At 34.7% G+C, this 288,358-nt stretch overlaps 5 protein-coding genes across 6 annotated transcripts in view; 4 read left to right on the top strand and 1 right to left on the bottom strand.

Annotated features, from left to right (window-relative positions):
- The window catches only part of LOC127564608 (phospholipid-transporting ATPase ABCA3-like), a 152,823-nt gene extending 50,925 nt beyond the window's left edge, over window positions 1-101,898 (top strand). The window contains exons 9-30 of the mRNA XM_052001283.1: window positions 4,392-4,573; window positions 5,177-5,311; window positions 14,742-14,871; window positions 22,311-22,465; window positions 23,015-23,170; window positions 23,495-23,705; window positions 25,923-26,073; window positions 32,254-32,352; window positions 45,694-45,901; window positions 48,288-48,591; window positions 67,423-67,681; window positions 67,841-68,045; window positions 68,576-68,795; window positions 73,511-73,666; window positions 76,935-77,119; window positions 87,665-87,799; window positions 88,079-88,273; window positions 94,320-94,507; window positions 95,280-95,450; window positions 95,920-96,110; window positions 100,948-101,021; window positions 101,701-101,898. Coding sequence (XP_051857243.1) covers window positions 4,392-4,573; window positions 5,177-5,311; window positions 14,742-14,871; window positions 22,311-22,465; window positions 23,015-23,170; window positions 23,495-23,705; window positions 25,923-26,073; window positions 32,254-32,352; window positions 45,694-45,901; window positions 48,288-48,591; window positions 67,423-67,681; window positions 67,841-68,045; window positions 68,576-68,795; window positions 73,511-73,666; window positions 76,935-77,119; window positions 87,665-87,799; window positions 88,079-88,273; window positions 94,320-94,507; window positions 95,280-95,450; window positions 95,920-96,110; window positions 100,948-101,021; window positions 101,701-101,832 — 3,842 coding nt within the window. The 3' untranslated portion in view covers window positions 101,833-101,898. The remainder of the gene's footprint in view (window positions 1-4,391; window positions 4,574-5,176; window positions 5,312-14,741; window positions 14,872-22,310; window positions 22,466-23,014; window positions 23,171-23,494; window positions 23,706-25,922; window positions 26,074-32,253; window positions 32,353-45,693; window positions 45,902-48,287; window positions 48,592-67,422; window positions 67,682-67,840; window positions 68,046-68,575; window positions 68,796-73,510; window positions 73,667-76,934; window positions 77,120-87,664; window positions 87,800-88,078; window positions 88,274-94,319; window positions 94,508-95,279; window positions 95,451-95,919; window positions 96,111-100,947; window positions 101,022-101,700) is intronic.
- A 41,382-nt stretch (window positions 101,899-143,280) lies between these two features.
- LOC127564602 (cytochrome b-c1 complex subunit 2, mitochondrial) lies at window positions 143,281-162,012 on the top strand. Its single transcript, XM_052001240.1, has 14 exons — window positions 143,281-143,415; window positions 145,802-145,885; window positions 145,988-146,137; window positions 147,464-147,528; window positions 147,659-147,715; window positions 147,829-147,953; window positions 149,210-149,307; window positions 153,055-153,112; window positions 153,368-153,463; window positions 154,879-155,078; window positions 156,895-156,975; window positions 158,394-158,470; window positions 160,414-160,567; window positions 161,750-162,012. The coding sequence occupies exons 1-14, from the start codon at window positions 143,383-143,385 to the stop codon at window positions 161,837-161,839; spliced, it is 1,368 nt and encodes a 455-aa protein (XP_051857200.1). The 5' UTR covers window positions 143,281-143,382; the 3' UTR covers window positions 161,840-162,012.
- On the bottom strand, window positions 161,980-173,784 carry PDZD9 (PDZ domain containing 9). 2 transcript variants are annotated; one of them, XM_052001267.1, is made up of 4 exons: window positions 172,887-173,784; window positions 171,235-171,411; window positions 165,765-165,873; window positions 161,980-164,116 (listed from the first exon to the last, which is right to left on the bottom strand). In XM_052001267.1, the coding sequence occupies exons 1-4, from the start codon at window positions 172,954-172,956 to the stop codon at window positions 163,714-163,716; spliced, it is 759 nt and encodes a 252-aa protein (XP_051857227.1). In that variant the 5' UTR covers window positions 172,957-173,784; the 3' UTR covers window positions 161,980-163,713. The 2 variants fall into 2 exon arrangements, with proteins under 2 accessions (XP_051857227.1, XP_051857216.1); XM_052001256.1 differs by having other exon boundaries at window positions 165,765-165,960; window positions 172,887-173,783.
- An 18,040-nt stretch (window positions 173,785-191,824) lies between these two features.
- On the top strand, window positions 191,825-258,011 carry MOSMO (modulator of smoothened). The gene is made up of 3 exons (XM_052001199.1): window positions 191,825-191,969; window positions 255,527-255,739; window positions 257,186-258,011. The coding sequence occupies exons 1-3, from the start codon at window positions 191,864-191,866 to the stop codon at window positions 257,368-257,370; spliced, it is 504 nt and encodes a 167-aa protein (XP_051857159.1). The 5' UTR covers window positions 191,825-191,863; the 3' UTR covers window positions 257,371-258,011.
- A 14,529-nt stretch (window positions 258,012-272,540) lies between these two features.
- Window positions 272,541-288,358, top strand: part of VWA3A (von Willebrand factor A domain containing 3A) — an 88,378-nt gene continuing 72,560 nt past the window's right edge. The window contains exons 1-3 of the mRNA XM_052001211.1: window positions 272,541-272,834; window positions 277,418-277,508; window positions 277,954-278,074. Coding sequence (XP_051857171.1) covers window positions 277,444-277,508; window positions 277,954-278,074 — 186 coding nt within the window. The 5' untranslated portion in view covers window positions 272,541-272,834; window positions 277,418-277,443. The remainder of the gene's footprint in view (window positions 272,835-277,417; window positions 277,509-277,953; window positions 278,075-288,358) is intronic.

Below are 288,358 nucleotides of genomic sequence, written 5' to 3'. Positions count from 1 at the left end.
TGAGCCAGACTGGAATATGATCTTACTTTCATGATCCATGTTTTTTGGTGATTTAGTCCTGAATAATTGTTCAAGCAATTTTACTCTCATCTCAAAAGACTATCAGGGCAAAGAACCTCCCCCAGATCAGACTCACAAGAGTAGGTCAAGGATCCCTCCAGTGATTTTCCCATAGTAGCAGGAGTCCAACTAAAATTTTACCTGAGGAGATAAAGATACTACATGAAAATGCTATTTCTATGAATTTTGACAATATCAAGAATGTGACTATTTTTGTGTGCTGCTGAGAAGGGATAGAAGAGCTGATCATGGGAAATAAGTAAGTAGAGGAAATAGGTTAGGGTATTGACCGATTTTCAATATTATATTAAAGTTCCTTAGCATAAGGGCAGAAATTGAGGAGGAAATATTAAGAGTCAGGTTCTAAACTCATTGATAATAGAAAAAGAGTGTCCTGGAAGTCTGTAGACAACAACTAGCAGATTTTTGATTAGGTGATAGATATGAATTTTGTGAACCTCAAAGGAATAATTGTACATTATTTCAAAGTCCGATTCTGCTTGTGCAACAAAATAACTGTATGGATCTTTTCCTATCATCTTAGCCAATCTGACAGGTGTGTAGTAATATCTCAGTTGACTCATCTATTCTTTAGAATTAATCTAGTCTCCAGTTACTTTTTAATCCTTTCTTCAATGGCTCTTTAATAAGTATAATATTATTCCTTTCTGAGGCCCAGAGAGACTTATATGAACTGATAAGGATGAAATGAGCAGGACCAGGAGATCATTATATACTTCAACAACAATACTATATGATAATCAATTCTGATGGACATGGTTCTCTTAAACAAAAAGATAAACCTAATCAGTTCTATTTGTTCAATAATGAATAGAATCAGCTACACCCAGCGAAAAAACTCTGGGAAATGAGTTTGAACCACTACATAGCATTTCCAATCCCTCTGGTTTTGTCCACTTGCATTTTTTATTTCTTTCACAGGTTAATTGTACATTATTTCAAAGTCCAATTCTTCTTGTGCAGCAAAATAACTGTATGGATATGTATGCATATATTGTATTTAACATATATTTTAACATATTTAACACATATTGGTCTACCTGCCATTTTGGGGAAGGTGGGGGGAAAGAGGGGAAAAATTGGAACAAAAGGTTTTGCAACTGTCAATGCTGAAAAATTACCCATGCATTTATCTTGTAAATAAAAAGCTATATAATAAAAAAAATTACTCCTTTTTGGCTTTCATTTATTAGGTTTTTATATTCTAATACATTTTTAATTTTTATAAAGGTCCAGTGCATATCTGAGAAATAGGTCATGTGCTTTGGAGTTATTCTCTTGAGAGTTTGTGTCTTCAATGTTCCTGGCATCATACTAGCTCTTTATCTTTTTTTCATTCTTCCAGCATTATTCCTAGGATTGGTACATAAGAGCTAGGGTTCTGTGCACATATGGTGAAACTCTTTTGATCTTAAATGGTCCTAATCTAGTTTATTTGATGTCCTGTTGTCGCACACAAGACCATGACAAAGGTGAAGCAGTTGGATCTAGCTAAGAGGCCAAGGAATTGGAAAGTTTCATTATATCATTTAGGAAAGGTATGCCTGATCACTGCCCTCTTGGGCTTCTGTTTTGGACTTAGGCAATACAATTGCACAGTTGCCCTGGAGGAATAGCCAATAGACAGACTGACTCCAACCCATCAGTTACTTGGAAAGTTCTTGAGTTTCAAAGCAATAATGCTATCTGATTTTTACTATTTGTCAGGAGGTAAGACTGAGTTGGAGGGGAAGAGGGAAGGTTCTCTTATTCCTTTTGGATTTATTCAAGAAATATGTTTAGTAACTAAAAATAAAAGTTGTTCAGAAGAGTACTCTTTAAGTTTTTTTTTTTAATTTACTTATCTAAAACTTAAATACAGAATAAAAAAAAAATTAAAAAATTGCCATGGACACAGCAGAATATGGGGGGGGATTAAAATATCATTTCAGGGAAACATATAATAAATACTATTGTATTCAGAGCTTCCATCTTTTGCTTTCCTTATAGTTTTTTTTTTTTGTTCTCAGCTGTACACTTTCTACTTTATTTTTCTTTCCCTTTCCTCCCCTCCCCACTTCTCTCAAGGAGACTACAATTACACACATCTATGATATTTGTGTATATGTAGACCTAGATATGCATACATACATATATATATGTGTGTGTGTGTGTGTATGCATATATTTATTTATATATACGGACATATTCACATAAATACACAGATCTATGATCAAACATATTTATGCACATATACATTCAGAGATAGATAGATAAAGAAATAGATATGTAAGACTGTACTACACTTATTTTTCCTGTTTCTCTGAAAATGCATAGTCATCCTTCATAAATCCAAGTCTTTCCATATTTTTCTAACTCCACCAACTCATCATTTCCTATACTACAGCAATATTCCAATCTTGTAGTATCTAGTTATTTTTAATAGTTTAAAACAATATTGATTAATATGCTGACATATAGCTTAAGGGAGGAGAGGAAATGCAAAATTCTCCAATTAAGCATTCCCCACCTAGAGAGAACTTGCAGATCAGGGCCCAAAGCTTCCCTTTATGCTAGCCAGCCTGCTCCTGGAGATATCTTGAGAGAGTCAGAATAAAAAACTGAGCCCCACATTGGGTGCTAGAATTACTAGGGTTTTGCTAAAGATGTTTGGGTACTAGGATATGTGTTGTGGTATCATTGCTGTTACCACATCATTGAGAATTAAGTCTCAAATTATCTCTAAATCAAGAAAAGAGCATTTATTGGAGTCACACACTCTATGGGCCTCCTCAAGGGAGAAAGACAGCCCTGCAGAATGAGGAGATATCTTAGGAAGATTATTTATCTATAATAATAATAATAAATGCTCTTTTCTTGAAGTATGAATTGGAAAAGGAAATGAATGGAAGTAAAGAGACCAATTAGGGAGCTATTACAATGGTCCAAGTGAATGGTAATAAAAGCTTGAACTAGCAGAAAATCTGTGTAAATGAAGATAAGATGATAATTACATATGTGTATATAGATCCAACATGGTTTGGAATGTTGGAGAATGAGGGATAGTAATGAGTCAAACATTTCTTAAGCACTAAATAACTCACTGACTGGAAGGATGATGGTGCCATCAGCAGAAAGAGGTAAATTGGAAAGAGCAGTGAGCTATATGGGGAGATTAAGGAGAAAATAATGAGTTCACTTATAGATAGATTTATTTTAAGATGTTGAGTGACACTGAGTTTGAGATATGGGACCAGAGCAAGATTTGGAGGACATAAATGATCATTGAAATGATCATTGAGAGTAGGAATAATGGGAATCAAATGTTGTGAAATGCAGAGAAGACTCAGATTTGAACCTTTGGGGACACCCACACAGATGGAAAAAGAGTAAGCCAATGGGAATCAAGAAGGCATAATGGAGGCAAAATACGGTGACAAAGCAGTATATTGAAGGTAAATAAAGAGAACTATTCAGGAAAGAATGGGATATCGTAATGCTGTAGAAAGGCAAAGGATGAGGAAAGAAAGAAAAATGGTCATTGATTTCAGTAATAGTCAACGTTGAACTTTGAAAGAATATGAAATCAGAAACCAAACAAGTAAGGAAGTAGAAAGACTGGGTATTTTTCTAAGAGTTTACCTGTGACAGGGAACAGAGATTTAAGATAGCTAGATTTTCCCTAGTGCCCTCTTTTATTTATCTGTATTACAGAATGCTTGCATTCCAAGTTCCATTTTCTAGATTTCTGGTCCTAACCTAGCAAAACTCTGCAAATCAAAAGCAATAATGCTTTATTGATCTAGAATCAAAATTTTCATTTCACAGCTTGTTGCAATGTATTTGTTGTTTCTGATCAGGCCTTAGCTTGTGCCATGATTTTCTGATGAAAAATTAGGCGACTACAATGACTTCAGGACTGGTTGTCTATCCACCTAGCTGCCCTCATGATTCATTTTTGTATGATTTATAATAAGGTGATAACCAAAGGACCAATGTTGCATGTAAGTAATATAGTTACTGCCTAACTTATCCTTCAGATAACTGGATCTTATCAAAGCTTATATCAGATTCATTTCTCTGGGTTAAGGCCATTTCCACAGAGTGAATCATTACTATTAATCATATAAAATCAGTGCACAGATCCTGAAATTCACTGATGTTTTGAAATTTAAATTTCAAAACAAATTACTAGCTAAAGTTCCATTAAAGAGAATAATCTGAGGATAGGATTGCATATAATTTTTTTTTTCATTGATCAGGCAATTTCAGGGTAACTAATAAGGCTTAGCCTAGTTTACCTCATAACTGTCTCCTATTATATATTTCAGGGGATGGAGTTCGTTGGGATAGCCTCATGGATACAGTGAGCATTGAGGATGACTTAAGTTTTGGGCATATTCTGGGAATGATGCTGTGTGATTCTTTGTGCTATGCTTTAGTAGCCTGGTATATGGAAAGTGTGTTTCCAGGGGAGTATGGTATGCCTCAACCATGGTACTTCTTCTTGAAGGTGAGTTCTGAAGCTGTTCCTTAGGTTGTTAGTAACCTTGAATAATTAACTTCTGAATAATTATCCCTTTTCAATAGTATATCTTAAATGAAAAAAAAAAGATTGGGATTATAAAATCCTTTTTAAAAGAGAATTCCAATGATAAAGAATAGTGTTGTTTCATTAACACTTTCAGAAACAACTTGAGAGAGAAGAATAAACCCTTTAATATAATTCCATCAACTGTCTAAAGAAGTAAATAATATATTACATAAACTTCAACATTGAGAAAGCTGAAAGAATGCATGGTCTTTGATCCACATGAAGTATTACATAGAGTCATATTCAACAATACAATTGCAATATTGTTGCTTTTTTCTCCTTTTTTGCCATGACTCCAGTTTTAAATTTGTTTCATTTTGACAGTTTGCATTGTAATGAAACTTTGACATTTAATTTTTGGAGACAAATCTAAGCTCATTTTGTTAACAGAAATTCAGTAAGTAGGATGATACTCCATTCATTTTAGTCAACAAAGAGCCATGTTATTTTCATCTATTAAAATCTTCCAGTTCTATTGTTTGTTGACTACCTATCTTGGTAATACAGTTTTTATTATCTTAGCGCTCCTACTGGTATGGATACCCAAAACCTCTTTTTAGGAGATATATAGACTCTGAAGATGTCCCACGTAGTGAATATATGGAGGCTGAACCTGTAGGATTGGTGGCTGGAGTACAGATCAAACATCTATCCAAGGTATTTAATTTTTTTCTAGGTCTGTTTTCCACCTAGAACTGGAATTATTGTAACTATTGTTAAAACAAGATAATATGTGGTGCTTTGGACAAGAATGAGGATATCCCAGTTTCAGTGCTACTTTACCAATTACTATTTAGCCCTGAAGATGAGAACTAAATTAAATATTCATTTGTACCTTTTATATATTAAATAATATCTCAAAAACTAAAAGAGAGAAACAAGCAAATGGTTCTGAAATTTTAGGTTACTATTAAAACCAAATGCAATCCCAGTCTCTCTCTCTCCTGCCCAATTCTGCAATATTGTTCCAGAATATTGTTTATATACATAGCACTATATACATATATACAATATACATAGCACTAATAGGCTAACTAAATGGATTAGTTATCCAACTGCTCATCAAAGTTTGTACAAGAGACATTTCCATTTATTTTGTCATTCCTATATACATTAATTAGACAAATCTCTTTTAAACAATTAAAGATCTTACTGAAGAGGCCTTGTCATGTGTTGATATATAATCTACAAACAAGAGGATGTGGAGTATTTTATCATATATATTTAGTCCTTCTTTCACTTTCTCTTTGGCAATGGATGATACATCTTTGGGCATGCTTTTCTATGAACATAATGTTTTATGTGTTGCTCAAAGTCATTTGTCAAAGTTGATTCTTGGTTTCATTTTATTAATATATTTTATATGCATGAAAGACTTTTCATTGGAATCTCTTCCTTTAAGCCTTTAAAAGCTGCTGTTTATACTAAGAAGCTTTTGTAATGTTTTTTAATAAATAATGAGGGCAGATAGGTGGCGCAGTGGATAGAGCACCAGCTCTGAAGTCAGGAGACCCTGAATTCAAATCTAGTCTCAGACACTTAACAGTTCCTAGCTGTGTGACCCTGGGCAAGTCACTTAACCCCAATTGCCTCAGCAAAAATAATAAATAAGCGACTGACTAAATAAATAAATGATAGATGAAGTGGAATCTTCAGTATGACTAGAATCATATAATCTATTATAGAAAAAAGCTTATCTTTTCATTTCTCATATTTCATCAAGGAGAGACTCAATATGTGTTTAGAAAATTCTCACAATTTTATAAAAAGAAAGTAAATACATAAGTAGATATGTTTTTAAATCTCCTTTATTAAGTAATAATATTCTACATTTCTCCCATTCTTTTGCCATCTTTCCTTCCTTGAGATAGTTTATAAAACAATTTCTTAACATATTCAAGATTGTGTTGCTTCTAACATCAAAGTTCTCCATATGCACATTAGACTTTTCATTGCTCCTCTGACTTTGTCTTCTTCAGTGCTATTTCTTATTATAATATAACATAGAGTAGGATTTTTTAATCCATATTTTGTGATTCTATTCTCAAAGGATCATAAAACATAACATTTTGACATTATTGTAAATATTGCATGTAGTGTTTCCTTTGTCTGATTACTTCATTTTGTATCAGTTCATATAAGTCTTTCCATGCTTCTCTGTATTTACTATTTCTTACAGCATGAATAATACTTCATTGAATTCCTGCATTACCATTCCCCATTTGATGTGCATCTACTTTGTTTCCAGTGCTTTGTTATTACAAAAAAATGCTGCCATAAATAATTAGGTTCTTGCTGTGTGACCCTGGGAAAGTCACTTAATCCCAATTGCCTCAGCAAAAAATAATGATAATAATAATAATAATTAGATTCTTATAGGGATTTTCTTCATATCAATGGCTTCTGTGAGATATAAAACTAAGAATGAAATCTCCAAGTCAAAAAAATGGATATTTTAGCATTTTATTTGCATAATTCAAAATTACTTTCCAAAATAGTTATACTCATTCATACTTCTACCAACAAAGCATTAGTGTACCTATCTTCCCCCAAATACTCCAGCCTTGACTAATTTTTTTTGGTCATCTTTGCTATTTTGTAGGCTATGAAGTAAAAATATATAAAATATATAAACCGGAATACTAAGACAATAAATTCCTTAAGGGCATCAATTCTGTCTTAGCTCTTGGTATTTCCTCCAGTGTCTACCTAATAAACACTCCACACAATAGGTAAACAATAAAAATAAGTTGTATGAGAAAAAAAATAAATGTAAGAGAAAATTAACCTAAATATTACCTCTGTAGGAGGAGTTCTGTGAAACCCATGGATTTCTTTTAATAGTTAGTGTTTTTAAAAAACAAACAAAATACATAGTATTAAAACAATCACATTTAGTTATTAAATTTTTTTTTAAAATAAACAAACATCTCTGGTTAAAAATCACTGTATCATATACAGAAATGTTTGTGGCAGCCACTTTTTGTAGTGGAATCTAAGTGGATGCCCATCAGTTGGAGAATGGTTGAATAAGCTATAGCATATGAGTGTTATGAAATATTATTGTTCTAAAAGAAACAAATCAGCAGAATTATTTCAGAGAGGCCTGGATAGACATGAACTAATGCTAAGTGAAATGAGCAGATTCCAAAGATTGTTGTACAAATACAGCAAGATTATATAATTATCAATTCTGATGGACATGGCTCTTTTCAACAATGAGATGATTCAGACCAGTTCCAAAGATCTTGTGATGAAAAGGATCATCTACACCCAAAGAGACAACTGTGGGAACTGAGTATGGATCACAACATAGCATTTTCACTCTTTTTGTTGTTGTTTTCCTTTTTAATTTGGTTTTTTTTTATGCAGCAAGATAATTGTGTGTGTGTGTGTGTGTGTGTGTGTACACACACATATATTGGATTTAACATATTTTTTACCATGTTTAACATATATTGGATTACTTGCTACGTAGAGGAGGGGATGAAGGCAAGGAGGGAGAAAATTGAAACACAAGGTTTTGCAAGGGTTAATGTTGAAAATTATTCATGCATATCTTTTGAAAATTAAAAAGCTTTAATAAAAAATTTTTAAATATAATAATAATAAACCTATATCTAGGTGGAAAATTACAGCTGAGTGATCAGGGAAAACTTAATGGAAGATGTGGAATTAAAACTGGATTTTTAAAATATATGTAAGATTCCTTTTTTATTTTATTTTATTTATGCTCTTTTCTCCCATCACTGTCACTTTCCACTGACATCTATTCTTTCCACACATACACGTAACATTGCAGTATAATTCATATTTATAACAAATAAGAATAGCTAAATATAACAGATTAACAAATTGGCCTTGTGTGAAATTTATTTGGCAGGGAGAGGAGGGTGAATGTTGGGAAGGGGCCTCGATTCTACCACATCTCTTCCAATTTATTCTATACATACCTTGTTTATATATAATTATTTCCATGTTGTCTTCTTTATTAGATTGTGAGCTCCTTAAAAGAAAGTACATACCTTTACCTTTCATTGTGTCCCCAGTATTTTCCTTGCACCTATTAGGCCCTTAACATATGTTAATTGAATGACTGACCTTTCTTTAGAGACATGGAATATACTTTGCTATCAGAACCCTAAAATCATGATTAGGCAATGTAAGAATTCTAAAGACTTTCAGTTTTGTTTTCCTCTATGTTACTGTAGTCATTATTCAAAGTAGTTCCTACTTCTGCTTATTTTTTCTTGCATCAGTTTTTTTTTTTTTCTGAATGCTTCATTTCTTAAAAAATAGTATTCCAATATATTAATATACCATGATTTGGTCAGTCATTTTTCAATTGATAGGTATTTACTTTCTTTTCAATTTTTTGCTATTACAGAAAGTGCTGTTAAAAGTAATTTCTGAGACAGCTAAATGGCACAGTGGATAGAGCACCAGCCCTGGAGTCAGGAGGACCTGAGTTCAAATGTGGCCTCAGCACACATTTAATTATGTGTGTAGTCTGGGCTGTGTACTCTGGGCAAGTCAGTTAACCCCAGTTGCTTCAGCAAAAACAGACAGACAAACAATTTTTTTGTATTTATACAACTTTTACCTGTTTTTGACTTCTTTGAAACATATGCCTACTAGTGATACCATTGGATCAAAAGAGATATAATTTATTTATAGCATTCCAAATGGTTTTCCAAAACAATTGAAGCACTTCATAACCCCTCTAACATTTTACATTTTTGGTTTTTGTCATCTTTGCCAATCTGATATATGTATGTTGTTTTGATTTGCATTCCTATTATTAGTGATTTGCTTGCACTTTTCTTTTGAAAACTTCCTGTTTATAATCTTTGATCACTGGCTCTTGTTCTTATTTTTTCGGTTCTATTCCTTTTCTATTTTGAATATCAAACCTTTCTCAGAGATAATACCATTTAAATTCTCTTCAAAATATAGCTATAATAATTTTGTTTGCACAAGTACTTTCTTACTTTTTATACTTGAAATTGTCTATTTTTAACATCTGTGATTAATTTTTTTCATTGAAATAGGAATTCTCTCTGCTCACTATAATTAAATGGGGTACCTTCTATCTCCTTTTTTTTTTTTTTTTGGCTGAAATGATGAGATATTTTTATATTTTGATCACATATCCATTTGGAATAAAACCAAAAATGAAATAGTCCCTCAAGAAGTATATATTCTACTACAATTATGTTTTTCTATGGAAAGACTAAGTAAATTCTTGATTTGAATCATTGCAAACTGGTTGCTTCTTGCTCCTTATTGAAAATAACCAACTTCTCTGTTTAATTTCTCTAGTCATGACAACATCTGGATGCACCATAGCTAAAAGATGTGGGATGCTCTCCTGAATCTCATATTATCAAATCCCTGCTTGGCCACAGTCAAATAATTTAAAAATACAACTTTATCAACAGACCATGTTTCTGTTGTACTTCCAGACTCTAGCATTAAGTGAAGCAAATTAGACTGCAATATCAAAGAATCACATACACATACACAATTTCAGAGTTAGATAAATCTAACAACTCAGAGTAAGAATAATGTTAATATAATCTACCTTTTTTCTTGGGTAATGGTAGTATGAAGTATATAAATGCTGTTACTTAACTCTTTGTCAAGAAGTAAAGCTATCAAAGGATTAAAGTATCTAAGTCAATATTTTACTTTTTTAGATAAAATAAAGATCGCTTTGACTCAAACCTCTTCTTGAAATTGAACATTTAATTCTTTTCTATGATCTCATATTTGTTTACAATTTTAGAGAGCTTCCACATTTATTATTTCTTTGGTTTTCTTGCAGGATCAGCATATTTCTGGTAACTGCTTCTCTTCTAGGTTGTCTTAGACATCTGTGTATTTGGATTCCCAATATGTTAGTCTATTTTTTGTATCTTTGGCAAGGTTTACCATTGAGGATTCTTGTTTTTCTATTCTGATCATTTTCTTTGATTTTGCAGTATTTATTCACAAATACCTAAACTTGTTTACTAGATCTGGAGGCCATATTTCTTTTTGTTGCTACTGTTTTTCCTGTTGATTTGTCTGTTTATGTTCAAGGTCTTTGAGTTTTCTTCTTTCTCAATTCTTTAGTGATTTCAGTCTCCCTCCCTCCTTTATTTTCTATTATCACTTATTTCCTGACCTCTTCCCTTATGATTTTGGTTTCCTTGAGGATTAGATCTCATAGCATCTCAGTCTCCTTCCTTATTATGAAACATACTCTCCCCATAACCAGAAGATAAAATCATGACAAAGGTCCTGATCCCAGGAATCTTTTTTTACCCCTTCACAGATCTCTAATCTCTTATGTACTATTGTCTCATTGAAATGATTTTACTAGAGTTACTAAGTTTCGGTCTTCTGGGTATACCCATATTCCCAGTACCTTGGCACCATCTCCTTCACAAAAGCTTTATTGTCTAAAGTGGCCTTCACTTCAGTCTTCTTATAACTTCTTTTATGGGATAGAGGAATTCAATGCTATTTCACATGGTGCTCTTCCCTGTTAATAGGTGTTCCTAAGAAAAACTGGCTGGAAAGTTTCATGATGCCTTATGCTAGAAGTCATTGCTTTAATTTCTCTTGACATTATTAGAATACTAATGGAGCAATAGACTATTCTTTGTTCCAATCATAGGACCAGTCCATGGTTTCTTTGATAAATTTGTTTTCTGACTTTATTTTTACTGATTTTCTATATTATGTGGTATGTGCTTCTCGATTACCCTTTTAATGATCTTCACCTTTGGTGATTGTAATGTCTCATACCTAATAGCAGTAGAACTACTACCAAAGGAATTAACAGGTGAGTCTTTGTTTTAGAGAGAAAGGTGGGGGGTATTTTAAAAAATTGAAAGGAAAACTACTTCCCTCTCCTCCTTTTTCATTTTGTGTCTAATTCAATTTCTTTTCCCCCCCTAGGATTTCAAAATTGACAAAGCAATTTATTTTTCCCCCACTTAATGGTATTTTATTTTTTCCAATTACATAGTTTTCACTATCTAGAATTCACTTATTCACATAAGATTTCGAGTTTCAGATTCTTTTTCTGCTTCTCTCCTCTCCCCAAAATAGCAAGCAATCAGATATGTTATATATGTATAACCATATTAAATAAAAACATATTATTCATGTTATGAACCTAATTAAATTCTATTGGTAATGTCTGGCCAAGATATTCTGATGAATAAAGTCTATAGGTTTCCATCTAACTGCAATTAGTTTCCATATTTGTCATTTCTAACAATTTTATGGATCTGTAGTAGAATCTCAAAGTTGCTTTAATTTGTATTTATTAATGTATTTGTAATTTAATTTGTATTATTAATGATTTAGATAATTTTTCAAATAGTTTTGATAGCTTAAATTTCTGACCATTTATCTATTAAGTAATGTCTTTGACAATGATGGTTAGAGGAAATATGCTTACCTAGAGATGACCCTAAAAAATTAAATGGAATGATATGATTATATAAATTTGAAAATATCTTACATGAGCAAAATAAAATGCATTCAGAATCCTCTCAAACAATTAAATGGAAAAATCTTTACATTAGATTGCTTTGATAGAAGTCTAGTATCCAAGAATAACAAGAGTCAATTGAAGGGGTTGTAAAAAGATAAGAATAATAATACATTATTGTTGGAGCTGGGACATAATATAACTCCTTTAAAAAGCAGTTTGGAATTATGCTGTAATAAAAAATATATATCCTAGGTATCATAGATTAAGAAATCTTAAAATAAAACTGTCCAAATCTTTTAGAATCAGTCATGTGAAAATAAAAGGAATCCAGCAGACCTTCTGAGACCTCAAAGTGAAAATTACCAAAAATATTATATTCCAAATCCAGAATTTCTAGGTCAAAAAATTAATAAATAAATAAGTGAAGCTACCAGAAATTCAGCTTCAGAAGAGTCACAATCCTGACCACATATGATTTAGAAAACATCACTATAAAGGAGCAAAGAGCATGGAATATAGTATTCCATAAGGTAATAGAAATGGGCTTATAACCCAACAAAACTGGGTGTAATCCTAAAAAGGAAAATTTCCTGAGGAAAATATCAGAGCTGTGTAAAAAAACTTTGTGCTATAAGAAGTAATGGAGGGTATAATGGATTTAACATATATTTTTACTGATTACTTACCATCTAGAGAGGGGGATGGGGGAAAGAGGGGAAAAAATTAGAACACAGGGTTTTACAAGAGTCAGTGTTGAAAAATATCTATGCATATGTTTTGAAAATAAAAAGTTGTAATTAAAAAATAATAAAAATAGATTAAAGTAAAAAAAAAAGAAGTAATGAAGGGGATGATTTCATAGAAACCTGGGAAGGTTTATTTGAACTGTTATTAAAGTGAACAGAACCAGGAGAACAATTTCACAAAGACAGAAATATTATATAAAAACAAAAACTTTTAAATAATCGGGAACTATTATTAGGGTAATGATAAGCCACTTTCATAGAGAACTAATGTTGAAACACATACTACCTATTTCCTGATAAGAGAGGTGAAGGATTCATAGTGCAAAATGAGACTTTTATTTGGACGTGGAAATTTTGTAAATATTTGTAACAAAGATTTTGGGATTTTTTTTCCTTTTCATTGTTAAGAGGAAGGGCAAAACAAGCAGGTTTTTGCTAATTGAAAAAAATATGTAATTTCAGAAAAGAAAGGAATATTTACATCAGTAAGATCATATAAATACATTTGTCTTTAAGTATTGAGTGGGATCAAGGATCGCATTTGTCACTCATATATTGCTAGCTTGATGAAAGATTTAACTAATTGATAGTTTTAGCAAATGTTTTTAGTCTGTTTATCATCTCATCTAAAATGAATTTTATATTTTAAATTTTCTTTGCCAATTTAGTGGGCATAAGAAGGCTCCTTAAACTTTCTTTTCTTTCTGATTATTAGAGTATGAATGCTTTTAAACTTTTAATTAACAATTTATATTTCAGCCTTCAAATTTTTTCATAGTCTTTTGTTGCTATTAATTTTCCAATATTATTCTGCTACACTCATCTTACTAAAACATTTCTATCATTTGACTCTAACACACAGCATCTATTCGTAGCCTACCAGAAAAAGTACAAGCAGCTTAGCATGGCACTGAAGGCAATGCACACTGTGACTCTATTTCCTGCCTTATCTACACCTTAATTACAGCTGTGTGTTTCTGTGTTTATATTCAGTATGCCTCAAACACATATAATACTTTCTCAGCTCTATACCATTGTTCACACTGTTCTGTCTATCTCTAATATTACCTCTCTTTCTCATATGGCAAAATCCTAACTCCCCTCCAAGATTCATTAAAAATATCACCTTTTCTATCCCAGAATTAGCTTTCCCCCTAAGATCTGTAGTATTTTTTTTCTGTAACATATATTTAATACATACGTAGACTGCCTGGTACTATAAATTATATTTTCAGATCCAAATGTCTTATCTCCCAAGCTTTTTTTTTCCTTTTTTTTAAATTTTTATTTAATAATTACTTTATATTGACACTCGTTTCTGTTCCGATTTTTTTTTTCCCTCCCTCCCTCCCCCCCCTCCCCTAGATGGCAAGCAGTCCTTTATATGTTGGATATGTTGCAGTATATTCTCCCAAGCTTCTGAGGGCAGAGACTTCATCTTACACTTCTTTGCGTTCATTAAGATGTCTAGTCTACTGCTTTAAAAGTAGCAGTAGTTCATATGTTGTTATAAAGAATATAAAAATAGTATTGCTATTGCCTGCATGTAACCATGCAGATACTAAGACTCTCCTTTTAAGGCTTTGCATCATTATATGCTGGAAGCATATAACTGTGCTCCTTTAAGCTTTACTGATAAACTTTAAATCAGTTCCCTTTGCATCTAAGCTTTATCCTGTTTTATTCTATGAACTATTAAAATCTACTCCCTTTGTATTTTCTCTTTGGTTTTATTAACATTTAGGTAGAATAACTTTTAGGAATAGTTGATTTGAATATTTTCCTTTATTTAAGTTCTTTGGAGTGAGGAAAATGGATGCAAAGTTACTCTTTCTTTACCTCTCCACAGGTATTTGTGGTGGGGAGTAATATCAAAGAGGCTGTAAGAGACCTGAATCTGAACATATATGAGGGCCAGATTACTGTTCTTCTAGGACATAATGGAGCAGGAAAGACTACTACTTTGTCCATGCTTACAGGTATGTCTGATCAGCCAAGAAACCAAGGATTTGCTGTCCACAGTCCTTCAAGCCCTCACTTTTATTATTAAAGCTAAATTTATTGTCATTACAACATTACTCACTGAAAGTCAACTTTCTTTTCCCTCAGTTCTTCCTTGATAATAGTAGACTATACAAGAATCTAATTAACCTAATCTGGATGAGGAAGGACTGTCCATTATCCCCTAGACTTCCAACTCTTTGGAATTATGATGCAGACTATTAAAGCTCACAAACTTGGGATTTCCCTTTTTTCTAGGTACAGAAGCGCATGGCATTTAGACACATAAACCCAAAAGAGAGTTATTCAAAGGATTCCAAATATTATGATAGAATTCCATAGTATTCGAGTAATATATAAACACATCAACAATAGAATCATATCATCTCTCTAATGTATCATTTTCATCAGTCAAGGGGTTTGGAATAGTAATAAAATCATAGCTTGAACACCTTGCCAAGAGTTTGGTACATTCATAAGTTGATTATTGATTGAGTGATTATTAAAGCTTTGCCCTGATTGTAGAAATAAAACTAGTTTAACTTTATGGGTAAGAGTGGTGGCTGATAGCAGCAGCACTCTATAAGAGGTAACTCCCTAGGTATCTTAAACCCATTTCTTTATCTTCTTATGGACAGTAGTGTTCTTTGGGTAGCTGCTAATTTTTCTCTCCTACTGTACCTACCATCTTGAACTCTAGGACATTTTCTAGGAAACTTCCAGTTCTGTGAAAAATTGATAAGTAAGATGAAAGTAGGCCAACTAAATCAGATCTATTGCCCCAGAGCATCTCTAGCTCGTGAATTCAACATGAATGACTAGTTTTAAATGTGTCATTGTGAAGAATGGGTTGGACCTCCTATTTTCTTAATAGTTATAATTTATTACAAAATGTATTTATGTTTTTGGCTTTTAAATTGAAGTCATTCCACATTCACCTTCCTTTTCTCTAGTATGAACCCTATATTGTGACAAAGAACACTTAAGCAAAAATATCTGGTTTGGAGAAATCTGATCTAACAATATAGATGATAGTCTATACTAGTTGTCACCTACCTCTTTCCTGTGAGGGATAGAGTATGTTTCATTATTTCTTCTTTAGGATTTTTACTGGTTTTTCCATTACTCAAAGTTTAATTTTCCTTTGGTGATCTTTTAATTTGTACTTTTGTATCACTGAATATATTGTTCTCTTGTTCTATGTATTTTGTTCTGTTTCATTTCCTACAAATCTTCCATTAGTTCTCTGAATTCTTTATATTGATCATTTCTTACATACAGTTTTTATTACTCATCCTTTGGTTTCAGAAAAGACAGATGCCATCTTGGGTGGTGTCATGATTTGCATATGAATTGTACTTAAATGAGGCAGAGTTGCACAAAGTTGTCACTCACTTTTCTCATCATACTCTAGAAACAGGATTAGGGTGACTGGAGAGGGCCCAGGATGCAGTGGATAACGTTGGGACCTTCAGTGTCTAAGAGCGTTCTAAGCATTCCACAGCATCTACTTCAGCTACATTGAATTAATGTTGAATTAATTTGTTCTCATACATCTAATTACTAGGGAAAGTTATCACATGCTTGGAGTAGAAATCTTCCTAAGTCCCTGACAAATTTTAAGCCTGTCTGATACCTCAGCATAATTTAGCTCACCTGCCAAGACACCTTACTGTGGTGTGGCTGTTGTTCATGCTACAACTTCTTGGATCCACAGGTGAGAGTTGGATGAAGGGGGACACCACAAGGGGAATGAGCAGCCCTGAAAAGGGCTCAACAGGCTCTCACACCAGAGGTATTAGTCCTCCCCAAACACATCATATGTCTCAATATTACATCCCTATTACAATTTTTCTACCATTCCCATTTCCCAAATATCACTTTATTTTTACTTCTTTCCTTCCTCAAAGGGAGTTGCTAGGAACATGAAAACACACACATATACACTGTGTAGACCACTTCATAGCTCTACCCACAGTGCATCAGTATGCCCAATTTTCCCATCCTTCTTCATCTCTGTTAATTTGAATGGAAATGTAGTTATTTTATTTTGCATTTCTCTTACTCTCATTGATTTTAACATGTTTACAAGTGGTTATTTGTAATTTGCATATCTTTTGAAAATAATAGGTGCTTAACAAATGTCTGTTGATTCCCTATCCTTTAAGTAAGAAATCTTTCTTTAGATAGTTATGAATGGTACTTGGTCTTATTCTTATCTCATCCTTTTTCCTTTTATGGTATGACTAAAATTCTGGACATATATTTTGAGTTAATTGTGGTAGAAAGCACAAAATAGTAGATTAAATCCAATTTCTACCAGACTGTTTTATAGTTTTCCTCAAAATCTTTGCCTAATAGGGATTCCTCCAATAGTTTTTTGCAATTCATAAATAATCAAGTTTCTCCATTAAAATTGTTGTGCCTAGCAATAATGCTCATTCCCTACAGTGGACCCTATTTCTAATTGGTTCATCTATCTCTCTGTTCTATTGTCTGTCTCTTTATCTGTCTATCAGTCTATCTATTTATGTGGATACAAATGTATCTATTCAATTGATCTATTGGCTTTCAGTAGATTAGAGATAGATAGATATTGATCAATCTGTCTAGCATTGTCCACAGGGAACCTTTTTAACACCACTTATAGTTCTTGTGATATAAATTAAATTACTAAATCACTTCTGGTTTAACAAATATGTTAATACCAAACTGATGAAGTGCTGCAAGATGGCAGAAGTGTTTGCTAGGCATAACAGGCACAAAGTGACATCTTTACACTTACTCTCAGAAAAGATTTAAATTACATTGTATAAACACTAAATTATACATTTATATATACATTTAGATCTAATCAGTATATCATAGCTCAGTGAAAAGTATCAGTTCAAAAGTTATTTTTTTTAGTTCCTATAGCCAGTGCACTGTTTTAAATCATACTCATTCACTATAGTGATATCTCAACATGTGATTGAGAAGAGAAGATAAAAATTTTGCTTTTTTTGCCTTAGCAGAGCTCTCATCCCATTAGTAATTGCTTTGGAAGTTTAATGTGGATACTGGTATGTGATAGGAATATCAACAGGAAGCATTCAAGATTTTTAACAGGAAAATGACATGATCAGACCTTTGCCTTAAAAAAAGTATTTTAACATCTTATTTTAAGGCTGGATTTAAGAAGGGAAAAGCTGGAGGCAGGAAGACACATTAGGAGACAAATATGATAATCCAGATGAGAAATGATGAGCGCTTTCATTAGGGTGATGTCACATGAATGGAGACAGAAGAACATATGCCAGAAATGTTGTGGATGGAATCAAGAACTTGGCAACTGATTAACATGTGGAACGTAAAGAAGAGGGAGATTCAAAAATGACTTCAAAATGGTATCATCAGAGACACATTGGGAAGATAAATTGAGGATCAAAAATATTGAGTCTAATTTAGACATGTTGAAATTGAGGTACCAGCAGGTCAAGCAGATACACAGTAGTTGGCAATGTGGAATTGAAGTACAAAGAAAAGATTGCATAGTCGTGTTCTGTCTATGTGAATGATAAATTCTATTACATGATCACATTATTCAAATTCATGCTATTCAAAGTTATAATGATATGTAAAATATGATAATTGGTTCTAGTTCAATGGAAATATAATGTGAATTGTACTTGGAAAGTAGGTAGTTAATGCAATCCATATTAAAAAGCTTCTCACACATTCCAACTTTTCTGTAGAATGAGTAAAAGACATTCAGGAGTCTATTAATTAGGAAGCCATTAATCAGTTTCTACAGTTAAGATTTTTTTCAAAAGAAACATCACACTCCTTTATAACAGTCATTTCCACAACCATTCCACCTCCAGTATGACCTTTGCTATAACCTTCTCTAAGAAGGCTTTTCTATTAGTTTTCTTTCCTGCTAGAACATAGCTGTTACCATAACTTCTCTCTTGCTAGTATATACCATAGCAGTTACTTTACAGGATTGTTATCAGGATCAACTGAAATCATGTATGTAAAATATTTTGGAAAACCTTGAAGTGCTATGTTTTTACATAATCATCGCTATTATCATCATTTTAGTTGTTTGCAAGACATCTATTCCATTTTGAACAGATTTGTCATTTGATCAGCATAAGTGTAGAAAATATTTCCAGAAATCCAATATGGTAACTCATCTGTAATTGAGTCTTTCTTTAAGAGTTTCCTGAGAGCATTGAGAGGTTAAGCCACTTGACCATAACAACACAGCTGATGGATGTCAGAGACAGGACTTGAACGGAGGCCAGACTTCCTAATTCTCAACTTAACTCTTCATATACTACACCATACTACTATCTCTCACTTTGTTCCAGATGTTTTGGTCACTAGTGGTGACCTCTAGTTAGACCATAATATAAAGGAGAAAATCATCTTCATTGTCTCACAACCTAGAAGTTCATCTATTTGTTTCCTGCAGATGATTTCCTTGTTCTTAAGACTTTTATAAATGTGATTCCTTATGTTTTGAGGAGCTCCCAATTTCAGCCACCCTATGTCTTAAACATTATTTAAAACTTGTGTTTGTATTATCCTCACATTATCCTCCTTGGGGATATAAATCTGGCTAAAAGAATATGAGCAGTTTGTTAATTTTCCTTGAATAATTACAGATTGTTTTCTAGAATGATAAGAACTTTAGTGTTTGACTTGTTTATTCATTTTGAGGTGTTACTGTGGTATTTGGTGAAAAGACCCAGATTTTTCTAAACCTGGCATCCACCAAACTTCCTTTTTTCCCAATGATTCTTGCTCAGTACCTCTTTTTCATACCTTCCCTATCTATTGGCTACGTGCTCAAGTGGCTCCTAGCCTTAAAAAAATTGTTTGAGCCAGTCATCCTCATGCTGTATATCTTCTTTTCTTGCTGCTATACTCCTAAAAAGAATTACCTTTACTCATTATCTCCTTTTCTTCACTCCTTTGCTTCTCAATTCCTCACAATCTGACTTCTAACCCTACTATTGAATTTACTTCAACAAAAGTCACTAATGATTATTGATTCAAAATAACCTTTCAATCTTCATCCTCTTTTCTTTCTTCACCTTTTGATGCTATTTTCTGTAATGATCGCGTATTTAAAATCAGCCTGAGTCAGGAATTCAGGTTAAGGGAAAAATCTTCAATCTTTATTGAAGAGGTGAAAAAAGATTGTGATAGCAATATGGGCAGGAAGGATTGCGATAGCAATATGGGCAGCTGCGACAGGAAGCCATCTAGCAGAGAGAGACCTGAGCTGAAAAGTCATCACAATGGCAATGCGAGCAGTCTCTCCTTCCCCTTCCTTTTCCACTCCCCTGCCTCCACCCACCAAAATTGTCATTTCCTATACAACACATCAGGACTTGCACAAAGAGTGGGCGGGGGCCATTCTTTCTCCAAGCTTATATATTAATAGAGTATGGTCCAATTACTATTTAGCCTCATGTGCTTGGGACTTCAGTGCATCAACCCGAGCCTCAGCCCATTACATTTTCCACCTTCTGCTTCTTTTATATTGCTTCTCATGATACTGCTCTCAATTCCTTGTCAGTCTCTTGTTAATTATCCTTGTTCTACCATCTAAGCATGCATGAGTATCCTCCAAGCCTCAAGTTGGAGTTCTTTTTTCTTTTCTTTCTACACTCTCTTCCTTAGTCACCATCTCAATAAATTCATCCTTAATATATCTCCTTTGGGTTTCAGTTCCATGTCTCCCAACTGCCAGTGAATTTCCTTCCCTGAGTACCACATACTTTACTCATGTTTCATCATGTCCACAACTGCATCCATCAATTTCTGATATCACCTTCCTGACTTGCCTTATTTCTTCTGGTGGTACAATCATCTTTCTAGTCACCTAGCTTTGAAATCTTGGAACCATTTTAAATTATTCTTTCTGTGTCACCTCCCAGCACCAATCATTCACCAAGTCTTATCATTCCACTTTTGCAACATTTCTCACATCTGTTTCCTTCTTTTCATTCTAACAAATACTACTATAGTTCACATCTTAAATGACTTCTTACTTGAACTACAGTCATCCTTCATGTAGTTGTCAAAATAATTGTTTTAAGATTCAGATTGTAACTAGTCATTCTGCTGTGTTCAGAAACTTTCAATGATTTCTTATTGCCCTGACATAAGATGTAGACTTTTCAGCCTATCACTTTTCCTTTAGAATATCATTTTAATTCTTTCTGGATTTATTTCATGTTGTTCCTCTTTATGCACCATACTTTACAGCAAAATAGGGCTAGTAGTCCTAAGCTCAATAGTCATTAAGCATTTATTAACTGCCTGCTATGTGCCAAGCAATATGCTAGGCATTGAGGATATAGATTATATAGCTATATACCCTCTGCCATCAAAGAGTTTATCATGTCGGGTGGGGGCCAGGAGGAGAAGGGGAGAGATAACACAAAAGGAAGTTGAAAAATTAGGGTGGGAGTCAGAGAAGGTACCATATTCAGGAATATAGTGGAAAAGTCAGAGAAGGTCCCAAAATAGTACAGCCAGTTGAGAAGTGAGATGTTTTGAACTGAGCTACCTCTTTAAATATGGTGTTTGGAGTTCACAGCTCCACCCTCCAATAAGAGGTATAAGAAGAGACAAAAGTGAAAAGGAGTCAGTCATGAAGTGCTTCTGCTCTCAGCTTTAACCTGAGATGGGGCCCAAAAGCCTGCGAATCTACCAAGCTTCAGAAAATACTTGGGGTAAGGATGTTCCTTTTCCAGTAACACAGGTACTTTAACCCCTCTTTTTCTGAACTAGGCAGGCAATTTGCTGCTGCTAAGAAGGATCAGTTTAAATTTATGGCCCGTTTTCCCTCTAATCTCCTGGGGGTAGAGAATGAACAGTTCTCTCTTTCTCCTTTACTTCTCCTTCCTTTTAGATCCTGATTGGTTGTATTCTGGACGTAGCTTCTGGGATCCAGTGAAGAGGCTGGACAGATGGTCTATAATACTTCCTTGTGCTGTCTGGATATCTTGAAAAAATCAAAACCTTTCTCATCTGTCTGTGTTTAATTCAAATGCTATCTCCTTAAACTTTCTCTAATACCCCAGGTGAAAGTCTTTTCCACACATACATTTCCCTATTGTATTTTCTCTAACTCTTCTTTACCCATATCATTCTCTTCCATATATATTATTGATCTTCATTCATGACAATCCCCCCAGTAGAATATAATCTCCCTGAAAGTAGGAGCTATATGCATTTTTCATTATCTGCAGTACCTAAATCATTACTTTACATATAGTAGCATTAAATAATTCTTTATTGAATCAAATTGATTAAAGTAGAAGGGATTCAATTAGTCTGGGTTCTTATGGGAACTTGAATACAGAAGTTCTGTTACTGCAGATAAGCTTCTGAGATATTTTTGATTGGTCCTCAGGTCTGTATCCTCCTACAAGTGGACAGGCATATATCAATGGCTTTGAAATCACAAGAGATATGGTTCAAATCCGAAAGAACCTGGGTTTATGCCCTCAGCATGACCTCCTGTTTGATTACTTGACAGTATCTGAACATCTTTACTTCTTCGCTATGGTAATCCAAAGAAAAAAATTTTTTTTCCTCTTTTCACATCCTTGAAGGTGATGGGTCTAAGAAATATCACCCTTAGAATGGCCCAAAATAGTATTCCCTTAGATTTATACCTGGAAAGGAACTTTCATGTAGTCATTTAGTCATCTAGGCCATACCTTTCTACAGATAAATGAGGCTTAGGGGGGTCATTTGATTTTCCCACCTTTTAAAAGGTCCAAATCTTAACACTATTTACAGTACATAGCATTGCCTTAATCCTTTTAAAATAAAGTCAGACTTGGGGAGGGGAACATCTGAAACTAAAATTATTCAAAATTGTAGCACTGTAGTGGAGTGGGAAAAATATTTGGATCTAGGGTTAGAAGAAACACTTAGGTTCATATCCCGTCACTTATTAAGAATGGAGTAAGTCACTTCACTTTTATGGACTTCATTTTCATCATCTATAATATGAGAGTGAATTATCTCTAAGGTTACTGCTAGGTCTAACTTTTAAGATTTGTATTCAAATTTAGAAGACTACTTAAATCTTCTCTATTGGTGTTTTAGCTGAAAGGATTTTCTAAAAAGAAGTTAAATAATGAAATTGATCGCATGTTGAATATTTTTAACCTGGAAGAAAAGCGCAATGCATTTTCTAATTCACTGAGTGGAGGAATGAAGCGCAAACTCTCCATCAGTATTGCACTCGTAGGAGACTCTAAGGTACTGAATCCTGTCAAAATGATCTCTACTGTTGTCTGATTAGAAACATCAGCTAATGGAAAACTTAAGAAAGCTGTTGTAAATATAATTCTCTAAAAAGACCGCTCTAAAATATAATTAGTGAAAAAATAATAATAATGGTCTCATAGGAGGTTATGGGATTGGTATGGTAATAAAACTTCCAAGAATTAGTTCTGATAGTCAAACATGACTCAACCACTTTGTCTTTTACCTTAACCAAAGAAGTGAATGAAAAGCAAATCTAAGCTGGGAATGATATAGCACCAGTTACCATTGTCACAAATTCTTTTTCTGGTCTGGTAGGTTGTAATGCTAGATGAACCTACAGCTGGTATGGATTTGATCTCAAGAAGGGCTACCTGGAATCTCCTTCAGCAGCAGAAAAGTAGGCGTACCATCTTGCTGACCACCCACCATATGGACGAGGCTGACCTGCTGGGTGACCGTATTGCCATTATGGCCAAAGGAGACCTGCAATGCTGTGGTTCTTCACTATTCCTCAAACATAAATATGGTCTCTCTCTCTAGTTTTTACTCCTTTTGATCCTATCTACATACTGCTGCCAGACTTTCTTAGTTATAATGTTAGTTGTAATTCATAATGAATTTCTTCAAAACAAAAAACTAAAATTGTTTCTTATTTCCTATTACATCAGAATTAAATTTCTCTGCCTAAACTTCATCTTCTGTTATCTGACCCCATTCTAACCCTCCAAACTTATTTACCACTATTTTCTGATATATACATCTTTCATCCCAGTTAGGCAAATCATATCACTAGTCCACAAATATATCAGGCTATTTCCACTTATTGTATAGAATACACTGCCATCTCCAATATCTCAGCCCCTTGTTTTTTTTGATAGAACAATTCAAATACCTTAATGAAAGGACATGGTTTAAAGGTCACTTTCATGTTAGTCCCTGAAATGTGCTTAATTAGCATTCTTTTCAGTATTGATGGAGACAGGAAGTATATGGCCTACTTTTGAAGTCATTGCTTTAGAAGAGCTCACAATCTAGTTAGAGAGGCAAGACACATGAAACAGTTATAATATGTTATATAATTAAATTTTTATATTGTTTTGTAAGACTTTTTAGAAAGAAGATCATTGTAAACTGGAGTATTAGAATAAGATTTTGAGTTGGAGATGAGACTTCACCTCTAGAATACTTTGTAGAATACCTTATACTCTGTAGAATAAATGGTGTTTGGGTTGTTAGAAAGGAGAGGAATGAGCATTTCATGAAGAGGAAACAATGCAAACAATTCATAGGGGTGAGAGTGGTCATGTGAGTCGTAAGGAAACCAACCTGGAATAAAGGGTTTCCTAGGAAGAATAGTGGAAAATAAGGGTGATAGAAATAAGGTATTAGAGATCTAAGGCTAGGTTGTGACAGGCTTGAAAGATTTGCTTTTGATTTCATTTTATTCAATAGGCAATTTAAGGCAAGTTTTTAAGTAGATGAGACAAAGTTAAATGTTCTTTAGATAGTATAAGAAGCTAATCATCTGATACTGTTGGTAACCAGAGTAAGTTGTCACAATAGCTAAGAGAAGGAAGAGAAAAAAACAAATGATACCTGTTTAGTACTAAGTACTGAGCATGAGCCCCTGAATTTGGTTGATATGAGAGAAAAGAATATTGGAAAATTAAGTTTAAAGACTTAAGGTAATGCCCTCACTACAGATTTTAATTTGCAAGTTTACGTTTTCAAAGGGTATTTCTTCTAGTTTTACATCTTCAATAGGTATAATTGCCCCCCCCAACAGTGATATCTGTGTTATAGATTGTTTCCCATGGTCTAATGCCAAGGCTCTCCTTATACTTAAAGATAAAAAAATACTTAAAATATACTTAAAGATAAAAAAGAAAATTAGTATTGATGTTTAAAATAAATTTCAAAATCTGTGAATTAGAAATATTTTGAATTTATAGGAGTACTTAAAGAAATATAACACATGAAAATCAGGGACTTTTTACTAATATTTTACTATATTAATCACGATTTAATTGTTTTATATTTAGGGCCTTATTAGTATAAACTTAGTATATGAAATCATGAGAATGTGAATTCCCTAAGGAATGAGATATAGAAAGAAAATAGCAAAAAACTTGAGAATGAAGCCTGAATTAATAATTATTGTTATCAAATAAGAAGATAAAGGGAAAAAATCTAGAGCTATAGAAAAAGTATTAGGAAAATAAAGAGAAGAGAAAATTTCCAAGAATAAGGTATTCAACAATACCTAATGAAACACAGGTGAAGGACAATGAAGAGGATTATGAAAAAGCTTTTGGATTTATCAAGAAGGTCATTGCTGACCTTTAATAAAGCAGTTTAAGTTTGATGGGAGGACAGAGAATGGAAGGTATATTACAGAAATTTTTCTTCCCTGAAAGAAATTACCATGAGGAATTTTTGCTCAAATCTACAAATTATCTTCCCTACAAATGTCTTTGGCCTTTACTCCAACATTTAGCAACCCTAGGGTTTTCTTCACTTGATTGAAAATACCCTTTTCTAGCTTAGGACCTATATTTAACATTTACCATCTGAAGGGAGAAAACTTGAGAGTCACATTTAGAGGTTCTAGGAAAAATATCTATAATTCTAACCAAGTTACAAATGACTCTCCAGTTCCCTTTTCCTTTGGAAATGCCACATATGGTCTGTCAAAGGTAATAGAAAAAGTAAAGCTTTCATTTGGTTTTTAAAATTATTTCAGGTGCTGGATACCATTTGATCATGGTGAAGGAACCTCAATGTAAAATAAAGAAAATTTCCCAACTGATTTATCAGTATGTACCAAATGCCACAATGGAGAGTAATGTCGGAGCTGAGTTATCATTTATTCTACCCAAAGAGAATTCTCAAAGGTATGAATCCAATAAGTGTTGAGCTGATTATATTCATACTTTAATTGTGTGGTTACTTTTCCTGTATTCTTCAGGATAGGAACCTGGGTGCCTGACTCTTCATGACCCTGTTTGAGGTTTTCTTGGGAAAGATATTTGAGTAATTTTTACCATTTGGCAAACAAAGTTAAGTGTCTTCCTCAGGGTCACAGAGCTAGAGTCTCATATCAAATTTGAACTCAAAAAAAAAAAAAAAAGAGGCTTTCTGACTCCAGACCCAGAATTCTATCCAGTGTGCCACCTAGCTGCCCTGTTTCTGTCTTTACTTTGTGCCAAGAATAGACACATTTCTTAAATGTCCTAAAAGGCAATTTAAATATTGAAAACCCATACTTTGAAAACTACTTCTACATTAGTCACATACTTTTTTCTATTTTTTTTTAAATAACAGGACATAACACCACAAAGTAGAAAGTAATCACTATTTCTAGCTGTATCTAGTTGTAACCTTTTTCTTTCAATATATCATGAAACCAAGGTTTTCTATTTTCAAGCCATTATGTAAGGGGATTTCTTAAATGGAATATAATCCACCCATATTTAATTTTATTGTTGTTAAATGTGCTGATATTTTGTTGTTCTGTATTTTTCTCTTTTTTGGTGAAATTATTTGATCCACTTTTATTTCTGTTGTGGATTTTAAAATCTTATCTTAGCATAGGATGAGAAGATAAGTTGTTTAAACAATTCTTATTTATATTCAACATATTTAAATTTATTTTTGAATACCCTTCTATTAGGGTAATATCTATTAGATATGAAAACTATGCTTTGTTGCTAAGTCTGTGACTTAGTCTAAGTCTCATTGTTACTAACCTTAAATTCCTAAAAACAAAAATGCTATTTTTTATTCTTTTTTTCCTCTCTTTAGCCTTCAAGTTCTTACATTACTTATTTAATTTAATTTTTTGTAACTTTGCATCTTTATTGCTAAATGTTATTAAATATATTTGCTAAATACTTTTAGCAATTTTCTTTTATTTCTTTTAAATTATACATTATTGAGCTGGAAAGCCAAGATGGCAAAGCAAAAGCAGGGACTTATCTGAGCTGTCCCCTAAACTCCTCCAACTACCTGTAAATAATGACTCCAAACAAATTTTATAACAGACAGAACCCATAAAAAAAAAAAATATATATATATATATATATATATAATATATATATATATATATATATATATATATATATATATACACACATATTCAAATAGTTTTCTAGCCTAAGACAATTTAAAAGAGCAGCAGGAAAGATCTTTTGCACCAGGGTGGGAGAGCTGCCCCAGTATAGGCCACATCAGCATAACCCTGGTTCTATTTAACAAGGAGTGGGCCTTGGAGCCTGTGAATCAATGGCTACACTTGTAATTTCCAAGCCTCTTAGCTCACAGACACCAAAGGCTACTTGGAAGATCAGTGGCGAATGAAAGCTAATGACTTTATGAAAAATCAAGAAATAAAACAAAACCAAAAAATGAAACTTGGGATATTTACTCTCTATCCTTGACTTAGATCCCTATTTTAACAAAGTTTAAAGCCAAGTAACAGGCTGAGAAAATTAGCACACAACAGAAAAATATTCTGACCATAGAAAGTTATGATAGTGACAAGGAAAATCAAAATACACACAGAAGATAACAGAATCAAAGCTCCTATATCAAAGCCTCCAAGCAAAATTGGTCTCAGGCCATGGAAGAGCTCAAAAGGGATTTTGAAAATCAAGTAGGAGTCAAGGAAAAACTGGGAAGAGAAATGAGAGTGATGCAAAAATAAGTACTAAAAGCTAATGAAGAGAGAATGCCTTAAAAAGCAAATTTGACCAAATAGGAAAGGAGATAAAAAAGTTCACTAAGGAAAATAATACCTTAAGAATAAGAATTGAACAAATAAGCACTAAGGACTTTGATATGAGAAATCAAGAAACAAAAAAGCAAAACTAGAAGAATGAAAAAATAGGAAATTTTGAAATATCTCATTGGAAAAACATTTGACCTGGAAAATAGATCAAGGAGAAATCATTTTTAAATTATTGGTCTATCTGAAAACCATGAAAAAGAGCCTAGATGTTATCATTCGAGAAATTAGCAAGGAAAATTTTCTTGATACTCTAGAGCCAGAGGATAAAATAGAAACAGAAAGAATCAACCGATCACTTCCTAAAAGAGATCCCAAGATGAAAAGTCCCAGGAATATTATTGCCAAATTCTAAAACTCTTACATAAAGGAGAAAATATTGCAAGCATCCAGAAAGAAACAATTCAAGTATAGTGGGTCCACAATTAGGGTAACACATGATTTAGCAACTTCTACATTAAAGAATCAGAGGGCTTGGAATATGATATTCCAGAGAGCAATGAAAATAGGATTATGACCAAGAATCACCTACACAGCAAAACTGAATGTTAATTTTTCAGAGGAAAAAGTGGTCATTCAGTGAAATAGAAAACTTTCAAGCATTCTTGATGAAAAGACCAGAGCTGAGTAGAAAATTTGACTTTCAAATACAGGTCTCAAAAGAAGCATAACAAGAGGATAGGAAAAGGGAAATATAAGCTTAAAATATTTACATTCCTATATGGGAGGACAATACTTATAACTCATAATAACTTTCTCATTATTAGGGTAGTTAGAATGCATATGTATAGACAGAGTATGGATATGAGTTGAATATGAATATGAAAAATAAGGGGTAAGAGGAATGTACTGGGTAAAAGGTAAAAGAAGAGGTGGAATAGCCTAATTATCTGTTATAAAAAAAGCAAGAAAAAGTTTCCCTGAAGGGGAAGAGGGAAATCTATCTTACCTGCAGGAAAGTAGTAAAGGAAAGGAATTCAAGAAGGATGGTGGGATGGTAGAAGGGCATTTTGGGGAAGAGATGATTAGAAGCAAACTTTTGAGGAGGAACAGGACAAAAGGAGAAAGAATAAGGGAAAGACCAATTGAAATTGTAAAAGTAATTTTGAAGCACGTTGCTCTGATGAAGGCCTCACTTCTCAAACATATAGGAAACTAAATCACATAAAAAATCATAGCCATTCCTCAATAGATAAATGATCAAAAGATGTGAACAATTTTCAGATGAACTAATTAAATTATTTATAGCCATATGAAAAAATAACTCATTGTTGATTAGAGAAATGAAAATTAAAACAATTCTGAGGTATTATCTCATACCTATTAGATTGACCAGAAAAGGAAAATGACTGTTGGAGGGAATGTGGGAAGAATGAAATATTATTGCATAGTTGGTAGAATTGTGTACTGATTTAATTATCTGTAGAGCAATTTGGAACTGTGGCCAAAGGGGTATAAAAATCATGAATCCCCTGACAATACCATTAGGCATATATCCCAAAAGAAATTTTTTAAAAAGGAAAAGGATTTTTATGTACAAAAATATTTATGGCAAAGAATTGCAGATTGAAGGTATGCCCATCATTTGGGGAATGGCTGTGAATAAATTATGGTATGTGATTATGATGGAATATTATTGTTCTATAAGAAATGATGAGCAGGATGCTCTCAGAAAAACCTGGAAAGTCCTCCATGAGCTCATGTAAAGTGTGAATGAATTTTCTATTCTCAGCATTGGATCACTATGATCCAAGACTATTCTGAAGAACTTATGATGAAAAATGCTATCCATACCCATAGAAAGAAATGATTATGTCTGAATATAAACTATTGCATACTTTTTATATACTTTTTTTTTCTTGAGAGTTTTTTTTTTGGGATGGCAGGGGAAAGGGGAAATCTATGTTTTCTTTTGCAACATGACATTTTTTGCAAATGTTTTCCATAACTTCACATATACCTTCTTAGTGGAGGAGGGGAGAGAAGGAAGGTAAATCTGGAACTCTAAAAGTTTTAAAAGCAAATGTTAAAAATTGTTTTACATGTAACTGGGTAAAATAAAATATTAAATTATACATTGTTGTTATTGTTTAGTCATTTTTAGTTATGTCTGACTCTTCATGACCTCTTTTAGGGATTTCTTGGCAGCCAAGATACTAGAATGGCTTGCCATTTCCTTGCCCAGATCATTTTACAGATAACAAATTGAAGCAATTTGCCCAGGACTAAGCAACATAAAAAATTCCTGTATCCAGATTTGAACTCAGGAAGATGAGTCTTCATGTCTCCAGGACTGGCACTCTATCCCCTAAATTATAAATTATCTGTTTTAATTTGTACTTTGGAGTTTTTAATTTCTTTGTTTGGTAGATGATTTCTCTATCTTGATAACTTGATATTGTCTGGTATTACTAGAACTTTTTTATCATTTTCTTTTAATTTTTGCTTAGTATTATTTGTTTCACAAATAGCTGTTGTAGTTTCATTGATCCTCAGAAAAAGTGTTGCTTTTTCTGTCCTCTTCTGTCCTCTAATTACCACCTTAGAAATAAGCCCTATTGTATGAAATACTATGGAAGCCTTCAGGTTACCCAATAAGGTAATTATGACTGATTTTTGGCAAATGATTCCAAAGAGTGGTTCTCTAAGAAAGTTGAATTTTGAAAAGTTGAGGCTTTCCTCAGCTTTTTTTTTGAGATACACAGCTTGTTACTAAACTTTGGAAATATTGTAGATCTTTTGGCTCATATTCAGTCTGCAAAGAGAAATATTTGCATTCTGGTACTAGAACATTTTCTTTGCTTAAATGAGTTTTATATAATTCAATTATTTGATTTTAATGTTTCCTATACCCAACCAACATATAAATTAGTTTATCACAGTACTGTTCTTATATCACTATGCATTTCCTATCTTTGTTGCCCTAACTTAAGGATTTAAGCATCTTTCCTGTAGCTATTGCCTAATATAGAGAATAACCTTTTTACACCTTAGTCAGATCAGTTGTAAAATGAAATTAAATGAGCTCTAAAGACCTTTTCAAATCTAAAAAATCTTACAAACCTAGAAATCTAAGCTTCCTTTCATTTACCAAAGCCTCCCCCCACATAAGAGTACTGACTTCTCAGTCTCCTTAAATTCAACATAACTCTTTTATTATAGTCATAGGATTTATAAGGACACAGTATAGATATGTAACTACAATCAGATATAGATATAGATATAGATATAGATATAGATATAGATAGATAGATATGTAACTACAATCATATATATATATATATATATATATATATTTTTTTTTTTTTTACATAGATTCCAAATGCATCCATTTTACTAACAATCTCTCCCAGCTGAATGCAATTATTTTATCTACTCTAGTGCCAGTTATTTCTGGTCCAGGGCTTTCTATCAGTGTTCTTAAGTTTTTTATTCTTCTTAATTCCATATTGAATAAACTTGCATGAGGACTACATCTCAACCATCTAGCCTGATTGTTTAAGAAAGCAAGTTTTTGGCTCTTTTCAATAATGAGAAGATTCAGGCCAGTTCCAGTAGTGATGAAGAGAGCCAAATGCATCCAAAGAAAGGTCTATGGGAACTGAATGTGGATTACAACATAGTATTTTCACCTTTTGTTGTTGTTTGCTTTTCCTCTCATTTTTTTCCCTTTTTGTGCAGCATGCTAAATGTGAAAATATGTTTAGAAGAATTACACATGTTTAATTTATATTGGATTACTTGCTGTCTAAGGGAAGGGAAGAAATATGGGTAAATGTTAAAAACCATTTTTGCATGTATTTTGAAAAATAAAAAGCTATTATAAATTTTTGTTTTTAAAAGTCTTTCCTGATCTCCAGATACTAGTGTTTCTCTTTTTCAGTTTCTTTCCCTCTACAATGCATGAGTTTCCTTTGAAGGGGACTCAGTCCATTTGTCTTTGCTGGAAGAGATGGTGGTAATATCTATTTATACTAGTTATACATTTCCCTTTAACCAGGCATAATCATTATACAGCCTTTTCAGAAAGAATTATTACTAGCTTAGGTAGTTGGTTAGGGTAAAGTTCCATTGGAATTGTTCACTATCTCCTCCTAATATTCATTTCTGTTTTAGTTTACATAAATGTACAAACTTACTCTTATTTAGAGTATTGTAATAAAGAATTAACATTAATTTTTGTCTGTACTATGGGGGTGGGTGGAAATTAAGGAACTGATGACAAAATGTTAGAATTACAACTAGAATGAACCAGAATGGCACTTTTTTTTTTCTCTTTGCCTTCTAGGTTTGAAGAATTGTTTACTGCACTAGAAGAGAATCAGAAAAAGCTAGGCATTTCTAGCTATGGGGCCTCTGTTACAACTATGGAAGAAGTCTTCCTTAAGTGAGTTATTTATGGGTATACCCAAAAAATCGAGCCCTTCCCCTTTTCTTCTGAATCATTTTAAGAATTTAGGAGTAAATTATGATCTAAGATAGAGTAATTTAAAGTATACTGATGTCATATGTTAATTTTATCTGAAAAGATATGTATTAGAAATTTATCTAATAAGTTTCTTTCCACTGGAGTAGAAAGTATTCTGAGGGAAATATCACCTCTTTGAGTTCATGTGGTAGATTATTACTGCCAAATATATCTACCACAAAACAAAAATTAGAAAGGTTAAAAACCTAGATGTTAGTAAGCTTAAGCACAACTTCAGGAGATAGAAAAATAACCCTACACAAAGATTGGAGTTTCTGACAAAGCTTTACAAAGGTGATTATATTAGAGAGACAAAGAAATAATTTTTTGATATATAGCAGTCTCATGCTATCTTATAGAAAAATCCCAAAGAAATTGAATAAACTTAAACAGAATCAAAATCTCAGATATTTCCTTAGGAAACAAACTATGAATAAATTCAGTCAAGTTAACAGATTAGACTACAATATAGATATTTCACAATAGGTTTATTGAGAGGGGAGATATTTACAAGTCTCAAAGTTAACTTAAAGAGTTATAACCAGGTAGAATCCTTCCTCAAAAAACTTAAATTATTTGGGAAGCCTTGATTCACATTTTGGCTTCTTATTTAAGGAATGTTTGAGGCCTTAAGTAAATTTTCACATCCTATGGGACAAGTTTTAGCCAGCTTGTTAAAAACATATACATGGGAAAAACAGCCAATGCCCAATAATAAAAATTAATGAGAAATGCAAAAATTAGAGCTCATAAAGTATAGAGAAAGAAGATGGTGAGTTGGCAAATCTTGCTCTTTTTATCACCACACATCTTAACTATGTTCTTTTTTCCATTTATATAACCACTCTTTTTGAGATTTCAATCACCTTACCCAAACTTTTACATTAGTTTCCTCATAGTTCATAGTTTCCACATAGTTCACGTGTGTGCATATGTGTGTATATTTATATATCTGTGTGTGTATCCTATTCCCCATACAGTCACCAAAATAGTTTTCTAAACTATATTAACCATGATGGTCCCAATAATCGATAAATGCCAGTGGCAATTTCTCTAAAAATTAAACATTACACATAAAATCCTCTGTTGGGCATTTAAGACACTTTTTCTAGTCTTCTTACATATTTCTCACTCCCACACTCTCTGGATCCAGCCAAATTGCTCTTCTTCCTCTTCTTCACACACATTATTTCCATTTCCTATCTCCATGCGTTTGTACAAGGAGTTTTTTTTTATTTCTCTTTCCTCATCTCTGCCTCTTGGAATGCTCAGTTTTCTTCATGATTAAAGTCAAATACTACTTCCCCATATAAAGCCTTTCCTAGTCCTATTTTATGATTTGTGTAAACCTCTGCATATATGTATTGTCTCCCCCAATTAGAATGTAAACTTGTTGAAAGTAAGGACTGTTTTTCTTTTATCTTTGTCTCCCCAATGCCTAGCAAAGTGCCTGACATTTAGGTATTTAATAAATGCTTGTTGATTGATGATTAATGCAAATTATGTATTTGAATGGAGCAGACAGTTGGGAAAGCTTTAAAAGCAGGAGTAGCTCAAGGAAGTTGATCCTAGTGATATGAAATGAAGATTTTAATGAGTGAAAGAAAGCTAGGAAACTAATTGTGACCCAAGTTCAAAGTGTACTAGCACATGAAGAGAAAACTTCACTTTCTTATTAGTTAAATGGCTGGGAAATTAAACTAAAAAACACACACAAAAAAAACTACAACCTGAACTCTATCTGTTCCTGTAATTTTACTAATTTCTAGCTGGTGCCTTGAGATTCTCTTGTATAAAGGGCCCCTTGAACTTGTCTTCTAGAGTTGCCATATTTTCCAGACACAACTGGATGTGGAGAATGCAGGAAACCCCTGAGTTTATCAAGGAAGAAGCACCTCCTTGAACTAATATAATTTGTTTTTTCGATCCAAAGTTGACTATGTGTCCTTGGGAGTTAAAACAGGCTCCACTAAATCTGTACCAGACTGAGAAACTGTTTTGTACAACTCGGACCCTTGTAGATAAGCAGACCATCCGTGGTCCAGCAGTTACTAAGGTAAAAAAAAAAATTCTGCTTTTGCCATCACCTTTCTTGCTCCCTTTAGGAGATGTTTAATCCTTTTTCCCTTTCCTGTGACTTCCCCTTTTCCCAGTAATAATGAGTTCACATATACATGTATTTTGCTCTTGCAATAATTCCAGTCATAATACATGTTTAATGGACTTGTGATATTGTTTTTGGTTAACAACTGTAACCAAACATTTGGTGTATCCTAATCTACCTGATGGCTTAAAATATATTGGAGGAGATCAAAGAACAGACCTGGGAGAGTAGAAAGTGACTAGGTAAATCCAGGAAGTATTCTATTTGAGGTAAAGAGAAGTGGGGGAGAAGGGATGTATGTCATAGGAATTTAATCGATATTTTAGAAATAGAGGCCTGGGGCAAGTCTAGAAGTCAGTAATGTAAAGCTGACAGTGAAATCCAAGAGCATAAAAGTATATATTCTGGAAAACATTAAAAAAAAATCCTAACAACTAGCTTTAAATGCCTACTATGTGCAAAGCACTATATAAAAGAAACAAAGTAAAACACTCTCCCTATCTTTCCTGGAATTTGTGATCTAGTGGTTAGATATGAAAAGACCAAATAGTTCAGAAAAAAGTTTTCAGTGAGAAAGACACCCATGTCTCATACATAATCAGACTTAATAACTCCTTGTGACAGACACATCTATTTGTTAGGTATTATAGATACCAATTATGGCTCTCCTCTACATATGTTCACATATGTAAAAATATATGTGTATCAATAAATAGATATGTGTGCATATATACCTCTACCTACTATGTATGTATATATATGTATATATAATCTCATTAAACCATAAACAAAGACTTTGAGACTAGATACCATGACACATTTCTTTACAGATCTTAAAATATGCACATACTAGGTATTCAAAAAAATTACTTTGGTTATTTAATAGTTAACTATCAATTTTTCCTAATTCATTCTGAAAGTGATTTCAGACATTCAATTTCAACCATTAAATTTAGTAATTTTCTATTAATCATTCAATTTGAGGAAAAGTTTTTTTTCGAACTGGAATTTATATATTAAAAATAAGAATAACAATAGGTAGCATGTATGTAATGTATGGTTTACAAAATATTTTATAAATATCATCTCATTTTATCCTTGCAACAGTCTGGGAATATAGATGCTATTAGTCCCATTTTTCCAATAAGGAAACCGAGAAGTTGTGATTTGTCTAGTCATACAGCTATTGTCTCAATCTGAATTTGAACATCATGTCTTTTTGATATCACATAGCTGCCTCTTTATTTTTTAGGGGAAACACAAAAATGTCAAGCTATTTAGACTTTCCTTCAAAACATTTTCCATAATCTGAGCTAGTTCCAAAAGAATAATTTCTTTAGCTACCTCTTTATTTTTTAAGGGAAACACAAAAATGTCAAGCTATTTAGACTTTCCTTCAAAACATTTTCCATAATCTGAGCTAGTTCCAAAAGAATAATTTCTTAAGTCCTAAATGGAAATTTAGTTCATTTTGTTTAGGTTAGTCTTGAATTAATTCTATTACTGTATTCATAAATTCACCACTACATTCCTGGCAGATAAATTAGCCATCTAGCCTTTTCTAAAATCTTAAAGGATAATTACAATAAACAATCCATTCCACTTTGGGACATTTCTAATTATTAGAAAATTTTTGGAGATGGAGCCAAGATGGTGGAGTAAAAGTCAAATAGTCACCTGATCACTTTCTTTCTTTTTTTTTTTTTAAATAACTTTTTATTGACAGAACCCATGCCAGGGTAATTCCTTGCACTCACTTCTGTCCGATTTTTCCCCTCCCTTCCTCCATCCCCTCCCCCAGATGGCAAGCAGTCCTTTACATGTTTAATAGGGTATAGTATATCCTAGATACAATATATGTGTGCAGAACTGAACAGTTTTCTTGTTGCACAGGGAGAATTGGATTCAGAAGGTAGAAATAACCTGGGAAGAAAAACAAAAATGCAAGCAGTTTATATTCATTTCCCAGTGTTCTTTCTTTGGGTGTAGCTGCTTCTGTCCATCCTTGATCAATTGAAACTGAATTAGCTCTCTTTATCGAAGAGATCCACTTCCATCAGAATACATCCTCATACAGTATCATTGTTGAGGTATATAATGATCTCCTGGTTCTGCTCATTTCACTTAGCATCAGTTCATGTAAGTCTTGCCAGTCCTCTCTATATTCATCCTGCTGGGCATTCCTTACAGAACAATAATATTCCATAACGTTCATATATCACAGTTTACTCAACCATTCTCCAATTGATGGGCATCCATTCATTTTCCAGCTTCTAGCCACTACAAACAGGGCTGCCACAAACATTTTGGCACATACAGGTCCCTTTCCCTTCTTTAGTATCTCTTTGGGGTATAAGCCCAGTAGAAACACTGCTAGATCAAAGGGTATGCACAGTTTGATAACTTTTTGAGCATAGTTCCAAATTGCTCTCCAGAATGGTTGGATGTGTTCACAATTCCACCAACAATGAATCAGTGTCCCTGTCCACATCCCCTCCAACATTCCGCATTATCTTTCCCTGTCATTCTAGCCAATCTGACAGGTGTGTAGTGGTAACTTGATCACTTTCTAAAACCCCTCCACACACCTTTAAATAGTAATTCTAAATAAATAAAAATAAACAAACAAAAAAGGGAGAAATTTGATGCAAAGATTTTGTTTTCCATTTAACTAATTGCCCTTTTTATCCTAGAGAGATTAATTTTGTCTGAGCAGAAATTTTTCAGTAGAAAGTTGTATTTGTAGAAAGTTCTATTATCTTTTGTTATTGCCTCACTTCCTTGTTTAATTAAAAAAACATTCCTCCTTTCTATAAATACAACAAGTATATGTGCTATTCTTCTAATTTTTATAGTATGATCTCTAAAATTAAAGTGGGATTTCCATTTAGACTATATTGTGGAATATGCAGGTATTGGTCTAAGTCTAATTTCTTGCACAGTTTTCCAGTTTCCCAGCAGATTTTTTTGTTTCCTGTCTTATCTTTTTCCTCTAATTTTTAATGTGTCCTCTTTTATCCTTACTTTGGTTTTTTTGATTTTTTTATTTTCTGATTTTTAAAAATGCATATCCAACTCATCAATCCTTGTTTTTCTGTTTTGTCAGTAGATTTTTGATAAAATCATTTATGTTTTAATATTTGTAACTTAAATCATAACCATAATAATTAATGTGATGGGTAATTGTAAGCATACACATAAACCACCAGGTCCAAGTCAGGGACACATAACCCCAAAGCTTCTTTATTAAACATCAGAAAAGCTCCAGGGTAGTCAGAAATCCACAATGAGAGTCTCTTAAGGGTCTAGAAGTAACAAAGCCCCGTAGCTGCAGCAACCAGTCCAGGAATTCCCAGCTTGTTAGCACTCTGTCCTGAGATTCCATGTAGGACCCTGGAGATTCACTGCTCTGAACCAATGCATTGTATGATACAAATTGAAAATAAACAAAGCCAATCATCCAACCTCAAAAGTGCAACAAGAAATAGAGCTGGCCTTGAAATAAGATTCCCATCTAGGAAGTAAAGTTGGAAAGATGAAAAAACAAAAAAATTATAAACTACTACATAAAGAGTTATATAATAGATGCAAAGATGTCAATAATCTACCCTAGAAGGAGAAATTAACTCTTTAACAACTGAATTCGTCTCAGGCCATGGAAGAACTCAAAAGGAACTTTGAAAATTAAGTAAGGGAGAGAAGAAAAATTGGGAAGAGACTTGAAAGTGGTACAAAAGGAAATACAAAAAGTTAACGAGAATGCTTTAAAAAGCAAAATTGGCCAAATGGCAAAGGAAGTACAAAAGCTCACTGAGGAAAATAATTCCTTGAAAATTAGAATTGAGCAAATGGAAGCTAAAGACTTCATGAGAAATCAATAAAGCAAAATCAAAAAATGAAAAATATAGAAAATTATGTGAAATATCTGACTGGAATAAAAGATTCAAGAAACCCAGAAAGTCAAATTTATTTAAACTATAGGAAGAGATATATAATGGAGGATTGATATAATGGAGATACAAAGGAAAATCCCATTCTAACCACATTAATATATTTCAAAGGCATTGAGGGACTTAAATAAAAACAGAGGATCTAGAGTGGATTAGTTCTGTTTTGAGTACTTTTAAGAAAAAGGTTAAAGAATCATACTTGTTTAGGAAAGAGAAAGGTGATGGAAGTACTCTTTCTTATATTTCAGAGTACACAAGATCAATTCGGAGGGAATAATGAGAAAGCAAGCAGATAATTAGATGAATTCATGTGAACTAGACAAAGGAGGGTCAAACACAGAATTAGTGTGGAATATATCAAAAATTTTGTAGGGAAGCAGGTGAAAATAGGAGAAGAATACTGGAAAAAATTAATTGTAAACAAAATCATAACTGCTTTCAAATGTTGAAGTTGGACATAGTTCCAAATTGCTCTCCAAAATGATTGGATCACTTCACAATTCTACCATTAGTGTTCCAGTTTTCCCACATCCCCTCCAACATTCATTACCTTTTTCTGTCATCTTAGCCAATCTGAAAAGTATGAATCCTTTTTTTTAAAACAATTTTTTCTCAAGTGCTTTTTTTTATTAACCAGCTGGAAAGTCCTGTTGGTTTAAAGTGAAATATTGGTAACTCCCTTTTGGTTTGTGTTTCCAATGCTGATTATTCCTCCACAGGGAAAATAAAATCTTTTTATGACCTTGAAATCTGACCAATCATCACTGTTATTCCTCATTTCTGAATTTTCTCCTTTTTCAATACAGTGATCAGAACTTTCTTGTCTAGGAAAGGCAAAAGCCACCTCCATGTAGTACTAAGTATACTTTCTCATTGTGCTATGGACAACTCAGGATTGAGTAAAAATTGACAAAACTTCCAGTTGTAATCTTTCCCCATTGCAATGCCCCATATGAATCAGAATGTGTTCCATTATAGGTCTGGGATTTTTCTTTATGCCAGTATATAACTTCTTCCTGGGTGCTCAAGTTTCTTCACACTCCAGATACTCCTGCTGTGGTTCTGTCCTCATTGTCTGCAAACTTCTCTGTCTCCAAATGTCTGCAAGGGCTGGACAAAGGACTCACTGTTAACTTTTTCTGAATTCATCTTATCAGAATTCAGTCTGATGCATATTATAGATCTCTTTGGAAGATTTGTGGACAGGAACTCAGTTTCATTGCTTCCTTTTACTCCACTATTTTGACTTTGCCTACAAAGCAAGAATTTTTAAGAGTTCAAAAATGCTTTTATAAATGGAATTGAAAGTATGTGAGGAGAAAAATGAAAAAGAAATGAGAGCAGTAGGGACTATATAAGAAAGAACCAGAAAAAGGATTACAGGCTTGTCACAAGAAGTAGACATCCCTGGAAAGTATATTCCCCAGTTAAGTGAACCTATCCATAGCATTCAAAACTTCTTCAGTTGCTGTAACTAATGGTTCCACGTAAAGATATGGTGCTGGCTGATGGGTATCTGTGTTTTCTTGCTGTTAATTATTAGGCCAAAATTAGCACATTCAATAATTTGTTGTAGTTCTGCTTCTGAGGCTTCATTGAGTGCACAATTATCTGCAAACAAAAAATCATGCACCAATATTCCCTCCAATTTAGTTTTAACTTAAGGCCAAATAATGGTTGATAATGAGATTGCATGCATTGCCTGAGCTAGCTCATTGTTGGGAAGCACTAAAGAAAAGTTGGGAGAGGAGCAAGGTCCACAGAGCCATTATGTTCTTGGTTGAATGCCTTATGAAAGGCAGTATACCAACATCATACCAGGAAACTGAATCACTTTCATTTGAATTGTCTTAGGCAGATTCTGAAAATCACTTGGCAGGATAAGTTATCAGATATTGAGGTCCTTTCTTGAATTAAACTCAAATATTCAAACTCTACTGCAGAAAGCACAACTACACTGGACTAGCCACGTTGTTCGAATGCCAAAAAAGACTAGTTTATGAAGAATTCACAAGGTTAAGCACTCTTGTGTTAGTTAGAAAAAGCAACACAAGGACACTCTCAAGATCTCTCTTAAGAACTTTAGAATTGATTTCATGACAGCAGAGCACTGGCATAGACATGCCATCATCAGAGAGGGTGCTATGATCTATGAGCAAGGTTGAATTGTAGTAATTCATCCCTAGATCATATAGCCTATTTGTGCCCAAGCTGTAGCAGAGCATTCTGAGCTCATATTAAGTCTGATCAGCTACAGTCAGACACAATGTTAACTTGATTCTAACATATTGATGCCATTTTGATCCTTCAAAGAATGAACAGGCAGTATCACAAAAGGTACAAAATTTTGCTCAAACAATAAACTCTCTCTGAAAATGTGAATGGATCAAAAATAAGCCAATGATTTCATAATAAAAAAAAGAAATATTAAAACAAAGTCAAAAAACTGAAAGAATACAAGAAAATATTAAGTATTTAATAGCAAAAATCATTGACCTACAAAACAGAATGAAAGGGAAAAAAATTTGAGAATCATTGGACTCCGAATATCATAACCAAAATAAGAGCCTAGACACAAACAGAACTAATTCAGCTAAGAGTAGAAAAGAAGCAATTAAGTGGGAAAATACATATATTCATCGTGTCTTTAATGAAGATTTCATTTCTTAAACATATAAAGAACTGATTGTAATTTAGAATAACAGCCGTCCCCAATTGACAAATTGATCAAAGAATAGGAAAAAATGGTCTTCAGAAGATGAAATCCAAACTATTAAAATTCACATAAAAAATTACTCCACTAATATCTAGAGCAAACCAAATTAATCAGCTCTGATGTTTTACCTCACATCGATTAGGTTGGCAAAATTGGGAAAAAAGGAAAATGGTAAATGTTGGGAAATAGTCATATTGTTATAATTTTGGTGGAGCTATGAATTCCATTCTGGAAAGCAATTTGGAACTAAACCCAGAAAGTTATTAAACTCTGCATACATTTGATACAACAATATCACAACTAGGCTTATCTCCCAAAAAGATCAAAGAAAGTAGAGGAAAAAAGACATACGTATATATATATATAAAATTAGCAGCTCTTATTGTGATGGGAAAGAATTGGAAATTAAGGGAGTACTCATTAATTAAGAAATGGTTAAACAAAATATGGCAAATACATTTGATAAAATATAATTGGACTATAAAAAATCAAAATCAATACAATCAAACAACAAATACCTACTGTGATGGGCATTAAAAAAAAAAAAACAGAGGATGGTTTCAGAAATATCTGAGAATATATAAACTGATGCAGAGCAAAGTGAGCAGAACCAGGAGAATAATTTGTACAGTGATAACAATATTTTAAATACAAACAACTTGGACAGAAACCTTAGATACAAGTCAGTAATTTGTAAATAATACATATTTGTTAAAAGAGTTTTATTTTAATTTCTTTTTCAAGTTGATAGAAGAAAAAGAAATAGACATTCATTTATTGAAAAGAAAATTAATTTTTAAAAAAGATGCTTAGAACTCACTGTTAAAATTAATTATCTAGAATAAAAGAGAAAATGAGGACAAAGTTATCAAGCCACCTGTGATTTAATTTGCAAAACTAACATTTGCATATCAAATCAGTCATCTCAAAGGTCTGACAGGGAGTTATTTACAAAGCTGATTTTTACTAAAAAGGATTTTTTAAATGACAGAACTTTGTTTTGAACACAGTTCTGGACAAGGCAGATGATCTGATTAGTTAGGTTCTACCAGACTTTCTTAATTCTACTCAGAAGTCATTTATAGATAGGTGGTGCCTTTTGTAACCAGAAAGTGTACTGAGAAATAGGAACTTGTGGTAAGTAATTTGCAATCACTTCTATCCCACCCCATCTTACCCTATTCCCATCTTGGAAAATTCCATTACTCAACTTAGACTCTAGCTCAAGGAAAAAAAAAAACAGGAGCTTATCCACTAAAACTGGAAAAAGGAATTTTTGGCTTTCTCCAGCTGTCAGAAAGGGGAGCAGCCTCTGATCAACAACCCTTTCTCCTGGAACTCAGAAAGGGGAATTTAATCTTTAAAAAAAAAAAAGTTATCCTATAATTACTACATGTCTTAATTCTAAATAATCTGCTACTGATGATAAAGTCTTAATCTGCTCATTAACTCCATAGGTTGCTTAGACTTAGGAGACTTTCTATGTTAGTATGGCTTAGCTAAAGAAAGTAGTTTAATCTTATAAATCAAATTAAAATAAATAAAAGTAATCAACACTAGCTGATTTTCTTTTGGATAACTTAGGTGTCATCCTGGACTCTTTTATCTTCTCTCACCTTTCTCAAACTCAGTCTTTTGTCAAGTCTGTCGTAGGAAATATTTCTCATATATACTGTTTCTCTCCTTTATCAATATCATCCTCCTAGTACAGAACCTCATTCTCTCCTGGATTATTGCAATAGTTTTCTAGTTGATCTGCCTGCTCCCAAATCAGTCAATCTATCTACCTATCTGTTTGTTGATGTATATATAAATGCATATTTGTGTATATTCTATCCAAAACAATCATCCTAAGGCACCAGTCTTATCATAGCACTTCAATTCCACTGTTACCTCCAAGTTCAAATATAATAGTTTCTGTTTTGACTTTTAAATCCATTCACAGCCTGATTCCTTCCTACATTTCCAGTCATCTTCCATTTTTATTTCCTTTTTATGCTATAATCCAGTGAGAATGGTCTGCCTCCTTGCTGGTCCCTGCATGAGACTTTATATGGTCTTTACCTGCGTGATTCCAGGCATTTTCACTCATTGTGCCCCATTCCTATCTTTTCCCACCTCCATATCTTGACTTCCCTATTTTCTTTAAAGTCTCAGGTGAAATCCCTCTTTCTGTCATCTCTCTATCCTTATCTCTTATTAGTAGAGTCTCCTCTGAGAGTTCCTTCAGTTTTATTGTGTATGTGTGTATGTACACATCATATGTACATAGTGCATATTGTCTTTCCCATTAGAATGCGAACTCCTTAATGGCAAGAACTGTTTTTACTTCTCTTTATATCTCCAGAATTTAGCACAGTGCCTAGAACAAAACAGGCATTAAATAATTGCTAAATAACTTAATCTGTACTCTACAAAAGTTCTTCTCTGCTAAGTTATCATTAACTGACTAAGGTTAAATCTGATGCAGGACTTGAAGTGAAGTCTTAGTGATAGTGATATGGGCTAGTGATTTCCTGATTCTGCTTACTTCACTTAATAATCAGTTCATATTCCAAGCTTCTTTGTGTTCATCTTCTTTATTTTTACTTATAGCACAAGCTAGCACTGGACTAAATCTAATAAATTAAAATTCAGTAGGGAATAAATGTAAAGTCTTGTACTTGGGTATTAAAAGTAAACATCACAAGTATAAGATTGGGAAGCATGGATAGTCAATTTTATGAAAGATCTGGTATTTTTTAATAGACTAAAAGCTCAAAATGAGTTATTGATGTGCAGGATTATCCCCAGGATGTACCTGATATTGGGTAATTTTTTTTCAGAGTCCTTTTCTAAGTAAATAATTTGATTTAAAATGTATTATCAAATCAACAAAATTTATGTTATATAACTATAAATTACAAAATCAATAAAAACTAATTATGTATGCTTAATTTTCAATTAAGTTTTAGAATACTTAGTTTATAACATTACCTTTTGCTTAAGAAATATTGTGTAGAGAACCTAGATGATTGTTTAAATTTGGATAACTCACATTCTATGAGACCATTCCCACTACATGCCATGTAGCATGTAACTACTAAGAGTTTGTGTGAGACTAAAAAGATATAAAAAGTTTAGGCATATTCTTCGAAATCTTTCCATTTTGATTCTTTGGGTGGCTTTATATAGCACCACAAAAAGAGCTGCTATAAATATTTTTGTATATGTAGTTCCTTTTCCATTTTCTTTGATCTCTTTTGGATATAGCACTAATAATGATATTCCTGGGTAAAAGGATATGCATAGTTTTATAGCCCTTTAAACAGCATGTGTTCTTTCTCATCTTAGATCATTTTATACCTGAGAATAGTTGTCATAATTGATAATGATCAATATTGCTATTACTGTGTACAGTGTTCTCCTGTACTTTAATACTTTGTACTCTTCACTTTGCATCAGTTAATATGTCTTATCAAAGTTTTCTGGAAATTTTCTGCTCAAAAATTCTTATGGCATAGAAATATCACAATCACAAAATACAACTTGTTCATCCATTCCCCAACTGATGGGCATTCCTTCAATTTATAATTCTTTTCCCACCACAAAAACTATAATAAGAGGTAATCAGGAATATTGGAAAGGTTGATATTGAAGTCCTTGTTTGACTTGTTATACTTGGTTACAGGAAGAAGAACTAGGAACATTAGTTGAAAGTAATACAAAGGCAAATTTAAGTTTAAGAGGGGATTTTTGATCAGATATGGGTTAATCTAAACAACTTCTTATGTCCCTTCCGACGGAAATTCAGTGCTTCCATGATAGAATTTACAATATAAGGGAAATTATCAGTTGATTGAGTTGTATAGAGATTGTCATTAAAGATATAAATGAAAACAGAAAGTTCAACTAGTAAAAGTCTTCATTGTTTGTGGAGTATTCTTTTGTTATTTTTTATAAACTGTCTCAATTCCTTTCCTGCAGGGTTGATGAAACAAATCCTTCCCATTGGATTTCATTCTTTTTGTTCTTGGATAATGGATTTAATTTTTTACAGCTAAATGAAAGATCAGAAAGCACAGAAGCACTTTTATAGCAATGAATAGTCCATTAAAGAATCAAAGATTGTATAAAACTTTATAAATGTCTTTACTGTTGTCTTGATTTTGTAGTATCTAAATGATTTTAAGATCTACTATACATGCTCCTCAGAGACATGTTAAGCACTTTTCACAAGTTTGAGAACCACTGTACATCCTTGAGTAAGATTTTTTTCCATAATTAAAGTATAAAATACAATTTGATTTTGTTTCCTATAAATTTCACTATAGAGGTTATTTCTAAATATATATTTTGCAGATATATCCACATTTCTTGATAATTAGGTTTCCTGTTTTGATATATTGAAAAAATATGTAAGGATATTATTGTTTTATCAGTTATCTTGATAGTCTCCCAAAGACAATTAACTTTCATCTCCAACTAAAATGAAATGCTTTTTGGTACAGGGTTGGTAAGATGGTGGATTCCAAAATGGATCTCAAAGCCATCCAACTATCTGCCTCAAATAAAGAGTTCCTGAGACAAGTCAGCAGAATGTCTTTAGAAGGAGATGAGATGGGTATTTATCTTAGTGACAGTGATGAAGAGAAAAACCAAGAGGAAGAGCAGCAGCAACGTGAACACCACTACCATTCTGTGAAGTTCAATACAGGGGTAAGTAATCTTGCTTAAAATTTAAGTCTGGAAAATTGATTAGCAAAGAAGGTACATATTTTGATTTTAGTATTTCAACTAAATTTTTTTAAAAGTTAGAAATATCATTAATGTAATACTCAGATTTAGGAAATATTGGGTATTCTGCATTATTTTAGTCAGTGATGCAGAAGCTAGACTATATGAACTCATTACAAGGAAAAATCTGGTAAAGATTATATTTGCTGTTCTTAATAGTCCCATCAATTTGTCATCTGTTTGCTTTAGAATGTCATTTTTCAACTTTATAATCCAAGAATTTGATTGTTAGTTCTTCCAGAGTTTAGTAAGCAATTTGGAGTTAGCTAAGATGATTTATGTAACTAAACACATGGGATACTTTGCTTACTAATTTACATGTTGAATTTAAACTTTCACATCTTTTTTTCCAAAAAAGGAAACTTTGAGGTGACAAGCTAAAATTAATAGTTTCATTATTTATCAGGAACACAGAGAGGGAGAAATGGGACAGTTTTAAGATAAATTTACATTTCAGATGAATTCAATTTTTTTTCTAATTTTTATTTAATTGGCACCCTTTGATATATATGCAAGTTGACATGTGAAATGATTAATAATAGTATGGTCATCAGATCTGAGAAAATAATTATACAGAGGTACATATGTCAATTGGAAAAATCATTATTCCCTTTATTATAGCTACCATTTCTCCTAGATATTTGAACTTTTGAAACTCCGAGATGGCAAAAGTCATTTACATACTACTCTTATACTACCCTTATACTTAGTAAACTCCAGTTTCACTTCCAGGATCAAATACAAAATTCTCTTTTGGTGTTCAAAGCTCTTCATAACCTAGCCCCATTTTAGCTTTCCAGTTTTCTTATACCTTATTTCTCACTCCAAATACTCTTTAATCCATTCATGTTAGTCTTGCTGTTCATGAACAAGACACTTTATGTCTCAGCTTCAGGCATTTTCTTTTGTTCTCCTCCATGACTGCTGTGTTCTTTGTTTTCTCCACCTCCTGAATTCCCTGGCTTCTTTCAAGTCTCTTTTTCAATGGTGTCAAACTCAAATAGAAATGAGAATCACTATTCAGTACATAAGGATCCTTACAGGTTGCACAATGACTTAGTTTTAAAATGTAATGTTATCTAAGTTTTACCATATTTTTAATTACTTTGTTAAATATTTCCTCCTTAAAATTTATTCTGGTTTGGAGCCAAGGATTTGATAGCTCTCTTCAGTCTTTCTAATCACACATAATCCAAGTGCCTTCCCTCCTTTAATTAAGTCCTATTTTTCTTGTATCTAGTTTGTTTGCACATATTTATTTCCTTGTTGTCTCCCCCAATAGATTTTTTTGAGAGAATTTTTGAGTCTTTTACTTCATTTTGTATCCCCAGAAGTTTAGCACAGTGGCTGGCACATAGTATAGCACACAGCTTGGCACATAGTAGGTGCTTAATAAATGTTATTGACTGAGTGTTGATTTCAATATAATTGGTTTCCTTTGTCATTTTATGTATGTAAGTTTATGCATTTTAAAATATTCTTCTGAGAAGGGGCCCACAGACTTCATCAGGTTGTAATACCCCCAAAAAAAGAGAGAGGGAGAAAGATTAAGAACCCCTGCTTACAACTTTTTTTTAGTTTGGGCATGGTGATCTAGATATAATAGAACTAAGAATGTTGGAATTAGAAAGGACTTTTCTGAATCCTGTTCTCTGACTTTATAAATAAGTTTACTAAGGTCTAATGAAGTGCTTTGCCACAGGACATATAGCTAGTTAGTGGTAAAGCTAAAATTAGAAGCTAGTCTTCCCGATTCCCAGACCAAGGATTTTTATCTACATACACTGTACCATTTGCATGTTATAAAAACAGTGGAAGTTGGTACTTCCCAGTTTTATGGGAATGATTATTTTGTGCAATAGAACAACTATACTAATACAAGAGAGATAATAGGATTTTGTTCTTTTCTCTATGCTTCATAAAGATGTTCAATATTTATTCAAGGGGATTTCTTATCCTTGTTTTTCTTTTAGTTTTATGAATATACAATAAATGGTGATTTTTAGAAATCAATCTTTGTTTCATCAAAAAATTTTACAAACATAAACAGAAAATTTTTAGTTTAATCTGCTTATTTTGATTATCTTTGCTACACTATTTGTGTTGGCCAAGGTATTATGTTCAGGAATGAATACCTTTCCGTTTTGTATTCTTTAACTCTGTCCTTTCAGCTGTTGTATCATAAGCTACAAGTAATTGCAGTAAGCATTTGAGCTCAACAGGATAGCCCCTGAGGTGTACTCTTGACTCTCAATTCTATAATTCAGTAACTATTATAATACTATATTTCTCTCTGCTTTTTATTTAGATTTATCTTTACAGCCAGCAGTTCTATGCCATGTTAGTGAAGAGGGCTACCTTCAGTTTGCGTAATTGGAAGTTAATATTACTGCAAATTCTGGTGCTGCTGACATTTACTGCCATACTTCTCAGAGCCATTACCTTCTATTCAGAAGTACGAGATGACCCTGCATTAGAAATGAATTTGCGACAATATGGCCGAACCATTGTGCCTTTCTCTATTTCTGGAACTACTGAGCTGAGTCGGAAACTCAGAGAATATATTCAAGTTTTGCTAAAGGATGAGAAGCAAGTACCCCAAATGGTGAAAGGTAAGGCTCACTTCTATTGGGAGGACTTTCTGATTGACTGATTCTTCCTAGAACTTCCAATATGAGGAGACCAAATCCAAAAATGGCTTTATCTCTCTGCTGAATTATCCCCATAGGATTTTCTCTACCTAGTATCCCTGAGCCAGATACCTTTTCTCCCTGGTGACCCTTTCAGCTCCCTTTTACATGTTAGCTTTCCCAATTAGAATTTAAGCGCCTTACTCCAGATCAGAGTTTTATGAGAAACAAACAAACAAACCAAAAAAAAGCAATTCAGTTATACTGGAGCTACAATTAGAATTGTACATATTTTATCAGCAGTTACAATAAAAGACCAAAGGTCCTGAAATATTACATATGACAATCAAAAGAACTAGGCCCATGGCCAAAAATATCATATCTAGCAAAATTAAATATAATAATTAATGAAAAATAGAAATTAATTTAACTTAGATTTTCAGAATTTTTTCTTAAACCTGAACTCAATAGAAAATTTAACATATAAAAACTAACATCAAAGACTAATTTCAGGAGATTTAATAAGAACAAACTCTGTGTTTTATACATGGAAATGTAAACGATATGTCCAAGATTCACATAATAATTGGATAGTCCAAAAGAAAGACTGGGGCAGAGCTGAGTATGATCTGACTCTAAAAAGCAAAACTGTCTAAGAAAAGATAAAATAGTAATTGTGCTATACAAATGAGGTGCAGAAGAAAAACTGACAGAGAAGCATTAGAAAGGGGAGGAGAGCTGGTAGTTCTGAAAACCTGCTCATATAAAGAATGAATTAAATAGGGAACAATACACACACACACACACAGAGAGAGAGAGAGAGAGAGAGAGAGAGAGAGAGAGAGAGATAAAAAAAATGAGAAGGAATAGAATAAAGGGAAGTATAGAAAGTTGTGTAGATGAATGGGACTAGAAGATAAGACACATAGATTAATGGGAGTGGTATGTAGAAGGAGAAAAAGGGTGAAGGAAGAAAAGGGTTGGAGGTTAAGTAAAAGCAAGAAGCAAATTAAGGTGTAGAACTAAAGTAGAAGAGTAAACAGGGATAGGAATAAGAGATATACACAAACATAATAACAATGATCAGGAGTAGAATTTATTAGGAAAAAATAGGACTAGACAAAGTCAAACTTAAAAGATTTAATCAAGAGAGAAATTTACATTATATGTCAATCATATTAACATATACACATATTAACATATATATATACATACATATACACACACAAATATTCTATGCTTAACTGTAGTCTGCTTGGGGGAGGTGATATAAAGTAAAGGATTTTTATGGTTTTGATTCATTCTTACAAAATGACATGCACATAAAATCTATAAATAGATTTAATAATAATACTTAAAGAATAGGCAAATTAAAAATGCTTAAAGAATAGAAAAAAAATATCAGTTTTATAGAGACAATATCCTATGCAATTTAAAATGATAATCAATAAAACAAAGCAGAGAAATGAGTAGCTATAGAAAACATCACCAAATCGGGGGAGCAACAACTCTAGAATTGGCAACTGAGGAATCCCGGGGGCAGCCAGTCAAATCCCAATTGGGAAGGTTCCCAGGCAGAGCATCCTCTCCATGGGTGAGACTCCAATGAAGTAACTAGACTTTTCTCTATTAAATAGTCTGAGAACAAAAAGGACATTCTGCCAGAAGGTGTTGGCAAAGAACTAGTACCATAGCCAGTTAATCATGGTCATCTGGCCATGGGAGTCTGGCCAAAATTTCACAAGGATATTTCTTTTGGCTAATTCAAAGTATTTATGATTCTGTAATTTAATTTTTTTTTAAAATGAAGTCTAACCTATGAAAGCTGTTACAGGCGCAACCTGCTAGTGGTTGCTGGGTGTTATAGGAGCCATCCACTAATGGCTGCTTGGGATATTAATTGTGACCAGCAGAATAGATCCCTTTATGTGAGACAATGATAATGATACAAGAAGACTGAGAGGTAGTTGCAATCCCTGACTTCTCTTCCCTCTTGCCTCCAATTTATTTCATTCCCATTCCAGAAGCAACATCTGTGTCAGCAAAGGCTGACTTGTAATTCTTTCAAGTATGTTATGATTCACAGCTGTGGGGGCTTTCAGGGAATTGCCCTGCTCCTCCACACTTAAGCACAGTCCTTAACAATTCCCTGTTTTTTGTTTTATGGAAACACGATTATTTTTCCCCCAACAGCATGGTCAAAAAGTTTGTGCAGTGACTATTATCTGAGTCTGCATCTAAGGAGTGCAAACAGCACTATCAAAGTCTTTTCTGTTTTATTCATCTGGATGGTTTCAGGATGAGATGCTATAGCAGGTATTGAATCTTATGAGATGACATGGAGGCAAACTTTCTGACCAATAGAGAAGAGAATTCTAGTCAGAACAGGCGGTTTTAATAAGTCACTCATGAGTCTCCTGGCTCAGCCCTTTGATGTGTTGGCCCATTTTAATTACCCCGACTGAAAAAGTTTACCAATGTCTCTTCTCTCTTTCCTTTCCCGCGGGTCACCGAAGGAACTCTCCTAGAAGGATCCTATTCATGAACAGCTCTTGAACACTGCTGCTTCTTTATTTCTTGTGTTTCTTGTGACCTACATTGGGTGCCAAACAGTCCAAACTGGCTCTCTGGAGGATCTTGGTACCAGTCCAAGTCCTCCAAGTCTTAGAAGAGGAGTGATGAAGCAGGCACCCATGTGGATCGTCAAATATGGAGTCCATTTATTTCAAATTCTCTCACCTTAAATACCTTAGTACAATCACATCAGTACAGCACACTGCACATGTACTAACTATAAGCACACTGCTATTATTATATAAATGTCTCTTTACTGCTTCAAGTAGAACACAGGCTGTCATACCACCTGACTTCTCAGGAAGGCTGAGACACCCCCAAGGGAAGATGAGAGCTGAACCAGGCATTGTTCACTCTGGGTTGAAGGGTCTTATACCTCACTATCTGTGGCCCTCTACATCTCCCTCTTTCTTTTGTTTTAATTGAAACAGGTATATATAAATCCAACATGGGAGGAATCACACAAGCAAGTAATAATATCATGTAGTAGTAATGTAATGAGCAAAATGAAACAGCATTGAGAGGAGTCACACAGGCAAGGAGTAATGTAACAAACAATATGAATCAACATAATATTATAAAATCTTCCATGAGTCCTAAAAGGAGGGTATATAAATAACAATCACACATATACCCTTCAGCCAAGAGCATAGTCCAAAGCCAATCTATTGTCCATCACTTCATGTGTCAGGGAATCCAATGATTCCTGCAGGTTTTGAAGTCCTGCATCAGTCTCATTAACAATTATTTTTGATGTTCATGAGTCAATTGCCATACACATAGGGTTAACTGCCATGCTCTTTCAGTGATGTCATAGAGATGGAACCACCCAATTTTTTTTAATCTTCTTCATTTCGAGGGTCTTCTCTTTTTCTGTCTCTCTCGAGAGACAAGGTGGATATGGCTCATTTGCACCCATCTGATTCCTTCTCCATCTGTAGAGACACAAGCAAACACTCTGCTCCAAGTCCTTAGTCTGTCTGGTCCCTTCCATTCACCACTCTCTGGATTTCTCCACATCACCTGGTAATTATCTAAAGATAGTGGAGCTGCTTGCCCGGGACACTGCTCTTCCAGCAAGTTATGAAACCTTTCTGCTGGAGCCAGTGCATCTTCATCAAAAAATCAAAAAATTAATAGTATATAGAGTTAAGTTCAGAAGTTCTCTAGGGTTACTTGTGGCTCCCTCTTTCTTTTGTTTTGTTGGAGGAGTATCTTAATGTCTCTGTTTCTCGTCTCTACTATTGCCTGTCCTAAGGTATTGCCTTGCCATACCTTAAAGGGTATGCCAGTGGTGTGTAAAATCTGATACTGTGCACAAAAGTGTGCAAAATGTTTAGAAGTATATGCAGGTCCATTATCTGTTTTTATTGCTTGTGGCACACCCATGATTGTAAAAGCTTGTATAAGGAATTCAGTGATATTTGGACTGTCTATTTTGCTGCTTATATGTGAAAGTAAATCCTGGAAAAAGGTGTCTATTACAACATGGATAAAAAGACAGACGACCAAAAGATTTATAATGGGTCACATCCATTTGCCATATTTCATTGGGTCTCAAACCATGAGGGTTTTTCCCTGGAGGGAGCGTAGAAGTGTGGAAAGGAAGGCAAGCTGTACAGGCTTTTCTATACTCCCAGCTTCCTCTTGTTATCCCAGACTGCAAATATAAAGCTCTAGTAGCCTGATGATATTTAGAATGAGATCTTGGGCTCCTGAAATAGAGGAGTATTGGCTAACATGGTGAGAAGATTATCTGCTTTTGTGTTTCTATAAAAAAATTAGTTCCTGGAAGACCACTGAGAGTGGACATTTTCTCACTTGCTCTTGAAGTTCCTTAAAAAGCTGATATGTTAGAGGCTACAAATTTTATTTGGGCTATAGCAATGTTTTGTACCACACCTACTAAATAGGCCAAATCAGATAATATACTTACATCTCCTGGATAATAAGTAAGAGCTAGCATAATTGCATATAACTCATTCTACTGAGTGGACCGATAGGTAGTTCTGACTACTCTATAGCTAAGTCATGAGAATATACAACACAAATTGTATGTTTGGGTGCATCTGTAAAGATGGTTGGTCCTTTAAATCTTTTCTTCAAAAATCTATGGCCAATTATTTAATAGCCGGGTTGTTTTTAAGGAAGACTCATGTGTAAAATTTGGAGCTGTGGCCAATAAAACTTAGCATTCTAGAATGGCTTCACAGCATACATTGATTTGTGCATTGTTATAAAAAGTGTATATCTTGTCAGGTCTTATCCCAGATAATTGTACTGCTCGCTTAATGGCCTTTAATAAGATTCTAGCCACAAGCACTGGGTAAGGAATAATACTTTGGTCTGGTGGTGCTTGGAGGATCATCCACTCAATCACACTGTCTCCTTGATGAAGGACTGCTACAGCAGTCCTCTTTCTTTTGTAGCAAAAACTGATATTTCTAAGGGTTTTTGAGTGACTCAACCACATTGAGTGGTTCAATGCCACTTCAATCTCTCTCAGAGCCTCTTGAGCTTCTTTTGTGAGCTGGCAGGGTGAGTCTAAAGAAATATCTTCCCTCAAAATGCCATATAATGGTTGTAATTGACAGGTAGTTAAGCTTAACACTGGATGCATCCATTGGATATATCCTATCAATTCCTGAAAATAATTTAAGTATTCTTCCATTGAACTTGCTGATCATGTCAATTGAGGTGCTGTGTATCCTACTTTCTAGGGCCCCACATTTCTAGGGCCTCACATTGGGTGCCAAATGTACCATCTGAACTAGCTTTCTGGAGGATCTCAGTATCAGCCCGAGTCCTTAGTCTTAGAAGAGGAGTGAAGAGGTGGGATCCATATGGATGGTCAAATATGGAGTCCATTTGTTTCAAGTTCTCTCAGCCTTAAATACTTTAGTACAATTACATCACTACAGCAAACTGTGCATGTGCTAACTATAAGCACCTTACTATTAATATGTATATGCCTCTTTATTGCAAGCATGTCTGCTTCAAGTAGAACACTTCTCAGGAAAGTTGAGATGCCCCAAGGGGAGATGAGAGCCAAACCAGACATTGTCAGCAGGTTCCCTCTGGGCTGAAGAATCTTATACTTCACCAAGAGTTCCCCCATTGTCTGTGGCCCTCTACAAAAGCAGGTAATCAAGATAAAAAAAATAAGCAACTCCAGTGATACCTATTGAGAGTTATATGTTGACTCTTATTACTCTACTTTTGAATGGGGATATGAAATTGAAATAATGTATAATTCTCAGCTTATGGTACACTGTGCATCTGTTCAATCACCTTTTTTTAAAAATACAGAAAAAGATGATCATTTTAGTTTTATAGATGAGAGATTTTAGCATATGTTCATAAATATTTGTATATGCTGTCATTCAATAGATATTAACACATAATTCTTATTTTTTCATGTTACACAAATTCTGTTCACAGAATTAATTTTTTTATCTTGTCTTTTTTTATATCAGCCATTTCCTAATATTTCCCCCCATATCAAATTTAATCCTTGTAATAAAGAAAAATGTCATTGCCAAGAAAAGAAAAGAATATTTCATCATTTGTTTTCCAGGACCAAGATGGATCATTACCTTTTAGGGTTGTTTTTAATTTAATTTATTGTAATCATTGTATACAGCTAGGTGCTAATTAGTGCATATGTAATGAGACTATCCCTCCTCTCTGATATGTATTTTGGGAGTGTAATTGTATATGTCTCAAATCAAAATAAACATCTCTAGCCTCTTCTCCCTATACCCCACTTTGAGGTATATGCCAAGAGGGAAATAAATGAGGTTGGGACCAGAAGCTTGACCACTCTGCTCTCTTTAGAGAAAGCAATGGGAATAGAGTTTAATCTATTTTCTTCTTTAAATATTAATCTAGGGAGAATGTGGTTTTCAGGTTTAAGCTAAACTTCTAACTGCTGTTCATTAATTAATGGAAAGACCATAGGCTTGATTCCTTTTCCACCTTATATCAGTTCCACAGTAAATCCACATGGCTAAACCCATACATTTACCCAAATTTATCCAAATCAATAACAAAATAGAACTCAGAAAAAGTATACATTGGAGAATATAGAACAGACAATACAGGAGGAATGAGCTTCCTGTAGGGAACAAAGAGAGTCCTGGATCTTACCCAAAGGGGAGTTCCTTAAAGTTCATGGTGGCAGAAACTGGGGATAGGGACATGATTAAGACTGCTACCTCTTCTCAAATCATCTTCCCAGAGTCTTAGGTTCTTTTCAACAAACTGAAGAGAGTTAGCACTCTCCATCTTTTCTCTTGAAGCTTGAAGCTAGAAGAATCCATAGGAGCTGGATAACCCAGAGTGATTTGAGAAACCCTAAGAAACAAGACTCAAAATGACTAAAAAGATTGAAGTTCTTTTCTTTTTCCCTGTCCCCAGCTCCTCCTCACCTCTTATGCAGGTGCAGGGCATTGATTTTAACCAATGAGGAGACACAGTTATGGGATAGAGTTACTCAAATAATGAATCTTGTATGCTGATCCTATTATTTGAGTTCACCCTGCATATTTTCAATTGTTGGAACCAATTACATTATTTTATATAACTAACTTTGAATAGTCAGAATTGAAATACATGTTGTTATTCATTTGTTATTCACACCAATAGGGATCTAGCTGAATCTACTTTTTTCTCAATTTTTTTCCTACAAAAAAGTACTGCTAGAAATATTTTGTTATATATGCTCTATAATTCAAGATTATCATGGTTTATCTGGTGGCATAATGGTTAGAATGAAATAATCAATTTCTAGACAGAACACACTTGTAAAGCCATTCTATTTCAGAAAAAGTAAATGGCACACAGGTCTAAGAAAAATAAGCAATCAACCCTTTCTCTCTTTAATCTCTGTGGTATAATATATTTATTATTTTCATAACTTTTTAAGAAAGATTATATCTACTTATGGCTATCCCAACAATTTATTACTGTGTCTTTCTTCTCATAATGGGGCAGCTAAGTAGAACAGTGTACAGAATTCTGGGAAGATTCATCTTCCTGAATTCAAATCTAGCTTCACTTATTAATTATATATGTGACATTGACAAATCATTTAATCCTCTTTGCCTCAGTTTCCCAAATGTAAAATGATCTACAAAAGGAAATGACAAAGCAGTCCAATATTTTTGCCAAGAAAACCTTAAATGGAGTTATAAAGGATCAGACACAACCAAAAACCAACTGAACAACAACTTCTTATAGCAGCATCTTCAGCAGCTGTAAGGCAAAAACTTGAGTTTATTTAATTTGATTTTCTCTTATTACCCATGGTTTGAGACTTTTAAACTTGGTTTTTAATAGTTTACTTTTTTTCCCTTTAAATTCTTTAAACTTTTGATATGAATATTCAGTCATTTTTAGCAGGAGTGAGAAGCTAGCATCAGCATCCTCGGAAAGGCTTTATTTTTATTTTATTTTTTTTGCTGCGGTAATTGGGGTTAAGTGACTTGCCCAAGGTCACACAGCTAGGAAACATTAAGTGTCTGAGACCAGATTTAAACTCAGATCGTCGTGACTTCAGGGCTGGTGCTCTATCTATTGTGCCACCTAGCTGCCCGTATTTTTATATTTTAGCACATCAACAATAATAATAGTTGATATTTATAAAGTATTTTAATGTCTACAAACAATTTTGCGTACAATACATAACCATATAAGAATATGGATCAGCAAAATAAGTGTTATAAAATTTCATTCTTCAGAACATCTTCCTACTGAGGAATAATTTTTGATTGCTTATTTTTCTTAGATAATGGAGCATAACCTCTGCAGTTCCATCTGCTCTCAGGTATAAATAAGCTCAACCTCATTTTCAGAGCCCAGAACTGGAAGAAACATTAAAATTAGGTTCTACTTTCCTAGACAGATAAGGTATGACTAATTCTATTTTACAAATGAAGAACTAGTTTGTAATTTTCCAAAGCCTTGTGGCTTAATAAATCTTGGGGAAAATGAACTCCAGTTTAATGTACTCTTCATTTAAAATGATGATAGCTCACATTCATGTTTTATAAAGTGGAAACACCTCTGCAACATATCTTGAATATGCTCCTTTCTCTCATCTGACACTGCCACCAATCTGATGCAGGTTCTCATCACCTCATACCTGGATCATAATAGTATTCTGCTGGTTTGTCTGCTTGCCACAAGTCTCTCCTCGCTCAAGTTTATCCTCTTCACCACTATCAACGTGATCTTAAAACACAAGTCTTTACATCCCATCTTACATACACAGACACACATAATTCCAGTGATTTGCTATTGCTTCTAGACTAAAATATGAAATCCTCTATGTGATGTTCAAAACACTTTCTAATCTAGTATCCTCCTACCTTTCTATTATTCTTATACCTCACTCCCCACCATATAGTCTTCAATTCAATGATAGTGGCCTCCTTGATATTTCTGAACAAGACATTCCATTTCTTGGCTTCAAGCATTTCCCCCATTCTCAGAATGCTTTCCCTCCTCTTCTTCATCCACTGACTTCCCTAATTTTTTTAAATCCAACTAAAGCTCCATCTTCCACAAGAAACCTTAATTATTATTATTATTATTAACCCTCTTAATTCTAGTGTTTTCCCCCTTTTAATGATTTTCTATTTATCCTATCATCTGGGGCCATCTCCAGATTTTGAGTAGGTGCTTTTATTGTTATTTTATACATAAGAAAACTGAGGTTAAAGGCTGTGACTATAAAGCTTTATGTATTACATTAAACATCTGCTAATTATATGTAAAAAATTTAACAATTATTTTATGGTTTTTTGAGTTCCAAATTCTCTCCCTTCCATCCCTTCCTCTTCTTTGAGAAGGCAAACTTATACATTTGAAGTCATGCAAAACACATTTCTTTATTAGCCCTGCTGTGAAAGAACACAATAAAACAATAAAAATATCAGTGAGGGTGGGGGAGTATGTTTCACTCTGCATTCAGAGTTCCATCAGTTCTCTTTCTAGAGATAGATAGCATTTTTCATCTTGAGTCCTTTGGAAATGTCTTAGATCATTATATTGAACAGAAAAGCTAAGTCTTTCACAACAGATCATTGTTACAATATTGCTGTTACTGTGCCTAATGCTCTCCTGGTTCTGCTCGCTTCACTTTACATCAGTTCATGTAAGTCTGTCCAATTTTTTCAGGTAGTTTTGTTTCCTTATTGAATTGAATTCCTTATTGACCATTCTAATTCCATTAATGTCTTTTTCTTCTCTTATTGCTATAGCTAGCATTTTTAGTACAATATTGAATAATAGTGGTGGTAATAGGCATCCTTGCTTCATACTTGATCTTCTTGGGAAAACATCTACTTTATTCCTGTTATAGTTAATGCTTGCTGATGGCTTTAGATAGATATTACTTATCATTTTTAAAATTATTTTTTATTCTGATTCTTTTTTCTCAGTAGTAGTATATTTTTCCAAATACATGTAAAGATAGTTTTCACATTAATTTTTTAAAAACTTGGTGTTCCAAATTTTTCTTCTTCCTTCCTCCCTTCCCAAGACAGAGAAATAAAAAGCAAACAAACAAACAAAGGTGAAAATACTATATTTTAATCCACATTCAGGCTCCACAGTTCTCTCTCTAGATGTGGGTGGCATTTTCCATCCCAAGTCTCTTGGAATTGTTTTGAATCACTGCTGTTGAGAAGAGTTAAGTCCATCACAGTTGATCATCATGTAGTCTTTCTGTGAGTGTGCATAGTGTTCTCTTGATTTTGCTCACTTCACTCACCATCAGTTCATATGTGTCTTTCCAGGCTTTTCTGAAAAAAATTTCTGAAATCAACCTACTCAATATTTCTTATAGAACAATAATATCCCATTACATTAATATACCATAACTTATTCAGCCATTCCCCAACTGATGGGCATCCACTTAATTTCCAGTTGATTGCCACTACAAAACGAGCTGCCGCAAATATATTTGCACATGTCGGTTCTTTTTCCTCTTTTATGACCTCTTTGGGATGTAGACCCACCAGTGACACTGCTAGATTAAAGAATATGCAGTTTTATAGCCCTTTTGGCATACTTATCATTTGGGGGGCGGGGTTAGTCAGGAGCTGACTATAGATTGGATCATGAACTTCTTATTGCAAAATTCAGACAAAATGGAAAAAGTATGGGAAACCATCAAATCATATAAGTATGACCAACATAACATCCCTGTTGAATATGAAGGGAAGGTGATAAAATAGATTTAAGGGATTAGATCTGATAACTAGAGTGCCTGAAGAATGAGAAACCCAGGTTCATGGTTCTGTATAGGAGGCAGCAACAAAAAATATTCCACAGAAAAAGAATAAGGAAACAAAATGGCTTTCTGATGAGGCTTTACAAAGAGCTGAGAAAAGAAAGTAAAAAGTAAAGGAGAAAAGGAAAGACAAACTCAAGTGAATGTAGAATTCCAGAGAATAGCAAGAAGACATAAGATTTTCTTGGATGAATAAGTCAAAGAGAAAGAAGAAAACAATAGAATAGGAAAGATAAAACATCACTTTAAGAAAATTAAAGATATCAAGGAAAAGTGTAATGTAAAAATGGGCATGATAAGTCAGGGATTTAATAGAAGCAGAAAAGATTAAATGAGAGTACCAAACAAAAAAACCTATACAAGAAAACTATAATGGTGGGATTACTGATCTAGAGCCAGACATCCTGAAGAATGAAGTTAAGAAGGCCTTTTGAAGCATTACTAACAGGCTAGGGGAGGTTCAACATTACAGTTGAACTATTTAAAAATACTAAAAAATGATGCAGTGAAAATACTGCATTTTAATATGCTAGCAAATTTGGAAACGTCATCAGTGGCCTCTAGATTGGAAAAGATCAGTCTATGTTCCAATCTTAAAGAAGAGCAAGTGCTCAAATCACTGTACAGTGGTGTTCATTTCACATGCCAGCAAAGTTATAGTTAAGTTTCTGCAAGTTGGGTTTCAACAGTATGTGAAGGGAGAATTTCTAGAAAAGCACACCAAGTTTTCAAAGAGGCAAAGGAACTAGAGAAGAAATTGCCGATATTCACTAAAAGCAAGGAAGTTCCCCCCAAAAGTATATTTCTAATTAATTGATTACATTAAATAATCCCAACAAAATAAGGCAAATCCTCAAAGAGATTAGGTACAAGATGCATACTTGTCTCCTAAGGAGCCTGTATGTAGATCAAGTTCCATGTTCCAAACCTGGAACAAAGGATTAGTTTAAGATTGGAAAAAAGAGAATGACAAGGTTGCATATTGTCACCTTATTTAATTTATATGTACATAATGCAAAATGCTAAACTGGATGAATCCAAATCTACAATTAAGGTTGCTGAGAGAGAGATCAACAATCTCAGTTTTTTAGACAATATGCCTTCTCATGGTAGAAATTGAAGAAGAATTTAGAGGCCTCTTAATGAAGTGAAAGGGGACAGCGTTACCAGCTGGTTTGAAGTTTAATGTAAAAACAAAATAACTATGATTGTAGCAACTGTTCCCATTACTAACTGGCAAATTGAAAGAAAAGAAATTGAGGCAGATTTTATATATTCTTTGTCTCAAAGATCACTATAGATGGCAACTGCAGCCATTGAAATTAAAAAATGCACCTTAGAAGAAAAGGTTTGGCAAATCTTGATGACATTAAAGAAAAAAAAAAGCAGAGATGTAAACTTGCCAATTAAGGTCTGTAGAGTCAAATTTATGCTTTTTCCACTAACAATGTATGGCTGTGAGAGTGAGTCTTTAAGGAAAGCTGAGCACTACAAAACTGATGCTTTGAATTGTGGTGCCAACAAAGATTTTTAGTCTCTTAGCAAGGAGGTGAAATCAGTCAGATACTCTGCATTTTTGTTTTTCTTCCCGGGTTATTTATACCTTCTGAATCCAATTCTCCCTATGCAACAAGAGAACTGTTCGGTTCTGCAAACATATATTGTATCTAGGATATACTGCAACATATCCAACATATAAAGGACTGCTTGCCATCTAGGGGAGGGGGTGGAGGAAGGGAGGGGAAAAAAAAATCGGAACAGAAACGAGTGCAAGGGATAATGTTGTAAAAAAAATTACCCTGGCATGGATTCTGTCAATATAAAGTAATTATTAAATAAAAATTAAAAAAAAAAAAGAAATCAGTCAGATACTGAAGCTAAGCTTCAGTACTTTAGCCTTATAAGACAGGACTTGTTTGAAAAAAAAAATCCTGATGTTGAGAAAGTTTGAAGGCAAAAGGAAAAGAAGATACAGAAGACAAGATGGAGAGTTAGCATCATGAAACAACAAACATGAACATAAATTTCAAGAGATAGTGGAGGCTACTGGGTCTGTATTCCAAACAAAAAATGAGAAAAGGGCTCATTCATGTAAAAATGTTTGCCATTACAAAATGAACTGCTACAGGGAATTGAAAAATAAATGATGTCCATCAGTTGGGGAATGGTTGAATAAGTTATGGTATATGAATGTTAAGGAATATTATCCTTCAATAAGAAATGATGGGCAGGCTGATTTCAGAAAGCCTAGAAAGACTTACATGAATTGATGCTGAGTGAAGTGAGCAGAACAAGGCAAATATTGTAAAGAATAATATGATTATCTGATGGACTTGGCTCTTCTCAACAATGATGCGATTCAAAGAAATTCCTGTTGGAATCTTTACAAACTGTTAAGTTATTAGAGTTGATAGAGACAATAATTATCTAATTTAGCATGGTTCAGTATCATTGATCTAAGAACTTTTAAAAATCTTAAGGAATCATTGGATTTCCTAACACAAGATGAGACTGTTTTAGTTCTTGAAAAACCAACAAGAATCATTGGATTCCTTGAGATGAAAAATTGTTGATGAGACTATTGCAGTACATGAACATGTACCTGGCACATGAACTAATGGAAAATGGATTCTTTTTGGACTATTTCTAAGACTTATGGACATGTGTAAATTCTCAGGTTGATTCATGTTATTTGTTACATTACTACTAAACTGTGTTATATTGCTATGTGCTTATGTATTTTATGTAATTGCAAGAATCATTGATTTCTTGAGATGAAAAATTGTTGATAAGACTATTGCAGTACTTAAATTTTCATGTTGATTCATGTTATTTGTTACATTACTACTAGCCTGTATTATATTGCTATGTGCTTATGTAAATTATGTGTAATGCCTCCAATATTGATGGATTTATGTATACCATGTATATCTGTTTCAAAGTTCTGGCCAATATTGATGGATTTGATGTGTACCTGTTTCAAGTGAGCCCCTTCAGAAACCCGCTAATCTGATTTGATTTCCTATTTCCTTTGGTGTTTTCATCTCCCTTCCTAAGATGTCAGGGAGGGCATGACCACCTTCTTTTTATAGTGTTTTCACTCCTTTTTTGAGCAGTCAGGAAAGGTGTGATCACCTTTTTGGGGTTCTCACCTCCTTGAGAAGTCAGGGAGGTCATGACCACATTATGTTCTAAAAATAAAAGAAAGCAGGAGAGAGTTAATACTAGGATTCTAACATCTCCCTTGAGTTATCTCCTTGTTTCAAATTGAGTTAACACTAGGATTCCAACAAATTCCAATAGCCTTGGAATGGAAAAATGCCATCCACATCCCGAGAGAGAACTATGGAAATTGAATGTGGATTGAAGCACAGTATTTTCACCTTTTTATTTGTTTTCTTGTGGCTTTTTTCTCCCTTTTGGTTTGATTTTTCTTGCACAAAATGACAAATATGGAAACCATGATTAAAATGATTGCATATATTTAACCTATAATAGGGTGCTTGCTACCTTGGAGAGGGAAAGAAAAGGGAGGAAGGGAGAAAAAAATTAGAATGAAAAGTTTTACAAAAATGAATGTTGAAAACCATCTTTACATGTATTGGGGAAAATAAAATATTTTTAAAAAGAAAAAAAAATTAACAGCAGACAAAGCTAATACCTTGAGGGGAAAAAAGTTAGTGACCTGAGGTCACAAAGAGTTAGATATGGCTGAGGAAAGCTCCATTATTCCTATGTTTTCTAATGTTTTTAATAGAAATGAGTGTTATATTTTGACAAAAGCTTTATCTGACTCTATTGAGATAACCATATGATTTTTCTTTTATTATTGATAATGATCAATTATGCTGATAGTTTTCCCATATTAAATCCATATAAAAGCCCTGCATTTATGATATAAATGCCACCTGGTCATATTATATGATTTTTTGTGATGAATTACAGTAATTACCACTGCTAGCATTTTATTTTAAAATTTTTGCATCAAAATTCATTAGAGAAATAGGTTAAGAGCAAACCCAAAATGTAAAAAAAAAAAAAAAAAAAAGTTTTTAGGAAAAAAAAAATTATTAACTCATAAGGCAAAGAGAAGAGCTAGGAAAAATGTGTGGCTCAGTTTCCCTTAGGCTTTGTGAGTTGGACATCATTATATAGCATTCAAACAAGGGTGTAAGAACAAGCAGCTGAATCACCTTCATGTAAGCATTTTTTTTAAAGGGGATACATAGGTTGCTTGAAATGTATAACAGGGAAGTCTAAACATTCAATAAAATTTGGATGAAACCAAAAGAAAAACTTTGGGTGAGGTCAAAACACAATACCTGGATGAGGTTCAAACATTCCTTTCAACAATCTCTGACTCATCTGGAGGATCTTTTCACAACATCCACATTCAGTTATATGACCCCATACAGGGTCATTCATGACTCACAGTTTAAGAAGCTTTGTTCTAGAAGAAGTAAAACTGTGTGGACACAGAGCTACAAATAAATACATAATCATTAACAAAAGGAAGAATGGCAAACCTAAGAAATCATTTACATAGTTACTTAGTATTGAAGTTTAAACAAATAGTGACTTAGGATTCAGAATATTAAAGATAAGAATAGTAAGATCTTTTATACTTGCATCCTATAGTAAGGGCAATTAGTTGAACAATAGATAGAATATTGGGCTTACAGTCAGGAAAACTCATCTTCCTGAATTCAAATCTGGTCTGAGACGTTTACTAGCTATGTGATCCTGGGCAAGTCACTTAACTTTGCCTCAGTTTCCTTATCTGGAAAATGGGCTAGAGAAGGAAATGTTAAACCACTCCAGTATCTCTGCCAAGAAAACCCCAAATAGGGTCATGAAGAGTTGGACAGGTCCAAAATAACTCAACAATAAATAGTAATTCAGAAATGTTTAAATAATTGTGAAAACATCTTTTATTTTTTTAAATTTATAGTTCATCTACCCTGGTTATAGAAATTTGTTTTGAAAGGAAAAGGGATACGATTATAACTATCAAAACTGTCCCTTCAAAAACAGACTAATCTGAAATATAACAGGATAAAGCTTCCTGTATAGCTGGTTGATTACAGTTAAAAGCCTTTATTGTAGAACAATCAATGGAATAGCCAGATTCCAGTATTCATAAGGTATCACAGTCAGACTGAGGTAAATTTTCATGTTCAGCAAGAAAATACAAGAGTGACACTGAGTCAAGGGAATCTTGCCATTGCACTTGCAAGTTCTTCCCTTCAACCTTCTCAGACAGAGACATCTGCCTGTAGCAGTTTTCAGGTCATATTCCCAGCACTTCCAAGCTGTGATCCATCATACTGTGCTACCTAGATACATCTAAAAATTGGCTTTTTTTTTTTAAATTAAAAAAAATACAAGAATCACGAAATAAGCAATTGGGGTACCACAGAAAATACCATCAGGATCACACATAACTTGGCAACTATTATTTAATGACACATCTTAGAATGTAATATTCCAGAAACCAAAACTAAGAGGTTTACAACAAGAACAACTTACTTTATAAAGCTGAATATAATCCTATAGGGGTAAAAATTGATCCTTTATTGGAATAGAGGACTTTAAAACATCTTGATCAAAAAGAGTAGACATAAATGAGAATTCTGAAATATAAACACAGAAGTCTAGAGAAACCTCAAAATATAAATTTGAGTGTTTAGAAGGAGTTGTAAAATTATGATAGAATTCTAATGTTCAAATAGAAGAAAAAATAAAATTTAATGTATTTAAAAAGGTATTGAGAGAGTTATATTATCTAAGAAAAATAGAGGTGGGAAGTATTGAAGGTGGTGAGGGTTTTTAAGATGGTACAGAAAAGATAGGGTAAAAAAGTACTATATTAGTACAATTATATGTACTTTTAAAGGGGAAGAAAAGTGTTGAATTTGCTATTATATTTGAAATGTATGATAAGAAGAGTATACAAACATGGAGAAAGGAGTGAGGGAAATGAGCGACTAATAAACCTTACTCTTATCTGAAATGGATAAAGAAAAGTTGAACACAGTGTGTGGTATAGAACAATGTCAAACTTAAGGGAAAAAATTTGACTAGTGTGGCTGGAAAGGCTAAAATAGAGGTGATATAGTTCTAAAGAAAATATAGTTCTAGGAAAAAAAATAAAAATAGGATATAAAAGGACAAAAAATGCATACCTAGAATCTAAGGATGGGAAAAGTCTTAAGATTGCAACTTTTAAAAATTTAAGAACTCTGATAAATAGCAATGATCGACCATTGGGCCTATGAAAAAGCATGTCATCCACCTTTTGACAAAAACTGCACACACTTTTTTTTTTTTTTTGATGATCAGTGTATAGATTCATTTTACTTGATTGTACTTATCTTTTACAAGTTCTGACAAAAACTGCACACACTTTTTTTTTTTTGATGGTCAGTGTATAGATTCATTTTACTTGATTGTACTTATCTTTTACAAGTTCTTTTTCCTTCTTTCACCCAGTCTTTATTTAGGAAGGAGGGAGAGGAAGGGTTAGCACTGGTGATGCCAAACAACAACAACAAAATAAAATTTATGTACAAATGTACAAAGGATAGAACAAAAGGAAATTAAAAATAAAGCACAGATAAGCAGGAAAGTTCTATTAGCATGTAGAATTCATTATATAATTTTATAAAAAGCAAGGAGGTATAAAATAAAAGATTCATGGTTTTATATGAAATAGGGTTTTTTGCAGTCTTCTTTTTGCACTCTTTTTTCAAGGTCAGTTGTCTAAATTCAGCTTAAAAATACATTGTTTTAAACTTTTCATCTGGTAAAATCTTTCAGACATTGCATTTTATTGCCATAGTCTTTGAGAAAACAAGATTACTTCCATACCAGGATAAGTCTCTACAGGTAGACTTTAATAATAGATACTATGCATCTAGTGTAATTAATTGATATATATTTATTTCTCAGCTATTATTTATTATTATACTAATATTACATATTATTTCTTACCTATAGAAATTGTTAGAGGTAAGAGTAAAAGTTTCCAAAATGTGTCACAGGATTTTTCTTTAACATTAATCCTTATAAAACCCATCTCCCTCCTCCCCCAAATTGCATCAAAGTATGAATCATCAAAGAAGAGCTGGAAAATGAGCACAAGACATGAGAGGAGATTGGAAGAAGACTATGATGTCACATTAATATGATTTGAATGTCAAACTGTATATTCCTCTCAATTTTCCTTTTTCTCTGGCTAAGAAGGTGGTACATAACACAGGCAGTTAGGAAATAAGTCATTTGTCTTTGAACATCTGATATCGAAGCCTAGTGTCTAAACATGTAAGATTTGGGAAAAGATATCACTAACTTTATCATCTTGCATGCAACAATTTATGAATTTCCTCCATAGGTAACTAAAAAGGTACCTCAGAGGCTCTCTCTGTTACAATTTCCTCATTTTACAGGTAAGGAAACTAAGATCATAAGAGGTTAAACAGCATACTATGGTTGAATCGGCATTAAAAGTCAGATGTAGATTTGAATCCACTGGCTCTGTCAGTACCCAATATTACGCCGTCTCTCAATGATAACTTAACTGAAAAAACAAAGAGGAAAGCCTGGAAGCTTATAATTCACTTTTAACAATTCAAAGAATAGTAATTTCCTGCTCTACACAATCCAATTAGAGTGGAAACTTTATTTAACACTGACCTGATTAGGGTTTTTGGAGAATGAATGCTAGAGTAATTTTATTGCTATATATAGCTCATTGCTATAGCCCAATTTCACAGATATTGTTCATTCTGTGCTATATTAGAGTTATCCCTTTAGGCTTAAGAGATAGTATTGGCCTTTACAATAATAATTATTCTTCTTAAGCATAATTATCCCCCAAAGAGAGAGAGTACATCTTACATGATTCATATTGACTGACAATTGTGATTTCCCCATTCTAGGTAACATAGAAGAGTTCCTCTTGAATGGTAGACTATGCACTGACCGATGCATTGTTGCAATTGAGATTGATTCCAGAAAAGATAAGACATTGATCACTGCTCTTTTCAACAACCAGGCATACCATTCACCTGCAGCAGCCTTGGCATTGGTGGACAACATCCTACTCATGTCACGTGTAGGTACTCGTGCTTCCATTCAAGTCTCCAATAAGCCTCAGCCTCGAAGTGCTATCAAAGCTGCAAGGGAAACATACCATAAGTACGTATTACTTTTTCTCTCTTTGGCTTATATTTTCAAACCTTAACATTTTATACACTTAAATATCATACTGTGGAAAATAGCTCCTGATATGAATCAGTCTTTTCTGCCATGAGTCTGCTGGGGCATACTGATAAATCTTCATGTCATCTCTCACAGGGGCAGTCGTGGACATGAAATTGCCTTCAGTTTGTTCTTTGGTATGGCCGCCTTGGCCAGTAGTTTTTGTCTCCTGACAGTCACCGAGAGAATCATTAAGGCAAAGCACCTCCAATTTGTGAGTGGTGTACGAATTATTAATTTCTGGCTTTCTGCCTTTTTGTGGGATCTCTTCAACTTTATCATTCCTTGCCTTCTGCTGCTGGTGAGTATTGAAAAAATGTGGGTATCTTAGAGCCCATTAGTAGAGCTTCTCCTTCAGGCAATACTACTCTGTTCTTGAATCTAGCTACAAAGACTAAGGCCAATCAGTGGCTCCTGCTGCTGAGAAACCTTATTCTGAGCTGCCTGTCTCTATTCTCTCCCTGAACAGAAGAAAGACTTAGTTCCTAATATTCTGGTATCTGCAAAAGTACAGTCCTAATCCCTTTGTTCACTGTTGTATACTAGCCACAAAATTGATGCTCTGGACATAGTGGTATTCACACAGCATTCCTGTTTTAATGCCTGTCTTGACAAAGGAAACAAAACAAAACTGTTTTGTAAGAAAATACTGTCTTCTTAGGGCCTTTGTTTTCCATTTAATGAGCCAGGGTCTTTAAAGGTAATTAAAATAGTTATTATACATATATCTTTAAAAGTGAAACTCTCAGTTTCTATCTCTAGGGTTCTTAACTGATAGTTTCCTTTCTTAACCCATGATTCTCATCTCTGTGTTTGGTCTCTTTGATTTAGGTTGTATTCAAGTTCTCTGGTGTGAAAGCTTTTGTTGACAACTATCATGCAGCAGATGTTTTATTAATCTTCATGCTATATGGCTGGTCTGTCATCCCCCTCATGTACCTGATGAGCTTCTTATTTACTGGTAGCGCCACTGCCTATGCCAAACTTGTTGTGTTTAACTTCTTTTCAGGCATGATCAGTTTCCTCTTTGTCTACATGGCAGAATCCAATGGTAAGGGCAACAACACTTACTTTTTCTCTCCCTTCAGCTACTTTCTTCCCCAGTAAGTCATTCCCAGGGGAAAACAATGAATGAGTGAGGTGAAACATTTTAAAATAAGGAAATTAATTTACAAGCATTAAAATTTTATGATTATCATAAATCTACTAGATTGTAGTATATGATATCTAACAATCTTTCCAAATAAAAAAATTCTCTGATTCCTTTAAGACAGAATAGATCTTAGTTTAAGAAAAAGGCTGGAATGATAACATTACTCTTTTAACCCCTTAATTCAATGATTTATGTGGACTACTTTGATTTTGTATGTGTTTGAAGTATTTCTTCCCTGAAAATCTTCTCAAGATGATACCACTGATAAATATAGTAAGAGAGCTAAGATAGTGCATAGAGATGATTCTTGGATGGAAAGTCTAAAATAGGATAAATACAATCAATCCTTAACTTTTGCAGAGGTAACATTCCTAGAAAATGGTACAAAAGTCAAAAATGGGAATATTGATACATTGAAAATATGAGAAATAGAGAGTTAGGTGCCTGTGATCACCAAAAACCATAATCTTTCCCTAGAAGTTGCTGAAAATACATTCTTATATATATAATTATTTGTAATAAAACATTAATTCTAATAGTATACACTTTTCCTAACATAGTAACCATGAAATAATCCTTAAAACGCAACACACACAATAAAATTGGTAATATACAAAAAATTTTACTAGAATTCTGTGATCCTTTGTGCTAACATCTCTTTAAAAATTTATTTCAGACAATATTCAGTTCTTATAACATATGAAATCTACACTACCATTAATACTGTACAGCAAGTAAAATTCTCAAAAATAAAATTTTTTAAAAACTGAATCCTACCTCATACTGTGTGAGGGCCTTAAACTATATGCTATGCTGTTGTATGTATGGTCCCTTGGCTAACTTCCAAAAACCAAAAGAGAGATTACTGGGACTGTAATTGCTGATATTGGAAGACACCAAGTCTGGTGAATTCTTGACATCACCTCCAACACTCTATCCTTCACAGCTAGTGTATGGCATTAGAGATTGTAAAGGATATACCAGCCTGAAATAATATATTAGCTCCACTAATTTGCATGTATTGCACCTCTCATTTTTTTTTCTACTGAGCATAGCTACAAATGTTCATGCCAGTGCAAGTGAAATGAGAATAATAATCACACAAATGCTTGAAGTCACAAAAGTTAAGTGTGTTGAGGATTGACTTTATATGTTACTAATAGCAGTATCAATTATTCACACATATTGTGGAAGAATATTATAATTCCTAGTTCATTTGTTAGGGAAATATAGAAAGGTAACATTTTTATTTTACATATAGAATGAGAAAGGGAACAAAATTTCTTCACTAATGGGATTTCAATTATTTCTGATAGAATCACAGTTGGTCCAATATATTTCAAATGACATGATATGTTTGTCTCAGTGACCATATCTCTATGTCTAAATGCTTCCCTCTTCCCAAAGGATGAAGAAATTTACACCACTAATTTCCCTTTTCTCCCCAAATAAGAGATTTTTAGATCCTCTAGCTTAAAAGATAATGAACTAAAATGTGCTTCCTTCCATCTCTGCCTGAATGACAGATACAAATACTATTACAAAATAGAGAAAAATCCTAACAAAGTAATGAAATGTAAAAAGTAGAACTAGAAATACCATAAGCATACTCACCACAACTATGTGAAAAAAATTATTCAAAAAATAGTGATTCAAGTACCTACAGAAGGAGTGCCTGCAAGAGGGCTGGGCAAAGATTTTATACTCCATCCCTACCACATGTGGCAAATAGGTGGTACAGTGAATAGAATGCCAGATCTGAAGTTAGGATGTCCTGAATTCAAATCCAACTTCAGATGTTTACTAGCTGTGTGACACTGGACAAGTCATTTAACCTGTCTGCCTCAGTTTCTTCAACTACAAAATGGGGATAATTATAGCATCTACCTCTAGGGTTGTTATGAGGCTTAAATGAGAAAATATTTATAAAGTACTTAATTAACACAGTGCCATACACATTGTAGCCATTTAATAAATGCTTATTTCCTTCTTTCTTTCTTCCTTTTATTCTTCCTTTCTTCATTCCTACCTTCACACCTTCCTTCCTCCTCAACAATCTAGCTAAGTAAATCTCTGGGATGATTTACATGGAGCTAGAACAGCAACCAAAACTAAGAACCACGCCTTTCATAGCTGATCACTGCACATTCTTGCCGTTATTGTATACAATGTATTCCTGGTTCTGCTTGTTTTGCTCAAGCATCAGTTCTTGTAAATCTTTCCAAGTCTTTCTGTAATCAGCTTGTTCATCTTTTTACCCTATCACTTTCAATATGTCCTTGTGCACTGGTTCATTTCCTACTACCCATAAACATGCCCCAGTCTTTGCTTTCTTGATTAAAAAACAAACAAAAAACAAACAAACAAAAAACACTTGATCCTTCCATCTCTGCTACTATCAAATATTTCTTCTGCTCTTTGTAGCTAATCTTCTCAAAAAGGCCATCTACAATAGATGTATATATTTTCTTTCCTCTTTTCTGTTCCCTCTCTCTCCTCTCACTATCTTAATATTTTTAAATCTAGCTTTCAATCTCATCTTTCCACTGAAACTTCTCTCTCCAAAACTGCTAATGATCTCTTGGTTCCAAATCCAATAGTCTTTTTTATCACTCCCTTCAACTTATCTGCAGCCTTTGGCACTACTGATCACTCTTTCTTCCTTGATACTCACGTCTCAAGTCTTTCTGAAGGCGCTTCCAATTCTAAAATTCTGTATTTCTCTTTTTTTCAATTACCCACACACCCCACCCCACATGCCTATAGTAGTAAATATGGCCAGCTTCATGGTTTCTTTTCCTAGATATACTAAGCTTGCTATTACTTACTTCACTATTATCCTTTATCATGGTGCTGCAAACATCATGCAAAGGACAAAATTTTGAAATGTCAACCTCAAAAGAGCTTTCTTCTAAATCTAGATTTTTATATCTCCACATAATAGACATTCACTTCAGGGATTCAAAGAATAAAAGCAGGCTCTTACTCTAGCAGTTTAAGTTTAAGCTTGCAGTTTAGTAAGGGACCTTAAAACTAGTTACTAAAAGTAACTACAGTATAAGATTGAATAAATCAGAGAGATTGGCAGTATTATGGGAATTCAACTGAAGTAGAAATATACCTGAGAGATTCAAGAAAAGCAAAATATTGCATTGGAACTGGACTTTAAAGAGTGGGTAGGAACCAAAGCTAGAAGAAAAGGTATTCCAGAAATATATGTGAGCAAGGAGAGCAAAAATAACTGAAATCCATTTCGGGAATGGAAAATGGTCCTATTTATTAATATAGGGTCCTATATATTAATATAGGATGAACAAAGAAGAATTGTAATGTAATTTTAAAAATAGAGGTTCAAATCAAGCCATTGAGAAAAAAGTGCTCTTAGATGAAGGAAAAAAAGTTTTCAATTGTACTGTGCTATATCTTTTTAATTTAATTTCTAATCTATGGATAAAACATTTCTGTAACAGTACAATAAAAAATGATTGTACATGAAACTGCAAATCTACTATGTGCAATTTGCTGATCCTTTCAAATATACAACAAAATTATCATGTAAATGTTTTTCTTTTCTTTCTTCACTACCCCATTCCAACTATCATTAGATACAAATAGGGGTGTGTGTGTGTGTGTGTGTGTGTGTGTGTGTGTGTGTGTGTGTGATAATTATTTATATATATAGTCTTATTTATAATAAGACAAACTAGCTTATTTGCTCAAAGTTGTAATTAAAATAGTATTGTTATTACTGTATTCAGTGTTCTGGTTCTGTTCATTTTACTCTTCTTTATTTCATGAAAATCTTTTCTGGTTTTCTAAAATTATTGAGATCCTCATTTCTTATAGCACAATAGTATTCCATCACAATCACATAAATACATATTAATTTATAAACCAAAAAAAGAGCCAATAAAGATGGAATTGGCATATCTCTTTATGCCTAAATGTATACTTATGTATATACAAAATCACTAAAGTTAGTAGTCATAAGAATAAACAAAAATGCTCTTATCCTTTAAGAGGTTGTTTGCTTGCATTTTGTTTTCTTTCTCAGTTTTTTCTTCCTTCTTGATCTGATTTTTCTTGTGCAGCAAGATAACTGTATAAATATGTATACATATATTGGATTTAACATATTTAATATGTATTGGACTACCTGCCAGCTAGGGGAGGGTGTGAGGGGAAGGAAGGGAAAATTTGGAACAAAAGGTTTTGCAAGGGTCAATGCTGAAAAATTACCCATGCATATGTTTTGTAAATAAAAAAAACTTTAATTTTTAAAAATCTTGAAAAAAAAATTTTACATTCCCTACATTCTCTGTAGAAAATTTGCTTCCTTTCCTGACTCTTGAGTCAAAATGGAAATTAGATAATTGGTTCAGGTGGGCTTTCTCATCATAGAATGAACAGTTATAACCTAAAAATATTCACCATACCCAAAGGCAAGTAGACTATGCCATGATATATGTAAAAGCAGCTCTCAAGAAAGCGATATATTGCTAAGTGGTATTTTTCAAGTATCACATATAATTTAGGAATTCCATAAGCCTAATGTGAGTGTCTTGGGGAGTCATGTTTCTTGAAATATGTAACTTATAACTTTTTCATCACAGTGGTGGTAATGGCGAATTCCTCCATTAAAACCTTGGATAATTTATTTCTGATATTTCCCAATCACAACCTGGGGCAGTCTATCAGTGGATTTTATGAAAACTATAAAGCCCAGAAATATTGTACTTCTGTTGCTTCTAAAGACTGTGAAGAGAAAGGTGAGTATCCAGGCTCAAGTTACAGTTCCTTCTCTCCAGCCTTCCATGTTTAAAAACTGAAGGAGAAAAGATGATGTGTCATTAAGACCACTGTCAGTACAAAAGTTTCCTCGGCATGGGGACTCTCTGTGAAAACCTCCAAGATCTATAGAAAGTTAGTTCATTGAATTATTTCTGGATACTGGTGAACAGTCTTAACTTTTGACAGAAAACAAGCAGTCAATTCTGTGTCAAAGGTAGTTTATGGCCTTTTTAATCCATTAAAAATATTCAAGATTGTGATGCATAAGCTGAATAATTTTAGAATAGAAAAAGAATAAGAATAATGGGCCATTAAGCTAGCCAAGGATTAGCTGATGGTTTAATTCATGTTCTTTCTGATTAATGAAAGTTCCAACTTTAAAGTTTCTGTTAGTGACACTGACAAAATGATAGTTTTAAAAAAAAATCAGATATACAGCTTGAAGTGACTGAAACCTTAAAACAGAAGAATTTAAAGTAGTCTGAAATAAATTGGACTAATTCTAAAATTTCTTTAAAGTTGGAGAAAGGGACAAAAATTTCTTCATCTCACACAGAAACCCGGTAAAAATCTTTGATTCATAGACATTGAGATTCGTCTATGAAAATTGTAAACCTCCACAATGTGGCCTCTTGGTTATTTTTTGTTAAAGCAGTAAAATCATTTATATATTCAAGTAACTATTTCATGGAAAGGGGAAGAGAGTAGAGTGAGAAAACATAGACTTAATGAATTATGTGTATGCCCAGCTATCCTAACCTAAAATATTTCCTTGTATGTTTTCTATTCATTTATTGAAAATTATTATTATAGCAGGTCATGAGTGGCAACAAAATAGGTAAACCAGAATAGTCTTATCACTAATGCAATTATGTAGGGACAACTTAGAAGCAACATGGTATAGCGGATAGGATGATAGAATTGAAATCCAGAAGACCTGATTTCAAATTCCTTTTCAGAAATTTAATAGTTATGTCTCTTTTAGCAAGTCATTTAACATCTCAGTTTCCTCATCTATAAAATGAGATTTTTAAGATATATTCTATCTCTAAAGCTATGATTCTGTAATTCAGTTATGAACATTAAGGGATCGGTCTGTATTAGGGACAAGTACATAAATGCCATAAATCCAGGTCAAAGACCAATTGATTAGCGAAAGAAAAGGGAAACAAGTAGGCATAATGATTCTAAGTAATAGGCAGGTAATGAATTAAGCATGTACTTATTAAGTACCTATAGTATTCCAGACACTGTGATAGATGCTGGGGATATAGCTTATATACTAATACATATACTATGTGTTAAATACTATATAAAATGCAATATAGGTTAATTTTGAGAGAAAGTGGCACTAAGAACTAGTAAATCAAGAAAGACTTTATATAAAATGAAGAGTTTGAGCTAAGTTTAGAAAGAAAAAAGGGATTTTAAGAAGGAATGCATTCTAAACATGAAGTCTAGCCAAAGCTAGAATTGTAAAAGCCCATACAAGAAACCGCAAGAAGGGCTCTTTGGTTAGACTCTAGAGTTCAGAAAAGACTAGTCATTGTGGTAAAAGCAATGAGAGAAGTATCAGATCAAGAAATGATCACTATAGTCTGGATGCCTTTGGAGCACCAAAAACATGGATCCAGGCACAGAGACTGACTAATCAAGGTCAGAAACCCTGACTTGAAGAGGCCTGAGAAAGAAGCAAAAAACCTGAGATAAAAATGAACTGGGGGTTCAGAGGCATCAAGAAGAATATCATTAAGTTAAACAAGGAGTTCTAGCAGTAGTGTTATGACCCCAGAGAACATTTGGCTTCTGTTGCTTCTTTATGCTACCTACTTAATGAAGGTGGCTAATAGCTATCAGATGCATGTGATTACTCAGAAATGCCAACTGTTTTGCATTTTGAGGGAAGCAAAGGCTAACCTACCTAGAAAGTTATAAGAATTATTAAGAAATTTATCTTCACTCTACCCCAAACAGTGGCATTCTATTCCCTTACTTCAATTAACCAGCAAATGTATGTAAATATGGAGATACTTACATATATCTAAAATGTCTTAAATTATATTCTAATACAGAGATGTCAGGCAGCTGGCAGCAATACTACTGTTGCCCAAGCCAGATTATAATTGGGAAATATTTAGCAAAATAAGTAGACATACCATAAAATATATGTAACATTACTTTTTAAAAACTAAGTTAATATGTGACCTACAGAGATCTTTATGTACAGTTTAGTGGCCCTTTTCTACTTTAATAGTACTATTCTCTCTCACACAGACCCCCAAAGGCTCTTCTCCCTTTCAAAGCTTTTCACTCTTTTCGTAAGCTGTGTCTTAACAATTTTTTTTTCCTTACCTGATCCTTGAACAGACTTGGAAATTATATAAATGGTGCCTTGTCATTTTTCTCATACGAAAGAGTGAATATATAATCACATATCTCAGTCTTTTTATAACTATTTTATGGGACTTAGAGGTTTCCACAGAAGACAAAGTCAGTGAGACAGCAGCTTTATCTTGTACATTTTAACTCTCATAATGGAAGGCATAAGGCCTAACTTGATAGCTAGGGAGCCAAGGGAAGTTGGGGCAAGCATCACAGACATTAGAAAGGAATTAACTTTCTCTCTAAAGGAACAGGATCTATCTATAACTCAGCCAGAAACCCCAGATATTAACTATTAAGATCCAGGATTTTTCTTCCTTTGAAAAAAAAAATTGTGTAACTGTATCTGTGTGCAGTAAGAAAGATATATGAGGATTAAGTTTACATACCATTAGAGAAAACTGTCAATATTGATAACTCATAATGTAATCAAAGAGAAAAACTGAAAATTAGATTTGAATATGTAAAATTATATCAATTACATTAACTTAATCGTTTACTTTAGTCTTATAAATATATAATACCATAGCAAAAAAAATTATCAAAATTCACATTTATGTTGCATTTTAAAATTTGTACCAACATAGAATAAAAATACATATCCACTTTCCAAGACTAGCACATTTACCACTCTGTCATACTATCATTTTATTAAATGTATTCTTGACATTTTTTCCTTTCTTAGATTATTATGCTAAATACTATCTAACCTTCTTCATTTTATACAGCTCTTATTACAGGATCATTATAACTTTTAAAAATTAAAGGAAACATTTGTGATAAGAGAAGCTCTCCAAATAGTAGATAAAGAAGAAAGAAATCAGATCATCCTGTAATGAATATATCTTTTTCTGTTATCCTCAGGTATTGAATATGAGAAGAATATTTATTCATGGGAAGGTCATGGTATTGGAAAATATATTGCCTCAATGGCTATATCAGGCTTCATTTTCCTTCTCATACTTTTTCTTCTGGAGAGCCTACTCTGGAAATTGAGAAATACATTGAGCCGCTGTATATTTTTTCGATTCTATACAAAGTGGCATAAGGTAAATGACTAAGCATTTGATTTAGCAACGTAACATTTTCTGTAAGACTTCTCATAGAACATGGAATTTTTTGCTCCCATTATACTGGCTCCTGTATGGTATGCATTAACTGCTATCAAGTGGAAGAAAAGATCTATACATATCCTAGCAATTCAGGGTTTCTGTAAGTAATCAAAATATAACTATGAAACTTTATAGTATCATAAAATCATTTCTTTAGAGCAGAGCAGGGACCTTAGCAACTACTTAGTCCATCATTTTTCAGATGAAGGTATTGAGATAAAATAAGTAGCCAAGATGAGAATTGAACCTAGGTCCTCTAATTCCAAATCCATTGACCTTTCTGCCATATCATACTACTTCTGAAACATACAAAAAATCTTTTTTCCATTTACATCCAACATTTTTATGCTTCAAAACAGACATGATACTTATAACAAATAATATTCACAATTTGAAATAAAATGTATATAAATTAATTTGATAATTTTCTATCATTTAACTCTCATTCTCTAGATTAGTTTCTTTGGCTTTATTCTAGTTTGTGGATTTGTTAAATGACTTTTGCCTTATATAACTCTATAAACATCTGAATTTTTGTGTCATAGTAATACAACATCTAATGTTCTATTTTTTGGTGGGGGAGAGAAGCGTGGGAGAGAGGAAGAATATGAGAAGAATGACTTTAAACTTCTACTGCTCAGCTTTTTACTTCCATGATCCATGATGTGATCATTATGGGTACTCCCTCCTTTAATACAATCATAGCCTTTCTCTATCTTGCTAGATGGCCTTTGTTTCTATGACTGACAGATTTCATTTCCTGGTAAAGAACTTTATGAGCCTCTACAAATTTACCTCAACTGGTCACTGTATCTGGGTACTGCTGTTCAGGCTACATTAATGATAACAAATTGTTCATTGTTATAAGTAAATGATAAATGCCACAGATACGTTTAGGGGTTTCAGTAAGTAATAAACTAAAAGGAAACATAGGCTTCCAAGGGGAAAACAGAAATCAGAAAAAGAGTAATAGTTCAATAGAATCTGGAAACTGGAAAATACCTGCTGCTCAGGTATGTGACTAGAAGTAAGACTTTATTTGGATTGGGGACAGAAATAAGGGAACCAGGAAGATCTTCTGCTCAAGGATAGTTCCTCCTGGATTATAAATAGAAACCAAGAAGTTGTAAAACAATAATGCAGATTTCTTAGAGATCCAAGATGATAGTATAATGGACCATTATGGTATAAACCTAGCATGGGAAAGTAAGAGGGACAAATGACTGGGCAAAAAGTATTTAGAAACTAATAAATTCTAAGTGCCTATTAGTTAATGTGGGAAATATGGAGAAATAAACAAAAACCTTAGTACCAGTCCTTGAAGAACAGCCATTGTAACCTAACAGAGCTTGAGATAATCTTTTGGAAGAAGATTATTTAAAAAATTCTTTCATAGCACTTTAAGGCTTAAAAAGCACTTTCGTGACAACCTTATCAAGTAGATAGTAAAGTTTTACAGGTGAAGAAACTGAGACTCGGAAGAAGTTAATATATTCAGGAACAAACAACCATCTCTCCCTAAGCTTATGGCTAGCACTCCTTCCACATGAAACAATAAAAAGCAAGTCAGTAATTAAGTATTAATTAAGTATCTGTGTGGTACAGAATATAAGTACAATTGAGTGAAAGGGTACTTCAGTGAGGGCTCCAGATACAAAGGATCTAAGAGAAACATATCCTATTAAAAAATGATCTCAGTGTATAATTTTATGTACTTGTAAATTGTCTGTATATGCTTTAGATCTTCATTGTATACTCCTGCTTATAGCTTTGAGCTCAGAATCTTTATTGATTCAATGTCTTGCATCAAAATGCCATTCCAGAAAAGCAAACATGAATCATGTTTGATATAGAAGGAAGTGGGCTAAGAGAAGAGATGCTCCTGGTCTATAGTCCCCCAAGAAGGAAAAAAATAGAAGATATCACAGAAGACTTGACCTTCTCCATTTTGACCAACATAATCATTCATTTGCATGCACTTTACTATTTTCTTTTATTACCCATCATTCCCTGAATTCCACAAGGCATATGATATAACAGTAGAGCCTGTAAAACCAAATCACTTTTTAATCAGTGTTTATTAATTCATTTAAACATATTCATCCATGATCTGAGCAAGATACCTTCCTTTTGAGACCCATTCTAAATTATGGAAGTCACTGGGGCTCTAGGGCCATGCCCAGTAAAGAAGATTTTTTTTTTTTTCAGATTCCTTCTACTTCAGTTTAGCGCACTCTGAGCTCCCAGTCATTTTATTATTTTTATTTTTTTAATAGTTTTTTAAATTTTTTTTTAAATTTTATTTTATTTAATAATAACTTTGTATTGACAGAATACATGCCAGGGTAATTTTTTACAACATTATCCCTTGCACTCGCTTATGTTTCGTTTTTTCCCCTCCCTCCCTCCACCCCCCCCCAAGATGGCAAGCAGTCCTATATATGTTAAATATGTTGCAGTATATCCTAGATATAATACATATTTGCAGAACCAAATAGTTCTCCTGTTGCACAGGGAGAATTGGATTCAGAAGGTAAAAATAACTCGGGAAGAAAATCAAAAATGCAAATAGTTCACATTCGTTTCCCAGTGTTCCTTCTTTGGGTGTAGCTGTTTCTGTCCATCATTTATCCATTGAAACTCAGTTAGGTCTCTTTGTCATAGAAATCCACTTCCATCAGAATACATCCTCATACAATATCGTTGTCGAAGTGTATAATGATCTCCTGGTTCTGCTCATCTCACTTAGCATCAGTCCATGTAGGTCTCTCCAAGCCTCTCTGTATTCATCCTGTTGGTCATTTCTGACAGAACAATAATATTCCATAACATTCATATACCACAATTTACCCAGCCATTCTCCAATTGATGGGCATCCATTCATTTTCCAGTTTCTAGCCACTACAAACAGGGCTGCTACAAACATTTTGGCACATACAGGTCCCTTTCCTTTTTTTAGTATCTCTTTGGGGTATAAGCCCAATAGAAACACTGCTGGATCAAAGGGTATGCACAGTTTGATAACTTTTTGGGCATAATTCCAGATTGCTCTCCAGAATGGTTGGATTCATTCACAACTCCACCAACAATGCATCAGTGTCCCCGTTTTCCCGCATCCCCTCCAACATTCATCATTATTTTTTCCTGTCATCTTAGCCAATCTGACAGGTGTGTAGTGATATCTCAGAGTTGTCTTAATTTGCATTTCTCTGATCAATAGTGATTTGGAACACTCTTTCATGTGAGTGGTAATAGTTTCAATTTCATCATCTGAAAATTGTCTGTTCATATCCTTTGACCATTTATCAATTGGAGAATGGCTTGATTTTTTATAAATTTGAGTCAGTTCTCTATATATTTTGGAAATGAGGCCTTTATCAGAACCTTTAATTGTAAAGATGTTTTCCCAGTTTGTTGCTTCCCTACTAATCTTATTTGCATTCGTTCTGTTTGTACAAAGCCTTTTTAATTTGATATAATCAAAATTTTCTATTTTGTGATCAGTAATGGTCTCTAGTTCATCTTTGGTCACAAATTTCTTTCTCCTCCACAAGTCTGAGAGATTTATCCTATGTTCCTCTCATTTATTTATAATCTCATTCTTTATGCCTAGATCATGGATCCATTTTGATCTTATCTTGGTATATGGTGTTAAGTATGGGTCCTTGCCTAATTTCTGCCATACTAATTTCCAGTTATCCCAGCAGTTTTTATCAAATAATGAAATCTCATCCCAAAAGTTAGAATCTTTGGGTTTGTCAAACACTAGATTGCTATAGTTGACTATTCTGTCTTGTGAACCTAACCTTTTCCACTGATCAACTAATCTATTTCTTAGCCAATACCAAATGGTTTTGGTGACTGCTGCTTTATAATATAATTTTAGATCAGGTACAGCTAGGCCACCTTCATTTGATTTTTTTTTTCATTAATTTCCTTGAGATTCTCGACTTTTTATTGTTCCATATGAATTTTGTTGTTATTTTTTCTAGATCATTAAAATATTTTCTTGGAAGTCTGATTGGTATAGCACTAAATAAATAGATTAGTTTAGGGAGTATTGTCATCTTTATTATATTCGCTCGGCCGATCCAAGAGCACTTAATATTTTTCCAATTATTTAAGTCTGACTTTATTTGTGTGGAGACTTTTTTGTAATTTTGCTCAAATAATTCCTGACTTTCCTTTGGTAGATAGATTCCCAAATATTTTATGCTATCAACAGTTATTTTGAATGGAATTTCTCTTTGTATCTCTTGCTCTTGGATTTTGTTGGTGGTGTATAAAAATGCTGAGGATTTATGGGGATTTATTTTGTATCCTGCTACTTTGCTAAAATTGTGAATTATTTCTAATAGCTTTTTAGTAGAATCTCTGGGGTTCTCTAGGTATACCATCATATCATCTGCAAAGAGTGATAGTTTGGTTTCCTCATTGCCTACTCTAATTCCTTTAATCTCTTTCTCGACTCTTATTGCAGAGGCTAGTGTTTCTAATACAATATTGAATAATAATGGTGATAGTGGGCAACCTTGCTTCACTCCAGATCTTACTGGGAAAGGTTCCAGTTTTTCCCCATTGCATATGATGCTTACTGAAGGTTTTAAATATATGCTCCTGACTATTTTAAGGAAAAGTCCTTTTATTCCTATGCTCTCAAGTGTTTTTATTAGGAATGGCTGTTGGATTTTATCAAATGCTTTTTCTGCATCTATTGAGATGATCATATGGTTTTTGTTTGGTTGGTTATTGATATAGTCAATTATGTTAATAGTTTTCCTAATATTGAACCAGCCCTGCATTCCTGGTATAAATCCTACTTGGTCATAGTGTTGGTCATAGTGGTCATATTATCCTGGGGATGATTTTCTGTAATCTTTTTGCTAATATTTTATTTAAGATTTTAGCATCAATATTCATTAGGGAGATTGGTCTATAATTTTCTTTCTCTGTTTTCAGCCTACCTGGTTTAGGTATCAGTACCATGTCTGTGTCATAAAAGGAGTTTGGTAGGACTCCTTCAATCCCTACTTTTTCAAATAGTTTATTTAGCATTGGAGTTAATTGATCTTTAATTATTTTTATTTTTAAAAAATTATTAGTGTTCCTTCAATTTCCTATAAAGTTTCCTTTTTTAGCAAAGAATAGGTATTCTTGGGCCAAAGCAACATGAACCCAGTTTCCAGATCTGGAGCCCAAAATCTATTTTGAACCTCAGATCTAAAGGTGGGGAATCTTCCTTAAAGCTCTTTTATGAGTTTTCCATTATCAACAGTATCAAAAACAAGTAATTATAAAGCTCTTATTATAGGCAAGATATATTAAGTATTTGGATACATTAAAAGGCAAAAACATAATCTCTGCCTCCAAGGAAGTCAATCCTAATGGGGGAAACAATATGCAAACAACTATTGTAAAAATGTTGGAGGGACGTGGGAAAAATGAGGCAGGCAGCAGAATTTAATGGAATTTGAGCTGAGTCTTGAAGGAAGCCAGAGAAGCTAAAAGGAGGAGGGATAGCATTCAAAGCATGAAGAGGAGAATAGTCAGCAAAAAGATATGGAGCCAGGAGATGAGTATTGTGGGTGAGGACTAAGAATGCCAGTGCTGTTGGACAAGAAAAAGAGCAAACTATAAGAACATTGAAAATGTATTAAGGGCCCAAAGACTTTAAAAGTCAAACAGGTCAGGCAGCTAGATGGTACAATGGACAATCCACTGGTCTTGGAGTCAGTAGGATCTGAGTTCTAATCTGGCCTCAGACACTTAAAAGTTACTAGCTATGTGACCCTGGGTAAGTCACTTAACCCTTATTATCTCAAAAAAAAAAAATCCAAAAGCCAAACAGGATTTTATATTTGATTCTAGAGGTAAGAGCCACTGAAATTTATTGAGTAGGGAGGATGTGCTTTTTCCCAAAGGAAGATCTTTATTGGCAACTGGATGCAAGATAAGACTTGAGGGAGTAAGGACATAAAGAGCGCTATTTTATTAGTCCAGTCATGAGGCAATTAGAAGAGAAAATAGTGCTAAGTAAAAGATAAAGCTTTCTGAGATGATTGCAGGACATCTAGATCAAGGTGCCTTTGATGGCAGCTAGTGATAGAAGATGGAAGGTAAAGGGAGCCTAGATAAATAGATATGAGAATCATCAGCATGGAGATGATTATTGAATAATAAGGTGGTGATGAGCTAGGTTATATAGAGGAAGAGAAGCCCCAGAACGGACCCTGGAAGGACAAGGAGGGACATAGGTGGCCAGCAGCCAATCCAGCTTCCTGCCTCTGCCCTCAGAACCAATTACCTTCATTGTTCCACAGGCAGTAGCAGTTCACTTGTTGCAAACATGGGTACCCACCCTGCACCCGATTTATACCCTCTCTCCGGGATTTTCTGGGACCGGCGAAAGAGTTCACCTGGCCCCTCCAGAATTGCCACCTCTCTCTCCATCTTCTGTCAGTTAAACACTCTTTTTAAGTTTTAGAGACAGTTCTCCCTCCAAGTTCACTTCCTACCTGTAGGCCCACTGGCTGGGATGGGGGGGAAGAAAGGGGTAAGAGGCACGACAAATGGTAGGGTGTGTCTACATCACAGGGCTCTTCCACCAACCCCACCCCAGCAGCAGCCTCTTTCTGGATCTCTACAGCAGCAGTACAAGCTGGTCTGGGTTTGGGAACTCTCTTGAACAGCTAGGTGGAGCAGTGGATAGGGAGCTGAGCCTGAAGTCAGGGAACTGCAAGTTCAAATGTAACCTCAGACATGTAGTTAACTATATGACTTTGGGCAAGTCATTTAATTTCTATTTACCTTTGTTTTCGCATCTAAATATAATGTGGAAAATCACTCCACTGTCTCTGCCAAGAAAATCCAAATAGGGTTAGGAAGAGTTGGACTGAAAAACCACTGAACAAGATAGGGAAGGAATTGGAGGTTATGATTTAGGTGGATTTCTCAAGAAATGAGAGAGATATGCAGTGATAATTAGCAGGGGTGGTTTGATCAGATGAGGGTTTTTTAATGATGGGACAGACATGGTAGACATTTGTAGGTAGCAGAGAAGCTGGCAATAGATATAGAGCTGGGCAGGGAGATTAAAAAGGGGAAACTACTGTTGCTGTTGTCTATCCTTCATTCTCAAGAGGAGCATGACATCAGGGAAGTAATGCTATGACATATAAGTGAAGTGGACTTAAGTGAAGGAGGGCTAGGCAAGGTTACCTGCCTCACTTTCCGCTACAGAGCTATCTGGGTCCAGTGGCAAAATCAAGACGGTTAGAGATGGCCCTGGATGCAATGGAAGACCTTGGCGTTTTTAAGCGAGGGTCTTCAACAAGTTTCAGATTGACTAAGGCAGCACCCATTCAGTGATTAAGGCTAGGAAGCAAAGATTCTCCTCTTTTACCTAGTCAAAAAAAAAAAAAAAATCTAAGTCAATCAGTCTGGGAGGGGAAGACCCTCAAAATTTCTGACCAGAGCAGCAATGATTATTTTTACATTCAATCTGAGTCAATCAGGACCCAAACTGAGACCAAATGGGGACATTGGTTGGTGGCCAATCAATGAGTAGTTTTGGTTTAAGGCATAGTCCTTAAGAAAGACAAGATGGATTGATGTCCAGGATGCATGTAGAAGAGTTTGCTTTAGGAGAGGAGAGTTATCTTTCTCTGTGAGAGAGGAATGAAGGGAAAAAATGGCAAAAGACAACTAAGTGATGTGAGAAAGAGAGAAGAGAGAGCTCTCAACAAATGGCCTCAAATTTTTTTTTTAATTAAAGCTTTTTATTTACAAAGCATATGCATGGGTAATTTTTCCAACATTGACCATTGCAAAATCTTTTGTTCCAAATTTTCCCCTCCTTCCCCTCACCTCCTCCCCTAGATGGCAGGTAGTCCAATACATGTTAAATATGTTAAATCCAATATATATATATATATATACATATACATACACAGATATAGATATATTTATACAATTATCTTGCTGTGCAAGAAAAATCAGATCAAGAAGGAAGAAAAAGAAAAACTGAGAAAGAAAAAAAATACAAGCAAATAACAAGAGAGAGTGAGAATGTTATATTGTATTTCACACTCTTTTCCCACTATTCTCTTTCTTTGCGTAGATGGCTCTCTTCATCACTGCACAAATGGAGCTGATTTGAATCATCTCATTGTTGAAGAGAGCCATGTCCATCAGAATTGATTGTCGTATAGTCTTGTTGTTGCCGTGTATAATGATCTCCTGATTCTGATCATTTCACTTAGCATTAGTTCATGTAGGTCTCTCCAAGCCTCTCTGAAATCATCCTGTCGGTCATTTCTTACAGAACAATAATATTCCATAACATTCATATACCATAACTTATTCAGCCATTCTCCAATTTATGAGCATCCATTCAGTTTCCAGTTTCTTGCCACTACAAAGAGGGCTGCCACAAACATTTCTGCACATGTAGGTCCCTCTCCCTCCTTTAAGATTTCTTTGGGATATAAGCCCAGTAGTAACACTGCTGGATCAAAGGGTATGCACAGTTTGATAACTTTTTGAGCATAGTTCCAAATCACTCTCCATAATGGTTGGATGTATGCACAATTCCACCAACAATGTATCAGTGTCCCAGTTTTCCCATATCCCCTTCAACATTCATCATATTTTTTTTCCTGTCATCTTAGCCAATCTGACAGGTGTGTAATAGTATCTCAGAGTTGTCTTAATTTGCATTTCTCTGATCAGTAGTGATTTGGAGCATTTTTTCATGTGGCTACAAATAGTTTCAATTTCTTCATCTGAAAATTGTTCATATCCTTTGACCACTTATCAATTGGAGGATAGCTTGAACCTACTATAAATTTGAGTCAATTCTCTATTTTAGAAGTGGGCCTCAATTTTTTCAGTGAAGTCATGAGGCAAGATTCTCTTAAGAAGGGAAAGGAACATGTACTATAGAAACTTAAGAAAGTATGAAAAGATTTAGAATAGTTTTCCGGGTCACAAGATAATGAATTGATTAGGTAGCAATACGTTGTATTGCTACAGTGAAGACCCAGTTGAGATTATGTAGCATAAATATGTAATGTTTCCAGTCAGAATGGCTTTATGATTTTTTCCTATACCATTTACTTGAATAGTAGCAAAGAGAGTGAATAGTGAGAATAATCCAAGATTGGATTTAGCAAGACATGATCAAGGGGGCGGAGTATTGAAGTACAAAAAATAGAGTACTTGAACTGAATCACTAAGGGATCAGAGTAGTCAAAGAAAGTATAGTTCTTTTTTTTTTTTTGACTTTTTTTTTAAATTTTATTTTATAATAACTTTTTATTGACAGAACCCATTCCAGGGTAATTTTTTTTACAACATTATCCCTTGCACTCCCTTCTGTTCCGATTTTTTCCCCTCCCTCCTTCCACCCCTTCCCCTAGATGGCAAACAGTCTTATATATGTTAAACAGGTTTCAGTATATCCTAGATACAATATATGTTTGCAGAACCGAACAGTTCTCTTGTTGCATAGAGAGAATTGGATTCAGAAGGTAAAAATAACCCGGGAAGAAAAACAAAAATACAAATAGTTTACATTCATTTCCCAGTGTTCTTTCTTTGGGTGTAGCTGCTTCTGTCCATCATTTATCAATTGAAACTGAGTTAGGTCTCTTTGTCAAAGAAATCCATTTCCATTGGAATACATCCTCATACAGTATCGTTGTTGAAATGTATAATGATCTCCTGGTTCTGCTCATTTCACTTAGCATCAGTTCATGTAAGTCTCTCCAAGCCTCTTTGTATTCATCCTGCTGGTCATTTCTTACAGAACAATAATATTCCATAACATTCATATACCACAATTTACCCAGCTATTCTCCATTTGATGGGCATCCATTCAATTTCCAATTTCTAGCTACTACAAACAGGGCTGCCACAAACATTTTGGCACATACAGGTCCCTTTCCCTTCTTTAGTATCTCTTTGGGGTATAAGCCCAGAAAGTATAGTTCTTGAAAATGTAAGAAAGAACTTAGAGAATAGACAGATTGGATCCAGGGTGAGAATAAACTGGAAAACAGAATAATAAAAGATTATGATCAGATACAGGAATTTTAGAGTTTAGAGACATGGAGGTAGAATGCTTATGAGTGATAGTATGGTTAAAAGTATGAACACCTCCATATGTCGAAAAAGTGGGTAGAAAAATAAGTAATGAGAAACTGAGTTAGAAAGTTTAAGGGGAGTATCAAGTTTCTAGGCATCAAATTCATTGAGGAAGGAAGGAGAGTATGCTGGTGGTCAATGTGTGTGGAAAAATAGGTTATGGGGAATAAGTAGATTGAGGAACTAAGAAGTTAAGGTGTTTGAAGGATTAGCAATCTATGTTAGCATCTTTGTATATGTCTCCCAGCCCTTTCCTACAACTGTTCCCCAACAGCTAACTTTGGCCAAGATGCCTAAAAGATATTCACATCTTCATTTTCTGTCTTTGGAATGTAGTCACAGACAATGAATGCAGCTTCACAGCCACCAGAGGATATTGATGTGGCCAATGAAAAGAAGAAAATTCGGGAGTATCCTTTAGAAACAATAAAAAGCATGGAGAGTCCTCTGATTCTTAGAGACCTCATGAAGGTAAAACTATTCAGTGTTTAAAGTTGTCCTGGGCTCTATTAAGTAGGAGATCAAAGATACATGCCAATGTAGATTTTTGAAACCTGCATCTGTAATTTTTTACATAGGGAACTAGCCTATTCAAAAAAAAAAAAAAAAAAAAAAAGGAAAAAAGAAAAAGAAAAAAAATTTTGTATGTACCTTTGAAAATGGAAATGTTTGTTATACACTAGTCTGTAGTTGCTGTCCTTGATTTGTAATTATTGTTTTTTCAGTGTTGTATTCTCTGGGTTTTCTCAGGTATATTATCGATGGATACCCATCCTGGCAGTGGACAGGATTTCTTTTGCCGTCATGAAAGGAGAATGCTTTGGGCTACTTGGTTTCAATGGAGCTGGAAAAACCACCACATTCAAAATGTTGACTGGGGATGAAACCATAACCAGTGGTGATGCATTTTTTGATGGCCTTAGCATCAGCAAAAATATTAAAACAGTAAGATACTATTACTAGGATCCAAAATAAAATGATTTGCTGAGTTTTATGGGATTGGAGACCAAACTGGCAGGTTTGGGTTCTTAGAAAGAAGCAGTTGGGCAAAGATATGTTAGTAAAATAAAAGTAACCTCTGAGTAGAATATATCTTACTGAGTCTCCTGGAGAAGGGGGAAAAAAGAATTGGAACCACTGAATTGTATTCCTTATGGAGAAATATCTTATGGAGCATAGGTAACAGACTTTATAGTGTAATGTTTGAAATTGAGACAGATGTAGTTGGTGAATTACTAATGTTGGTTATTGAAAAAAGTAGAAATAATTTTCAGTATACAGCTTGAGCTTAACCAATCAAAATGTCATATTTTAGGCCACCTGAGTTATCAACTCAGATGTAAATATATTTTGTAATGTAAACTCTCTGTGCCAGGATAGTGATCTCCCTATGTCTCCAAATTCTTTCCTGGAAAGACCATTCACCTCTTTTCCAGCTAACCAAATCTTATCTATACTGAAAATCAGATACAAGGGACCTAAGAGGCCATTTATCTAATTAAATATTTATTATATCGTTCCACAACAAATCCACTGTCTGCTTTACTGTTTCCCATTGACATCCCATTGTAATGTTCTCTTCTTTTCTATAATATGATCATTCTCTCTGGGAGCAGGTTTCATAGGGAGGTTTTCAGGAGGCAGCCTTAATTTCAGTTCAGAGTAATAATCACTCCAAATGCAGCCAGGGATTAAAATACAGTCCTTTATTGTCTCTTCAAAAATAGCCCGGTAAGCTTTCTTTGGTTCCAAGAGTTTTTGTTGCTAGTCCTTTGCTTCTGCCAGCTTCTGCCTCTAGCTCAACTCCGACTCCTGGCTTCTCAATCCCCTTAACTGACTGACTTCTGACTTTCAATCTCTTCAACTGAATCTTCACTGCCTTGTAGCTCTCAATATCTTCAACTGACTATCGCTGAGACTGAGAGCTTCTTATATAAGATCTCTTAAAGGTGTGAACCCAACGGTTGATGACTCCTCTGAGAGAGTGGGATTGTGGGAGATGTAAACTTTGTGAATCTCATACTGAATACTGACTTGTAAATATCCCAAACTTGTGAATGTGTGAGCTAATGTGTGAATTTTCAAAGGTGTAAACATAAACATTGTTTCTATCAATTCTATTGAGTTAACACCTTGTTTCAAGTTCTGGCTCATAACATCCCATTACCTAATGAGACAGAAAATTCCGTTTTTGGACAACTCAACTTAATAGACATTTCTTCTTTATATAAAAAAACTGGTCAGGACTTTCAAAGCCTCTCTTTTTACCTCTAATATTCTTCCATTGATGCTATATGGCTTTAAATCATAAGACAATTTAGTCTTCAGAGATCAAAATGGCAGGTGACATTGGAACAATGGAAGGACACATGGTATGTGAATATATGGTACACTATATTAACAAAGATGACAAGGTACACATGAAATGGGACAAAAGACAAGTGTCCATGGAAAAGGAGTAGATTTGTCATATATAAGAGCAAGATAGTTTGGATGACATTGCTCCGTTAAAAAATATTAAAATAACCAAAGAAAGCAACATTTAGTGTCATATAATTTGACTCTCTCCTAATTTACTTACTCTACAACCTCTAATGGTCCATAATAAACTTTTTGTCAACATAGTTCCAGATGTTCAACAAACAATTCAATTCAGTGACTATTTATTATGTACTTGTGTGCAAGGCACTGTGCTAGACACTGGAGATAGAAAATAAATTCAATGAACTCATATTCTCCAGTGGTGGAAGTAGGAAATACAACATATACTTAACTCACACAATCACAGGAATCTAGTGGCAATCCTATAAGTGACTTCCAATGGTTCAAATTTTAACCCATCCTTATCTGTTTTTCCTTTTGTAACTAATATATATATATATCCTTCCATAAGTCTGCCACAATAATTTAAAAAGAGAAAGGGAATTAATTGTTAATTCACCTTCATATCAAACTAGTTTTGCTGCACTAAGCTACTCCTGACCTCAGTGCCCCAGAAGGATCATATTATTGGAGTAATCTCCTTTTACAGCATACCTGACAAGTGATTCTTCAAACTGTTTAAATAAGTCAGATAATGAGCTATTATTACCTTGTAAAATGGTTAGTTCCATTTTAGATAATTTTCTCAATGAAGGAAATGGACTCATCTTCATATGCAGATTGAAATCTCCAAAAGAGTGATTGGTAAAGAGTAATAAGATCCTAGAGCAGAAATAGTATTTGGTTTCTATGTTGTATCCCCAGCATTTGTAGCAAATGCTTTTTAATTGACATGGTTTTCAGGAAAGGTTAAGCAAGAAAATTTGATGAAAATATCATCACCAACATCTTGTGAAATCAGAAGTATGAGTGTGATTGCCAGGAATGTTAGAAAATGATGAAAGGCCGAACACCCTCAATAGCCTCAATGCTTTTGAGAATGAAATTGCCACAGGAGCCGAGTTGGGACTCTGGAAAAAGATCCAGTGGCACCTCGGTCCTTCTCTCAGTACTGGAAAACTCAGGGCTCTACCTCCATGTCCACTGCCAGCAATTAATGTTAATATAATTGTAAATGTAATCTGGACAGGACAGGTCTCACTCTGGGAGAGGCTAGAGAAGTAAATCAGAAAATGAAGTAGCAGTTTAATCCCAGCTCCTCAGGGTCCTAGGCCAAACCCCATTTGGTCATTGTTTGAGTCCTGTTTGACTCAAATTGAAATCCTGAGGTTTTCCTCTCCCAGATTCATTCATTCATTATTTAGATTTTTTTTTTTTTGAAGTAGGTGAAAGAGGAGATTCTTTGTCTCAGTTGCTACCAACCTTAACTCACTGAATGGGTGTGACTTCAATCAAACTGAGACCTGTTGAAGAGCTCAGCTTAAAAAAGCCATGGTTTCCCATTTCATCCAGGCCATCTCCAGTCTTCCTGATCTATATCTTGGACTCAGGTGGCTCTGGAGAGGAAAGTGAGGCAGGTGACTTTGCACAGCTCTCCCCCACTGAAATCCAATTCACTGGCATGCCATGGCAACACCTCCCTGATGTCATGGTTCTCTTCAAGAACCAAGGACAAACAACAGCAATTAATTTCAGTGAGGAAGTGATCCACAGATCTTCAAAATTCTCCTGAGGATCTCAACATGCTAGAACAAAAAGCACAGTTTATATATGTGTGTATATATATATATATATATATATATATATATATATATATCACAGGTAGGAAAATAGGGGGACATATGGAAAAAGTCATTTATGGGGTCTGAGTGATTTCCTAGAACAAGCCCATAAATACAGGACAAGACAAGTTCTCGAATCCTTTAAAAACAGCCCTCAAATTGATTGTTTCAAGTCTTGGACATCACTGCTTGGTGGGGCATAGAGCTAGAATTCTGTAATGGGAATAGGCTTTACAGTCTTTGATTCACTTAATGTGTGTAGGTGATGTGATTTATAATGTGGCATCCCCCACTGAAACCCAGTTCACTGGCATGCCATGGCATGGCACCTAATGACATGTTTGAATAGACACCAGGTGATGGTTGGCACCAAAAGTTGGGGTTTGGTCATGTGAGGAATTCTCTTTGGCAAAAGGTAGATTTATTTTAAGGAAGAGATTATAGACAAAGTGAAGGGGTACAATAGACACTAATAATGGTAAATGTAATGGTAAATATAAATAGAGTGAGAGAGCATATAAAATACAAGTTCCTCAGTGGAACTCACAATTTTAAATTATCCATTGGAAAGGGAGGGAGCACCCCATGAGGTTGGGGCAGCCCTTAGGTGATAGGGTAAATTCTGAAAGGGCCCTAGCACCTTAAAGGAGTCAGTTAAATGTAAGGAGGAGAAGTGGGATTGGGAAGCATAGTAGAGCTAGGGGAAATACTTCATGGCATGGCAGGAAACAGGAGTTAAGAAGAGAGACACTACAAAGCAGAATGTCATAGTGGGTTGACTCAAAGAAAGCCAGCAGCCATGGGATGGCCCATAAGTATATTTTATAGGGAAAATTTAACCTCAAAGAGATGACTGGGATTTCTGACAGGGCATGGCAAGGTGAGACTGCTCCAGACTTCTATACATGATGGGTCTCAGCAGTTTGACATAACTTGGATTTCAGACTAGAGGACTTAAACTGGAGGAGCTAAACTGATTTCTATCAGTGCCTTCTCCTTGCTTGCTTCAGGGATCAGTTCTTTAGTTTCTTTCTGTCAAAAACACCATTCAGGACCTCATCATTGGTACAGAAAAGTTGACTGTGAGATCATTGTCAAGCTGCATTGTAAGTCTACTGAGCTAGAATCTGCTGGTAAAATAGGCTCTCTGAAAAATCTAAATTATTAGTATATCTCATTATACATATCATATCAATTAATATGAAAATCATAATTCCTTTCCCAGGGTGATAAGGGCCTGAATTAATATGTAAATGAAGAGAAGTGAGCATGTTTTTGTTGTTGTTGTTGTTGTTGTTGTTTTAATTTGTATTTTATAATAACTTTTTATTGACAAAACCCATGCCAGGGTAATTTTTTTTTACATTATCCCTTGCACTTGCTTCTGTTCCGATTTTTCCCCTCCCTCCCTCCACCCCCTCCCCTAGATGGCAAGCAGTCCTATATATGTTAGATATGTTGCAGTATATCCTAGATACAATATATGTTTACAGAACCGAACAGTTCTCTTGTTGCACAGGGAGAATTGGATTCAGAAGGTAAAAATAACCCGGGAAGAAAATCAAAAATGTTTCCCAGTGTTCTTTCTTTGGGTGTAGCTATGAGCATGTTTTAAAAGTAGAAATGACAAAATTTGTTAATGGATTGTATATGTGAAGTGAATCCTTTCCAAACTAGATGACTGGAAGTATAGTTAGACCCTTGACAATAATAGAAAAATTCGAAAGAGGATATTGGGGTGGGAGAAATGGAGGTGGGGATGTGAATATTTCATGTTGAGTTTAAGATGATTATAGAAAATCTGGTTCAAAATGTTCAAAGGCAATTGGTGATACAGAACTGTAGTTCAGAAGAAAGAATAGGGCTAGATTTATAGATTTGGAAATCATCTGCATAGATATAATGAGTCTTGAAATTATGAGAGCTGATAAGATAACCAAGTGAGAGAGTATAAAAAGAGAAGAGAAAATGGTCCTGGACAGAGAACTTTTGAGGAAATAGGAAATATTTCCTTTGAGGAAAGAGGAAATAACATCTTTTGAATGAAGGTCCAAAAAGAAAAAGTTGGACTGATCAGACATGTAGGAGTAAAATCCGGATAGAGCAGTGTCATAGAAATACAGAAAATATATCCAGAAGAAGAGATATTTAACAATGTCAAAGGATAAAGAGAGGTCAAGAAGGATGAGGACTGAGAAAAGGCCATTTAAGGTTTTCAATTAATTTTGGAAAGGGCAGCTTCAGTTAAATGAAATTGAAAGCCTACGTCTGTGCTTTCTCAATATAGACATGAAAAATGACTGAAAAAAAATATTGACATTCAATCATTATGTTGCAGTTTATAAACAGGTACTTTAATTTTTATTTATTTATTTGGGAACATAATGCTTTCTCTGAAAAGATAAAAAAGACTGTCTAAATATTTAAATGTATATACTGTAGTATGCTGAGTTGATTTTTTTTTTGATAAGCAGCACAAGAAAAATTGAGGAAATCTCAGTAGCCTCTCACTGTGAGAAATAGTTTCTGTGCAAAAAAGAAAATGTTTTATGTTCTAAAGCCTGAAAATAAATGATAGAAATATGTGTATTGTGTGTTTGATAGTCATATATATGTATGTGTATATATATACATACACACACATAATGATAAAGAAAATTGGCTTTTATATGTTAAAGTTTCAGATTAATATTGTCTAAAAGACAACAAGGATTTTATTAATTTATACTTTGGGGTTTTGGAATAATTTCCTCCATATATAGAAAAGCTGCAGAGAATCTTTAGCCCTAATGAATCTCATTTCCTGTGGCACTGAACTCTTATTTCAGGTACAGCGACGAATCAGTTACTGTCCTCAATTTGATGCGCTGCTAGACTACATGACAGGAAGGGAGATAATGTATATGTATGCTCGATTGTGGGGGATTCCTGAAAATCACATCGATCATTATGTGAAAAACATGCTGAAATCATTGCTCCTTGAATCCAATGCAGACAAGCTCATAAGGAACCTAAGGTGAGATTCTGTCATTCCCTATTCCTTTTCTGTATCTATAACCTTTAGAAGCAGAAGCAAAAGAGAGCAGGGAATTCCTAATCAGTAAGGTTAGGATATTATTATATAGACTTCTTTACTATTCACAAGGTCATTCTTCCACCAGAAACTCCATGATGGCAGATAAGCAGTAGACATTGGCCCCCTGGGGAATTGATCAGTTACCACCATTTCACACAGAACAGTATTTTAAGTTTGCTCTCCACTGTTTGGTGCCTGCTAGAGACTATACATCCATCTCAGATCCTAGTTATTATTGATACCTCTGATGTCGTTATCAGGGTTTCTTTCCTGGACCAACCTCTTTATTGATGAGAGTATAGAAGAAAAATATATCAGTATCATAATTTGAGTGACTCATAACCTGGCTTAATGCCCATCCTGATACATAGAGACAATGACTATGCTAAAGGAGCACAGTTAGGATAACCTAATTGCCAGCAGTAAGGATTATCTTGATTGCCTACATATCCAAAATATGTATAAATTTGGTGTCACCATCCAGGATCAGGTACAAGGACATGACTTCCTTCTTGGGCACTTATTGAAACTGTCTTCAAATGAAAAGTCTGCACTGGAGTTTGGTTGTGTGTGTGTGTGTGTGTTTGATTTACAGCCAGTCATATTGGTCAGTATGCTAATTGGGACTTTGGTTCTCTCTGAATTGTTTTCTATAAATTACTGCCATTTACAGCATCTTTTTCTTTCCTTTTTTGCTTCCTTCTTCTTGGAGTGGTGGCAACAAGCGTAAGCTGAGCACTGGTATTTCCCTAATTGGAAGGCCTTCAGTCATCTTCTTGGATGAGCCTTCCACTGGCATGGACCCTGTGGCTCGGCGCCTACTCTGGGACACAGTGATGCGGACCCGTGAGTCCGGCAAGGCCATTGTCATAACCTCCCATAGGTGTGGCCCGCACCTTGGTCAGGGATGTGGGAGGAACTGTCGTGGGGGCAGCAGGGCTTTCTTGGGGCTGGGAACTTTTGAGCTTCCTAGGAAGGAGCCGTCCCAGTGGCTCATTTTGCCAAAGGAAACATTCTAGGATCCTTAAATGTCAGCCACTTGAGTGAGGTCTTTGGAACCCTTAGAATTTAGAGTGGAAAGATAGAGGGAGGCTGATAGATGAAAGCTCCCACAGTGAATCTGGGCTTCTGCTTCATTCATGTCCTAAGTACTTTTGAGTTTTCTCAAAATGAGGGAATTGGACTAGATGATCTCTCAAATCCTTCCCACCATCAATCCTGTAACCCTGCAACCCTAGGGATTCTCTGTCCCCCGGGCCCTGGGAGCTTGCAACATCAGGACTGTGCCGCCAGGGGCTCTGCCCAAAGGGCGGCCTGGGCCTCGGCCACAGCCCCGCCCCTTGTCTCCCCAGCATGGAGGAGTGCGAGGCCCTCTGCACCCGGCTGGCCATCATGGTGGCCGGGAAGCTGAAGTGTCTGGGCAGTCCCCAGTACCTGAAGAACAAGTTCGGCAGTGGGTACACTTTGGTGGCCAAGATGCAGAGTGACAGCACAGACGCTGATATGGAGCAGTTCAAGGAGTTCATCAAGTCAACCTTTCCAGGTATGCGAGTGTGAGCCCCAGGTGGTGCGCTGCCCCCCACAACGTCCCTTTTTGACATCGGCCCTCTGCCCGCAGGTTGCAGGTTGTTGCAACCCTCCTCCCTGCCCTCTTTTCCTGCTTTGAACCTTGGGCCCTGGCCTCTGCCCCATGCCACTTTTAGTTCTTTCCGAATCTCCGATTATTTGTGCTGGCTCCCCTGCTCAGTTCCACACTTTGCATGCCGTCTACACTGTGGTCTTACGTGTCAGATTCTGGCGAATGGGGTGCTGAGTGTGAAGACCAGGAGTTCAAATCCAACCTCAGACACTAGCTTCATAAATTTGAGCATGGGTAAACTTGAAGAGAATGGTTTCAGCTCATTAACAAACTAAAAACCAAACAGGGGCAAAAGAGTAGAATCAATAAGCACAAACATTCCTTCTAGCACTAAAGGAGGGGAATGTATAAAAGACTAGCTTGTGAGGATGGTAGCCTAAAGTTCAAATGACAAAGTAGAACAAAGCTATGTTTTTAGGCAATGATGGAATCAATAGATAAAGAGAGATTAAAAAATGGAGTGGGGAATAGGGTAAGTTTTCCCAGATTAAAGGACAAACATCTGTGGGTACATATGTAGAGATGTTTTGAAATGTGAAATTATGGGACATCAAGGAACCCACAATGATTCGTATCAGTTTTCTCAGTGAAATAAATACTGAGAAGGAAGTAGGATTGGGGGTTTCAGAAGAGAGATTTGGATTAATCACTAAAGAGAATGGGTTATAGAATCAATCAAGATTGAATGAATGGAAAGATTTAAATGCAGCATTGTGAGTCTATTCGAAATCAGATAATATGAATTTTTTCTTAATGCAGTCAATGTGCTTTTAATAATAAAGCTTTAAAGGGGAAAAAGGAAAAGGATTCAAACATGGAGAACAATATATATTTGGGTGGGTTAAATATAAAGTTAAGACTGAAATAGGAGTAGTAGTAGACTGGGAAAACAAAGAAAGATTGGAGGACTAGAATTTGCCATGAAAATGAAAAATAGTTTAGGAATAATGAATTAGAGGAAAAAGATGGAAGGACAGGAAGTTATTATCAGAAAGGAAAATTTCAGAATTCAAGATCATAGCAAAGTTTATAGATGATGTTGAAATTTTATAAGGTGTGAGTATAGATGAAATAATTACAATAATTGACATACAATCCTGTAAAATTTACAGAGAACTTTGAACTTTAAGAACCATATGAGTTAGTTATATATAAGTAATTGGAGTTGAATAAATTGATAAAGAAAGCTTAGATAAACATGTATGATGACATCTCCAAGTTTGAAAGTAGGGGTTATTATAATATGTAAAGTAAGACAGAGTCCTAAATTCTTGAGAAAGAAGATTGACTTCAAAGTGCTAGGTTATAAGAATAAGATTATGACCTCAGTTATATGGACCAAACCTCAAAGAAGGAAAGTTTGCTAAGTGGTAGTAATAAAGGGAGGATCTAGCAATGGAGAACAAAGTGTAGTAGTTTCTCCTCCTAGGAAACATGAGAAATGTAGCAACCTCTACTGAAAAGGGTGATCAGGAAGGCATTTCCTTCCAGAGAAAAAAATCAACTCTGTGAGTATAGTATTGTGTAATGCTATTAGCATATCAGAGATCATCCAGTTCAATCCGTATCTGAATAAAAGAACTTCTCTAAAATATGCCTGACAAATAATTCTCTGTCCTATTTAAACCATACCCCACTTTTTTTGCAGCCTTTTTACTACTATGACAAGCATAATACTTAATTCCCCTCCCTAACTCTTCACATCCATCTGCATCCCACTCTTCCAATATCCCTAATCTTTTTCTTCCTACACTTGTATTGTGCCCAATGGTCTCCCTTTTCCATTAGGAGAATCCCCTACATAGCTGATTTCAAATCTGACCTCAGATACTTAATATCTTTATGGGGGCAAGTCACTGAACCACTGTTAATTTCCTCATCTGTAAAAGAGGAAACATCCAGTTTTATTGTAAGAATCTAATGATATTATTGTAAAGTGCTTAGCATAGTGCCTGGCATATAGTAAATGCTATATAAATGTTAGCTATTACTATTATTGTATTACTTCTGTGCCCTGCCCCCAAAATCTTTGGTATATTTCATATTTACTTATATGGGCATGTTATTTCCCCCAGTAAAATGTAAGGGTAGGGATTATTTTATTGTTTTTGTATTACTGGCACCTAGAATGGTGCCCAGCATATTGTAGCATAGATGGCAACTTGCATCATAAATCCTTGTAGAATTGAATTGGCCATTCAAATTTTGCTAGAAGACATCCAGCACAATTTGCAGGGGTGGAAGAAAGGAAAGTGAAAATCATGGTTATGTGCTAATAAACTAGTCTGGAAAGAGCTAATAAAAGGGACATTTGGCTAGAAAATAAGAAAAAGTATTCAACTTTTTAAAGGCTCTAATTGTTCAGAATTTTTTTTGCAAGTTTAAATTTGTCTTTTCAGCTGAATTCTGAATTCCACTACTTCTGCTTTCTAGAGCAAAACAAATCTTATCTTTTACATGGCAACTCATCAGATATTTGAAGACAGCTTTAATACATACTCTAATTCTTCTCTTTTCCCAGGATACATGTGTATACGTATATGTGTGTATGTGTGTGTGTGTTTGTGTGTGTATGTGATGTCTCCAGTTTATTCAATCAGATTTCTCATGCCATGATCTTGAGGTTTTTCACTATAATAATATCACCCTCTTGGTGATATTTTCCACCATATTAATGTCCTTCCTAGAAAGTGGAACCTAGGAGTGAACACAGGATGACAGATGTGGTTTAATCCAGTCAAAGTAGAAAGCAGTTATCACCTTCCTATTCCTATATAAAAAATGAATGCACAAAATAACCAAAAAAAGTGTTGTTTTCACATGTAGCTGGGGAAAATAAAAATTTAAAAAAGAGAAAAGGCCATTAGAAATCATTAGTAACTTTGCAAAGAGTAGTTTCAGTGAAAAGAAAAGGTTGAAGACATTATAAGGAGTTAACAAGAGAGTGAGAAGAGAGAAATTGGAGGCACCTATTGTAGATGTTCTTTTCCAAGAGACAAAAAAGAAGGGGGGGGGGAGAAGATAATAACAGGAATAGAAGGATGAAATAAAGATTTGTTTTTCAGAAAAGAGAAGACATGGGCATATTTATAGGCAGTAGGGAATATAGTCTAGAAAGAAATTGAAAATAAATGAAAAGTGAGGATAACAGGGAGGCATACTATTGGAGGAGACAGGATGATGGAATGAGGTCATCTGAACAACTAAAAAGATTAGTCTTGGTAAGGAATGAGGCTATTTATTTCACCATGTAAGATAGAAGGGTAAAGAAGGAGAAAGTGGCAGAAAACACCTGAGTGATAGGAGATGGAAAAGAAGGAGTTAATGGCAAATGGTCAAGTTTTTCTATAAAATATGAAACAAGGTTCTCAGTTGAGAAAGTGGGGGAATGGGGAGCCATGAGAGGTCTGAGGAAGGATAAAAAGGTTTTTAAGAGTTGTTGTGGAGAATGGGATAGCGAATTTAGAAGGGAACTATAATTGGATTATTATAGCAGCAGTGAGAACCTTGTTGAGGTTGGGCAACATAAGTTGTATGACATTCTCCGTCTTCATTTGGCAACATGTATGTAGGATCAAAAGCAGTCAATTGTGAGAATGATCCAAGGTTAGGCATAATTGGCAATATGATAAGGAGACTCAAGAGAGGAGGACAGAATAGAGTTGAATTGATTCCCCAAAGGGTCAAGATGGGGGAAAAGAGGAAAGCTCTTCTAGTGCAGGGGGAAATAGTGCAGGAAATAGGGGAAATGAGAGGTTAAATATGGATGAAGAATGGAGCTTTGTAAGGGAAAGCAGAGTAAGAGGTAAATAAGGGGATTTCAGAATTCTTGAACATTGGAATAGTATGTTTGTGGGTGATGACAAAACCAAGAATAAGATCAGCTTTGCACGTGGACCTTCTAAGAAAGATTCATTAATCATATTCACTGGCTGAGTGACAATATTTCATGTTAATCACAGTCCTTTCTGACTAATTTATGATGCTTGTTCACTTCCACGGAAGGTATCCCAGTCCAGCTAATCGATTATGGATTTCTCTGATCACCCATTACATGTGTATGTTTTGTATGTATATATAAGAAATTGCAAAGGTCTAACTTTTCTTCATTCTATTCTATTAAAGCATATAAAAATGATTTCTTAACCAGCATGATTTTTTAAAATTTCTGTTGAGTTCTCTGCATTTTTATGAACCATAGAGAATGCATCATGAGAAGTCAAATAAAACAGAAAAATAAACCTGCAATAGCCTCAGCAAAATAAGTAAATGAATGTATATATATATATATATATATATATTATATATATATATATATATATATATATAAAAGCCATTTCTCTTTGGATTAGATTTCATGATTGCTGCTTGCAGATATATATTATCTGCAAGCAGCAATCACGAAATCTAATCCAGAGAGAAATGGCTTTTAGATTTATCTATTTGGAATTATCTACACCTATAGACATGCCTCTACAAAGGTGTGCTAGCTGTGCCAGCAAATCCTGCATCATTTTTTTCCAGTTCTCTTCATCTTTTCCTTCCCATTCCTATAAAGGAAAATAAGGGGCCCAGGCAATGGCACTTCAGGGGGTGCTGCCACATCCTTCTAGTCACATCTATGTCTATACCTGTGTTCTCCTTCCATTGGTGTAAGTGGTATGACAGTAACAATTATTTTGAGTTTAAAAATAAATTTACTCATTACTTTCCCTCACCAAGAAAGTCTTCTTAATTTTAGGTAGAACGCTGAATCATGAGCACCAAGGAATGGTCCAATACAACATTCCCAGTGACAACCTCAGCTGGGCAAAGGTGAGTATGGGATCAACCCAAATTAATGTCCCTTAAGGTAGGAATGAGGACCAAAGTTATAGGAGATGAGTACTGTAAAAAGCACTGCCAAACTTCACCTCGAAGCTCAGATCCATCAGGGACTTTTTATGTGAATGATGTAGTGGAAAGAAAACTGGATTGGGTATGGAAAAACCAAAAGGGAGAATAATACCCTACCTACTTCACAGTATTTTTGTAAAATTACTTTGCAAATATTAAAGCATGATGTAGATATGAGTTGTTTTGTAGCCTGAGACATGGATTATTCTAAGAAACTAAGATCAGAAGCAAGAGAAAAAACTTTTAGCAAGAACAGGCATTCTTAACCTCAAAGCCGTGAACTTTTAAAGAAGATAATTTGATAACTTTGTAATCCTATATATATTATTTTATATTTTTATAAACATTTTTCTGAGAAGTCTGTAAGTTTCATCAGATTGCCAAATCCATGACACATAAAAGAAGGTTAAAATCCAGAGTCATTTGTTACAGTTTTTAACTACGAAAGGTACATAAGTAAAAAGATATCTTCCCCTAATAATTAAAACCCACCTACCTTTTTCTCTCAATATCTACATGGGAAAAGGGGAACTAGGTAGTCTCTAAGATGCTCCCTGAGGAATTTTGTTAACACTTGACTCTATCTGCTACCCTAAAGGTATTTGGTATCTTGGAGAAAGCAAAAGATGTATATAAATTGGAGGACTATTCCATCAGCCAAATCACTCTAGAACAAGTGTTCCTGAGTTTTGCTGAACAGGGAACAGCAGAAGATGAAGAAAATGACTAAGTTTTCCCCACCACTGGCCCTTACAACATGTGCCCATATGTAGTAAATAAAGGGACATTAATTTTACCTATAAGCCTTTGTCTTAATTTATCAATATAATAATGTATTTTCTACTTAGAGAATTTAGGTGAGTGCCTTTGGGCAAAATAAGCTCTTTTTAGATGTACGCAAGACATCAAGAATATCATAAGTACTCAGAGCCTTTTAATAAAATGTTCAAGAAAGAATAATATTTAGTAGGGCAGAAAACAAAGAATCTTCTCCTGGGTACTCTGAACTGTAAGTGAAACAAATACTGAGAAATAATGGAGCTAGACTTAGGAGATGCAGCCTTCAGAGAAATAACCATTTCTTTAGGAAGCTAAGAGGGTAACTAACTAAGCTCCACTCCCCTAGGATGGTATGAGGGGTAAAAGTTGATAGCCAGAAAAAAATCATACATCATTCTTTCCCTTTGACATTTTTAGACATAAAATCTAGTTAAATAAGAACAACCAGCCATGGAGAAGAATGGGAAGAAAAGGAAATTATTATAACATCACCTACCTGTTCTCTCCTTTTTTGCTCTTCAGTCTACCACTCCCTCAGAAAAACACTTTTAAAAACTGCATTAGATACATGAATAGAATACCTCAGATCTTCTTTAGCATTACTTAAACCACCTATTTTTTCTGCCACTAGCCATTAGCCACTATCCTTACAAATCCAATCATTTGGTCTCCAAAGCAGCTTCAGGCAACAGTAGATCACTGTTCTCTGCAGGAATGCTCTGGAATCAGACTTCATGGAAAGCTGTAATGACTGGCAGGTCTTTTCATTTTCAGTGCATCCTGGCTAGCAAAAACAACATACTAGTTATTCATTGTATAACACTCTGAAAAAAGAATCCAGGCCCTTTTGTGAAATAACAACCTCTGATACTAGGTTCATAAAGAAGATATTCTATCCTTTTTCCAGATAAGAAAGAATGTATCAGCATCTCCTAGAAACTCATCATCCAAATCTTAATTGAATGAAAAACACAAAATCTCAGAATTCTAAGAGATTTCATAACCAACTAGTCCAACCCATATATGAACAAGAGTCTTTTTTAATATTTTACTCAATAAATGATTATCCAACTTGTAGAAAACTCCAACAAGAAAGGTTTTGTGGGCCACTTAAGAAAATCCAATCTGAAACAAAAAGCAGCTATAGCAAAATTCCAAGCAGGTATCAATTTATTAAGGAAACTGGTAGTCCCTATTTAATTGGATCCAAAATTGTCCTCCACAGTCAAGGATCCCCCGTTACTTGAGGGCTGTATGCTTTTATAGAGAATGAGAGCTCACTAAAAATAGAATGAGATGATAAAACCCATGATTGTTCAATTCCAGAAATGGGGGAGGAACCCTATAATTGGCCAGTAGACATGTCCATCAATCACCAGTTTAACTACCAGAGCTCTGGGACTTTCTACAAGCAGTTACAAACATTAGGCATGAAAGAACAAAGAAAATGAGGAAACTATTTCTTTGGAACATAGCTCTCCTAGTACATTCATAGAAGTGGGGTAAGACAAGAATAACAGACAAGTCAAAATCTTTATGATAGGCCTACATAATACAAGTATAAATCTATTCTATAGATCCATTAAAAGTAATATATAATCAATACATAGTGGGTTGATTTTACAGAACTAACAGTGTTAACTAACTCTAACTCAGTTCTATCTTACCTACCTAATGCAGTCATTGATATTTATTAAATCACAATGAACTGAGTAAATAATGATCAAATTGAGTAAGGGTATCAAAATTATTCTTAGACATTCTACTTAAATATAATTAATTGTTAAGAAAATCTTATTTGAAACTTAACTTTAGTAAGTATAAAATAAGGCAGGATTTAAACAATAGTTTGCCTAAAAAGATCTAAGATGCTACTGGATGAGTGTGATAGGGCAACCAAAAAAGCAAAAATGAACTCGGGGCAATGGGAGGCATAACTTCTAACAAAAGGAAAGGATACAACACATAGTATTTTCACTCTTTTTGTTATTGGTTGCTTGCATTTTGTTTCTCATTTTTTCCTTTTTGATTTGTTTTTGTGTGTGTGTGTGTGTCACATGATAATTGTGGAAATATGTATAGAAGAATTGTACATTTTTAACATATATTAGATTACCTCACATCTAGGGAAAGGGGTGAGAAGAAGGAAGGGGGAAAAATATGGAACACAAGGTTTTGCAAGAGTGAATGTTGAAACAATCCTTGATTCCAACTTCCGGCCAAGATGGCAGAGAGAAGGCACACAGCTGCCTAAGCTCCTAGTTTTCTCTCAGAATTCATTTCATTACAAGCCTCTGAATTAATGCTTGACTGGAAAAAAAAAAAAAACACAAATAGTTACCAAGAGAAGACATCCTTGAAATTCACCAGGAAAGGTCTGTTTTTGCTCAAGGGTGGGGAAGGTTTTAGATCGAGCACAAGCTGAGGGCAGCGGCAGCGAGAGCACAACAGGCAGCTCACAGCCAAGCAGACCGGGGGGGTGGGGTGTGTGTGTGTGTGTGTGTGTGTGTGATCTCAGCCATCTCTGTGAGGAGAGCTTTGCTACAGGACTAGATACTTTGCCCTGGCAGCAAGCCAGCAGACAAGCAGAGAAGCTAAAAACACAGGGGGTGAAGAGTAAAATCCCAAACAGCTGGAGTCTCTCGGGACCTGTCCACCCCTCCCCCACAATGTCTCAGCACACTAGGAGTCTCAGAGCACAGGCGCAGCACAGCCATCTGCTGTCTTGTTAGGGCCTCGCTGCTGCCCTCCTTCCTCCTCCATCCTCCCCCCGCACCCCCACAATCTATAGAGGAAACTCGGTAATACCACTCAGCCCAAAAAAGAAAACAGATTCCTCTTGGGTTTTTTTTTTCTTTTTTTCTTTGTAGTTTGTCTTTGATTCTTCTCTGACAAAATGAGTAAAAAATTTAAACGGACCTTAACCATTGACAGCTTCTGTATGGATAGAGAGCAGACTCTAAACCCTGAGGAGACTAAAAACAGACCGTCGCCAGGTGAATCCCCAAAGGAGGAGATCATCTGTTCCTCAGCACAGATGAATCTCATAGAAGAAATTAAAAAGGCTCTCACAAGAGAGCTAGAAGAAAAATGGGAAAAGGAGAGGAAAGCTTGGCAAAAGAGTCTGGAGAAGTCACCCCACACATTTAAAGACAGTGGATGAAGAAATCAAATCGTTGAAAAATAGAATTAGTGAACTGGAAACAGAAAATAGCTCTCTAAAAAATAAAATTAGCAAAATGGAAAAAAATTCCATAGAACAAAAGAACTCAATTGGACAATTAGAAAAATATATTTAAAAAGTGAGTGAAGAAAATACTTCATTGAAAATCAGAATCGAACAAATGGAATTGAATGACTCAAGGAGACAATCAGTCAAGCAAAACCAAAAAAATCAAACGATGGGAAAAAATGTGAAATACCTTCTTGGGAAAACAACAGACCTGGAAAATAGATCTAGGAGAGACAATCTGAGAATTATTGGACTCCCAGAAAAGTATGATGAAAAAAAGAGCCTGGACACTATTTTCCAGAAAATTATCAAAGAGAACTGCCCAGAAGTCATAGAAACAGAGGGTAAAATAGACATTGAAAGAATTCATTGATCACCTACTGAAAGGGATCCTAAAATCAAAACACCAAGAAATATAGTGGTCAAATGCCAGAACCCTCAGATGAAGGAAAAAATACTGCAAGCGGCTAGAAAAACCCAATTCAAATATAGAGGAGCCACAATAAGGATTACCCAGGATCTAGCAGCATCCACATTAAAAGATCAAAGGGTCTGGAATATGATATTCTGAAAGGCTAAGGAATTTGGTATGCAACCAAAAATAACTTAGCCAGAATGAGTATCTTTTTCCAGGGAAGAAGATGGACATTCAATGAAATAAGCAAATTTCATCTATTTTTGGTGAAAAAACCAGAACTTAACAAAAAGTTTGATCTACAAATATAGAACTCAAGAGAAACCTAAAAAGGTAAAAAGAAATTTTGTGAACTATATTTCTGCTATAAAAATGTATAAAGAATATATGTATACCTTGTTCTAGAAACTAGATGTGGAAAGGACATTGTACCAGAAAAAGGGTAAAGTGGGGATACTACATCTCATGAAGAGGCAAAGGAAACCTATTATATCTGAGAGCAAGAATGGAGGAGGATAAATATAGTGGGTATCTTACTGCCATCAGAATTGGCTTTAAGAGAAAAATTTCAGATATATTCAATTTATGGTGAAACTTCTCCCGCCTCATTGAAAAGTGGGAAGGGAAAAGTGAAAAGGGAAGGAATAAGCTAAGTGGAAGGGAATACAGAAACTGTGAGGAAAAGGGATAAGATAGGGGGAGGAACTCTAAGGCGGGGGGTGGGAGGGATACTAAAAAGGGAGGGCTGTGAGAAGCAAGTGGGGGGAAAGAAGGGAGAAAAGCATAAACAGGGGTTAACAAGATGGCAAGTAATACAGAATTGGTAATTTTAACCATAAATGTGAACAGGGTAAACTTCCCCCATAAAGAGGAAGTGGTTAGCAAATTAAAAGCCAGAATCCTACAGGAAACACACCTGAAGCAGGGAGATACATACAGAGTAAAGGTAAAAGGTTGGAACAGAATCTGTTATGCTTCAGGTGAAGACAAAAAAGCAGGTGTAGCCATCCTGATCTCAGATCAAGCAAAAGCAAAAATTGATCTAATTAGAAGAGATAAGGAAGGGCACTTTATCTTGATAAAGGGTAGCATAGATAATGAAGCAATATCAATATTAAACACATATGCACCAAGTGGTGTAGCATCTAAATTCTTAAAAGAGAAATTAAGAGAGCTACAAGAAGAAATAGACAGCAAAACTATAATAGTGGGAGATCTCAACCTTGCACTCTCCAGAATTAGATAAATCAAACCACAAAATAAATAAGAAAGAAGTCAAAGAGGTAAATAGAATACTAGAAAAGTTAAATATGTTAGATCTCTGAAGAAAACTAAATGGAGACAGAAAGGAGTACACTTTCATGAAACCTATACAAAAATTGACCATATATTAGGACATAAAAACCTCAAACTCAAATGCAGTAAGGCAGAAATAGTAAATGCATCCTTCTCAGACCACGATGCAGTGAAAATTACATTCAACAAAAAGCCAGGGGAAAACAGATCAAAAAATAATTGGAAACTAAATAATCTCATACTAAAGAATGATTGGGTGAAACAGCAAATCATAGACATAATAACTTCACCCAAGAAAATGACAATAATGAGATGTCATACCAAAATGTGTGGGATGCAGCCAAAGCAGTAATAAGGGGAAATTTCATATCTGTAGAGGCCTACTTGCATAAAATAGAGAAAGAAAAGGTCAATGAATTGGGCTTGCAACTAAAAATGCTAGAAAAGGAACAAATTAAAAACCCCAAATCAAACACTAAACTTGAAATTCTAAAAATAAAAGGAGAGATTGATAAAACTGAAAGTAAAAAAACTATTGAATTAATAAAACTAAGAGTTGGTTCTATGAAAAAACCAACAAAATAGATAAACCCTTAGTAAATCTGATTTTAAAAAGGAAAGAAGAAAATCAAATTGTTAGTCTCAAAAATGAAAAGGGAGAACTTTCCACCAATGAAAAGAAAATTAGAGCAATAATTAGGAGTTACTTTGCCCAACTCTTTATGCCAAAAAATTCGATAACTTAAATGAAATGGAAGAATACCTTCAAAAATATAGCTTGCCCAGATTAACAGAGGAAGAAGTAAATATCCTAAATAGTCCCATTTTAGAAAAAGAAATAGAACAAGCTATTAACCAGCTCCCTGAGAAAAAATCCCCAGGACCAGATGGATTTACATGTGAATTCTACCAAACATTTAAAGAACAATTAACTCCATACCATATAATATTATGCAATATTATATAATGCTATATAAACTATTTGAAAAAATAGGGATTGAAGGAGTCCTACCAAACTCCTTTTATGACACAGGCATGGTACTGATACCTAAATCAGGTTGAAAACAGAGAAAGAAGATTATAGACCAATCTTCCTAATGAATATTAATACTAAAATCTTAAATAAAATATTAGCAAAAAGATTACAGAAAATCATCCCCAGGATAATACACTATGACCAAGTAGGATTTATACCAGGAATGCAGGGCTGGTTCAATATTAGGAAATAGCATAATTGACTATATCAGTAACCAAACTAACAAAAAATATATGATCATCTCAATAGATGCAGAAAAAGCATTTGATAAAATTCAACATCCATTCCTAATAACACTTGAGAGTATAGAAATAAATGGACTTTTCCTTAAAATAGGAGCATATATTTAAAACTGTCAGTAAGCATCATATAAAATGGGGAAAAACTTGAACTTTTCCCAGTAAGATCTGGAGTGAAGCAAGGTTGCCCAGTATCACCATTATTATTCAATATTGTATTAGAAACACTAGCCTCTGCAATAAGAGTCGAGAACAAGATTAAAGGAATTAGAGTAGGCAATGAGGAAACCAAACTATCACTCTTTGCAGATGATATGATGGTATACCTAGAGAACCCCAGAGATTCTACTAAAAAGCTATTAGAAATAATTCATAACTTTAGCAAAGTTGCAAGATACAAAATAAATCCCCATAAATCCTCAGCATTTTTATACATCACCAACAAAATCCAACAGCAAGAGATACAAAGAGAAATTCCATTCAAAATAACTGTCGACAGCATAAAATATTTGGGAATCTATCTACCAAAGGAAAGTCAGGAATTATATGAGCAAAATTACAAAAAACTTTCTATGCAAATAAAGTCAGACTTAAATAATTGGAAAAATATTAAGTGTTCTTGGATAGGCCGAGTGAATATAATAAAGATGACAATACTCCCTAAACTAAGCTATTTATTTAGTGCTATACCAGTCAGACCCCCAAGAAAATATTTTAATGATCTAGAAAAAATAACAACAAAATTCATATGGAAGAACAAAAGATCGAAAATCTCAAGGGAATTAATGAAAAAAAAATCAAATGAAGGTAGCCTAGCTGTACCTGATCTAAAATTATATTATAAAGCAGCAGTCACCAAAACCATTTGGTATTGGCTAAGAAATAGATTAGTTGATCAGTGGAATAGGTTAGGTTCACAAGACAAAATAGTTAACTATAGAAATCTAGTGTTTGACAAACCCAAAGATCCTAACTTTTGGGATAAGAATTCATTATTTGACAAAAACTGCTGGGATAATTGGAAATTAGTATGGCAGAAATTAGGCATGGACCCACACTTAACACCATATACCAAGATAAGATCAAAATGGGTCCATGATTTAGGCATAAAGAATGAGATTATAAATAAATTAGAGGAACATAGGATAGTTTATCTCTCAGACTTGTGGAGGAAGAAGAAATTTGTGACCAAAGATGAACTAGAGACCATTATTGATCACAAAATAGAAAATTTGATTACATCAAATTAAAAAGCCTTTTGTACAAAACAAAACTAAGGCAGACAAGATTAGAAGGGAAGCAATAAACTGGGAAAACATCTTCACAGTTAAAGGTTCTGATAAAGGCCTCATTTCCAAAATATATAGCGAATTGACTCTAATTTATAAGAAATCAAACCATTCTCCAATTGATAAATGGTCAAAACATATAAACACACAATTTTCAGATGATGAAATTTAAACTATCTCCACTCATATGAAAGAGTGTTCCAAATCACTATTGATCAGAGAAATGCAAATTAAGACAACTCTGAGATACCACTACACACTTGTCAGATTGGCTAAGATGACAGGAAAAAATAATGATAAATGTTGGAGGAGATGCGGGAAAACTGGGACACTGATGCATTGTTGGTGGAGTTGTGAATGAATCCAACCATTCTGGAGAGCAATCTGGAATTATGCTCAAAAAGTTATCAAACTGTGCATATCTTTTGACCCAGCAGTATTTCTATTGGGATTATACCCCAAAGAGATACTAAAAAAGGGAAAGGGACCTGTATGTGCCAAAATGTTTGTGGCAGCCCTGTTTGTAGTGGCTAGAAACTGGAAAATGAATGGATGCCCATCAGTTGGAGAATGGCTGGGTAAATTGTGGTATATGAATGTTATGGAATATTATTGTTCTGTAAGAAATGACCAGCAGGATGAATACAGAGAGGACTGGCGAGACTTACATGCTAAGTGAAATGAGCAGAACCAAAAGATCATTATATACTTCAACAACGATACTGTATGAGGATGTATTCTGATGGAAGTGGATTTCTTTGACAAAGAGATCTAACTCAGTTTCAATTGATCAATGATGGACAGAAGCAGCTACACCCAAATAAAGAACACTGGGAAATGAATGTAAACTGTTTGCATTTTTTTTTCTTCCTGAGTTATTTCCAGCTTCTGTATCTAGGATATACTATGACATATTTAACATGTATAGGACTGCTTGCCATCTGGGGGAGGAGGTACAGGGAGGGAGGGAGGGAGGGAGGGAGGGAAGGGAAAAATCAGAACATTAGTGAGTGCAAAAGATAATGTTGTAAAAAATTTCCCTGGCATGGTTTCTGTCAATAAAAAGTTATTTTTAAAAAAAGAGTGAATGCTGAAAATTATCTATACAAATGTTTTGAAATTTTAAACTTAGTCATATACATATATTAGCTGATGTTACACCTAATATACAAAACTAAAGTAAATACAATTTTTTATACTAGTTAATGTGAATAATTAACAAATATGCTATAAATTTTCATAGATAATTTTTGGTTGTTTAAATCCCTAATAAACTTTAGTCTCATTTCCACCGGGGGAAATAAAGGAAAGTGATAATTTTTCTGGACCCCCACACTTAAGTTTAATGTGCATTAACATTTTCTCCGTCACTTTCTTAAAGACAGTGAAAAAAGTCCTGATTCATAATGTTTTGCCAATTTGAGGTGTAAATGCTCACACTGAAAATTTAACTATCTACTTATGAGAACTCATTTGAGCTGGCTCCAATTAGACCCTGCTTCCACCTATTCTGTGATTTCATGTTTGGAGCTATCACTCTATAGGCTTTTTTTTTTTTCAGTGTTTTTCAACTCACACTATATATCCTTTAATAAATACTTAGTTTTAAAATTAATCTCTTAAATATGTACCTCCTAATATCTTTATAATTTGAATCCAAGTATTTGTACATCAAGGTATGAGAGATAAGGAAAGGGAATATCCCATTATTGACATGTAATAAATACTTCAGTATAAATAACATATACACACAGATACACAAATATATACCAAAAAGACTCCAGTTCACACTGATATGACAAAATTCCCTTCTGAGCTTCTACTCCCTTTATCCCAGGACAAAGTTTTAATGTGTGTATTTGGCTTTCATGGGCACAGGATAAAAGATTGCATTAGCTATAAAATGTATGACATGGGCCAGAAACTGATTTCCTTTCCACTTTTTTTAATACCTTAGTAACCCAGGCAAATTTAAAGTCTGGTTCAGATGGTACATGATTAAAATGCTTTGTAAAGGATTTCCTCCGAAGCAACTCCTCCAGCTGTTGAGGATGAGACCCCCCCTAATGCATTTGGGGGTCCCTCAGTCAGCATTGCAGATTTTGCAAAAGAATTCGCAGCCCCAGTCTCCAAGTTAAGGTTTTGCAAAAGAGGGTTTATTGACACTGAGTGGTTCTCAGTGGGCTAAGATCCTGGTTAGAAAAGAAGCAGTAAATTGAAAGACAATGTTTAATTTTATTTGGTCACCTGGAGCCAGCAAGTGATCTCCAGATAAACTAAGGGTGGAAGATGTTGGCCTGAAGAGCTCATCTTCTGGAGCTTCAATGCTGATAAGGGGCAGAGAACTCAGTGAGGTCCAGACTGAAGAGAGGAGGCAAGATGGCAGCAGCATTCAGGGGTATAAGGAATACATAAATTCCTACGAGCAGAACCCAGGAAGAGTATAAGGTTGGGACTCAGAAGTTGAGAGGTAGAGGCACAGGTGAATGCTAAGTTAAGGTAGGGCATGGCCCAATGAGGCAACATAGATTCCCCTTATGTGAAGGAGCTTTTATCCCCTTTAGCAGAGAGCTTAGTTTTAGCCCCAAATGATTGGAAAACCATAGCAAAAATATGCCTGAAACCTGGAAAGGTTCTACAATGGATGGAAATAGATGCGGAGGGGGCTAAGAAGTTTGTTAGGGACATGCAGAGTCAGAATCCCATAGATGATTTTCAGAAAATAGTAGGGATGGGCAGATATGAAGACAATGAGAATCAAAGGCGATATGATGCCACAGTTTATGCTACCATATCAGTGCACGTGGAGGGCATGGGCATAAGTTCAAGTATCTGAAAAATCAGAACCAACTATAACAAAGATTAGACAGGACCCAGATGAGCCTTTTCCTGATTTTGTAGCCCGTTTACAAACAGCAATAGACAAAGAAGTGGGAAAGGGAGAGGCAGCCACATTATTAATAAAACGGCTGGCTCGAGAAAATGCTAATAACTGTCAGAAAGCCATGAGGGGACTTAATAAGGATGCAACTTTGAAGAAATAATTAAGACATGTGAGGATGTGGGGCCCAATGCCTTTCAGAGGGATGGCCTAGGGGTAGCCCTTCCAAAAACCTTTGCAGATGTCATGAAAACCAAAGAAATCAGTGTGTTACAATTGTGGCAAATTTGGTCATTTCCAAGCCCAATTCAAACAGGGAAGGAAACAACAGGGAACTAGGCCCAAAGTTAACTGCTTTCATTGTAACAAAACCAGGCTTTATGTTGGAGAATGTAGAAAGAAGAGAACAGGGGAAGGGGATTCCTCAAGGACCCCGCAAAAGGTCAGAGGTCAAAACCACAAATACCCCAAAACCTGGACTGCTATAGGAGTATCTCCACCTGTTGCCTCATGGTTCGAGTTTCCCCTTCGATCTGCAGGGAGTTACTGAATAGATAGGAGTCACACCACTGTGATACTGGTGGAAGTACCTGAAATAGGGATTCTACCTGCCCTTGTAGTAGGCATTTCGTCATACACCCCCCATCATAACTCATATTACTACCATGATCCCTGAGCAGCCTCATGTTATAGTCACAAATCCCCACTTATATTGACAAAGGAGAGATCCTTGCCCAAGCTTTTCCCCTGTCTAATAAGGAAGAGGCAGATATTAATTGGATGCAACACAGCAAACCATGGGCCACAATTATTGTTAAAAGTAGAGCCTTTAAAGGGTTGATGGATATGGGGTGAATTGTTCAGTTATTGCTCAGCATGTCTGGCCCCCCTCCTGGTTACTGTGTGAGACTGAGACTATGATGAATGGGGTGAGTGACATGCAATATGGATGGGTAGCTCCAGAACCACTGTCATGGACCTTTGCTGATAGGGCACATTTTAGCCACTAGTCGTTGCTGGGCTTAGATATAACTTATGGGGGGGAGATATTTTAAAGGCCTGAGGAGCCACGATATATATTCCACCACAGCAGGATTTTTCTTTCTTTTTTTTTTTTAAATAACTTTTTATTGACAGAACCCATGCCAGGGTAATTTTTTACAACATTATCCCTTGCATTCACTTCTGTTCCGATTTTTCCCCTCCCTCCCTCCACCCCCTCCCCCAGATGGCAAGCAGTCCTTTATATGTTGAAAGGTTACAGTATATCCTAGATACAATATATGTGTGTAGAACCGAACAGTTTTCTTGTTGCACAGGGAGAATTGGATTCAGAAGGTATAAATAACCCGGGAAGAAAAACAAAAATGCAAGCAGTTTATATTCATTTCCCAGTGTTCTTTCTTTGGGTTTAGCTGCTTCTGTCCATCTTTGATCAACTGAAACTGAATTAGCTCTCTTTATTGAAGAGATCCACTTCCATCAGAATACATCCTCAAACAGTATCGTTGTTGAGGTATATAATGATCTCCTGGTTCTGCTCATTTCACTTAGTATCAGTTCATGTAAGTCTCGCCAGTCCTCTCTGTATTCATCCTGCTGGTCATTCCTTACAGAACAATAATATTCCATAACATTCATATACCACAATTTACTCAACCATTCTCCAATTGATGGGCATCCATTTATTTTCCAGCTTCTAGCCACTACAAACAGGGCTGCCACAAACATTTTGGCACATACAGGTCCCTTTCCCTTCTTTAGTATCTCTTTGGGGTATAAGCCCAGTAGAAACACTGCTGGAACAAAGGGTATGCACAGTTTGATAGCTTTTTGAGCATAGTTCCAAATTGCTCTCCAGAATGGCTGGATGTGTTCACAATTCCACCAAACAGTGTCCCTGTTTTCCCACATCCCCTCCAACATTCCCCATTATCTTTCCCTGTCATTCTAGAGAATCTGACAGGTGTGTAGTGGTATCTCAGAGTTGTCTTAATTTGCATTTCTCTGATTAATAATGATTTGGAGCATATTTTCATATGTCTATAAATAGTTTCAATTTCTTCGTCTGAGAATTGTCTGTTCATATCCTTTGACCATTTGTCAATTGGAGAATGGTTTGATTTCTTGTAAATTAGAATCGATTCTCTATATATTTTGGAAATGAGGCCTTTATCAGAACCTTTGATTATAAAAATGTTTTCCCAGTTTATTGTTTCCCTTCTAATCTTGTCTGCATTTGTTTTGTTTGTACAAAACCTTTTCAATTTGATATAATCAAAATTTTCTATTTTGTGGTCAATAGTGATCTCTAGTTCTTCTTTGGTCATAAATTCCTCCCTCTTCCACAGGTCTGAGAGGTAAACTATCCTATGCTCTTCCAATTTATTTATAATCTCATTCTTTATCACAGCATTCCCTTGAATTTATACCATTAGTATGGAAAGCCAACACCCTGATATGGGTGCCCCAATGGCCCCTCCCAGCAGACAAGAACCGAGTTTTAAGAGAAATAGTGCAATAACAGCTAATAGCAGGACATATTGACCCCACTCTTAACTCTTAGAATATCCCAGTGTTTATTATAAAGAAAAAATCAAGAAAGTTCAGAATGTTAGTGGATCTGAGCATGGTTGATAACACAATAGAACCCATGGGGCCTTTACAACCTAGAATGCCATCTCCCAACATGGTCCCAAAATAGTGGCCCATAACAGTGATAGATATCCAGGATTGTTTTTTCTCTGTACTGTCGTGTTCTTTTCTCTTCTTTAAAATAATATAATAATGGTTCTGGGAGAAAGCAGGCTTCTTGGGGAGGTTTTCTGGAGGCAGCCTTAGTTGCAGTTGAAAGTAATAATCACTTCAAAATGCAGCCAGCTGATAAAATGCAAATGTTTATTTTCTCCTTCCAAAATAGCCCGGTTAGTTGAGAGGTCTATTTTTCTGCTTGGTTCCAAGAGCTCTCTCTGAATGTCTCCAAATCCAAAGGTTTGTCCTTTGCTTCTGCCTCTGCTTTCTCCAGCCTCTAGCCAACTAAGTGGAAAATGGAATGAATCTTTCTTGCCTCTGAGAGAGGGCTTTTAGCTCTCAATCTCCCAGAATGCTCTGCGTCTGTCCCAGCGTGCTCCTCTCCAATCTAATTCTGCTGAACTCTCTTGACTGGGCTTATATATGATTTCTTCTGAGAGAATGGGATTATGGGTTTTCTCCCAGAGTGCTCTCTGGCCCTAAGAACTTCAAGGGAGGTGTGAATTCACAAAGTTACAAAGTTTACTTTGTGAATCTCCCATACTTGTGAACTCCAATGAGTAAAGGTGTGAACACAAGCATTGTATCAATTAGTTCTACTTAGTACCTTGTTTCAGATTCTGGCCCGAAACATCTTGTAAGATCAGATCAATAATCTATCAACTCTAATGAGTTAGCAGTTTGTAAAGATTCCAACATCTCCTGCTTGCTTTTGTTTTAGAACATAGGGTGGTCATGACCTCTCTGACTTCTCAAGGAGGTGAGAATACCAAAAAGGTGATCACGCCTTCCCTGATTGCTCAAAAAAGGAGTGAAAACACCATAAAAAGAAGGTGGTCATGCCCTCCCTGACATGGGAAGGGAGATAAAAACACCAAAGGAAATAGGAAATCAAATTAGATTAGAGGGTTTCTGAAGGGGCTCACTTGAAACAGGTACACATCAAATCCATCAATATTGGCCAGAACTTTGAAACAGATATACATGCTATACATAAATCCATCAATATGGGAGGCATTATACATTTACATAAGCACATAGTAATATAACACAGACTAGTAGTAATGTAATAAATAACATGAATCAACATGAAAATTTAAGTACTGCAATAGTCTCATCAACAATTTTTCATCTCAAAAAATCCAATGATTCTTGCAATTACATAAAATACATAAGCACATAGCAATATAACACAGGCTAGTAGTAATGTAACAAATAACATGAATCAACTTACAGAATTATACATGTCCATAAGTCCTAGAAATAGTCCAAAAGGAATCCATTGTCCATTAGTTCATGTGCCAGAAATCCAATAAGACCGTAAAATATTTGCCTTTACAGTACCTGCCATAAACAGTGCTAGCCCTAATTTGTGATACCAATGGAAGGTTCTCCCCCAAGGAATGTGCTGTAGTCCTACTTTATGCCAGACTTTTGTGGCTACAGCTCCTATTCCAACAAATGTAAATTTGTTACATTACATTGTTACATTAGGCAAACTCAGCCGCAGGCCATTATCTTACATAATATGGATGATATTCTGTTGTCTGCAACTCCCGAAGCATTCCTTACTAACTTATTGAAAGCCCTTCATGGGCTAAATAAAGTCCCGGATAAGATGCAGCATTCCTTCCCCATGACGTGTCTTGGTTTTAAACTAAATGGGTATTTTATTACTAATCAGACTCCTGATCTTCAAGCACTGGTGGAATGTACCAATAGCACTTTAAAGCTCTCCTTATTAAACAAAAAAGGGGAGGCAGAGGCATCCCCCCCCCAATGGCCCATCCTATCCGATGTACTTCTCCATTCGCCCCCTTCTTCATAGATATTACCAGTGTTGATCAGCTGTTTCTTCCAAACTATTCACCAAGCTAAAGGTGAATATCTCAATCTCACCGGATATCCTAATTAGTATATTAAGCAAAAAGGGGGAGATGTAAGGAACACATAAGTTCCTAGGTGCAGAATCCGGGAAGGGTATAGGGGTGGGACTCAGAAATTGAGAGGTAGAGGCCTAGGCGAGTGCTAAGTTGAGGTAGGGCATGGCCCAATGAGGCAGCCCTCCTTATCTTGAACTTCACACCTTCTTCCTTAATGCTCTGAAAGCCTTGCATACCTCTTTCCTTCTTCCTCAACCAATCCCCAAATGACCCAACCCCGCTGACCCTTGGAGCACCTCCCAATCTGGAAATAATAGGGGATAAAAATGAGATGATTCTGGAAATAAACTCTCTTGCTTGCTTCACCCTCTGCCTCGTGGTCAGTCTTTCTCTGTGGGATCCGGGTTGGAACCCAAAGGCAGGTAAGCTGATCTAGTTGGGGCCACCTACCACATAGGTTACTGGGAGGGAGTCAAAATCAGCCAATGATATCCAGGATTAACAAATAGTTGGAAATTCATAGCTTGGAGTCTGGAGGAAACAAGTAGGTTAAAAATGCAGGGGTCAAATATAAGCAAAAAGAATATTTGAAAGTGGAGTTAGCAGGGATAATAGCCAGGAACCTTACCCAGAGGAAGGCTGAGGTGAGGGTGTAATGCCCGAGAAACTGAGCGAGATAGAGATTAGAGAACAATTTAATAATTTATTAAATGGAGAGATTTACTGGGACCAAATGGATCCATGGTTTGGTCTCAGGGCTGAATGAGACTATCGTCTCAAAGAATGCAGGCATGAATGTCAGATACAAGACTCTTTTATAGGGTAACAAGAACAATGACATAATGGGGGAGGTACCTAGATGGGGCTGACCTAATGGGGGAGGAAACTAGGATGAGGATGACATAATGGAGGCAGGCACTTAGGAGGACATAATAGAGGGAGATACTGGAGAGGCTCCTGATAGTCTAATGATGTCTAAAATGGATAAGGGCTGTTTAAAGGACTTCCAATTAAATTTGAACTAGTAAAATAGGGGGTAGGGCAGAATTGCCTAAGAAAATATACCAGTTTTCCCAATTTCCTAACCAATTTCTTCCTCCCTTTTTTTTCTCATGGAAAGGAATTATCAAATAACCATACCACATATAAATCCCAAGAGTGAATCAAAATTCCTATACATATACATAACAGACTAAAATCCCTCAAACATAGCAACAATAGTACTAAGTTTAACAATTTCCATCCCAAGTCTCAAACACAGTTCCCACTCCCGCATATCAGTCCAAATTACATCAGGAGCAGGGGTGATGGTTTTCTCAAAAACTGCTTCCTGCTGAAGATGGGCGGAAATGCTCAGTCCAGGGAATGTGATGGGTGTAGTGTGGTGTGCTGATAATCAAAGCTGATCTGGGTCCCAGAAGCAAGTCAATATATTTGTAATTTGACCAAATCTAGAAGCAAAAAAAAACATCTAACAAAGAAAAGTTAGAACAGTCTGATATAGAAAGACTGGTCCAAAAGGACTGCTACAAGATGTGGCCTTTCATTAGTTATAAACCTTAAAAAAACTTGAATATCCAGAAACAATATCTAGTAACCAACAGATGACCAGACTAAATACTTATTTGCTCAAGCATTTAGGATATAATGATTATAGATAACCAGATTGGAAACAGCAAGGTATGACATAATTGGATTGCATTAACAGTTTCTTATTAACCATTGCTCTGATTATAGAAACAGTTACAGAAGGAAAAAAAATGCAGTGACATATTAACTACAAACCCAAGAAATTTTACCTCCAAGAACAAATCCTATTAATCAAAGTTTCGGATAAATGCTAAACACATATTTACCATAACCTTATAATTATACAAATCAGTTTGCTCCTTTTAGCCAAAACCTGGGACTACAACTTGATAAAAAAAAAAAAAAAAAAAAAAAAGGTCTGGAACGGTTTAGAGGGAGGGGGGAAGGAAAGAATTCTACATGGCCACCCTTCTCCCCACTCCACCTCCAAAGAGGCAGGGGGGAGGAGAGGTAAACTAAACTGTACTACAGGCTAACTAGATGCTCCATACCTGAAGTAGCAGAGAACAGTGGGGTTGAGCTTAAATCTTCACCTTTGAAGACAAAAGATCCCTACCCCACCCAACCTTTAAAGTAGCAGAAATTGGGGGGGGGGGGAGGAGAGGGGAGAGGGAGTCAGAGCTGATTTAAAACATAACTTACAATGTTATAATATAGGTAACAACCTTTGAACCAAAATACAGCTTTAAATTCCCAATAATACAAAACTGCTTTTTCTATCAAATTTCAAATACTGAAACAGCATAGTTTTTCTCTCCCTCTGGACCCATATGGCCATTATTCCCAAAGGACTTCTCCTAAGTTCCAACTTGGCCAGAGTTGAAGCCTTCAGAAAAGTCAGCTCCTTTTTGCTACATACTTTACCTAATTAGAGGCACATGGCCCCTTTCAGGCAAGTTATTTTATTGTTCTTTTAAGAGCTTTTACCTAAAGATAACTAAATCTAGCCTGCATAGGCAACAGTAACATTATTTCCCACAATTTTAAAACTGCCCAAAATACTCAGAACAAATCTGGCATGCAAAGGCAAACTAGTAAATTGCCCAAATTTAGAATCATCCTAAAATTCCTAATCAAATGTTTTCTCCAGCTGGAGTTCAGAATTATACTAAGTACAGTTGCAACATTCCCAAATTTGATTATTGTTCTTAAACTTAACAGAGATCTTACATTAACAAAACAGACAAACAAATCACACAGAACACAGAACACACATAGATTGTGCAGTCAAAACATTTAACATAGACCAGGGGCTATCTGAAAATAGCCCCGAGGGAAGTTGTCACTCCAGTCTTTTCTTCCATAATCCAAACGGAGTTTTTTTTTTTTTTTTTAGCCAGATGGTGTCTTTAAAAAAGACACCCAGATTTATACTCTGGAATGCCCAGAGTTGTGCCAACTGGCACACAGATGTGTCTTAGACACCCAGGTAGGGTCCCCTGCATCCAGAAGACCTTACTCCCAGAATTTATGCCCATCAGCATTTCGTAATTCTGGGAATAAAGATGCTAGCATACAGAACAGAACAGAACAGGTCTTATACAGATAGAACAGGTCTTAAGACATAACCAGATGGTACCCCAAAAGGTATCCAGATAAGACTTACTCTCCTGTGGCCAAAATGGGGGTGTCTACCATCAGGCTTTGTGACTGGAAACTACTCTCTTTCCCAGAGGCTCTGGAAAAAAAATCCGGGGGGACCCGGCTTCTCCAGGCCAAGAATTCAGATCTACAGCCACCCTGCCCAAGGCAGAAACTGGAAAGCCTCTCATCTCTAATCCTTTTCATTTTCTAACATCTCACTGGGGAGCTCCAAAATGTAATGCCAGAGAAACTGAGCAAGATAGAGATTAGAGAACAATTTAAAGTTTATTAAGTGGGATAGATTTACTGGGACCAAATGGATCCAAGATTTAGTCCCAAGGCTGAATGAGACTATTGTCTCAAAGAATCCAGGCCTGAATATCAGATACAAGATTCTTTTATAGGATAACAAGAACAATGACATAATGGAGGAGGTACCTGGATGGGGCTGACCTAATGGAGAGAGGCACCTATGATGAGGATGCCATAATGGAGGGAAGTACCAGAGAGGCTCCTGATATTCTAATGATGTCTAAAATGGATAAAGATCTTTATCTCATCAAACATTAAGAGGGAATGGTTATAACCTGAGGCAGAATAACTGAATAGGACAATTAGGGAAACTGGGTCAGTCATTAAAAGGGAACTGGGGCACAACAAGGGGTTGGGGGAATGAGGTTATTATGAATGCCTCTCATCCAGATAGCTTTTCCTAGGATAACTACCAAAGAGCATCTTCCCCAAATCCCTTTGGTCTCCTTGAAGGGGTGGGGACTGTGTCTGAAGCAGAGGCATTATACACAGAGAAAGGAGCACTCAGATGACCTGGGATGCAAGAGCCATAATGTTTAAAAAGGTGTTAAGCATTGGGTAGTGAGGGTAAAATGCAGAGTGGAGATAATAATCTTAAATGAGTTCGATCTCCTTTACCAAAAACCTGAGCCTTCAGTCTTACAAGAGAAAGCTTTTACCCAGTTAGTAAAGGTGACAACAAAAACCAAAAAGCAGTTTGATGTGTAAAATCTATCTGTTAGTCTTTTCCTAGTATGTTCCCTTCTTTCACAAATTGGGCAGGCCTGGCAGATCTGTTTAATTGTTTCTTCTAGCTTGTGACCAGTAAAAATAGGTTTCATGAGGATTGGAGAGCATTTTTTTTTCAAGTGAGCAGTTTGATGTAGGCAATAGAGAGATTTCCACTGGCTGACTTCAGTATCAGAATATTTGTTCTCAGGAGTTAGGAAGAAGCTTCCAGGAAACTGGTGTAAAAGCATTATGAGTGAATTTGCCAGAATAATTTTGGAATAGATATCCTGCAATTATTATGTGGGTAAGAGATCCTTTCAGCAAGAAAACAGAGGATAGTCAGGTTAAAGTTATTCCCTGGGGGATAGCTAGTGCAAATGGAGTGGTGTCCAGGGTGGGGATGGTGACATTTGGGAATTAAGGGCTTGTATGGCTGCAGTCAAAGAAGCCTCTCCAGTAGGGCTGCAGATCAAGAAACCATCTAATTCATACTGGCCGTGTGCATTGGTGGGGGTTATGTTACCCTGGACTCGCCCCTTCAAGGGCAAAAAGAAATTGTGAATCTTTATGCAATGGTATTCAAAAGAAAGCATCTTTAAGATCTAGAGTGGAGAACCATTGTGTCCTCTGGGATCTGAATGAAGATAGTGTAGGAATTAAGTGCTTAATCGTTGAAATGGAATAACTCCCTCATTAACCACTAGAACTAAAAGCTTGTATTTAAGAAATTTATTAATCTGCGGCTGTAATCCCTCCCTAGCCTCTGGCTTTATTAAGTATCTAAGAGGGCCCACGCTGGGGTTCTGTAGGCACACTAAAGCTGGAGCCGCATGAGTGGTTTGCCCAGACTGAGGAATCTACTTTCTTCCAGATTCCAGAGGGAATATGAAAACCCAAAAATATCCTAGAAAAAAACAACCATAATATTAGAGACAACTGAAATAACATAAATTTGTTTATTCGTGGATTAAACAGTCCTAGGACCCAGCTTGTAGTTCCTTTCCCCATATGGGGTCTTATAACAATGTAAGGACAGCAAAATTTAGATTATTTGATTTGTAGACCCATTTTATATGACTGTATATTCAGAGTTACATAAAAATTTTTCAGGTGAAAAAGGATCATAAATGGGAAAAGTTTAAGAAGGCTTGGACACAAAAGAAGTGAAAAATAAAAATAAAAACTGACACCCATCCCCAAGATCACTCAGCACCTCTTCTCTATCTCCCACATTGCACCAGCAGACCAAAGATCTGAGGGCTCACAAAACCCAACCCTACACCCTGGGCTCCCTTTCCCCTTTCCAGTGCCATTGAGACCCTAATTTCAGGGTTGTGAAAATTTGCCTGGGCAGCAACAGACAACCAGTATGGCAGGAAGCAGCCATTCGGGAGCAAAAATTTGCTGAGGGCCACAAGCCCATATCATCAGTGTAATAGCCATCTGAACAGCCAATAATGGCCAGAGAATTAAGGTACAGAGTGAACAGGAAAATTGGGGTGAAATTGTGGTATTAGCTCCTGCTTGCCCCAACCCCCCACTTACCCAAGCATTTTGTCTAAGCAGAATGCAATGTTTTTGTGCTCTATGGTCAGAGCACCCAGAATTTCTTAGAACTCCCCTGCTCCTGATAAGGTTATAACAGCTGATGCCTACTTCTGTATCTTCCTGCTTACTTAATTAACAATCCTCTAACTTGTGGTTTTAGCCTTTATAAACCCTTGCTTCCCACTGCTTCAGGCTGCTCGATTTGGATCTTGCTAAAACTCTTGGATCTGCCGGCAAATAAACTCCACAATTTCCAAGTCTCACTTTGCTCTTTTTCTCGGACAACAAAAACAATTGAAATTACCAAAGATCTGAGAAAGAAGAATATTCAAAGGCTTTAAACATAAACAGATAAACCAATAAAGAAACATTAACAGAAGGAAATAAGATGTCCAAATCTAGGAAATGAGCACAAGAATTAATTATTAGATATTGCAAAATACAAGAAATGGATGGGCTTTTGGTTTTCACAGTTATGAAAATTAAATTGGAGAAATGAAACTTAAATTAGAAAATGAAACCCACAAGGACACCAAGGAATAATCAAGAGTGGAATTTATCTTCTCCAAAAAAAAACTCCTTGGCTTGGACAAGGACTTGTGTAGTATTGAGGAGGCAGCTCTCTCAAACGTGCTTTGCCCAGGGAACTGAGTGGGAACCTGTGCACTGACTCAATTGACTATTCCTTTTACCTTGGCATTTGCTGAAGAAAATAAGAAGAATTAAGTCAAAGATATTAACTGACAAATTCAAGGACAGAAATCTAGTTCCAGATTTGGGTCATTTCTACTCTGGTGAGTATTATTGGATAACATACCAGAAAGGCAGTGATGGGAATAGCAAGGTAGTTAGATGCCACTAGCAGAATGGCATGGGAAAATAGAATGACTAGAAAGCTTATTGGCAGGAAGAGAAGGACATGTGTTACAATTGGAAGTTTCACTTCTAGTACAGCCCTATCAGAAAAATTAGCAGAGAATTCTGGGGTTAATCATTCATCTTGTGTGAGGAAATCTGTGCAGGGATTAATAGACTTTTATGAAGTGGGATGTAACAAAAAAAAAAAATTAGACAAATATGAGAGGTTAGAAAAGGATGTGGAAACCAAATTATTAAAAAGGAGAAATTGTGAGAAATGGATGGGCACTTTGGATTTCCACAATTATGAAAATTAAATTGGAAAAATAAAACTGAAATTAGAAAACTGAAACCTATAAAGATATCAAAGAATAATCAAGGGTGGAATTTATCTTCTCCCAAAAGAATGTAAGCTCCTTGAGAGCAGGGATTGACTTTTGTAATCAGGGGACTGGCCTGAGATTTAAAAAGAATTGTGCTCTTTTGCCCTTAGTCCTCCTCTGTTACCCTTCCTCTCTTCTCCCTGCCCCACCCCCACCCCCAGTTCTAGAATGGAAGCTTCTTTGAGGCAGGGACTAGCTATGTAATGAAGGGTAGAGATTCAGGTCCTGTAACTTTGGAAAATTCTGCCTTTGGAGTTCCAAAGGTGCGTCTACTCATCTAGGCACCCATTCTTGCAGTGTATTTATGGGTCAGCCCACCACAAGTATTTATGTAAAATAAATCTTTCCTGTATTCACCAGTGAGTGAGTCAGAAGAGTTCTTGGTAAAATATTTTGTTTCTTTCTCATTTTTTTTTTCCTTTTTGATCTGATTTTTCTTGTGCAACAAGATAATTGTATAAATATGTATGCATATATTGAATTTAATATATATTTTTACCATGTTTAACATATATTGAATTACTTTCCATCTGGGAAAGGAGGAAGGGAGGGGAAATTGGAATACAAGGTTTTGCAATGGTCAATGTGAAAAATTATCCTTATATATGTTTTGAAAATAAAAAACTTCAATAATAAGAAAAAAAAAAGGATGCCAGCTAAGGGCATACCCTAACCTCATGGGGTTCTTCCTTTCTACTAGGTAATTGTGAGTATCACTAAGAAACTTTTCTTTCATATGCTCTTCCAACTCTATTTCATATTTACCCTTCCCAAAGTCTATTGTATTCATTTTGTCTGTAACCTATTCCTCTAAATAAATCTACCTTTTGCCAAAGAGAATGGTCATTGTGAATTCTTCACATGACTGAATTCCAACTTTTTGTGCCTGCCACCATTTGGTCACAACTCCCACACCATAGATCATTTCAAAAACATACATATCCAAAATAAAACTGGGAGAGGAGGAGAAAATAATTTACTATATAACAACTATATAATAAATTTTTTTTTAAAAAACCAGGAATTGTAATCATGCTGACAAAACAAAAACAAACTTTCAAAAGAGAAAACGAGGAAATTATATAATACTGAAAGGAACCATGGTCAGTAAACTAATTTTAATAAACTTCTACATTCCAAATGTCTTAGCATCCAAATTCACAAAGCAAAACTTAATTGAGGTTAAAAAAAAAAAATAGTAACACAATAGCAACAGGGTACTTCAATAACCCATCTCAGTTTTGGTTAACTTTTACAGGCAGCTTGACAAAAGGAAAATCATGAAAAAAACATGAAATTTAAAAAACTTTATCATCAATCTTGGCCTTCATCATCTACTCCACAGGTGGATTCACTTCACATATAATCAGTTGAATCATTTCTCACCCTATAGTGTCTAATCCATATGCAATACTGAGTCAGAGCCCCTTAGTACTCTGGATTAGTATTATAGATCTAAAAGATTCATTCTGGGCCTGCCCTCTTGATTTAGGTAACAGGGGCATTTTTGCATTCACCCTGGAGAATCCTGATACTGGTAGAAAATAGCAATACAAATGGACAGTTTTACCCCAGGGGTTCACTGAGTCACCAAATCTTTTTTGGCAAGTTTTAGAAGGAATATTGGAGTTATTCCCAGTTGCTCCTGAAATCAAATTGTTACAACATGTGGATGATCTTTTTTCTGGAAAGAGAAGGCAAGCAGTTTCGGGGATTACAATTGCATTTTTGAATTTGGGGGGCATTCAGGGTTTGAGAGTTTCACCTAAGAAATTACAATTTTTAAAGCAGGAGGTTAGGTATTTGGGACAATTGATCAGCATATGATCAAGGATAATCAGCCCTGACCAAGTTCAAGGAATTATTGACCTTCCTTTGCCTTGAACTAAGGAAATTCCTAGGACGGAGTGGGTATTATAGGTTATGGTTAGACTCTTATGCCCAAATGACTAAAAATTATATAAGTAATTATTAGCAGAAGAGCCTGAAGTCTTAACATGGACAATGCAAGAAAAAGACAAAATGACTAAATTGTCCCGTGCCCTGATACTGCTCCAGTCCTAGCCTTCCTCATTTAGACAAATTATTTCAACTGTCTCAGTGGACAAGGGAGAAGCATTAGGAGTGTTAACTCAGTCATGGGTCAGATAAAGGCAGCTTGTGGGCTTCTAATCAAAATTACTAGATCTAGTGACTCAGGGATGGCCTAAGTGTGTTCAAGCTGTGGCAACAATAGCCACATTAGTAGAGGAAAGTAAAAAGTTGACATTTGGGGGAACACTAGTGGTGAGCATCTCACATCAAGTTAAGACAATACTAAACCAAAAAGCAAGGAGATGGCTGACTGATTCAAGGATATTAAAATATCAGGCTATATTAATGGAAAAAGATTTAGTCCTGGCTACTGATAGTAATGTTAATCCTGCAGCTTTTCTGCAAAAAGAAGGGAGGGGTCAGGACAACCTAGAGCATGATTTTTGGATCTGATAAACTTTCAGACCAAAATGAGGCAAGATTTAAAGGCAACTCCCTTCAAAAGTGGGAGAAGGTTGTTTGTTCCACCTAGGGTGGTGGAAGGAAAGTAAAGAAATAGCTATGCAATAATTGATGGAGAAACTTGGCAAGTGGTAGAATCAGGAGCCTTGCCAAAGCAATCATCTACCCAAACACGTGAATTGCATGCCTTAAGTCATGCCTTTAAGACTGTGAAAGAGGAGTTTGGGACTATCTATATAGACTCTAAATATGCTTATGATGTGGTATATACTTTTGAGAAAATATGGGAAGAAAGGAGGTTGATTAATAGCAAAGGGAAGAAACTTGTCCATGATTAAGCAGGTGTTAGAAGATCTATTACTTCCCTTCAAAATTACAGTAGTACTTATATAGAGACATCAGAAGGGAAGCTTCCCTGAAATAACTGGAAATAGACTGACAGATGAAAAGGCAAAGAGAGCCTCCCAAGAGGAAACTAAAATGTTTACCTTTATTCTCAACATTCCAACCCCACAGTCAGTCCCTATATTCAATAAGAAAGAAGAACTGACCAGGATTGGGAACTTTTAAAACTGAAGAAGATTGGTGGGTACTCTCTGATGGAAGGAGAATGCTCCACAAAGAAATAATTAGGAAAATATTGGGAATATTACACAGGGGAATCGTTGAGAAGCCAGGCTCTGTAAGGCACTTTTCTAAAGATCTTTGGGTGTAAAGGATTGTATACAGTAACCAAATTACTGAAAGATATGTAATATGCCAAAAAGCCAACAAAAAGGTTATGAGAAAATCTGTATTTGGAGAAAGAGAAATAAGTCTGAGACCTTTCCAGAGTATTTAGGCGGACTATACTGAAATGCCACCTGTGGGGAGACTAAAGTACTTATTGAGACTAGCTCTGGATATGCTACTGGCAGAGAAAGGGGGAGTTTGCAAAATGATAGGAGAGAGTTGTACTTTTATACCAAATAACACTGCCCTCATGGTACCATTTCAAAGACTTTGCAGGGTTTTATCTCCCTCCCTGAGGACTAGCTCAGAATTCAGGAATAGACAATCCAGTCAGTGGACTGGTTAAAATCCTGGTTTGGTAGATGGAAAGGAATTGCACCATCATTTACCTCTCTAACAGTAGCTGTAGGAATCTTCATGGTTGTGGGATGTTGTGTAATGCCTTGTGTTAGAGGATTAGTTCAAAGACCAATAAAAATCTCCCTGACAAAGGTGCAAATGTCAGGGCCAGGTCATGACAAGATAATGGTTGAAAGGGTACTTGATTGATCTCCCAGCATCACGAATGTGAACAGATGCTAAAAAGGTTTGAAGAGGAGCAGAAAAGGTAGAAAAAGTATGGAAACCAAATCTGATTTTTAAAAAAATGAGGGAAATTGTGAGAAATATGAAAAGCTGGATTTCTATAGATATTGTTAGACCAGAAGGGGAAGGGGAGGTGAAATATCTTGTTGGGATGTCTCCAATCCTTATGAGTTGAGGAACTGGTTAGACAACTAAATTCCTAACAAATGGGGCTTAGGGTTAAAGTGACCCAAACCAGCTATGGTTGATAACAAGGCATAAGATTTTTTGAGGGGATTGTAATTTCACATAATTGCTATTCAGATGATAAATCTGACCAATTATAACTCTGATTGTATTCCAACCTAATTACTATTCAGATAGTAAATCCAACCAATTGTATCCAATCAAATTACTACTTGGATAGTAAATCTGACTAGTTGTAACCAACCTTGACTGTAAATCTGACCAAAATAAACCTTGAAGGGAGGGGTAAAGAATGAGCTACCAATATAAAGTTTGCTCCCTTGAAATACTGGGTGCATCTCATCTATGAGTATACCAGCTTCTCATGAGAATTCCTGAACAAAGGATTCTTCTCTCACTCTAATGAGCACTGGTTTTAACACTACTCCTGTGTGATGACCATGTATTTAAAATCAGCCAGAGTCAGGAATTCAAGGTAAAGGAAAAATCTTCAATCTTTATTCTCAGTAGAGGTGAACAAGGATTGCGATAGCACTATGAGCAGCTGTGACAAGATGCCAGCCAGCAGTCTCTCTTTCTGCTTCCCTTTCCACCCCCTGCCTCCACCCACCAAAAACGTCATTTCCTAAACAACACATCAGGGCTTACACAAAGAGTGGGCAGGGCCATTCTTTCTCCAAGTATATATATATTAATAGAGTATGGTCCAATTACTATTTAGCCTCATGTGCTTGGGACCTCAGTGCATCAACTCAAACCTCAGCCCATTACACTCCTGAAACAGCTTACAACTGGGGAAGCAGTGGGCAGTGGGCAGTGGGCCATCCTGGACTTATTCCCCAGTCCTGCTGAGTTCTACAGAGTTCTTTGATAACAGTTGTAATGCCTAAACTAGGGAAAGAAAACATAGGGAAAAAAAAAAACTAAGCCAATATATATTGGCCAACTGGCCAAACAGGTCAATATTGTTAATAAACACTGACTCACCAATTTGGAACTGTGCCCAAAGGACTATCAAACTGTGCATACCCGTTGATCCAGCAGTGTTTCTATTGGGCTTATATCCCAGAGAGATATTAAAGAAGGGAAAGGGACCTGTATGTGCCAAAATATTTGTGGCAGCCCTTTTTGTAGTGGCTAGAAACTGGAAACCAAATGGATGCCCATCAGTTGGAGAATGGCTGAGTAAATTGTGGTATATAAATGTTTTGGGATCTTATTGTTCTGTAATAAATGACCAGCTGGATGATTTCAGAGAGGCCTTGAGATTCTTAGATGAACTGATGCTAAGTGAAATGAGTGGAACAGGAGATCATTGAACATGGCAACAATATGATGATCAATTCTGATGGATGTGGCTCTTCTCAACAGCGAGGTGATTCAGGTCAGTTGCAATGATCTTGTGTTGGAGAAAACCATTTACCCCCAGAGAGAGGACTGTGGAAACTGAGTATGGATCACAGCATAGTATTTTCACTTCTTCTGTTGTTGTTTGCTTGAATTTTATTTTCTCTCTCATTTTTTTTCCTTTTTGATCTGATTTTTCTTGTGCAGCAAGATAATTATATAAATATAAATGCCTATATTGGATTTACATATATTTTTACCACATTTAATATATATTGGATTATTTGCCATCTTGGGTAGGAGGTTGGGGGAAGTGGGGGAATTGGAACACAAGATTTTGCAAGGTCAATGTTGAAAAATTATCCTTGCATATGTTTTGAAAATAAAAAGCTTCAATTAAAAAAAAAAAAGAAAAAAGAAACATTGACTCACAATTTTAAGCAAAATTCTATCAAACTATTATCAATTTATCTAAGAAGATATTCGTTATGACCAATTAGGATTTATACTGGGGAGGTAAGGATGATTCAACATTAGGAAAAAAATCAACATAATCACATTAAAGACAAAAACTTCTAAAACTACAGGATCATCTCAACAGATAAAGAAAAAGCCTTTGACAAAGTAAAACAATCTTTTATGTTAAAAACTCTACAAAGATAGGCATAAGGAGACCTTTTTAAAAATAGAATAAAAAGCATCTATTTAAAATCAAAAGCAAATGTCATATGCAATGAGGATACAATGAAACCTTTTCCAATATACACAATTCTGACATAAAAATGCCCAAATCTCCCCACTGTTATTTGATATAGTTCTGGAGATACTAACAATGGCAATAAGACAGGAAAAGGAAATTAAAGATAGGTAAAGAAAAGATAAAAGTATCTTTGTTAGCTGATGTTATGATGATTTACTTGGAAGATTGTAGAGAACCAGCAAAGATACTAATTGAGACAATAGCTTCAATAAAGTTGCAGGACCCCCCCAAAATTCTTCAAATCAACAGAAGCCATAATAGAAAGGAAAAATCTCATTTTAGATAACAACGAAATGTATAAAATATCTGGGAATTGACCCACAAAAGAGTATAGAAGACGTATATAAGTTAAATTACAAAGTATTTCTTAAAGAAAAAATTTTTACACATCCAGCCATTCTGGAGAGCAATTTGGAACTATGCTCAAAAAGTTATCAAACTGTGCATACTCTTTGATCCAGCAGTGTTTCTACTGGGCTTATACCCCAAAGAGATACTAAAGAAGGGAAAGGGACCTGTATGTGCCAAAATGTTTGTGACAGCCCTGTTTGTAGTGGCTAGAAGCTGGAAAATGAATGGATGCCCATCAATTGGAGAATGGTTGAGTAAATTGTGGTATATGAACGTTATGGAATGAATATTATTGTTCTGTAAGAAATGACCAGCAGGATGAATACAGAGAGGACTGGCGAGACTTACGTGAATTGATGCTAAGTGAAATGAGCAGAACCAGGAAATCATCATATACCTCAACAATGATACTGTATGAGGATGTATTCTGAAGGAAGTAGATCTCTTCGATAAAGAGATCTAATTCAGTTTCAATTGATCAAGGATGGACAGAAGCAGCTACACCCAAAGAAAGAATACTGGGAAATGAATATAAACTGCTTGCATTTTTGTTTTTCTTCCTGGGTTATTTCTACCTTCTGAATCCAATTCTCCCTGTGCAACAAGAGAACTGTTCGGTTCTGCACACATATATTTTCTAGGATATACTATAACCTACTTAACATGTATAAAACTGCTTGCCATCTGGGGAGGGGGAGAAGGGAGGGAAGGGAAAAATCAGAACAGAAATGAGTGCAAGGGAAATGTTGTAAAAAATTATCCTGGCATGGGTCCGTCAATAAAAAGTTATTTTAAAATAAAGAAAAAAAATAAAAGAAAAGAAAAAAATTTTTAAATAGGTAGAGGAATATTCAGTGCTTATGGCTAGGCTATGTCAGTATAATAAAAATGACAATACTACTGAAATAATTTATATTTCAATGCCATACCAAATCACCAAGAAGTTATTTAATAGAAATTGGTAAAATGATGCCAACATTAATGTAAAAAACCAAAGATCTCAAATATCAAGGGAAATGATAAAAAGAAGTATCAACAAAAAAGGAAATAGCACTTCCAGGCCTCAATCTAGATTATAAAGCTAGTCACCAAAATCACCTGGTATTGGTTTAAAAATAAAGAATAAATCACTGGAATAGACTAGAAAAGGGAGAATGTTTCTCAATAGAACTCAATAACTCAGTGTATTTTATAAAGAACAAAAAAAAATTATCTGAGAGAGTCCTTATTTGATTTTTTAAAAACTTCCAAGAAAATTGGAAAACATTCTGGAATAAATTAGATTTAAATTAAAACTTTACATCATTTCCCACAATGCATTCTTTTTTGTCCAGGTCAGATAGCTAATAAATGTCAAATATCTGAGGACAACTTTGAACTCAGATCCTCCTGATTCCAGGGCCTATCCTCCAGCCACTGCATCACCTAGCTGCCTCAAAAATATCGTTTGTAGACACATGATCTTCATATTAAAGATCAGACTATTTCTTCATTTTTTTCTCAATAGTATTTTATTTTTCCAAGTACATGAAAAGATAGTTTTTAACATTCATTTTTGTAAGATTTTGTGTTCCAAATTTTTTCTCCTTTTCTCTCCCATCATTACCTTTCCCAAGACAGCAAGCAATCTGATAGAGGTTAAACATGTACTATCCTTTTAGACATTTCCATATTTATCATGGTGTACAAGAAAAATGAAACCAAAAAGGGGGGGGGGGGAAGGTAAAAATGCTATGTTTTGATCCACATTCAGTCTCCATAATTTTCTCTCTGGATACAGATGACATTTTCCATCCCAAGTGTACTGGAATTATCCTGGATCACTGCTTTGCTGAGAAGAGCTAAATCTATCATAGTTGATCATCACATAAAATTGCACTATGTGCAATGTTCTCTTTACTTCACTTAACATGACTTCATGTAAGTTTTTCCAGGTAAAAATCATACTATTAAAAAAAACTGTGAGGGCAAGCTAGATGGTCCTGACATGGACAGTCAAGTCAGGAGGACCTGAGTTTAAATCTGGTCTCAGACACTTAACACTTCCTAGCTGTGTGACCCTGGGCAAGTCATTTAACCCAATTGCCTCAGGAAAAAAAATTGGAGAGAAACAGATCATATGCTCTGATCTCTGATACTCATAGCTCTGATTAGCAAGATGTATATCTGATTAGAGAGATAATTACTTTTATTACAAATAACAGTAATTACAAAAAATAAAATAGATCTTGATAAAGGCTTAATTTCTAAAATATATAGAGAATTGACTCAAATTTATAATAGTTCAAGACATTCTCCAGTTGATAAATGGCCAAAGGACATGGACAGGCAATTTTCAGATGAAGAAATTGAAACTATTTGTAGCCACATGAAAAGGTGCTCCAAATCACTATTGATCAGAGAAATGCAAATTAAGACAACTCTGAGATACCATTACCTACCTGTCAGATTGGCTAACATGACAGGAAAAGAAAATGATGAATGTTGGAGGGTGTTGGAATCCTTACAAAGTGTTAAGTCATTAGAATTGATAGAGATGATAATTATCTAATTTAGCATGGTTCAGTATGATTGATCTGATCCTACAAGGAGATGTTATGGGCCAGAACTTGAAACAAGGAACTAAGTAGAATTGAGGAGACAATGTTTAAATCTAGTTTAGAATTGATTTAATCCTACAACAAATAATGGTTTCCTAGTGATATAATGATTGGTGTGTACCCAATGTACAACATATAAGCAAGAAGCTCTCAGGGCCAAAGAGCACTCTGGGAGATTGAGAGCCAGTAGTGAGTGGAGGCATCAGTTGAGAAGATTCAGAGAGAGCTGGAGGAAGAAGCTGGCAGACAAGCTGCAAGAACTCTTGGAACCAAGGAGTGAAGTGAGATAGGCCTCTAAGAAAGCTACCCGGGCCCAAGGAAAGAGATAAGACTTGGAAGGAGAAAATAAACATTTGGATTTTAACAGCTGGCTGCATTTGGGGTAATTATGATGTTGAATTGAAACTAAGGCTGCCTCCAGAAAACTCCCCAAGAAACCTGCTCCCAGAGAACCATCATATTATACAAAAGAAGAAAACACTACATTTTGGCTCCTGAACAGGGACTGTCAGTCCCTGATCTCAGTGGAAAAGCCTCTGATCTTGATTTCAGTGGAAAAATCTCTGATGCAGTGGAAAAGTCTCCTCAACCCAGAAATTAGGGTGAGTACAACAAAGAAATTTTGTTAAAAGAATTAAAGTAGAATTTCAGCTAAGATGGGACAGATATTTAGAAAACAGCCTTCTGCTTCTGTTGAAGGAAAATGTTTAAAGAGCATTGTCAAGGTTATGAAAAGTCAAGGTTTGACTATAATTTTGCAGCACACTGAACTTTTAGAAACTGTAAAGCACATATGTCCTTGTTTCTCTATGGAAAAAGAATTGGATCTAGAGGAGTGGAAATTAGTAGGAGAGGATCTTTGTCAATTCTACAATAAAAATGGACCTGACTCAATTTCCAAAGACACACTTAATACATATAATTTAATACAACTGGCTTTAGGAAATTATATAAGTGTTAGAATAAGGAAAAAGAAGGAGCAGGAGAGGGAGGTGGCAACTAAACTAGGTGAAAAGAATGAAGAATCAGATAAGAATGGAGTTAAGTACAATTTTGAGTGTGATACTTCACAGCAGGAGAAATTAGATCATTCCTCATCTCATGACCCTCCCTCCTCAATTAACCCTTCATGCGTGGAGGAAGAAGAAGGAGAGAGAGAGGCAGTAATGCAATCAGAACCACTATTAAGGAGCCTGTGTCAAGTAACAAGGCATTAATTAAGGCAAAAAATGAAGGAGAAGATGTATCTGATTTTATAAATGCATATCCTATGATTGAAGAGCTTGACTCTTCAGGTCAAAAAGGAAGAAGATACACTCCTTTTAATTTGGAAAAAATTAAGAATTTGATAAAAAGTTGCACTTTTTATGGGGCTACATCATCTTATGTTAAGATGTTACTAGATAATTTGTCTTACGAAATCTTAACCCTGAATGATTGGAAATCCATAGCTAGGACATGTTTAGAACCTGGACAAAATTTGTTGTGGCTTTTGGAGTTTCATGAATTATGTAGGATTCAAGCCCAATGCAATAGACAAACAGGAGCTATCATACAAATTGCTTTTGACCAACTAGCTGGTGAAGGTCAGTATGGAGAGAATTCAGAACAGATTTATTATCACATACCAGTATATGAGCAAATTTCTAAGGCTGCAATAAAAGCTTGGGGTTCCCTCCCAGGACAAAAAGATCGAGGTGAAGCCTTCACAAAAATAGAGCAAGGTCCCAATGAACCTTTTGCAGATTTTGTGGGACGTTTACAAACAGCTGTAATAAGAACCATTGGAGATAATGCAGCTACAGAAATAATGACCAGACATCTGGCTGAGGAAAATGCCAATGAGGTTTGCAAAAGAATTATAAGGGGACTAGACAAACATACTCCTTTAGAGGAGATCATAAGATGCTGTGCCACAGTGGGCACAAATGCTTATTATACCCAAACTATGATGAACATGGGAAGACAGGGTCCCTCTTGGCAAGGGACTTCTAGAGAAACTCGTAGATGCTTTCAGTGTGGAAAAATAGGACATCTTAGAGCTCAGTGCAGATACAGAGATAGTGAGAGGACAGGGTGAGAGAATAAAACCCCAAACCCCATGTCCAAAATGCAACCGGAGGCTTCCACTGGGCCTTTAATTGTAGATTAACCCAAGGAAATGAGAGGCGGAGCCCAGCCCCAAGATATTAATCAAAAGACAGGTGGGGCATGATGGTAGCTGAGGTTACACCCAGAGAGTCTTTAGAAATTCAAGACTCTGATGTGATTAATCAGCCTAATGGCAGAAAGACATTACAATTGGGGAGAATACAGGCTTTTTAACCCATTAGGGCAGTGTCCAATGCAAACAGCTCCAATGTAATTGTCAGATGATGATGAGATATCCAAAAAGTGGTAAATAGAAGGGAATTAGATAGGTTAACTGCTTGGGGAAGAGGGTTTGCTTGTATTTCTACAGATGGAGAAGGAATCAAATGGGTGCCAACGAGCCGTATTCATCTTGTCCATCAGAGAGAAACAGAAAAAAAGAAAAACCTCAAAACAAAGGAGACGATTTAAGAAACATCTGACACTGAAAGAGCATGGCTGACAATGAGACTGTTAAAAGAACTTGAAAATCTTCAGGAATCATTGGATTCTCTAACACAAGATGAGACTCTTTCAGTTCTAGAAAACTAACAAGAATCATTGGATTCCTTGAGATGAAAAATTGTTTATGAGACTATTGCAGTACTTCAAAGCTTGCAGGAATTATTGGATTTCTGGCACATGAACTAATGGACAGTGGATTCCTTTTGGATTATTTCTAGGACTTATGGATATGTATAAATTCTCATGTTGATTCACTAGCCTGTGTTATATTGCTATGTGCTAATGTCATTATGGGTAATACTTCCCATATTGATGGATTTATGTATACCTGTTTCAAGTGAGCCCCTATAGAAGCCCAGTAATCTGATTTGATTTCCCATTTCCTTTGGTGTTTTCATCTCCCTTCCTGAGATGTCAGGAAGGGTGTGACGACCTTCTTTTTATGGTGTTTTCACTTCTTTTTTGAACAGACAGGGAAGGCGTGATCACCTTTTTGGGGTTCTCACCTCCTTGAGAAGTCAGGGAGGTCATGACCACCTTATGTTCTAAATCAAAAGAAAGCGGGAGGGAGGGGATGTGGGAAAACTGGGATGCTGATACATTGTTGGTGGAGTTGTGAATGGATCTAACCATTCTGGAGAGCAGTTTGGAACTATACTCAAAAAGTTATCAAACTGTGCATACCCTTTGATCCAGCAGTGTTATTACTGGGCTTATATTCTAAAGGTTTCTTAAAGAAGGAAAAGGGACCCGTATGTGCAAAAATGTTTGTGGCAGCCCTCTTTGTAGTGGCCAGAAACTAGAAACTGAGTGGATGCCCATCAGTTGGAGAATGGCTAAATAAATTGTGGTATATGAATGTTATGGAATATTATTGCTCTGTAAGAAATGACCAGCAGGATGACCACAGAGAGGCCTAGAGAGACTTACATGAACTGATGCTGAGTGAAATGAGCAGGACCAAGAGATCATTATACACGGCAACAGCAAGACTATATGACGATCACTTCTGATGGACATGGCTTTCTTCAACAATGAGAAGATTCAAACCAGTTCCATTTGTGCAGTAATGAAGAGAGCCATCTACACCCAGAGAGAGAACCATGGGAACAATGTGGAATACAACATGTAACATTCTCACTCTCTGTTATTATTTGCTTGCATTTTGCTTTCTCAGTTTTTCTTTTCCTCCCTTCTTGATCTGATTTTTCTTGTGCAGCAAGATAATTGTATAAATATGTATATATAATATTGGATTTAACATGTATTTCAACATATTTAACAAATATTGGACTATCTGTCAGCTAGGGGAGGGGGTAGAAGGAAGGAGGGAAAAATTTGGAACAAAAGGTTATACAAAAGTCAGTGTTGGAAAAATTACCCATGAATATGCTTTGTAAATAATTTTTTTTAATATTGTTTAAAAGTTAAAAAATTAAAATAAAATAAAATAGATCTTTGGCCATATGAAACTGAAAAATTTCTACCTAGATAATATAAATGAACCTAGGATAAAAAGGAAAGTGATTGAATGGTGGAGGTGGGAGGAACATCTTGAATTAAATTTCTCAAAAAAATTAGTATAAAAAATATAAACAATAACTAAATATAAAACTAATAGCTATTCCCCAATGATATATGATGAAAGAATATAAATAAACAGTTCTTTAAAGCAGTGTAAAGTATTCTTAGACTGGGGGGAGGGGAAGAATCCTTGTTTCAGGAGAGGAAGGCATATTTGGGTTGACTGGCAATGTTAGAAACAGAAGATATTAATGAAAACTTATTTTTAAAAATAAAGGGCTAGAATAGAATTTAGTAAGCATCAAGTCAATCTAAAAAAACATGATTTGTAATCATGTTTATCAGACAAACCAAAAACAAAAATTTCACAACATAGAGATAAAAAAAGGAAACTATATTATAGCAGAAGGAATTATAGGCAATATACCAGTATTAATATTAGGCTTATGCTCCCACTGCCTCAGCATCTAAATTCAAAATAAAAAATATCTTAATTACAAGAAGATATAGACAATGATATAATACTATGTAGGAGATGTTAATGTCCTTCTTAGTCTTCTTAACAATTAGTTCTCAAATAATGAATATATCAAATAACAAATCATAGAAACAATAATTATATAAAAGAAAATGATAGTGATGAAATAACATGCCAGTTTTTCAGGGAGAAAATTTTATCACTAAAAACATACAGTAACAAACAGAAAGATAGCATTAGTGAACTAAATATACATTATTTAAAAATTAGAAAATGTATAAAATAATTACGGAAAAGAAGACATTAATTTTTTTTTTTTAGTTTTGTCTTTCTATTATTTTTTTTTTAATTATAGCTTTTTAGAAACAAAACATTTGCATGGGTAATTTTTCAATGCTGACCCTTGCAAAAATTTCTGTTTCAACTTTTCCCCTCTTTCCCTTCATCCCCCTCCCCTAGATGGCAGATAGTCCCATACATGTTAAATATGTTAAATACAATATATGTATACATATTTATGCATATTAATATGTATACATATTTATTACATATTTATACAGTTATCTTGCTGCACAGGAAAGATCGGATTTAGAAAGAAGATAAATAGAAGCATGATTTTGGAAAGGCCAGGAGAGACTTACATGAACTGATGCTGAGTGAGATGAGCAGGACCAGGAGATCTTATATACTTCAACAACAATACTATATGATGATCAATTCTGATGGACGCGGCCATCTCCAGCAATGAGATGAATCAAATCAGTTCCAATAGAGCAGTAATGAACTGAACCAGCTACACCCAGGGAAAGAACTGTGGGAGATGACTATGAACCATTACATAGAATTCCCAATCCCTATATTTTTGTCTGCCTGACTTTTTCATTTCCTTCACAGGCTAATAGTACACTATTTCAAAGTCCGATTCTTTTTGTACAGCAAAATAACTGTTAGGACATGTATATTTATATTGTATTTAATTTATTCTTTAACATATTTAACATGTATATTGGTCAACCTGCCATCTGGGGGAGGGGATGGGGGAAGGGGAAAAATTGGAACAAAAGGTTTGGCAATTGTCAATGCTGTAAAATTACCCATGCATATAACCTGTAAATAAAAAGCTATTTAAAAAAAGGAAAGAAAGAAAGAAAGTAAAAATAACCTGAGAAGAAAAACCAAAAATGCAAGCAAACAATAACAGAAAGAGTGGAAATGTTATGTTGTGGTCCATACTCATTTCCCAGTGTTTTTTCTCTGGGGGTAGCTGATCCTGTTCATTACAGACCAATTGGAACTGATTTGGATCCTCTTATTGTTGAAGAGAGCCACGTCCATCAGATTTGATCATCATATAGTATTGTTGTTGAAGTGTATAATGATCTCCTAGTTCTGCTCATTTTACTTAGCAACAGTTCGTGTATAGAAAACATTAAAATTAAAGTAGAAATAGATAAATTGTAAATGAAAAGAATTTTATAAATAAATACTAAAAGTTGATTCTTTGAAAAGACAATAAAATAGATAAACATTTAGCAAACCTGATTAAAAAGAAGAGGGTAGACAATCAAATCAACAACAGAAAATGAAAAAGGAAAAATCACAACAGAATCAGGAAAAATAAAAACCTATGGTGTATAATTTTAGGCTAACAAAACCATAGCATTATCTCAAAAGATGTAGAAAAAGCCTTTGAATAAGATTAACACTCACTTATACTAATTAACAAAAACTTTACAAACCATAAGCAGCCTATTTTTAATATGCAAAGAACATCTAAAACCTATAGCAAAAATATATAACAATAAAAATACATTAGAAAATTTCCCAGTAAATATAGGAGTAAAGCAATAATGTTCACTCACCCCTCTAATAGTTTATATAATTCTAAAAATTATAACAAAATCAGTAAGATAGAAAAAGAAATTAAAGGCATAAAGATAAACAAAAAGGATATAAAACTATCTCTATGGAGAGGTGATGATTTACTTAAGAAATCCTAGGGAATCAGCAAAGATACTAATTGATACAATATAAATCCATAAAAATCAATAGCATTTCTACATGTTGATAGAGAAATCTAAAAAGAAATAAGAGAAAGGAAAATGCTGTTCAGAATAACTACAATATATAAACTATTTAGAAATCAATCTATGAAAATATACAAAATATTTGTATAGATTCAATTACAAAGTGCTCTTTAAAAAAAATAAAGAACAATTTAAATAGCTGGAAGAACATTTAGCAATTATTAGCCATGCTAACATGATAAAAATGACAATGCCACCAAAGTTATTTTTATAGCTATCTTAAACTATCAAAGAAATATTTCATGGAATAAATGGATAAAATAATAACAAAATCCATTTAGAGGAACAAATTAACTAGAAGATAAAAATAGTGAAAAGTGGTTGAGACACAAAGAGAATAACACTTTCAGACTTCAAACTCTATTATAGTGCAGTAGAAACCACAATGATAATAATAATACAATAGCCACCAAATCATTTAGTACTCCTGAGAGAGATATGGACACACAGAGAGATAGAGACAGACAGAAAGAGAAATCCAGAGAAAGAGAAACAGAGAAGAGACTTGATCAAAGGAACAGAATAGAAAAGGAAGAACCAAAAGAAATGGAATTCAATAGTCCAACAGTTCAATAAAACAGAAAACATAAATTACTTAGGAAATAACTCCATACTTGGTAAAAAGATTCTGAGAAAGTGGGAAAGCAATCTGGCAGAAATTAGGCTTAGACCAACATCATATAATGTATTCCACAATAAATTCAAAATGGAAATGGTTCTTTACTATTAAAGATCATACCGTCAAAAATAAGAGAATATTTTATGCCTTTTCCAGTTTTGGGTAAGAGATATATCCTTAAAGAAATAAGTCATTGAGGCAAGTACACAAGATAAAAGATATTTTTTGAATATATGAAACTAAAAAGTTCTGTACAAACAAAATTAATGAATCTAGGTTAAGAAGTTAAGTCTTAGACTGGGGGGGAGGGGAAGAATCCTTGTTTCAAATTTCAAAAATAAGATTTGGTAGCCAAAACATAAAAACAAGTAATAAATTATTGTGGTTTGTGCTGTCTTAGTTGTATATGTATGTATCTGCATTATATATAAAAGCCATTCCCCAAAAGATTAAAAGGTCAAAGAATTTAAAAGAAAAAGTTTTCTATGTCTAAAAGGCTATAAAATTGTGCCTAACAATACTACTACTAAACATGAATCCCAAAAAAGATTTTTTTTTAAAAAAAGAAAAAGACCTATATGTACAAAAATAGTTATAACAGCTCTTTTCTCAAGGCAAAAATTGGAAATTGAGGGGATATCCATCAACTGGGAAATGGCTAAATATTTTTTGATATGCTGAAATTATGATGAAATATTGTTCTATAAGAAATGATGAGCAGGATGCTCTCTGAAAAACTTGGTAAGTCCTCCATGAATTCATGCAAAATGAAATGTACTGTCTACAATGTTGTGGGATGATCAGCTGTGAAAGAGTACAATGATCCAAGACTACTCTGAAGGATTTGTGACAAAAAAATGTTATTCAAACCCAGAGAAAAAACTGATTGTGTCTGAATACAGATTGAAGCATATTTTTTTTTTTTACTTTATTTTTCTTGAGGGGTTTTTTTAGGGGAAAGGGGAGAGATCTATGTTTTCTTTCACAATATGATTTTGATGGAAATCTTTTGCATAACTTCATACATGCCTTCTTAGTAGGAGTTGAAAAGGAGGAAAGGAGAATATCTGGAACTCAAAGTTTTAAAAACAAATGTTAAAAATGTTTTACATGTAACTGGGGGAAATAAAATATTAAATAAAAACAGTTCTCAAAAAAGAATTGCAAATTATTAATAACCATATGAAAGAATACTCCCCATCACCAATAAAAAGAGAAATGAGAATATCATAACAGCTTTAACTTTTTACATCCCATGAAGCACATTAGCAAAGATGTCAAAAGATGATAATAGTCAATATTTGAAGGAGCATGGGAACATTGACATATCAGTGCATTGTTGGTAGAGTTGTGATATAGATAGAAAAAGAGATAGATATATATCTAAATATATATCCATACATGAAGTTATGCAAAATGAATTTTTGAATTAGCCGAGTTCAAAAAATTAATAAAGGAAAATATATTCTTCAATCTGTACTTTGAGTCCATGAGTTTTCTATCTGGAAGTGAATAGCATTTTACTTCATTTGGAATTGTGGTGGATCATGGGACCAGCAATCAGTTATTAAGTCTTTCACAATTTATTATAATATTGTTGTATCTGCTCACTTCATTTTGCACCATTTCATATAAATTTTCCCCTTTATCATTTCTTATAGTATAATAGTATTCCATCACATTCATACATATTAACTTGTTCAGTCTTTCCCTAGCTGATGGAAATCCATGTTTCTAATTCTTTGCCGCCACAAAAAGTGCTGCTATAAATATTTTTGTATACATGAATTGGATCATTTTTCCTTTGATTTTCTTGAGATAAAGACCTAGTATTGCTGGGTCCAAGGACATACATACATACATACGTGTGTGTATCTATATCTATAGATAGATAGATATAGATATATCTATATATATAATCTCCCTTTGATTGTAGTTCCAAATTGTTTATATATATATATATATATATATATATATATATATCCCTTTGATTGTAGTTCCAAATTGTTATTCAGAATAGTTGAACTCAGCTCCAACCCACAATTATTGTGTTTATTTTCCCACAATCCTTCCAACATTTGTCCCTTTCCTTTTCTGTCAACCAATGTGATAAGTATGAGGTGGTATCTCAAAGTTGTTTCAATTTGTAGTTCTCTAATTATTAGTGTTTTAGAGCATTTTTTATATAATTATTGATAACTTTGATTTCTTTCTTTGAAAACTGCCTGTTCATATCCCTTGACCGTTTATCAATTGGGAAATAGCTTTTATTCTTGTAAATTTGGCTCAATTCTCTATATATTTGAAAAATGACATTTTTTTTATCAGAGAAACTCGCTGTAAATTTTTTTCCCTCTGCTTCCTATTTTTATTCTAATTTTGATTATCAAAGCAGTTAAAGCGCTTCATAACCTGAACCCTTTCCACTTTTCCAGTTTTCCAACCTTTTATTCTCTAGATCTTCAATCAAAGTACACAGGTCTCCGTTACAATTCTTGAAAAGAGCATCCACCTTCTATTTCTGCATCTATAGCTGGTTTCCCAACCGTGGAATGAACTCTCTTTATCTCTGCCTTTTAGTTTCACTGGTTTCTACAGAATTTATATGTAAAAAGGCACTACGTGAAGCGCAAATTAAATTTAATCACGTGCTTCCTTTCCTTCGGCTTGGAGATCATCCCACCCTCAATTAGTTATGTGGTGAAAGTGGGCGGGGACGTACGAGGGTGTGACCCAGAGACTAAGGGACTGATTGGTACCTATGGCAAGAAAAATCCAAAATGGCTGTGGGGGAGGTCATTAATACTGGTTAGCGTTTTTTCCATTCAAAAAGAGATAGGGAAATTGTCACTCTAGTTGAATGGACTTGGGAAAATAGGAAAGTATTTTTTAATGAAAGCTTTGAAATTTAGTGGCAGAGGCAGCAAGGGAACAATATAAAAAATAAAAGTCTCCCTCGGCTGCATAAAGCATGACTAAACCTCTCTTTCTCCCCCTTCCGGGGCTAAAAGCAGTAGAGAGCGCTCCGCGAAGAGAGGCTTCCCGCGAGGCATTCTGGGAAACCAAGGTCCTCCACCACCATCTTGCTTTCTCTGAGCCCGGTCAATACTGGGTCACTAGTGAGTCGGGGCCATGAAGCTGCTAACGGGCGCTGGATCCCTGTCGGTAAGCACAAAATCGGCTTGGCGGAAAGGGTTATGGGCCTCTGGGAGAGGGGAATTGGTGGAATCGCCTGATCGAAGGCCCTCTGCCTCGCTTCCTAACTGTCCCCTTGTCCTTCAGCTGAATCTTGGGGAAGGAGCGGGCAGCCTGGGCCGGGGGCCGGAACGGTTTGGAGGAGAGTGGGGCGGGAACAACGGCGCTGCCCCCAGCGAGCTAGACAGAGTACCACTTCTCTTCCTGAAGGGGAGACGTGTGAAGGTCAAATTTGTGACTCCCGGCTGTAACTCTACTTCGGGGGAGGGCGGGGCGAACCCCTGAAGGTGAAGGCCGGGACTTTGAGGAAATAGCCCCCCTTAGGATTTAGTGTGGACTTTGCACTTCCTCCTCTGGGTTACTCCTCTTCTCCCCTCTCTCCCCCGCACATAATTGTCGGTTTTTCTTAAGATTCAGAGTTTAGAGAATATATCCGGATATAAAGTGTCTCTGTCTGCGTCCTTGGGCTGTAATTAAGTGCTTTGCAAAACCACAATTTGCTGAGGCAATTTTGGGGTTAAGTGACTTGCCCAGGGTCAAACAGTTAGGAAGTGTTAAATGTCTGAGATCACTTTTGAACTCGGGTCCTCCTGACTTCAGGGCTGGTGCTCTATCCACTATATCAACTAGCTGCCCCTTTTCAATGATATTTTCGCTCAGAACCTAGCATCCTTGACCTTATACTGTACTTCTCTTTGCTCTCTGAAGGGAATTTCTATCATGCCCTTTCCCTGAAGCCCAAGTTGTAGAGGATTTCTGGTAAAAGTAATGAAACTTTTATGCAGATTGTTTCTACTACAAATGAGTGCTATTTAAATGACATGTCTTCAGTGGAAAGAGTATTGGACTGGGAATCAGAATATTTAGTTTCCTCTTTAGGTTTTGTAGTTAACTTTGGTTTGGCTGATCACTTTACCTCTTTGGGCCTTGGTTTGGTTGCCTAAAAATGAGAGAACTGGAGAAGGACTCTTTAAGGTTCTCTCTGTGAAAAATACTTTTGTATGAATTTATCTTAAATTTTGTGGGCCTTTATGTTAGGGCCCACATTTTAGATCCTTTTACTCATCATTTATTCTCTATTATTTATAAAATTTTGGCCAACCAAATAAAAATATAACTGAAAAATGTTTAACAAAAATAAAATTGCAATACTCTGTAGGTAATGTTAATCTGTGATTTTCTAAGTCAATATATTTTGCTGTTTTTAATTTTACACTATTGCTCTAATGCATTCTCCAGATAAGTGCTGTTTTAAAAAAACAAAAAACCTTTTTCCATTATCCTTAAGTCTGCTTTACATTCATATGATGACCTTTTTTGGGTAATTAGATATAGTCATATTTTAGACTTAAATCTTAGTCTTAAGAGATCTTAGACATCATCTATCTCTGTGTCCTCATATTATAAATAAAGAAGTGAGAGACTGAGAGTTTGAAATGACTTGCCCAAATCAAAGAGGAAATTGATGATGGAGCCAATTTGACTCAAGCCAATAAAAACATCTTTTTTTCTCTTGGGATTAGCATGATGATGTTCAAATGACATTAATGTATATGTATATAAAACACTTTCTAAGCTTCAAAGCTCTAGAAATAACTAGTTAGTACTGTTATCCCAGCCATATTGTTCCTCTCTCTTGAAATATGAAATACCATTTACATCTCTGGTTCTTATATGTTGACTAATGTGAATGAATGAAAGAGGCGTTTATTAAGCACTGTGGTAAGTGGGGACACAAATACAAAAGTAAAACAATCCCAGTTCTCAGTGAGCTCACATTTGAATGGGGGGGAAACAGTGCATTTCAATTGCAAGTCTGGAATGGCAAGGTGCCATTATTCTTAGGTTGCAGCAAAGCAGATGATTAATCACTCTCCTCTCATGTCCTCTCCACTGATAAACACATTATGAGTTTTTGATATTGAACCATTTGACAGTTATCTAGTTCTTTAATAGCAAGAACTTTCTTTTTTGGGTTTTCAGTAGCTACGGCTCTAGTACCTATAGGTTGCTGGCATACATCTTCATAGGATTTATTTCCCAAAATGATTGTGGAGGGCATACACCACCAGGACTCTAGAGAATGGTTGAGGGGATGGCAGTAGTGGCAGATTTACTTGATTACTTGGCAATAATTTAAGGACATGCCCTGAGCTTTGTGAGCCATGGAATTATTTTTATGACCTGACACCTATGTAAGTTCCCACATGTATTTCATTCTTGTGACCATTTGTAATTTTGATTTAACATCTTTATATGATTATAGATCATAGTACTCATGGATACAATCTAGGTCTTATGATGTTATAGAAACTACTATTCATGTGGGGAATATTTTTAAATCTTTTGTGTTTAGAGACGATTTTATTCACTCAAAGTTGCCCCAAGAATTAAATCTTCTGCGAAAGCTCCTGTACAACTCCATCCTGAGGAACTTGAAGTAAGTCTAACCAAATCTCTCATATGTTGTTTTAAAAGAAAAATTTTCATTACTTAGTTATAAGAAGACATTAATAACATCTCTGTTTTGTTTTGACTATAGGTAACAAAGTTACCAAATGGCTTAGTGATTGCCTCTATGGAAAACTATGCTCCAATTTCAAGAATTGGTTTGTACATTAAAGCTGGTAGTAGATATGAAGATTCTTCCAACTTTGGAGCCTCCCATTTACTCCGTCTTGCATCCAATTTGGTAAAGATCCTTTCTTTCAATCGTATTTATTAGATTACACAAATATTTGCAAATATCCATATTTTCTAATTCTGTATTCTTGGCATTATTTTTATAGCCAAATAATTTAAATATTAATGGACAAAAATAAAACTTAAATTTGAAATAGTGGTGAATAGCTATTAAAAGAACATGTTTTTATATTAAGTTTAGTAAGATGCATTAGGACTTTACACTAAAATTACAACTTTATTACAATTGTTACAGTTTGCAATTACAATTTAATTATAATTAAATTTCACACATATAGATTAATTTTTATGTTTGAAAACAAAATTAATTATCTGCAAATTTTAAACTTTAGCAAACCATTTAGGTATATTAACTCATTATGAAAAAAATCTAGTCCTGAAAAGAACGAAATATATCTAACCTTTAAAAAAAATCCTCAACATTAGGTATAGTACACAAAATTTAGCATTAAGATAAAGTCTATTCTAGATGAAAACAATGCTACATAAATTGTCTAATGCCTGAATGTGACAAAAACCAGAGAAATACATGAAAATGTTTTCTTTTTTTTTTTTTTGAAATATGTTAGCCTGAATAATTAAAAAAAAATATAAGAAGCAGTGCAGTTCATACTACAGTAAGATTTTGGTCACTAAGGTAATTTATTAGTAAAGTAGCTTGTATCTTTCAAGGTAAGATTCTTCGATACAGTTTGAAGATTATCTTTGTTAGATTCACTCTGCTTACCTTGTTAACAATTTAACTGTTGTTGAACTGCTGTTTTTGTTTTCTTCTGTAATACTCCCTAATAAATGCTCTTTCTTGGTTTCCCTGACCAGATGAGCTAAAAGTAACCCTTCCTTCAAAATTTGGCCTGTTCAAAGAAGAGGAATGTGGTGTATTATTGCCTTGGACTTTTTATTTGATTCCTTCTTATTTTTATAAATGATGTGTCTTTAATTTGGTCTTTAGTCTTTACCATTTTTACTTCTCTGTTGCTAAGTTTTTCTTTGACATTTTGTTTTTGACAAACCCTGACCATTTTGGAATTGCTCCAATAAAATAAAATCTCAGATAACAGCTAAAATGAGATAGAATTATAATCCCTCCCACCCACGTTTTATATACTCACATGCCACAGTTCATTAAACCATTTTTCCCAATTATATTTCTAACTTTCTTAAGAGTTCATTTTAGTTTTTGAGCTTGCTAACATCCTTAGCTATATTTTAATTTGGATATTTGTTGTGATTCTAGTATCATTTTTGGTAAATTTGGTATTTCAAAATTATTGACAAAGATTTTTTTCTCTCTCTCTTTTTTTTTTTTTTAAAGACTACCAAAGGAGCTTCTTCTTTTAAGATAACCCGAGGGACTGAAGCTGTTGGTGGTAAATTAAGGTATGTTAAGTAAAATGCATAGTTACTCATTGAAATTAAATAATGTTGGTTCCACAAGGTAGCCATGTTATAGGGAAATTAATTTATTTTACTAATTCAAATCACTGATCTTAATGTATTTCTTCTTCAGTGTGACTAGTACAAGGGAAAACATGGCATATGCTGCAGAATGCCTCCGGGATGATGTGTAAGTATTAGTTCATATTTGCATCTAAAGTTGTGGCCCTTTTTGCAAGCTAGGCGTATTAGTATTGTCTTTTTTGGAATTACTGGCCCTAAATTTGCCTGTGTCTTCCACAGTGATATTCTAATGGAGTTCCTGCTCAATGTCACCACAGCACCAGAATTTCGACGCTGGGAAGTAGCAGATCTTCAGTCACAACTGAAGATTGATAAAGCAGTTGCTTTTCAAAATCCCCAGATTGGTAAAGCATCTTGATAATTACATTTTATTGATGGTGCTGTTTTGAAGCTTAAAGATATTCTGACTGGCTACTTAGGCCAAGCCTCTTGGGGTATCTATCTATATGGTGGCTGGACCATAGGGCCAGGAAGGGACCATGACAAGTACCCAGTTAGGAGCACACTTTTATCACTCTGACCTGACATAATCAGATTAGCCAACTGATTTACACTAACCAAAATTCACCAGAAACTGATTAAGAAACAATGCCAACTTAATATTTACAGTAGAAAAGTAGAACTATTAGAGAATATATTCTGAAGTCAGTGGTAACTAACATGTCCGATAGTCATTGGCAGGCGTTTTTTGCCATTTGGAATATGTCATTCCCTATTTTATAAACACAGCTTTATTAGGAAATGAAAAATTTCACAATAAACTCATCAAGGTTGGCATTGTTCTTTTTGCAGTGAATTAGTGATGGCAGTGTTTTATGATGAAAGAATTAAAATTTAATGACAGTGATAAAAGATATTAGATGTAAAAGACATAAATAAAATATAATCTAATGTATTAAGTCCATTGATTGAAGTCTTTGAGGTCATTTTTTCTCATCTTAAATATCAGTGTCTTGAAGTATCCTTGTATCAATTCTTAAGTGATAGTAGAATTATTTCAAGTGAAACAATATGTTTAAAAAAATAACCTAAAAAACATAAGTATTCTTTCTCTTTGTTATTAGTTGTATTAGAATTTCAAGGAATTATACTTAGATTACTTTTGGAGTATATTTTTTAAATGTAAAATTGTGTCAAGAATGTTAGACAATTGAATCTTAGACTTAAAAGGGGGTCTTAGTGCTCATCTAATCCAATTCTTCATATTATAGATGAAGCAACAAATCTAATAGGGTTAAATGGCTGGTCAGAATCAGATTTCTTGATTACTAGGGAGTAGTGGTCTTTCTAGTGTTGCAGTTCTAGAAACTATGATGGTAGTAAGTACAATACCAATATGCTGGAGAAGTTAGGTACTCTTGAAATATAAACTCCTAATAAGTGTGACACATTTTCCAAAAAATTTCCTGATACCTTTCATTTTCTTAGCCTCAAGTAGAATTTTATATTTGCCAACAGGCATCTATAAATTTCAAAATTTAATAATACCTGAGCAGAATAGAAAATCAGAAGGCTAAATACTTCCTCCTTTTTCTCACTTCTTTACTATCTTTATTTTAATCTGCATTTTAGTGAATGTTTTTCCCCTTTCTCTTTGTAGGTGTGATTGAAAATCTGCATGCTGCAGCATATCGAAATGCTCTTTCTAATTCTTTATATTGTCCTGATTATAAGATTGGGAAAATTACTCCAGAAGAGGTACTGATGTAACATTTTATAATTATTGTTTTGATATTAAATATGGTATTTATCTATTTCTGGTTTTAGAAAATTTTTCAAAATTAAGTTTTTAAACAAAGGCTTACTTAGAAAACCTATTTGGACTTTTTTTTAAAAAATTATATTCCCTAATGGCACTTCACTAGGAAATTGTTATGCTTTAGAAGTTATTACTATTCCTAGTTAGAGGAGTTAAATATTACAACACTATCTTCTCTGATGCTTCTTCCTAGACTTGTCATTTGACAGGAGATAGATGGAAATTTTACAGAATCTCAAAAGTTGGAAGGCACTTCCATGGGCCATCTAGTCCAAATATTGTCTTGTGAACAAGAATCTTCTTTAAAACATCTAATAATTGGTTATTCATAGCTTGAAAACTGATACTGAGAAAATGTCAGGTCTAGTAAGTGGTACATACCTGTGGTTCTTGTTGCCAAGGAGGCAGAGTCCAGCAGGTTGTTTATACTTAGGTGATCTGAACTGCAGTAGAACTAATGATGAGGTGTCTTCAATTCTAATTCCAGTATAGAGTTGCAGGGAGGGAGGACCTGCCTCCAAATGCCCCATTTCAAAGCTTCTACACCAATAATTAGTGGGATTATGCCTATTTCTAGACTGGAAAAGAAAGTGCTTCTGAATTTTTTTAAAAAAGAGAGAGATAGCTGCTCTCTTCCAAACCAGCTCATTTCAAATTTGGATAAATCATAATTTAAGAAGACTTTAAGTTAGAGGCAGCATAGTATGAAGTAGTCTGGGAACTGGCATGGATGCTGAAGCCTTAATAATATAAACCAGAAGATGAGGGTAGATTCCAAATTATCAGTGGGGAGAAGTTTGAAATAATATATTTTGGTATGTTGTACTCAAAAGACTCTTCAGCTCACTTTAAGTTCTGTAAGATCTTACCTTCTGCTAACATAGCTTTCCAGACCTGTCAAAGAAAGTATTACTATACAAATACTGTCTTTAAAGTTTATTTAACTAGAAATTAAATATTCATCCTTATTTCAGTTTTAATCAACTAAAGAAAATAGGCCATATTTTTCTCTTTTGCTTACATTGGTTCAGGAAGCCCCATATTATTTGACAAGCACTACTAAGAGCTTGCTTTTGTGAGGTATTGTGCTTTGAAAAGGTCAAAAATAAAATTGAAAACCAGGCCTTCTTTAAAGAACTTTTCTTCTTTTTTTTAACTGGGCAATTGGGGTTAAGTGACTTGCCCAAGGTCACACAGCTAGGAAGTGTTAAAGTGTCTGAGATTTGAATTCGGATCCTCCTCACTTCAGGGTTGGTGCTCTATCCACTGTGCCATCTAGCTGCCCCAAGGAACTTATCTTCTAAGGGAGTAAACAACATGTATATACAAAGTAAATGCAAGATAGTAGAAGGCAAAATTTTAGCAGCTAGGAGAACAGTGAAAGACAAAAGGAGATGTTTAAAATGAGTCTTGAAGTAAGCCAGAAATTCTAACAAAGGTAAAAAGAGAAATGCCAGTTCAAAGGCAATTTATTGAATAGAGAAAGTGATGTGATCAGCATGCACTGGAAGCTATGTGGGGAACAATTGGAGTTGGGAGAGACTTGGCACAGGGGGACAGTTTCATTAGTTGGGGTGAGGTAATGAGTCCTGAAAGGCTATCTGAGTGGAAAGAAGATCTAGATCAGAAATGCTATAAAAAAAGAAATAACAAGATTTTGCAACTGATCATGTATCTTGGGTAAGTGAAAATACAGAATTGAGTTCATTACTCACTTCCTAGGTTGTAGATTTACATAGCTAAAAGGATGGTGAAGACTTAAGCAATAATAGGGAAATTTGGGAAATTATGGGTTTGTGAAATGAGCAGAGATAATGAGTTTTGTTTGGGATGTCAGTGAGACTTTGAGTTCAAAATTTCTACTGGCAAGTCAAAATGCTGAATTGTAACTGAGGAGAGAAATGAGAGCTGTAAACGCTCTCTCTCTCTCTGTCATCTCTATAGAGAAGACATTTGAACCTATGGGAGCCAATGAGATCACCAAGTAAGAGACTAGAGAGAAGGGAATGGTACTCAGAGTTAATGGGCATGACATAGATGTGGTCCTATAAAGAAGATGACAGAAAAAAACAAAAAAGTAGACCATTGAAGCCCCAGGGACTAGAGAAAGAAGGGGTCATAGCTTGGATAAGTCAATAAGGATGAAGATTCTATTGCTTTTGAGTCATTCACATTTTTGATCCCTGAGACATAAGTATTATTTTCTGATGAGGGCAAGAAAGGAGGAGAAATGGTAACAATTGGGGGAGGTTAAGATAACAAATACTCCTACCAAATTGATTAAGAATACAGTTGCCACATACTTTCTGTTCCCTAAAATATTGAAGAATGATTTACACATAAATTATCTTTGATTTGTTTAAAAATGAGAAGGTGGGCTTTTACAAATGAATTTTCCTTAAAAACATATCTTAATAGTCACGTAATTCACAGAGCACATGTAAAAAATTGTCTTTAATCCTCAACACTGTGTTATTTTCTTCAAAGTCGTAATACACTTTTTGCTCTTTAAGGATGATTCTATTTTTAGATTATAAAAATCTGGAGGCAGACTTGCACAGTGGGTAAAAAGCTGGGATTTAGTCAAGAAGTCTTGGGGTTAAGTCTAACCTTTAACACTGACTTGTCACTTAACCTCCCAGTGCTCCACACAAGTATATATTGCAGAGCTAAGACTATGATTGTAGAGAAATTGCATGACTTTTAGTTGTGTAAGTTGAAGTGTGTTATTGAAAAAAGTCTCAGTATTTTGTAGTAATCTACTTTGTATCATAGATGCCAAATTGGGAGATATATAGAAGGAATTTTCAGGGGAGAAAGATTACTGAAGGTTCACATCAGGGAAAGCTTCAACTAAGAGGAAGCTTTCCAATCTTCCTTCCAAGCCATCCAAGCGTATCAGAAAGAGAAAAACTAGTGGAATGTGCTTTGGAAATTTATACCACTTAAACAGAGACAATCTGTTAAATACCATGATAATATATCTGTTTATGGTAATATTTCCCTTTGCTAATCAGTAACCCAATTCTTTCAAACATTATGTGATAAAATAAAATTTCAGTGCAACTAATAAAGTACCTAGTAGGTTTGTAAAATGAGGGATTTGGACTAGATGATTTAAAAGGTTTCTTTTAAAAGTCAGTTCTGCCATAATTCACCATATGTATTTCCCATGCATGGTAAAAGATGGGGGTTGAATTTGTAGATACAGACCATCTCACTCCTACTTTCACCAAAAGATATACAGTAAATACGACATTTATACACATTTGAGGTGTACACATAAAAATTCACATGTGAAACAGTAGCAAAACACAATTTTGCAGAGAATATTTGCAAAATGTTTAGCACAATTCTGTCCTGGTATGTAGCAGACTCTTTATAAATGCTTATTCCCTTTCTTTTCCCTTTTTCTAGGATAAAACAGCATGACCTAAGAGTAGTAGGTTTTTGAAGTTTTGTGTATTCCTTTGGGACTTGATTCATTTGGGTGCAGTTTTCTATATTGACTTTTTCTCAGACAAAATCAAGCATAAGCAAACTCGAAATTTGCATTATGCTAAAATTATATTCATTGCATCTGAGCAAATTTATATATTTAAAACAAGTATTAAAGCAGAACTATCGCTATTTTTTGTTTCTATTAATGTTAAAATAATCTAATTTAAGTGTTGTTACTTTTTCAGCTTCACTACTATATACAGAACAATTTTACAAGTGCAAGAATGGCTCTGGTTGGACTTGGTAAGTTTTGGTTTAGCTGTCTTTGATTGCTTATCAATTTACATAAACCATAGTTTGAATACAGTTTGGGATTTGATTTGAATAATAGATTACAGGTAAATGGTAGACCTTTAGTTTGTGGCCTCATACAGTGATTACCTTTTGTTTAGTTTCTAATGACATTTTTAAAGTCAGAATCTGAAGTTTAACTTTATCAATAACTTATTTGGATTTCATTTTATAAGCTCCAGTTTTGTCTTGTATCTGTTACTGCAGGTGTAAACCATAGCATCCTGAAGCAAGTTGCTGAGCAGTTTCTGAACATGCGGGGTGGGCTTGGTATGTCTGGTTCAAAGGCCCGCTACCGTGGAGGTAGGTGATTTGTTTTTATTGAGGACATAAAATTGGTCTCTTCTCATTCGTGCACAGTGTCAGAGGAGAGAAGAGGGTTCATTTGAAAGATGACAAAAATGAAATGGATAGGCCTTGGCCAAAGCACGGAGGGAGGGTTGGGTCAGGGTAAGGAATCCTGGGTTACAAGCCTGAGAGATTAGAAAGATAGTATTGCCCTCTGAAGGGGATAAAGATTTAGAGGGATGCATAACTCTGTTTTGGACATATGACTTTAAGACATCAATTAGACATCCAATTCAAGTTGTTTGAAAGATACTTGGGTATGTGAAATTGGAGGTCAGCAGTTTCAGGCAGGAAAGGTAGACTGGAGAATCATCAGTGTAGAGAAGGTTAAATAAGAGCTGATGAGATCACCAAGTAGCATGAGAGAGAAGAGGCAGGCCGCAGGACAGAACTCTGAGGGACACAATCATTAAAGACTGATCTGGATGATTTCAGCAAAGGAGAGGGGAAATGAGCAATCATATAGGTGAGAACCATGAGAGAATGGTATCCAAAAACTTTTTGAAAACGGTATCAAAAGGGATGATTGACAATGTCAGAGGCTATATATAGGTCAAGAAGAATGAGGATTGAGAAAAGGCCATTGGATTTATGCATTAACAGATCATTAGTAAGGTTTCAAGAGTGTTTTAGTGTAATGATAAGGTCAAGAGTCATAGTTACAGGTTAAGAGTGGAGAAGGGAGTGGAGGCACTTTTCAGAGATGGTCTTGTCAAACAATAGTTTTTTCAAAAAAAACTACAGAAAACAGGATAATTATCAGCATAAAATGTTTTTTGTTTTGTTTTCAGAGTAGAGGAGATATGGGCATGCTTGTAAGCAATAGGAAATGATACAGTAGACAGAGTGAAAATAAGTGGAAAATCAGAGGGGTCAATCTTTTGGAGGATATAGGATGGAATGGGATCCTTTGGACAAATAAAGGGGTAGCCTTGCCAAGGAGTAAAGCCAGTTCATGTGTTATTACAGGGATGAAGGAGAGAGGCATAAGGCATGTAAGTGATCGATGAGGAAGAGGGAATCTCTGAAATTTTACTTATTAAGGCGCCCCCTCCCCCCATTTTTTTTAATACCAACTTCATCTTTAAAATAAGACCTATAATATCTTCAGATCGATACTTGGGAGTAATGATTGGGTTAGCTGTTTTGGAAGGGGGGAATTTGCCCCTATGTTGTCTCCAGTCGTTCAAATTGAAGTATAATTGGACAATACTACAAGATGTTGTAGGTAAGGAGGAGAAAGACCAATTAATTTTCTTAGTTTTCATTTGTTATTTGTGTGTAGCAATGACTTAAGGGCAAAATTTGGATATAGTGAGAATTTTAAAACAAAAACAAAACTTAACCTTATGTTTTTCCTCCAACCCCAGGTGAAATTCGAGAGCAGAATGGTGATAGTCTTGTCCATGCTGCCATTGTAGCTGAAGGGGCTACATTAGAAAGTGTGGAGAAAAATGCATTTAGCATCCTTCAGCATGTCCTTGGTGCAGGGCCTCGTGTAAAGAGGGGCAGCAATGTCAGCAGCCAGCTACATCAGGCTGTAGCCAAGGAAACAAACCAGCCATTTGATGTTAGTATAAATATTTATTACCCTTATTTTATTTTCAAAGATTCAGTATTAAAATGTAAGAAAAAGCTTTGAAAATTAAGATTTAAGACATCTTAGAGAATTTAAAAACTGATGAAATAATTATGCTTAATCTGACAATCCCCCCTCCTTTAATTTCTGATATAAAATCTGTTCCAGATATTCTAATGCAAAAGAAACAAAGAATACTTAGAACTGTCAGAATTCAAACTGAGTGCTAACTCACTTTTTAGATTTATCTTCCCTCTTGGGCTTTCCCCAAAACCCCAGTGACACAGCTTTGGATGGGGAAGGTTTTTAACCAAAAGTGAGCAGAAAGGATCATGATATTATTGATAGAAGTACAAGATTTTGCACAAGTGAAATCATTGCAGTTTAGAACTAGAGAGAGGAAATTGAATTGGGGGGGAGGGGAAGGATTGCAACACATTTCTCTTAAGATTAGATGTCCATCATATACTTGTTGGTTTTTGGAATTCATTCCGTGTAGTGAAGATTACTTCAAGTGTGTTGAAAGCATGTGCGTGCATGTGTGTGTATGTGTGTGTATGTGTGCGCACGCGCATGCACGCATGGACATACATCTTTAAATGTGTGGTTGCAAGTATTGTTGATCTAGTTCACATTAGCCTTAAAGGATGGGAGAAAACACTACCAAGTGCTCTTTTTTTCATTTCTTGATGTTTGTCCTTTTTGTGTTAATGAAAAGCTATCGGCACCTAAATTCTGGTTCCCAGACTTTTGTCTTATATATAAATGTTGTTTTTTCATAAGTGTATGTGTAAGTAAATAAGAACCCATTTTCCAGTGGATAAATGGTTGATGGATCTGAGTAGGCTATTCTTAAAGGAAAAATGTAGTAATCTGTTAACTTAATGTTTCAAATGATTAATAAGAGAAATTCAATTAAAATAATTCTGTAGTTTCAATCAATACCCGTTAAACTAAGAAAGATAACAAAAAAGGAATTAACAGTTCTTGGAAGACTGGAGAAGTACAGGCACACTCAGGCTCTGTTGATAAAACTGCTGGGAAAAAAATCCAACAGTTCTTGAAAGCAATCCTGCAAAATCATTAAATTCTGAATACCCTGTAATCTGGCACTCCTTTACTAGACTTATATTCTGAAGAGATCAATAAAGAAAAGATCCATGCATACAAAAATATAGCATCACTTTTTATGGTGCCAAAAAACTAAAAACAGTAGTTGCCTATTATCTGAGGCATGGCTGAAGAAATTACAGTATGTGAACTATTGTGTCATCAGAAATAACGAAAGAGGAAAACATTGAGAAACTTTGAAGGCTCTATTATGAACTGTTGAAGTAAGCATAATCAGAACAGTTTATATGACTACAACAATGTGACTTAAGACTGATCAAAAACTTTAAACTTAAGACAAGACTAAAAGAATGATCAATCATTACTACAAAAGAGTATTTTGAATTATACTTCCCATCTTTTCAGAGAATTAGTACAGAATGAGACATCCAATGGGTAGATTTGTCTTTCATGATTATATTTGTTTTAGACAAGGATAAGGGGAAGGAAAGAGGGTTAATGAATAAAAAATAATAATAATCAAAAAGAAGTTCAGAAGGGAACACAATTTTGGGACTAAGTGTAAAGTTAAAAAAAATTTTGAAAAATTGTATTATCTCACTATGTAGGAGATGATGAAATGTTTTGCTTATAAAAGAAGACACTAGGCTTTGGCTGTCATTAGGAAGAATAGCTCTTCCCCATGTGCTATTTTGACTTGTATCACTGTGTTTAGTACATCTGATTTATTTTTTAGGTTTCAGCCTTTAATGCAAATTACTCTGATTCTGGACTCTTTGGAATTTATACTGTATCGCAGGCTGATGTTGCTGCAGATGTAAGTTACCCACCCCCACCTGAATTATTTTTAATTAAAATAAAAAACGTTTGAATACTGTAGTTGATCGCATTTAAATTTTGCAGATTGAATGATTATGACAATAGCAGCTAGCATTTATAGAGTACTTTTAAAGTTTGCAAAGAACTTTACATTTGTTCATTTGATGCTTAAAGAGAAAACAGCTGAGAAAAGTTTTCTTATGATTATACAGCTGGTGTTGTCTGAGGCAGGATTTTAACTCCATCTTCTTGACTCCAGCCAAGTCCAGCATTTTCTCCATTTCCCCACCTAATAGCCTGGTCAAGGAAAGGATAATCTCCCTTTATCAACCATATAAGTAATTGCTTTAAAAAAAAAAAAAAGATTTAACATCCTATGATACATTATGAGATCACCTTCTATGTGGACACTGAAAGAAAAATTTAGAGGGTGGAATTAAAAATAACCTGCTATATTAATCTACCAATTATAATTTTTGAAATCACATTGTTCCATTTTACTAGTGGAATATGTGAGAATGTCAGATATCTTGCTGAAATCAAAATAGATTATATTTGTAAAATTCCCCTCATCTACCGGCAGCCTAGTGACCCTATAAAAATTAAATCGGTAAACACTGAATAAAGGTCTATACAAAATTAGATTCAAGCTCTGAGAAGCTAGTATTTAAATTTTACAATGACTTTATGATGTCAGTACTGAGTTTTTTTGTGGAGCCTGTATCCAAACATTTCTTATGATGGGAGCTTGGAGTTCCAATAAGATTTCATTTTTTAGACAGCCCCAATTACTAAAAAACTCAGAAATCACTTCCACCATTTCTTTTTTTATGCCATGTCTATATCTTCAACATGACACCTTTGAAAGCAACTTATTGTAATCACTTGGGGTCTTTTCTCCTATAAGTTGAATCTCTAATTGCTTCAGCCATTCTTGTCCAAATCTTTCACTGCCTCCATTCCTTTATCTATATGTACTTTATCATTCGCTTACCTCAAAATGTGTTTAGAACTGAGCACAAAAATTTGATCCAAATAAGATAAAGTTGAGTGGGACTTTGTGTGTCCCTTGCTCTAAATCATTGAAAGAGACATAAAAGGAACAGTTAAACACAGAAGGACAATCAGGAGCATTATAATATACTTGAAGCCAAACCTCCATTATGTGCCCTTGCTGTTTTCTAAGATTATCCTATGACAGGAGAAAGCCAGTGTATTAAGATATGAAGACTATAGCATGGTCCAGTAGGAGATTTGAAGCTAGTTTAGTTAAAGTATAATTTTCTGTAATATTTTTCCCTAAACAACTCTCTACCAAATTTGGCCAAAGTTATATGGTCATCTGGAAGTTCAATACAGTTGAACTTTGACAAAATGGTACTGAAAGTTACTGATTAAATTTACTTTTTTGTGTAGGTTATCAAGGCTGCTTACAATCAGGTAAAAGCAATTGCTCAGGGTAACCTTCCTGAAGCAGATATCACAGCAGCTAAGTAAGTATATAAGTAAGTCTTATGCTTTTGCTCTCTAGACAAGGGAAAACTTTGCTTCATAAAATATGCCTATTGTGTTTAAGGAATCAATTCAATCTTTTCCAGACTATTGACTCTCTCTTGCATATGTTGTTTCTTTTCCCCAGTTTTTCTTCTTTCTCTCTTAGGATTTTTAACGTCCTTTATTAGGGCTTCCAAGAAGGCTCTTTGAACTTGACATTCATTTCACCCTTCAAGATTTTATATGTGGGCATTTTATCCTCTTCTGACTTGATATTTTGGTCTTCCCTGTCATTCTGGTAGCTTTCTGTGATTAAGCTCTTTCCTGTTTCTTGCTTATTTTCTTTCCTCTAAGGTTGATTCCTTCTCCTCGCTATAGGGGACTCTGTCCCTAGTTTCTTGTGCTGTTTTGAGCCTTGGCTTTGAGCACAGGGCCCCTTGTGTTTAGCAGCTTTGCTCTCAGCGGTGAGGTAGTTGACCTAATTCTATCTGTTGTTACCCGGTTTCCTGAGCATTCGATTTGCCTTCTGTGCTGGGAGGTTCTGTTAATGAGCCAGAACCAAAGTTTCTGATCTCCTGTGATTAAGACCCTCTCACTGGCTTCCCAGATACTGTCTGAGCTGGACTGAGTACCCATTTGACCTTAGTAAGACTGATCTTTCTTGAAGTCCTTTCAATCTTGAGCTAGAAAATAGTTTCATTCCATCTCTGTCTAGACTTTGATTCTAGACTGTTAAGAGGCTTGATTTTATGTTGGTTTTTGAGGGAAACTGGGAAAGGTAGAGCAGCTTCCTGGCTTTAACTCTTGTCACCTTGGTTCTGCCTGTTTGTTTGTTTCAAAATGATTTTTAGTGTTGTACAAGCCTTTATAAGTTATGACAGAACACAAAAAACTCCTAACCAGTTTTGAAACATGGTCATTGTTTGAAATATTTGAGTACATTTTGACATGTTTAAGTTTTCCTGTAGCAAGTAAAAAAAATAAATGTAATCACTACTTGGGGGAGGGGGGAGAATTATATAACTTTTTAGTAAGATTATAAGTAAAATCCCATTTTAACTGATTTGAGAGACCTGTAGGATTCGTTACATCTAAAACATGTTATATATTCTATTAGTGGGGATGAGAAGTTAAGATACTATGAAATTGTCTGGCAATTCTTTCCTTGATGTATGAGTGTAGTGCCCTGGCTTGGTACCTGAAATAGTATGTGTCCAAACATTAAGACCTTTTTCAACTGGATCTTAAGACCTCCAGATTCTTCACCTTTCTAATTTCCTACTTTGCTTAATACAACTGGTACATTCAAGATATTCTGTGCTCTGGCTCTCAATCGAACATACATCCAATATGTAGTTGCAGTAACAACTAAAAAAAAGGTCAAATGTTGAACTAAAGAAAAAATTTGTGTTTATTTCATTATTAGTGTTCTGTGAATCATAAATGTTGTAACTGGAGACTTTTGGATCCCGCCTTCTCACCCTGAAAAAAAAAGACCAATACATTGGGTGCCATCTGTTAGAACAAAAAAATCACAAAATCTTAAGGACCTCCTTTTGTATTCATCCATACCTGAAGTAGAATTTTTACAACCTACTTGACATTTACACCTGACCTTTACTTGAAAACTTCCATTGGGGGAAGGGAGGGAGAACCACAAGAAAATAGAGTTTTATATGCAGTTTAAAAGTTGTAAGTGGGTCTAGGCAAATATCACAGAATAGTTTTTGTGATATGTAAACTGTTAGATTTTGTGTATAGTAGTTTTCAAAAATTAAAAATAATACTTGACAGAAAACTATAGTGGTCCTTTTAAGATTTTTAAGGCCTTATGCATACAATTATAGGAGTATTTTGCAATAAACTTTTACTTAGAGTAAACGTTAAATGTTTATGTGTTGAAAATTTGTAATGTATTTCATAATGACATTTTCTTGCCCAGAAACAAACTAAAAGCTGAATATTTGATGTCAATCGAGTCTTCAGAGGGATATCTAGATGAAATTGGGTCTCAGGCTCTGATATCTGGTTCATATGTCACACCATCAACTGTCCTCCAAACAATTGACTCTGTGGCTACCACTGATGTTGTAACAGTAAGTAAAATAGATCACTTCATTATGCTGGAAGCATTCATGATTTTACACACAAGTATGATTTACCTTTCTCACACATACATACTTTCCTGGTATATTTTCGGCTAATCTCATTTACATATTGGACCTATAGCTTTCTTGTTAAATAGTTGCTCATACAACCAGTATTAAGTGTTTGGATATCTCTTGATCTAATCATCTATATTTATTTGGTATGAAATCCAAATTTGATTCACTTTAAAATCTTGAACACATTAGCATGCTCACAGATACTCTTGTGTATAACTCAGTCTTAGGGCTTTGCTATTTACATTCTCTCTTCCATATTGTCTTTCTTCTCCTGACATAGTTGTTAAGAAAAAGAATAACCCCATAGGTACTGTCATCACCTTTTCCCCTCAAAACCCAGTTTTACTTAGTAATTTCTTTGCAATACAAGAGTAGGCCTGTACCTTATAGATGTATATTTTCCCTAAAATACCAAATTCCTTTGCTTCTAAAAAATAAATATTTGTCCATTTTCATGGTACTTAAATGAAATAATTTCATTTATTTCCAAGTGGAATACATTTTATTGAAGCACATTACTTGTCAAAAATATCCTGTGTTTCTCTCATTCCTACACACAAGATAGATGGCACAGTGCTGAGTCTGGATTCAGGAAGACAAGTTCAAATTTAGCCTCAAGACAACTTGATAGCTGTTTTTACCCTATGTTGAGGTGCCCTGAGCAAGTCACATTACCACTGTTTAATGGTAAGATAGGAATAACACTATCTCCTGCTTCCCTAGGGTTATTGTCATTTTTTTTTAATCTTTACAATATAATAATGATACTTGTAAAGCACTTAGCACACTGCCTGACAATAGCAGGGGCTATTTCAATTTTAGCTGCTGTATATTATAGTAGTAGTGGCGTGATCGTTTTCTACGTCCTTCTTAACAGAATTCAAATGCCAGTTATCTAGGTTTTGTTTGTTTTTGTTTCCGAGGCAATTGGGGTTAAGTGACTTGCCCAGGGTTCCCAATCCTTAAAACCCATTGTTAAAAGATTGTTACAGACAAAAGTGCTGATCTGCATTGAAGTTCTCTACACTAATAAAATTACATTTCTACTCTTAGAGCAACATAATATATTTCAAATAATGATGTATGTTTTATTATTCCTGTCAACTTTTTCAGGCTGCAAAGAAATTTGTTTCTGGCAAGAAGTCAATGGCAGCAAGTGGAAATCTAGCCAATACACCCTTCCTTGATGATTTAGAAAAATGAAGCACCTATAATGGAAGAAAACAAAAAACTTTCTCAACAAAACCCAAGCAGGATAGCGTTTGGTGAATGAAATTCTATCAGGACTTAGTATTCATCTTTTTATTTATAAATGGAAAAACAAATACAAATACCACCTGGTCTAATGTAAAGTCAATAAAACATTTTATTTAAAATGCTTTTGATAATTTTTTCCTAAATTTTTCTTAGTCTGTTATAAATATTTTTAAAATATCTACTTTAGTGTATGCTAAAGATGGGGTGACCTGAGAGGGGTAGTTATTTTTTTTTCTTGTAAAGAATTTTACATAAAGATCACTCAGGATTTCAGACTATCAGGTATTTTCATAGAAACAGAAAAATAGATCAGTGGAACAGGTTTATTAGATAAGCAGAAAACAGGAACAAATTTAAAAAAAAAAAAGCAGCACTCTTATTCATTATGAACCCAAGAATATAAATTACTGTTGAAAGCACTGCTAAGAAAACTAGAAAGCAATATATAAGAAATTAGATAGGTTACCCCATTAAAAAATTTGAGACCTTGGGGATCAGGGGAGGGTAAAGGCAGGATATCTTTAAAAGCACAAAGATGAAAAAAAAAAAAACAAAAGCAGATCTGACTACATAATATTTTGAATTTTTTACATAAAATCAATCCAAAATAAATGTGGAAATTACACAAATAAAATGACCCAAGCTTATGAAGTTTTCCCCCAAATGTATAACCCACAAATTACAATACTTGAAATAAGAAAAGTATGTTAAAAAATAACACTTGAAGCTGTAAGAAGTACTTCCCCCCCAAAGCCTAAGGATTACGAAAACAAAAGATCTTTTGCGGTACCAAAGAACTAGAAACAAGCTTAAGTGTTAAATAAAGAATGGATGAAAAACTGGAATATAAATGTGCGGTAAAAAAGTGAGGAAATCAAATAGAATGTATGTGTATATATGGGAATATAAATGTGCAGTAACAAAGTGAGAAAATCAAAGAAATAGAATGTGTGTGTGTGTGTGTGTGTATTTATAAAGAAAAAGTAAAACCAAGAAAATTTTCCTAAAAAAATGAAGCTTCCAGAAATAAGAAATGAAAGCCCTATTACTTGGCTCGGAATATTTAATTTGTTGTCAGGTATGATCACTCTTTCTTTTTTCAAAATAAATGTAGGGTAGGGATGGGAAATAAATGAAAACTTTAGGTAGGGCTAACAGGATAGTTGATTCAGTATTTCAGAATTGTTAGATCAATGATTTTTAAGCAATTTATACAAATAGTTACCACATATAAAATTAAGTGACTGGATTTCTCTTTTCATAGTAGATACATTTGCATAAATTTAATGTAATCCTGTTTTCTCTAAGCAATTCAGGTCATTGATTCATCTTCAATTTTCCCTACACTGGGGCTCCCCTCTGAAGTTGTAATCTATAAACCAACACAAATAAAGTAGATCACATAATCTGAGAAGCCTTTTAAAAGTATTAACTTTCTAATTAAATGATTATCTATATTTTGCATATACTGACTTGAATCAAAATCTATTCCTTTTACCTTAAGAAGGGAAGATCAATGTTATGACCTCTTCATACCTGATTCTGCCAATCTCACAGAATCATACGCATTGATTCATTCTCTCCAGAAAGGAGTTGAGTACATAGGGTGTTCTGGATTGTAATGCTCTTCTGGGAATGGGAGTTACAAAGCTAGTTATGGTTATGTTTTGATATTACCTAAAAAAGATTAAGGCTTCTGGATTACAACTACTTCTACACATTCAATTGAGAGGAATACATCCTTTTGTAAAATATTGAGTGCTAAAGTTAATGTCAAAGGCATGGAAAATTAAACATTCGATCTAGAATTAGATCAGTTCCTATGCTGTAAAATGTTGGTCCTTTTCCTGTTGAGCATAGGCACAGTCTTCAAGCCAAAACGCATCTGATGTAGAAGAGGAAGAAGAAGAAATGTCACTATCTTGTTTTACCATTGTCCAATATGGGGAAGGTGCTCTAAAGTCTTTTGGAACATCTGCATTCTGCTCATCCAAATCCTTATGAATCATAACATCACATCCAATATCTTCTCCTACAGTAAACATATGGTTCTTTTTTTTATATCCATGCCATTCAGTAGAAATTGATGAGAGCTTCTTTATAGAATGACGGCGAAATGATTGTGGTGATCTGTAGTACTTAAATCGTTTATCTAAGTCTACATCTTCATCATCTTCACTACTCGAGAAAGATGTATCTTTCTCTTCATATTTCCTTGATGTGCTAAAATAGAATAAGTAATGAAATGGATCGTATGATTTATGAATTGTTTTATAATCTGCATTAATCTCCCTTTAAAAATTTTAAAATAATCTTTGATCTTTTCCATTTCTAGACTTTCCTTTAAAGTTATTGCACTACTCATAAAAACAATGTTAAAATCAAACCCAGGTTATTGCTATGAGTAATAATAGAAATTGTTATACTTTGTTGTTTTTTACTACATTCAGTTTAGTTTCTACAGGACTGAAGTCCACAACAAGTTACACATTTCTCACTTCCTCTGACTTGTATAGACACTAAGTAAAGGTGAAATATCACAAAGCGACTGTGTACTAGGGATTCAAATAAAGTGGTTATAAGCACCTTCAAAATGGAAGATAATTCTATTTATAGTAATGATAGAATGTCATTTTTCCTTTACACATCCACTACTTTATGGAATTAACATTCAGTTGTGTGTTTCTAATATATTGCTTTGTGCTTTTCCCACTTTCCACTAAGGGTCCTCTAGCAGTTCACTTAATTATCTCAGTTTTTTTTTCCTAATAACCTTCAACAACTTTTCTGTAATTTGTCTTTATTGGTTTTCCCTTCATTTGAAGGATAGTTTTATGCTATCTGTCACCTCATTGACATCTGTACCTCCCAATGCACACACACTCCTCTTCTCTCTCACACACATAGCCTATAGTTGATTATCCACTTCTAATTACATATCGTTCTGCTACAACCCACATGGATAGACATATATTTTTGTGAAAAGTAAACTCCAGTGTGTTCTGTGTTTCCAAACTAATACAATATGCTGCTATGTTGACATTTCATAAAATTACTATGATCACTAATCAGATCATTGCCAACTTGATTTTTTATTCTGCTTGATAAATTTACCAGCTTTCAACTATGTAAATGGAACAAAATTGTTCTTACTTATAGCTGTCTTTCTGACAGCTGAGTTTAAATCAATAACCTACCTTTAGAAAACTCAAAGGATTTTAGAACCTACAATTGTTCCACTCATCCTATCTTCTCCAGTCCCTATGTGTTCAAATGATTACAATGGGCTAAATTAATGACCATTTCTCATTAATAAAATGTGCACTTGTTTAGCCTTACAGACAAACAGCATCACATAAGGAAAGCACACTGTCCCTGGAAATCAAGAGACCTGAGTCCACATCTCAACTCCAAAACCCGCAATGTGGACTATAGGCTCTTAACCTTCCTGTCCCTTAGTTCCCTTCCCTGTAAAAAGAAAGAGATACAGCCTGTCAAATAAATATGAAAAGAGTTCCATAAGTTTTAAAGCACTAAAGAGTTATACCTGACTGCCACATTTAACAGTAACAAAGTAGGCAGAACTAGAGAAAACTAGGAAAAAAAGAGTCTTTGATTAGTGAAATTAGGGAAGTACTTGAATCTGTTGTGAGGAAAATACATTTTCTAATACGTAATCTTTCATACCAGAATGATAATTTTAGAAATGTGTCTCAAAACTTAACCCTAATTATCAACAATATCCTTTCTACTCATCTGATCCACTCTAGTTTTAAATATGGATCATATTTTATCTACATAAATATTTTTTTGTGATATGATAAATTTATACCAAAAAAGAAAAGCTTAAAAAAAAAAAAAACCCACTTACTTAGCTATTACTACGGCAGGCTTAGTCTCAGGGATTAAGTCATCTATGTTTTGCCATTCTGGTGGTATATCAATAAAATCTCGATAAACTCTGATTTGGAGTATTGCACCTATGGGGATATGATGCAAAAGCTGTAAAAATTCCCGAAGTGTATATCCTAATACATTTGAATGGCCAATCGAAATCAAAACATCACCTGGAAAAAAAAAAAAGTGGAAAAAATTAACAATTTAGTTAATAGTTAAAATATTCTAAATCATTTTGGAATCCTACCATTACCTCTGGTTATTACCCTATATCTTTCCTCCATTTCATAACTAAACTCCTAGAAATTGCTGTAACTCTTAATTGCCTGCACTTCTCATATCATTTCTAAATCCTTAGCAATCTGGCTTCTGACCTTTGTTACCTAACTGAAATCGCTTTTAAAGTTATTAATAATCTTTTCAAATGCATTTTAAATTTTGAACTTAGTAAGATAAACATTTCCATAGACACAATAGTACAGGAAACAAGGATTGTATATGAAGTTGCAAATATTTTGTGTAAAGCTTTTCTTTTAAAACATATAATAAATTCAATATGTAACTTTCAAAGCTGTTTTGCTTATCTATAATTCTTTCTTGACTTTATAGTATCCTGTGCATTTTAAAAATGTTTCAATGACCTTTTCTTCTGTCAGTCTTCTCCTGTCTCTCAGGAGGAAATTGTTTAGGCCCTCTCTCCTCATCCCAGTCTACCCCAGCTAGGGAAAAAAGAAGAAGAAAAAGAAAACCCTTGCAACAAATATGCAGTCGAGCAAAAACAAATTTTCCCCCCTACTTTGGTCATATTAGAAAATGTATTTTTTATGCTGATAGAGTTCATCACCACTCTCTCAGGATGTGGATAGCATTTCATACTTGATCCACTATAATATTGGTTGGATTCTAATTCTTAAGCCTTTTAGAGATGTTTTTCTTTACAATGTTGTCACTGTTCAGTTTATATCAATTCATATATGTTTTCCTATATTTCTCTGAGAATGTTCCCTTTTTTCATGTCTTATGGCATAATAATATTATTTGCAGAATTAAGTGATGGATTTTTTTTCTTAATCCTCATATTTCTAGACCTCTCTATAGCATCTGACATTACTGACCAGCCTCTTTTCAATTTTCAAAACACTGCTTCTCTTAGTTCTCCTATCTGTTCCTTTTTTTAGTTTTCTTTGTAGGATTTTCACATCCCACCCTCCATTGTCAATATACACCTAATGCTCTGTCCTGGGCCTCTTCTAGTTTTTCTCTCCAGTTGCTCTAATTTGCTCCAATTGCTCTAATCCCAGTCTAAAGCATAAGTCTGACCAAGTCACAATCTCTTTAAAAACTCCAGTGATTCCCTATTGCCTCTAAGATCAAAGAAAAACCCTTCTTTTGGGCACTTAGGGAAACACAATCTGTTTCTAAGCTATCTTTCCTGCTTATTATGTTATTTCTCTTCGTGTGTTCTAAGGAGTAGTCAATCTGACTTTCTTGTTCTTCCTAATAACATCCCAGCTCCTGTTTCCAAGACATTGCTGAAACTGCTCCTTCTATGTCTGGGATGTACTCCCTCTTCACTTCTGCTTCTTAGAATTATTCAAATCTTAGCTCTAGTGCCACTTTATCCATGAGACTTTTCCTGATCCCTCAGCTTCTGGTACTTAAACATCAAAATAACGCTGTATACATTTTGTAAATAATTATAAATGTGTGTGTATTTTTATAAGCTCCTTAAAGGACTTTAATTTTTTCTTTGTATCTCTAGTGCCTAGTATATGCTCAGCACATAGTAAAGGGTTTAACAACTGTATGTTGATTTGTTCATTTACTTGTATAGGAAAAGCATTCATTACATTAAACCAAGACCAATCTTAAAATATTTCAAAATCATAAGTATTATTAAATGTTCAAAAGTATATGTTAGTGACATACTTGAAATGCTTCCTAAGTCACAGATGAAAGGAAGGTAAATGTATTCCAGTACTCTAATAAATAATCAGAACTGCCTTTCATAAACACAGATTTAATATTCAACATACAATTTTTCTGTTTTAATGAACTATAGGACACAATTATAGCAATCAACTTATAGAAAGCCATATCATTACCAAAGGGCAGAGATTTTATTTTTACTCTGTATAGTAACACAGGATTGCATCTGGGGAACTGCATATTCCTTTCAATGCCAAGCTCCTTCCTGAAAGAAAATCTCAGTCTTTTTTTTTTTTTTTTTTTTTAAGTACCAGTGATGTGGTATATTACAATACGGTATCATTTGATAACACAACCTCAGAGGAATCAAAATTGTGGGACACTTAGAAGCAATGAAGAGAAACACGATGGACAAAAATGAGCATCAATAAACAAAACAACAAACAAGAGATAGCATACGCAAGAGATATCATCCAAGAGATGTCTGACATTTAACAACATAATGAGTCCCCAACTAACATTAGGAATATCTTCTCTGAGGTATTTATAGGATGAAATGGCCAAGAATTGGCAAGAGTGCCAATACACAGAGGAGATAACAGATCCACCAAACAAAAGAGCAACAGGAGGCCTGCAGACTACCACAGAGAATTAGATCCAGCAATCTAGTTTGAACATATAGCCCAAATCTCAGTTCTCTTTTTCTTTAATAAATCCAATTGCAGATTACCTTAATAAAGTAAACTAGGTTTATTTACAAAATTATAAATTCTGTATTTTTGTTTAATTCATTTAGCCTCTTATTTTTATAGAAAAACTTGCTTACAACAGTATGTATATCTAGGGAAAGATCTTATTACATGTGAACTAAGAAACTGGGACTTTTGTACTTCATTCATCAATACCACTCAACATTTTATCTGTTTCTAATTCTTTTACTCCTCTCAAGTCACCACTTATACTATGATACTCTTCTGCTAAAGAATTTAAAATCATTCCCCGTTGCTTAGAAGACAAAGTTTTAACTCATATTAATAATAATAACTCATAATAATTTCTATAATTCAATTGCAGTCTATTTCATTCAGGTCAGTCATCATCCTAACAGGGGAAATATATAACACATACACACAAATGTGCACGCGCAGGGGTACACACACACACACACACACTCTCACAATTTTTTTGTAACATGGATCCCTAGGGCAATTTGGTAAAGTCCATAGACTCCTTCTTGGAAGAATAGTTTTAAATGCATAAAAATACAAAAAATTACAAAGGAAACCAATAATGCTGAAACATGTTGTCAAAAATTTTTGAAATGATTATTTTTTTTCCTGTTTTAAATAACCATTTATTGGAGAAATCCAGGTTTTTACCCCTCTATTTCTTTATTCAAATTTCCTTTCAAGGAAATCTCTGACCTTGCCTAAAAATTTACCACATCTTTTCTAGGTGGAGCCGTTGCCCCATCCCAATAGAAAAATCTGACAAAGAAAATCTAATTTTCCACTAGCAATAATGAATTAAAATGATTAATTACATAAAACTATGTCTCTCAAACTTTGTATGTTACATTGCTAAGACTTGATTGTAACCACAACATTTCTTAAATCCATTCTTTCTATTCAAACTACAACCACTGCACTTTTAGGTTCCCTTCATTAGCCAATTGCAATAGACTCCTAATTTATCTCCCTGAATTCAACCTCTCTCTTTTTCAATATCTTTCCCATACAGTTGCTAAACTGATAATCCAACCATGTCATTGTTCAGAATGAGTCCCTAATGACTCCAGAATAATACTCCAGCTAGTCAATTTTTTCAAATTATACATTATTTTAGATAAATATGCCAGCTAACTTACCTGTAAATGACATTCCCTGTCTTGTCTCTCTGCTTTTGCACAAGTTGAGTCCATGATAAATATTTTTCCTAATCTCAACTTCTTGGAAATCCTGCCCTTCAAGGCTCAACTCAGCTGTTTAACCAATAAAAGGCTTTTTTCTGATTTCACTCAGTTGTTAATGTTCCTAGTTCTCCCAAAATGTTTATTTTGTACACAAATAGTCTTTAGTTATCTATGTGTCAGTTATATCCCCCAGTAGAATGTAAGATCCTCAAAGATAAAAGCTGTCTCATTTTTGTCTTTGTGCTCTTAACATTTAATTTGTTGGCAATGTCTATGCAAATGATTTTCTCATTTCTTTTCTAATCTCTGATTCCTCATCACCAATTGCCTTCTGGAAATGTCAAAGTGGATGTCATCTCAAACTTAACATGTCAAAAAAACAAATTTATCTTTCTCCATAACCCAACTCCTTCATTTTTGTTGAGGGTGGTAATATCCTTCCAGTACCTAGACTCAAAAAAACTAAGAGATATACTCAACTTCTCACTCTCTCACAGCTGATGAAATCTATTGTCTATATCACATCGTTATGTCCCCTTCTCAACATATGTAGCCACTATCCAGTAGTTCATACTCATCACTTCATCCCTGGATCATTCCAACAGCTTTGCAATTTATTTGTAATTATTTGCAACTGATTTCCTTGCCTCAAGTCTCTCCCCACTTTAATCCAACCTGCACTCAAAGTGAAGGATGCCAAAATAATTTTCCTAAAGCACAAAGTTGGCCACATAGCACCCATACAAAACCATACTCAATAAACTCTAGTGGCTCCTTATTGCTATTAGGATCAAATATAAATTCCTCTGTTTGGCCTTTAAAGTTCATAATACATGCCATATGTACCCTGATCCTTTCTACTTTTCATCCCTTCATATATTCTGTGACCTAACACCCCCCCATAATAACCAGCACAGCATTCCCATCTCCCACCCCCAACACTAGAATTCTATACCTTCTTTAAGCTATCTTTATTTCCTTCAAATCTTAGCTGAAATCTTTCACAGGAGTTTTTCCCAATCCTAGGCCGCTACTACTTTCCCCTCTAAAACTGATCTACTCTGTATACTTAACTATTTACATGTTGTCCCCTTATTCTGTATTGCCAGTGCTTACCGTATTGTCACATAGTAAGCCCTCAGTATCAATATCTTTGCATTGAATAATTGCTCACTTATATCAATTATTAATCAAAAATTATCTGCAATTTGGCATTTGATAATTTACTGTTCTGTATTCATTCTAATTACTATAGCTGTATAAATGTTGTCTCTTTAATAAGATTTTAATTTCTTTAAAGGCAGAGGCAGTCTTACATTCCATTACTAGTTTCCACAATAGGCCTTCAATAAATACTTGCTGGATTTAATTCAAAATATTTCTTTCATTTTCTAAAGAGAAAACTTTTACTGGCATAGAATCAGACCAATCAGGAAAAAGAACAATTAGTCAACTGAGAAGACTTTCACTTATTAAGATGAACATAACACACAACAGCTAGCATTTGGAATGGAATAAATGTAAATTTTAAATGGATTAAAGAAATTAATCTACATAAATTAATCTAGATTAATCCATAAAATCTAGGTATCCGTTTGATCACCTGGCTTTAATCTTCCATCCTTGGCAGCAGTTCCTTTCTCCACAAGGTTGGCTATCTGGAGATAGGGCCCGTGTTGGAAAATAATTAATCCTAGTCCTTGAGCTCTCATTTTAAGAGAAGTCTTGATGGTTGTGCTCAAAGTGTGTTGTGAAGGGTTTATCAGAGGTGGAAACACCCCTTTAAACAGAAAGAAAGATAGTATTATCTACCTAACATTTATTTTCTACAGAAATAAATTTAATAATATTTTGAGAATTAAAGATTTTTTTTTTAATTGTTCAATCCATTAAGTACTTTCCTAGGGAACTGCTTTTTGACAGTAATTGTTTTTAGGTCATGAGGTCACGGGGTAATTCTCTTTCCAATATTTTTTTTAAAGAAAAATTACATAAATTGCTATTTTTAGACCCTTCTCTAATTCAAAATATCTTATTTTGGAAGTCAAAAAATAGACTTTAGTTTCTCCAGCTCCACCTCCTTTAAGTTCCATTAGGGCTTTGCCTGTCTAGCAACCTTTCCCATAAAATTGGAGAAAAAGAGTTGGTCCAAAATTAATATATTTATACCCCTTCATCTACCTAATTTTACTTTCACCATCAAAGCTCTGTGAGTGCCTCAGTTACTTGCTGTCTAGGAAGAGGAAGAAAACTTTGCAACACAAAATTTTGTAAGGGCTAATGTTGAAAACTACCTTTGCATGTATTTTGAAAAATAAAAATCTATGTGTGTGTTTTTTGTTTTTTTTTAGTAAGTGCCTTAATCTCTGGGAGAAAATACTTTAATCAGCAATTCATCACCAGAAATCTCTGAGAAAACAATGGTCACTAAAGAGGGCAAAGGAACTTCCATAAAACTCAAGAAATCAGGACTGTGAAAATCCATTATTTAATATTTTATGACAATTTAGTGCACAAGTGAAAAAATATCTTAAATTATGATAAATCATTATTTGTAACTCTCATATACAGATACAAGACCTCATAAGGGGTCACAAACCACAGTTTAAGAAGCTGGGTTCTAACCTACCATTTCCAGTAAGGTTCCTTTTATTGCTAATGCCGTCTCTAATGAGACCTCAATTTACATAATACATATTTACTTAATACATATTCTATACATAAGGTATTTGCCTCTTGTCTCCCCGATTGAAATGTGAGCTCCTGCCCTTCAGGACAGGAATTGTTTTCTCTTTATAGCCACGTATTTAGTACAGTGCCTGGCATATAGTAACAACATAATAAATGTTTGTTTAAACAAAGTACTACTATTATTACTTCTTCCTTCTTCCTTCACCTTCTTCTAACAAAAGGTATAAATAAGTGACTGTTCCAAGGCCACAAAGCCGGTTAATGGCAGAGGACTCACTCAAGTTCTCGGAGGGAAAATCAAAACTCTTAAGTTGGTTTCCTTGGCTCGAAGCTCCCAGAGAGCATTAGCCGGGCATTTCTGGATTGGCATCCCTTTGTGTACCCTCCCCCCACTTCGGAGATAGTCCAGTGAGGCGTTAGGAGGCGCTGCGGTCAAATATGGTCTCTGAGACAGCTCCATCACCTTGGGCAAGTCGCTCAGCCGCTGAGCTTCACAGACCCCTTATCCATAACTCTTATCGAGGGTTGCTAGCTGGGATTCAAGGCTCCTAGCGCCTGTCTTACCAGCGGAAGCTATGTAGTCTTCCTCCAGAGCTCTACGCCGGAGGTCCACATCCCCTGGAGGGGGGTCCATGGCTGGAGGGGCGGGGAGGAGGAAAAATGAGGAAGGTGGAGACCTGACGACTTACGAGTGCCACCCTCAAAACAGACGCGATTCCCTCGGAGGAGATCCCACCCCCACCGCTCCCCCGAGGGAGACAAGGCCCACCTCCAACTCCCACCCAGTTTCGAATGCCAAAGGATCTCTAGTTCCAGAAGATCATGGAGCTGCGTCAACAAGGCGTGCGCTGCGGGATCCAGCCCGCACAGCCAAGCCCAGTCGCCAGGGGGAGCTGCGCAACTGCAGATTGACATTCTCTAAATCCTGGCGAAGACAGACACCGGCTGGGAAGCATGCTCAGGAATTTTCTTGAGGAGTGGGAAGGAAGTTTGTGAAGGAAGTACAACAGAAGGATATAAAGGGGTTAGTGTAGAGGAGAAGGGATGGTAGGTAAGATGCCCTGACCTGAATACTTAAATATATTTTGCCCTTCAACTGTGAGTGCCTCTAGGGCAGGGATCATATTTTTGCTTTTCTTTGTATGCCCAGGGATTAGCACAGCGCTTTATACATAGCGAACAACAAATGCTCGCTGTTGTTTTAGAAAAGAATTTGATGTGAAGGATTTTGTTGGGGAAATGATGGCTCTCTGAGAATGAAGCAAAATAAATGGGCTTCAATTATTAGGGAGAAATAAAATTCTGACTAGACATAAAGAACTCCTCCTTACACTGCAATAGTCTCCTGAGGAAAGCTGTCGAATCTTCCCTCTGCTTAAGTAAGGTTTATTGATTATTACTTATTGTTTATTTGATCTTGCCAAAAGATGACTACTGGATTTCCCCTATGCATAGAAATCCTTCAATAAAGGATTTCAGAAACTGAGCAAGTTTTTCTACCAAAAGTCATTTTACTGATCTCACCACTTTATAAAAATTAATTCTTTAAACCTCAAAACTATTCCTCAAATAATAATGTGCTTTTTAAAGATGAGCATTATAATATAAAGTATGCATTGATTTTAGGATTGTCACCTAAAAACTTCCCTCCTTCACTGAAAGCTTTTTCCCTAATCTAAAAATAATAAAGGTAAACACTACTTCAACAAAGAAGTTTTATTGGAATAAGTTTAAATTTTCCAAATCTCAGAAACAGAAGTCTTAGATCTGTATTATTAGCACACAAAAAACGAAATATGGAAATGACTATTCTCTAGCCAGATACAAAAAGTAAACCAAAAAGTATTAAGGAAAGGAAATGTGATTTTTAAAAATGTTAATAATAATCGATTTTAATAACCAAAAGCCAATCAGCTTAAGTATAATAGAATTCTACCTCCACTTCCCATGTGATTCTCAGTTTTTTGTTTGTAATATTAAAATTTTGAAATTCCACCTAGGTTCTCATTGTAGAACCTATTAAATTTCAATAAACTATCTACTATTAAATGTTCATTAAAATATTTATTTTTCTGTATGTACTATTTAAAATGTTAATCTCTTGGTTTGATTACATCTTGAAATCTCTTTAAATCAATCCATGTGTTAATAACTCTGAACTCCCAAAGATGTTACTTCATTTTCCTTTCTATGCAAAACAATGAACATAGCTTGGAGGTTTGAATTTCTGTATCTCTTCAGCAGTAAGAAGACAAAAAGAACAAACAGAAAATTACAGGATATTAATAGACAAGAATCTATCTATAGTTTGGGGAAGAGTTCAAAACCAAACAAGAGAAAGAGATTCACAGGTGGAAAAATGAATGATTGTAATTATATAAACTTTAATACAAGTTTTTGCACAAACAAAAATAATGCAGCTAAAAAGCTATTTCCTTTTTTTTTGTTTTACATTAGAAATGGAATAACTTTATTGTCACAACCATCCTATTAATCTTACATTAAAATAATGATTAATTTAAATCTCCCTTTTCTTCACAGACTTACTCTATAAAATGACTTACTGTCATTTTGCTACCATTAAATCATCCTTGTAATCTTCCAAAGATAATTTCTTTTCTTTTCTTTTTTCAGGTAACATATTTATTTATTTTTAAAGCTCAAAAAGATATTTCTTAATTGGTAAATGGTCAAGCATATTAATAGTTTTCAGAATAAAGAATCCAAGTTACCATTGGCCTTATTTTTAAAATGCTTTAAGTCACTAATAGAGAAATTCAAATTAAAACAACTCTGAGATAAAACCTTCCACCTGTCCGGTTAGCTAACATGACAAAAAAAGAAAAATGACAAATGCTGGGGCAGCTGAAAAAAAAGGGTCCCACAAATGCAGTCCCAGTAGAACTGTGAAGTAATCCAACCATTTTGGAAAGCAATTTGGAACTATGCCTCAGAAGCTATTAAAATTATTAAATTGTGCATATCTTTTGCACAATACTATCACTAAGTTTATGCACCAAAGAGATCAAAGAAAAGAAAAAGACTCATATGTACAACAATTTTTATAGCAGCTCTTTTTTTGTGATGACAAACAATTGAAAATTGGCTATTAACGAGGGGAATGACTGAACAAGTTTATGAATAGCTATAATACTACTGTGCAATAAGAAATGAAGGATGGTTTCAAAAAAAAAAAAAAAAAAACCTGGAAAGATTTGTATGAATCGATCCAAAGTGAAATGAGCTGAACCAGAACAATTTCTTTAAAGACAGCAATATTTTAAATAATTTAAATAATCAGCTTTGAAAGATTTAGTCACTCTGATCAACACAGTGACCAACTACAGTTCCTAAGAGCTCATGATGAAACACATTATCTACTTCCACATAAAAAAGTGGTGCACTTGGAGTCCAAATTGAAGCATATTTTTTCTTTCCTTTTTTTCCCCAAACATAGCTAATGTAAGAGTTTGTTTTGTATACATATTTGTAATAGTTGAGGTTTTTTTCTTAATGGTTGAAGTGTAGGAAAGAGAATTAGCAACTGAAAATAAAATTGAAATTTTTACAAAAGATAGTAGATAGTTGTTCAGTCATTTCTCAGTCATGTCCACCTTTTTGTGATCCCATTTGGGGTTTTCTTGGCAGACAGTAGAGTACTTTGCCATTTCTTTTTCCAGCTCATTTTTCAGATGAAGAAACTGAGGCAAACAGGGTTGTGTGATTTGTCCAGGATCATACAGCAAGTGTCTGAAGCTAGATTTGAATTCAAGAAGATAAGGTTTCCTATCTCTGGCCCAGCACTCTATTTACTTCGGCACCTATAACAGTTTACTAGAAAGTTACTAGAAACACTGAGGAGTGATTTGCTTTTTATCACATTGCTAGTATGAAACTGCTAGTTTCACAATCAGAACTTATACCCAAGTTTTTTTTTACTACAAAATTAACTATCTGCTACCCCAAAATACCTCCATTTCTTTTATTATTTTTATTATTACTTTAAAATTAAGGCCAAAAATATCCTTCCTTTTTTGGTGCTTCATCCTGATTTCTCCAACATAGTCAAGAGGTAGACTCTGCTGGCTTTGTTTACTGCTAAGACCTCTGATACTTCCTCTTCTAAACTTGGCCGCAAACCTTTCCACAGGCATCCCAACTAAATTGCTCTTGTCTAAAATCAGGAATACACAAAAGAAACAGGTACCATGTGCTCGTGGACATATATTGGTCAAGTGAAAAAATAAACAGCTGCCTTTCCCTCAACGAGTAGTACTACAAGGAAAGAAACTCAGAAATGGGTAGTTCTAACCTTCTGTATGCAAACTCAGTTCTGTTTAGAAACTAAGAGTCATCAGTTTTTGTGATTTCTTAGTCAATTAGAATACTTTTCATCATCTCCTAGACTTGGCCATCAGTTATGTATAGTTGGGGAAAAAATCTGCCAAATTTCCACTTGTTGGATTGGAACCAAATAGGGAATATCTGCAAATGCTCTGTAAAACCCACCATAAGGGCAAATCCAATCATGCTCCATTCCTGTACCTTACAGGGTTGTTACAAGGAGCAAAAGAAATGATAAAAGGTGTCCAAGAAATCTTCATGTAGTTTGCTTAAAACTATATTAAGACTTTTGTGATACTTGTATGTGTTAAATGCTTAATAAGCCTTAAAGAGATATATAAATGTTATCTATGATTATTATTTCCTATAACTTCCACCAAAGTAATTACATAATTAAAGCAGCAGAGACATGCTGCATGAAAAGTAGAGGGAAAAGAACTAGCATTTAGTAAGCATCTATTATGTGCCAAGCACTATACTATGCAATTTACAAATAGTATTTCATTTGATTCTCAGGACAACTATATGAGTTAAGTGCTATCATTATTCCCCTCCCCACTTTATTAAATTGAGATTGAAGTAGACAAGAAATTCAGTGAATTGTCAAGGATCATCCAGCCAGGAAGGTCAGGTTTGAATTCAGGTCTTCCTGACTCCTGGCCCAGTTCTTTAGCTATCTCCCACACCACCTTTTAAAGTCACATTCATTTGTGAGGATGGCAAAAAGAAATTGATGAATGGATGAACAAATTATGGTGTGTGAAAACAATGGAATACCATTGCTTCATAAGAAATGACAAAAGAGATAGTGTCATAAGAACTTAGAAAGGTTTGTATAATAAATACAAAAAGAATTGGGAAAAGCACAGAATAATCTATATTATAGCAATATTTTCAAGAAAAAAATTAAGATTTAAGAACTTGATCAATGCAATGACAGATCACAATTCTAGAAGATGGAACAAACATGCTTGCCACTACCTAACAAAAAGGTAATGACCTAATAGTGCAGAAAGAGAATTTTTTGGACATAGCCAATGAGGGGATTTGTTTTGCTTGAATGTGTGTGTTTCATAATTGGGACATAGCCTATTCGGGATAGTTTTGTTTATTTTTGTGAGAAGAGAAAGGTTAATGTTAAAAATTAAGAGAAAAGAGAATCATTTAAGAATTTTTCAAATGCATAGAAGAGAACAAAAGGAAGTAAAAAAAAAAGATCAGTTTTGAAAATAACATGTTGAATTTATTTTATACTTAAAAAGAAACATAAACTCTATAATCCATTCTTAATTACATGTGTGATCTTTTTCTGTTCTACTTTGTATATGAAAATATTCATTTTATTTAGTTTTTGTCAAGTTCAGGATAAAAAAAAACACATGGAAGAAGGGGATGGTATGAGGGCAGTTTTAACAACTCTTCCACAAAAGTCAGAGCCTCTTATGCAAAGTAAAAATTATACACGATTTTTTGAAAAATGCAACCACAAACATATCTGTTCAACTACCCTCTGATTATTAACATCAAATTAAGCATAAAACAAAGAGATAAATCCTTGTCAGTGACATGGAGAATGTCTTGGTAAAGGTTTAAATGGAAGAGTTGTTTTTTTTTTATTAAAGCTTTTTATTTTTAAAACTTATGTCTGGATAATTTTTCAACATTGATCCTTGCAAAACTTTATGTTCCCAATTTCCTCCTCACTTAGCCTTATCCCCTCTCCTAGATGGCAAGTAATCCAATATATGTTAAACCGAAAATATGTTTATAAGATATTTATACAAATATCTTGCTGCACAAGAAAAATCAGATCAAAATGGGAAAAAAAATGAAAGAGAAAATAAAATTCAAGCAAACAACAGAAATGAAAACACTATGTTATGATCCATACTCAGTCCTCTCTAGGTGTAGATGGCTCTCATCATCACAAAATCATTGGAATTAGCCTGAATCATCTCATTGTTAAGAAGAGCCATGTCCATCAGAATTGATCATTGTATAATCTTGTTGTTGCCATGTATAATCTCATTCTACTTGCTTCACTTAGCATCAGTTCATGTAAGTCTCTCAAGGCCTCTGTAAAATCATCCTCCTGATCATTTCTTACAGAACAATAACATTCATATACCACAATTTATTCAGCCATTCTCTCCAACTGATGGACATTTATTTAGTTTCCAGTTTCTTGCCACTATAAAAAGAGTTGCCACCAATATTTTTGCACATATGGATCCCTTTCCCTCTTTTGTGATGGAAGAAAGTTTCTTAATAGATTTTTCACTCTCTCTTGTTTGTTAATGATGTTGTGTTGACTTCATTAAGACCCAGAATATGTCTCCTGAATTAGATCCACGGTTATTCAAAAATGATTGTCCTAATAATTCAAAAAGAAAAAACTAAATGAACAAAAAATGGCCATCACTCCTTTGCCACCTCCAAACATTCTTATTACTCTTTTCTGCTAAGGTGATTATTTTGCTAAAAAAGCATTGTACTTAAATTTTAGGGAGAAGAAAAAATAGTATAGTATGGAGAAGAGAGCTCTAGATTTGGAGTTAGATTTTCCCCTAAGGAAACTGGAGCACCACAAAATCTAGGTGTTGAAAAAGAAGACTTTTTAAGATCCCTTGGACAGCAAGGAGATCAAATCAGACAATACTTTAAAAATTAATTCAAATGCTGAGGCTGAAACTTAACCAAACTCTTTGGAAAAAAACTGATGTTGTTAAAAATTAAAGGCAGAAAAGAAACTGGAAAACAGTGGGAACTGAATGTGGTTCACAACATAACATTCTCACTCTTTTTGTTGTTTTATGCTTGCATTTTATTTTGCTTCACTTTTTTTTTAAACTGGTTTGATTTTTCTTGTTCAGCATGATAATTATATAAGTATGTATATGTATATTGGATGTAATATATATTTCCACAATGTTTAACACATATTAGTTATTTACCATCTAGATGGTGGGAGAATAAGGGAAAACGGGAAAATTGGAATACAAGGTTTTGCAAGGGCTAATGCTGAAAATTTGTGCATGCATATGTTTTGAAAAATAAAAAGCTTAAAAAAAAAAAAAAGAATTATGGAATGGTGCCATGGGAAGGCACCAGCAAAAGCCAGGAAGGATCTCCTACAAAAAATTGGATCTAAGACTGTGGGAACTGAATGTGGATTACAACTCTTTGTTGTTGTTTGCTTATATTTTGTTTTCTTTCTCATTTTTTTCCTTCTTGATCTGATTTTTCTTGTGCAGCATGATAACTATGGAAATATATATAGAAGAACTAGGAAAGGGGATGGAGGGAAGGGAAGGAAAAATTTTTTAACACAAGGTTTTGCAAGAGTGAATGTTGAAAATTATCCATGCATATGTTTTGAAAATAAAAAGCTTTAATTAAAAAAAGGTGAAAGGCAGGAGAAGATGATGGCAGAGAATGAGATGGATAAATAGTATAATAGAAGCAAGATGAGCTTGGAATGGCTTTGGGAAAGAGTGGTGGATAGATGGCCTTAGCATGCTAGTCCATGGGGATATGAAGAATTAGATTAAATGACTGAACACTACTACCTCCATGGATAGGGATATATCAGCATAACCCTCTGGACCTCAATTCCCTATTTGTGCAGCCAAATAAGGTTTAGCTGAATGTGTAGGGTATGTGATTACCTGAATATAAATAAAACATACCAACCCATCTATTGGCTCTTTTCCTTGTTAGTCTCTTGTCTACAAAGTCTAAGGTATATGAGGTATAGATATTTCATAAAGTCTCTCTATTGGTCTGAGCTGAGAAACATTTTTCCCTTTTGTGTTTTCCCTTCTCAGTCTCAGATTTGCTTGGCTTGACTAAAATCACCATACGTGGCTTTATGCTTTAACTATTTTCAAAGAGCACAAGATTATACATAACACAAAATAAAGTAGGTATCTACTCTCTTCTTCAACAAGTTGATGTTTTGAAGTTTTTCTCTCAAGGAAATCATAAAACTATAAATTTTTTTCAATTGTGGCAATAGGTAGTTAGAGAGAATAATGAATTTTATGAAGGAGTCAATCAGTAGTTGAATGTCTTACCCTCACTACCAGGTCACATGACCAACAAAATGGAGGACTGAATATTTTTCCAATCCTTAAACTTCTCTAAAACAAGCATAATATGTAAGAGATAAAGCAATTTCATTGTTTCCATCATCTAGGATACCAAATATCCAAACAAGCTGAAACTCGATGAATTAACAACAGAGTAGGCTAATGCCTAACCCTGATATACTCATTCAGCATCCCCTTCCCTACTTCTCTGAGCAGGCTGCACAAGGTGACCCCTATATTTTCTAGAGCTATTGAATTGGGAATGCAGATACACAGAAGCAGAGGACAATGGGGAGAGCTATAACATTCAAAGTAAGAAAATCAAATTGACATGGTCTTCATTTTTATGATTGGTTCTACTCTGTTACCATCACATTTTGTAATCTGCCTAATTCATGTTTCTTTGTCTCCTGAATTTAAGTTCATAAGTTTAGCTTTCCTGTCTAGTTAATTAAACTTAGAATGCAACATTTCTGCTAATCACTGTTCTATTTTTGTGTTAAGGAAATCTATTATTCTTGAAGGACAGGTGTATTTCATAGAGTCTGGTCTACTATCTCTGAAACACTGGACCACCTTCAAGAAAGTCTAATCATTATCAATGTGATGTTAACTAGTCATGCAAGTATATATCACCAAGATCTCCATAGTGGCGAGAGAAGAAAGGGTTGTAGCTAGCCCTGAATTTTAGAATCTATTTAATCATGTTATTTTCCCATCTATGTTGCTGCTTTCTAGCTTTTGCATGCTCCTCCTTTTGTCTGTTAAAATGTTTTGTCTGCCCTCATTTGAGATATGTTGGCTTGCAAGAAGCTAAAGATCCCTTTTACTGGTAATTGCTAGCCTTATCAATGAACTGAACATGCTTGGAAAAGTGTACTTCAGTTTATCTTGTTTCACTTGTACCAAAAGTATGATGGCCATACAAGCAAAATTTTAATCTCAAAAACAAGATATATAGAGACAACTTCAGGATTATAGGACTTCTAGAAGAATCCAAAAAGTCAAAAAAAACCTCAATACCATACTGCAAGAAATATCAGAAAACTGAGTAGTACATCTGAACACAGAAATCCATAGGTTCCCTCCAGAAAAATTCCTATACTGCAAACATGAAATCAGATACTAGTTAAATTTAACTGTTCTATTGATAAACAAAAAAATTCTACAAGCAACCAAGAGGAAGACCATCAAATATAAAGGAAAATAAATTCAAATAACACAAGATTATTCTATACTCACCAAAAACCAGAGGATCAGCAACTTAAACTCTTGGTCCTGTAGCAAAGCAGACCAGTGGAGCAGCCACCAGACCCCAGCACAGGAGGCAAACTGCCAGCTTGGGAAACCAAGAAACAGATGAGACTAGGTCAGGCTACCGTCAGTACTGTGAGCAAGTCAACAACAGAAGGAGCCCCTATACTCAATGCCAAAGCTCAAAGATGCATGAGAAGCTTGGGACAGCAGCCCTTTTGCCCCAACAGTAGAGCTAGACTTTAAAAGCATGAAATAAAGGAGAAGGAGGAGGAGGAGAAGAAAATGAGGAAAAAAGAGGAGGAGGAGGAGAAGAACAAAAAACAATGAGCAAGAAACAAAATAGAACCTTGATCATAGAAAGCTACTATGGTCATATGGAAGACCAAAACATCAATTCAGAGGAGGTATTTTGCAAAATACCTATATGCAAAACATCAAAGTGGAATAGGAATTGATCTTAAGCCCAAAGAGCCTTCTTAGAAGAGCTCATAAAGGATTTTAAAAATCAAATGAGAGCGGTAAGTAGGAAAAAAATGGGAAAAGAAACAAGAGTTATATGAGTCAACAATTTAGAAAAGGAAGAACAAAAATTGACTGATGAAAACAATTCCTTAAAAAATATAGGCCAAAAAATGTTTGTGGCAGCCCTGTTTGTCATGGCTAGAAGCTGGAAAATGGATGCCCATCAATTGGAGAATGGTTGAGTAAATTGTGGTATATGAATGTTATGGAATATTATTGTTCTGTAAGAAATGACCAGCAGGATGAATACAGAGAGGACTGGAGAAACTTACATGAACTGATGCTAAGTGAAATGAGCAGAACTAGGAGATCATTATACACTTCAACAACAATACTGTATGAGGATGTGTTCTGATGGAAGTGGATTTCTTCAACAAAGAGATCTAACTCAGTTTCAATTGATCAAGGATGGACAGAAGCAGCTACACCCAAAGAAAGAACACTGGGAAATGAATATAAACTGCTTGCATTTTTGTTTTTCTTCCCGGGTTATTTATACCTTCTGAATCCAATTCTCCCTGTGCGACAAGAGAACTGTTCGGTTCTGTACACATATATTGTATCTAGGATATACTGTAACCTATTTAACATATATAGGACTGCTTGCCATCTGGGGGAGGGGGTGGAGGGAGGAAGGGGAAAAATCAGAACAGAAGTGAGTGCAAGGGATAATGTTGTAAAAAATTACCCTGGCATGGGTTCTGTCAATAAAAAGTTATTTTAAAAAATAAATTAAAAAAATATATAGGCCAAGTGAAAAAAAATCCACTGAAGAAACCAAAATCTTTTAAAAATAGAATTAATCAAATGGAAAAGGAGATTCAAAAGGCAACTGAAGAAAATCATAAATTAAAAACTATAACTGGGTAAATGGAAGGTAATGACTCTATGAGACATTAACCATCAAACAAAATTTGAAAAATGAAAAAAATAGAAGAAAATGTAAAATATCTCATTGGAATTAGTAGCTAAAATGAAAATTAGGAGTTAATTTCTCTAACAAATCTGACAATCTAATTGAAATGGATAAATATTTACAGAAATATAAATTACCCAGATTAACAGAAGAGAAAATAAAATACTTAACTCCATTTTAGAAAAAGAAATTGAACATGCCATTAATGAACTCCCTAAGAAAAATTATTCCCAGTACTATATAAACCATTTGGGAAAAAAGGCAAAGAAATAGTCCTGCCAAATTCCTTTTATGACACAAATATGGTGCTGATACCATTAAAAATTTCTATGTTACCAACAAATCCCCACAATAAGATAGAGAAATTCCATTTAAAATCACTGTAGACAAAATAAAATATTTGGGTGTCTGTCTGCCAAGACAAACCCAGAAAGTATAATGAACACAATTACAAAACACTATTCACACAAACTCAGATCTAAATAATTGGGAAAATATCAACTGCACATGAATAGGTGCGCTAATATAATAAAAATAACAATTCTATCTAAATTAGTCTACTTGTTCAGTGCTATAACAATCAATCTGCCAAAAATTTATTTTAGAGTACTAGAAAAAATAAAAAATTTCATCTGGAAAAAGAAAAGGTCAAGAATATTAAGGGAATTAGTGAAAAAAAAATGCAAAGAACAGTGGCCTAGCAGTACCAGATCTAAAACTATTATAAAGTAGCAGTCATCAAAACTATCTGTATTGACTAAAAAATAGATTGGTAGGTCAGCAGAATAGATTAGATACACAAGATGTAATAATCAATGACAATAGTATCTAGTGTTTGAGAAACCCAAAGACTCTAGCTTCTGGAAAAGAAGTCAGTATTTGACAAAAATTTCTGGGAACACTAGAAAATAGTATGTCAGAAACTCAGCACATACCTATATCTCATACTCCATACCAAGATAAAGTTATGGGTACATAATTTACTTGTAAAGGGTGATACTATAAGCAAATTAGGAGAGCAAGGGATAGTTTACCTGTCAGATCTTTCCAAAGGGAGGAATTTATGACCAAAGAAGAACTAGAGAACATTATGAAATACAAAAGGGATAATTTTGATTAAAAAATTTTTAAAAATTTGCACATATAAAACCAATGGGGGCAGCTAGGTGGCGTAGTAGATTGAGCATCAGCCCTGAAGTCAGGAAGGCCTGGGTTCAAATTTGAACTCAGACACTTTGAGGTAAAATAATTAGCAACAAAGCATTGGAGGGAAATCCCAACTTGGAAAAAAAGAAAGACAAATAGAGGAAAATAAAAATCTAATTCTCATAAGTAAAATGTAAGTGGATTTTAAAATGCAATAAAATGAAAAAAAAAGTGACAGATTGGATAAAAAAAATCTCACACTATGTTGATTACAAGAAACACATTTTAAAAACAAAAGCATACACAATAAAAATGAGATTCTGAGGGAAAAAAATGACTATACATCAAGTGAATCCAAAAGAACAGGAATTACATCCAACAAAGGGAAAAAATACTCAAAGCACAAAAAAGAAAAAAATAAGGGAATAATCTTACGGTGAAAAGAGCCATGGATAACAACCATTGTCAACATTAAACTTAATATGCTTCAAGTGTCTTGGCATTTAAAGTCATAAAACAGACAAACTGAGCTACAATAATACATAGTAAATAGCACAAAAGTAACAGATTATTTCAATGTCCTTTTTAGTTTTTGCTGTCTAACAGAAAGATAAACAAAAGGAAAAAAATAGAAATAAATTGCTGATAAAATCAGAGCTGTGAGATTTAGGATTTTTTTATTTTTATTATAGCTTTTTATTTATAAAACATATGCATGGGTAATTTTTCAACACTGACCTTTGCAAATTTTCCAAATTTTCCCCTTCTTCCCCCCACCCCCTCCCCTAGATGGCAGGTATTCCAATATATGTTAAAATATATGTTAAATCCAATATATATATATATAAACATATATATATATATATATATATATATATATATATATATATATATATATACACACACACATACAGTTATCTTGCTGCACAAGAAAAATCAGATTTAGAAAGGAAAAAAAAACTGAGAAGGAAAACAAAAATGCAAGCAAACTATAGAGAGAGAGTGAGAAACTAGAGAGTGTAGAGTGGTCTACACTCAATTGCCACAATCCTCTCCCTGGGCGTAGATGGCTCTCTTCATTACTGAACAATTGGAAGTTGTCTGAATCAATTCATTGTTGAAGAGAGCCACATCCATCAGAATTGATCATCATAAAATCTTGTTGTTGCCATGTATAATGATCCTGTAAAATGTAAAAATGTTTTCCCAGTTTATTGTTTCACTTCTAATCTTGTCTGCATTAGTTTTGTTTGTACAAAAGGTTTTCAATTTGATATAATCAAAATTTTCTATTTTGTGATCAATAATGATCTCTCGTTCTTCTTTGGTCACAAATTCCTTCCTCCTCCACAACTCTGAGAGGTTAAACTAGCCTATGTTCTTCTAATTTATAATATCATTCTTTATGACTCATTTTGATCTTTTCTTGGTATACGTTATTAAGTGTGGATCAATGCCTAGTTTCTGCTATACTAGTTTCCAATTTTCCCAGTAGTTTTTGTCAAATAGTAAATATTTATCCCAAAAGCTGGGGTCTTTGGGTTTGTCAAATACTAGATTGCTATAGTTATTGACTATTTTGTCCTGTGAACCTAACCTATTCCACTGATCAACTAGTCTATTTCTTAGCCAGTACTAAATGGTTTTGATATAGTTTTAGATCTGGTACAACTAAGCTACCTTCATTAGATTTTTTTTTTCATTAGTTCCCTTGAAACTCTTGACCTTTTGTTCTTCCAGATGGATTTTGTTATTTTTTTTTCTAGATCAGTAAAATAGTTTCTTGAGAGTTTGATTGGTATAGCACTAAATAAATAGATTAGTTTAGATAGTATTGTCATCTTTATTATATTTGCTTGACCTTTCCAAGAGCATTTGATATTTTTCCAGTTGTTTAGATCTGACTTTATTTGTGTGGAAAGTGTTTTGTAGTTTTGCTCATATAGTTCCTGACTTTCCCTTGGCAGATAGATTCCCAAATATTTTATCCTATCAACATTATTTTTTTTATTAAATAGCTTTTAATTTACAAGCTATATGGACGGGCAATTTTTCAGCATTGACAGTTACAAAACCTTTTGGTCCAACTTTTTCCCTCCTCCCTACCTTCTCCCCCAGATGGCAAGTTGACCAAGACATGTTAAATATGTTAAAATATAAGTCAAATACAATATATGTATACATGTCCATACAGTTATTTTGTTGTATAAAAAGAATTGGACTTTGAAATAGTGTACAATTAGCTTGTGAAGGAAATCAAAAATGCAGGTGGACAAAAATAGAGGGATTGGGAATTCTATGTAGTGGTTCATAATCATCTCCCAGAGTTCTTTCACTGGGTGTAACTGGTTCAAGTCATTACTGCTCTACTGGAACTGATTTGTTTCATATCACTGTTGAAGAGGGCCACATCCATCAGAATTGATCATCATATAGTACTGTTATTGAAGTATATAATGCTCTCTTGGTCCTGCTCATTTCACTCAGCATCAGTTCATGTAAGTCACTCCAGGCCTTTCTGAAATCATCCCGCTAATCATTTCTTTACAGAGCAATAATATTCCATAATATTCATATACCACAATTTATTCAGCCATTCTCCAATTGATGGGCATCCACTCAGTTTCCAGTTTCTGGCCACTACAAAGAGGGCTGCCACAAACGTTTTTGAACATATAGGTCCCTTTCCCTTCTTTAAAATCTCTTTGGAATATAAGCCCAATAGTAACATTGCTGGATCAAAGGGTATGCACAGTTTGAGCATAGTTCCAAATCACTCTCCAGAATGGTTGGATGTATTCACAATTCCACCAACAATGTATCAGTTCAACAGTTATTTTAAATGTAATTTCTCTTAGTAGCTCTTGCTGTTAGATTTTGTTAGTGATGTATAAAAATGCTGATGATTTTATTTTTTAAATGGGAGTATCTTAGTACCACATAGAACTTTTACAAATATTAAGGGCACAGAGATAGTATAAATAAATGTACAAAGACAAAAATGATAAACTCATCCTTTGCAGACATATCAAAATTAGCACTTGGTTTAGGGGTCACAAATGAAAAATACAGATCCAAATGGAGACTTAGTGAATATCCCAAATAACTGAATCAAAAAACAAATCATTGTGAAATAATTATGTGAAAGAAAATGGTAAAATGATGAAATAACATAACAAAATTACTGGGATGAAGCTAAATATCATTATAAACATGGTTGTTCTTCAGTTTTTCAGTTATATCCGACACTTCATGATCTCAAACATTATAATATCCATGGAGTTTTCTAGCAAAAATACTAGAGTGGTGGGGCATTTTCTTCTTTAGGCGATCAATTCAGAGCTTAATTGACTTGTCCAGAGTTATATAGCTAATTCTCGTTTAGCCAGGGGTTAAATTTGGACTCAGATCTTCCTGACTACAGGGCCAGCAATCTCTCCAATGAACTATCAAGCATGTTAACAAAATAAAAAGAGATGATTAATAAAACTAAATATGCAATTTTAAAAATTAGAAATCTAATGGTTGGACAAGTAAAGTGAGTTTCCTCCATGGTAAACTACAGTGAGTAATTATAGACTGGACTCCAGGCTTCTGACCATAGTCTGCTTTAGTCACTGGGATCCACTCAGCTCTTTCTGTCTCCATGAACTTTCTACCATGCCATTAAGTCTCTGTGTTTTCTAACACAAGTAACATATAGCCCTCTGATTCTTTGCTAGCTGCATAGGAGAAATATAGGGGACCACTGCAGTTTTTCCCTCTTGATCTTGTGTATTCTCAACTTCTTAGTCCCATGACTTCTTGGTGGAAGAAAATTTCTCAAAAAAAAAAAAAAATCCCAGATAATTAGGGAACTTTGGGTAATGCCAGTGGCAACAAGATTTCCACCTCACCAAATTTTTAGGCAGTGTTGTTGAGGGTTTGGGAGTAGAATTGGGAGTAGAATAAGAAGATCTTATATTGTGTTAAATACTGAAAGAGGGATTACCTAGTATCTATTTTGGTTTATCCTGAAATTCCTTCCTTTTCTTATCCAGATTCACATGTATAATCACCATAAAATACCTCTCATTTATAGTATGGGGTTACAAGTTTTATACCTTTTTATGTGCCTTCTCTTTTCTCCAAAGTACCCTAGAGCAGTAATTCTTAAATTTTTGTTCTTAGTATCTTTATACCATTAAAATTAGTGAGGGTCTGTCCAAAGAGTTTTTGTTTATATGGGTTATATTTATAGGTATTTATCATATTGGAAATAAAAACTAATCCTGAATTTATAGACACTCTGAAAATGTTTTAGAGAATATCCTCTGGCCTTCCAATTCTCTGGACCATACTTTGAGAACTACTGCCCTAGAGCATTCTTCCTCTCTTGCCCTAAGAAGTCTCCTGGTTCATCTCCTCTCTGAATAAAAAGAGCTAGACTTATTATCCTTGTATCAATCATGATTAAAGTTTGACCAAAAGCATCTTAACTATAAAATTGTACAAGTTTACAGTTGAAAATGGCTTTAAGAATTATCTTATCCAACCTCACCACCACCACCATGCAGTTTTATTTGGGAAGAAAGAGAAATGAAGTATTGTTCATCATCACATAGTTAGTGATGGAGTCAGGACTAGAACTATCCTTGACTTCCAGCCAATGCACTTATCTTTATATCTCCTCCATAGACAGAAAGGGCTATAGAATCAGGAATGGGATGAGTCTGGATCATGAACTTTTAATCATTTAAGACCAAGGACTGAATCATTATGCTCTACTCGCCAGGAACATTAAGAATGTTGCTCATAGGGGTCCCATCAACTAATTATAATTACTAATTATATGATTCATTAATCAATTTAATCATTATTAACTACTATTGAAGGATATGAGGATGATTAATGTGGGGTTTTTAGTCCTATTTGGTTGAGATTTCCTTCACTGCTTTGCAATAAAGAGGATAACAAGAATACAGGTATTTTCAAACTCCAAAATTAAACAACGTTTTATATTTTTATCCATGTCACAACCAGAGCCCCTGGAATCTTTGTATGATCTAGTGTAAATTTCTTAGTGAAAGAGAAGTCATTCTGTAATTTTGAAAAATAAAAGCAGTAGCAATCTGATTTGATTATGATCTGATCTCTTTCCTCCTAATTAATACTGATAGTCAAATAATCTATGTATCTCTTGAATGGATGATTTCTGAAAAAGTGTAGGATCTACAGATTTGAACCACATTCCATTCCATATCCCATCTTTTTTCATTTGTACTAATAAACTCTGTCTACCTTCCCTCCTCATTTCTATCTCTTAGAATCTATAATTTTCATCAGAGCTCATCTCAAGTATTACTTTCTAAATGATCAACCTTTCTGGTACTTCCTCCTCCAGTTGTTGGTGTTTTCCATCCAAAACCACCTATTTTGTATATATCTAGATAGGTAGATATATACACGTATATATCCATAGTTTCTTGAATACAAGGATCCATGAGGACAAGGGCATATGAACTCCTTCTTGAAGGCAGAGACTGTTTTTGCTTCTTTGAATCGCCATTTTAGCACATTATCTGATACATGATGTCTAGCAAATTATTTCTGATGATCATGATAATTTTTTTTAATGGCATTAATCCTTGATTTCACTGACATACATTTCCTTCAAACAAAAGACTAGCAACTGTGCTGCAATTTATAGTCAGTCCTAGAGAGTTGCTTGTAACATTGAGGGATTAAATGGGCTTGTCTAGGGTCAGTGAGATCAAGAAGCCAGTATGGGTCAGAGTGGAACTTGAACCCCAGTCTTTCTGACCTCTCCAATGGAAAAATCCTAGTGAAAAATAGGACACAGCATGTGCCAAGCAAGTCAAACCACTGCCACCACTTTGACCACCACCTTGCCTCAGAATCCCATGGAGATAGCCCAGGACTCTAAATCTAAGAATCCTGAGAATAGTAAAGTTTTTAGGCCAGTCCCTGCAGCTATAATCCTTGTGACAATGCAGAATAACAGCTGCACTTGCAAGGACTAGAGCCACAGCTACTGAAGAGAAGACATGTTACCAAAATCTTTAGCACTTTCAAATAGTTTAATTTGAGAAATAGATGGGATTTTATCAATGGCAACGACACTGAAGAAGCAGCATTACTACCAGATTTTCCATTGCACCCAAAGGATCATAGGACCCTTCCATCCTACTTGCAGCTTTAACTTTCCAAGTTTTGTCTTCCTCATTAGCACGAGAGCTTCTTAGGAGCAAGGACAAATTTTCTGGTTTGAACCCCAAGCGCTTTGCACATAGTAAGAGCTTAATAAATGCTAGTTTTGTTTCATAGAATCTTGAAGGTCCTAATCCATTTGTTATGAGGAAAACAGTACCTCGGGAAAACAATAATCCTCGGAAACTTTTTAATGTAAATAAATGCCTGCTCATTAATAAGTTCAGAATATATTCTCCATGGGATTCTTTAACAGAACAGCTTATTTTAAAACTAAAAACTCAAGAATTTAAAGCTTTAATTCTTTGTGCCTAGAATTTGCTCCTAACATACTCAGCAGATCTCCAAGATATCCTAAAACACTCAGTTGGTCCTTCAGAAAGTGGGGAAACGGTCTCCGTTTCTAATTAATCAAGGGGGTGGAGATGGAGTATCTGACCTTCGACTGGACAAAATTTCGGGACTTGGGCCGCTTTAGCTCCACCAGTGTGAGAAGGGGCGGGCGAGGCTGGTGACAGAAAGGGAGGGAAAATGGGTCTCCTTGCCTCCCTCCCTTACGGCCCCTCCAGAGCGGAGAACAAGATCCGAGTCGGCCAGCATAGTCTCTAGGGATGCTCCCCGGCCCAGAGAAGAAGGAAACGCGGTAGGGAGCAGAAGCAACTTAAGCACCAGGGAGGTGGGCTCGACTCCCTCCCCCAAAGCCAACCCAGAGCACGCAGGTCCTGCTTCCGGGTCAGGGACGGGAGGGCCAAGAAGTTCCGGGGCGGGCTGCGGTTCCGGCGCTGTGCGGGCCCCGCCGCGGATGCTGGGTCCGGGCGAGCGGCGTTAAGGGGGGGTGGGGGGAAGGAGGAGGAGACGGGGGCGGGCTCGAGGAGGCGGCAGCGCGGGAGGCGGCCCCCGGCGGGCGGCGGCGGCGGCAGCGGCGGCGGCAGCAGCGGCGGCGGCGGCGGCGCGGCGGCGGCGGCGGCGGCGGCGGCCCATGGGGCGGGTGGCGTGAGGCCTCGGCGAGTCCCGGGGCCGGGGGGAGGGGGGGTGGGGGGAGTGGGGACGGGGAGATGGATAAACTGACCATCATCTCAGGATGTCTCTTTTTGGCCGCGGATATCTTCGCCATTGCCAGCATCGCCAACCCCGACTGGATCAACACCGGGGAGTCCGCCGGTGAGCGGGCAGGGGGCGGGGCAGCGGGCCGGGCCGGGCCGGGGTGCGGGGAGTGCGGAGGGGAGAGACATTGGGGTTGAGAAGGAGACCCGGGGCTTAGGAGGAGAGTGAAGAACGGAGGAGACACTGGGGCTGAGAAGAGGGAGATATTAGGACTGAAAAGGATAATGAGGAGATGAGGAGGGTGGATCCTGGCCTGAGAAGGACCGAGATCAGAAGGGGACCCAAGGCGGAGGATGATGAGAATGGGGAGATGACATCCGAGCTGCGGAGGGCTGAGAAGAGAAGTGAGGAGAGAAGTGATCTGGCCACAAAGCCGGGCCTGAAGAGAATATGAAGGTAGCACTGAGACTGAGAAGAGACATGGACCGAGAGGATGAGGAGGGAGGGCATCTGGGTAAGAAAAGGAGAGGATGCAAGGGCTGAGGAGGAGATTGAGGAGAGACCAAGACTGACATTTAATGGCAGAACCTTAGTGAGGACTCATCCTTAACCTTTCTTTCTTAGGCATGGAGGAGGGAGGAAAGAGGTACAAAGAATCAGAAAAAGTAGAAAGTAATTGGATATTGAAGGGAAAGGGGGTGGGGTGGGACAACTAGAGAAACAGATAAACAGGTCTTGGGGTTTCTATGAGGGATCCTGTAGAAAGGAAATCCTGGCGTCTGTGGGAATGGGAAGAAAATTTTTAACTGAAATGTAACAGGAGGATATGAAGGGGATAAAGGGAGAAGGGGAGGTGGACAAGGTGCCCTTATCTGAATATTTAAATGTTTTGTCCTTCAGTGGAGAGATCGGGAAAACCAAGAGAATGGCATTAGTACAGGTTAAATACCCCAAGAGTTGCGAGAGCTGGCCTTCAGAGAGCTGACAAGTCCCAAAACTGTGGAGGTTCAGAATTAATGGTTTCTGCTGGGGTGAAAGGGGGCTAGGAATGCTTGATATTGTCCTAGTATGGTGGCATCACCGTTTCTACCTGCTTCTGACCAGCTTTTGAATTACATGTAGATTCAGATTCTCCCTTTGAAGAGTGGTGCTTATTTTCTAGATCCAGAAGTTGTAGTAATAAATCTCATGAGGCATTTTCCATTCTGATATATCACAAAATAGAACTCCTATTAGTACTTTAAAAATTAAATAACACATTAGAATCTTAAGGGTTCCCAGTAAGAGCAAAGCCTGCTAGAAATTTCAAGGCTCTAAGCGAACAGTAGGTAGTCTCTGAAGTGTGTGTCTCAGGTGATTCTGCACTTTCAGTGTTTTCTATCTCACAATTTGTATGTGTGTTGTTGAGAATAGATTTCTGGAGAATATTCATTTTGTTTAGTTAATTAAAGAACAGAAGAGCTAACTAAGATGGTTTTAACTTATGAGCTCACTTTAAAATTGTCTCATCAGTAGAGGTTATGGGGGATGGTGAAATGTTAATCTCTAAAAATGATTTGTAAACATGAATGACTGCTTTGTCAAACTTGTGAAGTACTTCTTAGTATTCAGCAATATTTTTAGTTCAAAAAAATGGCAGCAGCAAGGACATTTATTGCTTCCTTGGCAATATTCTATACCACTACCATTGTTTGCCTTCCATTGGACCATGTAACTAAAAATTGCGCTGTCAGATGTTTTTCTTATTGTAGTACAGTGTTAGGATCCTGTTGGCTTTATGGCTTTTTTAAAACTCATAATTGCAAAATGTATGAAGAAAGTATTTAAGTACTTTGAAACTCAAGCATAATAATTATCATTGTCTTTTATTCCTGAAAATGTTTCCAGTGTATAGTTGCACCTGCAAAGACTAGCTTACAGTCTGTTATTCTTTTCTTTTTTTCTTCAGTGGTTTCTCTTTCAAAGAGTGGTTCTCTTTGTTTGGTATTGCTTATGAGACCTTTTGCTCTTTTTAGAACATGTACTGGCTTATTAAACCCCCCAAAAAGTATGTATAGCAAAAGAAAGTTGTAAGGATAATTGGGAGAAAAGTTCTAGACACATAGAATATAGTCAACATCATGCACTTTGCAGTTACAGGCATTAGAATCCTAGTTTTGGAAATAAAGTCTTATCAAAAAATTATGTTCTCAGAAAGACAAAACTAGTGGCTTGTAAAAAGAATCTGTACATCTCTAAAGGCACTAGCCTCTGTATTTCCATAGATATCATTGAGTGGTTAAAAGTGAAATTGAAATTTTTGGTACTCATTTTTGGAAGTAAGGCACTATCAGGGAAAATAAACCTAAAATTAGTGTAGGACAAAACTATAGATATTGAACCCATGGTTTTATTAGTATAGGCCAGTATCCTTCTCTAAGACTTTATAAAATTATTGAAGAACCCTGCCCCAAAGAGCTTTTCTTAATATGAGTTATGCCTATTGATATTTATTGTATTAGAAATGAAAATGACTTAGTATTATTTTGAAAATGGTTTTGACCTCACAGTCTTCCTGCAAGGGGCTCCCCAGGAGTTTTTGGATCACATTTTGAGAACTGCTGGAGAGTTGAACCACATTTTGATTTTCCATTGAAAAATTTCCTATACCAGTGCAACTTGTCAAAGTTTAAGATACTTAGAAATTTAGAGACTATCTAGAGATTAAGTGACTTTTCCAGAGTGTCATTATGAGGCGGATAAATTTATAATTCTCAATCAGTTTTTCAAGGGCAATACTGCCGTGGCTATGTGTTTGGAACAATAGTTAAATTGAGTCAAGCAACTGGGGTTTAAAACATCATGGAAAGACAGGTAGGTAAAACTTCCTAAAATTTAGATTTATGGGCTATTATTGTAATAATGTGAACTTCTCATAGACCTACTTTTGTAGGTTTTATATTTTTGTTCTTTTTGTCTTAATGCTGCAGAGATACAGGAATCATTCCTCCAAGCTGTGTTTATTGTTTTGCTTAGAAAGGAAAATGAAGTAACATCTTTGGGAATTCAGAGTTGAATCATATTGTATTAATATATGGATTGATTTAAAGAGATTTCAAGATGTAATCAAACCAAGAGATTAATATTTTAAATAGTATATGTGGAAAAATAAACATTTTTAATGAACATTTAATATTAATAGATAGTGTAATGAAATTTAATTGGTAGTACAATGAAAACCCAGGTGGGATTATAAAATTTTAATATTACAAACAAAAAGCTGAGATCACATGGGAGGTGAGGGTGATAACATGAAGGAATTCCACTAAATCTGGTTAGTTTTTGGTTACTAGCACTGATTACTGACTATTAACATTTTAAAAATCACATTTCTTTTCCATAATTCTTTTTGTTTTACTTTTTATATCTGACTAGAAAGTAGCCTTTTTTGCATTTTGTTTTTTATGTGCTAATACAAATCTGAAACTTCTTTTAGGATTTGGAGAGAAAATTTAAACTTATTCCAATAAAACTCTTCTTTGTTGAAGTAATGTTTACCTTTATTATTTTTAGATTAGGGAAAAACATTTAATTGGAAGAGGGAAGTTTTAGGTGCCAATCTTAAAATTATTCCATCCTTTATTTTATATTGTAATTCTTTTTATCTTTAAAGAAGCACATCATTACTTGAGGAATAGTTTTGAAATTTAAAGAATTAATTTTTATAAGTGATGAACTCAGTAAAATGGCTTTTGGTAGAAAAACTTGTCAGTTTCCAAAGGGCCCCTTTAATGAAGGATTTCTATACACAGGGGAAATCCAGTAGCCATTTTTTGGCATCATCATTTTATCATCAATAAAGCTTCCTTAAGCAGATGGGATCTCCTCAGGGAGATTTGACAGCTTTCCCTAGGGAACTACTGCAGTGTTAAGAAGAGTTCTTTATGTCTAGTCAAAATTTTTTTCCCTAATAATTGAAGCCCATTTATTTTTGCTTCATTCTCAGAGATTCATTATCATTTTCCCAACAAAATCCTTCACATCAAATTCTTTCCTAAAATAACAGCAAGCATTTATTAAGTGTTTGTCTTATAAGGCATTGTGCTAAGCCCTGGGCATACGAAGAAAAGCAAAAATATGATCCCTGTCCCAGATGTACTCACAGTTGAAGGGCAAAATATCATTAAATATTCATGTCTGGGCATCTTACCTAGCTTCCCTTCTCTTAACCCCTTTACATTCTTCTGTTGTACTTCCTTCACAAATTTCCTTCCCAACCTCAGACCCTAGAATTAACTCTCTATAGCTCTCTCACTGAACAGAGTCCTGTTTCAGAGCTCCAAAATATATTTTGTTTGCATTTAATAAATTGACAGTTATCTTAGAGATAAGATGGAAGCAATTAGGAGTCTGAAAAGGTCTGCAAAAGGTGGAATTTGAACTGATGTTTTGAGGAAAACTAGGAGGCTAATAGGAAGAAGAGTATTCTAGTCATAGGAACAGATGATGAAAAGTCATGGAGGCAGGAAATGGGATGCTGTATGTATGCCCCTGTAGCTTGGTCTTAGAGTATGTTGAAGAGAGTATGGTGTAAAAGGTTGTCAAGTGCTTTAAAAGCTAAATAGAGGATTTTATAGTTGAACCTGAAGATAACAGAAAGCTACTAGATTTTGGGTAGGAAAAGGAATATGTCAGATTTGCACTTTAGAAAAATGACTTTTGACAGCTGGGTAGAGGAAGAACTGGAGTTGGGGAAGGCAAGTGGAGGCAGTTGTAGATGGCTTTTGAAAGGAGTTTAGCCACAGAAGGGAAGGAAGATATAGGACAATTGCTAAGGGAGAGATGATAAGGATCAAATAAAGGATTTTTTTTAGAGGTTAAGTGGTATTTAAGTGTGTTTGCAGGCAATAGGAAAGCAACCCAGGAAACAGGGAAAGAGTGAAGATTAATAGCACAGTTGGGATGAAGGGGTAATCTTCTGGAGGAGACAGAATGAAATAATGTGAAGGAGGTATATGGAGCTATTTGCCTTTGCAAAGGGAATGCGCTACTTCTTCATGTGATGCAGGATGAAGTAATTGATGATAGGTGGTTGGTGATTTGAGATCGGACAGGAAAGTGGACTAGATAAATCTCCATAGAGATGATAATTGAACCAATGGGAGCTGATGATATTACCAAGTAAGAGTAGAGATAAAGGGAAAAAAGAAAAAGTATTTGAGTTGTTTGTAACTTAATACTTTATAATCCTTTTCATATTTTTAAAAATATCACATGGTCTAATTTAGTAATCATTTATTTAAGCAGACAAGGAAGAGTTACTTTTTGTTTTCTTCAAAATTTGAGGTCTGCTGGATAGTGTGTGTGTGTGTGTGTGTGTGTGTAAGAGGGAAGGGGACTTAAGCGTCATTGCCAGTTGTACTTCCTTCTTAGGAATCCTGGAACACTTCAAGGTTTAATGGAAGAACCCAGTTAACTGATTGGATATTCCTACTGTAAGCATTCAATAAGAAATTAAGTTGCAGTAATTTAAAACCTGATAGGTAAATAGATAATTCTATTTTCCAGAGTAGTGATGACCTCAGTTATCCTATGACAGGAGGAATGTTGTCAGTAACTTAAGTTGTCATTACAACCATATTCATTTCACTTTTATTAAATTAATTGACCAGAAATCTGTGTATCCTAAAATAACAAAAATATTTAAGGAAGCATGCTTTGATGTTTTAAAGAATGTTGACAGTAAAAAGGGATGGGAGCAAGAGGTTGTAAGAAGACCTATGATTTTATTTTACTGGGATAGAAGTAAGAGGTAGCAGGACAACGAGCTGCATGTGCAGTGAGTTGTAGAAGAGGAGCCTTGGGAACTTACTTTAGCAGACATAAATAACAAAGGAAAAGAAGGAAAGGCAGGAAAATAAGTGCTATAGAATTATGTCTCTGGATTCATAAAACTGAAGCTATTTATTGAGACATTTGATTCATCAGCTTTTTAAACAACGCTCTCAGAACTTAATTGTGAAAAGAAATGTGGTCAGGGAAGTCTTAGGCTCATCTTGGAAGTTTTGGCCTGCATTGTCCATTTCACTTCAAAGTAGTATTTTTTTTTTTTATTCTTAATGTAGATTAGCTTCAAAAGAAAAAGTTGATTTCAACTGGTTATATCAAAATGTTTCCATTTTGAGCAGTTTTCTTGTGTCTAAAACCCAGTAGGGTTCGATCTGAGACCAGAGACTGTATTTTTAGCAGTATTTTAATGCTTATTGAGACACGTGAAAATATAAAAAATGAAAAATAACCAATGTTTATACTTAGCTGGAACAGATAAAAGAGGTTTTCAAGGCAGGAAGGCTGCTTTTAAATTCATGAAACTGAAGGGGTTTTTTGTAAGGCTTGTTAGCTGACCTTTTTTTGTAAGTTGAATTTACCCTATTTTCAGTCATTCTTTGAATTTTTCAAGTGGATATGGATTTTAAAACAGGATGTTCACTAGAGGTCATTTGACTTAGAAATTTTTTTTTAATTGACAATTTAAAAAATTTTCCAGTTAGCAAGAATTAAAGAGTAGATTTGACTAATAATAGCTAAATTTGAAAATGTTCTCCAGCCTGAAAATCAGATTTAGAATGGGCAAAATATGTATTTCCTCATGGAAATCTAACCAAGAATTGTAACTATTTGGAGTTCCAGCTTAAAGGATAAGAACTCTTCTGGTTGTCATTGGGTAATGTAGCTATTCAAATAAGACAGCTTCTGAAAATGAATTTTTATCCATTTCATGGCTTTATTCCAGTGCATAGTTACATTGTAGGCCATATTATAAAATCTCATGCATATTACTCAGGCAACTAATGAAATGTTGATGTTTGTGAAGTTGTTATTGTTAGAGTCTAAATTGAAACTTAATCATACAACTTGAATGGGTAATTTTTCACACAGTGACCTTGTTTTATACCTTTCCTCCAAGTAGCCCAAAAGATAAGACTAAGAAGTAATGATATTGATTATATATAGCTGGTAAGTTTCATATTTACATATTTAATTATTTGTTGTGGTTTATGTTACATCTTTTCCCCTCTCGTTGTCAAGTGTTATTTTGTCAAATTTTGGTGGCTTTCAGATTTTTCCAAGTATTTTGTATCTCTCTGATAAATAATTGTTTTACAAAATCTATCCTGATTAGTGACATAACAGATCTTGATTTCAAAAAGTAAAATTTGGATGGACCTTAGTCTTATTACTTGTTATGGGGGGTGGAGAGGCTGTCTGGTTGTTACCAGAGTAGAAGTATTATTATCAGAAAAAAATGGACATGTGCAAAGGGCATATCTAAAAACCACTAAAGATAAAATCCTTGAGTATCTTAGAGATCAATCTTTTACTCTGTATTGTTTAGTCAGTCAAATAGCTATTATTAAATACTTATTATATGCCAACTCCTGTGCTAAGTGCTAGGAATTCTAAGATAGGCAAAAAGCAGTTCTTTCCGTTCTTCAAGATCTAGGTCTTTCTTGGAGAAACAAATATGCAAACACCTACGTACAGATAAGATACATAAAAGATAAATTGGAATGTATTCTTACAGTGAAGGTACTAAGGTTAAAGAAGATTGAGAAAAGCTGTTTGCAGAAAGTGAGACTTTAGCTGAGACCTAAAGGAAGCACAAAAGTAGAACTAAGGACAGAGAATTCTCGGCATGGGACAGCCCAGTGAAAATTCTTAGCCCAGAGATGGAGTGAGAAACAGCAAAGAGGCCATTATAATTCAAGTGCAAAGTACACAGGAGTATGATGAGCAGGAATCCGATTATAAAGGACTTTGAAAATCAAAGAGAAAATTTTATTTTTGATCCTAGACATAATAGGAGCTTATTAGAGTTTATAAAGGGGTGATGATCAAACCTGTGCTCAAGGAAAATCAGTTTGACAACAGAGTAGATAGTTGGAAGTGAGGAAAGAGTTGAGGCAGTGGAAATAATCATCCTGTTGATGGTTGTAACGAGGCCTATACCAAAGTAGTTGTAATATCGGAGATGAAAGCATATAGACATTAGGAAGATTAAAACTAGATTCGACAACTGATTGGATTTGAGGAATAAGTGGGAGTGAGGAGTTAAGAATGACACCTTGGTTGAGAGCTTTTGTGCCTGAGGCAATAGTGGTACCAATCACAGAAATAGGGAAATTAAGATTGGAAAGGTGAGAAGGACAAAGTTAATGAATTTAATTTTGGACATGTTGGTTTTAAGGTGAATACAGAGACATTCTAATCTAGAAGTCTATTAGGCAGTTGGAGATGTGAAACTATGTTGGGAGAAAATTTAGGACTAGATAAATAGATCTGAGAATTATTTGCATAGAGATGATAGTTAAAACCATGAGAACAGATGAGACCACCAATATAAAGAAAAAGAAGTCCCAAGATAGAGTAGTGATAAATGCCCACAGTTATCAGGTGTGCTGGATTAGGATCCAAAATAGAAAGATATTCTTATTAGGTTTGCAAATGACACAAAGTTGAGAGAGATAGGTACCATAGCGGAATAACTTCCAAAAGAATCTTGACAGGGTAGAGCACTGGCAAATTCAAATTGAAACTTGGTACCAACTAGGGATTATTGCAGGCCAGGTATTGAGAAAATCAGTTATTAGTTTTATCTACATTTTATTTGTCAGCATTCATTGTATTTTTATTTATTTTGTAAAATACTTCCCAGTTACATTTTATTCTATTTGAGGTCACTCTCAGGAGGTTTTTAGTGGACTGCAAGCACAATATGAGTCATATATGTAATGTAGCGGTCAAAAAAGCTAATGAAATCTTGGGCTATATTAAGAAAGGCATAGCTTCCAGAAATAAACAGGTGTTAGTCCTATTATATTCTGTTCTTGTCAGACTTCATCTGAAATAATTATGTTCAATACTAGGCACTATAGTTTAAAAAGAACATCGATAAACTATAGCATTCCCAGAGGAGAACAACTGGGATGGTAAGGGACTTTGAGCATGTGATATATAAGTACTGATCAAAAGTAATTAACTTGAAGGTAACTCAAGCAGGACCTAGCCCCAATATTTGAAGGATTATTTTATAGGAGATGGATTAAACTTGTTCAGAACCAAGAGCAACGAGTGGAAATTACAAAGGAGTAAATTTAGGCTTGATAATAGAAAAATTTTAGCAACAATTTGAATTGCTCAAAAGGGAAGTAGGCTTCTACAGAAGGTTGTGGGTTTCTCTTCTTTGGGAAGTCTGCATGCCTGGACTGGACACACTATTTGTCAAGTAGAATATGATAGATATTCTTTGATATATAGGTTGGACTATATAACTGCTAAAGTTTTTTCCATCTCTTAATTATGTGATTTTATAAGGATCTGCATTGAAAATGGTCTGTATGTGAATTTAAAATCATAAGTTTTAGCAATTATATGTCCATAGAAGCTTTTCTGTGTATTCTCTTGTAAATTGCAGGGAAAAAATTGAAGCAAGGAATTGAACCAATATGTGGCATGATTAAGTAGAATTTACCTCTTTGCTATAAAATTTAAAGAAATAAGAATATCTTTTTATTGACCTTATGTAAAAATAATAGTAGTTGACATTTATATAATGCTTAAGACTTTTTTTTTAATGAAAATTTACAGCATAGTTTATCATTATAATTCACTTTTGAAATAAACTGATATTTCCTTGGATCACTACTAAATTATATTTTGTGTATGCAATGTATATATGTTTATATAATATATAAAATATATATTGTAGAGAAAAGAATCACAAGGAGGGTTCAGTTTTATTCTAGCTTTGCTATAAATAAAAGGTCACATTTGACTTTGCCACACTTGCTACTGTATATAGTGAGCAGAATGGCAGCTGTTGAATTTTAATATGAAGCTGTTCAACTCTGGACCATGACCTGTCTTTCGAGAATGAATAAGTAGAAACTCAGTGCTTAAAGCAAAAAATGTGAGAGAAAAGCATTTCATGAGACTTTGCCATTTCTAATGTAATCACAGTTGAGTCATTCACCTGGAGCATTAGATCAAGTTTCAGCCTAAGTAATAGAAGAATCCAGGTGTAAATGGATTATGCCCAAATCAGTTTTTGTTGTAAGAAGTAACTGCCTTTTTTTTTTTTCTTTAATTAATTAATTATTTTTTTTTTGGTTACTTTCCAAGTATCTCCAAGGTCCTCTTGTTTTAGATTGCCAATGGCATAATTTTATTTATAATAACTTTTTCTTTTACTAAAAGTAACCTTTACTGAAAAGAGCTAATAAAGGTAACTGTAGATCCTGCAATCCCACTTTTTCCTCAGTACAGAACAACAAATTTTTAACTTCTTGCAAATTCTATTCTCTCCCCTCTATTGCCATCAGTTAGCAATCTCTCTTTCTTTAAGCTTCACTCCATCCAATTGTATTATTCAATCTAGATTCTAATGATAGTAATCTAATGGTCATTTTTCTAATTTTCTCAAAGAGTTCTGTGCCTACCTCCTAGTCTTCCTTTCCATTTTCCCCAGTGCCTCCTTGTATACATGTTAATGTTCCCTGAAAGTAGCCTGCCTGTTTCTCAGTTTCATTAATCCCCATGGTCTTTTCTATTCTACCACATTTACATACAGAGGTATAGAAATGATTTACTCTTTCATCTCTACATTATACACAAGTATTCCTCTTTCATGTTGAGAATTCTGAAATTCCGTTATCTGATCATAATATTCTGTAATTCCATCTCTGTCTGTGTCATCCCTTCTCCTTTCGTTCATCTTCCCTTTCACCCTCTATCTTCTCCCAGGCTATTACATACATTGCTGTAGCAATAGTGATTTTTTTTTTTCTTCTTCTTATTCTCAACATTAAAGCTGACCGGTTTAACACTGCATTCAAATTCCTTGCCACGTTGTACTATTACCACTCATGCTTTGCATAATTTCAACTCTGGATTACTTTCACCATCACTTTGTAGACTCCCACTTAATGGGATGTGCTGAAGGAAGGCAACTGTACTGAATATATTACAGATTTATGTTATCCTATCTTAACTCTTCTCTTACTCAGTCCTTTTACTTTTCCCTAATTGATTTTGTAATTTTTTTTTAAATTTATAAAGATTGTTCTATATTCTCTATTCCTTCCTAAAGCCTTCCTTCCACTCTTGCTTCCCATTTTCTTAGAGGACTTTTGACTCATTTTTTACTGAAAAATAAATTCTATTCTTCTTGATCTTTTTCTATATTTCATAACTGTCTGCCATTATTATTTCCTGTTCTTTTCTTTTACTAAAATATCTGATAAAGAGACTCTATTCTTCTTGATCCTTTTCTACATTTCATAATTATCTGCCGTTATTATGCCCTATCCTCTTCTTTTACTAAAATATCTGATAAAGAGAGCCCTTTTTTCTCACCCAAATCTGCCCCATGTCTTCCTATCTACTGTGACAGATTTTCCACATAATCATATTTGTAAAGTGCTTAGCACAGTGCCTGGTGTACAATAGATACTTAATAAATGTTTTTGCCTTCCCCTTCTTTCCATCTTCTCCCTTTTATGGATTTCTTCCCTGATGCCACCAAGATGTTCCTTGTTTTTAAAAAAAAAAAACAAAAACAAAAAACCACTGCATCCTTACCTTTCTCTCTCAAACTATTGTCCTACATTTTTCCTTCAGAAACCAGAGCCAGACTCTTAGAAAAATCTGTCTACAATCATTGCTTGACTTTACTCTTTTTTCATTTCTCAATCCTTTGCAATCTGGCTTCTGAATTACATCTGAGCACCCAGATGCTTTCTTGAAGGTTAGTAGTGATTTCTTAATTGCCAGCTCTAATAGCCTTTCTCCCAGCCTCATTGTTCTTTGCAACATTTGATAAACTATTTCCTTTCCTGTGTTTCAGCCAGGCTACCTTTCTGGCTCTTCTTCACTCATGAGATTCCATCTCACTTCTTTATACATCTTTGCACAAGCCTGTTTTCACATCTAAAATGCAGTCCTTCCTCATTTCTTCCTCTTAGAAACCCTGCTTTCCTTCAGAGTTCAGCATAAATGCCATCTTCTGTGCAAAAACTTTCTTAATTCCCTCCAAGTTCTTCCTCCCTCAAGAAAAATTACATTGTATCTGTTACATATATTTTTTATAGTTGACAAGCCTATGAGGTAATGGATAGAGAGATAGCCCAGAATCAAGAAAGACTTTTATGTTCCACTTCTGACACATTCTGACTGATCTTTTGGGAAGCTCACTGAAATCTTAAGCACTAGAGGAAGCTCTCTAAGGCATTATCGATATGTGACCCTGAGATCTGTAAACTTTTTTTGATTTTGTTTTTAACCTCTTAATAACAGTTTTAATAGTTTCCTTTATAAATCTATATATTTTATTTTATACATGTAAAAAGTATACTGAGAAGGAATTCATGACAGATTCACCAGACTGTTAAAGGGATGTGTGGTACAGAAAAGAGGTTAAGAAATTTTGTCCTGAGACTAGAAGTTACAAAGAAAGTGATGACCTGCCTTCATAAAGAGAATTTACTTTATTAATGAAATCACAAATCCAGTCTCTTTCCATATACATATATATGTACATGTCACTTCTCCTGCCTTTATGTCCATGTACCTATCATAATATCTTACACATGGTAAGTAGATGCTCAATAAATTCATTAATTCTTATATCCATCCACAAAAATAGAGAACTTAATATGTTCAGGTACTGTGCTGGTTCCTTAGAGAATTACAACAGGGTAACATTTGTATAGTTTATTAGTTATACATAAATTTAAAAAATGGATCACCTTGGATGGTTAGAGAAAGCTTCCTGGAACAGATGGAAGGAGCCCTTAAAGGGTGAATAGGATTGAAATAGAGAAGGGGAAAACATTCCATTTAACAGTGAATCACCCAAGTAAAGGTCTAAGAGGTAAGCAAATACAAGATAGGTTTAGGAGACAAGTGAATAGATCATTTTGGCTGGAGAAGAAGATTCATGTAGGGAAATACTGTATGATAATACTGAAAAAGATATTTGAATTAAATTGTGTTAGGCTGAATTTGGACTTTATCCTGTAGGCAATGGGGAGCCATTAACAGCTTTTTATTTATTTATTCTTAATTATAGCTTTTTATTGACAGAACATATGCATGGGTAATTTTTACAACATTGTCCCTTGCACTCACTTATGTTCCAACTTTTCCCTTTCTTCCCTCTATCCCCTCCCCTAGATGGCAGGCAGTCTTTTACATGTTAAAGTATATCTAGATACAATATATGTGTGCAGCTCCGTACCATTCTCATGTTGCACAAGAAAAATTGGATTCAGAAGATAAAAATAACCTGGGAAGAAAAACAAAAATGCAAGTAGTCCACATTCATTTCCCGGTGTTCCTTCTCTGGATGTAGCTGATTCTATCCATTATTGATCAGTTGAAATGGAATTAGATCTTCTCTTTGTCAAAGATATCCACTTCCATCAAAATACATCCTCATACAGTATTGTTGTTGAAGTGTATAATGGATCTCCTGGTTCTGCTCATTTCACTCAGCATCAGTTCGTGTAAGTCTCTCCAAGCCTCTCTATATTCATCCTGCTGGTCATTTCTTACAGAACAATAATATTCCATAACGTTCATATACCACAATTTACCCAACCATACTCTAATTGATGGGCATCCATTCATTTTCCAGTTTCTAGCCACTACAAAAAGGGCTGCCACAAACATTTTGGCACATACAGGTCCCTTTCCCTTATTTAATATCTCTTTGGGATATAAGCCCAGTAGTAACACTGCTAGATCAAAGGTTTGATAACTTTTTGAGCATAATTCCAAATTGTTGTCCAGAATGCCTTGGATCTGTTCACAACTCCACCAACAATGCATGTGTCCCAGTTTTCTTGCATCCCCTCCAATATTTGTCACTATCTTTTCCTGTCATCTTAGCCAATCTGACAGGTGTCACGTGTGTAGTGGTATTTCAGAGTCATTGACAGCTTTTTAGTATTATATTTATATAAATGAAGTGATATTCATAGGAAGATGTTATTTAATCAGGAACTATACCCATCCTATCCTCTTTTACTGGGACAGGGAAACTATTAGGCCATCCTAATAATTTTATACCAGGCACTGTGCTAGAAATACAGAATCTAAGTAACTAAATAATCTCTACTCTCAGGAATTTTACATTCTTTAAGAAAAAGAAAAACTCCAAGATTTTGAGCCTTAGTGAATAATAAGAGATAAGAAAGGGGATCCTGATTGAGGTAAAAAATTATGCGAATGACTTTAGTGATGTGCTTGAGGTAACTTTATGATGTAGCAGTGAAAATAGATCAGGACTCAGGCAAGACTGAAGAGGATTTGGAAGTCATATATAGCAGGTAATAGTTAAAAGTAATGAAGAGGTGGTAAGGTATTTTGTCTTATTTCATTTTGGCAAGTAATACTATACCGTAATCCAATTTTGCTATTCTGAAACAAACATTGGCAAAATTCAGTTTTGGCTTTTGCTGTCATGGAGAAAGGAAAAAAGGTATTGTGAAGACAGAGTATAAAAAGTATTATAAAGAATTGAAGAGCCCCAATGCTATCCAAATGAAGTACATTTTGTTCCAAAAGTTTTAGTCCTTTTCATAGGATCTTGGAGTTTATTTGACTATGGAAACAGTGGAAAACTTTTTTGTTTTTTCTAAAAAATAACACCACTTTAAAAAAATTTAATAGGCATTTATTTTCTCTCCCTCCTTTCTGAAATGAAAAAAAAAAAAAAATTCAGATCCATGAAAACAAATACACTTTGTTAAGAAAAAAATTTCACTTTGGTCATGTCCAAAAATTTGTCTTATAGTCCATTGCCTAAACAGATGGACTTTTACCTAGCTCAGAAAAGTCTATTTAATAGCTTATCAGTCAGCTGTAACATTGTATATTTGCGATCAAAATGCATATATTATATAATACAAATATCCTGTTAAAAAGCTATAAAGGAAGATGCCAATAAGTTCAAGATATATTACAACTAAGGTATTAAACTCTATACTGTCATTCTAAAGTAGATGAAATGTATATTCATTGGGTAGTTGTGTTTTTGTTTTCTAAATAAAAAGGAATAAATTTAAAGATTGGAGACATGAATCTTATTTAAAACACTTTGTGAGCCTGGCTGTGTGAAAAGGTAAACTGCTTATGAGACTTTTTTTTTTTTTTTAGATTTTTAGATTATACATTCACATTCAGTTTTCACATATTTCCATGAGTCATGTTGAGAGAAAAAAAAATCAGAACAAAAGGGAAAAATCACAAGAAAAAAAATACAGAAGGAAAAAAAAAAGGAAAATAGTATGCTTTGATTTGCATTCAGTCTCCATAGTTCTCTTTCTGTATACAGATGGCATTTTCCACCCAAAATTTATTGGAATTGACTTGGATCACTGAATTGCTGAGAAGAAACAAGTCTATCGTAGTTGATCATCACACAATCTTGCTGTATAATGTTTTCTTGGTTTTGCTTGTTTCACTCAGCATCAATTCATGTAAAGTTTTCCAGGTTTTCTAAAATCAGTTTATTCATTTTTCCTTATAGAACACTAATATTCCATTACTTTCATATACCATAGCTTATTCAGTCATTCCCCAATTTTTCATCCACTCATTTTCCAATTCTTTGCCACTACAAAAAGAGCTACTACAAATATTTTTGTACATATGAGTTCTTTCCCCTTTTTTATGATTTCTTTGGGATAAAATCCCAGTGGTGGCACTGCTGGATCAAAGGGTATGCATAGTTTTATAATCCTTTGGGTAGAGTTCCAAATATTTTTTTTATGACACCTTCCTTAAGACTAGTTCCTATTTTAAATAGATGTGTTCTTATTTAGACTATAATGTTTCAGAAAATAAACTTGTTTGCTGGAATGTTGATTGAATAAGAGCCTTTTATGGGAATAATACAATTCATTGTATTGGCATTTCTAGCATTTGCTAGAAAGGTAGGGAGGTGGACTTCATCCATTTGCTTCAGAGTGACCTTTTAAAATCAGCCTAATAGCATAAGGGGCTTGCATGAAAATAAACCACTCCATAGTTTTCTCTTATTGTAACTATCTTCCTACTTTGTCCAAGAACTCTGATAAGAGAATATTTGTATTTAATAATTTTTTAGAAATTAACATTCCTTTAGTACTAGATATGTTCATGAACTCTCAGAAATAGATCCTCCAACAAGTCATTAGATGCTAGAAGTACAGAAACCCATTGCTAAGTTTTTACTGAACTAAAACAAAAATTTTTCATACTTATCTTTAACGTTAGACCCCAGATTTTTTTTCTTTGCTTCTTTGTAGGATGGTAGCAAGAATGGGTTTCAGTAAAAAGTCACAAAATGGTCTTTTAAAAAATGTTTTAATTTTTCCATTTCTATTCATTTTTACATTGTTAGCAATTGTCCTTGAGTTGTTAAGAGAAAACATTTTTTAAATTGTTTTTTCCTTAAGTTTCCATGTGTACTCAGTACTTTAGCCTTTCATCCTGAATTTATGTGTGGACAGACAGAAAATCATGCTGATTAGGATTTTAGCTTTGTTACAGATTTCTAGTCATAATGACCTTATTTTGACTGTTCATCAAATTAGAAGAGTATTTTAAGATTTTATTGATTTTGGTAGAGTCCAGCAACGTTTTATCTGCTTAAGTGATATCATGTGGGCCAAGCTTGGGGGGTGAGGTGGAAGATGGAGGGGAGGTTTTATACCTTCATGCCTTAAAAGTTATCATTGTACATTAAGATTTATTTTGCTATTTTCCAGTCTCTGGAGACAACTATTGGCAAAAAATGAGGATGCTTAATTTTGGTAATAATTTCCAGAAATTAACAACTATTATTGTTATATAACTTTCTTTTGTGATTTTCACTCTTGGTTATTTACTTGAATCATTTACATTAGTTCCATGCCAGTTAATATTTGTTATTTGAACTAGGATTTGAGCAAATATGATATCTGCTTTGAAAGAGATATCTAAGCCCTTTTTCTTTATCTATAAAATTTAGCATATTGGATGTCTTCTAAGTTCTCTCTCAAAATCTAAAATTTTGTGACTCAGTGAAATTTGCTTAAAGAAAAAAAAAGAATTTTTTCCCCCATGGACATAATTTTAAAATCAAAGCTGTTTTGGACAGAAGAGGGAGAGATGTGACTCCTAGATAAAATAAATTACATTTGACTAAGCAGTTCTCTTAAAATTTTATATTTAAAGCACAAAAACTTTATTTTAAAGCAACCATTGTAATACTTGAAATGGTGACAGCAGGATATAAAATAGCTATAACAAGCAATAGGAGCAGTAAAGAGTAACCTAATAATGCGTCTAAGACAACCATGGGAGCACCAGAATCTACAAGTTCAAAGGGTTCAAAGGATGTTATTCCTTAGTGTAAATTAATGCATTGTTCTTTTTAAAATGAGGTAAGTTGGAGCAGCTAGATAGTGCAGCAGATAGAATGTTGACCTGGAGTCAGGAGGATATGAGTTCAAATTTGGCCTCAGACATTGATTCCTAGCTGTGTGACCCTTTTTTATTTTTTATTCATTCATTTATTTATTTATTTAATAAAAACTTTATATTGACAGAATCCATGCCAGGGTAATTTTTTACAACATTATCCCTTGCACTTGCTTCTGTTTCGATTTTTCCCCTCCCTCCCTTCACCCCCTCCCCTAGATGGCAAGCAGTCCTATATATGTTAGATATGTTGCAGTATATCCTAGATACAATATATGTTTGCAGAACCGAACAGTTCTCTTGTTGCACAGGGAGAATTGTATTCAGAAGGTAAAAATAACTCGGGAAGAAAAACAGAAATGCAAATAGTTCACATTCGTTTCCCAGTGTTCTTTCTTTGGGTGTAGCTGTTTCTGTCCATCATTTATCCATTGAAACTCATTTAGGTCTCTTTGTCAAAGAAATCCACTTCCATCAGAATACATCCTCATACAATATCGTTGTCGAAGTGTATAATGATCTCCTGGTTCTGCTCATTTCACTTAGCATCATCAGTTCATATAGGTCTCTCCAAGCCTCTCTGTATTCATCCTGCTGGTCATTCCTTACAGAACAATAATATTCCATAACATTCATATACCACAGTTTACCCAGACATTCTTCAATTGATGGGCATCCATTCATTTTCCAGTTTCTAGCCACTACAAACAGGGCTGCCACAAACATTTTGGCACATACAGTTCCCTTTCCCTTCTTTAGTATCTCTTTGGGGTATAAGCCCAGTAGTAGCACTCTAGCTGTGTGACCCTAAGCAAGTCACGTAACCCCACTGTCTCATAAAATGAGGTTAATTTTTGTTGCTTGATTTGCTGTGCTGCCAAGAAGTCTAAATTTACAGGGAATATGGTCCCAGGGAATCCCCAACTATGTTTCTGTTTACTAGAATATCAAGGCCAGTTGACCTTTTCACATACTTAGACTGGGTGTTTTCTGGTTTAAAGACTTTGTTAGGGGTTACGTGTCAAGTTGAAGATTGATCACTCTCTTTTTAAAAAATAGTATTTTATTTTTCCAAATACATGCAAATATTGTCTTTAACATTTTACCTTTATAAAACATTGTATTCCAAATTTTTCTCCCTCTCTGCCCTCCTTCCCCCTCCCCAAGACTGCAAGCAATATGTTAAAACATATGCAATTCTTCTAAACATATTTCCATATTCCTCATGCTGTTCAAAAAGAAAAAAAAAAGGAAAAAACATGAAAGGAAAGAAAACAAACTAACAGCAACAAGGGTGAAAATACTATGTTTTGATCAACATTCAATTTCCATAGTTCTCTCTGTATGTGGATGGCTCTTTCCATTACCAGTCTGTTAGAATTGGCTTGAATCACCTCATTGTTGAGAAGAGCCTAAGTCCATCACAGTTGCTCATCATATAATCTTTTTGTTACTGTATACAGTGTTCTCTTGGTTCTGCTCACTTCACTAAACATCTGTTGATGGAAGTCTTTCCAGGCTTTTCTGAAATAAGCCTGTTCATCATTTCTTATAGAAATCCACTCAATTTTCAGTTCCTTGCTACTACATAAAGGACTGCTACAAACAGTTTTTGCACATGTGGATCCCTTTCCCTTTTTTATGATCTCTTTGGGATACAAACCCAGGAGTTGTTCAAAAAGTATGTACAGTTTGAATAGCCCTTTGGGCATAGTTCCAGATTGCTCTCCAGAAGGGATGGATCGTTTCACAACTCTACGAACGATGCATTAGTGTTCCAGTTTTCCCACATCCCCTCCAACATTCACCATTATCTTTTCCTGTCATCTTAGCCAATCTGAGAGGTGTGGAGTAGTAGTCAGAGTTGTCTTAATTTGCATTTCTCTAATCAATAGTGATTTAGAGCATTTTTATATATGACTAGAAATAACTTTAATTTCTTCATCTGAAAATTGTTCATATCCTTTAACCAAGCCATCTTTTCATCTTTAACTTCCTTTACTCTAATGAATGAATAAATGAGAAATTGGCATGCTACTTCTGAAAAAGTTATTGATTCCTGTGAAAGTATGTACATAAGGAAATTGATTTTATACAAATATGTACTGCACTTCATAATACATGGATTTTTAAAAATGAAAATGTCCAAATTTTATCAACATTATATATCAAAAGTTTCTACGGTTTTTTTCATCTAATAGGAAAGTAAAATAAGTTCTCCTAAAAATCTCATTTATTGCTCATAACAATTAAAACAATTTGGTCTTATTGTAAAAGAAGGACAGAAGGTGAATTTCTCACTTTTCACACAACAACATTTATTTCATGTTCTGGAATGTGTTTAATAATTAGACTTATGTTTAAGTTACTATTATGGACAAGTCTAAAGGTAGTTATCTGAACCTAGAAGTTGAGCCAAATATTTAATAAATATCATCAGAGGAATGCATGTAGTATTCATGGTATCTCATGGCCTTTTTAAAACTTAGAGTGTCATACTGTGGTTTAGAGGAGATATAGAAGGAAATATTGAAAAGGTATAACATTCATTCTTGAATTGTTGGGTCTAGACTTTGTTATCCTATGAAGTGATTGGAAGGAGGAGTATAAGTATATAAACATATTAAGTATATAAACAGTTTTATTTATGGATCATTATCTTAAAAGGCAAAGGAAAAATATGATGAAACAACGCAATAACCAAGTTTTTATGTCTTTTGAAAAAGAAATGACTATCAATGGGGATATTGTAAATGACTAAACCCATGTAGCAGTCAGTTTTTATTGAGAACAAATGGTGGGAGATGTGTACAGGAATTTAAGCATATCATTTTCAAGGTAAACTGCTTTATAGAATAAATCTCTGAAGAAAATTTTAAAAGCAGTGAGATACTTGGATAAATATGAAAATCTCATAAAAGGAGTTGAATAAAAGAATTCTATAGTTTTATTTTCCTCAGATACATTGTGTAGCTTAAGAATGTAACTTAACATGGTAAAATGAAAATATTAGCAAGTGTGCCTAAATCCATGAAGTCTTCAGTAGTAATTGTAAATGTTTAATTTGATAAATTGTATTTTATTGTTGTTGTTGTTATTCAGTCACATTGAACTTTCCGTGGTTCCTTTTAAGTTTTCTTGGAGTAGTTACTAAAGTAGTTTGTCATTTCCTTCTCCAGCTCATTTCACAAAAATGTAAACTGAGGCAGATCAGGTTAAATGACTTGCTCAGGGTCAGACACACATTGTCTGAGGCTAGATTTGAACTCAGGTCTTTTTGCCTCTAGACCTGGCCACTCCACCGTACCACTTAGCTACCCATAAAGGAAATGGAATAGAAAAATATAATCAGAGAGGTGTATGAGCAGGAAAGAGAGAATGCCACTTATGTTGCAAGACAGAAGGATAATCAGGGGATATCCTTCACAGCTTCCATTGTTTTCTATACTATGTCAAGAAATCTCTAGAGAAGACCTTAGCACATTTATTTGGTGATTCTCCTGTGGAAGAATGAATTGCAGAAGAATACAAGGAGTTACAGAAGATTATGTGCATTGCATTCTGTCATTAGAGGGAATGTCCATAACTGTGATAAAATCACAGAAATCCCTGTGCCTTTTTCTTAGTTGAGTCCATCCATTTGAAACTATGGTTCTTCTACTGAGAAAGTTCCCAACACATAAAACCATTATCATCACACAGCAACTTACATTTATATAGCTTCTGATAAAGCTTTAAGGTTTACCAAATGATTTCCTCACCAACTATAAGATATAATATGTGTAATCCTTAACAGAAAAGGAAACTGAAATTTGTAATATTGAGACTTTTCTATGATAAAATAAGTAGCAAGTGTCTGAATTGGAATTTAATTCCAAGTCTACTTATTTCAAGTGAATGATCAGCATTTACTGCCCCATAAACACTATTATATTCAATTGTTCAAAGTAGCCAAAAGATAAAATAGTTGTTCTTAAAAAGAATAATCATGGTTTTAACAGTAAGCCTAATGTCTGCTATACTATTTCAGTAAATTAAAGTCCAATGTTTCAGATTTGTAAGTTGCTATTAACTGTATGATTATATAATTAATGTAGCTATTTCTCAGTTAGGTGTCAGAATTTTTCTAGTTATTTACAGCATTGAAGTTGGTTAGCCCTATCCTGAATGCTTGAAAAGATATATAAAGTTAGAGAGGAATGATTTTAATTGATTTCTGAAATATATAGAAGTTCCTGACATCTTTAAATGAATCACAAAATCTTAAGATTTGGAAGGAATTTTAGATATCTAATCTATAATCCATACTTGAATACAAATGCCTAGGACAACATGTCTGACAAGTGCTCATCCAATTTTTGTTTGAATATCTATAATTAGGGAGGACCTACCATTTTCGGGGAAGCTCGTTCCATTTTTGGATTAATTTTAATTATGTGAAAAGTTTTCCTTACAACCTTTTATCAATTTGCAATTGCCATTCATTATTCCTACTTCTAACTCATTGGAACCAAGCAAAATAAATATCATTATTTCTTTTGCAGAATTCTAATGAGTGGCATTTTCTTTTTTTGATGAATATCTTTATATTGATATTTCTGTAATCTTTCAAACATTGTTACCATTGACATTTCAACAACATCCATATTTTGAGAATCAGAAAAGGCTGCTTATGTGAACTCCCAAAATTGTCACTATCTCTAAATAATCTTGAAAGAGCTTGTTTTTTTGGTTATTATATACACATATACACACACAAACACACATACTCTCTTAGGTATGTGATGTATATATGAATGTTTCCTCTAGTTCTTTCTCATTTTGGTTTCCATTTGTAGCCTTCAGTTCTTGTCTTTTAAATAGGAAGAAAAAAGATCTTAGCATCATAGCATTTTAAAGTTAAAATGAATCTTAGAAATCTGATATTTTATGGATAAGGAAAGTGAGCCCCAGAAAAGTGTCTTTGCTTAAGCTTGTTGCTAACAGAATCAGAGCTAGAAACCAGCTCTTACTTCCTATCTGTCTCCCTTTAATGCATGTTATTAGTAATTTTGCAGGCAATATATTTGGAGTGAAATTCTTACTTTTTGTCCTTTTTATTTCACCTCTCTTTTAGGTATATCCTATTATGAAAATGTCTTTCTGTAATTAATTGATAGAACTTTATACATATATATCTATTAATCAAAAATAGAAGTAATATTTAAGATTAAGAGTTTTTTTTAACAAGATATTGAAAGTGGATATTAAAATCATAAATTACTAAGTAAGTAGCTTCACTAAAAATAATCTACAGGTATATCTGATTTTTGAAAAATTAGTCTATTCTGAAAAAAATGTTTTCTCATGTGGTTGATTCCTCTAATGGTAGAGATGATGACCTATTCATATCTTCCCATCTTGCAAAACTCTTGTTTGTGTCCTCTGGCAAATCTTTCATAGGGAATCCACAGTGTGCTTACACCTTGATGTCTTAACATTGTAAAAGGTACCATAGAACATACAGTCTGTCATTCTTCCTTTCTTTTTCATGACTGACCACCTCCTTTTCCAGTCATATATCTTTAATGAAATCCTTTAAAATGTTACTCTTATAGATTATGTTGCAGCCTGATCATATTTCCTTGTTTACTGCTCTTTGTAATATTCCATGATTCACAGGATATATAGAATCATCAGAAAAAAATTGATGATAAAACAATAGATCTTTATTTCAGGGAGAAGTTGACATATTAAAATAATATTAAAATACATTATCAAAGGCAATCTAGGATACTTTCTTCCTAGTCAGTTCATTGTCTGTCTGCAATTGTTAAAAGATGTGTGCTATCAGACCAATTCTATGGGTCATCCATTTAGATACTTTTAACACAGTCTTCATCCACATGGTTTTTCCTGGGTATAATGCCTGGACTTTTGAATAATTTTGAATTTAATTTGGGAATCTATGCAGTGCCTGAGGTTTGATGCAGTCAGTGTCAGTGTACAATGTCAATTGCAAATGTGGAAGACTTCACCATTTAAAGGGAATCTTCCTGTTTTGACTTTACTTTGTTTGGTGACAAATGCTTTTTCATAGCATATAGCTCCTAGTTTTATGTTTTATTTGATATTGATCATCAGAATGTCATCCGAATATCTTTGCTATTGAGTTCTTTATAGAATAACTTTACCTCTTCGTTCTCCCCTAGAGATATTTTTATGTAAACTGCAATGATTTTCATGATTGTCTTTGTATAAGTACTTATCGCAAAATGACCAAATATCCCTTTGAAATGTTTTATTGCCTTTGATTTCTTATTGTCTTATTGCCTAGTAGTCCTTTATTTTCTTTCCCAAGAGAACCTGTTAAGCATATATCCATTTAACCATAACTTCATTTTTTTTTCTGATGTCATTTACGATGAGAATGTCAAAACTGATATGTTTCACTTCTTACAGTGTTATTTCCAGTCATCATCTTCTTCACTAAATACTTTCTTATAACAAAGAAAAAAATAAGCAAAGGCAACTGACAAGTTGAATATAGATGCAGCTTTATACTGTATCCCTCTGCCTCTCCACTAAAGAAGCTAAATTTGTTTGTTTTTTTCTGGAATTAGCATTGTTCAGTACAATTAATATGTGTTAACTGACTTTTACTATTATTCTCACTTGCAAAATTGTATCAGTTGTGTATATTTTCCTCATTTCTGTTTTGCATCACTTCAAAATCTTCCCAATTCTCTCTGAATTCTTCATATTTGTTATTTCTTATGACGCAATGATATTACATTACATTAATGTACTATAATTTATTCAGCTCTTCTCCTTAAAGTAATACTTTATTTATCCTTTCTTCACTGGTTGCAGATAAAGTCCTGATTCCAATTTGATATTCAGGGATATGAATATCAGTGCTTTTTTGTAGACATGAATTGTAACTAAACCTGTCATTTATTACTTTTTGGTTTTCTGCCAGACGCTTAGATTTGTATTAGCTATCTCTATCCTTGTAGCAAGATAGACAAGTAGGACTTATAGATAGAATTTGAATTAGTTAAACCATAATGAGGCATAACATAGCCTGGAAAGAGGCCTCTATTACAGTGCTTATCTTCAGTTGTGGGTAGGGAAGACAATGAAACAATAACACTTAGACTCTGACATTATAGTCATTAACTAGGTGTACTGCTAGATTAACTGGAAGTGGTGCTGGAGAAAACAAAAAATAGGAAAAATAGCTGTGCTAGATTAAGTACATACAGAAAAGATCTATGCTAGAGATATTAGAAATTTGAAAGTGTTACAGAATTGATATTCATTATGTCTGAAGAAGAAAAAGATACCAAAACTATAGAAAAATCTTGGACCTTATTATTACAAAAAAATGCAGTGAAGGGAATATGAATAACCACTATCTACCTACTTTTCTTTCTATATAGGAATAATCTACTCACACACTGAAGACACTATGGATTCTTAATGACATAGAAGGAAAGCCATACCTCTGCAATATCATAACCAGTGGAAAGATATAGAAAATTTAAGGTTCAGCATTTTATTCATTAGAGTAAAATGCTGCCTTAAAGATTTGCCTCCAAAAAGATGTTCCTTGTGTCTGTTAAAAGTACACAAAATCCCTTGAATAAAACAAGAATATTGCTTGCCAAAGATGTTACTACTATCGTAAAGAAGATTCAACTCAAAGTTCAAATCCAGAACCATTTCCTCATAGATGGTATAATTTCCCAGATTGTGCTGATTGCATTAAGCCCCTCTACATTGCAAAATAAGATCTAGAATCATCAAGTAGTTTGGCCTAACTAAATATATAGGAGAACCATGGTGGCCTAACAGCCAACCTCTGATATAGTGGTATGGAAAATCTGTATAGTGTGTCCATCTGTCCATCTCTTGAACAATGTTACCTTGTGGACTGATTGGTCAAAGAATTTTGGAGGAAGAGAGTTGACTGGTTTACTTTTGGGGAAATCACAAAGTTTTTCATGACCCTAGCTTACAGGTTAGGATCCTTGTTATTAGAAGAAATATCCATATTGGTAAGATAATGAGTCCATGTTAGTATCATGTGAAAGCAGAACTAATTCTAAATAAACTAATTCTGTTTTTATTTTATTTTTTATTATGAACTTGACAAATATCCATATTAAAAAGAAAACAAAAAAAGGTTTGCCCATGAAACCGTGAATATTTTATGTATAGTTTATTTTTAAAAGTATATGTTAGATTTAGCATGGCAGTATCCACACTACCCTATTTGTCTGTGTTCCCTTTTGGATTTCCTTCTCTCTTCTGTGTATATTTAATATCTTTTTATTAATGCTGCTTTTAAAAAATTTTCCTTCATACTATTCCCACTTATTTTCTATGTCCTCCTCCAGAATCCTATCCCCTTTAACAAATAAGTATGATCAAGAAAAATGAGGTGTCACATTGGCCACATCTGAAAATATGTGTCTCATTCTGTACCTCTGGTCTATCTTTTTTGCTAAGAGATGCAGAGCATGATTCTTCATTAATCCTTAGTTATTATTCATTCTTCAGAGTTCTTAAGTCTTTGAGAGTTGTTTTCCTTTCCTTTTTTCATTATCATTTTATAAGTTCTCTTTGATTCTACTCACTTTACTGTGCATCTTCACAGATTCTTCTGAATCTGTCTGTTTTCTGATTTCTAATGGCAAAATAATCACAAGGCTAACATTTATATATCATCTTGAGATTTGCAATGTGCCATTATTCTTAACAGCCATGTGACATAGAGCTTACTGTCCTCCCCATTGTATGAATGAAGAAACTAAAGCTAAAAGAATTGATTATATGACTAAGTGTCTAAAAAGACATTTGAACTTGGATCTTCCCGACACCTAAGTCTGGCACGCTATTCGTTCACTACATCAACTGTATCATAATTTGTTAAGCTTTTCCCAATTAATAGGCACCCATTTTGTTTGCTGTTCTTTGCCAAACTATTAAAATATGTTACTATAAATATTTTCATACACATAGATACTTTTCCTTTGCTTTTGAGCTTTTGGAGATATATACCTATGAGTGGTATTGTTGGATCAAAGGTTATAAACATAGGTGGATAACTTTTTGCGTAGAGTTGCTTTCCAGAATGGTTGGACTATTTCACAGTTCAACTAAGAGTACATATGAATAATTATCACATACCCTCTTGAAAAATTGCTATTCCCCTCCCCCCCCTTTTTTTGCCATATTTGCAAATCTGATGGATCTGAAGTGGAATTTTAAGATTTTTTAGTTTGCTTTTCTTGTGGTTGGTAGTAGCTCGAATATCCTTTTTAGAATTCTTTGATCATCCCCTTTGATCATTGAACTGTATAGTAGTACCAAAGTTTGGAAATTATAGGGAATCAAATTTATGCTTAGTAGGTGACTAATTCTTCCCAACTAATTTTTCTGATTCCATGGAAATGAGCTATGAGACTAGTCTTAAATAAAATGATACCTTTGTCCAAAGTTTGGTTCACCATTTTTATAAATCTTTCGTTTTATTTTTTTAATTAGCAAACATTTATTCTCATTTCCGCAATTTAAAATAAAAAACAACCTTTTACAAATCAAACCAAATTCCTACATAGTCTGTGTCTAAAAAAATGTGTGTCTCATTCAGTATCTGGAATCCATTACATCTCCAACAGGTGGTAGAGTTCATCATTAGCTTTCTGGAATCATGGTTGATCATTGCATGTGTCAGAGTCCTTAATTCTATCAAAATCATTTTTTTTACAGTGTTATAATGGTTTTGTTCACTTGACTGTATTCATACAAGTCTTCCCAGGTTTCTCCAAAACCATCTTTTTTACAGTACAGTAGTATTCTATTACATTTGTATACCATGATTTGTTTGTCCATCCCCTAATTGATTGACATATCCTTAATTTCCAGGGGCTTTTGGGTTTTTTTTGCCACTACAAACAAACAACCAAAAAGAGCTTCTATAAATACTTTTATGTTCGTGTGCCCTTTTTCCTCTTGGATCTGTTTCCTTCTATTCTTGATTTTGCTTCTGCTCATTTTATAGGGAAAAGGTTAAGGGTAGCAGTATAAAGGAAGAAGAGGTGACAGTGCCCAAAGGAATAGAGAGGAAGAATCAAGGGAATGTGAATTTTAAAAAAAAAAAAAAAAAAACAACAACCGGAGGGTTTAGTAGGTAGATTGTGAGAGAACAAAGGAAGAACCTCCTAGGAAAGCTAAAAAAGGCTCAAAGCTCATTGGGATAAATTGGATGATCCCCATTCTTTGGGATGATAATGAAGTAGAATTTTAGATTTGATATCCCTCAATATTAGTCTGTAACTTTTTCACTAGAAGTGTAGATTAAATGGAATTATCTTTTAATGGAAAAGCTTAAGAGCTCAGAAGCCATAAGACCAATAATCGGGAATTAGATTTTGTTGAGTTGCCAAGTCTCAAGTTAGAATATTTTAATAGCCCACTACACACAGACACACACACACAATATATATATATACACACATACATACATACATATACATGTATATATACACACATTTGTATATATGTGCATATATTTATGTTCTTTTAGCTTTGCATTTATTATATACACACATTTGTATATATGTGCATATATTTATGTTCTTTTAGCTTTGCATTTATTTTGATCTTTGCTATCACAAGTTTGTAGTAGATACACAGGGCAACTAATTTCGGAATAATCCCCACGTCAATAAGAAATTATTTTTTACCTGTTTAAAACTGTTGCTGAATTATTTCAGTTGTTTCCAATTTTCTGTGACCACATTTGGACTTTTCTTGTCAAAGGTACTGGAGGTTTACCATTTCCTTATCTAGCTCATTTTACAGATAAGGAAGCTGAGGTAAACAGGGTTAAGTGACTTGTTCAGGGTTGTGCAACTAGTAAGTGTCTGAGGCCACATGAAAAAAGTTATAGAGATAAGAGATGGAATGGTTTGTTCCAAAAATAACCAGAAATCCAATATCACTGGATCAAAGAGTTGGAGAATTTAGGTTATAAAGGAATTTGAGTATTAAACAATATTTTGTATTTGTTCTTGGAGGTAATAGGGAGTTATTGGAGTTTATTGAAAAAGGAGTGAGATATAATCAAACCTGTACTTTTAAGAAAATCACTTTAGTGGCTGAATAAAAGTTGGAATGGAGTGGAGAGAGATTTGAGGGCCAGCAGACTCACCAAGAAACTATTACAATTCAAGGCATGAGATGATGAAGGCCTACACTAGAGTGGTGACAGTAACAAAAGAGAAAGGGGCATGTTCAAGCAATGTTGCAAAGTTAATATTGATAAGCTTTAGCAGTAGTTTGGATATGGGGTGGGAGGGTGAGAGTCAGGAATGAAAGTTGATTCCTAGTTTGCAAGCTTGAGAAACTTTCAGAGATAGAATTGCCCTCTACAGTAGGAGGGAGGGATGAGTTTAGAGGGAAAAATAATGAGTTCTGTTTTGGATATGTTGAATTTAATTTGTCTACTGGGCATTCAGTTCCAAATCTCTGAAAGGCAGTTGGAAATGCTAGATTGGAATCAAAGGTTTGGAGAAAGATAGATGAATTTGAGAATTATCATAGAGATGGTAATTAAATCCATGGAGTGATGTGATCACTACATAAAGTAGTATTAGAAGTAAAAGAGAAGAGGGCTTAGGAAAAAAAACCCTGAGGGACACCTGCACTTAGAACGTGGGATTTGGATGAAGATTCAACAAAGGGAACAGAAGCAGTCAAGATAGCACAAGAACCATGTTCTGAAAAACTATAGAGAAGAGTATATTAAGAAAGAGTTAATTGGGAGAGGATTTTGGGAAGATGATAGAGTAGGTTGGTCGATTTCAAGCTCTTCTCCACAAATAGAATAAATTTGCACCACAGAGCTAACATAGACTGGTAAAAAATCAAGAAGACTTGAGGCAGAATAGGTTTCTTCAGCTACAACCCAAGAAGATCTGAAGAAAGCCCTCAGGAGGGCTAGCTCAGCAGAAATAAGTGGGGAGCCCTGGGGCTAGCTGAGTGTGGCTGGAGCCTCACCAGGAACTACAGAAACTTTCACGTCCCAGACAGTTTAAAGAGTTAGGGATCTAAGTTTGGGAAAACTGAGGAAACCTTGGTTTGTTAGGAATGCCAAGCCCAGCTGTGCTGCAGACAGTTGGCACTGGGCAAGAAGAAGTCAGCATACTTGGTGAATGCAGAGGCAGTGGGGCAGGGTCATCATTTGTCATTGAATGCAGCTTATTCAAGAGAGTTCAATTTTCTCAGAAAACCTGGTGCCAGTTAAACTATCCGACTAACAAGGCACTTTCATCTTATATGTAGTTTGGAAAACTTGCAACACTAACTAGATGATTGATATATTAAAAGTGATTTGGGAATTTTCCCAGTTGTCTTTCATGAATGAAACATGGATAATTCTCCCTCCTTGCTCTGATGTACTAAAACAAACATATCTGACATATTAAACAAAATTTAATTTTAAAATAATCGTTTTATGTGATTGTACAGTGAAAACAAGTATTTGGCTATGGACTAATCCATACCGGGATTATCAGCAAATTCTTATGGTTCTCTAAGGATAGCTCTTTCATCAATAATTATTTGTTCCTCTAAAAGGCAACTTTACATAAACTAGTGACATTCAATTTAACTAAAAATATTGTTTCACAGGCAGGGTCACTGCTGGTTGCTAGCACTTTCAGGAGGGGTGGAGCTTTTGGTTTAGCGTTCTAGGTCAGAAAAAGCTAGAGGTACCATCTCCCATGTTTCCCTGCCCAGAGAGAATTTATAAAAGATTGAGAATTGAGGAATGGTCATTGGATTTGGCAATTAAGAAATCATTAGTAATTTTGGAGAGAAAAATTTCTGTGAAATAATAAGACTGGAAGCCAGATTGTAAGGGGTTAAGAAAAGAGAAAGAGGAAAGTGGAGATGGCCCTTTTGACCTTTTAACCACAAAGGGCAGAGAAGGTATACAATAATAATTATCAGAGATAAAAGGATCGAGTGAAGGTTTGTTTTTTTTGTTTTTCTTTTTTCCAGAGTGGGGGAGACATGGATAGGTTCATAGGCAGTAGGAGATGAACCAGTAAGAAGGGAGAGGGGGCAATCTGTTGGCAGAGGGAGATAGAATAGGATTGCTTGAACAAGTAAAAGGGTTAGCCTAAAAATTGTCAATTGTAGAATGGTGCTGATCTTTATTAGGAGAGGTAGTTTCTCATGATAAAATATATGGGTGAAATCAGAGGTCTAATTAGAAACAAAGTCAAAAAAATTAATTATAAAAAAAAATTTTAAACCATAGTTATCCTGTTTGCTCTCTATGATTCTTCTCTATGCATTAATTATTTGTCATTTATTTATGAGAGATTTAGAACTAAGTTCATGAAAGAAACCAGGCAGCTTATATATTGAAACAAATTCTAATTTCTAAGTTACTGTTTTGAATTTAGTTCAAGTGTTGGTGATAGCTCAGTAATGTTTATATTTATTGGCTTTTTCTGGCTTTAATAAAGGACATCAACTAATAAGGCTAAGGGCTTCGTGTTCCTGCCATTTGATCATTTGAAAGTGCTAAAAGACAGTCTGAAAAAGGAAAAACAGAGGAAGACTTGATAGTTGCTTTCAAATGTTTAAAGGGTTGACACACAGAAGGATTAGATTTGTTTTCCTTAAATTCAGAGAGAAGAACTGAGAGCAATGGTTGGAAGTAGGAAAGTGAAGAATTTAAACTTGATATTAAAAAGATATATATATATATCTTTCTGACAATTAGAGATAAACATGAGAGGAAATTCCTTGATTTTTGAGGGAGAGAAGAAAGTGAATTATCCCTCACTATAATAAATTTAGCTGAATATTTGGCATGTGGCTGTGATTATTCATATCTAGAGTGATCTTGATGACTCCTGAGATTCCTCAAACTCAGATTAATAAGTTTTCTTTTTTTCCTTTCCTGCTGCACCCATCTTGACCTAGGCCTCATGCATTTTCATTTTCTTTACTAGATTCTTCTTTCCTGCTTTTCAATCAAGCTCCTGTCTCTCCAATTTTAAAAAGTGTTCCCTTGATCCTTCTATAATAGCCATTTATTCCTCTGTAGCTCTCAATAACTTCCAAGCTTTTCAGAAAGTGTTGTCTATCCAAAATCTCCAGTTTCTCACTATTCCTTCTCTAATTCCCTTCATGTTCACTTGACTGAAGCTGTGCTCCTACAAGACACCAGTGACTTCCTAATCCCCATATCCCAGTGGCCTTGTTTTATTTAGTTTTATCCTTTTAGCATTTGCTATTAACCTTTCTCCCCTTTTTAATACTTTTGTCCCTTGATTTCAAAGGTAAACTACACTTCTTGTCCTCTTATCTTTCTACTGCTTCTTCTCTTTCACTAGCCCTTCATATTCTTCCTGTCCTTTTAAGCTTTGTTTATTCTTCATTTGCCTTGACAGTTTGATTTACTCCCTGAGTTTCACCTATCCCTTTTATTCAGCCAATTTCCGTTGTGTTTGAAAACAGTTTTATTTAAAGAATTTGAACCTGTTTTAGTGGGGTAGTACAATGGATAAAGTGCAAGACTTGGGTGTGTAAGAAAGATTAAGTTCAATTCTTATCTCAAATACTTAGTTGTGTGGTCCTGAATAAATTGCTTAACCTCTTTCAGCCTCAGTTACATCATCTGTAAATGATAGTAATCATACCACCTGTCTTAAAGGTTTTTTGTGAAGATCAGATGAAATAGCATATAAAGCAATTTACAAATCTTAAAGTGCTCTTTTAATACTAGGTATTATTATTATTAACTATTATTTTACTTGACTAAACTTAAGAAATAAGTTAAAAATAAGTAAAAAGTCCTAGAAAATGGATCAGAGAATTCTAGATTTTTAGATTTAGGTAGAACTATAGAAGCAATTAAATCCACTCCTCTCATTTTACAGATAAAGAAACTGAGATGGAAAGAGGCTAAATAACTTGTTCAGGATCATACAATTAGTATCTAAAGTAGGAGTTGAACTCAGGTCCTTTTGACCTTGTTCTATTCACTAATATTTTTTTTTCTTAAAGAAAAGTATAAGTGAAGGAATTTATCATGAAGCTAGTTATATGATTCAATAGAGTGGAATCCTGTCAAAGAGCAGCTATTGAATTGACAGGAAGAAGTAATTTATGTAGTTTACAAGAACCATAAATATGGTATATACAAGTGGGGAGAGATGGAATTCAATCACTATGTAAGTACTTACTATGTGGTAGGAATGGTTTTATATGTTGGGGATTCTGTCCAAGAAGCTTAAATTCTAACTGGGGAGAAAACAGCGACATACCTAAATATATGTACAATAGGATAAACAGAATAAAAACAAAATATTTGACTACAGTGTATTTTAAAAGGGATAACATAAACAGTTGCAGGGTATAGGAAAGATTTCATATAGAAGGTGGTACTTGAGCTGAATCCTAAAAGGGAAAAGGAATGGAATTTTTTGGGGTGGAAGTAAGAAGGCCTTCTTACTTAAATGCAGGACAGCAAGTTAAAAAGACATCCTGGAGACAGGATATAGAGCATCACTTGGGAGGAACAAAGATGTCAATGTGGCTGCATCTCAGAGTTCATTAAGAGGAGTAATGTCTACTGAGGCTGGAAAAAGGTTAAAGCTAAGTTGTAAAGGATTTAAAAGCTAAACAGAGTTTGTAGTTTATCCTAAAAGCAATAGGAATCCCCTGGGCTTGGATGACAGCATCAGATACATGTTTATGAGAAATCCCAGCATTGCGGAGAGTGAATTAAAATTGGGAGAGAATTGAGGAAGTAAGACCAATTGGAGAAGTATTCTTCTAAGAGGCTAGTATCATAAAAGCCCAGAAAGGAGACAGTAACCAGGAGAAGACTGTGGTCAACAATGTTAAAGGCATTTAATAGGTTGAAAACCATGAGGAAGAAAAAAGATTCAGATTTGGCAATTTAGAGATCATTGGGAATTTTTTTTTTTTTAATTTTTTTTCATTGGGAACTTCTAAGAGAGGAGTAAAGTAATTATGTTGGAAGCCAGATTACAAAGAATTAAAAAGTGAGTGAATGGAAAGAAAGTTGTGGTGGTGAACACAGACAACTTTTTTAGGAGTTGAGAGAGGACAGTTTAGGACAAAAATTTGAGGAGATTTTAGGAAATAGTGACTTCCCTTAAAATAATAGTTTTATTATTTTATTTATTATTTTAATAATAGTTGGGGTGGTTGGCAGGCCAGGGAGGAGGGGTGTCTGCTAGTCCTGACAAAGAGAAAGGCTATATCATTGTTGTGCCTGGGGAAAAGGAGAGAGTTTGGGATGATAGCAAGAAGTTTTGAGCTAGAGAGAATGGAAGAAGAGAGAACTCATGGAATGATTTCAGTTTTCTCAATAAAGCAAGAGACAAAGTCCCCATTTTGGAGGCAAAGAGTAGAGAAGGAAATGAACGGAGTTTATGGCAGACTTCAGAAAATGATGTTTTGAAAAGCTGCTTTGAGAAATTAACCAATAGGTGGGCTCCTGATCTGAGATAGCAAAACCTTTGTGATATCCTGAGTATTTATATATTGTGATTTGGTTGAGGTTTGCTTTTTAAGCTGATGATGGTTTCATGTTTTCTAAAATTATGCAAATCAGAGAACCTCAGCATTGGAGGGTACTTCAGAAGTGACCTAACCCAATCTCAACTAAGAATCCGTGGTATAACTCCCCAGCAAGTAATTACCCAGAATCTATATGAAGATCTCTAGGAAGAGGTAACCCCAAAGCATTTCATTTATCTCCCAAAGCATTCCATTCAGTGTTTGAATAAGTTTTCCTTGCACAGAGCCAAAATCTACCTTCCTAAAACTTAGTTTTGTGCTTTGGAATCAAGCAGAATAAGACTATTAATCAGGCAATGTTTTGTTTTATATATAACATACATAATATATATTTTTCGATTTTACTTTATTTTCATGACCATATTCTCTTCCTCCTACTATCTCCCCATTGAAAAAACAAAAACAATAAAATACATTACAATTATATATAATCAAGTAAAACAAATTCCCCAAATTGACCAAAGCTTATATTTATTAAGTGCCTTTTGAATTCCAGCTAAGCACTGGAAATGCAAATTCACAATGCAATCCTTGGCAGAAGGAATTTAAATTCTATCTGGGGAAATCCCATGTCCAGATAAAGATGAATACAAAAAATGCACATACACAATAAGCATTTGTAGTATGTAATGGAGTATGAAGTATGTAAATAGAGGGTGGAGTGACACTAGTGGTCATAAGAGGTCAGGAAAGACTTTATATAGGAAGTGGTTCAGTGCCAAAAGGTCAAGGGCTAGGAATAGAGAAGTCATGACTTCAAATGGGGCCTCAGGCCCTGGAGTCTTAACTTCTTTTTGCTTCAGTTTCCTCAGTTGTAAAATGGAAATAGCAACACTCCCTAGAACTGTTGGAAGAGTCAATTGAAATCATATTTGAAAAGTGCTTAGCACAATGTCTGACACAATGTCTGACATATAGTAAGTCCTATTCAATACAAGCTATTGTGATTATTTTTATGGCACTGGAATTGATCTTTAACAAGAGATAGGAGATTCTAAGGGGCAGAAGTGAAAAAAGTTCATTCCAGACATGTGAAACAGACAGCCTATGTAAAAGTACAGGTGCATGCAGATTAGAGGGAATGCTATGTGTACTATAGTCAAAGCAAGGGTGCCAGTTGGGCAGAAAAGGAAAGTGTATATCAAAGAGCAGGGTGTAATCTGGACAGATTAGAAATGGTTTTAAATGCCAAATTGAAGAGTTGTATTTTATAAGAGGCAATAGGAACTTTTTGAATAGGCATATTACAAGGCTAGATCTGTACTTTAGGATATTACTTTGTTATTGAGACAGAAAGACCATTTGGAATATTGCAATAGTCCTGCCTATGAGTAGAAAAAAAAAAAAGAGAGAGACTGATACAAGAGATGTTTAGGTAGAATCAATAAGATCAATCATCTGGATATAGTGTAGTATAGAATGAAGAGTTGAGGATGACATCAAGGTTGGGAACTTGGGGTAAATGGAAGTATAAATAAATAGGGAACTTTGAAATAAGAGTATATTTAGGGATTGGTTGGAGAATGCATTGAATTTTATATAGCTTAAGTTTGTAATACTTAGGAGACATCTATGGGAAATATCCATGAGGTAGTTGGTAAGGGAGGGATTGGAATTCAGTAAAGTCTAATCCTTCCATTTGACGACCTTTAAACAGATAACTGTAAATTATCTCTGTAAATCCCTGCAAATCTCTTTTCCAGTTTAAACATCACTATTTCTTTCATTTGTTCCTCAAATAGCATGAGCTTTAGTCATCTCATTTTACAGATAAGGAAATTGAGTCCCAGAGGGAGTAAGCAACCTGCCTAATATTACACAGGTAAGAAAGTAGCAGAATGAGGATGTGAGCCCAAGTCCTCTAATTCCAAATTCAGCTTTAATGCACACCCCTCCCTCCAACTCCACCCACTGTAACTGTGTATTTGAGCCCCATCTCCTTTCAATCTCCAGGTGCTTAGTACCATTATATAATGCCTTTTGGCTGGCCAGAGCTTCCCATCTCACCCAAATCATTTATTCCAGAAATGTACCATGATCCAAAACTACCCTTTCTCTCTTCTCAATTTCCTTTTCTTCCCAATTAACATTCCCACTCAGCTGATGTTAACTAGACATTAAGAGAGTAAAATGAGCATAGAATTGAATAAAAAGGTTGGAGGCCAAATTTTATTTATAATGCTTTCAATTATTCTAAACTGCTTGTTATTGCAATGCTTCTCCTAATATTCTCCCAGTTATACAACATGCCTGTGATGAATAGAACATTCCAGAGGAATCAAAATGACAAAGAGTAATGGGAAAAACTCTTCTTGGTAGCTTTAAGTAGGCTTCCACACATTACTGATCAAAATGTAGGAAAGAAATGGCATAGAAAATAACATAGTAAGGAGGTATACAAGTCATATATTAAGGGTAAAAAGCATCAAGTAATTTATGAGGGTAAACATTATTTTAGTATGACCCTGTGAATCCAAAAGGGGGCTCCAGCACATTGAATGAACTTTTTATGGGAAATTTATGGAAAGATACATGTAAAGATGAAAAAGCAGTGTGAGGGACTTCTCACTGGAATCTGGAATGAGCAAGAAATATTTATTTTCTCTTCCCTCCTGATTCTTGTATGCCCCTCATAGCAGAATCATCTGTGTGCATGGATTGTGATTATAGAATATCTACTTCACAATAGTCACCGATATCCTTTTAAGTCTGCTTAATCTTATAGAATTAATAATGGAGATAGCCTTAATTGGTCCTTCTAGTATTTCTATTCAGTTTTCCCCTATGTTCCCTTTGACTTTCTTATGCCCTTCTCATAGTGAGCCATGAAAATGTAATAGTTATGTGATGTATGCCCTCTCAAGAAATTTTTTTTCCCCCTTAACCATCCATTTTCCTGCCAGCTAAATCTTTACCTGTTTTTTGTTTTCTATTTGAGTACAATGCCTGCTCCTGGCGCTTTCCTGAGCAAAAGCTTAGCTAGGTATAGTGAAAAATAAACTTTACATTTAATTATGTTCATAGAAACCATCTCATATCCATCAAAAGAGACCCTTTCCTGATACAGCTTAAGGATATTGATTCAAGGGTCATTTTTACCCATCACTACTTTTTGCTTTATATACTTACTTTAGAACCATCATGCAACTTCACTCTTAAGTTGATGGTAAAAGACTGATTACTTGATAGAATTAATTTGCACCAAGTTTTTTATCTTATATTTTAGAATAGCAGATTTCAGGGAATTTACAGAAAGGAGAGATAGGCTATTGTGACCTAAAACTCAAAAGGAAAAGTGAAGCCAGGAATGATGTAAGGTCTAAAGAATGACATTCAATTGATATAGGTCTGATAAGGAACAAAGATAAAAAAACTGTGTAAAGAATGGTTATCTGTTAAGAGCTGAAAGGGACCTTTAAAGATATCTAGTTCAACAACTTTGTTTTATATATAAATAAATTGAAGCTTAAAGAAATTAAATAACTAGTTGAATCAACACCCCCCCCCCATCCAAAAAAAAAAAAAAAAGACTTCTTACTTTATTGCTCATGTATTTTTTTTACTTGTCAATCAGATGGAAGCAAAGGCAGATAATGAAGTATAACTACAAGAGTAGCAAAGAACAGACATTTTAGAAGTGCTAAATTTCAGTAAAATCAGTCTTATAATGAATGCTAAGTACACTAAAAAGAAGTTAAGATTTTTTAGAGACAAAAAGGAACAAAATAAACTGCTTTGGAGTGGATAGGATGATAGTAACAAACAACAGAAAGAAGGCAACTCTTATGTTGCTATTTTTTTTCTTTAAATGATAACAACCTTTAGTCTGGGAAATAATGTCAGGAATAATTAATGGAGAGCTGAGACCAAGAATAAATGAGGAGATAGTAAAAGAGCATTAGGTCCCTCAAATGAATTCAACCCATCAGACCCAAATGAATTTTTTTATAATGTACTGAAAGAACTAATATAATTGACTGCTGAGCAATTTTTAGTAACTTTTGAAAGCGTGAAATGTCATAGGACTAGAATAAAGGAATGTTACCCTGATTTTCAAAAGAAGAGAGTAATCTCCAGAACATAGGCTTATGAGCTTGACTTCAATTCATTACAAAATTCTGAAATAAATTATTTATTATTTTATTTTAGACCCTGGCTTTAAGAAGTTTTAAAAAAATTTATAAAGCTTATTTTCAAAACATGTATGGATAATTTGATAATATTGACCCTTGCATAGCCTTGTGTTTCAGATTTTCTCCTCCTTTCCCCTTCCCTAGATGGCAAGCAATCCAATATATGTTAAATCCAATATGTATAAACTTATTTATACAATTCTCTTGCTGCACAAAAAAAAAAAAAAATCAGAACCAAAAAAGCAAGTGAGAGAAAACAAAATGCAAACAAGCCACAACAAAAAGAGTGAGAATGTTATGTTGTGATCTATATTCAGTTCCTACAGTCCTCTCTTTGGGTGTAGATGGCTTTCTTTATCACAAGATCATTGGAACTGGCATCAATCATCTTATTGTTGGAAAGAGTCACATTCATCAGAAATAGATCGTCTTATAATATTGATGTTGCTTATACAATGATCTCCTGGTTCTGCTCATTTCACTTAGCATCAGTTCATGTAAGTTTCTCCAGGCCTTTCTAAAATCATCCTCCTGATCATGAAATATATTATTTAAAGATAGTTTGTGGGCTATTAGAAAAGGAAAATAGCTATCACTGATAATAATAGCTTAATGTTTATTTAGAGCACTTACTATAGGCTGGGCACTATGCTACATACTTTAAACATTTTACAAGCAAATAATATTATAATAGCAACCCTGGAAGGCAGGTGCTATTATTATCCCTATTTTACAGATAAAGAAACTGAGGCAAATGGATTAAGATCTGAGTTTTAGTGAAGTGTTTGTGGCTGAATTTGAACTCAGGTTTTCCTGATTTCCAAGTTTGAGGCTCTCTCCATTGCACCCTATCATGGCTTAAGAAGATGGCATACTGTCAAAAAATTTCATACTAGAGTAACCTTATTTTTTTTTTTGACTATTTGTTTAGCCTGTCAGATCAGGAAAATGCTGTAGACAGAATATATCTGATTGTGATCAGTCTTTCAATGCTCTTCTCTGAAAAAGATGAAATATAGGTTAGGTAGCTTTAAAACTGATAGAGTGACTGATCCCAAGGAAAAGTGTAAATAGTTTACTATCAAAGAAAGTTTGTAATCTAATATATTAGAGAGGTATCAATCCTTTTTGTTGTACTATTCAATATTTTTATTCGTCACTTACATAATAAAATTTATCAAGTTTTCTAGTAACAAAACTTGTTTTGAACAGGATTATTCATAAGAACATAGATTTAAAGCTGGAAGGAATCTTAAAGGTTAACATAATGGGTAATCTTGAAACTCTTGACAACTAGAATGATCGGCCTCATCTAGTAAGGATGAAATTTAATATGGTTAAATCTAAAGTTGTATACTTTAGTGTTTTTTTTTTTAATCACCTTTTCAAATATGTGAATTATAGGAATTTTAATGAATTGCAAGCTCAATATGAATGAACAACTTGACACTAAATTCAACTCAGTAGACATAAGAAATATGAGAATATGAGAAATTTAGAAAAACATGGTAAGACTTGTATGAATTGAAAGTAATCGGAACCAGATCCGTATTTGTAATGTCTATAACATTGTAAACCAGAACAACATTTAAAAGACTGTAAATCTGTGATTCAGTTTTAAGCTTATCTTTATTCTGTTTAAGCTTATCATCAAGCATATCTTTCTCAGGAAGTGTCAGGATACATAGATACAAAAATGTAGTATATACTGTCAGACCCTCTCTTGATCTTAATGAAATGTTATTGGAAGGTTTTTTTGGTTTGTTTTAAATATGGCTTTAATGGGATAAGAAGAAATAAAGACTAGTATAAAATCAAAGACAACAATAAAACTTTATACCAGAGGCTTTTGCCAGCCAACCCTGAATCTATCATACTTTTTGTCTTGCCTTAACCTAAGTCCACTTAATAAGCATTTTTGGCAATGATTAAAAATGCTACAAAGTGGGTTTTTTTTTTTTTATTGGAACTAACATCATGTAAAGTATTAAACAACCAAAGTTTTTGATTTAATATATATTTTATTTAATCCCAGTTACATATAAAAGTTTTTTTACATTTGTTTTTAAAACTTGAGTTATACATTCCCTTCCTTCCTCCTCTACTCTCCCATTGAAAAGGCACATGTGAAATTAAGCAAAATATTTCCATAGAAGTCATGTTATTAAGAAAACATAGATCTCTCCCACCTCACCCCCCCAAAAAAAACTCAAGAAAATAAAAGTTTAAAAAAAGTATGCCTTAGTCTGTATTTAGACACAAACAGTTTTTTGGTTTTTTTTTTGTTTTTGTTTTTGTTTTCCCCCTTCTGGGTATGGATAGCATTTTTTCATCATAAGTCCTTTGGAGTAGTCTTAGATCTTTGTATTGCTGAGAATAGTGAAGTCACTCGCAGTTGATCATCCCACAACTTAGCCATTACTATGTATATAGTACATTTCATTTTGTTCACGTAGAACTTTACAGGTTTTTCTGATAGCATCCTGCTCATCAGTTCTTATATCAGTTATTATAGAATAGCAATATTCCATCATAATCATGTACCACAGTTTATTCAGCCATTCCCAATTAATGGGCATCCCCTCAATTTCTAGTTCATTGCCCTGAGAAAAGAGTCATTATATTTTTGTACATATAGGTTCTTTCCCTTTCTAAAAAAAAATTGGGGGATTCATGGCTAATAGTAATATTGTGAAGTCAAAGGATGTACATGATTTTGTGCCCCTGTGTATAGTTCATATCTTTTGATAATTTATCAGTTGGGGAATGACTTATTTTTTGTTATAAATTTGATTCAGTTCCCTATACATTTGATAAGTGAGGCCTTCATCAGATAAACTTGGCTTTAAAAATCTTTTGATAATTACTGTGCTAACTATATTTCCCCCATTCTGCTCTCTTTTCATTCTTTCTCTCTTCAAGAGTATTATGCTTCTACTCAATCCCTCTTTATATCTTTCTCTTCTCTCCCCCCTTTTGTATTTTTTTTTTTTAAATCCAAGCCCAGCACATTTCCCAATTGATGGGCACCCATTTCTTTTCTAATTCTCCTGCAGTTAGAGACTTGGGATTTTTTTTTTTTTTTTTTTTTTTTTGCTCATTTCCTAATACATAGAAGAAAAACTGTGGAATAGAATTGCAGGTCAAAATTTAGAAAAGAATAATTCTACAACCAGTAATCCTGGCTAGAAAGAATAGAATATACCTTATAACATTAATTTGTTGTCAGTAGATACTTTGTAAAGAAAAAAAGAATGGCAGAAATAGCACTCAAAAATTCAATGATTCTATCAGAAATATTAGGGAAAAAATCAAGTAAGAAAAATTGAAATGCCATATTTTGCTATTAAAACCAACCTGAAAAATAGGTTTAGAGAAAGAATCTAAGATTCATTGTATCCCAGAAAGGAAATGGAAAATCTAAATACTGTATTAAGAAATTAAAAGAAAATTGTTCAGAAATATCGGAACCATATGACAAAGGACAAATTGATAGAATCTATAAATCACCAAAGAGAATTTTCCAGATTTAACATGCCCAGAAATGAGTTTTCCAAACTATAGAGCTTCTGGAAAAAAGGAAAATTGTTATTTGTAGCTAAGATCTGACATAACGGATAGAAAGTTAGCCTCAGTATAGCAGGTATACTTAAAATTCAACTCATTCCTCTTGATACACACTGTGTGATCCATCCTGGGCAAGCCACTTAATCAACAAAGAGGGGGAAAAAGAGTTGAAAATTGAAGTGCACAGGAAAATGACTGGCATCAAGGAAATACATGGGGAAGGGAAGGCAAGGATTCTTAATCAGTTCTTAATATTTCCCATTATTGCTGTAGAAGAAAATAGAGCCGTGCAAAATTTTTGAAAAGCAAATTCAGTGGACAGAATAACTGCAAGATACAAAATCCTCAATAAAAACCACAGCATTTATGTAGGAAATGGAGTTAGGAGCACAATACTCAAAAATGTTGAGACACAAAAATTTAGGAATCTAATAAAAATGGAAATAACCACATGTTAAATGTTTTTAACATATATAATTACTATAATAGTGGCAACATTTCTTGTCTTGGGCTGCTCCTTGGCTTGTATTCTATCTAGTTCCCAGGGAATGCACTTTTTATGGTGAAATTGTGCCTTAATTGTTATCATTTGTCTCTCATTCTCAAAGAGGACCATGACATGAGGAAGGTGATACTATGATATGCAAGTGAAGTAGATTTTAGTGAGGGAGGGCTGTGCAACCTTACCTGTTTCACTTTGCCACAGTCCTGTCTGGGTCCAGTGGCCAAATATAGATCAGGACTATTAAATAGTCCTGGATGCAGCAGAAGACCTTGGCCTTTTTAAGCTAAGGTCTTCAACATGTCTTAATATAATAGTCGAGTTAGAACTAAATTGTATTTTTAAAATAAGCATTACAGCAGAAATGACTATTTAGAGAAACTAACCAGGTTTGAATAACTTGAAAGGGTTAAGTCATAATCAAGTGCTTACATTGTAAAAGGAAGAGAATACTATTATTTGGTCAGATCCTCACTCTCTAGAAGTTAGAAAGAGAATAAACAATGATAAACTTTGGGAACAGAAGTTCAAAAAATAATAAACAGAAAGTAAGGAAAAACTACCTCAAGAAAGGAAACAGATAGAGGAATTTACTATTTCTTATAATTGAGATGGTGCGGTACAAAATTATTCAATCAGCGAAGTGTAGTGGTGACTACACACCTGTCAGATTGGCTAGAATGACAGGGAAAGATAATGTGGAATGTTGGAGGGGATGTGGGAAAACTGGGACTCTGATACATTGTTGGTGGAATTGTGAATACATCCAGCCATTCTGTAGAGCAATTTGGAACTGTGCTCAAAGCTATCAAACTGTGCATACCCTTTGACTCAGCAGTATTACTACTGGGCTTATATCCCAAAGACATTTTAAAGAAGGGAAAGGGACATGTATGTGCAAGAATGTTTGTGGCAGCCCTCTTTGTAGTGGCCAGAAACTGGAAACTGAGTGGATGCCCATCAATTGGAGAATGGCTGAATAAATCGTGGTATATGAATATTATGGAATAGTATTGTTCTGTAAGAAATGACTAGCAGGATGATTTCAGAAAGGCCTGGAGAGACTTACACGAACTGATGCTGAGTGAAATGAGCAGGACCAGGAGATCATTATATACTTCAGAACAATACTATATGATGATCAATTCTGATGGACCTGGCCCTCTTCAGCAATGAGATGAACCAAATCAGTTCCAATAGAGCAGTAAGGAACTGAACCAGCTACACCTAGGGAAAGAACTCTGGGAAATGATTATGAACCATTACATAGAATTCCCAATCCCTCTATTTTTGTCCCCTTGCATTTTTGATTTCCTTCACAGGCTAATTGTACAATTCCGACTCTTTTTATATAGCAAAATAACTGTTTGGACATGTATACATATATTGTATTTAACTTATACTTCAACATATTTAACATGTATTGGTCTACCTGCCATCTGGAGGAAGGAGTAAAGGGAAGGAGAGAAAAAGTTGGAACAAAAGGATTTGCAACTGTCAATGCTGAGAAATTACTCATGCATATATCTTGTAAATAAAAAAAAAATAGATGTAAGGTAAAAAAAAAAAGCAGAACTAAGAAAATAACATGAGCATTGTAAATTATAAGATTTCATTCTCATCTTCAGTTTTCCCCTAAAAATAAGTGTGAGAAATGAGAAGAACTTTACTATAGGTCAGATGAAGAGAAAAAAAACAAAACAGTGATAGATTTGATCACAAAATGGAGAGCAATGGTAGAATGGATTAAAAAGCAAAACAAAGTGAAGAGTAGAGTAGAATGTGTTATGCTTCAGCAAAATCCAAAAAAGGAAGGGTAGCAATCATGACAAGGTGATATCACTAATGGATAATAGATGTAAAAACAGTGGGAGCAAAGAAGTTACTGCCTATATTTAAAAATTCTTCATCACAACCAGGTTGGATTTATTTCAGGAACAAATACAGCAAATAATACTAATCATGAAAAATTTACATAAATAGAAACAAAAAGCCTTCAGCATAATACAGCTCTTACACTTAAAACCCTATAAAGCATAGAAAGAAAATGACCATTCCTCAAAAATGAACAAAAAATATATTTAAGAACAAGAAAAGGTTTGCTTTATTTTATAATGGAGAACTAATATAACCTTCTCCAGTGAGATCAGAGATAAAGTAAAGATACCTTATGGAGTCCTGTTACCACTGTTACTTAATGTAGCATTACAAATACTAGTGATAGCAATAAGTTAGAGAAAAAATTGAGAGAACAAGCATAGGTACAAAGAAGACAGAATTATTTATTTATTTATTTTTGGTGAGGCGGTTGGGTTAAGTTACCAGGGTCACATAGCTAGGAAGTGTTATGTGGCTGAAGCCAGATTTCAATTCAGGTCCTCCTGCCCCCAGTGTTGGTGCTGTATCCACTGAGTCATCCAGCTGCCTCTAAAATTATTTCTTTTTTTTTCCCCTTAAATTATAGCTTTTTATTTACAAGTTATAAAATGGGTAATTTTACAGCATTGACAATTGCCAAACCTTTTGTTCCAATTTTTCCCCTCCTTCCCCCATCCCCACCCCCAGATGGCAGGTTGACCAATACATGTTAAATATGTTGAAGTATAAATTAAATACCATATAAGTATACATGTCCAAACAGTTATTTTGCTGTATAAAAAGAATCAGACTTTGAAATAGTGTACTATTAGCCTGTGAAGGAAATCAAAAATGCAGGCCAACAAAAATATAGGGATTGGGAATTCTATGTAATGGTTCATAGTCATCTCCCAGAGTTCTTTCACTGGGATTCATTACTGCTCTATTGGAGATGATTTGGTTCATCTCATTGTTGAAGAGGGTCATGTCCATCAGAATTGATCATATAGTATTGTTGTTGAAGTATATAATGATTTCCTGGTCCTGCTCACAAAATTATTTCTCTATAGACATAGTGCTTTGCTTAGAGAAATCCAGTCAATATTTTTAAAAAATGAAAATAATAGTAAACTTTAACAATAAACTGAAATTTAATAAAATCAGAAATAAGTCCACAGAAAGCACCCTATCTTTAGACTACTAACAAAATCGAGGAGAAAGAGGTAAAAGAAAATTTCATTTAAGGTAACTACAAAATATCTGAATTTAATTCACTGTTATACACTAATGACTTATATAAATCCAAAAAACTCTTTTCAGAAAGAAAGGAAGACTTAACAATTATTCATTCATTGTAAATGGCTGGTCCACACCAATATAATAAAAATAATATACTATTTCAGACCACCAAGAAGATATTTTATAGTATTTACTATACTACTTTGTAGTACTAGCAGAATAGCAACAGAATTAATTTGGAAAAATAAGAATTCAAAAATGCCATGGGAAATGATGGAAAAAAATTTTAAATGGAAGGAATCTTATAAGAAGTAGTCATCAAAGCTAGTACTAATTAAGACATTAAAAAGTAGATCAGTAGAACAAAATAGAGACAAACAAAACTTCATTCTGGTCAGAACACCTGGAGTACTATCATAGGTCACCAAATTTAAGAAGACATTGATAATCTGGAGAACAGTCTGGTGAAAGGACTCTAAGAGATCATGTTTTGTAACAGTCAATTAAAGTGATATTTAGTTTGGAGAAGAGAATGTATGGGAAGGCTTATGGAAGAGGGATTAAATTTGTTCATTTGATTCAAGAATATAAAACTAGTGAGTGAATATTGTAGGAAGATTTATGTAAGGCAAATAAAGCACTTATTTACATATTTAGACGTATTATATTATAAACATTATTATATATAAATATATTTATAATACATATTTACATGTTTTATATTTATATTTATCACATTTATATATATCATATACATATTTACATATATTGGGCTCTATGCTAAGAGCTAGGGATACAAATACCAACAAGGATATTTCAAAGAGCTTGTGTTGTAATGTTTAAAGACAACACAAAGGATATAAGTAGGAAAATAGCATGATGTATAAATGTCCAGAAACTGGTCTGCACCTTTGGTTTCATTCAGGATAAAGTGAAAGCTCACCTACCAGAGCTTGGAATCCAAGTTGGGAAAATTGGAATGGGCAGATTGAAGCAGAGATATTGATTTGATGGCAGAAGTAGAAGTAGCGTGGTATAGAGGTGGGTGGGAAATAAGAAACAATTTTCTAACAATTGTTACTTTCTAAAAGTAGAAAGGGCTGCCTTAAGAGGTAGTAGGTTTCCCTTACTTAAAGTTCTACAAACCAAGGCTACATAGTCCCTTCTTGTAGATGTGGAGGAGATTCTAATTTTTGTGTTTGTTGGGCTTGTTCCTTTTCAACATCAGGATTATCTGATTCTTATCTGTGTATCTTTGTCCTCTATTGATGCAGATCATGCATCAGTATTTTACTTTAAGCAATTCTTGTTCATATTCCTCTTCAGATCCATAGGTTTTTCCATGGATGCCAATATCCCAAACTTTGGAGAATTATTTTAGCTTGTTTCTACTTTTGAAGTTTGAGGATTTTTGTTTGTTTTTTACATTTTATCTCTTTCAGTATATGATTGGCCTACTTCCTTTTTTCTGTCATTCATTTCTCTAGTGGTATCTTTTGTCTATCAGTCAATCAGCATTGATAGGGCGCTTAATTGTGTCACTGTGCTAAGCATTGAGGATACAAGGGAAAAAAAGAAAAGAAACAAACCCTATCCTTAAAGAATTCACATTTTAATGGGTTGAAAAGGTATACAAATCACTATGTAATACAAGATGTAATTGAAAAATAACCTTACACTGAGAGCATTGGCTTGGAGTTGATGGGATGCCTCCTGTAGATGAGGACAGCAAGTAGGTCAGTATATTTAGATTGTAGAGGGCATAGAGGCAAGTAAAGAAGAAGAAATCTGGAAAGGAGGAGGCCAGATTGTGAATGACTTTAAATGCCTAAGAATTTTATATTTGATCCCAGAGGTAACAGGAAACTACTATTTACTGAATAGGTAGTTAACATGGTTAGCCTTGTACTTTAAGAAAACCACTTAGGCATCTAACTTGTGGTTAATTGGAGTGGAAACAACTTTAGGCAGAGAGATCAGTTAGAAGGCAATTGCAATAGTCTAGATGATGAGACTTTAAACTAGGGTAGTAGTTGTATGAGTAAAGAGAAGAGGGCTCGCGTACCAGAGATGTTATGAAAATAGAAATGACAGCTTAGCAATAGATTGGATGTGTAGACTGAATTGAACAAGAGATTATGGATGATATCAAGTTGCAAACCTAGGTAACCAGAAAGATACTCAGTCCCTTGACAGTAATGAGAAGATTGGGATGCGGGGAGAGTATGGGGGATAAAGATAATAAGTTCTGTTTTGTTACACATGTTGAGTTTGAGATCCCTATCAGGGTTGTAAGATCTGAGAATTACCTGTATTGGGGAGATAATATCCATATCCATGGGAGCTTACAAAACTACCAAATGATAGAAGAAAAAGAGAAGAGAGCCTAGGACAAGGCCATTGCATGTTGGTTATGATTGGAAATGTGTGGCAGCTTATATCTACCATGTGTGTCTGCATTGTTCTTATATCACCACTAACTTTGATTCCTCACAGGTTGCAATATTCCAAGTTTCACAACCATGACATGTCACCAAAATAACATTTATTTTTTAAAAGATAGTCTTTTTGCATCAAATCAATACATCTAGCATAAGAAGAAAGAAAAATCTTAATCCCAAGTATGTTTAAGATTCTAACATCTAAGATATATTAGGGTGTGTGTGTGTGTGTGTGTGTGTGTGTGTGTAAGAGAATGTGATCACACAGTTATAAAAAGAGCAGTTACGAACTCTTAACAACAATATAAATGATTGATCCAGATCAGTGATTTTTTTAAAAAATTTATTTATTTATTTTACAAAGCCATATGCATGGGTAATTTTCCAACACTGACTCTTGCAAAACCTTTTGTTCCAAATTTTCCCCTCCTTCCCTCTCCCCCCTCCCCTAGTTGGCAGATATAGTCCAGTACATATTAAATATGTCGAAATACATGTTAAATCCAGTCAGATCACTAATTTAAGAGAAATCCAAAACAAAACAGTTCTGACATTTCACTCAACAAATCAGCAAAGCTGACAAAAGATAGAAATTGGAGAGGCTTCAGAAAGACAAATTCATTGATTTCATTCATTTGCTATAAGTTGAACCGCAAATCAGTCTAATCATTCTAAAAGTCATTGATGTTAGGAAGAAAATAGTTAATTGGGAAAAAATCCTTTATAAGAAGTTTCTCTGTTAATGGTTTAATACTCAAGGTACATAAAGAAACTAAGGGTATTCCCATTAATTCGAAAATGATTGAACAAATTATGGCATGTGAAAGTATTTCCATAAGAAATAGCAAAGGGGATGATATCACAGAAACCCAGAAGATTTGTCTAACTGCATATAAAAAGAATTGAGCTGTGAGGACACAGCAATTTATATAATAGCAACATTGTCAAGAAAAGAACTAAGAAAGACTTAAGAATCTGATCAATACAGTGACAAACCATAGTCCCAAAAGAGCAATAGTATGTTTTCCATCTCTCAACAGAGATGATGAACTCCAGTTACAGAAAAAGACTTTTTGTACATGCCAGTAAGAGGATTTGTTTTGCTTGAATGCTTGAAGCATTAAGAATGAAGAAAAAAGAGAATCACCAAATAATTTTTTTTTTATATGTACAGAAGAGAACAGAAAAAATAAGATATAGAAATCAGCTTTGAAAATAATATGTTGACTTTATCTTACACTTGAAAAGCAAACTGTAATACAGTGTCAGTTTTATGTGTGAACCTTTCTGTTCTTTGTTTATGAAAATACTCATTTTTTTTTTGTCAGATTCAGGATTAAAAAAAATACATAGAGAGGGAGCACCATAAAGGCAATTTTAACTGCTTCTAACAAGTAATCCGAGTTTTAATGCATATTAAAAATTATATAAGCTTCTTAAAGAAATTCAACTACAGAAATATCTCTGTTTAATGACCCTCTTATTATTAAATTCAAGTTGAACATAAAGCAACGATATATTTGCTTGCCAATGACATAGAGAATATCTTGATCAAGAAATAGACTGGAAAAATGAGCAAAGAGCAGAAAAATAAAACATTATTATGATGACAGGAAAGATAAAAGCACAATCTGGCAAGATAACAAAGCCAAAACTGCTACATCCAAAGACAAAAAAAAAATATGAATTGATCTCAGGCCATTGTTTTGATTTTACTGTTTTTCACTGTTTATGATTCATTATTGTTCATAGTTTTCCATCATATTCCTCCAGAGTGGTTTTTTAAAAAATATTTTTAATCTTTTTTTAAACTCCTCAAAAGATATCAATAACAATATAATAATAATATTAAACAATAATATTTTTAAAAATTACTTACGTTTCTCAACATGCTCTTCTCCCCCTTCCATTCATTATAAAAAGGCCTGGAAGCAAAATCCCATGTTTCTTTAAATTTATCATATCTAAGTACAATAATATCTCATTACAATCATATACCATAACTTGTTTAACCATGATATAGTAATGGACATTGATTTCACTTCCAGTTATTTCCTCTTGTTTAAAAAAAAAAAAAGTTCTAGTATCAATATTTTTGTATACATGAGATCTTTCTTTTTAATACTAATTTCCTTGAAGCACATGTTTAGTAGTGTGATCCTTGATTCAAAAAATGTGACCATTTTAGTCACTTTATGTGTATGAGTCTAAATTGCTTTCCAGAATGGTTGGATCAATTTACACATCCACTAACAAACAATGTGTTGTATTTCTCCACAACCTTTCCTGGATATAAAGTGAAACCTCAAACTAGGTTTTGATGTCTATTTCTTTATAGTTTTCAGTTCTTAGTCTGAAGACAGTTTGTATTCTTTGCCTTTCTGTTGGGGACTTACTTTTGCACGTATGTATTTGTGTTAGTTCCTATACATCTTGGATATTAGACCCCTTATAAGAAATATTTGGTGCAGAGATTTTTTTTTTTTTCCTACCGGACTGCTTCCCTTCTTAAGTTTCTGTACAAAAACTTCAATTTTCTGTAACTGAAATTGCATATTATATTTTTTGATAGCTTCTATCTTTGGCCAAGAAGTTATCCCACCCTCACTCCTAGCCACTGCTGTGAAAAGTACTTCATCCAATTACTTTCTAATGGCTTTTTTTTTTTTTAATGATTGACCTTTAATATTCATATTGGATATTTACTTAGAGTGTGTAGTGTTCTAAAAAGTAATTGGTATTCTAAACTAATAGTGTTCTTGGCTGAAATCTCAATCTAATAGGAAAATCAAAGGTTTATTGATTAAGGAAGTTTCTTAGGCCTTTTAGATTTCTGATGATGGTGGCTTAGTTTAAAGTAGAAGTGTCAAATTCAAATAAAAATGGACCACTGACAAGTTGTATATAAATTTAGAAAACCACAAATGAACATATCTGTGCTTTACTATATTTTTACTTACTTTGTCGAATATCAATTATATTTTAATCTGGTTTCAGCTCTAAGTGGGCCAATCTGTATTTTTGACACTGCTGCTGTAAATATTGTGTAAATTCCAAAATGTTATAAATTTAATTCTCCAGGATCACAGAACTAGGAAGTGGCAGAATTAAGATTTTAACCCAGTCTACTCATTCTGAGACCAGCATTCTTTCCACTAAATCATACTGATGATCTAAGATTCAATAAAAATGATTTTAATGGTTAATCTTAGCAATAACTCTTGCCTATATACTATTTCCCTTACCCACCCAGAGCTTAACTAATTTCTTTCTTTTTTTTTTTTTTAATAGCTTTTTATTTACAAGTTATATGGATGGGTAATTTTACAACATTGACAACTGCCAAACCTTTTGTTTCAATTTTTCCTCTCTTTCCCCCCCCATCCCCTCCCCAAGATGGCAGGATGATCAATACATGTTAAATAGTTAACTAATTTCTTAACTCAGAAATTACTTCTTAACTCAGTTTTAAACTAAGAAATTGCAGGTCTTTGCCAAAAAGAAATTTATTTAAGGATTTAAATATTAACATCTATTTTCTCATCTGATCCTCACATCCATAGGGTAATGAAAAAAATAAATTTAGAAATGAAAAATGAAAAAAAAATTGACTTTTGAAGAGATGATTTGATTTGCCGATTTCCTATTTCTGATCCCAGTGTTTTTTTAACTACAAAATAAAATAATGTTATCCATTCCCTCATGTTTAAACTTGGTCGTGTTCAGGTTCAGAAGTTTATCTTCTTAATTTTTCAGGAACTGATTATCTAATCTCTATTTAATGGATAGCATTCTAGTACCCTACATTTTGGTCATCCCTCTCTTAGAACCAATCAGTTAACAAGTATTTATCAATCACCTGCTTTGTGACAAGCACTGTGCCAGGTGCTAAAGACAGACAGACGTAAGAATAAAATAATCCCTACTTAAAAGGAGCTTATACTACATATCTAAGTATATACAGAATAAATATAAAGTAATTAAATGCAAGATACATTTTTCAAAGTCAATGGCTTTTTCTCAATTTTTATTTTCCTCTACTTCTTTGCAGTCTTTGACACTTTGATCACCCTCTTATTTCTTTCTTCTTTCAAGATTTTTAGAACCATTGTTTCCTGACTATCAAACTGTTTCTTCATTATATGATTTAATTATAGCATCCAAATATTTGCATTCAGGAAAGTGAAAAAAAAAATAGGAAAATGAGAGATTGAAAAGAGACCTCTTTTGAATGAAAAAATAAATATTTGAACAAAAAAATTGATTGCATTTTAAACAATAAAAAGATAATTCCTATTGTTCATATCTCAAAGTTGAACAAAATGAAGAAATCCAGATTTGCAGTTAAGAATTAATGTTAATATTTAACATATATAGGACTGCTTGCCATCTTGGGGGGGGGGGGAGGGAGGGAAGGGAAAAAGCGAAACATAAGTGATTGCAAGGGATAATGCTGTGTAAAAATTATCCTGGCATGGATTCTGTCAATACAAAGTTATTATTAAATAAAATTAAATTTAAAAAAAAAAGAATTAATGTTAAGCTTTTGTGTCTACTTTGAGGATTCTTATAATTTGTCTAATATCAGATATATAATATAATTATATAATATAATATAAAATCAGAATTTTATACTTCTCAGATTCTTTTGCTGAATCCTCATCCAGATTGTGCCATTAGATCCATTGTTTCCATTTATACAGCTCCTACTTTAGTTCAGGTCCTCTTCACCTTTTTCAACTATTGCAATAACCTCTTAATTGGTTTCTCTAGTTTAAGTCTGTTATCAATCCAATCCATCATATTCACTATTCCATTACATTTTGCTGAAGTCCAATCTCACATTTCCAGTTGTTTTTCAGACATCTCAGATTGTCTTACAGTAGATATTTTAAACTGAACATGTCTAAAACAGAACTCATCTATCCTACTAAATACTTCTTCATCCTTTGTTACTTCTAAAGAGTAAAGCTTCTTAAATGGTGGCTCATAATGACACTTGGGATCACGTGACTGAATGTAGGGGTTGTGAAATTATGATTTATTGTAAGTGGCTTGTATACCTATATTATATACTTATATACCCAGAGTCGCATAAAAATTTCTCAAGCAAAAGGGGTGAGAGTGGAAAAAGTTTAAGAAGCCCAGCTCTAGAAGGTATCACCATCCTTCCAGGCTTTCAAGCTCACAACCTAGAAGTCATCCTTATTGCTTCTTACCGCATCTCTTTCCAACATCTCTTCAGTATGCACCCTTTTCTCCCCTGATACTTTGACCACCCTGATGGTGGTTCTTGCCTCACACTTGGACTGGTACAATAGCTTACTGATGAGTCTGCCTACCTCAATTTTTTCCCTACTTTAATTCGTCCTTTATTCAGCTGCCAAAGCGATTTTTCCTGAAACTCATACCCAAATATATCACCACCTTCCCTCAGTCAAATAAAATCCAGTGGTTCATTATCACCTTTGGGATTTAATAAAAAATCTTGTTTGTTGTTCAAAGCCTTTCATAACTCCCATCTCAATCCTGTCTTTACATTCTTCTAACACCTTATTCCCTGAGACATACTCTTTGATCCAGTGATAATGACTTCCTTGCTGTTCCATGAACAAAATATTCTTAGCTTTGGGCATTTTCTCTGTTTTCCATGCCCAGAATGCCCTCCCTCCTCATTTCTACTTGATGGATTCCTTGGAAATCTCAGCTAAAAATGCCTTTCCCAACCCTTCTTAATTCTAATTAATTCTCTTATGTCCTATTTATCTTGTATATAGCTTGTTTGTGCATATTTGCTTGTTTGTTGTCCCCTCTTCTCACTCCCCCATTAAATTATGGGTTATATGTGGATCAGACTTGTCTTTTGCCTCTCTTTATGTCCCTAGCCCTTAGCACAGTGTTTAGCACATCGTAGGTGCTTAATTTTTTGTTTGAGTAATTGACAAGAAGTATCATGTAGAAGTTAATGCTTTAGCTGCACCTTGAAGGGATAGGATTCTGAGGCAGAGATGAAAAGGGCAATGCAAAGGCACAGAGAGATAAGAAATGTTGAGTTACGTAAAAGGAAAATAGAGAAGGCCAATATGTCTAGATCTTAAAGGCAATGAGGTTGGAGAATGATATTTGATGTGGTTAGAAAGAAATCTTGGAGGCAGGTTTTAAAGGTCTTTAAAATCTTAAGAAATGTTTTAACTCAAAGAGTTCATTCAGATCAAAGATGGACAGAAGCAGCTACACCCAAAGAAAGAATATAAACTGCTTGCATTTTTGTTTTTCTTCCCGGGTTATTTCTACCTTCTGAATTCAATTCTCCCTGTGCAACAAGAAAACTGTTCAGTTCTGCACACATATATTGTATCTAGGATATACTGTAACCTATTCAACATGTAAAGGACTGCTTGCCATCTAGGGGAGGGAATGGAGGGAGGGAGGGGAAAAATCGGAACAGAAGTGAGTGCAAGGGATAATGCTGTAAAAATTACCCTGGCATGGGTTCTGTCAATAAAAGTTATTTAAAAAAAAGAAATGTTTTATCTCAAAGTCATCGGGACTGTTGGCTTTGATTGAGTAGCATAGTGACATGGTGAAGTCTGCCCTTAAGTAAAATTATTTTGGAAGTGTTGAACATGATGGACTGAATTGATAAGAGACTTGAGCCAGAGAGACCTATTAAGAGGTTATTGCAATAATTTAGAGATGAGGAAGACCTGAACTAAGCTAACAGTTGTGTAAGTAGAGAGGTCTGATGAAAAGAATGAGGCAGTAGAATGCCAGGATTTGGCAACTGACTAGATTTGTGGAGGGAGGAAGAAGGAGTAGAGGATAATGCCAAAGTTTTGAACCCAAGAGTCTGGAAAGATGATGGTGCCTTCATAAGAAGTGGAGAAGTTTGGAGGAGGATAGGACTTGAGGTGAAAGATGAGTTTAGTTTTAAATATAATGAGTTTGAGATGTCTCTAGAGGGTGCAGTTTGAAATGTTTAATAAGAAATTGATGATATGTTACTAAATGTCAGTAGAGAGACTAAGGTTGGTCATATAGATCTGTAAAGTCATCTGCCTGACTTTACATAACATATTTATGCCCCTAGGAGATGATGAGGTTACTGAGAGTATATAGCAAGAGAAGGAATCTGAGGGCCTTGAACCGAGCCTTGGAGAACACTTAGGGGATATAATATCTGCCTACAGAGGAGACTGAGGAGCAGTCAAAAAGGAGAAGGGCAGCAAAGAGTAGTAGTTCTACCTCAGGCTGTGAATAGGCAATAGACCTGTGATCACTGACATCGAGAACTCATAAGTGAGGAAATCCCCTGTATCATTGCAGTTTTCCCTCTTACATTGCCTTTTTTTTGGGTTGTGTATGATCTTTGAGACCTGCCTACTACTGAGTTGTAATCCAGAGTCACACAGCCGAAATGTATCAGAGACAGAACTTGAACCAAGATCTTCTAGCTAGGTCTCTTCATGAGATCATTGTTAACCACAAACAGTATCACAAGTCCTTGAGACACGTATTGCAACTGGATGTATAAGAGAAAGAGAAAGGCATATTCACATGGAAACGCCTTAGCAGTACAGGGAAAATCTTGGTATTTAAGTTACAGGGAAAGGGAAGTATTAGATAAAGGGGAAAAAACTAATTTTTTCCTGAAGTGGGGGAGAAAAATATTGGCAAAAGCAGCAGTCTTTTCCCTTGGGAACTGGTAGACCATAAAGATAAGATGATCTGTTTATCTACAAGGGTCCCAACTACACAAAATAGTTTCTCAATCTGGTGCAGACTGAATGACATCTGTCTTAATTTCCAAGGACATACACAGAGAGTCCAGCATGAGATATAAACAGCAAATTATTTCAGCTGGGGGAAGGGAGCATTTCATCCATGACAAATTCAGGATCTCCAGCAATATTCTAGCTTCAATATATCTGAAAAATATGGCAATTCAAGAGGACAAATTCAGGGAATTCCTTAACACTATGCTATCTCTCTACTTAGGTTAAGCAAGAAATTGTAAAAGAGAAAACTTAGCTAGTCAATGTCTCTATATTACCAATCTGGTGAAATTTCTAAAATCTGGTACCTATATATAAAAGGAACTTTCTAAATTATCAAGAAATTTATCTTTGCCATTCTATTCCTGTCATGGTGATCCCTTGTCTGTAATCCTAAACATACCTAATCAAAGAAAGAAGGCTTTTCAAATGGGAGGAGTTAGTTGGCTACCAAATTTCTATAATTCAGGGATCTTTCTCTGAAGAAGGTTCCCTTGTTCAAACACATCTCCTCAATTAAACTGTCCCAAATGCCTAAAGTGTCACTCATTCCTTTATTTTGAAGCAATGTCCCTTGATTAAATACATATACTTTCTGGGGAAGCCATTATCAGTCACTAATACCATTAAAATCCATGAGCTTTTTCTCTTTTGAGCAATCAGATATCTGAGAGCAGTTTTGGATTGAGAGAGAGAGTTGGGGACAGCGAGGTGGCACAGTAGATAGAACATTGGCCCTGGAGTCAGGAGCACCTGAGTTCAAATGTGAGCATAGATTGTTGATACTTTCTAGCTGTGTGACCCTGGGCAAGTCTTTTAACCCTGATTGCCTCAGGAAAGAGAGAGTGAGAGTTGGAGAGCATGGGGAGACTGCTAGAGAGAACCCTGGATAGCATAAGAGAATTGGTCACATGGGAAAGAGGGACGGGGACAAGAAAGAGAACCATAGGTTAAAAGCTGGTTGCTAAAAGGATGGTTGAAAAATTAACAAATACAAGATTAAATCAGTTTCTTAATTATGCAAAAATTGCCTTGTAAGGGAGATTTGGTTCCGTGGTCAAACTTGAGGGTAATTATTTCACATGATTTCTAAATACTCACTTAAAAATTGTTATATGTTATGTGCTTTTCTTAAAGATAAATTTTTTTTTAAATTTTTTTCAGTTTCCATTATTCTTTTGTTCAGTTTTGACATGAGGTGATGTGACATGGTTACTAATTATTTTAAGTGTAGAATATAGACAGGTTTCATGTATAACAGTTTAAGTTTTGTTTTAAGACTTCTGCAAAGTATCATAATACTTGTTTAATGAAGAAGCCATAGGTAGGAATTTATGCTTGTTATGCTTATTACTACTTGTTTTTTTCTTTCACTTATTGTATTATGCAAGAGGCAGCTAGATGGTGCAATAGAGCATTGGCCCTGAAATCAGTAGGACTTGAGTTCAAATCCAGCCTCAGGCATTTAAAACAGTAGCTGTGTAACCCGGGACAAGTCATTTAACCTCAATTGTCTTTCAAAAGAAAAAAAGAGAGAATGTTGAGAGGAGCCTAATAGCATATTGTATCATGCAGGTGAGATTCCAAGAGGAAAGGGAAAAAGGGATTGTGTTCTAAGGTTTGGTTTCCTTCTATTCCATACAGCTCTTTTCTTTGGTAGGGTTGGTTACCTAGGAAACAACTGCAGGATACATACAGATTGGGTTTAAGGGAATTTGGAATTATATAGGTTACTTCAAGTGTTTCAAGTGCTACTTCAATAAAGTTTGTTAGATGTAACATTAGTGAATGACTGAGTGTCTGTTTAGTGTGTTGCAGGAAACCACACAGAATGACACGTTCTACAGTAGAGCACATTTAATTCAGTGTGATTTTTAAATTTAGCTTGTTTTCCATTCACTTCATTTCACCAATTTAAGTGCTTCCCATGGGCCCAGTGCTGTGGGAAACTCTTAGAGAGTAGGGGAGATAAAAGGAGTAGAAGATGGATGATTCAGTACCTGTTCCATTGTTTACAATCTCGTGAAGGTTAAGCCTCATAAGCTTAAAATAACTAGAGAAGATAACATACAACAAAATAGAGTATAATCAAGTACAAAATTGCATAGCATGACCTGTATGCAGGAATTTAGAGAAAGAGCAAGTCAGGTAATTGTTCTGATTAAGATGGTTGTCCACTGATGGACTTTTGTTCTTTTAAGTACTTGAATATAACAGAATACTCAGATATTCCATTCAATTCAGCAGATATTTATTGAATACCTTTTGTTTGTAAAAAATGTTAAAAACCTGTGTGTATGACATAATTTATGGAACAGTACATGTGACTGTAATTTAACAGGTACCAAGGAGGTAATAATGTGATAGTGATAGTGAAAAGCACAATGTAGTACAAATATGAACACTTCCCAGTTCTGCCTTCACATCCTTGGCCTTTAGTTTCCTAACCAGTAAAATAAAGGACTTGATCTGAGTTATCTGTATCTATCATCCAGCTCTGTGATTCCAAGCTACAAATTGAGCTGTCTAAGCCAACACCCATGAAATAATGTTAACAAACCGTCTGCTTTCACCAGATATAAAATATGTCTTAAGAGGTTCTTTTTCATTGAAATTGATAGATTTTACTAATTGTCATATCTCTATATAACAGTGCATAATAAATATAATAAACAATAAATACTTGGAGATTCATTTTAGTAGATACTTTACATTTTCTTCTTACTAATTAACATTAGGTTCCTTTCCTTCAAAATGCAGGTGTTGAATGTTTTATCTTGATCTTTAGAAATCAAATTCACTTTACACAGAGGCACTGCTGTTCCATGAGAGACAAAAGGATTCTTTTACTTAGTTTGTTGAAAGTATGTCTATAATTTTGATGAAGAACTTTTCCCCAAGTGTGTACATAATGCTTTATATTAGATTGAATTCTAGCTAAAAAAGGAAGGCAAAGTAAGTCAGTCCTCAAGGACTTTTACCATATACATGGAAAGGTAAATTAGACTAGAGCAATGATATATCCTGCATTAGAGAAAAGGAGAAATGTTTCATATACTTTTATCTACACTATGTGCTTTCAGAAATGTGTTTGAGAAGTAAGAGTATATTTGATTTGTGACAATGCGGAATGAATTATTCTATGGAAAAAATCTTCAAAATAAAATCTGTAGGCAATTAATTAAAAATGGAGATTTTTTTCTATCAGATTAAATTCTCCAAACTAAGCATATATGGCTCTTTCAAACAGTATTAATAATATGGATTTAAGGCCTTTACTGTTCTCATCGCCCTCTTTCAGACACTCTCCCAAGGTTATCAAATCTTTTAAATTGTGGCACTCTTAACTGAACACAATACTCCTGACAAGGACAAGAGAGTAGAACTATCACCTCCCTATTCCTGGAAGTTAGGTCTCTCTTACCATAAGATTCAGGAGTATGTAGTCTTGTTTAATACAACACAAGATCTTTTTTTTTTTTTTTTTTGGCATATCACTTTTGGTTCAAATTGAGTTTGGAGCTGACTAAAATTTCTACATCTATTCAAAAACAGCTGCTTACTATGCTTTTTCTCATCTTTTATTTGTGAAATTGCTTGTTTTTATAATCTGTGTGAGACTTTGCTTTTACAACTCTTGTTGGATTTTAGCCCAGTGCTCAAGCCTATCATCTTTTGATCCTGGTTCTGTCATCCACTGTATTAACCAAGTCTTCCAACTTTCTGTCATTTCCAAATTTGATAAGAATAATTTCCCTTTGTATCTTCAGAATGTCATTCATAAACATCTCTCATCCTTCTTTAATCCTACCTATCTTTACTCTGAACTCTTTAAAACTGACTTTCTCAAAATTCCAAATGTATGTCAGATTATGCCAAGATTTTCTTGCCTTCTCTATTATTGCAAATTCTAGGATGTAATGATCACTTCCTCAGAATTCCATTTCCACTCCACAAGCCAGTTCTTTCCTGTTAGGAAGAACTAGATCCAAAATAGAATTTCTCCTTGTTGGTTCTTTCACCTTCTGAAGAATAAAATTATTACTAAGGTAAATCAGGAAACTATTAGCAACTTTGCTTTGGGCATAGAGAAAGTTCTAGAAGAATTATGAATACTGGAAGACCAATAACACTATTCTATCACACCTCTAAGCAAGATTTATTATCTGTTTCCTAAATTTCTCCTATTTCAAAATGTCCTTTCCATCCAGGTAGTAGAGTATATTTCAGTGACAAAATCATTTTTATTTCACATTCAAGTACTCTCTGTCATCCTTAGTTTCTCTGGTTCCCGAATTTTTTACAAGAATATGCTTCCTTCATGTATACTGTTTCACCTCTACTATCCTTTACCTTCCCAATTTCATCAGAATAAGATTTACATATTCAGAACCATGGCCTAGTCATGAGCTTCATTCCACCAAGGCTCAGTAAAAACATTATATCCAATTTGCCTCCTTGTGTTAGGACTTCTAGTACCTGTTATCTTTTACCTAAACTCAGGGCATTTGTATGTAAACTTTTGAGGTCATGGGTTTTACTGCCAACCTTTCTTTTTTTTTCCTCCTAAGGATTTTTGAGTATTTTGATCACTATTCTTTCTTCTTTGTGGCAGCTTTGTATAATATCTAACTTCCGAGTTATACATGAGCAATCTTTCCCTCCCTCATCTTTTTAGTATAAAGTGCTTTTGATTAAATAATTAAATCAGCTGTAATCAGAATTCATCAGACTATATTCTACTGTTGTATTTGGGGAATTTTTTTTAAAGATGATACTTTGTAAGAGTCTTTTCTATGGTCTTTTTTCACAGCCTTTCATATAACAATCTGCTTTGATATCTAGAATAGTGACTACAGAAGTTAACTTGTTGTTTGAGGCCTTCCTTTGCTCAGTGGTCAGGAGAACCGTTTCCTGTTCTGAGTTTTTGAGTACTACTGTGAACGTCTTCTTTATTTTCAAAAAGTACAAGAAAATGCTTTGTCATCATAAGTTAACAGTTTTGTAGGAGTCTCTCCCCTTCATGTTTTCACTTCAAGAAAATGTTGAGAGTAGGGGGAATGGTGGCAGGAGAATAATTGAAGGACAGTTACATGTTCATTGTTGTCTTTTCTCCTCTGGTTTTCCAGTTTGTTTCAAATAATTATCACAAGATTTTAAAGATTATTAGAGGTCCAGGAAAATTTAACTTATTTATTTCACTTTGATATATACTATTCCAAGTCATGGCTAGAGTCAGGCATAAGGTTACTGTGGAAGTCGGCATACATTCTTTCCCTCTTGTGTATATGTATGTCTTAATCTTAGCTCAAAAAAAAAAAAAATCCTACATTTAAATTCCTTTCTTTCTTCTGTTCAAAGATCACCATATAAACCCATTATAGTGCTGTAATGTCTGAATTTAATTTCCCTCTATCTTCTCTGCTAATTGTAATTAAAAGAACTAGGGTCATATGTAGTTAGCACTTGAAAAAAAATTTCCAAAGTTCTAGAACCATTTGAGACTATAACCTAATTCTTCCTTCATTTACTCTCAATTTCATTCTTGTTTCTAAAAATACTTTACTAGCAAAACCAAGGTGCTAAAACACCCACAATACTGTCACACCCTCCTCCTCCACTGCCAATCCATCACATATCAGGAGCACACTGAATGCACACATTTTTTTCTTAAGGAAGTCAGTTGTTAATGATAGGCATCTTTATCTTATTGAGTAAAAATATAAATAGGACAAATGAAAATCATGATCTTAGGTCAAGGGGTTCTTTTCTGGAAAGAAATCTTTCCAGTGAAAAAATAACAGGAATCTGTTGTTTTTAAATAGATTCCCCAGGCATTTCTTTTTCTTCTTAGGTAACTTTTGTTCCAAGTGTTGTTTGTATAGGAGTAACACTTTCTTCCATAGTTCTTAATGGAGAATGAATTGTTATTGTTTTGTTTTTAATTTTTAATAGCTTTTTAATTACAAGTTATATGCATGGGTAATTTTACAGCATTGACAATTGCCAAACCTTTTGTTTCAATTTTTCCCCTTCTTTCCCCCACCCCCTCCCCTAGATGGCAGGATGATCAATACATGTTAAATATGTTAAAGTATAAATTAAATACAAAATAATTATACATTTCCAAACTGTTATTTTGCTGTACAAAAAGAATCGGACTCTGAAATATTGTACAATTAGCCTGTGAAGGAAATAAAAAATTCAGGGGGGCAAAAATAGAGGGATTGGGAATTCAATGTAATGGTTCTTAGTCGTCTCCCAGAGTTCTTTCGCTGGGCGTAGCTGGTTCAGTTTATTACTGCTCCATTGGAACTGATTTGGTTCATCTCATTGTTGAAGAGGACCACATCCATCAGAATTGATCATCATATAGTATTGTTGTTGAAGTATATAATGATCTCCTGGTCTTGCTCATTTCACTCAGCATCAGTTCGTGTAAGTCTTTCTGAAATCATCCTGCTGGTCATTTCTTACAGAACAATACTATTCTATAATATTTATATACCACGATTTATTCAGCCATTCTCCAATTGATGGGCATCCACTCAGTTTCCAGTTTCTGGCCACTACAAAGAGGGCTGCCACAAACATTCTTGCACATACAGGTCCCTTTCCCTTCTTTAAAATCTCTTTGGGATATAAGCCCAGTAGTAAGTGTTATTGTTTTTTAAATGCATATCAAACCTCTAACCTCTGAATCTGAGGTTCTGTGAGTAAATTCTTAAACTATACTCAATCTTTTCTTCAAACCTGATCTTTGCAGTTTCTCTTATTATTAATGGCAGTGCCATTCTTCCACTCACCTGAGGTTTAGAATGTCATCTTTAAATCATCTTTCCCCTCCTTTAAGTACCATATCAAAATAGTTGCCAGTTACTTTTGATTCTACTTCTATGAACTCCAGCACAGAACATCTCTTTTTCATTCATTCCCAATACTACTAGCCAAGATTCTCATTACATCTCATTTAAACCATTGAAATGTCCCTTTAGTTAATCTTTTCTAACTCTTCACTCCTTCACACTGTTGCCATATTAACCTTCATTAATGCATATATTTACTCATACTTTGTCACAGATCCTTGCTGGCTCCTTAATCTAGTTTCAGACATCATTCTTGTAATCAAGACCCTTTACTTTTTGGCTGCAGCCTGCCTTGCCTTATTGCATGCTATTTTTATTATATTATATTAGATGCTATGATCTAGCCAAATTTACATTCCATGAACATATCAAAGTTTTCCTTCTTTCATGGTGTAGAATGGAATTTTTTGTCTTTTTTCCTAATACTGCTTACAACTGAGTACTTGGGTACACCTCTTTCATACATTTATATTTTATGTGTTGTAATTATGTTCTTAGCTTATTTACATCCTATTTCTCTATTAGAATGGAAACGTTAAAGTTCTCTTATTGATCACCTTCAGTATCTTATAAATTGTAGACACTTATTAAATCTTTGTTGAGTAAAGGAGAAATCAGAGTGTTGGTGTGAAACTATTTTAATGATAAGAAGGAAACAATACTTTCTAATAACCATTAATTGATAAGACTTAAATATTTTCTTCATATACTTTTCACTGCTAGTGCTGTAGTGGTTTTTCTGACAAGCCATGCTAGTGACTTTCAGATTGTGGATATAGTATTTTTATTATGTTTTAAGATTATTGAACTTAGAAAATGGGAAACAGTCTCTTCCAGCATATTTGCAAGAGTTTAGTGGGAAAATTCATGTAGTACCTTAATCCACTTAACTTTGATAATGTAGTTTTTCCTAATATTTAGTCCTTTGTAAAACTTTCATTAGAAAGTATTTACTGCATGTGTTAAACAGACCTCACCTGTAGTGGAATTAAATGTTCTGGATTGACCTCGTTTCCAGTTTTCCTCAAGTTTAGAGTTTACTATCTCCAAATACCATTTTGTGAAGCAGAGTTGCTTTAACCCTGTGACTTAACAAATTAAGTATAGCTCAGTTTGTTTTTGGGGGGAGGAAGAAGTACCTCAACAGCCCCATAAATATATCCCCACATTTTGCTTCTTTCTAGGAGCACTCACTGTGGGCCTTGTACGGCAGTGTCAAACGATCCATGGACGTGACAGGACATGTATCCCTCCCCGGCTTCCCCCTGAATGGGTTACCACGTTATTTTTCATCATCATGGGAATCATTTCATTGACTGTCACATGTGGCTTGCTGGTGGCTTCCCATTGGCGAAGAGAAGCTACAAAATATGCGCGTTGGATAGCATTCACTGGAAGTAAGTAATCTGTGTTTGCCAAACTTGTCAGGAAAACAGACATGTTTTTATGAACAAAAATAGAGGCAAGTAGTCTGTCTTTCCTGAACCTCAAAGAACTCAAATGTGTTTGGCATAACCATTATGTGGTCAATTGTGTGTGATAGGCATTATATCTAAAGAGAATTAGGTAGGACATGCAGTCTCTCCCAAATCAGACGTTTTATTTAAGGGTTAGTATTTCAAGAACTTTGACTTTTTTTCAAAAAAAACTTCTGCTTTCTTAATTATTTAATGAATTTGTTTCTCATTTGTGTTATGACATTTATTTTCTTTAGAATATTGTTTAGGGTGAAAAGTAACTATTTGGACAATGTAGTTATCTCTTAGTTGCTAAATTCCCCAGGGTATATAGGCAATGGTGAATCTTTGTTCTTCCTATTTCCTGTGTCAGTATAGTGAAATATCTTCTAGGTACTTTTGTCTGAATGAACACAACAGGTTTTTATCTCTAAGTGATCTGGTTTAAATCATAATAAAAGAAATATTCAGTATATACAAGTAGATCTGAAAGCTCATCCATGTGGGTGTTCCCTCCAGTGATACATACTGCAACCTAGTTCTGCTTGCCCATCTCATGCAACTCTTGCCGTATACATTCACCACAGAGCTTTCACACAATGTGCTAGGTCATTCCTTGTGTTCTGCTGACATTGCACATAATGCCAGTGAAGCACACAACCAACCTTTCTTCTTCTCCTCTTCCTCCTCCTCCTTTTTGTCTAATACAGTTCTTTGATAACATCCTTTGTTCCACTTCTTTGCCATTCCTGGTTTGTACTATGTTTCAGCTTGCTCATATTGACCATGTGCCTCTTTTATCTTTAAGGTGATTTTTACTTTCACTTCTTCAGAGATTGCAATGTTCCATGACCTGTAACCATACAAAACATAGGAAGAATATTGATATTTAAAAGGAAGTAATAAAAAATTCTGATAGTCTTTTTAAATGTTGTAATAAATAACACCAAATTTTTATGTTATACTTTATCTTTGGATCTATAGTTTATAAGTGAGCATCCATTCAGAGCATCTTAATCGATGAATTAGTTAGAATTGGGATTCTCTGTAGAACAAAGGTATACTTAGCAAATGTCATAAAAAAAATCTTTTACAGTTTAGATGTTGAAGATAGGAATAACACTATGTTAAAGGTTATATAAGCATGTTATATAAATCTTTTACTCTTTATAGTTATGATCAAGTACTGGGTGTATTCAAATCAATGTAATAGTAAGCCATCCTTTAACAGGATATTTATTTACTCTTGATGTTGTCAATAATATCTCTGGCACATTTTCCCACCTCTTTATTAAATTTTACAAATTTCATACATGTGTTTTTGCCAAATTGTCATTGTTTTTCAAATCACCAAACTAATATCTGATTTTTTGGTTTGTTTTACAGTGATCCTTTTCTGTATGGCTGCCCTAATATTTCCAATAGGATTTTACATCAATGAAGTTGGAGGTCAACCTTATAAACTGCCCAACAATACAGTAGTTGGGTCTTCATATGTACTATTTGTCTTATCAATTTTCTTTACAATAGTGGGACTTCTATTTGCTGGCAAAGTTTGTTTACCTGGCTGATGAATGTCTAAACTGCTTGACTTCTTTTTTGGGAAAGATGGAGGGTGGGGAAGACGAAGGCAAGGCATCTGAGCAGTCCTGTTCGCAGGAGGATGCTTAGATGAAGCTATCTGTTACTGAAAAGAGAAGTGTGTTGACTCGTTCTCACTATGCACTTTGGATTAAAATGGAGAGCCTTTTCCATAACCAAATACAGACAACATTGACTAAATCTCCTGAGCATATTCAGGCAGTCAGGTCTGCACTGTGATAGCAACCTAGTGAAGAAGAATGCTTTATATTGAAAAGCATATGGCCCTAAATGACTGTACCGTTCCGTTTTTGTCTGATTAATTTTTTTAAGTATTTATGAACTAATGGTGGACCAGATGGTTGCAAGAAAAGTTCAAGTGAGGCTGGCCTCACTTCCTAAGATATTAGTGTACAAAACTTCCTTGTAATAAGATAAACCTTTGGCCCCCAAATGAATTGCTGTTGCATTACTGCACCAAGAAGCCAATAGATCAAAATGTGTTTGCTAAAATATGTGTTGAAAAAAAATCCTTAAATTTCCCACTCTCTGTGTTTAAAAAAAATTCAACAAGAAAAATTAAGAAATATGTTCTTTTGGGGGTGGGGGGAATCTTCCTTATATTTATATACATATATAATATATATATATATATATTGCTGATGCAGTATACAGTGTGTGTATGTGTGTATATATACATATATATGTGTGTATGTATATATGTCTATATACATATATATACCTACACAATTCCTGGAAGAGAACTTGGAATGCTTTGCTAGCAAAACACTGTGGTGTGCAAACCTAGAACTCAATAGAAAAAGCCATTTCTCTGAAGGCTGCAATGTGGAGAGAGTCTTCAGTTTACCTCATTCTTTGTAGCAGCCCTTGATTTTAACAGGTTTTTGTAATAGGTACAAATAATCCCATACTTTTCTAGGTGCAATTTTAAGTTAAGCTAAAGATTCTTTGTATGGTTAATTTATTTGTATATGAGGGTAGAAAGCAAGATCATGTCATACTTCAAACCCAAATTTGGGAAATCTGACACTATTTAAATTATTATCAGCTGTTGTCTGTTGTACAGAGATTCTCTTTTCTACTTGCTTTGTAACATGAATAATGCATTGATCTAGGTTTAAGCACAGCAATTCTACATAAATACAAAGCTCACTAGTGAATATAGGCAGCAGTATTTTGGTCATTTACTAATACTAACTTCATACTTCCATAAAAAATGAGCTTATATTGTTCCATCTCTAAGCATTATTAATTCATCTCCATCAAAAACCTGAGCAATACCTTTTCATTTTCTATGCCTTGTTTGCTAAAAGCTAACATTTTAAAATGTGCATTTACTTTAAAAGTTGTCTAAACTCACAACTTAAGTTTCTTCCTAAAAGAGACATTTCAGCTAAACCTTAAACCACAAAGTTATATCTCTCTTTCCTTCATTCCCTTCATTTCTCACTTCCCTCAGTTCATTTTCCCCTTGAAATTAATACACTATAGATATTTTCCCCTTTGTAATAGATCGGGGCATTTTTTTGGCGGTAGAGTCAAGTCTTTGATCTTTATAGTGAAATGGCAAACCAAATATACCTGTCAAAAGAATTACAAGCCTAAATTCTTGTTGCAGAGTGCAGTTTTCTAGAAAGCCACATTGTATTTTGAAGTATATATGGAATTATGTGATGGAAATGGGGCCTGGAAGGTAGAGGGGTGGCTCCCTTGTCAGATAAGAAAACAGAAACTCTAATGTAGTTCATATATACCTGTTCACCGTTCATATACCTCCACTGTTAATTGACAAACATTTTAGTGTTAAAATAAACCCCCAGTATATCAGCTCGCTTTGGTTTTGAGAATTCTTGGAGTATTATATCTGTGGAATATTCTCCAAATGTTAAACAGTGATTTTTTTTTTCATCACTTTAACAAAAATTCTAAGAGGAAAAAATTTTTTCTAAAGTATTATGTCTATCCAATTATAAAAATACTACTAGACATGTTCTCTGGACGTTTGATTGCTGGGTCATTATGCCAATTGAGATTTGGTTGGTCCTCAGATAAAATGGGTCACTTTGAAGTGAAGCTTTGGATATAACCGTTATACCACTGAATAAAGTGTTAGCAAAGTATGGTTCAAATTAATTTATGATATGATTAAGAGCTTTTCTTCTTCCAAAAGATCAATCTTATTGTAAATAGTTTCACAAATATTTTAACTGGATCATGGGCATGGGGAGAGAGAGTTTCTCAGCTGCTAAGAATTTCCCCACTTGTTTACTTCCTTCACTTACAATGGTATTATGTGTAAAATGACAAGTCTTAGGATTTTGTTTAGTATCTGTTCTCAAAATCATCAAAATGTCTCTAATTTCATCATCATCTTGGAAAATACCCAGTGTGTGAATGACCAATGTGTTGGAAACATCCACTGGCCAGACCCACTGGCTATTAAAGCCAGGAACAAAGCAACCCCAACTTCATCTAGTAGTATGTGAAGTCGAATCTTTGGACTTTGGTCCAAACATGGAAATGAAACCATTTACATAAAGAAATCTATAAATCCTGTAAGTGAAAAAAATAGACAACTATTTGCAGTTGCCTTTAATAAGGTCACTATATTAAGTACTATATAGTACAGTATTAATTTATAGCAGAAAATCATATCTTATAAACTGTATATAAAACACTGTTTATGGTGCAATCATTTGTCAAACTTTTGTCTGTTTGTTTTTAAAGTTGTGTACATTTTTTCATACCTAAGAGCGTCACTGTAAAATCTGCTGAAAACTATTTATAGGTTTTATTTGCACATGGTTTAATTAGTTTTAAACTCTAGGAAGTTCCTATTGAACGCATCTAGACATCTGTAAACATTTAAAATCTTTAATTCATTAAAAACAATTATTTCAGTATGATTCTTTCCAAAGGTAATCCATGTTCTATGTTTTTAATATGTTTATGTAATTTTCTTGACTCCACCTTTTTCTGTTTTGTTTTATTTTGTTTTTGAAGGACAGCTCTTATCTTACCATTCTAGATGACCAAAACACCTAACTAATTTTCACTCTTTTACCCAAAGGTTTGATGTCCCAATTTGACATTCTGTGAATAAATTCTTTTGTATGTTATGTTAAATGGAAATCCTGGTATTAAGGATATACTGATTTGGAAGATAGACCCTGGAAAAAAGTGGTGAATGTGCTTTAGCTTTCAGGAAGCTATCTCAGTTTTATCTTACAGTGCGGACTTTCTCAGAATATCACATGTATAATTTGTTTTTCTTTTATTAAAAAGATTCTTTGGTCATAAGTTTTTATGACTGTCATACTGTTTTTCCAGAACCTAAGTTTGCCCCCTCCCCTATTAAAATATAAATATAAAAATACACACACACACACACACATATATACATATGTATGTATATGTGTATATAGAGATTTTTTTAAAATACCATCACAGTTTAAAACAAAGCTGTCCTGGAAATTTTGAAGGATAAATATATGAAGGAAAAAAAAATGTCTGCATGGGTAGTATTCCCAACAAAAGAGTCCATGGTTGTTATCACCTCAAGAGATTTTAAAGTTTGTGCTCTAAGTCTGTATATTATCCCAAACTTTATTAAGGATTGTTTTTTTAATTGGTTATAACATTTTTCAATTAATAATTTCAAAACAAATTGTTAATACAAGCTGTATAAAATGAACATAATTTTCTTCACTTGTATTTTTGTTATCGAGCAAGTTTATCAAAATAAATTGTCTACTAAACAAACTAAAACTGATTCAATTGATTTGAATTAATCTAAAGCATAATAAATTCTTTTCCAACTCTTAATTTTAACTCTAATTAATGTTTACATTTCAAAAGTGCTGCTTTTAAATGTATTTTAGAATTCTGTATTCTAATCCATTTGCTACATTTTATGAGCTCATGTCATTCATGTTCACTGTTTTGATTGTTAATTATATATTTCTCTCTATCATGACTTTGTACTTTTTCCTTTCTTTGTCCCATACTTCCTTTACAAAGGTAAAAGAAGGGGAGAAAGAATTAATCTGATCAACACTAGCAGTCTAATCAAAGTGGTCTGTCCCTAGCCGCCTTTCTGTCCCTTATTTTTTCACTAAGCCCCAGATCCTGTTACTTTTATTTTCTCTCTTTTTATTCCTCTTTCTTGAGCAATTCTTTAAAGGTAATTTATCTTGCTTGTAATTGCCCCTTTCTGATTCTTTTTTTTTTATAATAACTTTTTATTGACAGAACCCATGCCAGAGTAATTTTTTACATCATCCCTTGCATTCACTTCTGTTCTGATTTTTCCCCTCCCCTCTCCCCCAGATGGCAAGCAGTCCTATATATGTCAAATATGTCGCAGTATATCCTAGATACAATATATGTGTGCAGAACCGAACAGTTTTCTTGTTGCACAGGGAGAATTGGATTCAGAAGGTAGAAATAACCCAGGAAGAAAAACAAAAATGCAAACAGTTTACATTCATTTCCCAGTGTTCTTTCTTTGGGTGTAGCTGCTTCTGTCCGTCATTGATCAATTGAAACTGAGTTAGATCTCTTTGTCAATGAAATCCACTTCCATCAGAATACATCCTCATATAGTATCATTGTTGAGGTATATAATGATCTCCTGGTTCTGCTCATTTCACTTAGCATCAGTTCATGTAAGTCTCTCCAAGTCTCTCTGTATCCCTCCTGATGGTCATTTCTTACAGAACAATAATATTCCATAACATTCATATACCACAATTTACCCAACCATTCTCCAATTGATGGGCATCCATTCATTTTCCAGTTTCTAGCCACTACAAACAGGGCTGCCACAAACATTTTGGCACATACAGGTCCCTTTCCCTTCTTTAGTATCTCTTTGGGGTATAAGCCCAGTAGTAGCACTGTTGGATCAAAGGGTATGCACAGTTTGATAACTTTTTGGGCATAATTCCAGATTGCTCTCCAGAATGGTTGGATTCGTTCACAACTCCACCAACAATGCATCAGTGGCCCAGTTTTCCCACATCCTCTCCAACATTCATCATTATTTTTTCCTGTCACCTTAGCCAATCTGACAGGTGTGTAGTGGTATCTCAGAGTTGTCTTAATTTGCATTTCTCTGATCAATAATGATTTGGAACACTCTTTCATATGAGTGGTAATAGTTTCAATTTCATCTGAAAATTGTTCATATCCTTTGACCATTTTATCAATTGGAGAATGGCTTGATTTTTTATAAATTAGAGTCAATTCTCTATATATTTTGGAAATGAGGCCTTTATCAGAACCTTTAACTGTGAAGATGCTTTCCCAGTTTGTTGCTTCCCTTCTAATCTTGTTTGCATTAGTTTTGTTTGTACAAAGTTTGATGTAATCAAAATTTTCTATTTTGTGATCAGTAATGATCTCTAGTTCATCTTTGGTCACAAATTTCTTCCTCCTCCACAAGTCTGAGAGATAAACTATCCTATGTTCCTCTAATTTATTTATAATTTCGTTCTTTATGCCTAAATCATGGACTCATTTTGATCTTATCTTGGAATATGGTGTTAAGTGTGGGTCCATACCTAATTTCTGCCATACTAATTTCCATTTATCCCAGCAGTTTTTGTCAAATAATGAATTCTTATCCCAAAAGTTAGGGGCTTTGGGTTTGTCAAACACTAGATTGCTATAGTTGACTATTCTGTCTTGTGAACCTAACCTTTTCCACTGATCAGCTAATCTATTTCTTAGTCAATATCAAATGGTTTTGGTGACTGCTGCTTTATAATATAGTTTTAGATCAGGTACAGCTAGGCCACCTTCATTTGATTTTTTTTTCATTCCCTTGAGATTCTCGACCTTTTATTATTCCATATGAATTTTGTTGTTATTTTTTCTAGATCATTAAAATATTTTCTTGGAAGTCTGATTGGTATAGCACTAAATAAATAGATTAGTTTAGGGAGTATTGTCATCTTTATTATATTCGCTCGGCCTATCCAAGAGCACTTAATATTTTTCTAATTATTTTAAGTCTGACTTTATTTGTGTGCCCCTTTCTGATTCTATGCTTCCTTCAATATGTTTCTATCTCCTTTTACTATTACTGCATATTTTCTTGTTGAGTTTAATGTATTTCTACATTAAATTCTTACATGTATGTTCAACCATTTTTTGCTCAGTTCATATTTTGTTTTATATATTCTTCTCATTATACCCCATTATTTGAAATAGTAATCCTCTGTCTGCTTCTTTCTTCCTCGTTTCTTCCTTTCTTAAAACTAAAGAGAATAAAAACACATCTAGGCCTTGTACTTATCTTCTTACTTCCCCTTTCTGTGCTTCTTGAAGGTAATGGGAGCAATTATCTCTTCTCCTCTCATTAGAGAGTAGTTAGGCAGCACAGTGCCTGAAGTCAGAAGACCTTAATTTGAATCCATCCTCAGACCCTTAGTAGCTGTGATATTGAGCAAGTCACTTAACTCAGTTTGCCTCAGTTTCCTCATCTGTAAAATGAGCTGGAGAAGAAAATGGTCAGCCACTCCAAGTATCTTTGTCAGGATCACAAAAAGTTAGACGCAATTAAAACAACTGAACAACAACACTAAAGTATTTTCTAATTGTGTGTGTGTGTGTATGCACACACACACACATATAAAATATATCTATGTACCTTTCAAGGTTTCTGTTGATACCTTTGGGTCTACTCAGCTATGATTATTCCATCAGGAAAATTTGAAAGTTTCTTCCTATTTACTTCTTCCCGTGAAGAATTATGCTTTTTGCACCTTGTTATTCTTGGGTGTAAGCCTTTTGCTTTTTCCTTTTAGAAGACTGCATTTTGAAATGTTTCTTCTCCTTTATAGTAGTTGAAACGTGATCTTGTATAATCCTGGCTGTGGGTCCTTGAATTTTGACCTTCTATGCTTGCAGTTTTTTTTTACTTGAAAGTTTTGAATTTTTTCTCTTTTTATTAAAATTTTATTTACAAAACATATGCATAGATCATTTTTCATTATTGATTCTTGCAAAACCTTGTGTTCCAAATTTTCCCTTTCTCCCCACCCCCACCCATGATTGGCAGATAATCCAATACATGTTAAATATATTAAAATATTTGTTAAATCCAATATATGCATACATATTTATAGTTATCTTGCTGCACAAGAAAAATCAGATAAAGAAGAAAAAAAAACAAAAAATGCAAGCAAACAGCAACCTTTCTGGAAAGAATGAAAATGCTCTGTTGTGCTCTACACTCAGCTCCCATGGTCCTCTCTCTGGGTGTAGATGGCTCTCTCCATCATAAAATCATTGGAATTGATCTGAATTATCTCATTGTTGGAAAAAGACATGTCCATCAGAATTGATCATCATAGAATCTTGTTGCCATGTACAATGATCTCCTGGTTCTGCTCATTTCACTTAGCAAAAGCTTTGAATTTTTGATAAGAAATTCCTAGGTGTTTTCAGTGTGGAGTTTTATTTTTACTTTCTCTTTTGGGTCTACTAGATCTGGATAGTTTTATTGATTTCTTGATATACAATGGCCTGGTTTTCTGTTTAGTCTTGGTTTTCACATAATCAAATGATTCTTATATTATCTTTCCTCAGTCCAGATTTTTTCCAGACCACTCATTTTTAATACTTTAATTTTTTCCCAGCTTTTGACTTGGCTCTCATACATTTTGTTGTCTCATAGAGTCATTAGTTCATCATAAAGAACATTATCATGTTCCATTCTGTTTTTCAAGGAGTTTATTCTTGGGTAAGGTTTTTTCTCTCTCATGCTATGCTATTATTATTCTTTTATTTTATTCCTCTCAGACTCTCATTTCATTATGTGAAATCCTTGTAACCAAGTCATCTTTTTCTTTTTTTGAAGCTTTGCTTTTAGTTGTTGAGTCAAGTAGGTCTTGTTATGAGTCCAGTTGCCTCTCACATATGGATGCCACAGCTGTACTGGAGGGCGGCTGGTATGAGGTTCCAAATGCTGTCTCCATCTCAATCTGCTGACAGTCCTCTGAAGGCTCTGGATTATGCTAGTTTCCTTTGCTGTAGCCTTCACAGATGCCATGCATTCGTGGTCATTCTGGACTTAGGTCTACACTTCTGCACAACCATTGCAAGACTCTTCATGCAGTCACTGATTTGGCCCTGCTATGACATTAAGTACTCTATAGAGGGCTCTATCTCCCTGCATAATAACTCACAGGGATGGAGTCTGTCCCTTGCTTCTGTTCTAATGTATTTTGTATTTGGCTTCTGGCCCTTATTAGAAGTTGTACTGGCTTATAAAACCTCTGTCCCAAACCCCAAATTCCTTTAGGCAGGACCATTTGGGCAGGTTGCTGGTATTTCTGATGTAGTCCATCCCCCATCCTCCACTTTCTTCCTCTTTCACCAGATTTTTAGCTGGCTTTCTTTTTGTTTGTTTTTTTTTTTCTTCTAATTCTATTTATCATTTTATTTAGACTATCTAGTCTTCTATCTAGAAGAGCTTCTGTTTCTCTGGTTTTCTCTATTATTGGTGTTTCTGAAGTCCTTTTCAGATATCAATCAGATATCAAATGGGGCTTGAGTGAGAAAGATTTCTCTGTGGTCTTTCATATTCTCCTTTTGACTGAAATTCTACTGATTTGAAATGAGCTTTGGTTTTAGAATTTGTTTTCTTCTGAAAACATTTCTCACAGGCACACATACATACCATATATCTATATACCTTTCAAGGTATATAGAAACAGAAACAGAAAATCAGGCCATCATATGTCAAGAAATCAATAAAAGAAAACTGCCCAGATTTAGTAGACCTAAAAGAGAAAGTAAAAACATAGAGAATCTGCTAATTATCTCCTGAAGGAAACTCCAAACTGAAAATATATAGGAATGTCATATACAAAACCCAAAGCTTTCAAGTCAAAGAAAAAGAAAATTGCAAGTACAGAAAGTCAGAATTCAAGTACCTTATCCAAGTATAGGAATCCAAGTACTTTGGATTTAGCATTGAAACAATTGACTTTAAAGGCAAAAATGTTGATTTTTAAAATCCTTACTTTGGCTATCTGTTAACCAATTTTTTTGTAAAGGTAAAATTTTTTTAAAAATTAGAAAGAGTACAAAAGAGAGAAATAATGGTATATTATCTGTTCAAGTTACAATTCTTTTCCCAGAAGGGAAAGTACAGGATGGCCATTTCAGGCATGTTGAAGATTCTTTTAGGAAGACTGATGATGACAAACTCTGCTTACTCCCCCCTCCCCCCGCAGAGAATAAGACGGTCCAGATAGAAAACTAAATAGAATTTTAAAGCTAGGAGGAGCCTAACCTCATTCCCTCACTTTCTAGATGAGGAAACACGAGATTAATTTCTTCTATAAGCAGAAATTAAAATTCCATGCCTGGGAGAAAAAAAGTAATATGTGGGGGCAGCTGGATCTGCAGTTTCATCATTGTAACTATCTTCTATGTGGAAATGCCACCTTCTGCCTGCCTATCATTGATGCAGAACAGTAGTTATTCTGTATTTTATCATCTTAAAAAAATGCCAGATTGAAGCTATAAATCCAGGTCTTCCTGACTCCAGAGCTATATCCACTATTCCACATACTTCCATGTTACTCAGATGGATCTGTGATCTCGCCAATTTAGGAGATCCAGGGATATAGACTGTAACTCCTCTATGTCTGCCCATCCTGGGCAATTCTTGACTATGTTCTTTTCAAATCATGGGAAGTTCGCCCACAAATTTATATGTTATAAATTCATGAATATTATATACAAGAAAACATAATTAACATAGCAATATATGGTATTCCATGTGTTATATGAATTTTATAAATTTCCGATATTGTTGATAAAAAAGAAAACTATGGAGATGCAGTTACTGTATTTATCCTCATTAGATGTCTTGAAATTCCTTCATGCTCACACATTCTCTGATGTATTGGAATTTATGTCTGATGTGTTGTATTTTGCAAAGGTTTGGATCTCAGCCAAGATGAGTTTAATTGAACACTTTTTGCTTAACAATAGGGAATTGTGGTCTTGATCCTTTTGAGATGCTGTTATCTACAGCTGGCTGTTTTACAGCACCTTGGTAAGTATTGCCAATTTTTTGCCAACATAAAATCAATTCCATTGGCCTCTGTCAAGAGGGAATCAAATAAAGGATCCGTCCAATGCTGTCATTTGTCCTATTTAATTTAAATACTTAATATTAATTGTCTAAGACAAAACCAAGATTAGAAAAATAGAAATTCATTCTTTTTCAATTGTGTCAGCTGTAAAATGGGGGTTATAAAAGTACCTACATCTTATGAAATAGTTGTAGTGCTTAGCACCTATTGCTTAATAAATACTCATTTCCTTCTTTCTCCATGTTACTTTGCCACAAAGACAATGATTAATCAAATTCCACCGATGATCCAAACCATTTTAGACAATAGTTTAATAATAGTCACTGAACAATTTACCAGCATAGCTAAATTTTTTAATGAACTGATTTTTGTCGGCACCCACACCTCTTTCTCTTTTCCTACCTTATCTACCAAATTTAAAAGCCATCAGTTCTTAAGTTGAAATTTTGCCCTACTCTGAGTATATGTTATATTATTGAAAGTATTGTTTCTAAGCTATGACTAAAGAAGGAGCCTCTGGGTAAAATAATACATTTTCAGTGGCATCATGAAACTGCCTTTTTAACACTGAAATGGATAAATTCTTATCTTTAAAATGAAGATACAATATTCATACTACCTACCTCTTGTCATGAGAAAAATATTTTAAAGGTGAACTATTGTTATTATTTCTCTGTGAGAAAAAAAAATGCCTTAAAAAAATACTGGTTTATAAACAGCAATACTTAACGAATTTTGGTGCCTTATTTTATCTTGGCTGTTGTGAGGACAGATGTCACCTCTGAATCTTATTTGGAGCCTTCAAGGACTTAAGATATGAGAATGTTTTCCCAATTATTTTTTTATTTTTGTTTGTTCTTGTCATTGCGGGGAAAGTTAGAGAAGAAGGGGAGCTAGATGATGCAGATTACTAGCCCTGGAGGCAGGAGGACCTGAGTTCAAATCCTGCCTGAGACAATATTTACTAGTTATGTGGCCCTGGGCAAATCACTTAACCCCAGTTACCTTGAACGACCTCCTCCCTCAAAAAAAAAAAAAAAGTTTGGAAAGAAAGAATGGATGGAAGAAAGCAGGGAGGGATTTTGGAATGGAAGGGAAGAGAAAGGAAAAAAATGAAAGGAAGAATGCGAGGAAAGCTTTTTATTCTGTTAACATATAATAATTTTTGTAAATGTCCTTCCTCTACCTTTGAACTGAACCATGCCTTCCTTTTAACAACAAAAAATAAACCAGAAACACCTGATATAGTGAGCAAATGTGACATTGTTTACATTTCACCCCAAGCTGTCCCCTTCCTCACCACCACCATGAACAGGAACAAGCAGGTTTCATCATCTCTTTTCTGGGATTGCTTCTCAATTTGGCTTCCTTGAAAGGAGGGAATCTTGCAACTGTAATACCCTCTTCTCTTTCAGATGGGCAATGGATATTGCTGTAGGTCAGCCAACTTAAATGACTAAGAAAGAAGCAGAATACCACATTCATTCATTCATTCATTTTATTAGAGATTTTTATTTACAAAGCATATGCTGGGTAATTTTTCCAAAATTGACCCTTGCGTAACCTTTTGTTTAAAATTTGTCCCTCCTTTCCCCCACACCCTTCCCTAGCTGGCAGGGAGTCCAATACATGTTAAATATGTTGAAATACATGTTAGATCCAATATGCATATACATATTTATAAAGTTGTCTGGTTGTGCAAGAAAGATCAGATCAAGAAGGAAGAAAAAGAAAAACTGAGGGAAAAAATGCAAACAAATAACAGAGAGAGTGACAATGCTATGTTGTAGTCCATACTCTGTTCCTACAGTTCTCTCTCTGGATATAGATGGCTCTCTTTATCACTGCACAAGTGGAACTAGTTTGAATCCTCTCAATGTTGAAGAGAGCCATGTCCACGAATGACAATTTTTAACCCAAGATAATGAATTAGATTCCAGTTATAGTAAATTATCCTGCCCAGAGGTACTTGGTGGATTGGCATAATCTAAGTCTTATGATTTGAGGGCTATCTAACATAACTAGAAAATTACTGGGTAGAACACCTGCCTCAAAATAGCTTCCTTTTTTAGTTTTTCATATCCACACTATATGAAGATTCGTTCTTTTGGATTTAATGAATTGGCACCTGGAATATCTGGTTTTACTTAAAACAAAAGAGTTATGGGGTCATTCTCTGTCATTCCATCTAGTCTATATATATTTTATACATTCTGATTTATATTTGTGGTTTCCCTTCATTGGGGAAAGAGGGCCTTGAGGGCAAGGACTGTTTTGGCCTTTTCTTTACATCCCCATCGTTTAGCACAGTATCTAACACATGGTAAGCATCTTTGTATAAATTGTGTATTAATTGTATTACTTGTGTGATAAATGCAAATACATCTGGGAGGGATAAAAGAAAAATCTTCAGTTCACTTTTCAGTCATGTAAACAGATACTTCAAAAGAGCATTTCATAAGTTCTAGTAGAAAATAAAGATAAACATTTCTGAGCATTGATTTTTCTTTAATTTCAATGCAAAAAAAAAAGTCATTAGGATCATAGTTAGCTTTGCTATTTCTCTCTGAAACAGTACTTGAGAGCTGGTTGGTCAATATAAAAAACAGGTAATATTAATATAGCAACTGGCATTTGTTTACTGCTTATTAGATCACAGACTGGTTACAAATACTAAAGGATTGCATTTTCTCTCATAACCCTAAACTACTTGTTTTCTGATTCCTTTCACCATGTTAGTGGATCACACAACTTCATGCCACAGCTATCACTGGGATGACTCACAGGGCCTACAAAAGTATTATTTGACTACTTGGGTTTAAAACTTCTGTAACCTTTTTGACTCTTCATCTAAGCCAGTGATGAGAATGGTATCCTGAGAGAGTATCATAAAATAAAGTATCTCAAAGAGATCCTGGAACTTATTTAAACCAGCATTTCTCAAATTTAGTTCAAGGACCCTTGGGGGTACCCAAGACCTTTTCAGGCATTCATAAGATCAAAACCTTTTTTTCATTACAAATATCTGTATAAAGCTGAATTTTCTTCATATGCTTCAACTAAAACAACATGGCAACTGATTGAATGCAGAGGAAGATATGAGAATCCAGCTGTCTTCTATTAAGCCAAACATTAAAAAGATTTACAAAAATATGTAAAACAATGCCTCTCAATTGTATTTGTTTTGGAAAATATAGTTATTTTTCATTAAAAAAAATAGTTACCTTTCCTAAAGTGTGATGAGTTTTATTATTAGATTTAGATGAATTCATAAACATTTTAAAAATCTATCGGTTTAATGTCTACAAATAAATATTGATAGATATAACCCACATAAAAAAAGTTAAGACCCCTCTATAATTTTAACAGTGCAAAGGGGTTCTCAGTAATTTTTAAGAGTGGAAAAAGTCTTTATTGTGAACAGTAAATTGGGGCACTGCTAATCTAGACCAAACTTATAATTTTACAGATGAGGAAACAGAGCCCTACATAAGCCAATTAACTTGCCCAAGATCACTCAGGATAGTAAGTAGAATATCAACATTTGAACTCAGATCTTTTGAACTCACCTTTATTGCTCTTTTCATTCCACCACACTGTTCTCATGGATAACTGCTTGCCTTCAATTATTTAAAAAGCTCAAAAACTGAATGCAAAAAGTGATGTAAATTCAAGATTCTAGTAGTGAATTTTTCATTTTCTTGTTATTCAGTCATATCTGACTCTTCATGACCCCATTTGGGATTTTCTTGGCAAAGATACTGGCGTGGATTGCCATTTCCTTCTCCAGATCGTTTTATAGATGAGGCAATAAGCAAATAGGGTGAAGTGATTTGCCCAGGGTCATGCAGCTAGTAAATATCTGAGCTCGGATTTGAACTTAGGTCTTCCTGACTCCAGATCCCAGTATTCTGTACTGCTTTTCATACTTTAACATTACCTCGTACTTATTTTGCACTGTTTATATGTGTACATGTCGCACTCTTACAGAATGAGAAGGTAAGGGCAGTTTCATTTTTGTCTAAGATCTTAACATAGTAGCTAGCGCATAGTAGTAAAAATAGGCTTTTGAGTGATTTCTCAAAGTCACACAGATTATCATAAATGGTAAGTTTGAAGCCAGATCCGGTAGGTTCAAATACAGTTGTTCTTTCTATTAAATGGCACAGTCTCCAAACACGTCTTCTGTGTGTAGGAGGATATGAGAGGGCTGAGATACATAAATGCATGGTCCTTTAGGGAAGTGGAGGTGGAGGTCTGAAGGTTAAAGATGTCAGAACTGAATAGTGAGAATGGGAAATCATCTGCATGGAAGCAAGTAGTTGAAGTTGTGAGAGTGGATAAGATTTACCTAGGAAGAGATAGAGGTCAAAAAAAGACACTTGAAGAGCTCTCCCTCCGATTGAAGGCTTGAACTGCCCATCAGACAGTTAAAGCGAAAGCTCTGATTGATAATAGGAGTTATGGGAGGGAGGAAAGGGAATGACCTCGGAGGAGGATGTCCTGCCTAGAGAAGCCAGTGCTGAAGACAAACCCAGTTTCCTAATTTTACCTAGTAAAAGGTACTAATCCTACCTACTGTATTTGTAAAGCAAGCAATGATGCTAGGGAGCCACTGCACTAAGAAATGGTGATTTTGGTATTAAGCCCATCCCCAAGTCCCCATTTATCTTCTAAACAGCTGCCATTTTTGATCCAATGCAAAAAAGGCATAGTTTCAAGGCAGGCCACCACAGGTAAAGAACCTGTTTCTACCTGGACTAAACCATTTTTCTCTGCTTAGCACAAAAAGACTAGGGATAATAACAATAGCAAGGCAACAAGCAAAATACTGCTTCCTGGCTATTATTCAGGTGAGAGAAAATAGAGGGACATTAAAGTTTCTGGAAATTGTATCAGAATATGCTGTAGTTCTGCCGCTGCCCCTGTCCCTAGCTTATTGTGTTACAGTCTGTTACCTAGGGAATGGAGAAACATTCCTATAGAGCTCCCCTAGCGGACTAGAAAGAGTAAGGGAGAAAGTGTGACCAGAAGCCAAAGTCCTTTGGGATAAACATTTCTCCTAAAAATGAAGGACTGAGGATCAAAGATAGAAGGAAGTGATAGGTGAGTATGAGTATCAGGTTTGTGGATCCTGGAGACTAGAAGAAGCGTAGCAGGGTACACGGAAAGGCCAGCTGGTCAGGCTGCTGGGGTCTTACCTCAGCTGCCATCAGTGGCCAAAAAAGCAGCAACTATTGCCTGGAAAATGGTCAGTCACACCCTTGGATAAGAGGACAGTGCCCTTGATCATCATCACTGCTGGGGAGATATAGGTGGGTAGTTTAGTCATCTACTTCCTGATTGGGGTAGAAAATTTTTCTTGTCCTAATTGATTGAAATTTCTTCTAGAAAAAGGCTGGGAAGAGAAAGGAGAAATTCATCACCAACCTTCCCAAACTTAGCATAGTTGTCTAATTTAGGAAGTCTGGACTACTCATCTAACTTTTCAGGAGTCTCTCTACAACTCTCAAACTACCATTTTCCCCAAAGCAACTTTATAATATCCAAAAATTATACAATATTAGAAATTGAAAAGGCCTTAGATCTCATTTCATCTAATCCTGGCAAATTTTATAGGTAAGAAAACTTAGAATCAGAGAGGTGAAGTGACAATGGCCCAAGGCTCATATGAATATTGAGTAGCACTGAGATTCAAAGTTATGTCTTCTTATCCCAAGTCAAGAATTCTTGATACTATGGCAAACTGCTCTCAATGGCCTGTCAAATAACCCTTTCTAAGTTCTTAGTTAATAATAGGTTGTTTTTTTTTTTTTTTAGAGAGTTACTAATATCTTATTTTCATTTTTTTGTTTTGTTATTTAATTTTTTTATTTTGAAAAAAAATTTCTTTACAACATTATCCCTTGTACTCACTTCTGTTCCGACTTTATCCCTCCCTTCCTCTACCCCCTCCCTCAGATGGCAAGTAGTCCTATGCTTGGTGAATATGTCACAGTATATCCTAGATACAATGCATTTGTGCAGAACCAAACAGTTCTCTTGTTGCACAGGGAGAATTGGATTCAGAAGGTAAAAATAACCCGGGAAGAAAAACAAAAATGCAAATAGTTTACATTCATTTCCCAGTGTTCTTTCTTTGGGTATAGCTGCTTCTGTCCATCATTGATCAATTGAAACTGAGTTAGATCTTCTCTTTGTCAAAGAAATCCATTTCTGTCAGAATACATCCTCATACAGTATTATTGTTGAGGTATATAATGATCTCCTGGTTCTGCTCATTTCACTTAGCATCAGTTCATGTAAGTCTCTCCAAACCTCTCTGTATTCATGGTCATTTCTTACAGAACAATAATATTCCATAACATTCATATACCACAATTTACTCAGCCATTCTCCAACTGATGGGCATCCATTCATTTTCCAGTTTCTAGTCACTATAAACAGGGCTGCCACAAACATTTTGGTACATACAAGTTGATAATAGTTTAAGGAATTACCTTCCTAGAAATAACAGAATCTCAAGAATCTCTTTTTTAAAAACACAAAAATCTCGGGCATTAATAACAGGCTAGTAGGATAAAGACAGGCAACTACCCAATTAAGAAGCCAGTCTTTTTTGTTTGTTGTTGTTTTTTGTGAATCTGAGCAGACTGCAATATATAACTAATGAAGAAAAACTGGAATAAAAGAAATGGATGGCAGAAATAGAAATGGAAGATGGGCTGACCAAAGTCAAGAAATAACAAGAAAAGGAGAAATAGAGGAAGTCCCTTAATTTTGGGGGGAAATTCCTATGCCAAAATTATGGAAGGATATGAAGTTATACAGGAATAGATAGGTGGCACAGTAGATAAAATATTTTACCTGGAGTCAGGAAGACAAAAGTTAAATTAAATGTACTCTCAGACACAGATGAAGATATCATTTAATTTCTCTCTGCCTCAGTTTCCTCAATCACAAAGTGGCAGTAGTCTTTACCTCCCAGGGTTATTATGAGGATCAAAGACATAACTTTGTAAAGTGCTTTGCAAATCCTAAAATACCATATAAATGATAGCTATTGTTATTATAATCTACATCAAATTTATCAAACAGACATCCTGGCCCCCCAGTACTACCGAATGTGACCTGAACCAGATTAAAATGTAATTAGAAAATGTTTAACAGATAAAAATACAATAGAATAGAGATACTGGCAAACAGTTTAAGTCAATATGCACCCTGTAGAAGGATTCTTATGTATGGTTCAGTGACCCCTTTTGACACTACATCCTTGGAAGGAACATTCAAACATGAGCTCCCAGATCCATTCAAGTTTCTGAGTACCTCTTCTCAAACCCACTTTCAGTTTCCAGGCCCCTGAACATTAGTCTCCATTGAACCAGTGCTGTGACACTTGGACTGCATTCTCAGGCCTTCTGTAGCCCCTAATCTCCAGAAGAACCTCTCAACAAGACTTCAAAGAATACTAAATTAGTTTATAATGATGCTTCATTGGCCTTTTGAATGGTCCTTTCCTCCCTTTCATCAAACTCCTGACCCTTAGCTTTCTAAGACCCCTCCCAAAATGTGGTTCCACACTGCCTGCTTTACTGAAGTATTTCATACTCTAGACTTATCTGTCCTACTTTACAATTCATACCCTCACAAAATCTTCTGTCTTATATAATATTCCTTCAGACTTGCTTTTCAACTAGCTCATCTAAAAAGAAGCCACTGATGGCTCAATGTTTTGCCCTCCCTGTAATATGTAAATTGTAGCCAAGGCTGTCAATGCTTTAAACCTAAGGACCTGAAGTGATTAGTGCTCAAATTTTCAGACTCATTGAAGACCAGTGGGAATAATATTTTTAGAAAAGTGACTTTGGTACCCTTGAAATCATATCAACTAAGCATCTTCCATCTTCCTCTATGTGTAGAGCCAATCCTAACTCCATCCTTGCCCTTTCCAATTCCTGCTATAAGTGTATTTTGAGACTGAACATCTTATTTTAAAGCTACCATTTCAAATGATGTCCTCTTGTTCTATACCTCCTCCTCTGTCACTTTTTGAATTTTAAAATGACAGAATTTCACTACTTACATCTCAAATGGTAAATTGTAATTTTTAGTTCTTTCAAGGCAGTAACAACATCTTTCAGTACTAAAATTAGGGTTGTGCTAAAGCAACCTTGAAGGGGACTATTGTTCAATTTTCAATGTCAGTATTTACAACTCAAGAAATCAACAAATAATACAAATAAGTGTTGGCTTTATTGTCCTTTTGATTATCTAGAATCAAGAAAGTGATGGAGAAAATGTTAATTTAAATTAAGTGTGTTGTGCATACAGCCAATTGTTATTTACCAGCACAGATCTAAGAGCTCCCATTGTTATGATGCTTTACAATTTTCCAATCATTTTCATGTCCATAATCTGATTTTGTCCTCCTTTAAAAAAAAAAAAAAAACCTATGTAAATATCTCCATGTGATAGCTGAAAAAGCTGAGACACAGAGAAGTAAAGTACTTGTCCAAGGTCTCATAGCAGATTAGCCACAGGGTTAGGACTAAAACCCAGATTACTTCCTGATCCAGTATTCTTGCTAGCTCCAACTCTACTTTTTATTTAATCTGTTGCTCAATCCCTCTTGCCATTTCTACAAATTGGTAGGTGATATGAGACTTTACATATAATGTATGTTTCTTAGTCAACTGTTATGAAACAGAGGTTCTGAGACTTCACTGGGCTTCCCAAGATTCCAATGGAATTTCAACTTTAGCAGTCCTAGCTTCCTGAATCCCACTTCCTTGCTCTATTGGTGAGGTGTTATTGAGTAATCCTTAGTGGTTCTCTGAAAATTTAAAATACCACAAGCATTAACAAAGAGATCCAAAATAAAATACTCTGTGGCATTGAATTTAGTGTGTTTTCTCCTACCATGATATTATTTTTTTCCTTTTTAAATGTTTTTTCTGGTTATACATGTATGTTGATTTTTTAAATACACTATTTCTCAGTGAATCATGTTAGCAAAGAAAAATCATAAGAGAAAAAACCATAAGAGAAAATAAAGCAAAAGAAAAAGAAAAAAAAGTGAACATAATATGTGTTATTTATATTCAGTCTCTAGAGTTCTCTCTCTGGATGCAGATGGCGTTTTTCTATCCAAAGTTTATTGGGATCGCTTTGGATCATTGAACTGCTGAGAAGAATCAAGTCTTTCATTGATCATCATTGCACAATCGTATGATGAGTGTGTACAATATATTCCTGGTTTTACTTGTTTTGCTCAACATCAGTTCATGCAAATCTTTCCAGGCCTTTCTAAAATCAGCTTGTTCGTCATTTTTTTTATAGAATAAGAAATTCTATTACTTTCATATACCATAACTTATTCATCCATTCCCCAATTAATGGTCATATACTCATTTTCCATTTTTTTTTTTTTTTTTTGCCAAAAAGAGCTGCTACAAATATTTTTGTACATTTTTCCTCTTTTATGATTTCCTTGGCATACAGATTCAATAGTAGCATTGTTGGATCAAAGGATACACAACAGTTTTATAGCTCTTTGGACATAGTTCCAGACTGCTCTTCAGAATGGTTAAATCAGTTCACAACTCCACCAACAATACACCAGAGCTCCAGTTTTCGCACATCCCCTCCAACATTTATCATTATCTTTTCCTGTCATTTTAGCCAATCTGAGAGTTTTGACTTGATATCTCAGAATTGTTTTAATTTGCATTTCTCTAATTAGTAATGATTTGGAGCATTTTTTCATGTGACTATAGGTAGCTCTACGATTCTTTTAAAAGAACTAAGGATACCCAAGGAAGTTCCATGCCACATGCCTTATTACAGAATGTTTGCCACAAATTGTATTAAATCATGTGCCAATCTTCCTTCATAGGGAACTATATCTTGGAGTATTCTAAAATGGCCACACAAACCAGAATTGGAGTCCAGAGTCAAGATAATGAAAGATTTCCACAAGATCTTAGGTAAGGAACTAGCTTACCTGAGTTTCCAAATGAAAAAAAAATTTTACTCATAAGAGGGAAATGAAATTATTTGCATTTTTGTTAAATAGCTTGAAATTTTTCCACAATACTATCATATGTGGAACAAAATATAAGAATAATATGTATTGGACTCCAAATGAGAGAGAGGCTAATTGCTAGTATACCACTTTATGAAAAGTTTTCCCCTTTAAACTGGCTTTGAGGCACAAATTTTAAGGACTGATTCATACATAGTGGAGTTTCTAAAGGATAACTGGGAGAAAAACAAAGCAAATAAGAAAATCTCAGGATTATGCAAAAGAAATTAAAATTCTCCAAGGTTACTCTGAGGTCTATTTGGAGGGATGAAGTATAGACAGGTTAAATTAAGAAAACAGCAAATTGGAATTATGAGCAATGACCAAATGAAATTTGTGTTTTATAGCATGAAAGGAAATATTGATGCAGACTTTAAAAGGCAGAAAACTTTGCAGCTGATCGATGGAAGCTCTGAAAAAACAAATAATGGATTATTGGTTTCAGACATCAAACAGACCCAGGACTTGGTAAAAAAAAAAACAAACAAGCAAACAAAAAAGTTATATAGCTAAGAAGAAATAGTTACAAATGCTTAGGGGGTTGGATATGAATGGAGGGTGGATTTGCTCAAAGGTCTTTCCTAAATGATATACCTCAATCTAGAACAGCTGGAAAGTTGGACTTGGCAAAGCAACATCAGAACATGTAGGACTAAGAAGAAGAGTATAATTAATTGACTAAGTAACAATATCAATATTCAAAATGCTTTGAATTGCACCCAAAGAAGGGAAAAGAAATAATTCCTCCCAAATATGTACAGACCAAGGGACTAGCAATATCTATCGCATAATTATGTACCTAATAAATGCTTGCTGCTGATTGACATGAAATTTGCAAAGTATAAGTTAGAAAAGATGGAAAATACAAAATGAAATTCAAAACCTTTTCCCATTTTTGTTTTGTTTTTCTGAGAAAGAAGATAGATTTTATTTTCATACTGAACATGAATAGAAATGGATTTTTTCCTTTAAATTCTTTAAAAAAAAAAACACAATCCTCTTAACAGAGGGAGACATATCTACTCATTTGAATTACTTTGTACATGAAAAAAAAGAGAAAATCAGATTATTCTCTTTTATTAGAGAAGTATTTCCATTTTTCATCACTTCAGACACTCCCATCACAAGGTTAGAAAGACTAAAAGTCTGGAATGAGATAAAGCTCATGTCACATGAGAAACAGTTGAATGACTTCTGTATTTAAATTATACCAAAGAGAACATAAGAATGGAAAAAGAGGCTAACACATTCTGTGTTATGCCAGAGGTGCTTAATTGTGCTAAAATCGTTGGATTGGAGTTAAAGAGAGATTGATCTTTCTCCTTGAAAAAGAAAATAGTTTTGTGTTCAAAGCTACCCAACATTGAAAAGAACATACAGAGCTCCCAATCAAGGAAGTGATTAATCAGAGACTAGATGACCATCTGTCATTATCAAGGCTTATTTCCCCCATTAAATTGTAGGCTCCTTGAAGGCAAGATACTATTTCTCTTAAGAGGACAGTGATTGAACCTGTGATTTTATTGATAAAGAGCATTCCTCCTCCCAGTGAAGGTTATTCTGTACCTTCTATGAAACTTAAAATGTGGCACTAAGAGGACAAACAAGTGGGCACTAAGAGGCTAATTGATTTGCCCAAGGTCAAATAGATGTCCCAGGCAAGATTTGAACCCAATGTCTTCCTGCATCTGAGACCAACTCTACTATACCATATTGTCCTTCATCCCAGAATAGGCATTTAATAAATGCTAACTGATTGAGAGGTTGGAATAAATAAGCTGAAAGATATCTTCCAACTTAAAAAACAAACTGATTCTGCAAATGAGTTTGTTAAACCTGGTATCCTTTTTAATATATGTATATTGTGGTTTGTCTTTCATTCTTGAAGAGAACCAGGACATCAGGGAGATGATGCCCTGACATGCAGGTCAATTAGACTTAAGTGAGAGAGGCTGGGCAAGGTCACCTGCCTCACTTTCCCCTCCAGAGTCGTCTGGGTCCCGTGGAGATCAAGACAACTGGAGGGACCTAGGATATGGTGGGAGGCCTTGGCCTGAGGTCTTTAACAGGCCTCAGTTTGACTGAGGCAACATCCAATCAGTGATTAAGGCTGAGTAAGAAATGTGGCAGAGAATGGACTTTGAAAAAAAAGATCCGCAGGGTTTCTGGCCAAAACAGAAACAATTGCTATTTACATTCACTCTGAGCCAATCAGGGCCCAAACAATGACCAAGAAGGGCTTGACCTGGGATCTATTATTGGCCAATCTAAGAGAACCAGAGTGATTTGAGTTTTAAGTCTAAATCTTTAAGAAAGAAATCTTACATGCATAAGGGAGAAGTAGAAAGAAGAGTCATCTATTCACTTTATGTCCTACTGCCATATGAAGGCACTGTTCTATTTCTGTAGGGATCAGATCCTGAGGTTTAATCCATGGGCAATAGAGTCAAAATAGATGTATTCAGTAGTACTTCTTCAGATGTTGTAATGATGCATCCATGTTCAAAAGTTTCTAATATGGGAAAGATGAATAAATATGGGTAAGAACTCTACTATTCTCAGTATGTCAACCTCAAAATGTCATTCAAGAAAAGATCAGGTATATATTTGATACAGGCAATCAAACTTACTTGTGTTCACAGGCAGTCTATTGATGATAGATGGAAGATTTATCAATATGTGCATTTTTGTAATAATCAAATCTGTGACTGGTATGCATAAAATTCTCTGGCTGAGATGTAAATATAACTTGTATGTGGCACAGTAGAAAGAGGAAGACCCAAATCCTAGTTTTCAACTTTGCTGTGTTAATTAATTGGAATAAATTACTCAAGAAAGTAATTTAGCTGCCTTTTCATTGTCAATAAAATGAAGTATATAGGACCATTTTTAGTAATGTTATTCTGTGACTTTTAAGAAAACTTGTAACTTAAGCAGATTGGGACTTCTAGTATACCATGATTTCAGGTTGCCATTTCACCAGGCTCTGAAACCTCATTTTTCTAAAACACCTTTTAGAAAGGCAGGACTAGGGACATGCAAGAACTGGCTTCTAGGTTCCCAAAAACCTATTGTTAATTTTTCAATCTCAGCCTCATTACAAAGCAAGGCTTTATTTATTATTTTATTGATTAACCAGGTTAAGGAAAAAGATTGACAATGCTGATTAAACTTAAAAGTGAGCATGTACCACACATTCTTTTTTCTCCACAAAGCCCAATTGTTAAACATTTTCAGCCCAACTTAGCAGAAATAGTAGGCTCAACTAATGAGATCTGGTACCTGTAGGCTAATTAAAAAACATATAATAATGATAATAATAATGATGACTAGCATTTATATAGCACTTTAAAGTTTGCAAATTGTTTTACATCTATTATCTCATTTGAATCATACAATACCACTGGATAGGATGCACCTTGTCCTTGGATTCTTGACATTTCAATCCAACCCACCTGCAAAATGTAAAATCTTTTCAGTAGCAGGTAGCCAAAATTGTAGTTGAAGCTGCTATTCTTGCTGTACCCATGATGTGGGGGATGGAGTGGGAGGGAATGTCACATTTTCCCTTTACTTTAACCAGTTTGAGTAAAGTTGTATATGTCAAATAGAAATGAAATTTGCTCTACTACCTAAAGCGTGATGTAATTATAAATTGTTATTGTTAACTAATCAAAGAGTAAAATTTAAAATATCCCACACTTTTGAAGTATGAAGACATTCTAGATAAAGGCAGAGCACACAACCAAATTATTTCCAGAGTTTCTTTGCAGCTCCAAGATTTTTTGATGAGGTATAAAGTTAGTTACATTCAATTCAGGACAACATTCTAGCCAGAATATTTGTCAGTGAGTCATTTAGTCGTGTCTCACTCTTCGTGACTCCCTTTGTGGGGTTTCCTTGGCAGAGATACTGAAGTGGTTTGCCATTTCTTTCTCCAGTTCAGTTTCCAGATGAGGAAACTAAGGCAAAAGGGATTAAGTGACTTGCTCCAGGTCACACAGCTAGTAAGTCTGAGGCTAGATGTATTCTGGAAGCGTTTTCCTGATTCCAAGCCTACTGAACCACCTACCTGCTCACATTGTGTGTAGAGGGAAAGAAATAAATTCCAGAAATATAGTGGGGGTAAAAGTCAACAAAATCTGGCAAATAGTGTAGGATGTGAAAAGATAAGTGAGACAGAAGACTCAGAGATAATGCTTAAATTTTGAACCTGGTTTATTTCTGGGATGCTAAAGATGCCAACACCAGAAAATGAAGTTGGGAGAAGAGACAAGTTTCAAAAGAAAGTTAATTGGCTCAGCGCTGAGTTTGAGGCACTAACAGATAAGCAGACAAATGGAAATTCAGGACTAGAGCCAAAACCTGGAGCAGGAGATATGGATTTTTGAGACATCTAGTTAGAAATCACTAATAAACCAACAAATATTTGTTAAGCTACTGTATAGTAGATACTATGCTAAGCACAAAATAAGAGTTAAATGCTTTAGACAAATCAAGGAGAATTTAATATTAAGAAAAGGTCATTTCATATATCAATTAAAAGAACACTGATGACCTCAAGCAAAAAAGGTAGAACGATAGGATCATAGACCTAGAAGAGATCTTAAAAGCCATCAAGCTCAATCTCCTCGTTTTACAGATGAAGAAATTGAGGCCCAAGGATATTAGCACTTAAGAGGAAGACAAAGTGAAAGGGACTTTTTTAAATTGTCTTTAAGACAGGAGAGACTGAACATGTTTTTAGGCAGCAGAAATTTGGCTGATAATAAATGGAGTGAGTGAAAGACTAAACTAATAAGAAAAGCTTAGTCTTGACAAGGAGTAAGACCATCTCCTCGTCCACAGCAAAGATCAAAAGGATGAATGAATATAGATCTTGAAGTGTGGAAATATCTTCATATCAAAATAGATGAGTTCCTTTATTAAAGAAATGGAAGGTGGAATCAAATTGGAAATTTGAAGAGACAGAAGGATTAGATCAAGTTCTTTGAGAGTGTTATGAGGTGTTCAAGGAGGATTAATACCTCTGGTGCTGTATGTATACCTTTGTGGTATTCAGCTCTCACCTGTGACTAAGCTGTAACATGCACTAACAGGTGGACTAAACTAAGCTGAGGATAACCTGTGGACCTCCAACTCATTGGTGAGTTAGGAGATGTCTAACCCAAGCATGTGAAGACTTCTTCCAGTGGAATAGGTGGACGAGGACAATTTGTTCAGTGGTCATGAAAGCAGCTGAAACAAGTGCTGTGGATCAAGCTTTTAGAGCTTGATCAGACATTAAAGACTGCAAGCTCATCCACTGCATCCTGGACCATCGCCAGCTGTCTTTACTTTTGTCTGGCCACTTGACTTTGCTGACTCTGGAAGAGAGAGTGAAGCTGACAACTTAATGCAACTTGTCTTCCTTAAATCTAGTTCGTGTACAAGTCAAGACATTGCCCTACAGTGTCATTGATCCTCTTCAAAATGAAGGACAACAGAATGAAGAGTTTGATAGAACACTAGAGACAAAACAGAGGACTTCTGTGGCAGTAAAGACAAGATTGAAATCAGATAGTGTGAGTTTGTAGTGTTCACACTCAGCAAGGTTTCATGATTTCCTCCCAGGACTTGGTAACTCAGAGTAGGAACAAAAAAAGCAGATGATGAATGTAACCAAGTGTCAGGGATAATTTAGCAGGTGGGAAAACTGGAGGAATTCCAAGGTGAAGAATAATGTCTTGTTGAAATTCGGTCAAGACTGGAAGGAGGAAAATGTGACCTAAGCACGAGACACCAAGGAGAGATTGAATGCCTTCAAGTTAGGTATTCCTCATTACAGGAAGTAGTAACTCAATGGGAAAATTGGAAAGACAGGAGGTTATAATGAGAAAGGAATTTCATAAATTTAGATCTTGATAGTCTAGCCTCATGCATAGTAAGTACTTCATAAATGTGAACTGAAATGAATTAATTCATTTAGAATTGGAACAATTTAAAGTAGAGAACCTTATAAGTGGCTGAGGTAGAGTACAATATAGAATCAAAATATTTGAGATAATAATAGCATTTATACAGAACTTAATAGGGGGCAAGGACTATGCTAAGCACTTTGCAAAAACCTCATTTGATTTTCACAACAACCCTAGACTTTATTTTGATCCCCATTTTATAGTTGAGAAAACTGAGGCAGGTCTAAAGTTCACTGACTTGCCATTGCAGCTAGTAAATGTTTTTTTTGATTTGAACTCTGCTGCCTACCTGCCTCCCAAGGGCTACCTAGCCCTCTAGGGCCAAGGAGAACAAATCAGTATCTCTTCTACTTGACAGCTTTTCAAATACTCAGACTGTTGCCCCTCTTCTCTTCTCCAGGCTCAACCTCCCCAGTTTCTTCAATTGATGTTCATATGACATTAATGGGAAGCTCTTCAGCATCCTGTCCTTCTCTGTTATGTCCCATCTCGTTAATGTCCTTCCTAAAATATGGTGCCCAGAGCTGAATAAATTATTCCAGATAATTGACTGGAACAAAGTTCAATGGGGCTATCAGCTCTCTAAAAGAAACTCAAGAGTGCATTAGATTTTATTGCTACCATATCATACATTACTATCATATCATACTGTCTATGGATGGACAACTCATAAATCTGGTCCATTAGTATATGTGTCTTGAACAGATGCTATACATGGACAATAAGCTGTTCCCAGAATTGAACAGGAAAAGAGCAGGCTAGATTGTCTTTGGGAAATTCTGCCATGCTTTTAGAGACCCTGAGTCTTTCCCTGAAACAAAAGCTCCTTTTTTAACAATGTTTTTTGGATGTTTTATGAATATGAGTCATAGATTTTCATGATCTCTGAAGAATAAAAGTTGAGGGTCATGAATGACCCAATGGACAATGAAGAACCACATGGCAGGTGTGAATAGGATATAACATATCAGTCAGGAATTGCACAAAAGGAATATAAAGAATGTTATTAGAGACATTAAAAATGTATGAATAAAAAGAATGGCCAAAAGTGATGGACAGCCCATGAACTCCATTTGTATCCACTCAGCATCAAGAGGACTGTTAAGTGAAAGGTTTTTGGAATATTTTTGGGAGAACATGCACAAGAATTACTCAGGATGTGAAAATGAATTGGCTTCAATCTTCAACCTTGGAGAAAGCACTTATATTGATGATTAGTTAATTAAGTGACACTTATTCATCACCTATCATATTCCAAGCACTAGGGATACAAAGGCAAAAATGTTCCTGCTTATACTATATTGGAAGAGATAATTTGTACACAGTTGACTATAGCCATATCATGGAGAGGGAGGGAATTATGATGTATGAAGAAGAAAGCTAAACTGTTTCTCCCTGGGTAGAGCCTCTCCTTTCTATCCACTTCCCTTCTCTTTCCATTGGGAATGAATTTTTCTCTACTATCTTCCCTGGACTACCCTCTACAAAGGGATTTCCCTTTGAGGCTGTGTGGAATAAAGCAATGGGAAGGCTATATGACCTAGACAGAAACTGCTTCTGCCTTCCCTTCCCTTTCCTTCCCTTCTCTTCCCTTTCCTTTCCTTCAAAGGGAAAACCTTCAACTCATGCTTTTGCTTTACTTTGGAAAGTTATGGAATATAAAATCATTTAAGATTCTCCTTAATTCCAACCAGAGCTTCCTTGCCAGAAGAAAAAAGAGAGGGATCCTGACATTTCCAATAGAAAGTGTATCTTCTCCTATTCTCTCTCAGCATTCAATGCCTGTTACTGTCCTCCCCAACTCCCTACTCCCAAGACTAAAAAAGATACAAAAAGAAACTGTTAAGGTTGAGCATACTTTATCATTTAGTAAGAGATATAAACACTAAAAATCAGGTTTTAATGTATGCTCTCTCCTGGCTTGCAGTTTGGGGTGGAACAAGGACATTATAAAAGGGGAAGGGGAAAACAGGCAAATACTGCATTGTATTGTAGGGTCTCCTAAAAGGAATGCTCCACCCAAACATGCTCTGCCATCTCTAACAGCAGTGGTATGTATACTGAGGCAGCTCACACCCCCTCACTCATCTTACCCCGCCCTATCTCAGACCCATTTCCCTCAATTTTCTGTTCACAAATTCTTATCAGAGCAGTCTTTCTAACAACACCCACCCCCAAATTTATATACACATCTTAACTTCAACAAAGTTTCTCAGGACAAAAACCGGAACAATTAATCCTTTTGTCTCGTGTAGTTTTCAGCTGTGATTTCTTGAAATATAACTGTAAAGCCAAGCTTTGATAAGTCACTGGGATTCAAATGAAGCTACTTGACTTTTTTTACACAAATCTCACTGGTCCTCACCAATTAGCCAATAATAGGTCCCAGCCCAAGCCTCACTTGCTTATTATATGTGTTCTGATGGTTGGCTGAGAGAAAGTATAAATAGCAATTATTTCTGTTCTGGCCAGAAATCCTAAAGGGCTTCCCTCTCAAACTGATCCTTCTGTGAAAGCAAATTAGGCCATCTTTTGCCTCATTTATTACCCAGCCTTTAACTACCAAATGGGGATTGTCTCAGACAAACCGAACGTGAGAAAGACCTTAATTTAAAAAGGCCACGGCCTCCCTCTGCATCCAGAGCCATTGCTAGTGGTCCTGACCTAAGTCTTGCCATTGGATTCAAATGACTCTAGAGGATGGAGTGAGGAGTGAGGCTGATGATTTTGCATAGCTCTGCCTCCCTTAAATCCAATTCACTTGCAAATCAAGATATCACTCTCCTGATGTCATCGGTGGTCCTCCACCCAGAACAAAGGGAAAGCAACACTTTCTAAGACATGATACCTCTTTAGTAGGGACAGCTAGGTAGTACAGTGGAGGTGCTGGACCTGGAATCATCTTCCTCGGTTCAAATGTGGCCTTAGATACTTACTGGTTGTGTGACTCTGAGAAAGTCACTTCACCCTGTTTGCCTCAGTTTCCTCATCTAGAAAATGAATCAGAGAAGGAAATGGCAAACCATTATCTTTGTATATTTACCAAAAAAACAAAACAAACAAACAAAAAAAATGGGATCACAGTCAGATACAACTGAAAAACAACAAAACCTCTTGAGTATGTGAAATATGACGTATATTCATATATATGTATACATACAGATGGATACAGATATACACAGAACATTACAGAAATAGAATTTTTTTTAGACCCCCAACACCCAGCACAGTCCCTGATCCATAAGCACTTAGTAAGAATTTGATTAACTAACGGTGTCCCTGGGAAAGGATGGTGTGAGCATGCAGGATTCCCTCTCACAGAATGAAGTCTTCATGTGTCTGATTGGTTTCTCTGTTTGTCTCAGTAATACCTTTAAAAGGCCAAATACAAGTGGGTAACCCAAATATATAAATTGATTGCTTCTACAGCAGATAAGGAATTCATATTTGGTCAAAAAGATTTCATTAACTCCTGAATAAATCCTCACTGATCTCTCTAATGAGGATCCAAGACAATGCTCAGTCATAACCTCTATGCACCTTCATGATTCTTGAGAATTTCTCATTCTTCCCAGGTTGCCTTGCCCTGAAGAAATTTTGTCCCTAAGCCTTTCTCTGGAACTTTTTGAAATTTACTCTTCCAAAATCAAAGATTCATGTCAAACAATGTCCAGGTTTCTTCTCTTCTTTCTACCATTAACACTAAGACATAATGGTCATTTCTACCTCTGCCCCTAGGTTTCCATCATTTTTATTTCAACAACTGCATCCAAAAAAGCAATTTCTCTTAATGTTTTCTCCACATTTTAAGGATTAATTGTCATTAAGGCCAGCCAAGAATATATTAGCAGCTCTGATTTTGGTAGAGTTGTAAGAAATGTCTAGATAAGTGAAGTTCCCAATTACTCCTATGTTGTGTGTTTATGGCTGAGTTGTAATCTACTTCCTGAATTCTTCAACTATTTCCTTCTTCAGATGGGCTTTGCCTGCTACGGCATCCTCCACTCTGGTTTTTGGATTACTTACATGAATACATCTTTTTTGTTAATGTATGGAAGAGAACAAAAAGGCCAAAAAGAATCACAGACTAGTAGGAAAGCTTTCAAAGTTACATGTTGAATAATATCTAAAAAGAATATGAAGCTTTTCTGTTCCACTATGAACATGGAAATACCCATTGGCTATAGCTGTTTGATTTCCTGAGACTGAGGAGTCAACTCGTGCCTAGGTTAAAGCTACCTTCAGGGCACCTAGATGATGCCATTGAGCACAGAGCGCTGGGTCTGGAGGCAGAAAGATTCATCTTCCTGAGTTCAAATCTGGCCTAAGACACTTGCTGATTGTGACTCTGGGCAAATTACTTTGTTAAAGTTGGAAAGGGAACCCCAAAAGATTGGGATCACAGACCAGTGTCTCAAAAGAATTTTCAGGCTTAAACCCATTTCCTGGTTAAGGGGCAAAATTTATTGTCATTGTAATGCTATTACAAGTGGTCTAAATTCCAAGAGAATCCAAAGAAACAGGAGCAAGGAGACACATTTATCTAGTTCTTCATGTTATAGATATGCTCATTTTACAGCCCAGAGATAGGACCAGGAGTGGTCTCTGAATAGATTTATCATTATTGTTTCAGGAGTTTAATCTGTGGGACTATCCTGAGGCCAGAAACTATCTGACAGTCAGCAAAGAATTGAGGAGTGGTCTAATCAGAATCAGACAGATTGTTGTTCTTAGATTGGGTGTGGGAGTTTCCTGAGGCAGACCCCAAAGCCAGAAGAATTAGAATCACTGACAT

Source organism: Antechinus flavipes, chromosome 1 (assembly GCF_016432865.1).
Source record: "Antechinus flavipes isolate AdamAnt ecotype Samford, QLD, Australia chromosome 1, AdamAnt_v2, whole genome shotgun sequence".
Taxonomy (NCBI): domain Eukaryota; kingdom Metazoa; phylum Chordata; class Mammalia; order Dasyuromorphia; family Dasyuridae; genus Antechinus; species Antechinus flavipes.
Note: the sequence above shows the minus strand (reverse complement) of the source record. Positions and strands in the feature narration are given on the sequence as shown.

Coding starts and splice junctions, on each gene's coding strand:
- LOC127564602 (XM_052001240.1), top strand. CDS start 143,383: ATGAAGCTGCTAACGGGCGCTGGATCCCTGTCG. Junction 146,138..147,463: donor TCCGTCTTGCATCCAATTTG/GTAAAGATCCTT, acceptor TTTTTTTTAAAG/ACTACCAAAGGAGCTTCTTC. Junction 147,716..147,828: donor GAATGCCTCCGGGATGATGT/GTAAGTATTAGT, acceptor TGTCTTCCACAG/TGATATTCTAATGGAGTTCC.
- PDZD9 (XM_052001256.1), bottom strand. CDS start 172,956: ATGGACCCCCCTCCAGGGGATGTGGACCTCCGGCGTAGAGCTCTGGAG. Junction 171,412..172,886: donor AGACTACATAGCTTCCGCTG/GTAAGACAGGCG, acceptor TTCTGTTTAAAG/GGGTGTTTCCACCTCTGATA. Junction 164,117..165,764: donor CCTGCCGTAGTAATAGCTAA/GTAAGTGGGTTT, acceptor ATTCTATTTTAG/CACATCAAGGAAATATGAAG.
- MOSMO (XM_052001199.1), top strand. CDS start 191,864: ATGGATAAACTGACCATCATCTCAGGATGTCTCTTTTTGGCCGCGGAT. Junction 191,970..255,526: donor CAACACCGGGGAGTCCGCCG/GTGAGCGGGCAG, acceptor GCTTCTTTCTAG/GAGCACTCACTGTGGGCCTT. Junction 255,740..257,185: donor TTGGATAGCATTCACTGGAA/GTAAGTAATCTG, acceptor TTTGTTTTACAG/TGATCCTTTTCTGTATGGCT.